The 243,793-nt window shown below is 43.4% G+C and overlaps 1 protein-coding gene and 1 non-coding gene across 4 annotated transcripts; both read right to left on the reverse strand.

Moving 5' to 3' along the window:
- Window positions 1-36,139: 36,139 nt before the first annotated feature.
- Window positions 36,140-243,331, reverse strand: EVA1A (eva-1 homolog A, regulator of programmed cell death). Of its 3 annotated transcripts, none has more exons than XM_038131846.1 (8): window positions 243,137-243,331; window positions 186,688-186,902; window positions 176,511-176,634; window positions 159,123-159,275; window positions 144,791-144,934; window positions 53,352-53,516; window positions 49,460-49,648; window positions 36,140-42,289 (listed from the first exon to the last, which is right to left on the reverse strand). In XM_038131846.1, the coding sequence occupies exons 1-8, from the start codon at window positions 243,234-243,236 to the stop codon at window positions 41,919-41,921; spliced, it is 1,461 nt and encodes a 486-aa protein (XP_037987774.1). In that variant the 5' UTR covers window positions 243,237-243,331; the 3' UTR covers window positions 36,140-41,918. The 3 variants fall into 3 exon arrangements, with proteins under 3 accessions (XP_037987774.1, XP_037987773.1, XP_037987775.1); XM_038131845.1 differs by having other exon boundaries at window positions 49,460-49,651; XM_038131847.1 differs by lacking the exons at window positions 144,791-144,934; window positions 159,123-159,275; window positions 176,511-176,634; window positions 186,688-186,902; window positions 243,137-243,331 and adding an exon at window positions 106,383-106,734 and having other exon boundaries at window positions 49,460-49,651.
- TRNAC-GCA lies at window positions 120,457-120,528 on the reverse strand. Its single transcript has one exon. It is a non-coding gene; the product is annotated as a tRNA-Cys (tRNA).
- Window positions 243,332-243,793: the final 462 nt, after the last annotated feature.

A 243,793-nucleotide genomic window follows, 5' to 3' on the forward strand; every position in this document is an offset into this window, starting at 1 on the left:
CTCAATTTTGTTGCTTCAGCACAGCAGTCTAGCACTATCCAAGACACCTGTAGGTATCCAAGGTCTACCAGATATGTGAGAGGACACACAGGAGAACAAAACCTGACTGGTGACTTTGCTCTCCTGCTTTCCAGTGTTGGTGTGTGGGCAGGTCAGACAAGTCTTGAGTTAAATAAATGTATCTGCTTTCTTTTTATATGTTGTGCTGTACAAGAAAATAAAGTTGCAAAGCTATGATGGATTGCTGAAGAAGCATGCCAATAGCTGGCTCGCTTTCAGCAAAACTCACTTCCTTCCTGGTATTCAATTAAAAAAAGAAAATTACTGCATTTCAAATGCACTCTATTTTAGAATTTCATAAGCAGCCTCAAATTCTGTGGCAGTCATGAAATCTGCTTTCCTTATTCAGATATTGCAGTATATTCTGTTCCACAATAGATTCATTAGGAATTTTTTCTATATCCTGTCCAAGTGTCACTGAGCAGCTGAGCTTTATCTTCCCATTAATCTGGAATTGCTCTTTCATCCGAAACACTTGAATGTGTATAATTTTAAATACTGAAGGAATTTTCACCGATTTCAGTAGGATTTTTTATATGTTTTAAATTATGAGCATGCTGAAAATAGGGGAAAATCTAATTATTAGACTCCAACAAGACTTTGTTCCACTTTGTTCCACTGATCACCATCCTCTGAGAATGACCATTCAGACAGTTTTAAATCCACTGTCTGCTTTCATCTAGCTGGTGCATCAACCTCTTTTCTAGGAGGATCTTACTACATTTGGCAAATGAAGTTATGGGACACACAAAAGTGGGGGAAAAAAGTTTATGTATAAAGATCTGGTCCCATACCTCATCTGGTGAGAATGGTGTATCATCTCATTCCGTTAATATCAGTAGAATTACTTCTGAATTTCATGGAGAAGAATAGAGTCTTCAAAACTGACCAGGTATTTTAGATATTTGAGTGTGGTGGAGACACTAATGCAAAAAATTTGGAAATATTTTGTTTGTGCGTCTTGTTTCTTTTATTCTTTCTTACCAGTTCTTGTTGATCCAGATTTATAAAAAAATCCAGCAGAGTTTTGCACATTCATAAATATAGTGAGAAGTTAGCATGGAAATGTCATCCTGCAATCACATCCTATTAACATTTTTATAAATGAAAAATACTTTTTTTATCAGACAAGCAAAATTTTGAGCTAAAAATGGGGTGAATTTTTTTACTAAACTGATTGATTTATTTACTTGGAGTCATAACTGCCTTTTGCTCTGCTGGTTGTTTGATGATTCTCCATTTTTTTTCTAAAACTTTTGTAGCATAATTTCCTTTCAATTACCCAGCATTTCTTTTTCAGAAATTTCTTGTTTCAAAAGATACAGCAGCAGTTTGAACTAAAATCTTTCCTAATTTCCTATTTTAAGCATTAAACAATTTTCCTCAGCTCTTACGTATCCTTGCCATTCAAGAATCAAAAAGCCTTTAGAAATGTTGTCATCTCAATTTAATTTAAAGGCAAATGAAGACTCAAAGCAATACAGAAACTGGACCCACACTAGCCAGTAGGCAAATTGTCAGTGGCACTGATATCTGCTGTATTTCTTTGCACAGATGCTTTCATTAAGCCTTTCACTTCTTCTTTTTTAATTCCCAGGGAATAGTGGAAGGTCCCTAAGGACTTCAGTTCCATTATTATGACACCCTGCTTAGCTCTATTGGTCTCAGGAGGGAAACCTTTATGTTCTGTGCAGCTTGTATGAGGACTGTGGATAGTCCAGAGGGAGCATTTTCCATGGGCAATTTTCAATTCTCAGAGAAATTATGGTGCTTATGACAGATGCCAACTAAAAAGCCTGGCAAGTGGGTGGAAATTCACACAATTCAATATTAAGAAACCTCAGATGGCCTTTGAAGACACCCAGCATCATGAAAGGACATGGAAGACATCAGCCAGTGCTCCGACCTACGGGAAAGACTTCTCCATCTGGAATTCTAGGTAGGACATCCTAGGGCATCCTAACTGACAAAAATTAAGGACATCCCTAAATCATTGCACTTGACATGCCAAGTGCATTTTGAAAAGGTCTTAATGTGACTTCTCTACAGAGAGGTGTTTCTTTGGTAAATTGGTATGGAACTAGTTCAGCTTTGTGCACATTTCTGGTGGGCTGATATATAGCTTTTCTTTATTTAGCATCACAGTTTTTCTTCCACTTTTCATTGTGCTCCAGATGTTCCTGACAGCTGCTAGAAGACTAGGCCATCTGAGCACTCATCAAGCACACACACAAAAACAGCCAGAGGGGAAAGAGTTCCTCTGCCTGCATGAGGACATGTGCAATATGAGCATCCACGTCTGAGCTAATCGCTCCCTTTTCTAGGCCCGCAAAAAACAGTTCATAGAGAGCCCCTGGCAAGCAGATCTAGCATTGCAGTTAGTCTTGCTTTGAGCAGAGAGTTGCTCTAAGTGACATCCAGGAATCAGCTCCAGCCTAGTTTTCCTCAGTTAATTTTTCTGGTGTTTTCTCATAAATATGCACTTAATGGCCTGTGAGTCATCTGAGCTGTTTTGGAAATTTAAGTGAGAGGAAGGAGATTAGAAGTACTTGTATTTCTCTATTATCTATGAAAGAAGCCTAGAAAATCAGCTCAGATGTAGACATTTAAACTGAAAACATTTAGATTCATTGGATTTGCAGACTCCTACAAGCATTCTTTGGAGCAGTGGGTGGACAGACAGCGTTCTGACTCTCTGAGCTCTGCTTAAAACTCGTACAAGCTGAAAGATTCTGCCCTGTACGTTTCAATAATATTATGTAAGACAAAAAAATAGCTAATTCTTTTTAACACCATTCTCAGCTATGCCCTAACTTAGAAATATTGAGATTAAAGTCATGGAGAAGCTGAGTCAATAGCTCTGCATCTCCTGGCACAGTCTTGCATTTCAACCTATCAAGCCCTATGGCATCAGCTGAGTGTGTAAGGAAGCCCAGTGCTGTGAGAGGCAGCTGACATCTGTGCTTCTGAGCTAATTAGTGACTGGCCCAGTTGACTACAGACATGTTATTAAATTCTCATTTTATATATTTTTAAAAAAAGGGGTAAATGCAACCAAAATGTTTATCATGGAGGATGTACAGCAAATGTACAGCATGCTAAGGAGGACTCCTTAGCATGCACAGGAATCACGAGGGGAAATATCAGGGTTCTTCTCTAAAGGTATTGGACAATCAAGTCCCAGTGCCCAGCCCCTGGCACTGCTTAATTTAAATCTCCAAATACAGCTGTAAAATACGTCATGTTTTTATGCATGAATCATCACTGCAGCTATAGATGATATCCTTTATTTTTTAGGAAAACAAGTTTGGTGCACGCCTTGAGATAAATCTTTCAGTAATTTCAAAGAAACATTTAGAGAAGAAGTCAGGGACACAGAATATGACTCAAGAAGTACATTTCCCCAAGATCTTCCAAAGAAAAATGTTTCTCTATAAAGTCATAAAATGCATTTTGTGCAAAGAGTATAATTTCTTTGCAGTATCTGTTATTGAAATAACCTAAAAATTGGGAGCTGTTGGGTATGCATTCTTGCAGTCTTCATGTTTTAACATTCTGTTTCTAATCTAGCTGTCTTAAATGGTTTAATTGCAAAGGATAGAACTAAATTAAAGATAAACTTTCAAATGTGTTTTAGCTATGTGAAGTAATTAGACTCACTGAAAGCAAATTCCAAAATGGCACAGTGTCTATACTGTTAATTACACTTTGCTCACAAATACGAGTTTAATTGTCCATATCAAATGGCATTGTCACGTTTAATTATGTAAAATATTGTAAGATGTACAATAGCATCACTAATTCATGATATGAACTGAGCCCTCCTGAATATGAGAAATGCCATCTCTGGACCAACTACGAAACATGCACATCTGCTAAAGTCAGCAATGTCATTTTGTAGATGTCCATGATGTTCCTTCTCGCTGCAGATCAGAGTATTTGAGCACCTGATGGTCACCTAGGAAAAAACAGGGCAGCTCAAGAACTGCACATTTGTTATAAGAATATATTAAAAGGAAGGTTAAAATTCAAACAATTGCAGTGCAAAGAGAGGTATATGCCTATAACCATCTGTGTTCATGGCTCTGTAAGAGTCTGGAGCTGATTAGAAGAAAGGGTGAGATAATTAAGGTTTCTTGCATGAGTATGGCTTGCACAGCCTGTATTTTATGGCTTACAACCTGGTTCTTCCTATGGCAAGAAAGAAGGACTCCACGTGTGGATCTGGATGCATGAAATGTGATACATCCTGGAGAAAAGAGCAGCTCAAAGATTGCTTGGTTCCCCCCACTCAGTGGCAGCTCAGTCAAAGCCTCCAGGCACTCTGGGCCAGAGACAGCAGACCACGCTCTGTAGAAGCTTCGAGAGCTCCCTCAGTCCCAGAACCTTGTGGTTCTCCTGACCTTGTCCTTTTCCTTACCTGACAGCAGCAGACAGACTCAGAGGGTTCCTGTGCCGCTGTCCCCCAATAAATGTCCCAGTGAGAGGCTACTGCACAAGATGCCACATCTGCTGGCTGCTGCCTCTCTTAGCTGTGCTCATGAGCCTCAAGAGCTCCATGCATTTTTATTTAGAAGTCTTTTATAAAAGAGCCTGCCATTTCCCAATCATGCCTCATGACCAAATTTTCACTTCTTGCTCTCTCTCTGTCCCCATAAATTTTGTGGTCTTGTCTTCACTGTTTCAAGCAGTAAGAAGTAGGGAGTTCCTGCAGATGTTTTTAGTTAATAGTTGGCTGGTTCAGGCACTTTTAGCTGAAAAAGGAGTTTCTGAACCTGACAAAATTCAGACTGAAGAAATCAGTTGTCCATCCTAGCTGAAAACAATAACCAACACAGTTCTTATAAAAAAGCAGGCTCCTTTCTCTATTTCCTCTCTGTTCAAATGGAAAATGAGCCGACTTCTCTGTATCCAAAAGTAGAACTTTTACAAGAATCTAACTTTTTAACAAGTACCTACATCAAAGAGAGAAGGAGGCCTTTAAAAATACTACTTGAATAAATATTTCCTGCTTAATATCTTTTACTTCAACATACAAGTGTAACGTGTGTTGCCTTCCATTTTACTGGGAATTATTTCTATACAAGTTGGCAGTAGAGTCAGTGACTCCATTTCCCTTTCTGCATGTAGATTTTACCAGTTTGTAAATAAATCTCACACATTACTTTTGTTGTTCCCTGTGCCTACTATGTCATTGGGAAGGAAACACCTGGACTTAGAAAATTCAAAGAGAAATCAAGTCTAGTAACAGCAGCAATAGTCTGGGGGAAAAAAGTGTTTGCAGGAACCTATTGAATTTTGAAAGGTGCAGCTGGATTACTATTCCTGAACAAGCACAGGGATGTAATCTTGAGAGGTTATGGTGACAGTCTGGACACCAGTACTGCCAAGAAAAACACATGGACTCCATCAGACACAGATGGGGCCAGTGGTTCTAGAAGGCAAAAGTGACACCCAGCCAATAGCTCTCCGTAAACAGGAAAATAATCTTTTAAACATGACAACAAGCTTGTTGTTAAAGACTCAGCATTTAATTTTACTATTTACAGTAGCTGCAGGTCTGTTTAGGACTCAAACACGAAGCAGAAACCAAACCCATCTTGTTCCTTATATCACAAAACCCCAGACTGCCAGACCCAGGGTGAATTCAAATACTGAGGTTATTTCCCCTCTTTTTATTTTATATTTCTAAGCATTTATTATTTATTCCTAACAGAGATATGTTTGCACTGTGCAAGGATTAGAACATTAGACCATCCCTGATGTTACAAAGTTTGTACATGGCCACTGCTTTTGAAAAGCAGGGAGTTAGAAGGATTAGCCATGTGAGTGAAAATGAACAGTCACCACTTAATTTACTAGCTATAGTTATGGCTGATGAGTATTTAGCTTGTTATTCTTACATTTTAAAATCCATAGAATCATGAAAAATGGGATGAAATGGACTCCTGTGTGTTACCTACTTTATATTTGTTCCAGGGCAATATCAGCATTACCTGAACTTTCCACTGGACCTGTTATTATCACACAGCAGTATAATATGATGACATTTCTGCAATCCATTCATCAAAGGCTTTTCATGCAGGAAAAACTGCTCTTGGAAGAAGTTCCATAATGGTGCTGAACTACTTTTTAATTGCTTCTTTCAATGCATTTACCTGTAGTCAGTTTTCTCCAAGTCATCCTCTCTGGTGAGCCAGCAAACACTTGAATTTTACAGGGGGGTTTTAATGTGATGAAGCTTTGAAAGAATGCAAGGGGGAATGTGATGATGGCTGGCTGGACCTGGATTCAAGACCAAGGCTAATGTAAAATAGAAAAGAAGCAGATATTTCCTAACAAAGCTAAGAAAAATCTGCTTAATCATCTGCTGTGGCTACATAGTTGGAAAAACAAGACCCTTCCAACTTCCCAGATTTGCTGAGGCTGCCAGCGCTTGCAGTAAGAAGTGGTGAGTGGTCACAGTCCTGAAACCTGTTGTGTTTCATTCTGCTCCTGTTAAATTCTGGTGAGAAGAGTTACTTGCTCTCTCAGGCCCTGTAATATGCACCCAATCTTCATCAAACACTTTTCATCCCAGTTTCACTCTCAGAATGAAAACTGCCTTGAAAATCACAGTTGTTTTTTCTCCTGCAAAAGAAAAAAGGCCTTTCCCTCTCTTTTTACTTGAGAATCAAACTCAAAAACTACTCTAATTTTCATTCCAGCCTACCTAGAAAGGCAGATAAGACTATTGTTAAAATTTATGGCTTAATTGTTAAATGAAAGTGATTTAGAAACCAATCGTTTGGGAATAGAAAAAATCGCAGGGTTCCATTCCAAGAACATTGCCAGTAATAGTTGGAATTGAGAACATTGGGTTTTCTGAGTATAAAGTAATCGAATCGACATGTTCCTATGGAAAGTTTTTATATTGATGAAACTGCAGTTTCTCATTTCAAAAATGCCAGGTCTCATCCTGAGCACATGGAGTGAAGTTTTTTGTAGCATCACAAAACAAAATGATAGATTGGCATCCGTCTACTGAAGATGATTTAGAGATAATCCTAAGATCAGCACTAGTTCCAGCATTAAAACTTTTACAACATTCTTCAGCAGCTTGTGCTTTACTGATTCTGTCTCCTCATTTGACACATACACATTGCAGTGGGACCAAACCAGCAAAACCCCTCTGTGCAAACATCTATTTAACACGTGTTCAAAAGACTTCTGCCTGCATCAGCAAAATTACGGGGGAAGGAAAGCAAAACAAATGAATGTAGGATTGGAATGAATGTATTCATAATTCTCCTGGTGTTGAACATACCATTGATGAGCAGATGCAGAAAAGATCTGACTGCACACATACACCAGAACATTTTATGTCAGCTCAGCAATATTTCTGTGGTGTTCATATTTTCTCCAAGCCTGTACACTTCTAAAGTGATGGATAAGTGGAACCGCAGTTCTGATTGAAACTGCAGCTGCCTGTGCCTTTGCAAACTCCATCCTTGCTTTTCAAGAGGCAGCCAAAGGCTCTGGGCCGGTGGAGCAGCAGCTCCAGCGCCTGTGCTGCAGCGCAGGGCCAGCAGCAGAGAGCTCATGCCACCGTGTGGTGATGCAGCCCCAGCACTCCAGCCTGCTTCCACCGCCGTGCCGATGGGACAGAGCAGGAATCCCGGGAGGGAGAATCCTCCGGATCCTACCAGTTTCCCTGCTCCCTCCAATACTTTTAAAGATGTCTGATAGGACAAGGGCTAATGGCCTCGAGTTGTACCAGGGGAGGTTCAGATTGGATATTGGGAAACATTTCTTCACTGTAAAAATGGTACAGCAGTGGAACAGGCTCCTCAGGAAAGTGATGGAGTCTCCGTCCCTGGAAGTGTTCAGAAAATGAGCAGATGTGGCAGTTCATGATAGGGTTTAGAGGGCACAGGGGTATTTGCTCAAAGGTTGGACTTGATCTTGGGGGACTTTTACAATCTTTGTGATTCTCTGATTTTACGTCTGAAGAGTTTTTGTGTGTCTGTGGTATTGTTCCATTTGGTGAGAGCTTTTGGAGGTCAGCACCAGCAGAAAGCACACTGGGGCTGAAAGCTGGGGTGCCACCATGAAGGTGTGGCTTCCTGTGATGCAGAAGGGACCCCTAGAACTGCTAGCAGCCTCTCTGAGCCTTGCCAACCTCCTCACCCTCCTGTGATGAGGGTGGTTTCTCCATTCCACATCTTGGCCAGCAGAAGGGACTATCCACAGGCAAGGCCTTTGGCTTTCCCACCCCCACGGCACCTGCTGGAGCTGGGGACATGCACGGAGATGGATCCAGGCAGGAGCACAGAGCTCTGCCCTCTGCACCAGCCCTTTGTGGTGTCTCTCGGGCATCACAGGGATAGGAGTTCCAGCTTCACCAACACAGTTCTGCAGAGAAGCTCTGGACAAAGGGAGTTCTGCTGGGTTCAGAGGTTCACTGTTGCTGTGGATGGGGCTGAAGTGTCCTGAGCTTACCCACACTCACCTGCACCCCTCTGATCTCGGCTTCTCCCGGCTAAGTGGGGCCCACCCTGGGTCCTTCCCAAAACACCAGAGCAGGGGGACTGCCATGGAATAAAGGCTGCAGACAGAACCTACACGGGGATGCACAGCACCCCAGAGCAGCTTTAAGTGCACAGAGCTATGAGGATGACTGATGTCACAGTGTAGGATAACTCAGTATCAACCTTTATCCTGAGATGCACAAGCTCTGAGAAGCAGCCAAGCACAGATGACATCACTCATTTGTAAACTGGACATAAACACAAGATATCAGCTGAGCCTGGCAATGTTACTGGTTTTCACACCACAGAATTCCCAACACCTAATTTTGGCATTTGGCCACAGTTTGATTATAACAGAGCTTCTTAGAAAGGTGAGAATATGTTTTGCACCCTGGAGAATGTACAAGGCAGGAAAAGGGCCACAACAGGGTATGGGTGTCACTGAAGGACAGGTGGGAAGGACTGCTGGAGGAAATCACCACCCTTTCAGTAAGCTTACTGAAACTCTGGAGGTGAAAGAGCTGGAAAGAAACAGAGAGACTGTTCAGACTTTTCAAGAGGATGGCACATCTTTAGAGGATGACTTCCATAGATATTTTTTTGCCTGCGACATTTCCATGATCTCCAGACAGATTGTTTCAAATCTAATCCTTGAGCCACTGCACTATTGATTGCAGGCAGCCACAGAGAAAGTAATTGGATCTGTTGTATTCCTCTCACAGTTCCCTCTCCAGCCTCAAAAACCTGCCCTTCCATTTCCCTCCAGCCTACCTCCATGTCCATCTGATCCTTCAGGTAACAGCACTCCTCACAGAAGGAGATGAAACACCACAACCCAGAAGCTCCAGTATTTCTTTCTCTCCTCTAGATGGAGCCGTGGGCTTTTCCCTGGAATAATACAATTACTTTGCTCTGAGGTCAAGGCTTTGGTGGAGAGGAATTCAGCCTGCTGCAAGTAGACCCCAGCGGCTACTCTTGCAGAGGCTGTGCTGCCTTATGGTCAAGAGACAAGATGGGGACAGAAAACATTGCTTTTTTATTATTATTAATTGAGTGCAGTCTGGGCAAGCTGAATGTCCTTCTCTGTTAAAAGATCTTTGATCTCTTGCCTCCTTTATTCTTTGTATTTTATCTTTTTGGCCATACTTTATTGTTCTGAGTGGCCCTTCTCAATGGAGTATAAAACAAACCATACGAGAGCATTAAACTGACCTTTGATACACAGGGAGCAGGATTTGTCTGTAGATAATATTGCCAGAACTGGCCAGAGATATTTTATAGTCAAATGAAGGGAACAGAGGTGGTTCCTCCTGGCCTGAGGAAGGTATCTGAAATAGAACAGTACTGGCACCACCAGCAAAGTTGCATTTCTTTCCAGGTACTGGAAAAGGACCCCCCCCCCCACTTTAAATAGTTCATATGTGAGTTAAGGATTTCATATGTGTGTCTTCATGATTGACACCTAAAGTTAGGGGAGATGAAAAATATTTGAAGTTTCCAAAGAAACTAAATGGCATTGATTTGCTCTGAGTACCAGGCACAACACAGTCAAGACAGAGACAGAAAAGAATAGCATCATTTTGTTGTGGTGAACCTTGAAGGATGTTGTATTACCAGCACACAGAAGTGGCAGATTCTTTTCAGCAATGAAAAGATTAATTCTGAACCAAACTAATCCTAGCTTGGCATGGCTCAGGTGTGGCTCAGAGTCCAGTTTCAGTGGCTGAGGATTTCTTTGCTGGCCTGAAGGGGAACTCCAGTGAGACCCACAAGCTTCACACCTGAATCCCCACATTTACCCCTCTGTAGACTTGTCCTGTTTTGACACATTATTACATCCAGAGAAGAAGATGACGGAGAATCAGGTTTGGTTTAAGGTCTGCAGGTTTTTGGGTCTGGGCATCCCAATGTGTAGCAAAGAGCATGAAAAATCTGTTCAGAGCTCCCAGGCAGGCCTGGGATGGTGGCTGCAACAATTCCCACTAAGGAGTGCACTTTGCCACCACATTTATTCCTCTCCCCTCCTTCCATAGCTGTTATAGGGCAATAAAAAGTAAGGTATCTTTCCAAGAAATCATTTGCAAGCATAGCATTGCACTGGCAATGTGCAGCTGCAGTTTTAATAGGGAGGCACAGTCTTCCCTAATCTTTCTCTTTTTTTCCCCTGGGAAATACATAAATTGCTGTTTTCTATGTCAGTCTACAGCGATGTCATCTGCAATTTTTCTCCTTTATTATACGTGTGGGAGTAGGAGGAAATTGCTTGTCACCCAGTGGCGATATGCAGCTTTTATTTACATGGGAGAGCAATAAAATGGATTGTTTCTGAACTGAACATGTCACTTGGCTGGAGTTCAAGGCAAAAGGGCGTGTGGGCAACCCTGCCTTCTAACCCAGAGAGGAGGGACCGCTAGGCACCAGTCTGGCCTCCACCTTGGCCAGGTCACCTGCTCACCCACATTTTTACCACATGAAAACAAGGCTCTAACAAGAATTGGTTTGATAGAAGTCTTGTGATATTTAATTAGATGGTCTGGTAAAACTCAAGAGAGTCTGAGCAGGAGAGTGAAGATATCTTCATCCGATGGGCAAGTATTTAAGCAGAGATATCTATCTACAGATGGCTGAAAGAGGTCTACACACAGTTGGGTTTAAAATCGTGCTGAAAAAGCAATGGCAGCAAGCACAGAAAAGAGCCATTGATTCAGGAACTGGGAAAAACACTTTACAATTAAGAACTTTGAGTGGAACTAGATGATCCTTAAAATCCCTTCCAAGCCAAACCACTCTGTGACTATGTATTTATATTGTGTAAAATGTTGGAGAATGAGAGAACCAACATTTTATGAGAAAACATCAGAAACCACTGACAAGCTTTCAGAGCTCTTAAGATCATAGCAACAATCAGTTCATGGAAACAAAGCTTAAACAACCTGCCCTACTGAATCCAGGCTGGGTTGAGAAAATGAAGTTTCAAAGCAAACAAACAGAAACCCAAGTCTCCCTCTCTGAGAAATGCATTCTATTGGGGGACACAGTGGGACAAAGGAAAACACAAGTTATCCAGTAACTATCCTCAGTGAGGAGTCAATTCTTAGTTCCATGGAGCTGTGCAAGGGAAGGCTGGTAGAGATCACTAAGGCTGCACCATCAGTCACTTCAATAATCCACTAGAAACTTGGAAAATCAAGTTGAGCCATAGCAAGATGAAAGGATTTTCCTTCCCACTCTGTGACCCAGTAATGAGAGATCAGGGCTGGTTTACTGACAGGAATGTTAAGTGCTGTGATTTTTGAGTGAGACAAGTCCTGCAGGGCCAGTTAAGATCTCTGTCCACAAACTCTGCCCCAGTCATGTACTTAGATCACAACTGCTCAAACAACTCTGTCCTTGGAGACTTCAAAGACCATTTTCACTTCATTCAGCATCTCTTTCTTCCAAGTTAGGTATTTATTTACACAAAACATCAGAAAGAACAGGATGGGCGGTTTTCTTCATTGTGATATGAACCCCTCAGTATATTCCTATGGGTTAACTTTGCTCTGGTAAATGCCATCCCACTCCCTCTGCTGAATCCACCACATGCAGTGTGAAGCCAGGCTGGAGCAGATGCACCCCAGCCCAGCTGCCTGAATAACTGCTTTGCAGGCAAATTCACCTTTCCATGAAGCAGACAAGACCTGATGAGTTTGTGTGACTCAGGGCTTGGGAGTGTCTGGGTCTGGTCTCATTTTCTCTGTGGATTTCCAGTCCCTAGGATGACTCTAGCTCAGGAGCACTGCTTTGTCCCACAGAGACATGGCATTAAATGTATGTATTCCATGTCAAGCATCCCTTGCATTTAACCTCAGGGAAGGCATTAAACTCTTTATAATGGTCACCCTCCCCTCTCCAGCTCACCCAAACTCTATTTGAAAATGTGACTTATTGCAGTCAAGCTCCTCCTAAGGAGAAAGACGCACCAAGTGTGCCCTGTTACAACCACAGCATTCACATTTGTCAGTGGCTGTCAGAAGAATACACAGGCGAGCAAAATACCCACCTGAATGTAGCTACTGTATTTTCTGGGGGACTATTTCTTTCTGCAGAACACATAAAATGTGAGCTGCAGCTGTTGCAGACCTCCTGAGAGGGGAATGGCATTCTAGTGCAACTCCATGCAGCAGCACTGCTGGGAAAGAAAGTTCAAAGGCATCCAGCTCTCTCCAGAGGACACAGCTATGTGAGACCCTGCTGGATGGATGACTAGGTACCTGTTTTTTGCACCAAAACATTACAAAGAGCTTGTTCTGCCTCCAGGCAGTAATTTGCTGAAGCACATAAGACACATTTCCCATTGGTGGGATGAAAAGGAAACTTTCACCCCTTTTTCTTTTTTCTTTTTTTTTTTTTAATTATTATGTCATTTATGAAAAGAGCTCTATTGTACATGTGGGCCACGGCAAATATTCATGGAAGAGAACTAAAATGACAGCTTCTGGTGCTTATATAAACACACATTAACCCTGAAGGTCCCAGGTTTCAGTTAACTCCAAAGCCTGGCTTGTACCAGATGCCTTGAACTGCGATCCCTAGGTACTGTGCAGCTTTCTTGTTGTGTTTCCTTAGCATGAAACTGTTGAAGTGCCTTGCCCATTTTTGTTTGCTTTATAGCAAGTCTGGGAGGTAGAGAAAAAGTCCTGATTTTTTCCATTCCAGACAGATGGTGTGCTGTGCTGGTTTCCCATTTGTATACATTGGTGAATATTTTTAATCTAGATTGAACGTGGAAAGACAGAGCGTAAGAAGCAAATTAGATTTTTCCCAGGCTAATTCTTCTCTCATTTCCTCCAACTTTACGCCAGTGACATTAACAGGGTTAGCTTTTGATTTACGCTGGTACCAGGAGAGAAAAATGGGCTCATGAAGAGCTGGCTTTAATTCAAAGCAGCTGGGCAGAGAAAGGTGGTGTGGGAAAATCCTGTTCTCCAGGAAAATGAGAGCTGGCATAGCATTTAGCTGTCCCTACAGATACCTGTTTTAATTTGCATTGCTTTAGAGGCATAGCTAGTCATTCTTACTGGATCTAAACCCCATCATGAATGAGTGGCTTTCTTAAATCAGTAAGTCAGTGGAAAGCCCAAGGCAGGCTAGAAGATGCTCAATCTAACTAGAATTCACTCATTTTTTACCTTACTTCTCAGTGCCAAGCCTGGATCATCAAACAGGGAAAATTGTTTATTATTAAACCACTGAACTACAAAAAATAATGCAGCAGGTGAAACTTAATAAATTAAATCATGGATGTTTTTCTCTATGAGCTAAGAAACAGTTTCTCATGTTTTCTGTCACAGCCACAGCCTTCTCAATCTGGTAACTTGCTGAAAATTGCTTTTAGCTCTTAATAAGACCTAGGGGAACAGAGTAATTTGCTCTGTTGAATAACATGCATTAAGTACAGGGACACTAATTATTTTGCAATAGAAGCTGTGATTTAGCAGATAAGAGCACGATCAAGTAGGTGTTCAGCTCTGTTTGAATCTGTGCATCAGGTTTGTATCATCCTCTTTCATGGCCACTTTGGATGCTCAGTACCTTCAGCTGTGAAATCACTCATTTGGGTGCCTGCATAAGGATCTGAGTGCCTTCCTCTAAGCACTGGATTTTGATATTTTCTAATTTTTTCCTAATCTCTTGGCATCATTTCACTGCAGTGCTGGTGTCCACCCTTTGGATCTCTCAGTGTCCAGGTGGCTTCTGAGGGGTGTTGTCATGACGCACAGCACAGACCAACAGCTTTCTATTCCCCCTGGACTAGAGATAATCCACATTTATGCATCTGGGAGCAGGCTTTTCTCTTGAGTGTCAGCTATTCTGCAGGGCGATCAGAGCCATCTATTGCACAGGGCATTTCCATGAGCAGAAGAGCAGAGGATTTTCTGTTTGGATATCCCTGCCAGGGACCTGCTGGAGAAGGGTGCAAAGACAGCAACACAGAGGCAGAAAGTGCTGATATGGCAGGCAGTCAAACACAAAATGGGAAGAAGCTCTTGGGGTTTGCACAGACCCCGGTGGTGCCACCAGCAGGGGCCACCTGAGGTCAGCAGTGAACACAAGGAACCCCACTGGTGCATGGTCAAAACAATGTTAACAGATATGCTGCCTCCTGCAGCCAAAAACTTGGGCATCTTGGGTGATTTTCCTCCTTTTTCTTTGTGTTTTGTTTGTTTGGTTGGTTGGTTGGTTGTTTTGTTTTGTTTTGAATAAATGAGACATAACACAGTCACTCATGATTAAAGGCTGGTAGAGTTGGAATTGTTCAGCCTGGAGAAGAGGCTGGGGACACCTTATAGCAGCTTTTCCTCAAGCAGGTCTACAAGAAAGGTGTTGACAATTATTACCAGGGCCTATTGTCCTAGGAAAAGGGGTAATGGTTTTAAACTGAAAGAGATGCAATTTAGATTAGATATAAGGAAGAAGTTTTTTATATTGAAGATGGCAAAACACTGGCCCAGACTGCCCAGAGATGTTGCAGAAATCCCCCCATCCCTGGAAACATTCAAGGCCAGGTTAGATGGGGCTTTCAGCAACATGATCTAGCTGAAGATGTCCCCAGTCATTGCAGGGGGATTGGACTAGATGTTCTTTAAGGGTCCCTTCCAGCCCAAAATATTCTGTGATTCTATGACCAGCCTGACATTGCAGACCTGGAGACAGAGATATGGCCCTTTCCTGTTAGATCTTAGCTCTGATAGTCAAATGTGGAAATGGATTTCCCAGGTGGTTTCTTTGGCCATGAGCAAGCCATACCATATACCCTCTTGTGACAGGAATAAGCCAGAGGAGCTCCAGCCATGAATGACATTGTTCAAAGGATTCGGTGAATTTGGGCAGGGTCACACAGGTCATCACTTCTCCAGGGCTTGCAGAGTTTACTGATCCTGTTTGGTGGCCTGTCACACACTGGCAGAGCACTTTGGAGTCTTTCTTGCCTGGTATGGGCCCCAGGCCACCAAGAGGCCAGAGGAAGCTGGTCAGAAATGGATGTGCTACATGTGGTATGTATCAGCAAATAAGGGGGTTCAGACCCCGTTGGAAGCCCTGTGAGTCCTTAATATTGAATTTGCTGTGGCAAGAGCAAAGAACAGATGGTTCTAATCATCATGCAGTCTGTCTTCTGCAGCAGACCCTTTAACAGTTCAGGCAGAAACACTGGATCTTTCAGGCACCTGAGGGAATTGTCAGAGCCCAGATCCAGACCTTATCACTCACCCTGCTCACTTCCTATGTGCTACAGCCCATTAACACCAGGGCTCTCGGGGCTCAGCACGTTCAGCTCTGCAGTGGGATGAGCTGCACAGCCAGTTCCACTGCTTCCCCTCTGCACTGTCATCTGCTGAACACCTCACCTGAAGGATTATGCAATTCAAAAGCCAAAAATAACTTTTTTCCCCATTCTTCAGGGCTTTACGGTCGGCTGATACAGAGCAAAGCCTGGGACCAAGGGACAGAGTGCTGATTAAACTGAATTTAGGCAACAATTATTCTTCTCCTCTGCAGAAAAGATGCACAGGGGGACTGTATTTTCTCACCTTTGTTTGGCTTGTGCTCTCATTCCAAGGAGGAGAAAGGATGTATCAATGCCTCAACAGACCTCAGGAAACAATTTGCTATTTTTTTAAATTTAATTCACAGTTCATGCAAACCTGGAGTGAACGAGCTGCTACCTGAAGGGTCACGGTCTCCATGCAGCTTTGTGTTTTTGGCTGCTTGACCAAATATCTTCTTGCTCCTAAAACACTTGCAAGGGTTCTCAGAGTGAGAATAGGGACTTCTGAAAAGTGGTTGTAAAATGTGAACCTCCAGTTCAACAACTCTTGCAGACCTGTCTTCTTAGCAGCTCTCAAGCTCTAAAGGAGGCATTTGCAGTCTCCAAGGAAATCCTTGACTGGTGACATTCAATAGAAGATGTTTGCTCCTTCAGAACTGAATGGAATCCTCAATAAAGGGTGAAGCAGCTGACAAGACATTTTTGCTAGGGAAAAATGTCTTACTATTTCCTTTTTTTTTTTTCCAGTCCCCTCTGGGATGAAAATACAATGCTCTAAATTTCACAATGGATAAGAAATTGCCCAAATTGTTTCTCTTTGAACAGCTCTAATCTAATACTCTCTGATACTCTTCACATCAATAACCCACTCCTCACTTGCCTGGCACCCAATCAATGAAAAATGCAGGAAAACAAGGGAAACCCCAGCAGAGCAATGAAAGCAAAACCTCCAAATCATCAAACATAGCAGTAATAATTCAAAATAAAGGCAACATTAAAAAACAAAAACAACAACAACAACAACAAAACAAAACAAACCCCCAGGATTTCAGGATGTTTTTTTCCAAACATGACTGTACCATTTGTTAATACTGGTAATACTTTTGATATTTTCAGGAGAATTTAATGGGAAATTGTCTTCCTAAAGAGCCCATGGTGTATAAGACCCTTGCTTGAAGTCAATACCCATCTTAAAACTCCTGGCACATTTGGCTTCTTTAGGGACATCCAAATTCATTAAACAATAGAATATTTTGGGTTGGAAGGGACCTTGAAAGGTCATTTAGTCCTGCAAAGATCAGGGACAAGAGATGTGTCTCTGATAGTATTTTACTATTGATTTACTGTGAGTTTGCTCAGATTGCTTAGATACTTAGAAACTGGAAATCCCAGACACCCACAGATGTCCTGAAACCCTGAGGCCAAGTCAGAAAGGGACCTTCAAACTAGTGTAATTTTTTGGCATTCCCCAAACTCCCATACTCGACTCCATGGGTGTTAGTTGTCAGCTAAGAACTATTAGCTGGAAACTGCAGTAACAGTCCCAAAATGCAGAATGAAAAAGCCCCCAAGGGTTTTGCACGTGACTAAAACAGATGAAGCACAAGAGCCAGGTGGGGGTCAGTCACTTCTCCCAGGTAACAAGGGACAGGACAACAGGGAATGGCCTCAAGTTACACCAGGTTTAGATTAGATATTAGGAAAAATTTCTTCACTGAAAGGGTTGACAGGCATTAGAACAGGCTTCCCAGGGAACAGGCTGAGTCACCATCCCAGAGGTATTTCATAGATGTGGATGAGGCACTGAGGGACGTGGTTTAGTGGTGGACTTGGAAGTGCTGGGTTAATTATTGGACCAGATGACCTTGGAGGCCTTTTCCAGCTTTAATGATTATATGATTCTCTGCTCAAGTATGCCACAAGCTGACTCTGCACAGAACCATGGATGCTGGAGGAGACTACCCAGAGCTTGAACCCAAATTCCCAGCAGGACCATGACTCACAAAGCCAGGACTAGACTTGTCTAAGTCTGGAGCCTCTGCGCTGCCCTTAACCTCTCATTCCCAGCTCTGACCCCAGCCTTAGGTCCAAGGATTACCACCACCCCATTCTTCTCCAAAAAGAGAAGAGCAGCAACAACCAGTTCAGGATACCAAACACTAGCCCAATAACCCAAATGATTCCTAAGCTTGCAGTCAGAATAAAAATCTTGGCCAAAATCCCTTCTTCCAATTCACACAGAGGCCATTTTTAAAGGTCTAAGAAGGTCATGCTACTAGCTGGATGCTGTAGAAACAAAATAAAATAAAATGGGGCACTGAATTGTGTCAGTAATGGAGAATATCCAAATTGCAATGGGCCCAGCTTGCCTCTTGTTGGGACCACTAAAACACTTCAGTTTGTTTTCATTCCAAGCACTTGTCCTCAAAGGCAGTGAAGTGACCAACCCTTTCCCAGGGGTTCCACCCATGCCAGAGCAAGGCAGCATTCCTCCTCCAGACCATCCACCCTCCTACGTGATATCTTGAGAAACATCTGCTGTTCCACAGGACAAATCATGACCCTTCCCACATACTTCTGTGCTCTTTGTTAAAAATACCACCACAGTCCTTTTCAACTCTCGTGCCCTGCAGAAGGAGGAGCCCTGCACAGGCTCCAAAGGCTCCAGGCTGCAGCTGAGGCTGCTGGCCAGGCTGAGGTGGCAGCACAGTGTGTGCTTTGATGGCCTGCAGCACAGGGTTGGATGAAGGAGGAAAGCAGTCCTGCCCCTTGGTTCTTCTGTCCTCCTTCCTTTGTGCTCCTGCATTGCTTCAATACACTCCTCCTGGCCCTACTTGTAACCATGGTGCCAAGTCCTGGGGCATTTTCTACCTCTGGCATCATGTACCACTCAAGGAAAATAATTAATGCAGAAAGAAAGTATCCCCTGGACTTGAAAAGTTGACTAGAATAGTCTAATCTGGTTCCTCTCCTGAGCCCAGAGGTGAAGTGCTATGGGTATAAGATGTTTGGTAAAGTACCAATGCAAGCACCAAGGGTCATGGATTTACAGACTTTGGAAGAGCACCTGGGGGCTTGAAAAACCCTTCCTTGGTGAGTGCTGGTGTTTGGAGAGCAGATGGTTACAGGAGACTGGACACGGCGCTCACACATCTGCAAAAATGTGGAAACTCAAAGACATGTAGAAGGTAGATGCTTTTCCACCCCTTGGAGAGGAAAAGGAAGCTGAGTTATCCTTATCCCTATCCCAGCTGAGTTAAAGAACAGATCAGCTCCTTACAGGAGCAGAGGGAATTGGGAAAGCTTCTGGGAGAGAAAAGCAATAAAGCTCAGTGGAGCAGGCTGGTCTGAGGCCTTGTAAAGAGTGACTCAGCCAGTGCCTCACAGCTCTGGGTAAGACTCCTGGCCATAAAGAGCTCCTAAGCAGAGGTGCTGAGTGATTGCTTTATTGTTCCTTACAAACCTTGCTGTGCAATCCCTGTAAATATGTTTATGAGCTTGTTGGGGCGGCCTCCCTGCTGCTGGCAGCACTGTAAATAAACACGCGTGCCTTTGATTCGAAGAAGTTCCTCTTCTGGACTCCATTATGGGCCTGGCTCTGCCTCCAGCTCAGACGTGAGGCCCCACCTGCCCCGGCTCACAGGGAGCACGACACTTCTGCTCTCCAGTGAATAACTGGAAAGATCAGTGCACGTGTTTAGCATTAGACACATCCCCAAATGGCAGCCTCACTTGCATCCCCCTCACTCTTCTTCCCCCCAGCAGAGCTCTGTGAACTTCAGCAGCTCCAAAAGAGCAGCCTGTGGAAAGGCCACTGTGCCTGGGGACAGCTTCCAGCTACTGTCCTCCTTTCTCTCACATTTGGACATTTGGGTATGACCCTCTGAGCTTGGGTGGGCAAAGCAAGTTTTGGGGGATGCATGTTGCCTGCATCCAAGAGTGATGTTTGCAATCATGGGGTGCATCTACATTTGAGGGCAGCCTCAAAAAACTCTATTTTGGCTTCCACCCTGCAGTGTGCAGGAGCAATCTGCACCAAAACCTTGTTGGTCAAGGTCAGACAATGAGCCCACCTGAAAAATCTGCCACCATGTGCTGCTTGCTCTGTCCTGCACAGCCAAACTGCCTCTGCGGCATCACAGCCTGGAGTTCAAAGCAAGCTGAATTCACTACTGTTTTACCCTATAAGCCAGGATTTTGTGATGCCAGGAATGTTCAGGCACTGCCAGATGAGGGGCCAAGGTGTCTGTTCAAAAGGAATTCAACACAGAGAGGGGCAGATCACAGAACCACAGAAAGGTTTGGGTTGGAAGGAACCTCAAAAATCACCTTGTTCAAACTCCCTGCCATGGGCAGGGACCCCTTCCATCAGACCAGGTCGCTTCAAGCCCCATCCAAGCTGGCCTTGGACAATTCCAGGGAAGGGGGAGCCCCAGCTTCTCTGGGCAACCTGTGCCAGGGCCTCACCACCCTCACAGGGAAGAATTTGTTTCTAATATCCATGGAATCCTCTTCAGCCATCCCATTGCAAGCTGCCCAGCTTTGAGAGAAAGGTTCTCCAAATCTCAACCCAAACCAGAAGACTGATAATTTTTACACATAGTAAAAGTCAGGTCCTTGCAATTCCAGTGTGTCCACGTGAACACATGATCCCTGCACACTGGACATACCCATGAACTTCAGTGAAACCTTCTCTTTGCTTTTCAGGCATCCTCCTGTCCCTGATCAAAGCAAAACCCAGTCAGGGCTTCTTCAATATCAGTGTGGCACTAAATGCGGACTCCTAACCACAATATAAAAAAACTCCAAAACTTAAGCTGAAGAAAACATCTCAAATTCACCAGCAGCAAAGGGAGATTCTATCAGTTTCTTTGCTTCCACCCACTCACCTATTACGGAGCTAAAATATGGATTGGTCCAGGAAACAACCTACAGCAAAACAAAAGAACCAGGATATTTGCCCATCAATATAAACTGAACGAGAGACACGCCAAAACATCACAAAGAATTGCATGAGCAAAGAAACATCTTGTGCACTCTGCAAACAAAATGCTCCTATTTTGTGTAATGCCTTGCAGCCCAACTATGATCTGAAATGTTTGAAGCATAACTTAATAAATTGCAGTAGGCATAGGGAGGACAGTAGAGAAATATTTCTTAGCTGGCTTTTGAAGTGAAACAGAACCAGCACTGCAGAACAGCAGCTCCAGAGGACCAAACACTGAAGAGGAGTTTCTTGCAGGGGGAAAAAAGGACCTGTTTGTAAGCAGGGGCCACGAGATGGCTTAGTGCTACCAGAGGCTGAAGCCAAGCTGGGGTGAAAGGATCAGGCTGATCTGCACCTGCGTGTCAGCATGGCCATATCTGAGTGCCATTGCGTCTGTGTACACAGAAGTTGGAGCTTAACCAAGCAGCAGAGAGTGACCTTGCACTGGGCACTGGGCCAGGGCTCTGCAGGTTAGCTCAGGTCAGGGCATATTTCAGCTTGTTGTTTTCCTCAACACACAGGCACTGAACTGCCACACATACCAGTGGCAATCAGGTGTTGGTTTGCCAGCAGGAACATGGGTCTCCAGTTTGCTGAGTCCTCACAGTCATTTGGATCCAATGTACTCATAGAATCACAGCATGGTTTGGGTTGGAAGATACCTCAAAGATATCTAATTCCAACCCCTCAGGTTACTCAGAGCCCCTTCCAACCCAGCCTTGAACATCTCTGGGGCAGCCACAACTTCTCTGGGCAACTTATTCCAGTGCCTCACCACCATCACAAGGAAGAATTTTTTCCTAACATCCAATCTAAACCTGATCTCTGTCAATTTAAAGCCGTTTCCTCTTGTCCTATCACTCCAGGCCCTTGTAAATAGTCTGTCTCCTTCTTTCTTGTCAGTTCCCTTCAGGTACTGGAAGGTCACAATTAGGTCACCGGAAGCCTTTTCTTTTCCAGGCTGAACAATCCCAATTCTCTGAGTCTTTCTTCACAGCAGAGGTGTTTCATCCATCCAACCATCTTCCCTCACAGAGCTGTCCTACCTTTGGACTCTCTCCAGTGGGTCCATTGTGTTGGGGACCCCAGAGCTGATGCAGCAGTGCAGGTGGGGTCTCAGCAGAGCAGAGGGACAGATTCCCCCACTCCCCTGCAGCCCACCTGCTTTGGATGCAGCCCAGCACACAGCTGGCTCTCACCTTGTGGGTCTCCCTTTCCTGTCTATAGGGTAGGAATAAAAGTCCTGGTTCTCCTGCCTGCCTTGGGTATTTAGGTTGCTGCTGCAGCTGCTTTGAGATTGTCCCCCACTACAGGATCTTATTAAGTAGCAGGACAAACTGAGAGCCCAGGAGTGTTGTGGCAGATGCCCCCACAGCTGTCAGACCCTCCCTTTGTCCAGGCAGGGAAAAGAGTTCATCAGGATACCAGTCTGGCACCAGGAGCAGTTGAATCTCATTTGGACCACCTACACATTGTGGAATGGAAACTGTCTCCAATTATATTCTGAAAAAGAATCAGAAGGAGCCTCTCAACAGATCTCCCTAATTTCTGCCTCTGCAAAAATGTCCCTTTTCTTCCTTATTTTTCCCCGTTTTTTTGGTTTATCTCCATTTTCCATTTGTAGTTTTCAACTAAACTGCAAGCCTAATGAAGGAAGATGAGTGATGAAGAGGTTTTGTGCTTGATGATTTAGTTTAATGGTTTGACCATGGGGTCTCAGCCTGGTATCTACAACACAAAAATTCCCATTCATTCTCAGCTGCCTGTGAGACCTTCCATAGAGGAACAGAGCAGGAGGGGAACTCTCAAGTAGAAGAAAAAGCTAATGGGGCATTTCTGAGCTCTATTTTGGCTTCCACCCTGCAGTGTGCAGGGAAGTCTGCAGGGACATCCTGTAGAATCAGCAGGATTTGTCAGTCTGGCAATATGCAGTGACAATGAACATTCTTCTAAAACAGATATCCAGAATATATTTCCTGATATGTTCATTTCTTGCATCTCTGGCTCAGCCTGACTCCAAACACTCCCATGTTTTGGAGAAACTCACATCCTGCTCTGAACTCTCTGGTGTAGTCCCATCCTTAATTTCAGCTTCCATGTGACTGTGTGTCTCCAATGAAAGGAAAATTAAGAGGATTTCCTTCTCCCGGCATGCAGTTGTCAATTGATCCCAGAAACAATTCAGATTTATTGCTGCAATGTGATGGCTCATGGGAAAAGAATGGGCTCCCCAGCAGTAAGTCAAAGATGGGAAGAGACAGTAGCCTGAGCAGAGTGATTGATGGCCAGAGACAAAAATACTTTCTTCACTGCTTTGCAGGTCAATCGCTGCATCTTAGACTTTAAACCAACACATGGTGAGTGACCTTCAGACACTGATCTGGAGCTTCACCTTTCGTCTCCCTCCACTTCTCAAGTTTTCCTCTCTCTATTCTCGTCTAGTCATTGCAAATATTCATCTTTTCTTTTTTGCCTCCCTTTGCTTTGGCTCAGCCAGAGCCTGAAGACTCAAGACAGGAATCATTCAGCGTAACTCTACACCCTGTGTTGTGGAGAGAGTCAAGTGAATCCAGTGGCCCCTTCTGGCTTGAAAGTCTCTTCAGACCAAATTCAAAATAGTAATGCTAACACAGACAGTTTGCAGATGCTTATTTCAGGACACGGAAAGTTTGTAATTCATTTTGTTTGGTGTTCCAGAATATTTCAGCTCCCAAACCAGCACTGACAACTGTGTTTGTTAATTTATCAGCACTTAATTCAGTCCTAAACAAACTTAGAAATTCTTGTCCATTTTATTTTAGTATATATTATTCATGCAGGCCTCAGAAATGGGAGTTTTGGACAAGCTCACTGCATTATTTAGCACGTCTGGACATTTCCTTTTAAATAAATTGTTTACAGCACATTAGGTAGTGAGGAAATGTTTAGTCCTTCTCCCCTAGTCCACAGGACTGGAGTGTCAAAAGAAGAGAGATCAGTACTTCCAACCAATATGAAATTTGCCTCAAAAAACTATAAATCTAATAGCTTCCCCAGCTATGAAAGATATTTGGTCATGATGTTAAGCTTTTGCGAATGATGTCTGTTGCAGAAGATGACCATCTAGAATCAGATCTCAGCCTGGGTTTGAGTGCCTGTTCACAGATTCAACAGGATTATGTGGCTTCCAGGGTTTGTCCTGATTGTAAAAAGAAAGCCTGAAGCAAGTTATGAATTCACATTATTCTTAACTCCTTTAACTTGGCGTGATTCATCCCCCTTCTGCCAAAAACATCTCCCAAAGATCAGGTGCCAGGCCATCCTCATAACTGAATACAAAATCAACCCCAAAAAAAAGAGAGCATGAAAAGAGTTAATCCAAACAGTGCTTTGTCCCTCAATCCAGATGCTTAAAAAAGATTTAACAAGGGGAGAGCTGCCATGTAGCCTGCACATACATGTTAGAGAACAGTTAATGTGCCCTAAAGTTTGATAATCTGAATAAAAGTGGATTTGAGAAATTTATTTGGATTAACATGATCTGCTTTCTAGTGAAAAGATTTGGAATCCTCAACAAGGAGCTTAGCCACGATTAACTCATTTAAACACTTTCACAGCTAAATGTGGTCCCAATGCCCCCAGCAGTTGGAGCTTTACCCTTTGGGATTAAGCTAAACCTCATCTGGTGGTTCTCCTGCCCTTCTCCTCCACATCTGCTTATTCTGCAGGCAGCTCCTCATGGTATCACCTCTATCCTTGCTTCCATGGAAAGGGGCTGGAGAAACCAAGACATGGGAATTTCTCCCCATTCTTTCCCATCTGGTTGTGGTTTCCTCCCCTCATTGTCTGGAGGCAAAAGAGACGATCTGAGTCACACTTGATTTGCTGGGTCACTGAAGAATCCCAGCCATGGAGAGTCACCCAGCAGCTGCTGCCTCAGGCTGATGTGCAACCCTTCCAAGGGAACGGGGTCTGAGTCCACCTCTCTCTTAGAGATGACAGCAATAGGAATTAGTGCTTGAATTATACCTGAGCATCCAGAGCAGTTCTGCTGCCTTCTCTTCATCTCTGGACCTGTCAGGAACTCGTTTGCTGTCTGAATGAACTACATGAAATGAGGACAGGGACCTCAAAAGTGCCACTCAGCCATCCACACTCCTGGATTATTGGCATCCCCCCTGGCACGGGTCAGACCTGAGCCAGTCTCAGGGCTCGAGGTACAGAACAGTGACCAGTGGGTGATTTGGATGCAGCCATCCTGGACTGGGGATTAGAAGGATTAATACAAGCTTAAATGACCCAAATTGGCCTCAGCCAAAAGCAGCTCCTCCCCCGTTTTATTCACTGCTGTGGGTGGAGCTGCTAAAGGCAACTGAGGATACCAGAGTAGCCTTGGGAAGTCCCAGCAGGGAGATTCCCCTCCCTGTCCCACACCTGGGAGGATCTGCCTGTAAAACTCCTTTTACTCCATCAGTTGCAGCCCATGTCTGTTGTCTGGGGTGAGGAAGAAGGCTGCTTTCTCACAGGCACCTCAGGAAAAGTTAACACTGAGAGCTGAGGAGTCCTCCAAAGGTGAAATATTTTCTGCCCATTAGATAAAATGAGCTATGCAATTCCAGTGCCAGAGCTCATCAGAAATAATCAGGTTTTCCCATAACTTTTTTCTTTTTTAATAAAGTACTATGATTTTTTTTAATCTCCACAGGAATGTTCTAGGGTTTTGTTGTGTCTTGTTTAGTTTCTTTCCCAAAGGAGGGGGAAGATCTGTTTTCAGGACTAAAAGCACCTGGAAATAAAATGCATGACTTATACAAGACCTTAAAAAATTTATGTTGAGGCTCTTTGCATTTCTTGAGGCTTACTGGTGAGCACTGGCATTTTGTGTCCAGACGCAACCTATTACAAGGCAGATGTCTAACCTTAAACTGCTTCTCAGCAGACATGCAAGCTGTGCTTTCTCATCCAGAGCTTTAATTTTTTTTTCTTTACTGCTTTTTTTTTCAGTTTTCATTCATTGTTTTTAAATACAAAAAAAAAAGAAAGTTAAAAAAAACCACAACAAATCTCTTTTAAAAACGAAATCATAAAAGATGAACTAAAACAAAGTGATGTGAAGAAAACATAGCCTGAGCCTCACTGACAGAATTAAGCTGCCCTCAGTACTAAATGGCAAAGCCTTGCTCCAAAAGCTCGGGCAATACAAGATATGGAGAAACTCAAATCTAATTAGAAATGTAGCTTCATTTAGTCAGAATTAATTATGTCACTTATGTAGAAACTCCATGTTGCTACACCAGCCTGGTGATTCAGTGCAACATCTACAAAGTTTTTCTCTCTTTTATTTGCTAAAATATTAATGCAAATGCAACATTTGCCAAAGGCATTGGATTCAGTATCCCCTGGGGTAACACGCTACAAAATGTGAGGTAATGGGGGCAAGAGCTGCAGGGAGAAGTAGGTTCCCACCCTGAACATTTAACTTTGCTCATCCTCAGGATGCCCAGGGGCTCTCTCTGAACCACCTCCATCCAAAGTTCTCCAGAGGCTCAGGTTTCTCTCTCTGACCCTAAGGAAAAGTACTGAGACATTGCATTGCCCTCTTGGACCAGGAACAAACCAGACATTGACGTCTCAAGGGCTTGGTGGTGCCCATAAAAGTCCTCAGAGAATAATCAATCTGTTCTGCCCTGGATACCCATCTCAGGATGAGCTGAATCACCTTTCAGAGGTTCTGTTACACTTGGACAAAATATCTAAGGACCACATAGTGCCTCTTGTTCTCCCAAAATACGCACATGTGACCAGCCCGGTCCAGTCCATGGTGCAAGATCAGAGGACAAGGACCACAGCAATCAACTTCTCCTGACTCTGAGTCCTTGCAAGATGGTGCCAAGCATCATATGACACCAGACATAAGTCAGACAATGAGATAGTCCTCAGAGTCTCAGAGTATATACATATTTTTTGAACATGGAGTCCTGGAGCAGGTCAGCAATGAGGAGGTGATGCTGAAGATGAGTACTTTGCTAGAGACCTAGACACCTGCTCAGGGCTGGGAATTAACCTTGGTTTTATGTTATCTAAGAGCTGGGCATTGCAATGCCTAAAACACATGGCTACATCTTCTAGACCCTTCACAAGAGGGGAGTGGTAAAAACAATGAAAAAATTTCCAACACACTGCTACAAGCCAAAGCTCAATCTGACTGAACAGTTACACACTGAGAGTAACTCTCTGGTATTTTTCCTGCACCAGCTCAATTTCAAAGTTATTATTCAGAGCACTTCACTTCTTTCAGCCTAAACAAAAGCACTGATCACTTTAAGTAGTGCCCACAAATCCTTAGTTCTTTTTTTACACTTCTGTCCTTAAAAGAATTTTTTTCCCACTTAAAGCTCAAGATGAGCATTATAAATTGCTTCCTACACACAGGCAAATGCCCCTGAGTTGTGTATATGGCTCTGCCTTTGGAAAAGTTGGAAGAGAGAAAACCCAGGAAAACAGCCTATTTAATGATGGCCATGCTGTGTTTTTCTGCTTATGATTAACACCAGAGAGCTGACACTGCTTAGCTCAAATGGTGTTCCCAGCACAGATCTGAGAAGTGTCCAAAGCTTCTTTTTTCCAATTTGTCAGAGTGGATTAATTTTTCAGCAGCCCATTACTTGAATGCAGCCTGCCCAGCTTCAGGCTTCACTATGAGAAGCCAACAATGCTGAGCTGAGAGCAGTCGTGGGCAGACAGACAGAGCCCAGATGTGGCACAGAGCTACAGGAACCTTTTGAGGACATCTGGAGATCAGCTTGCTGCTCATGAGTAAGATTCAAAGGATGTAACTCAGACAGAGCTTACTTACTTCCACAACCAACAACATTTCCCCAACTAATCAGTGCCAGAATCACAACTCTTCGTTCTTGGAAATTATCTGCCCTTGCCTTGCAGCCCAAATGGGACACCCGAAAAGACAATACACAGCACAAATGTTAATCAAGCACTGGATACCAGCTCTGAAATATATCACTAAATAAGTTCCTGTTTAGCACTGATTCACACTTAACACCAGTAAGAACTTGTAATGAGGATCAAGCCCCAGGAACTGCAGGCAACTGAGGAGAAGCTTGATCAAATTCAAACTTTTCATCACTGGGGTAGTGAAGGACAGAGGTATCAAAACAAATGGTTGCAAAGAGCAGGTCTAAGACTTTTTCAGGCAGACACATAGTGTCTCACCCCAGGCTCTGAACTAACCATCTCTGTCCCACAGTGCAGAACTGCAGCACAAAAGAATCAAGTTGCTGTCTCTGTGTGACTTTTTATCTGTAGGACAGCACAGAAGAAACAATCTCAATATAGCACAGAGCCCAGATAAAAGGTATGGGAAGATGTGCTTGTCTGTCCAACACTTTTTTCCCAGCTAGACAAAGATTGCTGTGGAAGAGACACTTTCCCCCAATCCATGCACACCCATGGGGTGTTAGTAGTGTCCCTGCTTCCTGCCCCATTTTTAAAGCCACAGGTGAGTCTATACATAATTCTGCATATGAGGTAAATGAGAAAACTAGGTCTGATGCAGACATAAAGGTGGGTTCCTTTTCAGCAAAACCAGAACACTGTTCTTCTCACTCCTGCAGATTCAGCAATTGCAGTGGAAGTTTTGCTGATTTCATTGAAGCATTTATTGACCACTTTCTCTTGTACAGCCAAAATCAACATAACTCTACTGAAGCCAGTGCTGAGATGTGGCACTTATGGATATGGTTTAGTGGTGGAATTGACACTGCTGGGCTAATGGCCAGACTTAATGATCTTAGACATCTTTTCTAATATTAATGATCTTATTATTCTCTTGCATCCTGTAACAGATCAGTGTAGAAGCTTCTCTGTAGTTCATTTGCTTTTAATTAATGAATTAATAGCACAGGACCTTGTTAACCTCTTATGTATACATTCACAAAACAGATGAAACATCAATCACTAAAAATAATGTCATGGGAAAAAACAGCATGAAGTGGAATTCATGTTCCACTTGAAGTGCAATTCATGTTCCTTTGCCATCTGTTCTCCTAGTTGTTCTCTATTCAAAAAGAAAGATCTACAGCACACTCATCTGCCTTACCTGAAAGAAATGCTTGCATAAATCAACATGGATGTTGGGTGGGCTAAGTCTGAAATTCATGAGCAAACGACAATGACAATTGAATGAAAAATAACAAAGGAATAATTGGCAAGACTGCACTATTAAACATGATGGAACAGCTTGCAGAGACCAGCAGTGTAGCCCTGATTTGGATGTACCTTTTTTTTTTTTTTTTTTGTAAATGCATGGGTACATTCTCAAATGCTGCAGATTCATGTGGCAAAAAATATCACCTTACAAACCTCAGCAGTCTTTGAGAGGAGAGTTGTTTACTGCTGAAATAAGGGATGCTGAGGTTCTGTTCCACCAGAACTCCCCATCCCAAAGTAACTGCTGCTCTTGAGTTTTGGTGACAAACTCTTAACTTGTTGAATTTTGCAGCTTTACAGCGTTGAATACAAAATCCTTTAGCACAATTATGCAGAAAGGCAAAAAATCTTACTTATTCTTTGAGGCAAACCCCCAAAAAGTAAAATTAAGTCGTTATTATTGTGGCTGAATACACAGTGCCCATTTTCTAGAGGAGTGGCTGACCATCAGGCGTCACTCAGTTTTGTGTGTTGCTTTGTACATCTGTGGACATGTGCAGGCATTTTAATGTGCTTTCAGTTCTGCAGCTGAAGTTTTCCTTTCTGTGTGGGATAAGAGTTCTCCTTGCAACAGAAACCAGGAGTGATCTCGAAAATGTTTCTAAGTTCTGTGAGTGAAACGTGAGAATGAACAGTTATAGCAACAACTGAGCAGTGCTCTTCAGACTGCTACAACTTCAATATTAATAAATCACCTCATCTCACTCCAAAAAGGAAGAGCAACAGCAAAGGTTGGCTTCTGCCTGGGGTGCTGAGCCTTTCAGTGCTGCAGAGATTCATATGCACAAAGGCAGAAGGAGTAACTTATACAGCAGCAATCAAGGTGAGGACTTTAAATTTAAAAGACACCAAAAACGTTGCTAATTCTCAGATCTTTCTAACATGAGTCACAAAATAACTTTTAGGCTGAAAAATCACAGACACTTGTTATTTTCAGTGCACAGTGAGCTGTTGCACCATTCACTGTGTCATGTTTATAAAATATCTTTGCCCAATGACTGCTCTAAATACACAGCTCCATTAAATAGTTTTGCCTCTGCTGCTATGAGGCAGTGAAGGACAATGTGCCCTTTGAAAAGTAATGAATTCACTGATAGAAGGTCAGCAAGGAAATTATGGCCATGTTATGAATAAAACCAAAGATAAAATACAACACTAGAACCACATGACATGGAATTAAGGTTGAAAGATTAAAAAATTCACAACCAAGGCAATCTTGTATTTAGAAGTTTGCAATTATAAATCATGTTGCAAAGGTCCCTCTCTCAGAGGAGATAGCTGGTCTTGAGATAAATGGCTCTAAAGCAATATTCAGAGTCCTGCACTGAGCTAATCAGTGCAAGTCACTTCACTGGACCTTGAGACCATCAATATTTCATACATTCAAATGGAAATTCTACCAAATTTTATAACTGTTTTGCCCTAAGTAGTTTTATTTTACACAAGAATGCACTCTGCATTCTGCTATTCCCATAGGATCAGCAATAAATTCAGAACCTTGCTTAGAAATCAAAAATATCCTTCTTCTACCATATCAATAAATTAAGGAAGTATCTCACAATCATCATAAGCAGAATTTGGTTAGATTCCTCCTGAAATATCTTGAGATTTCTTCAGCTCTGAGCAGTAGATAGTGCTTGTCCACCCAAGCACACTTAGGAAAAACCTCTGCTTGATGAAACATATTAAGGCCATGTTGCCATGACCTAAACAGGACCTCTCTTAAGCCTTATGGTTGCTCCACTCCACAGACTTCAATCTATGTGCCTCATTACTCTCTGGTATTTAGACATTCCTGTAGCTTGGACATCTAAAGGAGTGTTGTGAAACCAGAGAGATCTGAGTCTGGGCCTCTGTTTCCGTCAGTGGTTGGCCACACTAAGAGCAAAGCTACAACAGCCAGAGTCACCTTCTCCCAGGCAAGTGCCCCAATTCCTGTGTCATTTTGCATGAGCACAATGTCTACACAGTCAACACACTCAGTGCAGCAGATCTCACAGGGCATTTGGATGCAGAGAATTTCTTGTTATTCACAGTGTCAAATCTATAATATCCAATACTCGTCATTGCTATACACCCAAGAGAGATGTAAGCACCTCTGAAGTAAGGTTGAGAATCATAAATAGGAGATTCTAGATGCACTGATCCTTTCCCACCTACACACTAAAATTGCCTGGTGTTTGTTATCCCCCTGCACACCTGAATTCCCTTCCTCTATTCTTTACGTTTGTGTTGTCTGCAGAACTAGATGGTCAGTCTTTCTGGGTGGTGGCCAAGGACTAGACACAATACCATTTCATGATGCCATGCCCAAACAAAGCTGCAGAGATGGGTTTTTTTCCCTGATTTCCCCCCAGCCCTGAGATGGGCAGAACACACTGCTGTCCTTTCAGGCACGTTGGGAATGTTCTATTTGCAAAGCACCCCAACATTCCCATCACCTGAGAAGAGGAAGAAGGAGTGATTGCAGCCATGATAGGCTTTGATAGGGTGTTGGCACTCAAATCCAGAAAGTGAAGTCTGAGGGAGCAGTATCTGCAAAGAAAAGCCTCCTTGTTACCCCAGCACTCATGAACCCAAAACATGTAACTGTGTTATTATGGTATCCTTTCGTGGGGGACTCAGAGCTGGCTGCCAACCCTCATCCTGGCTTTGTTTGGAATGCCTGATCCAGCAGCCTGGAGGGCTTTCACAGAGCTTGGGGGGCAGGACAGCTCCTCACTTACAACCTTCCTCTGCCACACTATCAGTCTCCATGAGAGAGGAGAGGCTGGAGAGGCTCCATCCCTGAGTGGTGGCAGAGTGCTCCATGCACACCAGCTTCCCCCTTCCTGCCAGTCTCTTAGAGCCCCAGAATATGCTTTGGACACAAGATGTCATTTTTCCTCTCTGAGCTCAGTGACTGATGGCTACAAACTCCAGCAAGCAGTGCTGGACCCTGGTCCCACTAAGGGCCTCCAGTGACTTTGTCAGCATGATGCCAGGGAAGTCAACTCAGGACTTTCTGCTTCTCAACTCTTAAATAAAACTAAAATCTCCTGTGATGACTTTCATAACAAGCCAGTTTCAATTAATTGGGACAGCTACTGCTCAGGGACAGAAGCCTCACCCAATGGGCAGGGCCGTCACTTGAAGAGGGTAATGATAGCTCAGAGTGCTGATAGCTCAGGGTATTGATAGCTCAGAGTATTAATAGCTCAGGATAGCAATAGCTCAGAGAATTGATAGCTCAGAGAATTGATAGCTCAGATCATTGATAGCTCAGATCATTAATAGCTCAGAGTGCTGATAGCTCAGGGTATTGATAGCTCAGAGTATTAATAGCTCAGGATAGCAATAGCTCAGAGTATTGATAGCTCAGATCATTGATAGCTCAGATCATTAATAGCTCAGGGTACTGATAGCTCAGGGTATTGATAGCTCAGATATTAGTAGCTCAGGATATCAATAGCTCAGGGTATTGATAGCTCAGAGTATTAATAGCTCAGGATAGCAATAACTCAGGGTACTGATAGCTCAGGGTACTGATAGCCCTATGCTGTTTCTGGGTTGCTCTACCACCATCACATGGGCCAGAGCACACCCTGCATTTAGCCCATGGAAGGCACTCAGTGTCACATGTTATACATTTAGCAGGAGCTGTCCAGAACCGTTTATTGCCTCTTTCATATCACTTACATCAAGACCTTCTCTGAGTTTCTATGTGATCCAGAAGGAAGAAATGTAATTCAGAAACCTCCTACACTAATTTAAAATTTCACATAGAAACCATTACATGTCAATTTCTTCCAATCCCTAATTTTTGCTGTTATTGAAAAAGTCTGGTTTTATGTGCAGCCTGACTTTAGCTTCAGCTCTAGTGTGTAGGATTAGCTTAGATTTCAGCAAAACATTTATTTTTCTTAACAAAAAAAAAAAAGACAGATTTGTGGAAATGGGTTAGTTGTGATGAGGTTTCTCAATTTCTCAACTTATTCCTTCATCCCTGTTAGGCAATTTTTAATCGAAATATTCCAGATTACCAGTCAAGAACTTTGGGGGTTTTTCTGTCACTATAATAGCTTGATATGAACTAGAAATGGCCCAAATCAAAATGGCACATTCAGAAACTATTTACTCCTTCATCCTTTCACTGGAGGAGATCTGTGTGGGTGTATTAGACATAAACACTGACTGCTCTCACTGCTGCTTTTGCTTTTCAGTGGCAATTTACAGTAAGGAAGTAAATATAATTAGTTCACATTCAAATGGCATTTTTCCATCCTGGAAAACTGAGCATATTTCATTGCCAGTGTATAAATAAGCCTGTGGTACATCACATCCCACTGGTTGGCCATACAGCTCCACCACACCAAGAAGAAATGTGATTTTTCTTTTGTAGAAGGTAGAGAGGACTTATTCCTCACCAGAAAATGTTTTCATTGCTGAAAGTGGCTCAAATTCTGGAAATAAAGCTTTTGAGGCTTGAGCTTTCATCCAAAAGGAACAAGCAACCTAGTGGAGACTGTGCCATGGCCTATGTCACCAGGCAAAGCCTCCAGAAGGAGGGCAGTAGCTGGGAGGGGTTTTGGAATGCCTGGATGTTGGGGAGAGGGACCTGGGAAGGCAGAGTGCTTAGGTTCAAGAAGCTCTCTGCTTATCAGAGCTCTTGCTCCTGTCCCTCTCCTCTTCTCTCCTGTCCTCTCCTCACCAGCGAGGCAGAGTCCATTCCCTGGTGGCCCCCAGCAAGGCTCCTCCTCACCAGCCTCATCCCTGCTTGTGCTGCTGGTGTTTGTCCTCCCCTGGTGCACAAGGGACCAGCAGCTCTGGGACTGCAGCCCTGGCCACAGATCCAGGCACAGGAGCCTGCTGAGATGCTGATTGACTGCAGGAAGGATCAGGGGGGTCTCAGAAGCACTCCAAGATTGTGAGTGGCAGCTTTCAGGGTCTTGTCAGATAGCATTAAACTTTCTCTCCCAGGAAAAGCATCCTCTGGAGCTGCTGTTGTATTGTCTTCAAGGCACTATCAGTAGCAATTACTTTTTCTGGTTTTTGAGTCAGTTCTCAGAAGAAAACTTGTCATTGCCAGACCACTTCCAGTTCCAGGAGAAAAATCCTGCATTGGTTTGGATGCAAAGTCACCCATTCTGACTCACATTGGTTTGCTTGATCCCTCTTGAACTTTTTCTCTTAAATTGTCCTTTTAAAAGATGCCAGGAATGCACAGATGCATTACTGGTGCTGTAATCCCTTTGGGAGCTTGGTCACCCAGTAGAGCTGTGGCCTGAAACAGCAACACACAGAGGTCCAGTGGGGTCTGCTACTTCAGAGCAGCCAGCAAAGAAAGAAATTAATACAAAGAACAGTTCTGAAAAACCATCAGATGCCTCTGAACTCTGCTGATCATGGGTGGTCTAGAGGCTTCAAAAATGCAGGAGGAAAGAGAACTACTTCTGTCCCTTCTAAACAATCCATTCATTTGAAAAGTCCCCTCACACCAGAAATGAGGAGAGGACCTTCCTCATAAAAGGGAATTTCAAAGACTTTTACAAGAAATGGAATGTACAAATTACTGCCTTTTCAAAAGCCAAAGGATGTTTTTCCAGCATGGCACTGCGTCCCCATTAAGTACCAGGGGGAGTTTTGGTTTCACTCATGATACAGAGTAACATCAGACTCCAAACACCACCAGAAAATAAACAAGCCAAGTGAATGCTCTGGCAGAAGCTGCAAGGAAAGATACCTTTTCATTTAGATGTCCCTTTTCAGGACTTTTAAATGCTAATTTCCATCACATTCTTATAGCTTACATTTCTTCATGAAGTCATAATGAAAAGGGGAAGGTGTTTTCTTATAGCTCAAAGAAAGAAACTTGATTTTTTTCCCCATCTGCTGTCACTCCTTGACCTCAGAAAGTTCTTGCTTCAGAAACATAAACTTATTATGCAGGAGAAATGATTGAAGCTCTCAGGAGGTGCCAAAGGGGCAATGATTGCATTTGGCAAAGGACACAAAGCCTTGGCAGAAACAGGTTCCCTCCAATACTGCATTTCCCCTGTTCAAGCTCAACATGAGGATTTCCTCTCCTTCTCAGCCCCCCAGCTTTGCTCAGAACAATATCCCTCAACAGAGGCAAACGATCCAAACCCAGGTTTTGATTTTTTCCCTTCCACGACCCCTGCCCCCAATCCATGTTTATCAACAGAAAAGTGGCAGATGAACTACTGAAAGCCAAGGTCCATCCCAGTGGAATAACTCAATGTTTCCTCAGCAGCTGGCAGAAAACAGGTAGCACAGGACCCCAGCCACCTAGGAAAAGTAAAGGAGGAAAAATCAGCCACAGGAATGTGGTCTGCCACAAATTACAGCCCTGGCAATAGCTGGGCAATCTAGGGGTGAAATCTAAGAGGTTGCTCAGCAAAGGAGTAACATAGGAGGGACTGGGACATGTAGAATTAAAAATGCTTCCAAAGAATGATGGATTGGGCACTAGCACAGTAGCATACCCCTCTCCACTGCTTAGAAGTTCCTCTAGTAGTATAGCTGATAAGAAAACATCACATACTCTTTGGAGAACTCTCTTTTAAAATGAATGCCTTTAAATCAAAAAGAATTAAAATCCCCACAGGAATATTTTTCCAAGCACTTTATTCAGATTCTATTACTGTAGAATGAAATAAAATAAAACACACTTGGATTTGCTTAGACCTTGAGAGGGATCCTGAGGCTTTAGTTTTACCCATTCATTTTTTCATTAGGGTGGAAGGTGAAAAGACAGAGCAGATGTAACAAAACATAAAATCAAGTGGTGAATTTCTGGAATTAAAAATGCATCCGTATTGGTGTAGGCTCTCAGCCTAGGAGGAGCAGCAGAGGTCACTTGGTCTGTTCAGCCTGGAGGAGACCTCAGGGAGATCTCACTGCAGTTACAACTTCCTTGTGAGGGGAGGAGGAGGGGCAGACACTGATCTCTGCTCTGTGGTGACAGTGACAGGACCCAAAGGAATGGCCTGAAGTTGTGTCAGGGGATGTTTAGGGTGGACATTAGGAAAAGTTTCTTCACCCAGAGGGCGGCTGGGCACTGGAACAGCCTCCCCAGGGCAGTGGTCACAGCACCAGCCTGACAGAGCTCAAGTGTTTGGACAGTGCTGTCAGGCACAGGGTGTGACTTGTGGGGTGTCCTGTGCAGACCCAGGTGTGGGACTTCGATGATTCTTGAGTCCCTTGCAGCTCAAGTTCTATGATTCTATGACTTTGAAATGTTTTCTGGATGGTTCTGACGGTCCTGAGTGGTTTGGGAAGCAGCCACATATTTGCAAGTGCACAGATGCAGTGTGAAGCCATCACTGACACATGCATGTAAGGTGGGCAACTTGCCATCAGTCTAATCCCACCCCCCAAATTAGTGTCTTCTCTAGCAGACACTTCTCTTAGCACCAAAAAATTGGACTGTCCTGCAGGACCTGGTTCCAGAGGAGCAGGCCATTTTGGGCAGGTTGCAGTAGGAGTGGTGGGTGTCACATTTGCCTGGCTATGCTCATGGTCCTGACCTCAGTGCCCCAGTACTGTGTCAACAGCCTTTGGTCATCAAAGAATGGCTCCTTTCCCCTGGCTCCTGGTGAAGCCTCAGCATCAGGGAGCCTTGTTTGGGGGTTACAGGTGTGGTAAATCAGCAGCATGAGTCCCCTGTCCCTCAAGGCGTCTGATCAGAGGTTCAGTGTGGAGCACATTGGTGCAGTACCTCCCTCCTTCCAGGAACCTTCCTGAGCCCCCCACCAGTGATCAGACAGAGGGAACAGAGACTCAGTGTTGACACCCATTAAACCTGACTCTGGAGGTGTTCTAGCCATATTTACAGAAACCTGAACAAGGAATGTATCTTATTCCTCCCCTCAGCAAACACAGACCTCCCAAGGGAAATAATGGGCCAGATGCACTTGAGTTTGTTTTGAGGACAAAGCCGTCCATCCTTCTGAGAGATCCCCCAGGGGAACTGGCTGGCTCTCATGATGTGAGCAAGTGTGTCCCTAGAGCACCCATGGCACACACCCCTCCAAGCAGTTTCCATGGTCATGGTTCAGCCCACACATCATTCCCAGTGACATCACCCAGTGCCCCAGGCTCCCTGGAGCAATAATCCGAATGGTGACATTACACCACTGTCACTGGAATAGATCCATTCAGTGCCCAGCAACTGAAAACCCCCAAAGCAACTGATTTGCCTAAATATTTGTTAAAATACTACTGAACCACCACATCACTCAGAGTAAGAGAGCATCTTCAGCTCAGTGGTGTAGGAAAGCACACAATGGTGAGCTGCCCTGTGAGGAACCAAAAACCATTTCTGCCTTTTTGATTGGTTGTGTTTAACTGAGAGTCCTGGAGACAACCTCAAAAAATAGAGGAAATTGTGTGAAGGAGCAAGCTGCACCACTTCTAATGAGTGTACAAGCAAAGGCAAGCAACACTGAGAATTATTTTTAGGGATATCTAAGGACAGTAGAAATGCAGATCAAATTCAGATTCAAAACTTCACTATGAACAAACCTCCACAATGATTCTGAGCAGAAGGATTCTGGGCCAGTCTTAGATGATTAATTGCTTGTGACACCTCCAGAAACTTGAGATGCTCCATGCAGCACAAAAGGAAATTCAGATTCCCTGCAGCACCACAGGCATATGCTGTACATCCTGGCAGTACCACGGCTCAGGGAGCTCATTTTATTTGTGTAGCCCCTGGGGTGCTGGGAAGGACGGCAGGCAAGGGGTTAAGTAGTGGCACCGTGGCTTCTGGAAGGGAAAGGCATGCCTCATTAACCAGCTGGAATTCATCGAGGATATGAACACCAGGGTGGACATGGGAAAGGCAGCAAACACCATATTAGTGAGATTTTCAGGGTACACTGAACACAGGTCCTCAAAGGAGGTCAGTGCCGATGGCCGGATGGTGGCAGGAGGTGAAAACGGCCCTGAGAAGTCAGGGGCCATGGGAAGAGAGTAGGAGAGCAGGGTGGGAGTCTGGCTGGAGCAACCTTCACTCTGCCACCTCTCCATGCACAGCCATGGCTTCTGTAACCAGCCCAATCTGTCCCACCAGACAGGAGGACAATGAACGTGCAGTCAAGGCTCTGAAAACCTGACTCACTTCTTCCATGTGTTCACTCTTCTCCCAGGAGTGCAACCCTCAGATTTCCAACCCATCACACTCATTTCCTGAGCTAACATGGTACAACTGCACGGCTCTGTGGTTACTCTGCAGTTGCAAGAGGTGTGAAAGTGTCCAGCACAGGCACTTCACTGCTCAAGGCTCACCTGCCCCAAGCCTTGGGTCCAGCAGACAGCACGCGGCAGCTGCAATGCTGCTCCTTTTAAATATAATGTCATGTGCTTCCCCTATGATATAGTCCAGGATTGCTCTGTTATCCTCATTATAAAATTCTAAAGTTAAACTGAGGCACAAAAACCAGATCCACATGGAAAATGAATACAGCATCTCTTTACCCAAAATGTAAATTAGGAATTTCATTCAGAAAACAGGAAAAATTTATTTCAACTCCTTTATCTGTCCTGGTGAAGGACAGAAGAGTGTTATTCTGGAATTTGAAGAGTGTTATTCTGGAAATAACATTTGAAGAGTGTTATTCTGGAAAATCTGAAGAGTGTTATTCTGGAAATAATATTTCATTTTAATGTAAAAAATTAATTAAGCATGGAAGTAGGAGAGCAGAGCTATGCATAACCTCCTACAAGAGGGATTCACAGTAGGCTGGTAGAAAAGCAATTGTTCTCTCCTCCCTGGCTCTACGAGTGTTTTAATATTCACATGGCACATTAGGCACAACACAGAAGGTGGAAACCAGACAAGTCCAAACCTCCATATGCTTAAGATATTCTTTTGCAGGGTAAGCAATACAGATTCGACCCCCCTCCCAGTGAATCCAGCTCTTCCATACTCCAGGTTTTGCTCCATTGCTGGAGCTGAAGACAAACCACCAAGCTCTTGCCCCATGAATTTTGACTGTGTTTTGTCCCTCAGACAAACTATTGAGCACTTCTGAGACAAATCGAGAAATAGCTACCCAATGACTTAAAGTCTTTTCCACAGCTCAAAGGATTGCAGTTTTTCTTTTTCTTTAGTCAGTTTTCTTAGAAAGTTAGAAAGTTTTCTTAGTAAGTCCCTGAGACAAAATAGGAGCTAGAAAGTACGTGAAGGTATTGCTCGTGAAGACAGTGAGACTACTTGTATTACATTTTTTCACCTAGGGCAAGGCTGTGATGGGTTTGTCTGCTCAACCCTGCTCCTTTTATTTCAAACTTCATCTGGAAGATTTACAGCAGCACTAGCAATGCTAAGGGAGGAGCGTTCATCCATTTGCAACTCGAGTTTGGCTGTGATTTACATTTGAAGCAGATATTTTAATCCCACAGTTGCATATCAGGTATACTTAGATTTACCACAGTTGTTCTTCCTCTGGTCAAACAAAAAGTCATTTGGGAAAATCATACACATAAATCCATTCATTTATAACATTTTTAAAATCAGTTTTGCGAGTTATGTCCCAGGACACAGCATTCTAAATCTGAAAACATGCTATTCTTGAATCACCAGGGTTGAGGAACTGCATCATTGTAGGGGAAAACACATGGCCAGCAGAACTGACCCCGCTGACCTCACCCTGCCTTTGCTCCTCAACACCCTCAGCAGAGTGTGTTCAACATTCCAGCTAAAGCACCTGGCAATGCATCAGGGCTTGGGACCTGCCTCCTGCTTTATTTCTACACATTAGATGCAAAAATTATATTCCATTCCAACACTGAGCCTTTCCAGTCAGATCTTCACAGGACCAGACCCAGAATCACTCCACAGTGCTCAAATTGCCTTCTCAGGTGAAACCACCTCTCAGCAGCCAGCCTGACCCCAGACAGTGCCCGTGCCACCAGCTGCAGGTATTCAGCTTTGCTCTCACCCTGCAAGAGCCACGAGGAGTATTTGTGGGCACTCCCAATGCAGCTTTCCTCATCACAGGAAAAGCCTCAGTGATCCCAAAGAGTGCCAAGAAGGCCACAAGTGCCATGATGTGCCACCATGCAGATGTTTGGCACATCACACCATCCCTTATAACATCCTCAGTCATCTTGTGGGCAGGTCCACCCATTTCCATCTCTCCTTAAAGCTTGGGAAAAGCTCTGGGTCGTCAGAGCTTTTGATCTCTATTTTCCTTGCAAACCCTTAAGATTCTGGAACTAATATGTCCGTGCCTAAATGACAGAGGAGCAGACCCCAAAGCCATGCAGGCTACAGCAGTGCCGTGCAGATGTGAGAAACACCAAGTTCTTCAGCTGAGGTGATGTGAACTGCTGCTTGGGGAGTGAAGGGGGTGGTGATGCCCCATTGAAAATTCCAGGGGACAACTGAAGAAGGACTAAAACATTGCACCTTTTCTTCCACACTTTTTTCTTTTTTTTTTTTTTTTTTTTTAGTTCATTTAACATTTACTTCTGGCCCAGGTATGATATGAGTATGGAGGACAGACTCAAAGCATCATGAAATCACGTTGAGCTGGCTCCTTGAGTAACCAACACGTTGTTCAGCTCTCCTGCCCATGTGCACCACAGAAGTTGATAGATGGGCTGCAGACAAAAAAAAATAAGTGCTGCCACTTCCCTGCATGCTGAAAACATCCGCCTTGATTGCTTGCAGAGGTGTGCTACTCTTCCAAAGATCTCCCTCAAGCAACACCTATGCCAAAACTGAGGATGCAAATTCAATTGTATTGAAGCAAACCAGAGTTTATTTAGCATTTATTACCCATTTTGTTGTCAGACATGGCTTCTTCTGTGTTGGTTTTCCTCTGGTAAACACAGAGGTTTTTTTAATTTTATTTTTTTAATAAAATATATAAAACATTGTGCATTGCTATCCATAGGAAAACTGTAGTTTAACAACAACAACAAAAAAAAAAAAAAAAAGAATAAGGCACATTCCTGTGCAGCATCTTCAAATATATATATATATATATATATATATTTAAAACAAAAAGAAAACCTTTTTCAACCTCTTTGAGGTTGTTAACTTCTCACTAGCGACTGACACATCTCTTACATTACCAGAATTTCACTGTTGGAGATGGGTTGGGTTGTGTTTGACAGGGGCCAGGAGGGAGAGCAGACTCAAAAAAATAATAGGATTTTATCCCTGAGGTGTCAGTAAAAAAACTAAATGTTCCCATTGAAAAGGAAGATGAAAAGACAGCCATAAATAACTGAACACACTATGGCAGACATCCAAGCACCGAGATGATTTCACGATGGAAGAATCCCCCTCCCTCCCATCCCCCAGTTCCTAACAAGTCCTATTTGCTGTTGGGTTTTAATTAGGTTAATCTCATGGCTTCTGAAGTCACAAGACAATCGGTCAGGATGCACCTCCCCCAAATCATCTTTCCAGAGTTGTCATTTTGTTCATAATTCTCCCACAGTCCTCGGGAAAGGGAAACCAAAAATTCCTAAATGGAGACCAGATCCTGGAGAGCCTCCCTGTCCAGCCAGGAAAGGAGCCCTCACACCACGGTGCGCCCAGTGCCACATCCCACACGGGGGAGCTGCCATTGTCACCTCCCTGCCTGCTACTCGGAAATGAAGTTGGCAATCACTTCTTTGAAACCAGAAAGCGTCCGGGAAGAGGGGTGATACCAATATGTCAGGGAGAGAGAGGCGGGGAATCACCACGGCTGTCCCTGCACGCCGCTCCAGCTGGCACCCCTGATGGGAAAAGGGGGGACGCCCGTGTTGTGTTGTCCCCTCCCTCTCCTCTCCGAGGCGTGGGGCAGCCCGGGGAGCCGGGCAGGAGCGCTGGAGCCCCCGAGGCTCAGTAGTAGCGGTTGAGGCTCCTGGTGCCGGGAATGTCGGGCTGCCCGTTCATCCAGATCTCGCGGATGATGCGCTCCCGCTCCTCCAGCCGCTGCGCTCGCTCCAGCTCCTCGGCCGAGGTGAACACGTTCATGTTCAAAGTCCTCTCGAACCTGCGGTGCCTGCGGGCAGACAGGTCCGACGTGGTGTCCGAGTCGTCGTCGCTGTCGCTGCTGTCGCTGTCGCTCTCCCGCTCCCGAGGAGGTTTTTTGGAGGAGGAGCGCTTGCAGTCCGTCCGGCAGGACACCCGGAGCACCAGGGCCAGCAGGGTCAGCACGAGTCCAATGCACACTCCGGACACGAAATACAGCGCGGCCCGCTCGGGGTTTTCTGCAGGGAGAAAGGAAATGATGGAGGAAAAGAACCCTTCAAAGAGCAGAAGGCACCCGGCCCCTCCGTGCACACACCACGACAGCTCCTGCAGGGGCCCTTTCCAGGGGCTGCTTTTACTTCCATGCCCTCCTGTCTCCTCCCCCCAGGGCAATCGGGAATTTGAACCGTGGATTTGCTGCCAGGGCATTTGCCCACTTTCAGAATGGGGGTTTGCTGCAGTTGTGTTTTGGAGTTGTCTGGAAGGGAGCAGCCCACAGAATGAAATCTGATTCCCACGGGGTTACTGCACAGCCAGCTGCAGGTAAGCGCATCTTGCTGTCGCATCCTCTGCCTTCACACCAGGCATAAGGATGATTACAAAACTTTATGTGCCCTGTGCTGTGGCCCAGCAGAAATGGGAGGCTTGGCAGCATGGCAAAAATGCACATTATTTATTCATAGACTTCATTTGCTTATCTAAGGCAAGAGTACTGGCTCCCTGCCCAGACCACCAAAATATCTACCTGTGCTCCACAGGCAGAACTAGAGTCAGTGCACCAACAGGATGAGTCCTGCACAGCCACATTTCTGAGGTGATATAACAAGACTCCAAAGGATCTACAATGCCTTTCAAACTAGGTCATCTTGTTTACGTACCGCCTCCTTTTATTTTTTCCTTTTTTTTTTTTTTTTTTTTTTTTTTTTTTTGGTTCATGGGACTACTTAGACGTGTAATTATGATGAAAGTTGTTACTGCCATTCCCCTGGGCTGAATCATCCTGGTTTATTGGTGCACTAAATGGGTAAAGGTGAACTGAGCAGAAGTGTCAAGGCCAGCTCTACTCTGCAGTGTCTGCTGAGTGTCTTGAGCTCAAGGATGGAGTCAGTTCCTCAGATGAGTTTTTCTCCCTTGAACCCAGAAAGGGATCCGTAACAGCTTCTGCCAGCTGAGACCCTGGCATTTGGCCCCAAAAGATCTCTGTAGCTAAAAAGCTTCACTTCCCCGCACAGTGCTTTTAGAAGTGCCCTTTCCAGTCAATCTCCTAATGCAAAGTTTGTCAAAGGTGAATTGGAAACTATTTGGAGATGTTCAAAACTCAACAGGGCAAGACCCTGCTCTAATTTCAAAGCTGGCTCTAAATTAGAAGTCAGCCATGTTATGACGAGGGGATTGGACCTGGTGACCTGCAGAGGCCTCTTCCAACCTAAATTATTCTTTGACTCCATGGTCAGAGCCCAAACACTGGCTTGTGCTGTTCTCAGCAGCCTGTAGTTCAGTGCCTGAAGGTGCTCATGGAGCAGTTACAGAGATGAAATACCTTTCTGCTCTTCACTTCTCTCCCAAATGAATCTCAAAGGTGACTGATAAGCCAAGGTGGAAGAAGATGTCAAGATAGTCTGAAAATTGGCTAATAAATCATTAGACATTGGCTAATAAATCATTAGGTCCAAGAGTGGTTGGTGTGGATGACATGGGGAAAAATCAGGCTGAAAATAGGACAAAGAAAGATGAAGAAAGTGCAGCAGATAAGTCCAAAAAAAGAAAGAGGGGGGCCAGCCACCTGCAAACTCGGTTGTAATGCAAAGAACAAGCAGAACACTGAACTGGATGTGCCAGTGGGCCCATGACGGAGTTAGAACTGATGGTCTTTAGATGGTCTGTAAGGTATCTTCCAACCAAACATTCTACGAAATGCAGCAGTAGTTGGAAGGTCAAGTAAGACCAAAATCACAGGCTTTAAAACAAGATATTTTGACAAAAGCGAGACAGCACAATTCCAAAGGTAAAGAGAGGATACCAGAGCAGGCAAGGAGAATGTGCCAGTGGCCCCTGCAGCAGCCCGGCTGAGTGAAATCCTGTCTCCATTGGAGGCAATGGCTGCACTGAATGCAAGGGTCAGGACTCAAATTGAAACTGCAGCCTCCTTTGCGCAGTAGGAGGAAAATGCAAAAGCTGCTGCTGCCCATCCAGTCCTACGTGAACAGTAAAGAAAAAAAAAACAAAACAGGAAAAGCAGAGTCCCTACCTGAAAACACTTCTACCTCCATGTGCAATTTAACTGAGGACTGTAATCACCCAGCTCTTTTTGCAGGTATCCCTAAGAAGGGCTCTGGGAACACCTGGATCATGGGAGCGTGAGCAAAAGAGCAGAACTGGGGTGTTTGCACTGGCAGGCACTGGGTGCAGTCTGCCTCGGTTCTGCCTGGCTGAGAGGATGCCACAAACACTTCCCTGAGGACCAGCCCTGCACACACATGGGCTTGATTTGGTTGCATTAGTTCCACTGGTCGCTCCTTTAGAGCAACTCATAATAAAAAACACAGATTGGAGCCTGAGACACAGACACATGTGGATTCTCTGCCCCCAATTTTGCCCTTGTCTTGCCTTTCCTTTCTCCTCCACACTCCTTTTTCCATGCTACTGTATCCAGTTCATGAGCAATTTTACCTCTATTGCTACTTAAGCAACCATTTTTCTTCCCCTGCCTGTGCTCATCTGTACAGCCCTTCATGCAGTGCAAGAGCTGTAATTGAATTTTTGGGCTCCAGTGGCATTTATGAGCTCCTACAGCTACTCTGTCAACATCTGAGACACTGTCTGGACTTCCTCACGGAGATGTAACCCTGTGTTCAGCTGCAGTCTTGACATTTATCGTACATACAATCCACTTGCACAGCAGCATCTTTTTTTTTCTTTTTTTTTTCTCTTTTTTCACAGCAGAAAGAGCAACTTAAGCTAAAAACCACAGGCTCTGCTTTTTCTCACTTAAAGTAGCCAAGTCAGCAATAGCCTGGATTTGGGGGTTCGATGGCTGATTAGTGATTTTGAGAGCCTAACCCACTGCATGTTCTACTTGTAAAGACCAAAACCAGGCACCTTCTTCAGCAAATGGATGCTCAGCACCTTCCAAAAGCTCAAAGGTGGCCCAGATTCATCACACCAACAGTGAAGCTTCTCAAAACAGTCATTATACTTGGAAAAAAGTTCTTTAAAAGTTCTTTAAAAGTATATGGACATGAGTATCAGGATTTAGCACAATTTTGATATGCATTCTTGTGTGAGCATGTGTGCATACACTCATTAAAACACAGATTTTGACCACTGAAGCTTTTTCTTCCAATGCTGTAGATGACAGGTCCGAGCTTCCAGCAGAACCCAGCTTCTGCCAATCTCTTTGGCTGGGGCTGCCTTTCTCCTTCCTTGTATTTCTCTCTCTGGATTGGAAGCATTGATAAAAATGTCACTGATTCAAGCTTAAAATTAGTCCATGCAGACAAAAGATATACACTCTACATAACCCTCTACACAAAAGCCACCATTTTCTAGGCACTCAAACTGGACAAAGAAATTAAAAACACATTTTATTTTATTTTTCCAACCAAACCAGCAGCAATTACGGAGCTTGTTTCCTGAGGGCTAACAATCTGCTGGGAGCATCAGCCCAGACTGCCATTAATTCCCCAGGAAATGCCCCAGGCCAAGGCTGTTATTGCTATTATAATAAATTGTTTCAATAAATAAAAAACAATCTAGGCATTAACGCTGCTGGCTTCCTGTAATGGCTTCATGCATTCCCAAACCTCAGTGGGGAGGAAAATTTCAGAGGGCCCCCAGTAAAAGGTTCAGCATTAAGCATAGCCAGACAAACAGTAGGAGCAATATCTTCTAGGGAATTTGCAGTCAGCCCCACAGGCTGCCGAAATCCCCTGATAGAACAGAGGAAGCTCTCCAGGAGCCCCTTATTAATAAGGCTCATGCCAAGCAGTCTAAAATTTGGAATGATCTCCCCTGGGCTGTATTTTGGAAGCCCCTTGTTAATAACTTGGCAGCAAAGCTTTGCTTATGAAAGAAGAATAAAACAGGAATTTGTGGAGGTTTCCCTCCAACTGCTTCATCCCAAATGCAGTGACAAAACTGGGATAAGTCTCCTGTCCAAAGGGAGGCACTGGAAGAGCTCTGATACATTTTGAATATTTAATATTTATATAACCATGAGGGATGTTTCTGGTCTTGCTGATAGTCTGTGACTGCAAAGACAGTTCCAGCTGTCACTGAGACTGGTGAAGACTTTCCAAACACTCAGGAACATGGCCACAACAAATAACAGGTCTGAGGTTTGTAGGCAGAAATAGCCTCTAATTAAAAACCTAATTTTATAAAGAAAATCAGCTTTCAAATAAAGGGTGTCTCTGAGTCTTTTGCAAGATTAAACTCTAAATAATATTATCTGTAGGATCAGCTACTAATTTCATTCCTCACTGACATTATTCACACTTTTTCCCTGTTTCTGAAGAAATAGGTTCTGGAATCTGGGATGAGACTGATACCTAACTGGCTGATATCTAACCATGATAGTTGCAAATCAGGACTCTTTTGCTTCCTGCTGTGATTTTTACTATTCAGTTGTCCATAGGAAGATTCCCAGCTCTTATGTGGGAATATCAGTCCAAAAGATGGTGGAAGTTAGCACAGAGGCTTTTGCTAATACTGGCACTTCTCTGTGCACTGCAAGATACTGCACGTGTGAGTGACTGAGTCTGCACACTCTTCACCTGCAGCTGCCCACCCGAAACTGCCTTTTTGTGCAGAAAATGTCAACACCATTGAGCACAGAAGGGATTCCACCATTTGTGGATTCTCTCCCCAGTCTAAAAAACACCTCACTGCCAGGAGAGAGGAAAGGCAATAGAGAGGATCATCCTTTCAAGCCTGCACTTTACCCATGAAATAGCAAAAACCCTCAGCTGCATTTCCCTGAAGTGGATCTGAGGGTATCCACCACCCTCAGCCCCAAGAGAAAAAACACTTTTTTATATTGCCCCTGCCTATTTACAATTTTCTTTTGCAAATTCCTATTCTGAGACAACTCAACAGCACGGGAAAGCCCTGAATGCAGCACATTCAGTCTGCAGAGAGCACCTGAGGGACATTTTCAGGGTTATGGAACAGAGCAGTTCTTGCACTGCTGTTTCTCTTTGGCACCAGAGCTGTGGTCAGGAGCAGTGGGAAGATGTGTGACCCAGAACCAGCCCTTCCTGGCTGCTCAATACCCTGCCTCTCCTGAGCCACTATAATGGATCCTCTATGGATATCAGTTGTGGCTGGAGCTGCCTTCAGGGCCCCGGACTCAGGCAGGCACAAAAAAAAAAAAAAAAAATCCAACTGCTCTGCTGTTCAAAATATGCACTGTGAAGAGGGATGGCTTGGCAGTGCTGTAGTTTTATGTAAATTATATTTGCACCCCATGACACAATTTGTCTTTGAAGTCATAAGCTAAAACATCTCCATACTCACATATTACAAAATAAATCATGACAAATCCATCACTTCCACTAAAAGCAGAGGCTAAATCACATGCAGCAGATAAAGATGGTTTAGGACAGCTGCTGTTTCAATCCAGGGGTCAGTCATCAAATATTTTTATAATAAATAACAAACTGGACATGTATGTCACTGAGACTGAAACCCATCTAACAGCCATGGTGAGGAACATGGGAACCAGCTGATCTTTCAGGGCTCTTCCAACTCAAAACATTCTATGGTTCCATGATACATTGGAAAACATAAGCAACCAAGTCCTGAATTCAGCACGTGAAACCAAAGTTTTGAGGTGTGAGTTTTCCTATTTTACATCCAGTGAACACCCCCCAAGGAAACCACAAGAAGACAGAGTGGACAAATCCCACAGCAACAGGACAGTTAAAGTTGTTTGTGCTGCAGTAAAATCTGGAGGCTCCTGCCAAGGCTGACACCTTGTGAAGGGGATGAATCAAGACCTTGTGCCCTAAAACCAACATAGAGTCAAAGAGCTCTGCTGTGGTCAGTGGAAGCAAAGTCCATGGAGCATTGTCAGCAGCCCTCAATCACAGTCCCAGATATCCTGGACCATTAATCCTACAATTTTCTCTGCCCATTACTGTTCAGATGGGGAACACAATATTAACAGCATTTTGCTTTATAGTAGGGATGGGAAGGTAGGTATTCTTATGTTAAAAATGGTAGCTGAAGGTAAGGGGGAAGAAGTGGGATAGACAGAAGACTCCTTTAAAGCTTGTTTGTTTAAATTTTCCTCGGAGATACCCATGCAAGGAAACAAATCTATCCTACTCAGCTATCTTCTGTAAAGAACAATACTAATTCCATTTAATCTGCCTGACTCTGAGGGCTGTCATGAAAAAATGCATCCTGATGACAGCATTGGATGTGTAGAAGAGCAGAAATTTGTATAACCCTTCATTGTCCTTTTAGAAGAATCCTTCACTAAATAATATGCAGAAACACTCTCACTAATCTACTCAGTGGTTCCAAAGTGCAAAGCCCAAGTTAGCTGCTTCGAATCTAAGTACTTGGATTAGCAGCATGGGGGCATCTCAGCAAGAGCATGGCACCAAGAATGCACACTGTTTAATGAATTAGCAAGACTGAGTTAGCTGGCAGACGTGAAAAAATAGCTCGCAAATACTGGAGTTTTAGTTAATATAGTCTCGAACACTTCCAGGAATGGGAAAGCCACAACCTCTCTGGGCCACCTGTGCCAGTGTCTCACCATCCTCACAGTAAAGAATTTCTTCCTAATGTCTAATCTAAACCCACTCTCATTCAGTTTAAAGGCATTCCCCCTGGTTCTGTCACTTTTCATTCACCTTTTAACGTGAATTTTTTTAGAAGAGTGCTCCCCCGTTACTTGAAAGATACACGTGGGTGAAAGATAAACTGTGATCCAAGGAAATCTTACTCTAAAGTAGATTTGAATATACAATTAAGTAGACTCTCAAGTTACTTCATCTTCACACTTCTACTGAAGATAAGCCAAGTTCTCTTAAGCAGTACAAAGATTTGAGTGCTGCTTATTTTCCAAATTACAGGACAACAAACTTGCCTCCCTAATGAGCCAGGCTTTGATCTCCAGGAAAATGAAGCATTAGGAATAATACCACATGTAAGATTACATTGTGTTTAACTCCAGATGAGAGCAGACCCAGTGGAAAGCAGTGCACAATAAACTCTGTTATACACTGCCTGCTAGAGCTGCCCTGGTCAGGCCATTCAAGGGAGAATTCGCAGAGACAAGAATGAAATACACAAACTGTTCAGAGAGGCAGATTTAGCCCCAGGTGACTGTGAAAGGAGGGTCTACAAAAAGCTTGCAGGATCCCAGGCAGGTGTGAGCCACCAGACATAAGTACCTGTGATGAAGGCATAGGCTGCCAGGATGTTGCTGAGCAGGGCCATCTCCGTGCCGACGCCCACGGGCTCCATGCTGCTGCTGCTGCTGCTGCTGCTGCTGAGCCCTGGCGGTTCTGTCTCATCCACAGGGAGCAGGAGGGGGGTGTTGTCTACAGGGTAGAAAGTGGCTGACCTCCCCTTCTTCTTCTCTGCTTTGACACAGAAAGGGAATGAGGAATGAGGAATGTGGAACGTGACCCAGCCCTACCTTGCCTTATCCCCACCAGGTCAGCATCTGTGTTCAGAAATCTGGAGCTGCTTGACAGGGAGCCACCCAAATTTGTCCCTTTTTGGGGGGTAACTAAACCTTCTCAAGCAGCTTCAGCTGAGCACATACCCCATCTGCATCCAGGCATCATCATCTCTCCCCCATCTCCTGCTCTTTCATGTCACCACTTAGACACACCCACCTATGCTACAGCAAATATATAATCAGGTTTCTTTTATCTTATGTAAATCAAAGGAGCCTTTATCAACACTGGGTTCAGCTAAGCTTGTAAGGAGGACTAGAAAACACAGGCAGAGCCCACAACCCTCTGCTGGTATGGGGCTGTAGTGATCCATCCACAGCTGGCAAACAGACGTGCTTTCTCTCCAACCTGTCGTGGGGCAGACCTGAGTTTATGGCTTCCTTCAGAAGCCTGCTCGTATTGTGTTTCACCCAGACACCATTTCCCCTCTGGAGAGGTGAGTGAACATGGGTTAATGATTTGATTTTATTTGTTGAAGACTAGAGGTAGGGAGGCAGTTCTTTCCAAGAGGCTCAAAGAGACCCTTTCAGACCTTATCAGCTCACTGTTGAGGGCTCCCCACACCATGATCTGCAGGCAGACACCCCCACTGCTCACAGAACAGTAATTGTTTTCACCGCAGAAAAAAGTCAGTGCACAGGATCCAGCTCCATCATCCATGTGAGTTTTTAACTGTAACTATTATAGATTTCCAGGCTCCCTTCTCTGGGTGTCTAGTTCTGGCCAAAAGCAAGCACCACTCTGTAAAATCACAGACTTGCACCTGGCTTCTGCTTATCTGCAGGTATTAAATTCAGGACACTGCCAGCTCCATCTCCAATGATGCCATCAGTGCCATGCAAGCAAAGGCATTCTGTCAGGAGTGGTGATGTGAGATGGTCTCTGTTCCTTGGCTGCCTGATCCACCTCCTTTCCCTGCAAACCCAGCGGCGCGAGACATCACGTTCCCGCTGTGGGTGCCAGGAAGCAGCTCAGCCCAAGGAAGCAGCAACAGAAGGTGAGGGGTGTCAAAGAGAACAGGTAATACTGGATGGAGAGGGACTGAGGGCAGGAATGTGTGTGCAGTGATGCCAACTCCTAATCTGCCTTGAGGAGAACCAGAGGGGATGGATGTCCAGGTGTCACTGTGAGGGATCAGCCCAAAGGAATGTGGGCACAGCTGTACCTCAGCCACTGAATAGCTGCATGGCCTTGGGAAAGCCACATGTTCAAGGTTACCACAGTGTTAATGACTGGACTTCAAGCAAAGTGTTTAAACATGAGTGCTTGGGTGTCATATCCCAAAGTATAAAATATCGCAAGAGCTTTAGGAGAAGAGAGATTACTGCAGATCCCTTGTGCAAAAGGGACACAGAAGTTCCAAGGGCACATTCAGCAGGAAATCAATAGCAACATTTCACAATTTTTTTTAGTTCAGGATTTTTTAAAATTCAGATTAACATCCCCTCTAATATCTCCTTTATCCTCCCTGTCTGGTAAATCTGCCTGTACAAATGTTTGAATTTTTCCCTACCGCTGTTCCAAGGAAATCCACAGATCCACTTCTAAAAACTGAACCTAAAACTTGGATATTTCAGAGCATCTCAAGTAGCACCATGGATCTAAACTAAGGCAAGAGAATCTTGGTATTAGTTGATGGATAGCAGAGAGTCATTCAGCTCTCCCCACAGCAGACACTTGAAGCTCGACATATTTGCACATACACAAACATCTAAGACACCCCAGGGTCAGGAGGACATCCATGCAGAGTTGGCAGGTATGAGAAGGGATGCAGGGAAAATGTCCACCCTTCTAGAAGCCATGTGAATACCCCCCGTGATCCCAAATGACACATTTGTATGGGGGTAACTGAATCTTGCCTGAGATGTCTCCTGACTGAGGTCTGGCTCTGAACTAGTTAGTGTAAGATCCCTTCACAATCAAGGAAAATGAAGGGCACCACCAGAAAATAATCTCATGCATATTTCCTGGGCCAGAGGGACACCATCTCTGTTGGGTGTGGAGTAGCCCTTGCAAACCATGTGCCACAACAGTGTCTTCAGGAGGCAGAGTAGTGGATAACTCCTCTCAAGATGTGAGATGTAAGAAGAATCCCTTTTCTTTTTTTTCACTTCTAACTTGTCAAATGAACAGATGCAATCAAACATGTTTTTAAATTAATACTGGCCTGCATACACTGAACTCCAGCAAAGAGCACCACAAAACCACAGAACTGGTTTTATCATTGGCAGGATTGTACAAGCACAGACATGGAAGGCAGAAAATGACTGGACTTATGCAGGAAGGAAAAAACAAACACAATTTCACAAGGGCCATGTGTTGCTACACTATGTGGTTCCCTGGTCTGCCATTCCTTTAAGGATCATACTAAAAGATATTCCCTTTCCTCCTTGCTGGCTTTGAAGACTTTTTAATGCCTAATCAGCTCACTACTACTCATTTTCTTCTCACCACCCTTTCTTAGCTGCTGCCAGTCACTTGAATGGTGTCTCTGTGAGTTCACAGCAAATCTGAACAAAATTCTTTCAGCCAGCAGTAAATTTGCCCAACACCACAGTAAAAGCACAGGAGAGGTTATTCATGATACCAGGCTGACGTTAGCAAATACTTTTAACAAAAGAAATAAAACAGGAGAGAGATTACAGAAATTCCCAAGTATTTTGTTATTTTTGAAACATTCTTCTAGGTTTTAATTTCAAAATGACATCTTTGAAAAGTGGTGCATATTTTGAAAGTGAATGAATAAACTATGTGAAAACTAAACAAAAGGTGTCATTCGTAGCAGTTAAAATGTTTAGATGAGTGGAAATGAGTTCAGGATATTTTTCCTTGCTTAAAAGTATCTCCAGGATCACAATATTTATTTGGAGCTAACTTAAAACTCTTTTCCTTGACAGTTTTCAGTAAGGCCTCCAAACTGACAAACCTGTTATTGCCAGTTCTTGTTTATTTGTGAATTGACTATCCAAGCTGTGGATTAACTTTGCCAGAAGTGTAGACAGAGATGAGCTCTGCCCATACCCACCCTCAAGCTGAATCTCTGGGAGCACAGACTGCGATTTTCAGTAGTGTAAACCATCTCCTGCATATTGGGAAACAACACAAAACCACTGAGGAATCCAACACGTGCTCACCTGTAATTTTCCTTTATTCATACACCACCCCTTCCTCCTACTCACCTATCCCTAGAGATGGCTAAGATCTGACTTCATTAACATCTTTTCACTTTGCATTTTATGCAAATAGCATTGTATTTCAAAGCTCAGTTGAAAACTTCTCTGTCCCATGAGGCAGATCTACTGTCTCTACCCTGGTGTGGTTTTTTTTCTTTGCCACTAGACAGGTCTGGAAAGTATTTCTGTGATGAGTTTGGACATGCATGGCCATGACTGCTATCCCAACAAACCCAATGTTCCTTGAACAGTTTCACAGTTTCAGTTTAGCCCATTGCTAGTCACATCCTGAAGCTCTCATAGCCCTTTCTGACTGTGATGTGGATGGGATTTAGGAGCAGTACAGAAATCCAGAAAAGAGGAGATGGAAAGGAACAGTTACCACAACACCGTTAGGTTTGGGCCAACATGACAATGGTCACAGCTACCTGGGAGAGCTCGCTCTATGTTGGAAGGAGAGACATCCGAAAGGAACACGCCGTCCCCTATAACATCGGGGTCAAACACTCTTGGCTGCAGCGGAAAATGTGGCTTCTGATACCCTTGTTGATTGGTTGGTCCTGCCTGAGTTTCATGCAGGAGCTTCTTGGGAACTGAAAGAAAGGAGCAAGAAGAGCACAGTTGTTAGAGTGAGTTATTTCAGCTGGTCAGAATGAGAACTGTCACCTCATGCTACGGGCTCGGCTGAGAGTTAATTATACCACGTGCAGCCCAAACAGACACTCATTTTCCCCTATGACGAATGCTCTCCAAATGCCAGCACAGAGACGTTCAATGAGAGAATGCTGGAAACCATAAAGTGATTAAGATACTGTTTATTTACAAGTACGCCTTGAGACTAGGCTAAGGATCAGATTCAGATGTTCTATTTAGACACTCATCTCATAAACTGAAATAGAGGTTAGTAAGCCAGGCTTTGGCCTCAGATCTAGGCTTCAGAGCACTCCAGTTAGAGCTCTCTGTTCCTACCATTGACAGCAGGCTGGACAGGATACCCTATAGCAATGGGAGCTGTAGCTATGCCTGAAATCCTGCCTCTCTCAGCCATCAAGCTGCTGGCTCAAGACTGAACATCAGAAGCTGCTGGCTCAAGACTGAACATCAGTCCACTCCAGATTCACAAAACCGAACTCTAGAGGATGCTGTTCTTGTGAAATCATAAAGCTTAAATAATCAACCACAAAAACAAGTTTCTGCTATAAGAAACCCTCCCCACCCTGTGAGATCCAAAATACACTGTTTCCCATTGAGTTGTAGGCTGTAAGATGGGAAAGGCCCATTCTCCATTCCCACCATCCTGAGGAACATGAAGACTCAGATAGACCCTACTGCTCCCTGTTTTGTCAGCCACAGCATGAGCAATATGCCGGTGGAATGATGGGTTAATACTTGACAGATTTTTTTGGATGTGTCTGGTCTCTTCTTTGGGCCAAAGCATGCCCTAGTAACAGGAGTGTTTTCTCTTCCTTACAAGGCCAGTCTTCAGCTGTACAACCAGGTAAAGAAATCAAAGCTGGTGTAGCTACCTCAGTATACACCCACTGAAGGTGAATCCACACAGTGAATTCACTAATTTCCTCTGTAGGGACAAAGAATGGAGTCATCTATGGAGCTGAACCAGTTCTCTTCCTCAGCCACAGCCAACACCTCAGGCTATTTCAGAGCAAAGTGCTTCTCCATACAAAGAGAAGAAATACGTATACAGGTCATTCTTTTCAGAAAGAAGAGGAATTGAGTGATGAAAGACAAAAATAAATTAAAATTTCCACAGGAGAAAGATTTATTTTTCCTGTCAGTGATGATACATTAATGCCTAGCAGAAAACACTTCAGTGTGCTTAAGACACAGACTGTTGAGCACTAGGCACAAGTTCAGTAGACCAACATGAGCTTCAAGAGAAGATTTCTGGGATGCCCATGTCCCCTTTCTCCAAGTCTAACACCACCTTTCTCTCTCATTCCAAGCAGGCTGCCCCCTCCCAGTGCCTCAGTTTCCCCAGGGCTCCACTTGGGATCATGCTATCTCTATCTCCACCCTCACAGGGGCGTGAAGAAGCACAATTAAAAATGCAAAGCACTTTGAGATGCTTGGCAGAAGCTTGAAGGAGAATTTGGAAAGAGGGCAACTCTGGATCAGAAAGGAAATTCCTGCCTGACCCTGCAGCTAATCAGCTGCCAGACTGGAACAGGAGATGTAATCGCATCCATTAAATTTGCCTGCATCACCCACCACATTACTGGTGGGTGAAGTGATCCAACCACTTTGTTTACATTATGTTTGACTTACTGTCTTTGCTGAGGCAAAGAAAATTGAAACTAGATTTACAGACTGACCTTCTGTATTAGGCTGCCAGGACATCAGCACTGAAGTTCTCGCATTATTAGAAGAGTCATGCTAGGTCAGGAAACAGACAGAAAACCCCTCAGCTTCTGAATATCAAAGAGCTGGCACAGAGGTTTCTAGTGAAACCTGAATTGGCAACAGTTGGAAGGCAGCAAAAAAACACATCCCCTGGTAGGAACCAGACAGGAATGAGGGGGATATCTGTGCCAGGGAAATATCACAAAGTCTGGAGAGGGGGTGGGTAGAACAGAGATTATCCTGCAAACCCCAGCCAGGGAGAATGGCAGTTCTGGATGCTGAATTTGAGGCACCCAAAAGGACGCAGAGCACATAGGGCTCAGCACCATCCAAAATAAAGAGCCCTATTGCTGTATCTCAGACTGAGGATGTGATAAGTATTTAAAAGACACAGGACATTTTCCTTTATAAACTTTTCACCCAAACTGCATCCCAGTAACCTGTTGATAGGCATCCAGTGAAGAAAATGAAGCAAAAAGCTTTCATGTTTCTGACTCACTCTTCTTCATAAATATCTCCTTTACCTCTCAGCATCCATAACCATCTCCAGGGCACAAGACAGACTGGATGAACCTGCATCTTTTGTAGAAAAAGTGACACTATCCAACACTTAAACATTTGAGTCAAGCAGGGGAAAGAAACACCATCATCTCTGGGTGTTTCTAAGCACACCCAGATATGGGTGTGAGATATGGCTTTTCCATCTTAGCATCTGTGCCACCACCACTTGAATGCTACGTACAGGACCAGGGGAGGAGTCCAGGAGGTAAAGCAAACCAGTGCTAAATCAGTCAGCAACTGGTCAACAGTATCCCAAGGGAGAGCAGAGATGGAGAAGTATTCAAGGAGAAGCATAAATAGAGAGTATTATTGTTACAGCACCTTATGGAGTAGGGCTGGGCTGTTACCTCTTTGGGATGGCTGAGGACATAAGAACACAGGGAGTCATTTGCTGCCATGAAACAGAGGTGGCTGTGAGGACAAAGAAAACAGTGGTGGCTGTGAGATTCCCAAAAGCAGGCACATCCTTAACACCTGTGACTAGCACACACTTTGGTACTTTCAAAAAGTCCAAGAGGTGCTTCTCTTCACATCAGTAACTAGATCCCTTTAAAACTCTGGAAGCAACTTAGATCAGCACAGGATGTCTACAGCACACAAACTTGGACTTTTCCATTTCAAGGGTTCATTTTTCTCTGTGGACTCCATAAACATCTCGAGTGTATTTTGCCAGGAAAGGCCCATCTTTTCAAAGAGTACAGAGAGAGATGGCACGCACCAAGTCTGCTCTTTTTCTAGTTTATATGATGCTCAGCCGATACACAGCTTTCTGTTGATTTAGAAAGACTGTGAAATGGAAAGCATTTCTCAAGTGTAAAATACCTCACAATTTCCAGTTAGCTCCTGTGTGGCAGCCAACTCCACAAGAAAGATTAAACATCTGGTTCCTTTGAAATGCCCTCCTTAAATTCTCCAGAGAGGAGTGCATCTGACACAAAGTATGGCATGAGTTGAAGCAAAGTGTCAAGGAAAGTTATTTATTATTAAAACCACCAGGAAAAAAAAAAAGCACCAAGGATTTTAGTCTTATCTCAGTATTAAGCACAGAAATCCTGGCAGGGAAGTGTTGGCACTTGTCCTGCTCCATGCAATTGAGCAGAGAAATTAAAGCAACTCAGTCAGCAGAATGAGTGATGGATCAAGAGGGGAAGAAACAGCTTCAATCAAAGTGCTCACACACCTCATAGTCAGGAACCCTGCACTTAAAAATGCACATGAGAAATGAGCTTGGATCACCCGGAAGAGAGGATATGAGTTGCTCTGGGGACCTCGAGGGACCTTCAGTCACTCAGGGGGTAGCAGTCAGTATTGAGATGTGGATATTTATCCAAATGATAAAATTCTACAGCAGCTTGGGCTGTGCATCTGGGAAGCACAGGCAGAGCCGTAACTTTTTAGGTGGCAAGCCCTGCTCAGCCGCCCACCCTGGGGCTTAACTTAAACCATCACCACATGGATTCCATGCCAGCCAGGACTTGATCTGGAGACAAAGTGTCACCATCTCTGTGATACTCCATGAAGGTACCTGCAGAAGTTGGTTCTAGGTTATAAATCTGCAATTCTTTTGGATCAGGAGGTTCATTCCTCTTCCATTACAGGCTTTCTAGTCTTTACATAATCCCTCTGTGTCTGCTTTAAAAGCAATCCCAGCTCCCACTGCTCATCTGTCCGAATCAACATCATGCTAGCAATAATTTATACCAGTTCCCAACCCAAGAGCTGCATTACCCATTTGCAATGAATTAATGGCACCAATCTCACAATAAAACCTCTCCTCTGCTGCCTGGCAGCCTCCCCCCACTGCAGAAACAGGGATGAAGAAAAATCAAAGCCAGAGTGTGCTCTCATGGGCAGAGCAGATCCATCAGAGTCAGTAGGAGCAGCCAGCAGGACAGTGTGAAAAGGCACATGCTGGTGCTGCTGACAGTATCCTTATTTGTACTCGGTGGAGACGCCTTCTGCTGGAATTTTCACACAAGCAGTTTCTTGTGTGGCCAGAAAATCCAGGGCTAATGAACAGAAAAAGTCACTGTGTCAACAAACAACAACATTCTGAATTGCAGTGCTAAGAGATGGAAAAGGCCAGTCAATACCTCTCCACTGTTCATTAAGGGCAGAGAATCTCAGACTGGTTTGGGTTAGGAGGGACCTTAAAGACGATCTTGTTCCAAGTTCCCTTCCCTGGGCAGGGACACCTTCCACAAGACCACGTTGTTCCAAGCCTCGTCCAACCTGGCCTTGGACACTTCCAGGGATGGGGCAGCCACAGCATCTCTGGGAACCTGTGCCAGGGCCTCACCACCCACACAGTCAAGAATTTCTTCCCAATACCCAGTTTAAACCTACTCTTTCTCAGTTTAAAGCCATTCCTCCTCGGCCTGTCATTACACGTCCCTGTTCCTCCTCAGATTTCTTGCAGGTCTTCTTCAGGTAAGAAAAGACCATAATGAGATAATTTGCTGTCTTTCCTATGTTGATCTCTCTAGGTTTAAACACTCTAGTCCTGCGGGTTCAACCAATTGCCACAATATATTATTTTCAGAGGAATACTGCTCTTTCTGTGTAATTATTTTCCAGCGTTGCTGAGTGTTTCAATTTAAGCACATATATTATTCCCCTAATCCAAACAGTTGATGCTATAGCCCCCATATTTTATGGATAGGGAATTGGCTCAGGGACAGAGTTTTGAAAGTGTTCAAATATCAAAATTATTTGTCCAATCTCACAGAGGGAGTCTGTGCCAAAGAAAGGAAACAAGCTCAGCCTTGCACTCAAACCATTCCCTCTTTTTGCTAATTTGATCATTTGGTGTTTTCTGATGCTTGCTCTGTCCTAAACAGGCTTAAAGACTTCCACTCCCAGGAAGCAATTATTCCCTGACCTCCATCTTCACTGGATATACACATCAGTCAATGAGGGGATCAATGAAAAGCTCAGTGTTTAAAACACAGACAAGGGCTTGTCATTTTCCAGTCCTCTGCTCTATATTCTCCTGTGCATTTGCTCCCAAAGCTCAGCATGATTAAAGCAAATCTGCAGGATCTTCAGCAAACTCTCCTGAGCATGCTTGAAGCAGAGTGCAATTTGAACAAAAACATTACTCCCTCACCAAGGAAAATTACAACCAAGCCTTTTATCTGGGCAGGTTGGGGCCAGGAACTGTTGGTGCTCAACATATTTTTAAAATAAATAATAAAAATACTCCTGTGAGTAAACACCCAATATAAACTACTGCATGTTTTCAGAGGTAGCATCTCTAAAGGATTCTTTTTTGAGACTTAAAAATTCACAGCATTCAGCGTGAAATAGGATCATTCATGATTCCAAGTTGTTATAAGAAAGCCATTCCTTAGTACACATGTATATGGCTTTCTCAAACTGCAGAACTAACAGTGGGTTTTGTGCAGTAAAACCTAAATTCACTAAGCAGTCACTCAACAACACCTATTAAAATAATGGATTTTGGCTGTGCCAGACCATAATATATTACAGAACAGTCAGAGAGCAAGAAGGAAGTGTCCCATACAAAAGAAGACTCTGCGCCTGGTGACAACAGTAAGACCACTGTGTAACTGGAAACACGGGGGTGGGAAGATGATAATTTGATTAACAAAATAAATTGAGGCATAGCCTACCCCCTTGGCTTTATCCCAAGGGTCTCAGACATGGCCAAGGAACAAGTTGAAACCTTTTCCAGCTATCCATGCTCCATCTAGCTCAGGGCTTCACATGGAAAGAGATTTTGCCTCTTCTCATGATCACATGTGTTGTGTCAGACATCCAAAGCCTACCTTCAAGTCCTGCCCTGCAACCAGACATCCTGGATTTTTGGTCAGATAGGAGTACAATCACCTGATAAGAGATCATCAGATCCTGCAGCTCTCAAATGTCTCCATGAGCCTTGGAAAAGGCTGAGCGCCCTTGACATCAGCTCTGTACCTTGGCTGCAAAGGCATGTCATGCCATCCTACATTTTATCTAGAGTGAATGTACAATACTATTTCAACAGGAAGTGTAAATTGTCCCAGGAGACAACAGGAGACATGAAGGGACTTTCTGCAACAGACCATAAGTGTGAAAGTTGGGATTTGATCAACAAACTGCCATGAAAAACCTTCACTCTCATAAAAAAACCCCAAACACCAGATCAGAGATTTAGCAAATGCAAGTGGTCCAGACCTCAGCTTCCATCTCCTTCAGTTATTTTGAAAAAAAACTTTTTTTCACCCAGCATGGATATAGGCTGCAATCCTGAAACCGAAGAGCCCAAGAGCAAGAGGGAGTTCCTCACCTGCTGCAGCCGTGTTTTCCAGGCATGGTGTTCCAAACCACCAATAACAAGGAAGTGACTCATGCCAATTACAGTAAGGCCACTTCCAAGCACCATGCAGAAAGCAAGTGAGACTGTCTGGGAAATGAGCTCTGTCACAACCAAAGCCACCTACACCTCCCCGAGCCTGCAGCCTGCACCAGGGTCCTCCCTCCAGACTCTGCTCAAAGTGGGAATCTGTCTGTTCTGCTGGTGATTTGGAAGTAGTGGGAAGTGGTACAAGCTGGGATGTCTAACACAACCCATAAAAACTTTCAGATCAGTCTGCCAAGACTCCTCTTGAGACAGCCCAGATGCTTTGCCTTTTACTGTATCTTCTGGAGCAGCCAGCTACAGAAGTGTTGTGCAATAAGAATATAAATATAAATATAAATATAATACAGACAACCCTTTCTCTTATTTGCCCTCCACAGAAAAGAACATGCTTATCCTTTCCTCATGCAGCTGCAATCAGGGAAGCGATTTCCAAAGTGGAAGCAATTGCAGTCCAGAAACAAAGCCCATGGAATACAAATTAGCTCAGTCTCACCACTGGTCCAAGTGAAATCTCTCGCAGGTGAAAGGCCCAGTGATATGAGAGGCTTTGGGAGATGAAGGAGATTTAGAAAATGCTGCACATCCAACTGAGACTCCACGGGGAAGAGACAAACAGGAGCACCATTCTCTCCCAGGCTCTCCTCCTCCTGCACAGGGCAACAGAACACTTCTCCCTGACTCCTCTGGCTTCTGCCTGCCCAGAAATGCAATAACCTCATTAGAAGACCCAATTCACCTAATCTGGGAACTCAACCCATGCCCTGTAGGTACGTAAGGAAGAAGTCCTCCTTAAATAAGCTATGTTCCTAAGCTCCCTGTATTATCAACAGTGAAAGGTGGGTGCCTTTGAAAGCCTCCAGGGAAGATTCTGTCTACTTAAATTTAGGAGCCTAATTAGGGATAGTTAATGAATCATAATGTTACCTTTGGATTTATTCTCCTGAGTGTATCTGAGTTGAAATCTTACAAACTGCCTCACATCTTTTACTCAGATATTTTTCTGCTATCTTGAACTTTCCAAATCTGAATTTGAAGCTATAAAACACCTTAATTTCTATCCAGTGATGCATGTGCTCTATCTGTCCACAGGCAGTTTTTCTACTGCTTTCATAGCCATGAAAGTCAGTTGTTCTTCTTTCATCATCTGAAATGTAATAACAGAATATGAAGCATCTATTGCCAGCAACTCATAAATCTCCTGCTTGATGTGGCTTTTGGTCTCCAAAGGGCACAGGATAAAGCATCGCATGCGCCGGTCTGTTCCCTACATGTTCTATTTGGAAAGAAAAATGGATCAAAAGGAAGAAAGCCTTGTAAGAGATACCTGCAGATACAAAGAGTTACTTTCATCTGGTAAATTTCTGCCTGCTCCCAAAGTCAGGAGAGTTCTGCATTTTCACAAGATAACGCATCTTGAGGAGGATGAGACTCAAGCTAATTCTTGTCCAAATTCCAGCATGCTCAGCTACATCCCACCATGGCACCTTTGCTGGCAGTACGGCTGCATCTCATCTCCACCAGGCCCAGAAGAATCAGATTAACAAGGAAGTCGGGCTCATTCTGACAGTCTTCCCTATTTTCCCTCTTTGGGCTGCATTTGTCACATACTTTCAGTGGTACTTTGCAAACCTTTCTTAGGCATTTAGAGAATATTTGTTTGTTGGTTTCTTCAGAGAGACTTGTTACAAACTCGAATTTTATGCAATGTTCTGAATATATCCACTCCACTTTGGATCAAAGTAGAGTTATAATAATTTTCCGACTTGGACACAACTCCTATTTGTTTTCATCATCTTCACTCATTTCAGTCAAACATTTAACACTGCAAGACTTTAGCTGAGTTGGTCAGAGCCTGGTGCTAAAAATGCCAAGGTTGTGCCATTCACTTAAGAGCTGGACTTGGTGATCCTTGTGGGTCCCTTCCAACCCAGAGTACTGTGATTACTCTTATAATACAGAGCCGTTTTGACATTTAGGCTATAAGGCTTGGCAGAAATTCTTTTGTGCCGCTTATCTATTTTTCAGGAAATACGTGGCACAATATGTGGCTCCCAGGAGAACGCTGACAGAGCAGTGAGTATTGTGTGTTCAAGTGTGGCTGATCCAGAGTCAGAGCATTGCTCATGCGAGGAATTGCTCACCAGCAAGGGAGAGTCTCTGTACTCAGGATGCCAGCCCATACCCAAGTGGTTCCAGCCCTGCAAGTTATCAGGAATCAGCTGAGTCACAGCAACCGATTCTGTAAAACCTGGGCCAAAAGACACTCCCTTAAATTTCAGTGAAAGGTGTACACAAACACTGTCAGAGAAAGTGGCCCTTGGAGATCTTCATGACTGTGTATCCAAGGGCAGTGCTTGGGTGAGCATTATCCATCACTGTGAGACACTTAAATGAGAGCCAGGGCAAGTATATCCAAGATAAAGTAGGGAGAAAGGGATGGAGTAAAGGGCCAAAGGTCCTGAAACTCTCTAGAGCTGATGGGAAGCTATGCCAGCCTCCACCAAGCACAGGAGAGGAGCAGCTGGGAAGCAGAACCCAAGCAGGAAAGGAAGGTACCAGAAAAAATAATGTCTACAGTTACATTGCACTGCCCAAATATTTTAATAAAGAGTAAGAAGCCTCATGCTTCAGCATCTGAGCCAACAACTAGCCTGGTGTCCTCCAGTCATTATATTCCAAGAGTTAGGAATATAATTTCTCCTCCAAGACTACTGACCAAGATAGATATTCAAGGGATTTTCTGTGCCTGGCTCTGAAGCAGTGTCACCCACTCTATAGTCCACTGACCACTAATGACCTCTGAGACCAGAAGAGCAATCCAGAAAAGAAACCTAATTCAAAGAGAAACCACAACCAGCACATCTCTGGATCTTCCCCCATGTTTTGTCTCAGTGTGTGCTGGCAAGCATAGCTTGGAGATTCTTCCCATCTGCTCTCCTTGCATAATTAAAGTGTTGGTAATTACGGCAGCAAAACTATGCTGTGTACAAAAATATTTTCTTTCTATCCAAGTGCTACTTATCCAAAAGTGTGTGCTAGTTCTTTATCAGTCCATCAGCTTTTCCTCTCTGCAATCAAACAGCAGAGAACTGGGCAAGGGGCTAGAAGTTTTTCCCAAAAAGACCAGTATCTTGATAGCAGGAGGTGAGGAATGTCATCAGAAAGCAGCTGGTAACCTCTGCCATTAAAGGCAGTGGCTTCTTCTGCTCACATGTTTGACTTAGTATGGCAATTCCCAGGGTCCCATGAGATGCCTAAAGTGGAAACCCTGCACAGGGAAAGGTTATCAATTGCATTGGAATAAAGATTAGGAGTGAACAAAACTGTGTAAGGCAGCTACAGGGCTAAATGCCCTTCAATTATACACAGATGAATGCAGATCAGTATTTACTGAACGAAAACACAGCTTAGTTTGAGACCCAAAACTCAGTGTGGGGATCACTGGCTCCTCAGTGGTTCAGCACTTGGCTTATAGAAACCAGGCTACACTAACAAACTTGAAATCCAAGGATCTGTGAACAAAGTGGCAAAACTGTTTTCAATATAAATCCTTCCATTCACATGGTTATAACCTGTGAGACATCCTCCTTTGGGGCTGAGATTTCCTGAGCACAGTGGAAAGTTTGAGGAAAAGCCCTATAGATGTTTTTTAATTATGAGTATTAAGCGTTCCCTGTTTTTTCAAAGTACATTTACAGGCAGAACCTCTCTAACACACAGCATCAGCTTTAAATAATCTGGTTTGGAGACTGTGAAAAGTCCTTTGCATGGTTTATGTATTTTATTTTATTTATTTTTCTGGTAGAAAAACACATAGCATGCATCATCTTGCTTCCATGCATACCCCAAGGGAGCAGTAAGGACTGCAAGCCCAAATCTTACTACAATTGCTACTGTGAGTAACTGCCAGTTTTGTGAAACAGCAAATTACAGTCACTTTCCTGACCCCACATAAAAGCAGATACACACAATGGAAAACAATGCCAGGGTTTTGTTACAGCCCAGTGAGGATGTTCCTGAGCACCTACCCCACGCTCTTATGCAACTTGCCCTGCAGCTACAGTCTGGGAGCACTGGGAAGAAACTGTGGGAATGCTCAGGACTGGATTCTTGTGGCAGCTTTCCAGTACTTAATAGTGGGGGATTTTTTTAAGAGAACACAAGGTTTTTTAAAGCTAAGTGTTTGTTTCTATTAGGCTTCATGAAACGTTCAACAGGGACATTTCTTGCACACCAGTCTGTTCTTTCCCACTCTCCACACATGTTATTAAGATTCATTTATATGAATATCTCAAATGATACCTGGATTTACACCACCTAATTGAAGGTATTTTACTGGGATGGGAGGGGGTTAATTGGTCCCTCCATCAGTTATACAGATAGACTGACTAATCCCTCAGTTTAACCCCTTCAGGTAAGTACCTGCATTAGTGCACATAAAGCTTTGCAAGACTGAGCTGCAAGCTTGCACGTTCTGTATGGATATACATTCAGGTATAGGACATGGCTGGGCCAAAAACTTCTCTAATTTCTTCCAAACTTAACAGAGGTAAACAATCCTGAATCAAATCCTACCCACCTATTAATACAGAGATTATTCCAGGACTGCTTGGGGCTTCCTTGAGACCTCTCTGACAGGCTGGCAGGTCTCTGAAGACCCTGATTACCTGCAATACTTGATTCACTAGATTGCCACCACAGCCAAGCCCCAGGGGATCATTCTGGGAAGGTCAGCAATGCTCCTCTGCTGGTGGCCTTTGCTTAGCACAGCCCAGTTTCTGCCTGTTTGGGTAGCAAGGCCCATCCACTGGCATTGCTCCCCTTTCAAAATTACCTAATTCAATCAGTTAAAAATGTGTAAACAGAGACACATCTTATCCTGCCATGTGTTTGAAAGTGTTTCTTATCACATATTCCAAAGGAAATGCAGGTTGCTAACTCAGCCAAGGAACTCCATACTGTAGGAGCTCTATTTTTAGGCTTCCTTTTTGGGACTCTTAGAAAAAACATGACTTTAACACATACCTGTGCTGCTAGCAACTTGAACCCAGGGCAGAGCCTTTATCTGGAATGCACTCAGTTTAAGGTGCCACTTCTTTCAAGTGGAATATAATGCTCTGTGCTGCAGTATTTGTTCCCTCTACTGGATATCTTGAGCCCACCAAGCCTGATATCTTATCATCAGATAAAAGGATTAATCCAGCACAAAGAGGCTGTGAACACCTTTTGAACAAATAAACCTTTAACAAACAAATTTCCTGGATGGGGGGATAGACGGGGATGGTTTATGAGACCCTGTAAACAGCAGAGAAACTCATAAATACACTCCTTCAAAGTACTTCTGTCTCCTGCTGGGATGACCCCACCTCATACCATGGGAGCCCCTGCCCATCTCTGTAAAGACACATGCTGCAGGATTGCCTCAGCTCACAAACTGGAGCTGCCAAAGGAAAATTAATCCCTATCAATGCAGCAGCACAGGATAAAATCTACCTCACAACCTGCTTGGGTTATAGTGACAAGATGTTATTAATTGCAATTCCAATAACCATCCACATTACCTAAAATCTGAAGTAATCCACCTTAATCACCTTAACTCTAATAACTGCATGGGATCATAACAGCTAGAGGAGAAAAATAGTTGTTAACTTGTTGACTGCCAGATGCAGACTGCTGATATAAGATATATCAAATATTATAGTATTAAAACCGACCTCAGCTTGGCAGGAGAAGGCTGTGATTCATGCCCATAACTCCTGAGCACAGGGGGAATACAACAAATAATTGAACGAAGATCAAAGCATTGGCTGTTTCAGTGGAATAAAACAGCAGATTAATCTCATTTACACTCAGGTAAACCTCCTTCCTAACTCTCTCCCAGTTCAGCAAGAACTGCAGCAAGTCCACTCTACAAGTCTGTTACATCACTGCCTTGTTTGGACCTCTACCATTCCATTAAAATCAATGTTACAGTACAGGGTGAGAACTGGATCACTATTCTGTCTGGTCTGAGCTTTCCACCTTTGAGTTGATTCAGACTTTTCTCTGTGAAAAAATAAAGAACGTATCTTAAAAATCTGTATTAAAAAAAAAAAAAATCTTGCATCAAAGCTATTTTTCTTCACCCTTGAGCAAATAACTCACTTCCAATCATGTTCTAGGTAATGGGAAGTCTAAGACAAATAGAGTTGAAAGTGAGGCTCATTGTGAAAGAGGCACACTAATTACAAACATTGTATGGAGAAGAAATGGCATCTTTGTGTTTGTACAGCAGCTGGTGCAAGGAACTGCCTGCCCAGTTTCCCAACAGCAACCCAAACTCTGAAGGCACCCAAGTATCAGTTTTCAGTCAAGTTTCACAGAGCTGGAAATCAAATTCAATCTTCAGGCTGGTCTCCCTACAGCAGGCTGATGAAAGGAGTGAAATGGCTGGGACATTATTCAAACTCAGGCATCTAATGGACATATGAGCAGTAACTCTGATCTCTCACTTGTTTTCCAGACTCTTCCAAGGGGAAATCACAGCAGTTTGCACTGCAGGGTCTTGCACCAAGCCTGATGCAGCTCCTACCACCCTGTAAATCTGCTGTGATGAGACTGAAAGGACAGAGGTGAGATGAATGGTCAGATGACTCTTCATAATAATCATAAAATGGTTTGGGTTGGAAGTGACCTTTAAAGGTCACCTAATGCAAACCCCTGCAATGAGCAGGGACGTGGACCTGTCCTCGAAGACCCAGCCTCCCTGTTTCCCTGCAGGCCAAGCAGGCAGTGAAGTGGTTGGTGCTGCTTGCTATGCATGATGACAATGTCCACCCTCAGATTTTGCATTTCCCCAGATCGTCTTCAGAGGCAGAAAATATTCTTCCTCAGTGGTGTCTTGATGTCATCTGAAAATATGTTTTGCTAGCTTCTCCTGAAAGATCAGAGACTAAATACCCAATATCTACAATTATCTACAGTTAACAAGCACCTGGCTGAGGAGGAAGAGGCAGTACCAACATCAGCAGACCCTGACCTTCAAGCAAAGGGTGCCTGAAATCATCCCACAATCACAGAACAATCAAGACTGGAAGGGACTTTCAAGATGAATTCGTTCAACCATCAACCCAGCCCCACCATACTCACCTCTAAAACATATCCACATCCAGACACCTCTTGAACACTTCCAGGGAGTGATTGCACCCCCTCCCTGGGCAACTTATTCCAATGCCCAACTGGTCTTTCAGTGAATTTATTTTTTTTCCTAATATTTAATCCAAAACTCCCCTGGTGCAACTGAAGGTCATTTCTTCTCATCCTTTCACTTGAGACATGGTAGAAAAGACTGGCCCTTGCCTGGCTACAACCTCCTTTCAGGGAGTTGTAGAGAGCAGTAAGGCCCTCTGAGCTTTCACACGAAGCACCCCCAGCTCCCTCAGCCGCTCCTCATAAGACATTTTCTAGACCCTTCACCAGCTTCATCGCCATAAACAATGAGGAAACCCGGGGAGAAAAATGTGTGTGGTCCTTCCAGTGTTCTGTTTAGACCTGTGAAGATTTTGTGATAGATAAAATAAGGATCACCTGATCCTTGAAACTGTTTACAATGACACAAAGGGCATTAACCTCCACTCTTGTATGTTCTGGAAGAAGTAAACTGTGGTTGCTGTGATGCAAGAAAATTAAACACACCATTCACCTGGTACAGTGTGACCTTTGTGTCGTTAAACTCTCTTCACACTCAAAACAAGGTGACTCCATCCAAAATGCCTGCTGGGAACAGCATGTGGTCCCTGCTGACTTCTAAGCCATGTCCAGACCATGCAACATAGAAGGTCATTTCTGTAACTTAGCAGGAGGTCCACGGAGTTCCAGTGTCATGGATCATAGAATTCTGGAATCATAAATGGCTTGGGCTGAAACAAACCCTACAGATCACCTAGTTCCAAGCCCCCTGCCATGGCAGGGATGCCACCCATTAGATCGGGTTGCCAGGGCACCACCAGCCTCGCCAAGGTGTCAAGAGCTGGGCTTTGGCACTGTTTTGTTCATCAGTACAGAAGTGCTCAGTGAAGTCCAGAGGTCAAACACAAAGACTAAGCAGCTGTCCAAGCCTGGGAGGTCACTGCTGTTCCTCAGGGCTCAGAGCATGTGGGACATTACATCACAGGTCTGTGGCAGCACAACAGACAGAGGACCCAGTGATGACCTGGAGACATGTCAGGCCAAGCAAAGAGCTGAATTTGCAGCCTGTCCACAGCAAAGAAAGCTGGAACAGCCCTGTGGGACTGTACCCAGACACAGGGCCATGACACATATTCAGCTCAGGGATGTTATCAGCTTCGTGTTATCTGAATGGACAGCCCTTTAGAAACACTGAATGCCGAACTGCTCCACAGGCAAAGAAGATGGCTGAAAAAATTTGCCTGGACTCGTCTGAACTGTCCCTGCACACATTCCGCCCACGACTGTGGCAAAAATACTGATTGTATACAGAGGTACCTGCTCCAACAGCCCATCTCTGCTGCACCATCTGCCCTCATGGAGCAGGAAACATCCCATCCACTTGTCAGAGCTCCATGGAGAGCAGCTCTCAGCCTCCTCCAAGGATGAAGGGATTGAACTCAGCCAACCCAAGCTGAACACTGTTATCAAACCACTTTTATCAGACCTCTTTGTTAGCACAGCATAGAGCTGCCGCTGCCCAGAAACAGGAAGGAAATGCATTACCACATCTTTCCCTAATGTCCTCTTGTCCTGTTAAACACAAGGAACACAAAGGTTGTGTTAGAGAGTTCAGCAGGCTCGTGTGATTGCAAAAAGATTTCATGTTGGACATCCCATCCATCAAGAACACCAGCAGGGTTTAAGGGAAAGATGGTGGGATAAAATACTCTCCTGGGTCAAATTCAAGCCATAAATGTTGTTCCTTTTTACCAAAGGGAAGTCTTTGACTTTTAATCTTTCCATATCTCAGTTAAATGATACAAATGACAGAGAACTAAAATAGATGATAAATGCACAGCTAAACCTCCCCCATGTTCTTGGGTTCCCAAGATTTCTCTTGTAAATGCCACTACCACCACTCTGTAAAACTACAGTGGAACTTATTCTTAAGCCATGCTTGTATCAATCATTTGATTTAATGAGCAAAGATTACTTCCCATTAGTGTTTTTTTTCCTGTGATAGAGCCAACTGTAGAGATAAAAGATAACTTCCTATTCTCATACTCTCAGGCCATTTTCATCTGGACAAGGCTTCAGAGCCACACTTGGACACAATGAACCATGACTGCATTTTTCCAAAAATGTGATGTTATAGTCAGATATTAAAAATCCTCTTCGCTCTCAGTTTGACTGAGTGAAAACAAAAGTCCATTTCCTGATGGAGCTCCCTCAGGCCAGCACTTTGAGCTCTTGAAAGAAGAATGCCCTGCCTAAAGAGGGTAGATTTAGATTGGATACTAGGAAGAAATTCTTGACTGTGAGGGTGATGAAGCCCTGGCACAGATTGCCCTGAGAAGTTTTTGATGCTCTATCCCTGGAAATGTTCAAAACCAGCTTGGACAGGGTTTGGAGCAGCCTGGGATTGTGGAAGGTGTCTGTGCCCAGGTCAGGGGGTTGCAATGAGATGATCATTAAAGTCCCTTCCAATGCAAACTGCTTTATGATTCTATGATGCGATGATGTTTGGATCTCTTACAAACATGTTTAGGATTTATTTATTTTCTTGTTCTTCTATTGTTATTTATCAGGTGTTCTTCAGCACAGAAGGCCCTGTTTGTACTCTCAATAAAAAGAAAATAGAGGAAACAGTTCCTAAAGAAATAAGTCCCTGTCAGTATTGAGCATGTGGAGCAGACATAGAGCTCTAGCAAGGTGATTATCCACAGACACAACAAACTGCATCCTCCTACTTCCAAAACAGGCAGAGATTACAAGACCTGCAGCTCTCCTGAGACAGAAACCTTCCACCCAAGCTAAATACAGGTACAGCTTACCATGGTTCTGCTCCCAGGCCTGGCTCCAACTCTGAAGAGCACAAACTCCTCTTAGAATTAATTATTAATGGAAGGCTTGCCCAAGACACCTCGACAAAAAGCTCAATAGGATGTGTTATGCTGGCTTCTGCTGCTGTTGGCACATGAACATAGATGGACACAAACCACCATGAAAGATGGACTACCAGCCTTCTTCTCCTCTGTTCTGTGCTCCAGCTGTAGCACTAATGGCAGCAAAGAGCTGTAAAAATACTGCTGATAAATGTGAGCCATAATAAAACTAAGCACTTTTAATTATTTGATTAGGAATAATTTTTTTTTTATAAATATAGGGAAAATTAGTTGAGCCCTTCTACATCCATAGGGTAGAAGTGACCACTGTGGCATTTGAACAGAGTTTGCTGAGGTTTCTGACTGCCAGTGATGCCCAGATAATTTTTTGCTTTTTCTTTCCTACACCTTTTATATAACTTCTATGTATCCTCAATATTCCTAGCATGCATACTTGTAATTCCTTACGTCTGTTAACTTAGCATAGCCATTGTATTTGGTGAGACCAGGAGACCAAACATCCTAAAGGCCTCATAGTAGGAGGCCAGAAAACCCTATGCTACCTTGGGAAACCAAGGTGTTCTCTAGAACATATCCTGTAAACGAGAGATTTGGCCCATCCAGGGGGGAATTCCTCAGGTGGGGGAATATCACACCATTCATCCAGGCCTCCCATTGGGGCATCCTTGTTAGATATGCTAATTTGCATGATCTACAAATTGTATACACGACCTATCGTGTGTGTGCATTGCGGTGCATCCCACCTTGGCAAAGTGGTGCACCATAAGGATCCTTGTTAGAATACCAAGGTAAAAACCCCTTATCCATTATCCATGTCTGGCTCTCAAATTGCTAAGACCAGAAAAAGACACCTCCAAGCCAGAATGAACCAGACCACATCCTGGCCTCTTGGGAGGAATGTTTGAATATAGGAATTGCTCTTTTCCCCAGGTGGACACCACCAGTCAGGCATCAACAGATTGGGATTCAAGCACTACAGAGATGTCAGTCAAAAAATATGCCAAAAAGGCAAAAGATTATGTCTGAGTGATGAATTAAGTGAAATGAATATGCTACCCTTGTTTCAGCAGTCAGCAGGGAAAATCACTATTAACAACAAATCTAAAAGGAAGACTTGTCGGCTGTCATGGTTTGAATACCAAAAACATAATCAATGTCCCCTCTCCCCTGGGATGGCATGGCTCTCGGATCCAGACATGGTCATTCCAAAGCAAGCTTGTGACAGGGAGGTGATGTGTGAAGCTGACATGGCTGAGACTGTGTGATTTCTGCTGACAACCAGTGCATATCCACCCCAGGCTACAGGGCTGTCAGCTCCACAGCCTTCACTAGTCCCCATTTGTAAGTCAAATACTGAACATTATAAACTGTTAGAGACTGGTCCTGTGTGGCTGCCTGCAACAGACTCAGAGAGTGTAGCAAAGAATACAAGCCAGTGACCCAAAAAAACCAAAGTAAATCTGATTTGCATATTAGATTAGAAGATTCATTCTGGTGCCATGCATGCACTACCACCAAATCTGATTTAATGTATCTTCTGTCAAGAAGAAAACATTTCCTTTAAAAGTCTTCAGACAGCCTTGGACCTTAGCTGACAATTACCAACTGTTTCTCCTCAAAAATGAACCCAACAAAAACATCTCCCAAATACATGGTACATTGAGTCTAGGGGCATGTTCCCCCCAACCACCAGTTCTTAGAGGTGCACTGGGTTCCACCACAAGTGCTGTCAGCTCTTAGAGCAACCACAAAAGATGGGGTTAGATCTGGCACACCACCTGTCTGGGTGCTCCCAGCTGTGTCTGGATACCTGGCCAAAGCACCTGGAGCACAGCATGGAGCTTTGTCATGAGTTTAGAAGACGTTTAAACACTGGATTTCTGGTGTGAGTCAATTGCTGCATCAGCACAGGCTTCAGCTGAGTGACATGCTGTTCTGCCAGGATGGAACTCCAGTGCATCCTACAGAGCTCAGCTGCAGGGCCTTCCCAGCACTGAGCTCCCTGGTGTGCTGGCACTGCTGCTGTAGGTCCTCCTTGCAAACTGAGGAGGCCCAGGGCATTGGCCCAAGCACAGCAAATGATCATTTGTACTCTTTAGATGTTCAAACAGTGCTCAACAGCAACTTGGCCCATGCCAGCTAGCACTCTCCCCAGTCACAGCTGGCCATAGACTGGATCGCTGCCCTCGGGTAGTTGGGATATGTGTGACTGCCCTGTTTTGAAGGAATAACATCTGGCTAGATGCAAGTCCTGCTGTGCCACTCATCCCTAGGACAAGAGATGCTTTGCTACATTTTATTTCACTGGACAAGTGCAGTCCCCATGCTCTGAGCAATGCCCATTCATCACCATTCATTAACACCTAACTGCAGGAGTTTTGGTAAGGAATAAGACCCCCAGCACAGATGCTCATACCTTCCCATTTGCAAAAGAGAGAGCACACCAGAGCCTGAGATGATTTAAATTGTCCTGAGAAATCTGGCAGGGACTCCTGTGCTGTAGAGTGAAGCCAGCTGGAACGTAAGGCTTTCCACTCCACACTCTGTACCCAGCCAAAAATCACATGTGGGCAGCGTCACCGAAAACCAAACACCTTCTCCTGTCCTGCCTCAAGTTCTGTGTGAAAACAAACGTTCGCCTTCACGGCTGGAAAACTCGTATTTCAAGGTAGAGTTTTGTGCTTCAGGAAAAAACATCCCAAAGTGAAAGAGCAGCATTAGCTTTGGCACTGCTGAGGAGAAATCCATGGAGAGTTCGACTGGCAAACAGTCAGAGGAGAAGCAGAGCAAATCCTGGCCCTCTGAACAACACACTGCGTGGGTTTGGAAAAGTCACTAGTTTAGCCTGAAGCAATTGCAAATCAGAGCTGAGTGTGACAGAGAAGCAGGGCTGGAAATGAGTTTGCTGGGTCATCTAGTCTACCCTTCTAGACCCATAGCAGGATCACATCTAGCTTGCCTTTAAAGACCCTCAATGATGTGTAGACCCAGTGATAACAATTCCAGAACATCTCTCTTTTCACCACTGTAAATTTTTTTTTAATATAGAGCTCAAATTCCTTTGCTACACTTTATGCTCTTAGCCCCTCATGCAAGGTGACCAGTGGGCCATCTCCACATCTCTAACAAAGCCTTTTATATGTCTGAAAACTCCTAATCTACTCTCTTCCCAGATTTCTAATTTTAGGCTAAATAACTGCAAATTTGCATTCATTTTACAAATGTGCCCAAAGGCAAAAACAAGACTGATGTCCTCCCTGGAACCACATAAACACAGTTTAAGGCGGTTCCTGCTCCAAAATGTTTATAATTGTCATAGAAAATCAAGGGAAGATGACAGTAAAAAAGTCAAAGAAATCTGTTATTCCTGTTTTAAAGGTAGGAACTTTGTGCAGAGAGACACATGTTGAGTCTTTTTAAGAATTCCCATAGCTGCAAAGGAGTTTACAGAGGGCTTAATACCTAACCAAATTATTGCATTTGAAAATGGGGTTATTTCTGCCTCTACTGAGCTGCTAGATAAACTATTTTGAATTACAACCTGAAGATATATGAATGTTTGTGACAGATCTGGGAAACACAAACCAGATCCTCCAAGAGCGCCTCCAAAGCCCTAATCTCAAAACCATTCTTCCTTGTGGGTGAAGCAGAGATGATTAATGGCATTTTTCAAAGCTCTCCAAAGATCATATTTTTTTCTACAGGAGCTTGAGACAAAATGATCATTATTTGCCTTGACACACTTACATGCAAGGCAAACCCTAACAGTGAATACAAGTTGAAAAGATTCTGCATATCAAATTTACTGTACATGCCAATTTCCTTCAGATAGAACCATTAATAATTGTCTGAATGGTAAAATTTGGGATTTTCCAAAAAGGCCTTCTGAGTTTGAACGTGCATTCCTTATTGTCCGTCTGCTTCACTGAGCAATCACCATTTTTATTCCTTTTTTTTCTACATTAGCACACACATAAATTCCCTGCTTGTTGCCATTTTATGCTTTAGCAACATTTTACATGCCCTGGGCTGCCATGGTTTCAAATTCAAATAACTCACACAGGAGAGGCAAGTATAATTCCAGCATATCCACAGAATACCAGACTGTTTATGCCAATCTGCAGGACTGAAATATTAGAATTTATTAGACCCTGAATATATTGTAATAAATGTAAAGTTAATGCTAATGAACAACAAAATAGCAAACGAGTAACAAAAACAAAACAAAACAAAAAAGCAGGGAACAGAATGCTTCTAAATAAATATAAACACTACATAGTTGATTTTGTGGCAGGGTAGGAAGTTGCATTTGAGGATGGAGTTAGACAAACAACTTGATGAAAAAATCTGGTCCTAAAAGAACCTCAGGGGAAGCAATAAATCTTGAATTTTTCAGATATGAAATATCCAAATAGAAAATCTGTTGCTGGTCATTAGCCACAGGGCGTGCTTGGGTTGATGACCTCAGTCTGCTCGTGCCCACACCACTGTGGCAGCAAACCATCAGGCAGCAGAGCAGCAGGCCAGGAGGAGTCAAATCCTATCTAAAGGATGGAGTTTTGCCTCACTGAAAGGGTGGTCAGGCATTAGAACAGGCTACTCATGGAGATGGTAAAATCATTCCTGGAAGTGTTAAAAAAGGTGTGGATATGGCACTCAGGGATACAGTTTAGTGGTGAACACAGTGGTGCTGGTTTAACAGATCTTTAACAGGGGTCTTTCTCAATTTTAATGATTTTATGATTCTTGCAGTCCTCTTGCTTTAACTTGAAAAAAGATGAATGAAGACACGAGTTTGTTGTGTTGATGCCTTAAGATTTTAGCCTTTATATTTTTCAAATCCTGTGCTGCATTAGTGCATAACTCTAAACTTCATATAAAGTGTTAACTACTGTCTTCCTACTTTGGTCAGACAAAATAATTCCTCTGGGCCTGGAACCCAAGGACATCCTACAGCCTCAGGCCTGGAAAAGCATAAACAAAAGTGAATTGGGGAGGAGTGAACTGGGGGAATATGACTTCATACCCTGAAGCTGTAATTGGAGAATTAAGTCCTGATATGCAAATAGACCAGACTTATATCTATCTGAAAAACTCACGACCATCATCCATACTGGGTGTAGCCCCTCTCAGGCTTCTGACTGCCCAAGGTGTATCTATTGAAGGCCTTTAATAAATACCCACTTTATTATCTTAACTTTGTCTAGCCTCTGTTCTAGGTAGCCATTCCAAGGCATCAATGTGATTCAAGACCTTAAAAAATGTTTAATGCTGGAAAATGGAAAGAGAATGCTGTTTACTGTATCAACATGGAGTCTGTGAAAGATGCCTTGATGTATGAAGAGAAGGAAACTGCCAGATTCCAGTGAATGCATCAGTCACAGCACACTCCCCAAATTATAGAAACACTGAAGGTCTCAAACCATCAGGATCACTAATCTTTACCATCACCGCCACAGGTGCCTTGTCCTTCTTATGGGTTCTCCAGACAAGGTCTAAACCCCAAGATGGGATGTGTTTATTGTACTGAGCTTAATATAAAAGTACATGGATAAGATGTAATTCGATTTGTATGTCTTACATCATGTTGGATGATCCCACAGTCTCTTCTGGCTTTTAAACTCCACAAATGAGCCCATGACCTTTATAAAGCACTGGATGTACTGGAGAAGATACTTAAATGTATGTGTAATGAGTTTCCCATTATGCTAAAGCATGCATCTTCAACTCTGCTTCTAACATCACTTAACCTCATGTTTTTCCAAACATGAACTATACTCCTGTACTCTCAGCTCCTGCATTACTATTACTATTTATGTGCACACACAGATAGTGTTTCCTGTGATCTCAGCACCATCAGACTCCTTTCTTTTCTGCTAGAATTGTCTGGTCCCCTCCCAGCTCTTCCCTTCATACTCATGCAGCCAACACTCTTCCTTCTCCTGCTCCCCTGAGCTGGTTCCACCCTGCTGTCCCTAAGGAATCCCCCAAATTAGAAATCACCTCTTAAACTCTCTGCCTTTCTTTGGGCCAGTCCTCCAGGAACCATCTTTCTCCCAGTAAACTTAGGGATGAGCCCTCCTTAGCTTGTAATCTTCTCCCTTTTCCCACCCAGACCTCCCAGACAGACAACTTAGGGCATTTTGCACCAGTTGTCCTGTATCCATGTCCATGTGTATGGTGGTAACTGAATATGACTGCAGGGTAAGAGTTCAGGGCTCTTTAATTGCGGTTCAAACAAAAACATGTAATTTAAAATAAAATTGGGCCAAAGCTAAAGGCTGAGATTTTCACTATGCAGAGAGAAAGTCTATATAACCATCCCAGCATTTGTCCTGTTTCCCAACATCATATATGCTGCCTGCTGCAAATCCCTGAGCAACCCAGTCTGCCCTGCAGCTGATCCAGCTTTGAGCAAGAGGTAGGACCAGAGCCCTTCAGGGCTCCCCTCCCAACCTGAATTACCATATGGCAAGTGATCCTATGATCCTATTTCATTGCCTGTTTGTGATGGAATTTTGCCTGCAGCCACTTGCAAGAATCAGGGTTTATTTTACCTGGTTTGGCTCTGGGTATGTTTCTGTTTCTGTTTCAACTGTGGATCACATGCTTGGGGGACAAAAAATAAACGAGCAAAAAGGCAGGAAGGTCTACCTGACCAGGCATAGCATTTAAAGTAGGCAATGGACTCTTATGCATAGTTCTCTCTCCAAGATGAGCTAATAAGACCCTCTAACCTAAATAAATGCATTTTGCATGCATTTATTTCATGTTGATGCTCATTTCTCCCATTCCTGACTCCTGAAGGCTATTTAAAACCCTCCTGAACTTGCGTCTGTCCCATGGAGACAACGTGTAAGTCAGTGCGCCTCACCTTGCCACCTCTGAAAGTTGTCCCATGGCCCCTTGGACCCAGAGCCCTCTTTGTTCACTGCCCTGTTGTTTCCCTTCTCGCAGAGTGAATGGTTAATGGCAATCACATGTGAGAGGGGGGTGTAACCTCCCCCCAGCTCAGGCCTGCCTGGGATTTATCACCCTCCACTTCCTGGCACTCGAGGCAGCCCAACATCTGGTTGTGACTAGTGCCCCATTTTGGCCTCTTTCCTTTTCTGAGAGCACTGAGAACCAACAAAGAGAGAAGGGACAAACCAGCCCATGCTGTGCTGGGACAGGGTTTGAGTCTCCCCAAAAGCAAGTGGGGAGCAACTTTCCGCAATGTGCATCTACAAAGCACAGTCTGTTTAATTCCTGTTTACAGCTTTATATGACCAGACTCTGCTTGATGTCCTGCTGACACTCAAGATGTGGTTTGCAAAGCACTCAGGAATGGCTTGTTAAAGAAAACTTATTTTTATCCTCTTCACCTTTAAAAATTTGAGGAGCTTCCCAGTCTGCTTTCACAGCATGCAGATGGCTTGGAAAATAACTTACATGGTAGAGGGTTAGATCAGAATGCCCATTTTCACTGTCCAACTCAGACAGCGTAATTATCATGAAATCTAAATTTAAGATGATGATGAGCAATTCAGAGAATTGCCAGAGGCTCAGGGTTTGGCTCATAACATCGTTAACAGAGAAAAATAATCACTGATTCCATGCTGGAAACCTGTAACAAGCAGACCTCATAATTGCCAATCAATCTGAAGTGTGAAAAAAATCAACCCTTAATCAACATCATGGAGCTGGTAAATCTTGAGGGTGGACCAGTTCCTGTTGGAGCTGCTAAGGACATTTCAGAAAGTTTTTTAATTGGCAATGATCAACGCGAGGACTTAAGAGAGACCTGTCTGTGAACTTTCAGAAGTATCATCTAGAAAAAACCCCAAATATCCCAATACACTTCCACCCTGCTCCATGATGTAATTTCCGTGGTAGTTCATATGCCTCATTAAAGGTGCTGGTGTGACAGAGCAGGTGCTGGTTCATAGCCCCATTTCAGGACCATTATTGCACAAAGCCAGAAGAAAAGCAGTTTCATCCCTAGTCTGGAGACCTGAAATGGCCTCTCAAGGCAAGAACTGGCAGACAGTGCTGACAGCTCCAGTGCAAGAAATGACAGCCTGGGAACAGTGGGCCAGTGACTGAGGTTACCTTTAACACACCTGAACTCCTAACAGAAACCACTCTTCTGATTAAGTGTTTCCCACTGAGGTATCCTTTGTAGCTCAGGGAGAGTTATTCTCTGTTTCACACTTTGACTTTGAATGCTTCCCCACACCACCCTCCTGACCTGACAGAGACACTTCAGAACAACAAACCTGAAATCCAATCAACAGAACAAGAAGCAAACTGATGCCCAGGAAATTCCACGTGGATATGAAAAATTTCTTTCTTGTGCAGTGACCAAGTACTGGAACAAGTTGCCCAGAGAGAGTGTGGAGTCTCCCTTACTAGAGATATTCCAGACCCATGTGGACACAATCTTGTGCCTTTTGCTCCGGGTAATTCTGCTCAAGCACATGACCAACCCACTGAGGTCCCTTCCAACTTGATCCTGTGATTCTATGATATCTACAAAAGAGAGCTGCAAAGAAAACTGGTGTTTAAAACAAACTAAAAACCTCTCTAGGTATGTTAACAGGAGTCCAAATCATAGAATAATGTAATGGTTTGGGTTGGAAGGGATGTTAAAGATCACCTAAATCCAAACCCCCTGATATGGGGGCTGAGGTCAGGTTGCTAAAAGCCCCATCCAACCTTACCTTGAACACTTCTAATGATGGGGCTTCCACATCTTCTCTAGGCAACCAGGTCCAGTGTATCACCATTCTCATAAGAGATTTTTTTTTTCTTATATCCCATCTACCCTCTTTCAGCTTAAAACCATTTTCCCTTGTCCTGTCCATGGATCTTGGAAAAAAACTCTGTTTTTAATGCTGCAAGTCCACATTGCTGGCTCACATCCAGTTTTCATCTCCACATCCGTCTCCACAGGGCTGCTCTCAATCCCTTCACCCTCTAGTCATTAATGATACTGGAGATTACCCAGGTGCAGGACCTGGAACTTGGCCTTGTTGAAATTCATGAAGATTGCCAAGGTCCCTTTGGATCGCACCCCTTCCCTCAAGCTCATCAGCTGCATTGCTCATCTTGGTATCATCCACTGGCTGACAAAAGCCAGGCACAATATCCAACATGTCTGCTGTGAGACTGTGTGGTGACCAATGGCTTTTAGCAAGAAGAAATGCTTCTGCTAATCAGTATTTGCACCATTCCAAGTAGCAAATGTTAGCTCCACCACGGAAGGGATAGAAACCTAGGCTGAGACTAAGCATACAGAAATGTCAGGCTTCATCTTTGTTCGGACTTTTTAATGTTAATAATTACATGTGAACTAGTCCAATATCAGGCTTCATCCAATAGCAGTCTAAGATTAAAAGATTGGTTTAAACTAGATAATGAAATCCCCTATGTCACTAACAGGTGGAGGCAATTCACCTTCCCAAGGCAGTTCAGCCCATCCTGCAATAGGTGCTATTGATTCTTGGACTGACTGAGTCTTTGAAGTCACCTACCCTTCTCCATCACCTAGAAAAGTAAGTGTTCACCAAAAGAGGCCAATTAAGAGTCTATTGTTGCCAGAAAGGGTGGGGGCGGACTTAACTTACCCTCAACTCTGTCCTGCTTTTCTCTCCTGATTCCCACCCTTTCCCTTACTTCTAGCTATCCCCACATCCACACTTGATCTCTTCCCCTGCCCAGTAAAAAGCAAGCTGGTTTTACTTGCAAATCCAAGCAGTCACTTTTTTTTCCTTTTTAATTTTCCACCATTTCAGTGAATCAAATGAGCCAATTTAGCAAACAGTTGGCAGGAGCAATCAGCCAGGTTTGTCCTGCTTTTGTGCTTAAGAGTTTGTAATTAGCACCAGTCATGCCATGAAGCACATGTGTAAGCATCCTTGTACATTCAGCTGCTCACAGAATAAATTTAATGAGTCAAAAATCCAAACAACAAACTTGTCTTTCTCTTCCTCCACACCATAAATTAGATATCAATGAAAAAAACCTATTTTGAAACAAACCCATGGCTCATGAAGTGCTAAGCCTCAATCACAAAAGAGCCTTTGTCCAAACAAATTCAGGCATATGTAAATGGTTGTGAAACTCACCTATGTGCAAGTATTAGCATCTGGACTTAAAAACAAACCTGGCAGAAGCACAAGGGGAAGGAGACCTTGCAAATAAATTGTTATTGAACTATTCTGTACCTTTTTGTACAATGCAAGGGTTCTGCAGCCTCTATGTCTCTGCTTATAAATAAGACAGGTCAAGGCTCATTCTCTGACCCTCAGGGCAACAGGCACAGCACAGATTGTGTCCATATGGCTAAACTTTCTCCCTTGCACCCTCCCACATGGTATGGTTTCATTCCTATTGCTCACTGGGAAGAGCCATGCTGGCTCCCAAACCATGTGTGGATGAGGGTTATGTGGCAGGGGGCAAAGCCAGGGCAAAGAGCACAGAAACAATTAAACCATTTGGATGATGCTTGAACCCACACTTGGACCTGTGCAGTTTGCTGGTATGGATGCAGCCAGTGAGAGCAGTCAGAAACAGGCAAAAAGCTTGTGCCTGTATATTTTTAATGAATAGTTTGATCAGAAGTGAGCTGAAGTCAGAATCTGTGATGCAAACAATGTAGAAAGAAGTTTAAATTTTCTCCCTCTTCCAGCTAATGCACTTGCACCATAAAAAAATCCTAACAGCAAATTCCTACGGAGCACCTATATTTATATGCAGTATCATAGAACTGCAGAATCTTAGAATGGTTTGGGTTGGAAAGGACCTTAAAGATCATCTCATTCCAATCCCCTTTCAATGGGCAGAGATGCCATTCATTAGACCAGGTCACTCAGGGCCCCATCAAACCTGGACTTGGACAATTCCAGGGATGTGGCATCCACAGCCTCTCAGGGCATCCTGTCCCAGTGTCTCACTGTGTTAGGAGTGCAGAAATTCTTCCTGACATCTAATCTAAACCTGCCCTATTTCAGTTTAAAACCATAATCCCTTGTCCTGTCACTGTCTGAATGTATAAAAGGTCCCTCTCCCTCCTTTTCTTAACTCCCTTTAGGGTACTGGAAGAATGCAATGAGTTTTCCCCAAAGCTTTCTCATCTCCAGGCTGAACAACCCCAGCTCTCTCAGCCTGTCTTTGTAAGGAAGATGCTACTCTGATACCTTTGTGTCCCTTCTCTGGATCCACTCCAACAGGTCCACCTCTTTCATGTGCTGAGGACCCCAACCCTGGATGCACTACAATATTCGTCCTGGCTGTATCTCATTTATTATTGTAGGTAAGTATCTGATTCTTATGTTTTAATCTAGAAAAATGTCTTTGCAAACCAGGACTTGCCAATTCTGCAAGTAAAATCTATTTTCCAGGCAGAGGCTGGCTGCTGACTTCCAGCTGTGCAGCTCTTCAGAAAGGTGTGGGAACACCAACACTCATTCTAGACAGTATTTCCCTGTCTTGGGAAAGGTGTTTTGGAGAGGGAAAAATTCATGTGCCTCTAGTAGGAAAGTCAGTGAAATGTTCTGAAAGATGCACTGTCTGCCTTGTAGCATCAAATGCTGTGTGGTCTTGAAAGCTGTGCTGCTGCTCAGAAAATGAGGGGGGAAAATGAACAGTAGCCTTCAGAGTGGCCACTGTGTGTTCTAACATTTCATTTATGGTCTGCCTTCACCAGAGGATTAATTTACTGCTAATCTGAACCTTCCCTATTCAGAGGCTCCACATCAGCAGTGTTCTGGAAAGAACAGTGTCTCTCAGGACCTTCTCGTAATCAAACTACAGAAGCACAGTGTATTCTTAAGGCAGGAATCAACCTAGCTGGAAAAGTGTTTATGTAGTTATCAAGGATTCATTTTTCACAGTGAAAGGATACATCAAGCAGGGTTTTGCAGAGGTCAGTCCTAGATCCGGTTCTAATGAAAATATTTTTATTTTCCTGAACACAGAGTACCTGGATGATGACCAGGATGCTGGAATATAGATAATGTTTATTACATTTTCAGATGACACCACACTAGGAAGGACTCCAATAAAATGAGAGGGAGAGAATTCAAACGTGATCTTGAGAGACTGGAGATACAGGCAAGTCCAAGATACCAAAATCAGCCAGGAACATTCCACAAGGAAGATACAGGATGAAAATCAGCTTTCTGCACAGCAGTCCTGCAGATCAGAACAGTGAACAACAACCAGAAATGTCAAGTGGCTGATGGACCTCAGAGCAGAAGATCTAAACCCTTTCCTTTTGCTCGGCAGTAGGAAGATCTCAGCTAGAGTCCTCTGCCTGGTCTGGTGCTCTGGAATGCAAGTGAATCATGGAGCTCCATGAGAGACTCCAAGGGAAAGAGAAAGAACAATCACAAATTTTAGGCAGCACTGATACTGTCACTATAACAGCAGGAGAGTGAGGAGGAACCTGGGAGACATGAAAACAGCCTTCAAAAATACAGAGGTTGCTAGACAGCAGAAAGAAAGAAATCTGTTTTCTGTACTCATTTGGACATGTGACAAGTCATGGGCTAAGAAGTTACATCAGGAAAACCTTGATTAGTCACTAGGAAAACACTTCGAATGGAAAGGAAAGCAAAGCATGGACGTGCATCGCCAGAAGAGTCTCCCCTGACTGAATGTCTGGCAGGAGTGGTCAGTGTCCACCCTGCTTGGTGACTAATAAGTTTCTAAGAGGAGCTCACAGAGCTCACTGCATGACTCAGGAGTGAGCACTTTCCTCTCCACATGAACCAGAAGATGCTGACAAAGCCCACCTGCATCAGCAGCTTTTAATTGTCTGCTGGTCACAGACACAGTACTATTAAAATCATTCTTGGTTTCCCAGTCACTCTCCCCAGATCTCCAGAGCCTTCCAGACTTAATCCAGACTAATTCAGTCAAAGTTGCTTGCTTGAACATCAAATCTGTACCTGGATGAGACAAATGAGTTTTGGTCACCTCAGTTTCAGACGACAGTGCTAAAGTCTGCAGTGATAAGTCACTGAGGCATCATGTTCCCAGCTGACCAGGAGCTCTTCCCAAAGCATGATTTGGGAATGGGAGCTTCCACAATGCAGCTTTCTAAACTCAGCACCTAAGTGTTGCAGAGAGACAAAGCCTGAAATAACTGAGCATTCAGGGAGTGACCAGCAGTGACCTGATTCTGGCAGCCAGTGGTGTTGTTCTAGCCAGTGGTGTTGTTCTTGTTGTTCAAGAGGATGTTGCTTGACACCTAACCCAAATAAATACATCATCCTGGCAAAACAAGGAGAAAAAAAAAAAAGAGAAGCAGACAAGGTGGCCTTTTTCTGCAGACACCACAACTGACAGAGGAGAGCTCCAGAGCTGTGACCACTGGCATAAAGGATTTTGTTGGTGTTATATCAGCCCTAGCAAAGACAAAGCCCTAAGGTTGGGCTCTGCCAGCTCTTTCTTTGCCCTCATTTTATTTCTCACCCTGGGAGTACCACTGGAGGTAGGATTCGTGACACAGCAATCAGGCTGTGAATTTCACTTCAGGGAGAAGGTAAGTGCTTAACACTAACAAAATGAGTCACAAAAAAAAAAAATACTGATTTCCTGCCCAGGCACCTCACTAAATTCCTTCACACCTAGGCTTACTTTGGCATCTAAGGCTGGCATCCTCTGCACATGCCTGAGTATGCCACTGGCTCAGACACTCACTCCTGAAGGACTCATCTTCTCCAGCAGGATCCTGTCACAGTGACAGTCCTAGCTTCAGAGCAAAGCCCAGCAGTCACAGCCACTCTCCATCAAACGAGTGCACATAAAAGCCACCTTCTGCAACACTGCCAGTGGAGCAGGGCTGCACTTCCAAACCTCACCTCAGCCTCAGGAGGGCTTGATAATTTCCACATCCTGAAGGGAGCAGAGAGCCCTGCTGAAGGAGGTGCTTTCTCCTCCTGAGGAAGCTCAGCCCTACACAGCCCTGAGCCCACAAGGCACACGGCAGAGCCTTGCTGTGAAGCTTCATCACCACATGGGTGGATTTGATTTTGGCAACCCCAGTGAGGAAGGGCTGTGTCCCTGACAGCAGCCACAGTGGTCCACAGAGCTGCTCTTCTCCCAGTAACAAGAGCCTGGCCATCCTGGTCATCCCTTCTAGGTAAATATGAGGAACTGTTCCTCACTTCAGACATCTGCCACACAAGGCAGACACCTACTGGGTGCCTCCAGTGGACCTTGATCAGGGAGGCAGAAAAATTGCCAGCAGCAAGGAATTTGGCTCTTGCAGACTTCAAGATGGGATTGGGAGAATGGGTGTGTGGTCCTGATTCCTGGCTCATGCAAACAAGCACCTAAGAGCTCATGTGGGTCAGGATTTACACCTCTCCTGGCCTCAGTCCTGCATTCAGCACCTCTGTGGGGCACTGAGGGCTGACATCAAGATTTTCAGGGCCAGTGAGTGGGACCCATACATTGCTCTCACAGACAGGTACAGCCTTTCCCACTGCAAGCACTACAAGAGGAAACAAGTTAAACCATGTCCATGTTCTCTCCAGCCTCCTTAGTGAAGGTTTCTAGCTGGAGGAGTTTTCATAACAAGAATCCAAAAGCATCCTGAGGAAAGAGGAACTACAGCTCCTACAGCCCCTTCATGCTCTCGGGACTGTATCATGCTTTCACTGGCCCCCACTGCAGTGTTTTTATGGTTTTCTCGCTTTCCTTTCTGCCCTTTTTCATGGTCCCCCAGAGTTTCAATCAAAGTTGCATTTCTCTGCTTCTTGTCCCCCCGCAGCCCCTTGCATTCCTGGAAGGAAAACAAGGACAGACGGAGCTGCCTGGCTGTAAAAAGCTGTTCTTACAATGAAAGCAGTGCTTTCCAATAAAAGTTAAACAGTCTGGCTGCACTGCCTGTGCTCTGCTTCCCTGCTTTAGGGCACATCTGCAAAGACAGAGCAACCTCAGATGGGTGACATAAATAATACAGAATCATTCTTAATAATCAAGCAACGTCAGCCTTGCCAAAAAAGTAGCCGATACACCCAATCTAACTACTGCACACTTACAAATATGTTGCTCTCCAGAGCCCCCCTTCCCCCAGAGCTGATGACTGAGCCAATCCCAAGCTTGATTTTTCTTTCAGTTGGGTTGTTTATTGCCAAATTCCAAAACAAAAGTAAGCAAAACACATACACACAAAAAAAGGTCACTTTTCAAATGTGATTTATGAAGTATCTCTAAGTAAGTGCATGCATCACACATAAAAACACCCAGGGCTGGGGTTCCAGCTGCAGGGGAAGAGCAGCAGCAGGAACTCTCACTGCATAATAAACTACCTGAGCAAGCCCTTTGCTTTGCCTGTGAAGGCTTGGGGACAGGTCTTCAGGGAGAGGCATAACTGCAGTACTTCATTACCTTCCTTCAAGCTGTGAAATTATGTCCTTTTTGTTTCATTCTGAAAAGCTCCTTTTACACAAGAAAGGCAACTATCAGCCTTCAGTCAGTTCACACTACACCATTCCTGCATGTCCAAATAGCTGAACATCCCTAACTTTAGGCCATTACCAGCATCTCTTCTGTCATAGAAGAGAAAGGCAGCCTCATTTTATTTACAAGGAGGAAAAGCACATTAACCTTCAGCCCATCTTTGGTTAATAACAGTGCTCAGTCCCAAAGCACAGTCCAAGATACTCTCACAGCTATTGGCAGAGCAGAAGTTCTTATATCACTCTTGTAAACTCAATATATAAGCCAGTGAGCTGCAAAACAGGGTTTTCAGCAAGGACAGAGGTCATTTGCTGCAACTTGCATGCTCTGAGCGGCCAAATTGAGAAAAACATTATGAGGCCCATGACACACCCCGTAGTAGTTCCTGGTCCAACAAGGGTGTTGTGGCAGTGTTGGAGACCTGCAGCCCTTGCTCCATGGTCCATGCTTTACCCTGGCTCCTGCTCTCCTCCCCAGGCCTGTGGAAGTTCAGATATTTTTATCCATTTGCCATGAGTGAAGGAATGTCTTTTCCAAAGTTACCTCATTCCTAAGGGCAGCTCTGCCAAGACAAACAGGTCCTAAGTGTGATTGCTCCAACTGCAGCCAGGGGAGAGAGCTCACACCACAGTAATGTGCATGCTCAAGTCCTAAGTACTTGGAATTATTAGTATTTATGGTGCATGAAATTACATTCCTCGCTTCCTCACCTGGCCACACAGATAGGAGGGGGAGGCAATTTCAGATCCTTCCTGCCCTTACGTGGCTGAGCACTTCTGAAAGTGAAGGGGCAGCACTGAGAGCCCCAAGACAGAAGAACAGTGGGATTTATCATGCGATGATCTCTGGAATGAGGGCCTTTTCAGGAATACATGCCAAAAGGAAAGCCAGAGGCCAATAGCAACTCAATTTCTCACCTGGGGAACTCTGTTCTACCCCAAGCTTGTTTTGTTAATCACACACTCGCCTCCATATGCCTTTACTCTCACCTCCTTAGGGCCATCCCAAAAGCATACAGCAATTAACACCCTCCAGAGCAAAGGGACCAAGAACTCAGTGAAAAACCCCTATGGAAAACTATTGTGCCTCAAACACCAACTAATTAATTCTCAGAAACGCCATAAATGTTTTAAAACCAGCACAGCATTTACCTCTCACAAGTGAGAAAGCTGAACCATGGAACTTAATTGACTTTGCCCGTGGCCACCAAGGCAAATCCATGTCAGAGTAAAAAGCCAGCAAGGCTGCTTCCTCGCTCTGCCCACACTGCCTGTGTGATCACAGGGCTGAGAACAGGACTTCTCTGCTTCTGAGGGCTTTCACAAAACTCCTTCAAGGGGTTCAGACACAACTTTACCTGCAGATACCACGTACTGATGGCAACTACTTGGAATTCTGGGCTTACGTACTCCAGCTGTGCCAGGTGGGCAGATTTAGATATTAAAAACTCCAGCTATCTACCATTTTATCTGTTTTTAAAAAATTATCTAGCCCCATCCCCAGAAATACAAGATCAGCTAGCTCACTATCACAGAGTGATAGTTCTCATGTTACCCACCACTAGCAGGAGATACCTGTTCCATAGGGAATTAGTAAACAAATAGGCTTAAGATGGAGAAAATATTGATATGCAGTCCCTCCGTGCTTTGTCCATTTTGGACACTGCCTCAGAATCACCAAGCAGCTTTCAGCCACAGCCTTAGAGCTGCTCTGCACTGCCCACGTTGTTGCACTGTGAGCACTTGCTGGCTTTTCATTAACAAAAATTGTAATACAGGTGATGATGGGCAAAGAGACAACGACATCCATCCCCTAGCAGGGACATGAGTTGCTCATGCTGGGTCTCGTGCACAGCATTTGTCATCCTCTCAGCAGTGACAAGCTCAGGAACAACAACAATAACAACAGCCAAAAGGCTTAATCCCTTTTCAGGGAGTTCTTGTCTGTAAAATCCTCCTTATGAAAGACAGATGTGAACCTGCCAGTCCAGTCAGATGCAGAAAACCCTGGTAAATGCAGGAATGAACATTCTCATACACAGAATTGGCAAGGAATAACAGGGAGACTCAAACAATGAAAGAAGTAAATCATTTCAATATGACAGGCTGGATTTGAGAACAATTTCAGGCCATGGACGTAGAAATCAAAGACCATCATCTCTGGCAATCCCAAAGGAAAACAATCCTTTCCTTTCCCCAGAAAGTAAAGTTAGAAGTGAAGGTGAAGCAAATTGAGACCGAGGAAGGGAATGATCCCGATCCAGCAAGGCACATTGCAATAATCAAAGCACACACGTTACCGGTGATATAATTCAAAGCAGAGATCAAATTCTACAAAGCAAGGAAAAGAAAAAAAATAGTAAAGGAATTCTATGAGCAATAGGAAACCTCAGCACTGACAGGGTTTTGCTGAGCATTACACAAACCATACAGCACAAACTGCACCTGAGAGGACCTTTCCTATCACACAAATATTCAAACTCCCTGCCAGACTGTGAGTGTGATTTTGCTCTGCTTTTCATTAGCCAGGATCAAGATCCAGCATCTAATGAAAGCTCTAAGTCTCTCTAACCAGCAGGAATAAGAGAGATGCCAGCTGAATTTCCTGGATTAAGACAAAACAACAGGAAAGCTTGGGAGGTCTGAGTCTTATCTTGGACTACTGACAGCAAAGTGGGACAGCACCACATCTGCTTCCTGCATCAAAGATAATGCCAAGCCCACTTCTAGGGTCATGTGAACAGCACCTTCCCAAACTAAAAAATCACCATTGTTCAGAAATCCAGAGCACCCAGGTAAAACCAGAGAGGTGACAAGAGGCGGCTCAGCCAAGCTCAGCCCGTTGCTGGACATCACAGCATGGATACACCAACTCTGTGGATCACTCACCCCTGGGGGGAAACTCCCCACTCTCAGAAATTCCTGTTCAGGTGGTGATCTGAAAAGCCTGAAAAATGCACCAGGATGGAGAACTCCAGTCCTAAGGCAATAGTCTCTTCTTCCACCAAATGTCCCATTCCTGTTTACCACTACTCCAAAGATAGGAGATCTGGTTGTATGAATTCTCAGCCTCCATGTCTTGCCTTTTTTTTAAACAATTTAAAACCATGTCCCAATTCTCCCCTCAAACAGATTATTAGTTCAATTATTTTCTTGGTTTTTTTATTCATGTTAAAGTGTTCCCAAACTTTCTAAGCAAAACGACAGCAACTAATTTAGAAATCTTGATTTGTAGGTGACTAGGGCCCATTCACACCTCTCTGACCAGCAAGCCAACCAGCTTTGACTTCACAATATATTTGGTAAATCTGGAGCACATTTTAGGGCGGGATACTGTGATTAAGAAAGCAAAAAATATGTATAGCATTGTTTGCTATTCTTCTACCACCTCAAAATCATTTGGGGGTTATGTGGCATTTCTACACTTGTCTCCTTTGCACCAATTTTCACGTCTGGGGATGTAAAACTTCTTCAATCTTCCAGTTGTTTTTGTCCCCAGAAAGATGACAAACCTTTTTTGCAAGCTGCAGGGATGTCCTCACAAGTTTCTAATCACAAGGGTTTCTGCTGTGGGTGACTGCAAGTGACAATTTGAACTATGCAAATCCTGTCCCAGTACAAGACCAGCTGCTGCTGCATGGGACATGGCCACTGCTCAGCAGAGCACAACCACCCTGTGCCTTCCTGGGAAAAGCAAGAGGGAGTGTCATTTGTGCAGCATGTGAAACGTTAGGTAAAGCTGGGGGATTTACAGGTGAAGAAGAGATGGTGATTCCAGCACCATCAGCGTGGCCATCAGTGCAATACTGACTCCTGCAATGACCCCCATAGCTCTTCCTTAATGCTCTCTTCCTTCTTTAACCCCTAAAAATTCCCTGGTGAGAGAAAAATCCAGGAGTTGGCTTGCTGAAACTATAGAGGCTCTCAGTGCAAATTGCCTTGTTTCAAGCTTGGGTTTTTTTTTTTTTTAGTAAGGGTGGTAAAACACTGGCACAGGTTGCCCAGAAAGGTGGTAGATGTGCCTCCCCAGAAACATTCAAGGTCAGGTTGGACAGGACTCTGAGCAACCTGGTCTAGCAGAAGATGTCCCTGCTTATTGCAGGGAGCTTGGACATCATGACCTTTAAGTTCCCTTTCAATCCAAACTATCCTATATTTTTATAAATCTGTTCCAAAAACAATACCTGTTCTCACCCTTCCACCCAGAGGGCTCCCACACACCTGCAGGCAGCCATAGCTAAGGGGAAAGCACAGGCACCTTTGCATTATTTCTCTCTTTTCACAGTTCTTGTTCACCTGCTCCCAGTTTCCCATATTTATCACTGTGAAATCAAGTCACATATTTGAAAATATATATCAACTGTCTGACATTTAAAAATCTATTTACAGTGCTTTTCTTCCCATTACCTTGTTTACTTTACAACTTTGATTTTATTGAAATGCCATTTTGGAATATTGATTTCACTTGAATTGCAAATAAAAATGGGCTTTCTTGGAGAAAATTAAATATATATTTCATATGCAACAGACAGGAAAATCTCTCTGAGTCACTCTTGCATAGAGAAATAATTGGCCTATTTAAGAGGGTTGTGTAATGTTGTGTAACTCAGGAGACTGAGGGCTAAATGCTGGTGTGCTGGGAAAATTGGGGGTTTAAAACCTGCTCACAGTCCAGCATCATCAGACCCATTAATTCAGTTTGTGTTTCCACTTGTCACTGTCCTGACGAGGAAAATCTCTGCAGCAAAACTTGGCATTTGACTCATTCTGTTCTCTACTGCAGCTACCACCAGCTCTGCAGCTCTATCTGGAAAGCTTTTAGTAAAAGGTGGGTGAGCAGGACTGGGGAAGGTACGTGACATTGGCTCCTTCTGTACATAAATAATTTGCCAGCAACACTTTGGCCATGAGATGTGTGAAAAATGGCACAGCTGACAGGGCTATGCAAACAGAGCGGCTCATGCTGGGGCCAGGTACTCTATTTGCTGTTTAATCTCTCCTTCTAAGCAATAGAGTTAAATAACAAACCAAAAAAAAATTAAAACAATTTGTCAGAGACTAGCTTTGTCTTTACTGGGAAAATGTATTAATAGAGTTTGGTTGATAGAGATTTAAATCAAGTTAAGTAAAGCAACTCCTGTATTTGAGGAGGAAGAAAAAAGTGTCATTAAAAAGGATGTGCTCATTGTAGGGCTGTGAACAGCCACTAGAGATGGATCCACCTTTCTACCAGAGGGAGCTCCTAAAATCCTCTGTGATGTGGTCCAAGTGCCTTCCCACCCCAAATGGAGGCTTACTGGGAGCTAAACCCTGCATATCAATCCTTGCCCTACCGCAGAGGAAAGTGTCCATGCATTCAAAGGACAGACCTTTGCAAGCCCTTCATATATTGACAATTCCCATGCAGATTTTTGCTTAGAAAAAAAACAAACAAACATCCACGAGAAGTGTTACAGAAAGAATCAGACCTTGGAAATCTAAAGGGAAGAATTTCAGACTCAGGAGAGTCTTCCACATCAAAGAAAATGGGACAATTAGAAATGCAGAAGCATCCCAAACTTGCCACAAAGGGGTCTCTGCAACTTGCTGCAAAGCTGACAGACATCTGCATTCCCTTGTGCCCCTCCTGTGCTTAACAACAAAATAAATCAATAGCTGTAGTTATCTGTGTCCTGAAAGAACAGCCACATCATGTGGCAAGTCCCCCAAGGTGTCAGGACTGAAACTGGGCCCCAGAGAGCCCAAAAGGGCATGACTTCACCCCTCAGGCTGAAGAACCAGCAGTCCCTTTCTGTCCCACAAGCAGAGCTGATCCATGGGGCGCCAGGCTGTGGTGACAGAACGGCTCCAGGGGAGCCAACCTGCTCCCAGGCAGCTCAGCAGAGCTCCGCTCACAGCTGCAGGGGAGGCTCCCAGGGCTGGGATGGCATGTGCTAGGATAGCATACCCCTGCAGGACCTCATGGATTTACATCTGGCCCCTACCGCAGGTGGGCTGGAGCTAACGCCTCCAGCCAAATCCCCAGCTCAATGTCTTATTAATGCAAATCCCTGCATAACCCTCCTAACTCAGTGTGGCAGGTACCATTTGCTGCTCACAAGAGAGGCAACAGCAGCTTCTGGGTAGGAGGGTCCCCTAGATACAAAACTTGGTGATAACTGAGTGATGTCTGAGTGTTTCAAAAGAATATGTATTATACCAATGAGCCAAACACCAAGAGGAGGAAAATTCTGAAATTTTTGAAGCAGTTAGTAATCATAGAATCATTTAGGTTGGAAAACACCTCTAAGATCATCAAGTACAACCATTTACCCAGCACTGCCAAGCCCACCACTAAATCAGTCCCTAAGTGACACATCTACACATTTTTTAACACTTCCAGGGAGTGATTTCATCACTTCCCTGAGCAGTCTGTTCCAATGCCTGACCTCACTTTTAGTGAAGACACTTTCCCTAATATTCAACCTAAACCTTATCTGGTGCAACCTGAGGCCATTTCCTCGTTTCCTGGGAGAAGAGACTGACTCCCACCTGTCTACAACCTCCTTTCAGGCAGGTAAAGTCACCACTTAACTTACCAACAGCTACCAGAAAGACATGCAAGACAATTTCTCTTTTAACTTTCCTATAGTAAACAATGTCCAATAGCCAAAGTTGCCTTTGAAGTGACAGACAGGATGTGCACGTGAATCTCCATGTATACAACAGGAGGATCAGGGAACAGGTAGCCTGCACTGTAGATACTTGCTTTGACAATGCTGTCATTGGACAGCTTGCATCGCCTCCTAATCCATCTGCAGGGAACCTTCAAATACTAGAAGTCATTAAATCCAGAAACAATAAATTATCTACAAGGAAAAGGGAGAAGAAGCAGCTCCTTTAATCTCCCAATAAAGAAGCAAAGGAAATTGCCTCATCCCCAGATGGGAGACCAGTGTGGCTGGCCAGGCAGACAGAGGGATCACTGCGTTGGCATCAGTGACACTGCTTGCACAGACACAGACAGACAGACAGCTCTAGAGGACAGGGCTGAAGGGAATGCCTAGATCCAACTCCCTCCTGGCCATCTAAGAGTCTTGACACAATCTTTGTATCTGGCTCCTCTTCCTCATACACAGCACATCAATTCCCCAGCCCTAATGCATGGGGGGAGTGAACTTTGCTGCTCAGACACATTTCTGATGCCGTTCTCACACAATGTGGGAAAGACAAGTTGTAGTTCTCTTTGACCAAGTGTAAAACCCACCAACTACAAAGTGAAACCTAGCTGAAAAACTACACTTGTCTTAATTTTCAGAGGAATGTAAAAAGAAATGAGAAACAGATTTTGACTGAGTTTTTGTTTTTAGCACTACAATTTTTAATTTTTTTTTATGATCCATTACCCCATCGGTAGCAACACAGTTTATTTTCTGGCCTCCTTCCACAAGCTCTCTGGGTCAGATAGAGGTATTTGTTTTAATGTAATAAATATGGTTGTTAACCAAAAAGAGGCAGATGTTTATCCCCAGAATGTTCCCTACACGTTCTCAACCCCCTTCCACCAAGATTATTTCTTGTCTAAATTAAGTGCATTTAAAAACCTGTCTGAAGCAACTGCTCCAGAGGCCAAAAATTACTGTTCCTTAGTGGAGAATGATATCTTGTGGACTTCATTCCTTCTGGTCATGCCCCTCACTGTTTACACCTACCCAGAGGAGAGTAAATGTTGACAAATTAGAAAAGCACCATTTCAGACTTGGTCTCAGAATCACAGAATGTTGGGCTGGAAGGGACCACAGTGATTCATCTGGTCCAACCTCCCTGCTCCTGGGTCATCCCAGAGCACAGGGCACAGGATTGTGTCCAGATGGGTCTGGAATACCTCCAGTGAGGGAGACTTCACGCCCTCTCTGCACTCTCTCTGTTCCAATGCTTGGTTACTGCACAGAAAAGTTCTTCCTCACATTCAGATGGAACTTCTGGGCATCAGCTTCTGCTTCTTGTCCTATTGTTTGTCACCACCAAGCAGAGTTTGGCTCCATCCTCTGACACCCTCCCTGCATATACTTATATGCACTTATAAGTCTTTCCTTCTTAGTGCCAGGTAAGAGGTTTTTCTATGGCTCAGCCCCTCTGAAGACTTAATGTATGGAGACCCTTACACCATTAGCCTTGACCCAGTTGTAATGACTGTCCAAAAAAACAAAAAAAGAGCAGAAATCTACAAGAAGTCAAGTTCACAGCTGACTAAGTGAAGGCAGATTAATCTGCCAATGCCTGAGAGCAAGCTCACAGCCAGTTACTACAGAGAAGAAGCAACTATTGCTTGTCTGAGCCCTTCAAAGCCCTGATATTCCATCTGCTTCTGCTCCATCAGTCATCCAAACTGAGCTTCATGCTCACTGGGGACCATCCTACAGCTCTGACAGCTGAGGTGCTGCTGCTCACGCATCAAAGATCCAGTTTAAGGCAGCGGTTCCTCACCTTGCCTAAACTGGCCATTCCCAAGGATCTGATGGAAAGCTGGGTGCAAGATGAAGGCCAAAGGTATATATAAAAGGCCAAAGGTATATCTAACCCCAGAGTAGCAGAACAGACATCAAAAGCACTGACAGGGAGCTCCAGATTTCAGCAGGGACTTCAGCACATACCTATCAGCCTGAGTGACTCAACCAGGAAGAAGTTGACTCAAAGAACCACTGAAGGGGGCAAAAACATTTTAATATAGAGGCAGGCACATTTGTCAGCTAAAAGAAAAACCTTCCTCTCCACTGGGATTTGCTTTGGTAAACACAAGTCAACCAAATCACCCGGCCACCCCCTCACCCCACATCCAGCTGACACTCAGAGCCAGTCCCCTCTGCTCGCTCCAGCAGGACGCTCTGCAGCTCCCCTCCTCTGAAGTTTGCTTACATTACTGCCTCCCTTTGCTGACATTGGCAGCTTTCTCAAGCCTTTGCATAACTATTTTTTCTTGGATATACTTAATCTATCTTATTTTTATCCCATCTGTGAGAAAAAGCGGCTGCAGCACAAACCAGTCTGCTCTGGCAGTGCTGCCAGCCCTGCAGATCCCATGGCCCCCTCGCCAGGCTGCTGTAATGATTTCTGTAATGTTTGTCTGGTGCTGCTCTTGGGCATTCACCCATGTCCTATCCCAAATGCACCAGGAATGTGCAAGTCCTCCTAAAGGCCTCTTTCAAGGTGAATTAACCGAGCCTCATGCATGCAATATTGCTGAGCGTGGAATTTCAGACTTTTCTTTTTCCATATAAAGTTTTAAATGGGTTTAGACTGAAAATCTTCCTGAGGGATCTCATGTGTTCTGCATACACAGGTCCTGCAAACGAAGTTGGATGGACTCCCTGGGAGAATCTACTACAGCTCAGGGGGTTCCCAGCAAGGATTCAGGGACCACTAATGTCACACATGCTGCTTCAGAGGGAAACAGGACCAAGAGGAGAGACAGCAACAGCTTTACCCAGGTCAGGAGCTAGCAGTGGTGGAAATACCACTGCCAAGGATGGCACCACTTGAAAAGTAGGGGTGGGATGCCCGTTGTGGTTGCCATGGGATTTAAGCCAAGGTAAGTCTGTGGCTGCTGTTATCCAGGAAGATGGGCTGAATGGTCTCTCTAGTCCTTTTTGAGCTTTTACTTAGGTACCTAAACAGCTGGGTTTGCCTACTTTGTGAGACAGTGTCCAGAAGGATGTGAGATGTATTTTGTGAGATGGTGGCCAGTGATGGGTGCTACACCCTGGACCGTGCTGGCTTGCCAAGTGCTAGAAAATTCTCAAGAATGCAAGGAAGCATACAACCATTTAAGCTGGAAGAGACCTCCAAGATCATCAAGTCCAGCCATTAACCCAGCACTCCCAAGCCCACCACTAAACCGTGTCACTTAGAGCCACATCTTCATGTCTGTTAAATCTCTCTAGGGATGGTGACCCCACCACTGCCCTGGGCAGCTTGATCCAATGATTGACAACCCTCTCTTTGAAGAAATTCTTCCTCATATCCAATCTAAACTGCCTTTTGTGCAACTTGATGCCTTTTCCCCTTGTCATCTCACTTGTTTCCTGGGAGAAGACATCAACCCCCACGTGGCTCCAACCTCCTGTCAGGGAGTTGTAGAGAGCCAGGAAAGTGAGGCTGTTTCTCTCCTTCTGCCACCCGAGGTAGCACTGCATTGGTACTAAGCCTATGGTTTGGAAGCATGAGCAATTTGTCATTGTCACAACGAGATCTGCAAAACCACTTCAAGCAACTGTTTGTAAATCCATTTGGGTTTCTAGGTCCAAAACATTTGTAAATCCATTCCCACCAGCTGGGAATACATGGGTCAGTGACTATCTGACAAATCTCCAGTTATACAGGAAGGCATAAAGACATCATCCTTTTTAAAAGCAGTATTTTTAATCAAAATTTCCTGAAGTAAATGAGTAAAACAAAGATTTTTATAAAAGAACCTACCTAAGTACTTAATTCTCCCTTCCACTGTCCTCACTTCTGAATGAAGGAGAATGACACAAAATGGTCTTTTTATTAACGAGGACTGACAGGTAAAATGATACTCTTATATCACTTCACCATCTTATTTTAAAATATCCATACCCCACCTTGCACAACATTAGATAATTATTTTTATTTATACATAATTTGGTAAACTTTGAATATTTACCACTTTATTTTAATTTCCCTCCTTTTCTTCACTAGCTCACTGGGTAGCATAGAAATGTACAGGGATGGGCCTTCTTTTGTTTGCAGAATGCTTCAGACTTAGGGATTAATTAATTCAAAAGAACAGAGTACATGGAGTTCTTGGGGAGAGGGATGTAATTACTGCATTTGAAGTTCTCCAGGAAGAATGCTAAAGTGGCAATTTTTTGGAGTTAATGTCTTTTCCTGCTGCTCATTCTGGCTGGAGGCATCGTCCTGTCTTTCCTGACTAGGATCCATCTATTCCTTACTGAAACGCAGGAGATGCCTCCTGGGAGATTGGGTGGGGAAGAAGCTGTGGTCCACAGGTGAAGGAGGGAAACACAAAAGACCTGGAACGCTCATTTTCCTACGGATTTCACTTAATCAAATTATCACCAAACTGCAAGCCATTTCTAACCACTAATTACTCACTGCCTGGAAACTATTTTGAACAAATGTAAATATACAAAATTTGGTTGATGATAGCCTTGAAATGTAGATCCTGGGAAGCCTGTGAACTTCAACAACTGTGGAGAAACAAAACCAGAGTTTCTTTTCATAACTTTGATCCTGTTCTAGGGGCAATACACAGGCACACGTAACGGATCTTTCCTTCCTCTCTGTTTTCTTGCCAAGGATGGTCTTTGGAAACAGCACTGTAGCTGCTCCATACCATTTATCCTCCGGAATGTATCAAATGTTGTTTAAATAAACGCATGCTAGAACTTTCCTACAGTGCCTCCTGGTAAACTGCAGCCATGAAGAGCCCACATTCAGACTGAAGGGGCCAAAAAAAGCTGAACTGAATTAAAACAGAACAATTCCATCTCATCCTACAGTACCAGACACTGCTTGATGATGTAACAGATTCAACTCTTATAAGATCTAATGACAGATCACAAGTGTTTCCCCACAGGCACTGCAGCCTCCCTTAGCACTGACTTCTTCTCCTCCTCCTTTGAACCTCACAGGAATGACTTGTCACTGTGTACTGCACCACAGCAGCGCCACAGCTGAACCAAGGAGCCAGGCATGGACCAAGGGGAAACAACCCCTCAGATACCCTCGAATAGTCCATGCCCAATGGAAACACGAAGGTAGGACTAATTCCCTTAAAAGCCATGGAGATTTTATTTTAAGTTTTCCCATACTGAGTTTTTAATCTGAATGTCCTTATGGCCCTCTGCAGATTGAAATCATCAGGTTCAAGCCCTTGTGGAGGTTCACATTTTCCATGGAGCCATTTAATCCCTACAGTCTCCATCACAAAATTTCTGCTCAAAAGGAAGACCCAAGGCTCAAGATTTCAGTGAAAGAGAGGATGGAAGAACTGATGCAGCTCCTCAGCTGCCTACCTTGTGACCAGGTCTTGAAATTATAATTGCCCAGAAGTGAAGTTTATGCAGATTCAGAAGATAAGCAGGACAAAACCATGACACAGGCAAGCTGCATCCATTTATCAGTAAAGCAAAAACAAATACAGATGGAACCACAAATTTTTCTTCCTGAGCTTCTGTTTGGAGTCTGCTTTTTCTTCCAGGGTCAACAAAACCTCCAGTTTCAGACTTTTACATGTATGCTTTAAGAATTAGCATGCTGTGAGGTCTCGCTGCAGACAGCACGTGTTTTCTCAAGCAACATACGAAACAAAAAGTCATGGGGGTTTTTTCTACACTTTCCTCCTTATTAACACTAGCAATCACATAGAGCTTTTCAGTTTTGCAGGATACCACAAGCAAGAAGGAATTAAACCTCTGACAGATGGCTTTGAGGTAGCACCCACATTTTGCAATTGGATAAGATGACCTTCCTCATGTCATAGATGTTGGACTGGGGGAGGTCACAGGCTTCCTTGTTTTTCCATCTGCACTTGGTCTTCTCCTCAGGTCCACAGTGGTCCTGTGTGGCACACTGGGTCCCAAGAAGCCACTGAAACAGGGATATAATTTAGGGTGCTTGTGTCAAGCTGTGCTTTTTTGAAATAAAAGTAGGCTGTACAGAAGACATGAAAAGTCAACATAGGAGGTTTTATGTCCACTTCTCAAGCTTGCTTCTCTTTAGTAGGTGGCTTTCCTCATATCTTTGCCTGCATTCCTGTATCTCACAAAACATACCTTCCTTCCTCCCTAGGTCAAGTTTTCTTCTTCTGGTTGCTTTCTAGGCTTTCACTTCATCTCTGAGCTGATTCACACTATATGTGATCTCTGCCATGAGGGGAAAGAATCAAAGGTCAAGAAAGCTCTAGTGTTTTTTTATGTAGCAGTGAGTTCTGTAGTAATGAACATTTCAGGTTCTAGAACTTCACCATCTATGCTACTACACACATCTCTCACAAGGTTTGTGCTTGAGTATTAGAACAGACTGCTGAGGGAATTAGTGGAATTCACCAGTCCCTGGAAGTACTCAAAAAGGGTGTGAATGTGGCACTAAGGGACATGGATAAGTGGTGAACACAGTGGTGTTGGGTTAATGGCTGAATTGATGAAATTAGAGGTCTTAATTGATGAAATTAGAGGTCTTTTCCAACCCTGTGTTTCCATGATTCTGGGATTTCAGTCCAAGCCTACTGGTAGCCACCAGATAAGGCTCAGGAACCTGCATGTGTCAAGCGCATGAACCACTGGAGCCTTCGATGTCTTCAGACACAGGTACTTCAACCTTCCTAAAATTTTCCTCCAACATCCATTGTGGCCACCAGACACCAGCACTTTGTCCTAAGCACCTGTCTCAGAGGGTGAGACAATCATTTAGTTATTCATCTCCCCACAAAAGTTTGCAACACATACTCACTTCAGAGTGGGGAACCTATTTGTCTGATTCTGGAGTCAATGCCATTTACACTTGCTTTAAAGACATTTTATATACTCAGGAGGGGCTGAAAGCAGCTTAATGCACCTGAAATTGGTCCCACAAAATCCCCACCTATCCTGTAACTGCTACTGTCACACAAAACAGGAACAGCAAATGTTTCAGAGAACAAACCATACCGGTTCAGGGCAAATGGGTGCAGAGACTTTATCATTGTTGCAGTGCCAGGAAAATGAACAAATTTGCCCCCTGGGTTGAAGCTAAAGAACAAAATTCTTGAGCCCTGCCTAAAATCACATGGGTCTGTTTGGCTCGTCTGATGTTGTTCCATGGTGATTCACAAGCATTGCTCTGCCTTGCTGTGTGATGCTTGGCAGCCAGCTGCAGTCAGAGCTGTGCAGAGAGCAAACAAGGGCCCTGCTGCATACTTATCTTTTTCTTGCAAGAAAGCTCCTGCCTCAGAGACAACTTTAGAAAACTACAGGCAAGGTCCGGACAGAATCATCAAGTATTTTGTGTTGTTGGAAAATAAAGCCAGATTGCGTGGCCTGATAGCCACTTGATCCCCTTCTAACATGCATCATTTCTCTTAGTAACAACAGGCAGTGCCTCACACACTGCTTTTGCAAATGATGATCAAGGTCAAGAATGCTTCCCCAGATTGTAGCCTGCCTTTTGCACCTGCAAAACCTGAGTAACAGAAAGTTGACTTGAGGCCACGTTTAATAAAAGCCTTACCCACATGTCACAATAGTGAACCTGCAGCCACCCCACCCAGCAGCATGACCTGGAGCACCTATTTGAAGCATTGATGCATTCAGCAGAGTCAGAAGGAGTCAGGAGCACTGAATTTTTGAGGAGTGACTCACAACTCATAGTGTACTTGTAGGGTCCAAGGAGACAGGGTGCCCGGGAAGGGCAATTAGGTGTTCCCTCCTCATGTGCCCGGTGAGGAGCTGTTGAGAGCCAGCCGGCTGGAAACACCAGGGATGTATCTGAACAGGCACCTGCCTCCTGGCTTGCTCCTTTCAGAAGCTGGCTGACATGGCACAGAAGCATTTCCTAAATATCAGCTGGAATTTCTCACAAGTGGTGCGTGAGATATTCACCACCTGGCACAGCATCCTCCTGAAGGACAGGTGATGCAGACCCATGCAGGGAAGCACAGCCTGAAGGTGGAGGTTGACTTAAATATGGCCAAGGTGTACTTCTGTCTCTCTGGGAAGGGTTTGTGCTGCACTGTTGCTGTCCTTCTGTGAAACTCATGTTTTGAAGCAGTTTGTCATGAAGCATTAGCATGCCTGGCAGGTTTGCCTAGCTTGGGCTTCTTCAAATAAGGAAATGAAGGGAACGAAGGGAATTCCCAATTTTGCATGTTTAAAAAGTAAGACTGAAAGATATTTAGAATCCTGCTGACCCTATCTCAGATCTTGCAGGCTCAGTGCTGTTCAAGCCTCCTTAGCAGGCTGAAGAGCACCCTTCTGACTTCTGAATTTCAGCAGAGGAAGAAAACACTTACAGAGCTCTCCAAGAAAAAAAAAAAAAAAGGAAGGCCTTCAAGAAAAAAAAAAGGACTGGCCTCTGACAGTTGATCACTCTCTGCTTCCCCCTCCTGCTTGTGGGAGAGAGGTAAGGGATCTTCCCTACTTTGGGCACACCCCTTCATTCTTGTGCACACCTGGCACCACACACTGCTGTGACATTCATGGCTCCCAGGAGAGCTTTTTGTTCTCTGTCTGCGATCCAAATCTACTAAATACACTTTAATCTAATTGTAGCCATTGTATCAAGCAGAGGAAAAGAATTAAGAGACTTCAGCTTACAATGTGCCAACTATTCTAAAAATCAGATCATTGTGGATAATAAACAGTGAGAAACAACAAAACAGGAGTCAGAGGAATTGGAGTCTTTAATGGTCACTGATGTAGTAAATCAGCACTGCAGTTTAACACAGACAAATGTAGTGTAAAGCAATATATCTGAGGGAAAGGACTGGACTTGAAAGCACATGTTTAAATGTGACATTCATGCAGTACACTAGCCAGGAAAATGATGCTGATTTCATTAAAGAAAAATAAATCTCTGAAGACTGTACAGTCCATGGATACATTAATAAAAAAGAAGGGGGAAAAAAAGTCGTCCAAGCATAATTTAGGCTATATCAGAGGGGAATCACAGTGACTAGTAAAATCAAAGGAGCACAAGATAGATTTCAATAAGTTAGTGAAAAAAGTCTGGATGGGAAACTCCAAAAGACTGTCTTGCAGGTAGTGTGAGAAGTACCAGTGAGGATTATAGGTCAGATTCAGCTGCTGTCTACATCCTTAGCACAGGGTCTGAAGAAAACTCAGATTTAGTTAGTGAGCTCCCAGGATATATTTAAGATAGCACCTGCATATTTAAATTATGGCAAATTCAGATGTTCTCAGCTTGTCACTGCACCAGCCCCTATGGAAAAAAACCCCACTTCAAGGACAGGCAAGGAGAAGAGAGCAGGGATTAGTGGTCTTTCTATTGCCAATGGTCAGTGAAGGAGAAGAATGCTGGGAATCGTGGTCACGGAGGAAATCAGAGGCCAGATCTGTGTTCTTTCATAACCACAGAACACCTCTGAGAACTCTCCCAGGTGCAGGTACAGAGACATATTCACTCCAGTGAAAACCAGCCTCTGCTGGTGTGGGAAGGGACAGACTGCCCCATGCTCCTAAGGTTAAGAGCAAACGAACTCTGGCCTAGGACACTGGAAGGAAACTCCTTGTTTTTAGGAAAGCCACGGTTCTGCATGGGTGCAAATGGCCTGTGATGCACTCAGAGACCCAGAGAACTGCTGGGAACTTTCATCAGGAAGATGAGGTCCAAACAGCTTGAGCTGTGATTTCCACCAGTGGCTCTGTGGAAATCAGGTATCTCAGAGTAAGCACCTCAATGCTGACCTTCCTCAGAAGCCAAATTTATTCTCAGCAGAGAAAGAAAACCTCTCACAGTTGCCAGATTAAGCTGATCAAGAGCTAACAAGAACTGGAGGAGCAACAGGAGTGGCCTCCTCCACTCTGCCTCCAGAGAAAAATCTGGCTTTTATTACAAAATTCCAGCCTGGAGCTTCCTCCCACAGGATAGACCAAGGAGGCCCAGACTTGTATGAATTAACCAAAAATAACACTTCCAGGGAGGGAGAGGATGATTGAGGGAATTGCTGATGGGATACAGAGGCCTCTCACCTCCTTCTCACCAGTTCAAGTCCAGAAGTCAGGAGGAAGGAGAGAAAGCCTCTGACTTTGAGAAGTTTGTTGCCTTTAGCTGATTTACTGGGAAGCCAGTGACTGCCACAACCACCATCATGTCCAAGCCCCAAGCCAGTGGACAGAAGAACAAAAACTGTCCTTTCCATCTCCACAATAATCCATTTTAAAGAGCTGTGAGTTGCATGTGGCAAGGCTCAGATTGACAGTGAGCTCCAGGCTCCACCAGCAAATATGTTTAAAAATAGCCAAAGCTAACAGGATTCTGTTTGGGGAGGGAAGGAGCCAGGCACCTTTTTGGCTGTGTTTGGCCAGCAGCAGGGATATGGTCTGGTTAATCCTGACCATCTCCACCTCACCTCCTCATTGCTATGGCAATGTCCCATAAACAGAGCAGAGATCAGCAGCTCCCTGGAGCAAGGAGGCAGCACTGTCCTCAGGTAGTGGCACTGCATTAGAAGAAGGAAAACAAGAAATTTGTGCAGGCAAGCTGAAGACTCACTAGAGCGTGTAAATGTTACCTAAATTTGTGCATCAGCATTTAAATGCCATGAGAGCTGGAGCTGGAGCTGAGCAAGAGCAAAGCAGATGAACACAGAGTGTCTGAATCAGTCTGGGGAGATGGGGAAGCACAGGGAGCTGGGAAGCACCCACAAACTGGGCCAAGGCTACCCCAAATGCTGCTGCTGTTCCCCAGGAGAAGCTGAGAGAAATTGAAGCAGCAGCCAACATGCTGGTGGGCAGCAGCACAGAATCCTCAGAGCAACCTCGGGCAGGACAGGGAGCAGCACACCAAGCTCAAGCACTGAAGCAGGAAAAAGCAGCTCAGAGAAAAGGATGACCAGCACCACAAGAAGCCACCAGTGATGGGAGATCTCTCCTGGGGGTCTCAGTGGCCATCATGGGTTTGTGGAACTGCAGAGGGGTCTGGCTCAGGGATGAGAAGTCGATGTTAAAAAGCAGGACTTGTTTGCCCTGCCCTTGTGCAAGATGAGAAATGGGGAAGGGAAGCATGTGCCCACCCCACCTTCTTGCAGAGTCTTCACACCCTGTGGCCTCTTAGAACACTGGTTCCCCACTGCAGTGGAGTGGCTGTCGAGAGAGGCTTTACTCAAGGTAGTGCTTGGGTGAGGTAATCTAAGACAACAGGATTAAACTGAAAGAGACAATTTATGTTGTGCAACAGGAAATATTTCCAGACAGTAAAGTCTGTTGGGCTCCAGAGCACTTTCCCAAGGTAAGCAGAAGAACTGGAATGGCCATCTCTTGGCTCATCTGTCAAGGCTACACGAGCACTGTGCGGCGTGGAGAGCACGCTCGCACAAGGAGAGAGACAGGACAGGGACCCCGGGTTTGCTGCTGTTACAGCAGCTCTGTGCAAAAACAGGGACCCAGCTTTTGCTCACGCACAGAACAAATTTCTATTGACAGGAGAAAAAGCTGAGATGCAGGGCAAGTAAGAAAGAAAAAAGAAAAAAAAAAGCCAGAAAAGTCTTGGTGGTACATTAGACCCTTCAGTTCCCGTCATGATCTCACCCTGAGTGGGTTTCTCTTGTTTTGCTTTCTCCTTTGCAAGTGTCAGAAAAAAACCCAGATATTAAGGGATTGATTCTTACCTGCCTTCTACTGCTGTAAATCAAGAATAACATCACTGAAATCAGCAAGGTGATCTCAGCTTAAAATGAAGTGGGTTCACATTTAAATCCAAAACAATTAAGGATGAAATTATGTTCACCTACCTGGCACATAGGTAAAGTTTTGGGATAGTTTAGAAACCCACTCTCAAAAACTGTGCTGGAGACAGAGATTCATCTCTCAACAGCTGTATATATGGGTGAATTTCCAAAGGCCTGGAGGTCATATCCCCCTTTCAAGCACCCAAAGCAGTCTCTGAAGCTCAGTTAGCCCCCCAGTCACCTTGCACAGGCAATGATTCCATTCATCTCAGAGCTGACCTGCCTGTTGCACCCCTGTGAAAATGTCAGTCTGTCACCCCATTTCCTTTCACATCCAGCATGCAGAGCACAGATCCAGGTAAATGCTGTTTCTTAGGCTCCTAGGAGGTGCTGAGAGTAACTCCTGCTACACTTTCTCTCCTGCCTCTGTTACATGAGCTCATTACTCAATTTTGGCTATGTATGTCTCTGCTAGTAAACTAACCCCTGCCAGAGCCCATTCTTCAGCCCTGAAGCCAATTGGCACAGCCTGATGCCTACATATTGTTAAACTCCCTTACACTCTGAAACAAGGTGACTACATCCAAACTGCCTTTGGAGTGTCCTGGCCCTTCCTGAACTCCAGCAACACCCAGAAGTTGTCTCAGATCAAGCCCTGTGTGGTAGCACAGACCCTCAAGACCAGCTCACTAGTACATGTATGAGCCTGCTGTGAGAATACTGTAAGTGAATACTTTTTGTTAAATCCTCCAGTAGCACAACATTCAGAAAGAGTCTGGGAGACCAGAAGACCCAAAAAAGGATTTTCTACTCAACTCAATTTAAAATAAAAAAAAATAAGTGCCTTTCATGGAAGAGGTGTGAAAGAAACTTTGAGCTTTTACCTAGAAACTGGCTCCAGGCAAAGCTGTCAGTAAATGTCTCCTGGGTCCCCTATTGCTTATGGCAGCAAGACAAGGGGTGCCAAGGCTGGACAGGGAGCTTGACCTTTCCCCAGCCATGGGAGGAGATGTGCCTTGGCTGGGGGCAGGGGAGAGGGACTGAAGTGCTCAGGGTGAGCCCAAAGCCCCTTCCCTACATACCCATCTTGTACCTTTTTCCACCACTTTCCCATTAGGAAGGGGGGACAGGGAGAACTCTCCTGCCAAACCAGCACAAAACGAGAGGGAGCTGAGGCACCAACATGAATCAAGCAGTGACTGGGAGGTAAACACACCGTACACAACACCTGGGGATCATTTCTCCTGGGGCCAACTCCAAGGCTTTTATTGTCCCACTTACAATTAGCTGGTAAATATTGTACATATAATTGACCTTTCTAAATGCTGCTGGGTAGCTGGAGGTGTCGGGAGCTAATCCCGGGGTTGTGCAGCACCGACTCTGTCTGCCGGTGTGCAATGCTCTGCAAGCGCTTTTCTCCCTCGCTTACTGACACATTGAGATTTACTGCCCTGTGTCAGTGAGTTCAAGAAAGCCTTTTAACTCTGGAAGCTCCGGGAACCGGCTCCAGCACATGCTTCGGGATTTATCCGTCACTTTGTTACGCCTTGTTTGTCCAAGAAACAGTCAAGACTGAACGAGTCAGGAATGACAGAAATAGTACATGAAGTCACAGTTGCTCCACTTTAAAGCACAAGCATTTGTGTCGTTTTCCTACCAAATATACATGTGTTCGGCTGGCAAATAAGGCAATGGCAGAGGAAAGGCAACACAGGCGGGATTTCACAGATGCCAGCTGAGTTGTGCCCGCTCCTCCAAGCGAAGGTAACACAGATTTCCACATGTATCAGCTCTTTCTGCTCAGAAAAGCAATCCCCGGGACCGGACACCCTCACAAACCCCGTAAACGCTGCCGCAAGCCAGCCCTGGGAAAAACCTGTGGGCACGAAACCGAACCTGAAAGACAAGCACGTAAGAGAAGAGGCTGAGCAGCCCCTGCGCTTTGCCTCACCTCCGCTCGCTGCCTGCCCGGCTTCTGTACATCCCCGCGCCGCTCTCCCCCTCTGCTAAGCAGCCCTTTTTCCGTCACTCACATCAAGCCACCAGCACAACAGCACCAACGCCAGCCCTCGCAGCTGACCTGTCCTACGGAGTGAGACTCTCACGGGGCTCCTGTCCCCTCCCCGTCGCCCCGCAGCCCCTCGCCCACCCGAACACCCAGCGCCGGCATCCCCGGCCGCCCCGCTCCCCACCGCCTGCACGGGCAGCAGGAGCGGGCGGCGAAGTTTGCGGGAGAAGGATGGGTTTGCTCTCACCGCCTCGGGTTCCCAGCAGCCTGGGACGCTCAGCGAGCTGCGTGCAGAGAAGAAAGTTGTTCCAGCGTTCGGCTTCTTGGCGCTCCCGGCAGCGGGCTGGGACTGAGCCCGTGGGGACAGCAGGAGCAGGAATGCGGCTTGACAGGCGGGAGCGTGAGGTGTGCCCAGCGCTGTCACATCCTCCCCAAAAGCCGCCGGCCGGGAGGGAGGGCGGACGCCCTGCGCGCCTGCGGGAGGGCTGGAGCGCGGAGCGAGTGCCGGGGAGGGCAGCAACAGGAAATGACACAGAAACTTCACCAGGCTCCAATCCAAACTTGGCCCCTGACATGAAAGAGAGGGGAGGCAACTGGGGGGCGGGTGGGGGGGGGAAGAGAAATTTTTCCCCCTCATTAACCAGCGTAAAAATCTGCTGACTGGGGGAAAAAAAATCACTGTGACAAGTTTTATTAAAGCAAGAAACGAAGGGGGTAGGGGGCGGGATTCCCATCAGAGTTTATTTACTTGAGCAGGAGTGGTGCGATGATGTTAGACACTGAGAGCAAAATGCCATTTTCAGCGGTTTCCTGGCTGTTCTAAGCTCTCGGATGCTCCAGCGTGTGCCGGAGGGCAGCAGGCAGGTCCCCCCTGCATCCTGAGCGGCAGCTGCTGCCCCGGGAGCCCCGGCGCGTCTGCCCGGGGCTGCAGCGCTGCCCGCAGCTCCCGGCGCAGGGGGCACGGGCCGGGGCTCCTGCGGGGCCGTGCCCAGCCCGGAGAGGAGCGCACGGCCCCGCACGCCTCGGGGACAGGACAAGTGGCAGCCCAGCAACCCGCGAGACGTGCCAGTGGCACGACTCATAGAGGCAGAAAATCACACTGAGTGTGCAGTCAAACCTGTGCTTGGATGGATGTGAGAAACTGCCTTTACTGAACAAAGCTGGATGGATGATTCAGAGTCATATAATCATAAAATCATTAAGGTCGAAAAAGACCTAAATGTCGCCAAGTCCAACTAACAGCAACATGCTCACCACTAAACCATATCCCCAACTATCACATCTACACATTTTTGGAACACTTCTGAGGATGGTGACTCCACCATGTCCCTGACTAACCTGTTCCAGTGCCTGACCAGCCTTCCAGTGAATAAATTTTTCCTAACATCCAATCAAATGGATTTTCTAACAGCATTATTCCTAATCTATTTGGATCATTTTCCCAATATCCATTCTAACTTTCCAGCAAGGCAAACACTCTGAACACATCTTTACATGCTGGGTGCAAGGGCACAGCAGCTGTTGAACTTGGTTGCAGTTTTTAAAGCATCTTTTAAACTTAAAATGTGTCTTTCTCAGGCAGCACAGACCTAGCCCGACTTTGGGCTCTCTGCAATCCCACCTGCCCTTGCAGTAGGCAGTGCCATAAACTCTTTGACAGGAGCCCATGGGACTTTCTAAGGGTCCTCATCTTCCTGATTTGGTTCCCACACCACTGCTGAAAGGTGGATGAGATGCCCACACAATCAGGTCACTGTAGATTGAACATTCCAAAATGTTGTTTGGAAGAAGCTGTATCACTCCTCATCCTACTAAAAGATGTCCAACCAGATATAGTAAACCACAGGGACAGCTGGAACCCAGGTCTAAGCTCAGATTTAACTCTTTTCTGGAAAGCAAATATAAACATAGCCATTCTGACTACAAATATGAAAGTTGTGAGAGATTTTTTTCCTAAAAATTAACCTTTCTCATGCTAAAGATGGCTTCACTGAGACTTCTCCCTTTACCAATCAGTTTTATAGGAATATAATATTTCCACTAAAACAAGAATTTAAAAATATTCCTATTTAATAGGAATATTTTAAGGCCAGGTGAGATCATTCATTTGATAATTTCCATCACCTGGCCTGATCACTTGCATAGCTGAAGCCACAGAATGGAGTCCCAAATCAACACCTGAATCATTACAAATTATGGCAAATCATGCAAGGACAACCCCCCCCCCCCCCCCCCCCCCCCCCCCCACCCCTTCCCCCCGAATCAGAGGCTTTCAGGGAAGGACAATCCACCCCAGAGTAGTTATTTCAGAGGCTATCACCCCGTCATGAAGAAGGGCTGCCTTTCTAATCTGTATTTTTCCGGCCTCCCTCTCCACCCTCAACCCTGGCCATCACCCAGCAGATCCAGGAAGCTGCAGATCAGGCATGGACAGAGAAAGCTGCAGCCCACCAAGGTACAGCCCATCCTCAGTTTACCCCCAGAACAGCAGGAATATTTCAAGCCTAGGCATAGCTGGGGACCCTCCAATATTTTGGTTGAAAGCAGCCAAGCCATGCAGCTCTGAGTGGAAACTGGAGCCTGCTGCTCTCTATCCATGCAAGCTCAGCTTTACAAAACCACAGACAAGTCATCTCATAACCTTGTCCTGAATAAATAAAAATAGCTGAGCTTTTTTAGTCTCTCACAGTAAGGCAGATTTATGGACAAACCACAAACCGTGCCTGTCACTCTTTCAAGATCCATTTCCATTGCATTAAAGTTCTTTTTCAAATGTGCCTACCAGTCCTGGATGTGGTATTGCCTCACCTATACTGTAAATTTTTAACAGACTTGGACTCCTATCCAGTTGCTCCATCAGATGCATCCCTCTCTTTGCTGTGCCTTTGTGAATGCAGTAGCGACCTAACAAGCTGAATTAGGGATTTATTGTTATAGTATCATTTTACTCCAAACTTCAACCTTAAACACAAAACACTTTCAGATTTGGCATTTATACAGTGTTCAACATATGCTTTGATCCAAACAAGGGCTTTGACCTGCCTAACCTTTGGTGTATTTCTTTCGCCCCTGCGAATGACTTGAGCACAATCGTACGGTATCGGTTGTCACTTCCCTAATGAGAGGTTATTTTCAATTAATCAAAGAAATATAAACAGAGCCTTGTATCAAGTTTAAATAAGCTCAGAATAGTTCTGCCCTTAAAACAGATGTCTAAAGCTGTGTCTCCTTTCAGATCAGAGCTAGTGCACTGTCAAGAAAAGATCTTGCAGATCTGTTTGCTCAACCAGCTCAAAAAACCAAGTATGAGCTCCAAATCCTGACACAATCCAGTGTGGCCATTGAAGTCAGTGAATTGGGCAGCCCATGATGCAGATTAGGGTAACCAGGCCAAAATCAGATTTGTGAGGTCTTTACAGATTAGAGAGAACAGCAGAAGGGAATTAGATAGCACCACATTATTTCAAAGTAAGGCTAGCCCTGCATCAAGCCCAGCACACCATAGCTGCTTCCCCATGGTTCTGATTGTGAAGAGGTCAAATAATAAAATGACAAGAGGAAGAGATTAACTAAACAGGGTCAGGGCTGGTCTTTGGTCCCAGGGCCATCAGGCACAGCTTCATTCACAGTGGGGGCTAAATGCCCTTAACCTCTAAAAAAGAACAGCCCCATGCAGACTTCCTGATGGGGACAATCTCTGGGCCATGCTACTGGCCCAGCTATGCTAGAGAGTTGGCACCCCACCCTGGGGTAGACATGGACCATGAAAACATTTAACACCATAAAAGTTCTCCAGTGGCAGGGCCCTGGTGCTGTTTAATTAACTTAACCAATAAACTAAATATAGCTTATTTCAGAATGATAAGTTACCTGAAAGACCCACAAGACTATTCTTCATCCTGAAGCCTTGGGTAAATACAGGCTTGCCCTGTGAGTCTCAGACTTTTCCACACAGCTTTAACATCCTTATTTCTTGTACTTCAGACATTATTCTTTGTTTGTAAGCTCTCCAAGGTAAGGAACACATCTATTCCTAGAGCTTGGTCCTTGCTTGTCATTCAAAAAACCAGTGTTTTAATCCATGGGGTGGGATGTATCTGCACTGTGCTTAGCCAGCTCAAGGGTAGATCTGAGCTAAGTATCTGTAGTGACCCTCTCTAGTTAATAGAGACTGACCCTTGTGGAGGATAATTTGTTTTATTCAAACACAGTTTAACCCAAGTGAGATGAATGCCCTCTGGAGCTGACCCTCCTGCTCCAGGGATTATTAGCCTAGCTAATTATTGCAATCTCTGCACCAAATTTTCTGTGTCTACCAAGGGGGTCAAAAATAAAATATGTGTTTACATGTCAGAGCAAAACACAGATTATTTCATTTCTATAAAATAAATATTATAATAGTATTGTCACAACTTTTGACGTTAGAAACAAGTCATCTTGTGCAGCCTCTAGGTGAGGTAAATTCTGATTAAGCCATTACGTTTTCATGCAGTTAGCACTGGTGCCCAAGATGCTGCGTGGCACTAAAGTGCATCTTCTCAGCAGGGATCCACTCTGGATTACAGGGTGTCAAAGGAGGGGGAAAGCCACCATGGATTTTATTAACTGACTGTCCCGAGAGTAATAAATGACTTTTCAAAGGGAATTCATCTGAAAGAGCTTCCTGTACTTGTTTTTGTTGTTCATATACATATATATCATTAAATATCTCTGCACTAGGTGCCATTTTCTCTTGCTAAAAATACTCACTATAATCAGTCAGCTTTTCTGAAAGTGTGTTCTGATACATTGAGCTCATTCACAAATAGCACCTGCAGCAGCACCCAGTAGAGGTAGGGGAACACATTTGAAAGTATTCACTTGGCAACTTGTTTCCTTGAAAATGAACATCACTTTTCTATTTCTACCTAGAAATAAGAGTGGAGAAGGGAAATGGCTTGTTGCAAATGGACAGGGTTTGCCTGTTTATTAGTGAGGATGTGCAGCATGCAACTACTGAGATTCTAGGGCGAAACTCATGCATTTGGCTGCTCTATAAAGGGAATTTATAAGGGTTATCTTTTACTTGTTTGTCTTTGTTCTTCTTGCTTTTATTTCCTTTTTATTTTTTCAGTCCAAAAGGCATCACGGTCTCTGGTGGAAACCAGTGGGACCTGTGGCTGAAGGACCTGCACAACCCTGGATAAGGATAGAGGAGAGGAACAAATCTTTTTTTATCCTTTTGGCAGATATATAACTAAAACCACAACATGAATCATGTGCCAAAATACTGGGTTTATTAACTAACTCTCACCTGGGAAACTATTTCTGTTTGAAAGAGTACCTTAAACTGCTTACAGCAGCAGGATTAAGGTGTGGTGAATTCAAACAGAAGGAATAGTCTTATATAACTTTTTTTTTTTCCTTCAGTACCTTTAATTTCATTCTAGATTGTCTGAATCCCACAAGAAAAATCATAATGCCTCAGAAATGTATTCTTTTCTGGCTTTTGCAGTTTTCATATGTCAACATTAGACCATCTGCTATTTTATTAAAAATATTTGAATAATTTCAATGCATATCTGCTCCTCCCCATGCTATTTTTTGGCCTTTATGAAGCCATCTACATAAACTTCAGGGGTAAATGACCCTTAAAAACTAATGAAGATCTGTAACATTTATGTAACATAACATCCTATGTATTTTACAAAAGGAAAAAAGCTGGTTTCTTCTTCTCCCCTCTCCCTGCTCCCCCCCTACCCCCAAACAGATAGGAATTGTTTCTCTCAAGTCTGTCTCTCTCCAGAAAAAAATCTGACCTACAAATGGCTTTCTTATAACTCAGCAGACTAGTTTAGTCCTCATATGGATTTATCATTAACCACATAAGCACATGTTGTCCATTTTGCTCAACCTAATGAATGTGCTATAAATAAAATAACTCTAAAAGCAGGTTTCACCATTCTTATCCAAGCTGTTGCTGCAAGTCCTTGTAACTCCCAAACCCACTCACATTAGAAACATTAATCACTTGATTATAATTCAAAGCATCAGCTCTCTACAGCTGAAACTCCCTAGCACTTGACTTTGGCTAGACCTCTAACCTCAACTTATCACTTTCAGGCGTACTCCACATTTTCCTCTCCAATCTGTCACTGATGTAGGAAAGACGTGGGAAGGTGCTTTCAGAAGGTATTTTTAACCTAGGAGTGTCTCATTAAAAAGAGAGCTTAGTATAGAAACTCTGAAACAAAACCTTTCCCACTTCACTAAGCACAGCAACCTGAAAGTACCAGAGGGGTATTTCACCACAACTCATGTCATTTTAAACCAAAGCAACATAAAGAAAAAGGAAGGTCTTTTGGAAAAGATGCTGTTGAGTGTAATTCCTACCTACCCCACAAATATTTTATATGATCATAGGATTATCTGTAGAGCTTTGTATTTTCCATCTAGAATGAAGGAGGCTGAATCAAGCTATCTATTATTCTGACTTGCCTGCTCATTTATTAAGAGTGTATTAGTACAGTTTGGGTTGTTTCTACTTATTTCAGCTGACAGCATGGAGATCATATTCCATCTTGACCAAAGGTTTTAAAAGGCAAGAAAAACAAAAGATTAATCTTAGGATATTATTTTAAAGCCTCATGTGCTTTGGTCTGGAAATAGAAAGACAAAGATAAAACTCCCAGAAGGACAGCCACAGCTAATGAGAGCCTGAGAGGAAATGATCACAAATTCTTAGTTCTTCTGATGGATGTCCTTCTAGCCTTATTAATCAAAACTTCATGATGCCGATAAATCACCAAAGTATGATAACAGATGAAGGTGAGTTTGGATGTAAAATGATCCATGGTGAAGGATTACCTTCAATAAAGAAGAAAAAGGAGGGGGAGCCACATACAGTTTTATAAACTTCATCCTCAGCTTGTGAGGACTTGTAGATAATAAATATCATTCCTTTTTCCACATTATCTAGGAGATTAAGAATGTTCCTTGATGTATAACTGCTGGGAAGCCTCTGTAGCACCTTCTTCAGTTACCAGGAGGTTTGTATTACATCAATTGCTTTAATTTTCCATCAATTATGATTTCATTTACAAAGAGGAACTCTAAAGTACCTTTCTTCCTTTAACCTATTTTTGAGGAAGTTGGCTCCAGAGGCTGGAAAGGAGAATGCATGCAGAACGTTGAGGAGTTTGATCTTGCAAGGTTTGTTAGATCCTGCTTTGAGATTCCTGCAAGTTTTCTGGTATGACCTTATCCTGCTTGAATGATCCTATGTCACAGAGGTGTCAGCAAGGTCTCCACGCCTCCAGTCACTCTAGATACAGAGTTGTTGGTTTCTATACTCAGCAAAAACCACAAAAATCAATCCACATGTGTCACAGTTTGTGGTTTTCAAGGAAAGCATTTCCCAGAGCACTTAAGAAATAAATAAATGCATTTGAGACGCTATTACTGATGAATCAGCTCCACTCCCTCAGCTTTCTACCAGTGGTTTTTATGCTGTAGAATATAGCCCTGGCCATCTGAAGCAAACCAAAGTGATACTTATGTCCTGCAAATTCTAAATAAAAGGTTATTAAAATGAGGTAGCTTGCCAATAAGGCAAAATTTGCCTCAAGCCATGAGAGCCAAAGGTATAACAGACACCTAAGAAAGAAAGGACAGAAGCGCACTGAATGCCTTTGAGGATGCTCCCAAGTGAAATACAAATTTGGATGCTGCCCTGTAGCTTTTATTTGGTTTGTGTCACAACACGGAGAGATCTCCAAGCTGATGCTTTACCAAGCTTTGCTAAGTCATGCAGTGGGACAGCACTTGGTAGGGAGATGCACCAGCTTGGTCCAGATGAAGTGAAATTATGCCAGGGACATTGTCTGGTGAACTGATGGACCCCATCCAGAGGCACATCAGCTTGGAGGTTCCATGGGTGTCAGTCTTACTCCGTGTGGAGCCAGCCCAAACATCTCCATACCATACTGTATTCTGTATTCCCTAGAAATATAAACAGGGATGTAGGGAATATAAACAGGGATATAGTCGAGTTTCATGGCACTTCTCAGAGCTTCCCTGGCTGGGATGACGGCTGAGGTGGCTCTGACACCATCTGCCCAAACACTCCCAATTCCAGGTTGCAGCAGCTCACAGGGAGATCAAAAAACTGGGCAGCCAAAGGGAGAGCCTTTGAAGTGATTAGATGTCCCTGAAGAAAATAAGGCAAATTTGTCCCTGTAATGCCTGCTTTGTACTCCCTGGAATTGTGAGGACAGCATTTCTGTTATCTCTCTTCTTGCCAACATTTCTGCATGTTGCTGTTTAATGGGAAGTACTGAAAATACACATGAATGGACACTAAATTACAGAATATCCCTTCAGGCTTTCTAAGCCATCATAAGCATGAACAGGAGACAAGTACATGTGAGCATAAATTCTAAGCTGAGATGTGTCATTTTACCCATATAGAAAGTGGAGTGGAGAAGAGAGAAAATTAAGAACAAAAGACAATGAGGAAAGAAAAGAGAGCGGGGCAGGCCCTAAATATAAAATTTAGCACCTGGGAAAAACCAAGCAGAATACCTGGTGGTGCCCAGTGTTGCTGTCTGAGGTCTGCTGTGTATGGATGCACAAGTCTGAGGCATGGAAATGAGTCTGAATTTCTGTCCCAGGGAGCACACTCCATTGGTGCAGTATAAACTCCTCTCAGGGGGGTATGCTGGACTTACAGATTTGATTCTTGCCACATGATTCTTGCCAGATGTCTGATCATAGACAGCTGATTACCAGCAGATCATTTTAAAATAGACTTCAGCTGAAACACATCACTTCCACCCTCAGAGCACTTAATTCTTAAAATTCAAAGAAGTGAGTGCTTGAAATCAGCAAAGGACTATCCTTAAATTACAGTTTCATGCTGAAAAGCCTCTTGAAATATGGAGGCAGCTCAAAGAAATCAAGGGGTATCCAGGCCCTCTTTCCACTGCTCTTGAGTGAAGCATGGTATGGATTTCTAGACCTGGATTTACGCCTGGAAGCACATCTGGAAGGTGTCTATTCCCTGCATATATTAGATTTGTGCTACGTTAAAGAAATCATGGCTTCCACAAACATAATTGATGAAGAAAAATCCTGGCCTGAAACTAAATATTGTTGTTTATTATGTCACATTGAAACGGACTCCTGCAGAGATGATGACACCAAAGCCACGAAACGTCAGCTGCAGAGCCTTGGACTGCTGCAGCAATGCTCCTGTGAAGGAAACTGTTTGAAACTCCACCATCCTGAGCTGAGGTGTCAAATCTTCCCAACCCACATGGTGACACCTATCAAACAGGAGTCACCTCACTGCAATATTCACCTTATCTGCTGGAGAGGAGGAATTGCAGCACAATAAAACGAGGAGACTTTGGCAAAAAAGAACAAGACGAAAGAACAAACACAGCCCTTCTCAGCAAGCTCACCTGATGCAGGAGTTGGAGATAAAACACTCCTGGCTTCCAGTGCCAGTGATACGCCTAGAAAGAGACCTTCTCCTTCCTGGCATCACATTTGTTAAGTTAAATAACTCAAAAAACCTTTAAAATTGGATGTGGAGCTACCTCTGGGTCACAGGAACAGCCCTGTCTCCAGCAGCAGCACTGCTGCTAGGGAGCATTACATAAACGAGTTCATGTCAGGTCACAATCAGAAGACAGGAGAGGCAGAAACACTCCAGCAGGCATTATTTTTCCACAGCACAGCCAAAAGCAGGCAAATATTTAAGAACAGTAAAATGCCACTGTGTTTGCAGACACCATTTATTAATAGCAGGATGGATTTTCAGTCAGTTTGTACCACAGATACCAACGTCATCTTTGCTGCACTAAGTTGATGAAAGTGACATAAATTTTCAATGAGCAATTATTTAAATCAAGGTGCAAAACTCACTGAGGAACCTACAAAATTCTCCATATTCTTGGTACCAAAGATCTGTTCCCAAATCCAAATCCATCCAGTAAATAATTAGCCATGAGTGTGTCCTGTGTGCACTAGAAGAAAACAGGAGATCAAGGATCCTGTTCTTGAAAATTGAAAAGGTAGGAACAGACAGAGGAGTGATTAAATCCTTCCTCTCTCTTGCATTGCACTGCTGATGCTTTCTCATTTTTAATAGAGGTTATAGAAAGTGCAGACTGTGACCCAAGGGGCTCAGCAAGGAAAGTGTTTACTCCCTACAGGGCAAGAACAGGAGTTGCCATACCAGGACAGATCCTGAGTCTCAAACTGGAAATGATCATAGACCTGGATGTGAAAAGGAAAACTGTACTGTGGTCCCAAAAAGGGTTTCAAAAATAGGAAACTTTGGGAATTGCTGATCTAAAGGTGTTTAGTTGGATGCCTGTAATGATGTCATGTTAAGTTTTAATTGTTTTCAATATCTCAGAGTTGCATTTCTACCTTCATGAAGGTGATGAATTTGAGGGAGGGGCTTACCATGTAAGCAAGCTGACAGAAATGGGAAAAAAAAAAAAAGAAAACAAGAAAAACCCCACCAGGACAAATAAAATAAAACACATCTGACCTCCCTGAAGCCCATAAGTTTTGCCCCAGTTTGTTATCAGTGTGTATCAAAACTGGCCATTGCAAAGAAGCACAGTCATATTCTGTGAGAAATAACACAAATCTCTCCATTTATAATGCAGCTCTTCTTGGGTTTTAGCCATTAATCAGTGGCCCATCTGCATACCCAGAACTCAGCTTTGCCAATATGTTCTAGACTCTGAGCTAAGATTCCTGAATCAAATATTCCCCCTTCCTAATTCATGCCGCAGTAACACTTCAACCTGAAATCCCCAGTGCCTCAGAGAAGGAAGGTTTCTTTCCAACAGGCAGTAGCTGAGCTGACAGGGAATGCTGATGCTAAGCTCCCATCCTCTGCTATTTTTGAATAATGTCTGTCATGCCAGGCTGGAGAGATGGATGTATCCATGGGACAGGTGTGGGCACAGAGATATTTGATACAAGAAACTCATCTGGCTGAGAGCATCATGGCACAGGAAATCTCTACTCCACTGTCTATTCCAGCTTCCTGAAGAACTCTGGAATTCTGTGCCTGTATCTTTGTGGTCTGCACTTAGGACATCTCCTAGACATAGTCAAGGACCAGAAGAAGACAGTGGTTAGAAGCTATGATCCTCTGGATCAATGGGAAAAGAAAAAAAGGTATTATCAAAATGGTGGAATGAATTCCTTTAGGAACTGCAGACTACTTCAAATCCCATTCCCTTTCACTAAAGGTACATGATTCAATTCTCTTGCATCTGTTATGTGAAATAAAAGTGCAGCTACTGCTGTAAAAAAAAAACCAAAAAAAATGTTTCTGTAAATATATTACCAACCCAAGAAGGGTCAAGAATCTCCACCCTTTACTGGAAGCAGAGGAAAACATAATGACAATGAATGAGGAAAAGGCAAAGGTACTTGCAAGGAGGTTATAGCAAGCTGGGATGAGTCTCTTCTCACAGGTAACAAGTGATAGGACAGGAGGAAGTGGCTTCAAGTTGCACCAGTGGAGGTTTAGATTTAATATTAGGAAAATTGTCTTCACTGAAAGGGTTGTCAAGCACTGGAAGAGGCTGCCCAGGGCAGCAGTGGAGTCTCCATCCCTGGAGATATTTAGAAGATGTGATGAGGCTTTGAGAGACATGGTTTAGTGGTGGGCTTGGCAGTGCTGGGTTAATGGCTGGACTTAATGATCTGAAAGGTCTTTTCCAACCTTAATGATGCTGTGATTCTAAAATATGTTAAGAGGATACTCATTTCACAAAAGTCAAACTGCCTTAAAATCCTAAGAAAATAATATGCTGCACTTCAAACACTCTTCCCCAGAGGAGAGGTTATAAAAACAATAGTTGAAAGATGTATGATCATTTTGACTAATGCACTACCAGAAGATGTTCCCCTGCTCATCTGATGGGTGCAGGAAAAGAATGGAAAATAACATAGCTGGGTTCAGACCAGGTCAGGTGATCTTTCCAAGGATTGCTCCTGTTTCTTTTCTCAAGAAGCATATACCCAAGAGATTCTGTATGCAAACAGCTACTCAGAAGGGAGTATGATACAATAATAAAAACCAACAGACACATTTAGAATAGTATTAAAAATTAAAATCCCTCAGTGAAATCCAGTAGCTGCTTGTTATGTATGTGTCCAACTCGCTGCAACACAATGCTTCCCTGAAACTTGAGGAAGATTTTAGGAGGTAAATAAGTGGATGCTCTCCATACACCACACACATTAAAAAGAGGTAATTAGACCTGTCATCCTGGGCTTGTCTGCAGTACATCAATCACGGGCAAAATCACAAAACATCCATGACAGGGCTCAACAAATAAATAATTAATATACATTAACAACATGTAATGGAAGTCTTATTAATTAATCCAGTCTTGCATTTTGATGAGCCTACAAACGAGCTTGATAAAAGTAATAGTGTTGAGGCAATGTGTTGAGGTTTCTGAAGAGCACCAAGTCTGAATTTTTGAGTAATATACTTGGCTGGTTTAAAATAAACATAGTACATTGTAGATTAATTGGAGACCAGCTGATAGCTTTCTGAATTAAATCGTAAATGGCAAATGTTCACTCAGCAAGTGAACTTTCAGCCCCCTATAGACGTTATCTTACCAGCTGCTATTTAGTGTTTTTACTGCTGACACAGAAGAAAAGGTTAGACTATTATTTAGTACATTTGTGGAATTTTGGGAAGCAGCATGGAATACAGAGGACAATAAAGCAAAACAATCCAGAGAGGAATTCAGTAAGCTGCACACAAGCCAACAGTATGAATTTCAGTAAAGTCTTGAATGTAAGATTAAACAGTGGAGAACTTGCTTCTCAGGCATGAGAAAGGAGGCAGAAGCAAACTGGAAAAAGCCTAGAAAGTGACAGAATCTAAGTGGTGTAACATAGATATCTTCAGCAGCATAATGCATGTACTAGAGATGTAATACCAAGTAGAAGAAGTGAAGAAATTATATAACAACTCAACCTGGCATTGGTGCAACTGCTGCTGGTATTCAGAGCCTATTCTAAAGGCTGCAAGTACTGAGGAACTAAAAATAATTGAGAGAAAAGACACAAGAATTAATAAAGAATTGGGAAACCTCACTATGGAGAAAGACATGAGAAGATTTACCTCTTTAATTTTACAAAGAAAAGGCTGAGAATTTTCTTAATCACAGACATAAGTATTCAAAGAGAGGACTGGAATTAGCTAATGAAGTTTCTTCAACCTTAAAAGATCTTGTAGTGGCCAGTAGGTAGAAGTTAAATCTAGACATTCAGAACAGATATAAATCTGGTTTCTTTGACAATTTCACAAGGGCTGTGGGATACTTACAGTCACTGTGAATCTTCAAACCAACTTTTTTTAATTTTCACTCCAGTTCAAACAGCAATTAATTTAGGGAGGTCTTATGGCCTCTTGGCCTCAGTCCTTTATCAGTTAAGTGACAGGGTTTCAAATGCTTCTGGGGGAGGTTATTTTACAACCTCATAAATGTCATCTTTGGGAAAAGTTTCATGGGATTCTGCATTTGTCTTTAATACACTACTAAAGGACCACATTGAGTAACTGATTCTCTTGTTTTCTCACCAAAGCACAATTAAAATAATGATCTTTGAGAAGATAATAACACATTTTCTAATACTTGTAAAGAACAATCAGAGAATGAATCAAGCAATTAATTCTTAGTCCTTAGTCATCCCTCCCACTCAAGACCCAAACCAATGTTCACTTAAGCACAGGAATATGTGAGGAATGTTTCCTTCAGCCAAGCACTGGATAAAAAGAGGGAAATTTGGCATTTGTGACCCTAAGATTGTGGTATCTGTACCCAAACCAGAAGACTATACAGAGAAAATGGAGATTCTTGCAGGGGCTGAAATAAATGTGCTCCTGTGGTTAACACTCACTCCTTCTCTCCATCTTTACTTGCTTTTTGGCTGTGGCTTGTCCCTTTGGTTGCTCGTGCTTTAATTTCCTTCATAATCTCAATCCTGCTACTCAGTATCTAAAAACCGTTTGAATTTCCTTAAAACCACAAAAAACCATAAAATCATAAGAATTATTGGGGTTGCAAGGGACTCTAAAGATCCTCTCATTCCAATCCCCTGCCATGGACAGGGACATCTTTCACTAGACAAGGTTAGTCCAAGCCCCGTCCAGCATGGATGAACACTTGAACACTTCCAGAGATGGGGCATCCACAGCTTCTCTGGAAAAACTGTTCCAGTTCCTCAATACCCTCACAATAAATAATTGTTTTCCTAGTATCTGACCTAAAAAGCAGGACCTCAGGGGGCACCTGGAGTTGAACCAGGGACCTCTTGATCTGCAGTCAAATGCTCTACCACTGAGCTATACCCCCTTCCTGAGTGACTGTGCTCTGTGAATAAAACCCATTAGGACATTCCCTGCCCCAGGGAGTTCATAACATGAATATGAGCCAGCCTTGCAGAACTGGTCCAGCACAGCAACCTCATTGCATTTCTTCCTGAGCCTTGTAGAAGACACACATAGGGGTGTAGGACTTCTGGAGTAGCTCATTAATGTCTTATGAACAAATAAAAACTGAACCTTACAGATAGTGCTGGACACTGCCAGCCAATGAATTGCAAAATTATTGGAAAATTGCTCTGCATTCCCTTTAACTCCTTCCCTGCACTTCTTTTTAGATATGGAACAGAGTTACCTGTCCAGCTCCTTCACCCAGATGTGCACAGCAAGGCCAGCTGCATTGCCCATCCCTTTTCTCAGCCAGCACCATGCCCTTCTCTCCTCAGCAGGGTTGCTGAACCCCAACAATCAGAGGTAACAGTGGCCTGGTAACTCCAGGGACTGAATCCCCATCTCAAAGCAAGGGTGATAATTCCCAAAGGACAGTCCTGAAGTTCAGCTTTCACTGAGTAATTCCAGGCCTCTGGAAAGAGACTGGAGAACAATAAATTCAGTAAGGACACAGAGATCCTACAGGTGCCTATTGCATCACCAGCCCTCTGTCTGAAATAGTTATTTGTATCAAGATTCTTGTTGGAATCACAATACGTGTTTAAACACCAGGACTGTGAAACAGCATGTCCATGGGGTCAGCTAGGAGGCTCTGGTTTGGAGAATCCAATACAGGCAAAATCTGACAATCATTAAATAAATAAATGGAGAGGCTGAACCCTGATGGAAACTAAGATAATTTGTTTGCTCGAAATGGTGAACCACATGGACTGAGATTTCTGTAGAAAGCACCTACAGACAGGTACATTCACTGGGACTTTGGGTAAGGTCCCCAGACTGAACTTTTTTGGCACCATTTGCTGTGATTTTGATTCATCCAAAGTTTGCCACATAAGAAGTTATTAGTATGAGTGCTTTGGAAAGGATGATCTCTCCCAGGATGAGCACCATCCCACAATGAGCTACCATAGCCAACCCTCCTTCCAAACCATTAATAGGGATCTTAAACAGAAACAGTCTAACATTGTTCCCTTCTGTTCCCCTGAGGTATCTTCCACCAAGTCTTGGCATTTATTCATCACTATGTGTTTCTGGTGCCTCCAGCCTGTTTTCAGTCTGCTTTATAGTCCTCATCTCCAATCAATTTAAATTAAATTTTCAGCTCAGTCTTCGTGAAACAATACATTAATTGCCTCAGTACATGAACAGACATCTTATTTACGCTGATTAAATGACCATATTCTTTTCATCTACTTGGCCTGCAGTTCGACCAAGCTAAGTGATTAAGTTTTGTCTGGATTTCTTTCCTACAAATCTATGTATGTCATCCATGTTCCTTTTCAATGGTGAAGTCAACATGTATAGAGGAGCAGCATACTTCCTACATGCCACTAAAGGAATCAAACTAATAACTAAAGTGTGCTCTGAGACACACAGAAAATTCAATAAACTCTTCTTCACCAGGGATGAGGTTTGCTTTAACTGCTTACAGATTTACTTTGTTTAGTCTTTTCTCCAGTATTCCATGACAACAAAAGTCACCCCTTCCTTTTTCCATCATTCACATTCCATTTTGGCAACTCTCTTGAGGGTTAGCTAATATACATATGACTCCATGTGAATGCATGGCACAGCAAATTCTTCTTCCTTCCTTATTTAGACTCCTTCACTAGACATGGAAGCCAAATTTATTGGATAGTTACTAACTCTTTTAATGACTGCTGCTCATTTGTAAAGATCAATACAACATATTTTCCTCTGTCCTCTGGTTCTCATTTGATTTTTCTGGTTTTCAGAGACAACTTTGTGAGCCAGCTCCTTGACTAATTGCATGACAAACACAGCAGGCAGATTTGGTTTCCCAAGTTTCTTTTCTAAGACTTTCCTGTTTCCTATATCCCTAAAAATTCGCCCCATTCCTGATGTAGTCAGTTAATGTTAGTGTCAGGAGATAGCACAGAGATTCAGTAAATCCAGCAGTACTGACTTCAACTTCTCATTCTGTGGGGCCTCCTAATGCTGTTAGACAGTTTGAGGTCTAAAATGGGATGAAAGGAGACAAGGCGAGGTAAATATGTCACTTCCACTAACGGCGCTCCATGGATGTTCCCCAACTTGGTGAAAGTCAGCTAACCCACAACAAGTGCAGTAAGGTATATTGGCATGTGAAAAAGTTTCTATCTGTAGTGCCCACAGACACCCTTTGCACAGATCAGAACTCCTTTTCCACCATGGATACAGGGTCACCCTGGTACAAGAACAAGTTTCTGGATCAGCTTCATGTCTGAACTCTTTATTTCTTTGTGTCATTCCACTAAACATAAATACAAACTTCCATCACCAGCCATGAAATAGCTGTTTCAACAGAGTTCTGGAAGTTTGAAGACATACACACCCAAAAAAACAACCAAACATCTGAGCAGCAAAATGATGTAAATTGGAGAAAATGAAGTGTCCTCTTCACGGGCCCTGCCCTTTCAAAGCACAAACATTTCCAAAAACAAATGCAGAGAGAAGCTTGCTCCAGCTGCCGTGTGAATCAGACTGGCATAAGTGACTGGCATAAGTAACTGGCCAGGGCAGTTCTGGGACAGAAAAGTGGGGAGAAAACAAAGGCCAAATACTGCCTTGGTTCAGAAGATGTGAAACTTTCAAGTAACTGAAAGACCAGACTATTGAACATCCCTGGCTCCCTACTATATCCCACCAGTTCCAGCATTCTGCTGCACACACAGGCCAGTGAAGCACAAGCAGCAGCCTGCATCAAAGTCAGAACTGTGTCTATAATACTTCCATCTGAGGTGTCTAATACTTCCACCTCATCACTTGGGTTCTGAAGAGAGACGTGAACAAAGCTGAAGACACAGTGAAGATCTTCAAAATGGCCAGTTCTTTAGGGAGCTTCAGGCCTGGGCTGTGTGTCCTAAGGAAGGATCTCAGGGAGACACAGTTGTGGAGTACAGCAGCAATTGTTTGATGAGATGAGAAAAGCAAGACAAAAAAGATCAAAATGGACTAAATAAGTCTCTTGGTATCAGCATCTGTGACTCGCTTGCTATCAGCAGTGTGACGTTGCATTACTTTCCCCTGTTGTCTTGCTAAGACCTATTGAAATGAGAAGCAGCACATCTCAAACAATTTGTTGAAATCACTTCAAGTCTCTGAGTGATGTTAATGATTAGTGACCGAGGGTGGAGTGCAGTGAGGTGAATGGCAGATGAATGGCAGATAACAGTATCCACCTTCATGGAGAACTTTTATCTGAGCACTTCCATGGATTCTGAATATATCTCATCACATCCTACTCTTTACCTTACTTACCTTCATCACTCTTCTGCAACGTATCCTCATATTTTATTTTTTTAATGCAGAGTTGAAGAAATGAGGGTGTAATTGACCTGTCTAAAGTCACCCAGGCCTGTCCAGGCTTCCAGGACTGGTTCAGACAGAGACCTCACTTGCACTTTTGGAATTGCAGACAAATCTTATGGGTGGTTGGTCCTTAAGGATGTGCTCAGAGCTCTGCTGCTCCCTCCCCTCATGACACCAGTACTGCAAAACCTGTCATGAGCTGGCAGAACAGTTAAGGGCATAAGTACCAGCGTCTGACTTTGTGAAGGTGCTTCAGGTCCCTGTGCTCTAGGAGCTGCCAAATTTAAAGAGACTCAAGAAGATTTTTGCAGAAGTATTCACAGAGACAGTCTGTCTCCACATGTCTATCAATAATGCTCAAGTGTCAACACTTCCAGGCTTGGATCTGAAGATGCCCTCACCTGCTATAGGTTTGCTAATGGCCATTATCTGGTTCATAAATGGGGAAAGTCTGGCACAAAACAATAAAAGAATTCTTCTGCAGTAACTCAGATCAGACCTGGAATATTAAAAAAAAAAAAAAAAGAAAAATTGAAATCCTGGCTCAAGTATCCCATATTATCTACAGAGTGATTGAACTGCTCCTCTCAGAGCTTTCTCTTTCATTCCTTTTCCATCACTCCCACTTCTCTCCCATTGCCAACCACGTCTCTCATTGCCATTATCCTTCCTGTAGTCTTTTCCACCATTCTTACCCCAGCAACAATCCCTTCCTCCCAGTTCTGCTTCTTTGCTGTGGGTCTTTCCAAATGCCATTGCATCAGGCCATCTCCCTGGGACCAGAGTCACCTCTGTGGAGGGGAAAGTGCAGCTGTTGGTGGCTGGAAAGCAGCCAGAGGGCCCCCACTCCTCCAGCTTTGCTACAGGAGGATGCTGAGTGATGGTGTCAGCAAAGAGCAGTAAGAGGCCTTGGCTGCCTGTTCAATACCTGAAAGCAGCCCCTACTCACTGGAAAATGGATCTGAAGGAGGAAGGTTGCTCCCCCTGGCCTCAACCAAATGAAATATCATCCAGCGTGAAGGAGATGTTGACAGAAGGGTCTGTGTCATCACAGATGAGAGACTTTTGGCTGGTAGAGATGTGCCTCCACCAGTCACCTCCACTCCAGCAAGAGGCAGGACACTATCAGAGGCTCCTGCTTGCCCACAGCCAGAGGTGAATGCACAGTGTTCCACTCTGCTCATAAAATGGGCTGTCAGGGAGGGCAGCGGGAGGGCTGTCAGGGAGGGCAGAGGGACGGCACAGGAGGGACAGACAGCTCCCCTGTGTTATGTGTAAGGAGTGAGGGTTAGAAGTGGCTTTAATTAGAGCCTTTGATTTGAGAACACAGGGATTTGAAAGCATACAGGTTTCATGTTAAGTTCTTTTTGAACTCAGGAGAAAAGGTTGGACTTGCTATTTGTGAGCATCTCATTGATCTGTTCCTTGGGTCTATCAATCCATAGTGTCCTGCTCCAGTGCATCTCTCCCAGGATATACTTCATTAGTTCAACCCAGCTCCACACAATTTGCTCTCAGAACACACAATGGCCAAATAAAGGGACTAGTATGGCATGCAGCCACAGAAAAGGGTTTTGAGCAGAGCACAGGTACTCTCCAGGCCTGCCTTCCCAAGCAGCGTGTCTCCAAGTGATGAAATGCAATGCTATCAAATATCATGACAGAAAGAGCAAATATATAAAACATGAGGGTGCCTCTTAAAAATAAATGTTGCTCCATGATCTTTTTCCCAGGAGAAGGAAGTTTCCAGAGTGCTGGCTCTCTGCGTGTGGTATCACATATTGCATGGCCTGTTCCCTATAAGCTCTCAACATATGCTACGAATCTGCCTCTGCACTACAAGTATTCTAAATCAGATGCTTATGCCTTCTTCTGATCTTTTGCAGTCACACGTACATACATTGGATTTTGCCACAGGCTATCCATCATTCCTCCCTTTCCAGCATCTGAAACGCATGACTTGCAATTTGGTTTTATGTGTGTTTTACTGCAGTTTCCATATAATCACACAGGAAACTTTAATTCTCACCTTATGAGCCCAAGTCTGCAGTTCTAATCCTTGTCTCTCAGAAGTGTCATGATTGAATGTCTGATTTCCGACACTCTGTATTTCCCACAAATGAAGGAAAAATCAAATTCAATTGCAATCAAAGCCTTGCTTCTCACAATCGGTTGTTTACTCACATCATTTTTCACCTTCTATCCCAAAGTAAGATCTAAAGCCCTTGGGGATCACCACCCTCTGCCTCTGAGTTTGCTCATTTCAGTTGTGGGCTAAGCACAGTGGTGCTGCATGAGGTGGGCATTTTCCATCACCACAGGACAGACAGCTCTGTTAAGGCATCCCTCACCCTCTAATGACCCAGATTTCCTGCAGGCATCAAGGGGAAGCTGCCTCATCCGCTGTAGACCTGTCATGTCTCAAGACTGTGACTTGCCCCTCTTTCCTCCCTCTCCTTCCTTTCTACTCATTCACCAGGAATTCACCATGCCCATCCCCTTCCCCATCCCAGGCTGGAAGTGGCAGGCACAGCTGGTTGGCATCATCCACCTTCCTGCTGCCTCTTTTAAAGGCCATAAAGAGGAAAATGGGCTGTAGGTCACCCCAGCCCCCAGCTTACCCCAACCCCTTACCAGCTGTACAAACCCTCCTGCCTCAAGGGCTGACATCATTTGGCACAGCACTCACCAGAACAGTGCTGTCTGTACAAATGCATGTACAATACCTCACCAAGGGATCCTGATCCCAGAAGGGCTCACCCACCACCCTCTGACATCATGCTGTATGTGCCTCATCCCCTGCAATGACACATTTCTGGTTACAGTCAGGGAATGTCACTCTTCCAGGAGGGCATATCCCAGGCAGAGGGAGATTTCTAGCACAAATATGTCCTTGTTGGTTGGGTGAAAGAAGATGGAGGACTTTTTAGCTCTCTGGAAAGGGGCTAAGTGGGAAGGGTTGACAGAGAAGTGGTCTGGTAAGATGCCTGCTCTGTGCATGAAGCAGATGGCACAGATGCATCAGAGAAGCCCTATAAACAACCAGTTAAGCTTCAGTCACAAGCCCTTCCATCTGCTTCAAATATAGGCTCTACCACCTTTCAGCTGGGGTTGGAAAACATCAGGTCTGCTCTGCCTGCAGGGCTTTGTGAGTTTGTATGTTCTGAACTCCTGCCAGGAGTAACTTTGGTGCTGGAGGGATCAATGTTGGGCCCTGTGCAATGCATCCATAATGCAGTGACTTATGCATGGAGGAGGGAAGCTGGGGAAATTCCCTCCCACTGTAAAGTATTTCTTGGCTCTTTGCATTAGTTGTCAGCCCTTGGGAGTATATTTTCCTCTATTCCCACTTTTCTGTGGTCTGCATTATCATTTGCTAAATATTAGCATGTGCTATTTATCATGAGGTCCACAACCCCTGTCCACTCCAGGGAGTTTGCAACTAAGTCACAGCAATAAATTTTCTGATATTCTATGGGCTTTACAGTGCTAAGAGGCACACAGCTGAAATCATTATCTCAGAGCCTTCATCCCCTAATCTCACAGTGAAACACTCATCACCAAAGGCAGGGAGGATGCACACGAACACAGGTTGTTTATACTCACAGCAGATTCAGACTCAGGCTCCAAGTCTGCTTACTAATAATGATGATTACTGCAGCTCTTCTGGTTTTATAACATGTTTGAAAGGCTCAGGGAAACCACATTATCTGGAACTCTCTTTCAACAGCATGTTTGGTTCACAGGATCTGCTGGTCCAGCAAAGGAAAGGGTGTGTTTGTGGACTGGGAATCTGTTATAATAATACCACGGCGACCAAAATGAGCACCATGGTCTACAATTACTGCTATGTTCATTGCAGAACAGAGTCACCCAAGACCTGACTCAAAACCTGTTGACTCCACTGAAAGTATTTTGTAGCAGGTCCTAGGAGCCACTTGGACAAGACATCATCTCTTACTGACTTTTTCTGCCCACTGTGTTTAGGGAGTTTGGACTTTTTCCCTACAATAGCTGTTATCTAAGAAGGGATTCAAACTTTGACTAGAAAGTTTACTTCAATATCTCCATATTTCTGATCTCAAAGCCCCTTTCAGAGTCATTCTTGGTTAATGACTAGAAATGTTCCAGCTTCTCTTGGCAATAGGATCTGATGCCAAGAACCTTCAAAGAAAACTAGAGTTCAGATTGAACTGGTAATATTTAATAAAGATTTGGAGGGGTAATTAAAGAAATAAATTAAATGCTACTAGAAGGTACGTGTCCAAAAGAAACACTGATCTGAGGAGTCTGTATTTTTCAAAGTTATCAAATTAGCCCAGTTTGGTTTCCACTGCCAATCTAAATAATGATGGATGTTGTCCAATGTCTTTTCCTTCCAAGTCAGCTGAGAAATCATGGACAAGGTCATTCATGTGAGAGAAGAGGCATTCTCCTGCTCTGAATGTCCCATAGAGAGGTGTGTGGAATAGCTGCTCCTTTCTCAAAGAGGGAGAGCAGCAAAAGGAGAAGAGGAAACTTGAGCAGCCAAGTCGCCGTGTCCTGTGGACAGAAGGAACAACTGGCATTAGCTGGTTTTGCCTTGCCAGCCTTATGGCAAAAAAAATGAGAGAAAGAACTGGACAAAAATATTTGAGAACAGCCTAAGAACAAAAACTGGGCAGCATCCCCTGCAGTGGCACGGCACAGCCCTCACCTTTGTTCTTCTCTTGCTCTCTCACTGTGATGGAAGCCAAGTTCAGGGTTCACTGGCCATTCCCTGGCCAATGCCAGACTCACTCTCCACCTCACAGGGCCCAGACAGTCTCAATATTTCGTTTTTTTTTTTTTTTTTTTTTTTTTTTTTTTTTTTTTGCAGCCCCATAGCCCTTTCTGACAGTAAAGCTGTGTTGATCTGTAGCAGGGATGTTTTGTACCATGCCAGGCTCATGAATGCCATAGCCTGTTATCCCAGAAAGACTGAAGAATAAACAAAGAGGGACAGGAAGAATAAAGATGAATAAAACTCCTGGATCTGAACTTCAAATCCAGGATAGATATAGATATAGATATATAGATATACAGATATTAATAAATTAAAGGGCTCAAGCACCAGCTTGGACTTGTACACAGATTGTAATTTATAAAATTTCCAGAGATATTTTGGTTTGTTCTCTGCCCTGGAATGGCTCAGAGAACAGCACAGCCAGGGACTTTTCACTGCAATTTGGGTATAGAAATTTCCTCTGTTCAGATGTAAGCCATGCCTTGCCACTTGCCCTTAGGGCCAGGGAACATTTTTATTGTACAATTGTAGCCCATGGGGACTCTCTCCAAAACACAGTTAAATTTCCAATCTGTCTGCCCAGTATAAGGGATGCCTGGCAGGTCATAGCTGCCCCCTTGATGTATTCAGACTCATTCCCTGCCCCCTCTGCTGCTTGGGAGACACCAAGTGCACAGGAGATGCTGGGAGCTGCAAGTTGAGGGACTCACCCTGGCACAGGGATGGCACAGTAGGCACCAAACCAACACCAGTAATTCCCAGGACACCTCCATGGGGCAGGAACAGTGGAGTGGCCAAGCATGGCATGCTGCAAGACTGGCTGATGGTGCTGATGGCTTTGGAGCCAGCTAGAAAAGGCTCCAATTAGGCTGTGTTGCTTTTGCCAAGATCAGGGCTGGGTAGTTCCTGGTATAGCCTCACAAATTACTGGACCTAGCTGGAAGCTGCATGCACTAAATGCTCTACTTAGAATGGAGAGTTTCCCTGTGTTTCTGGAGGTGTTCACTTCACTGCAGGGGCCTGGTCCCTTCTTCAGGTGACACAGGTTGTCCAAGCAAGCAGCTACTTGCAGGCTTGGCTGGCAGCATGTCCTTCAAACCAGGCAGAACCTCCCCTGCAGAGCTGGGCACACAGGATGGCTGGGCAGCCAGGAAGCAGGAGGGTTTGGAGCTGCTCATGGACCTGCTGGTGTCATCCCAGCTGCTTCCATGAGGACAAACACCACACAGAGCTGGTGAAACTGAATCTGCAGGAGCATTCTGCCTGATTCAGTGCATAAACATCACCAGGAGATTTGACTATGGGACAAACTGTTATTCTTGTACTGGTTCAAGGCATTTCTGGTTGAGAATTGTCATGGTTTCAGTGTTACAAACACTAGCCCTAACAGCAAACTCCTGCTTCTGAGCTGGGTAAGCTTCGACTGAAACAAAAGATTGGGAAAGGTTTTCTTTTTTCATGAACTAGGAAAATGAAATGCACTTCAGAAGGTCATGGATTCCTTTGATGTCCCAAAAGAGAAAAGAGAATCTTTGCTTTTCTGTGCTGTAACAAGGACATCATTGCCATGTCCATTTTTGGGATTCGATGTTTTCAAAGATGGGTAAAAACAAGAAATAAATAGCAACGCGCCTCTCTCCTGCATTCTCGTGTTCTCCACAGGACAGCTGCCAGAGCAAGGAAACTATATTAAGACCACTGCATCCCTCAAAGATAAACTCTTCCCAAGGTTTCATCTTTGCACAGTGACAAGAATCTGGGAAGGCAACATGTAACTGTCCACATGGGCATTCCATGTGTGAGAACCCATTATTGTCAGCACTGATCCAAGAATAATCCAGCTGGTCCAATACCCATGATCCAGTTAAATATGACTGTTGAGTGCTTTTGAACAGCCCTAGGCTGAAACATCAAAGACAGACTGTGCAAATATTAGGCAGGATCTATAAATAAACCAAATTGTCTAAAATATCACTTAATGTGTATATATGGGCTACTGAGCTCTATGTATCTAGTCAGTACAAAAACAAATTTCCTTGGCTGCAACAAGAGCTGTGGAACCTCTAGACAGTTACGTTCAGAATCAGAATCAAAACCTGAATCCCATCCTGCAAAGCAGAATTCAAGCCCACTGAAGGTTAAGAACACTTCAGAAGAGATGTTATTTACACAAAGATATTATTTACCAATGCACTAATTTTCTACTTTTCTGGTAATAAGATGTGAAACTGTCAAAGACTAATATGTTAAAAAAAAAGAAATTATTCTAAGTAATTAAGTAAAATTGTAATCAACAATTTGCTTGAAGATAATTTACACATCATGAGGTTTGAAGACTTAGGAAAGTAATGAGGAATAATTATTGAAAATAGAGAATTTTCTAGAAAACATATTCAAGATAAGAACTATCTGGCATAACTTCAGATGTCAACAATGCAGATATTCTCATCTGGTCCAGTCACCATGGGTTCCTTTAAAAATGAGAGAGAAACAAGCACTTGTAAGGGGTACCTGAGAGACCTACTTGAAAATAAGATGAACTGCAACGTAGAAATGCCTTTTTCTTTTCAAATACTGACTACAAAGGAAGGTCAAGGTATCTAGTCCACATGTAGCTGATTATACTATAGACAGCTACATCTGGTCAGCATTAGAGCGTGTTTAATAACACACCTATTTGCAAATGCATTTCTATTCAGATCAATATGTCTGTGCACTCAGTACTCCAGCCTTCTACTTAGAGTCCAGGTTGCCAGTCCAAACCTTAGTCCTGAACTTCAAAATGGGTTGGACCCAGCTACGCTAAGACCTACAACTTGCTAAGCAAGGTCCCTCAGGAAAACACAACTCTCCAAGCCAGGATGAGACCCCAGAGACAGAGACACAGAAATCCCTTCAGAAAGCCTGCGGAAGAGCACTTACAGAGAAACACAGGGATCATTACAAGTCCCTCTACACAGAAAAATATTTTTGCCTTAATCAAAATGTCAATGTTAATGGTTAAATACATTTCCTTTAATAAAATCTGCCCAAGACTTCAGGAAAAACATTTATTAAGAGCACTCATGACAGAAAACAAAGCAGTTTGTATGATCCTTGGTTCAAGAGCCCCACGTATGTAAAGAGCTGATGAACCTTTTCAGAGCCTGGGACAGGTAAATCATTTTTTGCACCAGTCTCGCTTGAGAGTCCAAAAGCCTGGCTCAGCCATGAGTGTATTAGCATCCCGGGTCTGGGACACAGTTTCTTGGCCAGCTGCAAAAAGAAGGTAACTCAGTCAGCCAGCCAGATCCATAAAGCAGCAGCTCACACTGTTATTAGAGGCCTGCCTCCCCATCTGGAAATTAAATGCAAACATATGCATAGGCTAAGTGTTGCTTAAGAGAAAATCACTACCGTGACAACCCTGAACGGGACAGGAAGGAAAGAAAAACAGAAAGTACAAACCAGTATCTGTGCCTTCCCCATTTAATTTTCTGTACTATCAGAGGAACCCTCATATCTAATTCAGCACAACTTAAAGGACAAAGAATTATGAGGTGAGGAAAGAAATAAAATCCATTTGTTTGTTAGTACTGCAACAAGCTAAGAAATATCTGACAGAAAATTTACATTACATGTGCTCCAGCTCCAATTTACTAGGTGGTTCAATCCTCCCAAAAGAGAACCACAGCACTGCACCAACCTCCTATGCTTCATTCTTCATTGATACCCAGGGCATCTGCAGAAGGTTTTGATCATCTCTAATAGCACAGAGGAGAAAATTTGCCTTTCCTCCCTGTGGGAATCATATACAGCTTTCACACAGCAGAATTCAGACCCTTTGATCAACATGCAGCATGTTAAAAAACGTGTGTTAGTATGTAATCCTGAGTTATATCCCTAGTGGTTTGGATTTTTTTCACTAGGGAAAAAGTAGAGAGGAAGAGAATTTAGTATTAGTTCTTTTTCATAGCAATAAATATCATAACAATAAGAAACAACAATAAAAAAGTAAGATTAATGTGAGACTGTCATTGAATTCATGACTGAGTGAATTATCATCACAGCAATGGACATGTCAGGCAGGAGCTTAACACCCGATCATTCTGAAGCTTCATGCCAATTCAGTTCAACAGCGACTGTAGGCACTGAAAGCAGAGACTCCTCACATCTGTGTGATCATGTCTGCACTCGATGCATAAACCAAAACACCAGGGAGGTGGGGAGGCTGCTGCTCTCTCCTGCCAGATGCTGAGCAAACAGCCCCAGGGTGTAACCACACCAGGCAGGAGGAAGCACAGTGCCTGCCCAAGGAGCTGATGATTGATCAGGGTTAAGTAGAAAACCTCTTGCTCTTAGGCCAGCGCCCCTCCACTGGGCCATGCTGACTACCATGCCTGGGGAAGAGATGTAGCAGGGGGTTGCCCTTTAGTGAGCTGTTATTTTCTTTCCATTTTTTCATGGACCCTTTTTAAAAAGGCATTTCTTGTCCATTCCAAGAAGCATTTTTATTTCTTCTAAAGAAAATGCTTTGAGAATTTCATCAAAGCTTGAAGCAAATACATATGATGCAGGGACTAAATAGTGCAATCCCCATTTACAGGTTGGTCCTTGATACATACTCCCTGGGTCCCTGCAAGCTATGAGTTTATCCAGGCTGGGGCAACTTTTGACCCCAAACAGGTTTGTTTGACTCCAAATGAAGCTGCATACCAGTTTTCTGCCTCTCCCTGAGGGTTTGGCTTGAACCAAAATGGAGTGACACCCATTAACAAAGAGACTTCCAAGACTCTGCCCTCCCACCCTTGCTCCTTCCCCTCCAGGCTCAGACACCAAGGTCCATCTGGGATTAACCAGCCTTCAGAGTCTTTGCAGGCAGCTGTGAGATGGCTTTCAAAGATAAAAGATGACCCAGGGTGGGCTCAAGGGTAAGGAATTTAGTTAAATATCTTTGGAAGGGATCTAGTAGGATTTGCTTCCTTGTTTATATTATGCAGTATCAGTCATCCTTAAGACCCCAGGCCTGTGTGTCAGTAAAGCTGGAAACACAACCAGCCAGCAAAGGATCCTGATATTGCTCCTCATGATCCTGTCCTCCCCATGCAGAAATGCTTCCCTACTCTGACATTCAGAAACTCCTACATTTTTTGGCTCAGTTCACCTAAATGAGGGATAATAAGTGAAATACTGAGCAGCAGGATACTTGGGACTGAAACTGCAGAGAGTCAGCTTTTCTTCCTGGGTAATGGTGCTGCTGCTGCCCACTGCTGAAACAACAGTCATGGCTAATATATGGCAAAGAGATTGTAAGTCTCTGCTGGCCCCCAGGGGGAAAATAATCATAAGCCTGCTCAGTGTTTGTTAAAAGATACAGGTAATTGTGGAAAAGAGCAACAAAAAGACAATTGAGTGGCTGTGCAGGTTGATTTATGAGGGAAGATTAAAGGAGCTGAACATGAATGGCTTAGCTAAACAGTGACTAAAACAGGACATGAAAAGTAGCCCCTGTCAACAGTATTTTAAGTGTCTGTCTGAAGGGGCATTAACTGTTTGGGTGTGGATATTTTGAATAAATGGAGGTCTTGAAAAGGAGGTCGGAAATGCAAGTGCCAGATGAAAGTTAAGGAAAGTTTCCCGAAGAACAAAACTTCCATGGCAATCTCCTCCCCACTGTAAGGTGGGATGTCCCCCAATAGCTCATCTGTGCTGAGCAGACATGACTAAGGAACTTCTGGGAGGTGTCTACTCTTAAATGCCTCACTGGCATCCCCATCTCCAAGCACCAGGGCAGAGACAACCAAGACAGCATGGCAATAAAAGCCCATTCCAAAACTTCCCTACAAACAGAAGATAAAATACCCATGCCTTGGGCTTCAAAGATCAAGCAGAAATGGAAGAAAATGTCCAATGTGAGGAGAAAGAGTGATTCCCTGGAGTTCTCTTATAGTACTGAAGGATGATGTAGGGCTGGGTTTGATCACAGGTAGTGAGAATACACTTAAATGTCAGCCTCTACACTCTGCCATTATTTGGCCTTTCCCAAACAAAAACTTGAACTGGAATAAGGGAAATTATTTTTAATAACACTAAAGAGACCCAGATTGGTCATCATTCAGCTGTTATAAATCTCATAATTGACACAAGGCACAGCACCCTCCTCCCTGCCTGGACCTCACAGGACTAGTGGTTTGACCATGGAGAGCCACACCTCAGGTTCAAAACAGCAGTGAATTAGAAATTATCTTGCCATATTCTACTGCTTTCTTTTCTTTCATGTAATCAAAGACTGGGCAGCAAACACTGGTGAGAATGGTGAGAATTCCACCTGGTGAACAAAGCATGTATCTACTCATCTAACAATGAATACACATTGCACAGAATATACATATTCATATACAAGAGAGTTGACAGTTCTTCGGTTCAGCTGCCATGACACAAACCCCTGTGTAAATGTTCTCCACACCCAGCATGAGACTACCACTTTCTCCCAAAGTCTGGCTGGCCCTGCCTATGTAACATCACCCATAGCAGGAAATACTTCTTAGGGGGTGAGTGCATTGCACAACAATCCTTGCTGATGCTTGTAGCTGTGGTAACATTAATTAGTGCACTTCCCAGCAGTTAAATTACACATTTGATCATGGGATCATAGAATCATTTAGATTGGAAAAGGCTCTAAGATCGAGTTCAACCATTAACCCAGACAAGTTCACCAGTAAACCACATCCTCAAATGTATCCATGCCCATGTAGCTCTCATCAATGGACTGTAGCCACCCCTGAGTGCCCATTATATTGATTTTCTATTACAGCAACAGCTCACACACCTCAATTGTACCAAGACACCACTACAGAGGTCACACATATTTGCATCTTTGGTGACTTTCAAAAAACTGCTATTTTTTATTCTTCTCTCTGTCCTGGTCTTCTAATTCTCTTTTCATGGTCAGGAACAAATTTTCCAAATTTTCATTTTCCAAATCCCAGAGGATTTCCTATTTGTTTCACATTAAAGTGGAGAGAGGGCAGTAGAAAGCAGCAGGGCAGTGGTAAGAGCACAGCAGAGAAATGTGCATGCTGGCACATGCTGGCAGAAGGGCACCAGCTGTGAATCCTTCTATAAAGGGTGGAAGGAAATGTCATTGTTTTATACATTTTAAAAAGGGAAAGGCAGATAACATTAATGCAAATATATCTTAATTGGTCATGGTGTCAAACGCTCCCTTTAAATTTAATCTAATGCGTGTTTCACTGAGCTGTCAGCAATCTCCAGCAGCCTCCAGGCACTAATGAGTGAGCATCAAGGTGTCAGTGCTTCTGGCATTAACCTCAATTAGGAGGAGTTAGGGTGATCACTGAATCAAGGGTCAGCCATTCATTGCTGACACATTCCTCTGGCTGCAGCTTGCAGTCTCCTGCTTGAAAAGGGCTGGCAGAGTAGTGGCCAACCTTCTCACCAGTAAAAAAGTCTCATACTTGTCAGCATTACTGTTAATTACTATATTTGAAATCTGCACAGGTCTTAACAGGCATGGAGACACAAGAGTAACCCTATTTATGAGGCTATTCAGTGCGGTTCCCAGGTAAAAGAAAATAACCTGTGGTATTAAAATTTTAAATATCTACCACTTACTCATGGTCAGAATTTTTAAAGCATCATTAGAGGCATCGATATGACAAAGAATTGAAAGTCTATACAGCAGGGTTAAGCTTACAGGGGAAAAAAAATCACCACAGAGACAACCCATGTAATTTTAATTCTGCTCCACTTCTCTCTCTCCAGAGTTCCTGAAAGATTACCTTTAGACATATGACATTCAGATGTCATCTTGCACAATCATTCTCAGGTAGATCTGCTTTTCTGGGGTGAAATCATGGGTGGATCATGAGTGCTTTTGAGACTGCACCCCTCCTATTCAAGCATGGAGATCTCAGGACAGCGAGGCAGAACCCTCCAGATCCACCCCAGGCCTGAAATCCACTCTCTAGATGGCAGATTGCTGTTCAGCCTCAAGGACTTGGGCATATTTATGCCAGAGGAAATCATTCTGTGAGAAAATCTATTTAGTAACCTCGAAGTTGTGTCAGCCACCATAAAATCTTGGTTACATTACAGTTTAGCATTCCTAGTCATTACAATGGAAACTACAGGACTATTATAAAAAAAATCTTAAATTTATAAATTTATAAAATATATTAATAATACCAGAATGAACACCACCTGCCTCCTTCTTACCACCACTTCACTACAACAGACTGACCAGTCTTCCCTGCTGTCTCCCCCTGTGACTTTCAGGCCACAGGCCTTACCAAATGAAACAAAACAAAATAAAACCTACAAAACATAGAGATAAAAGGATTAAAGGTCTCAGATGCACAGGTCTTATGAACAGTGGAGCCCAGGGGTTTCAGAGTACTTTAGCTAACTCTTTATGGGACTCTTTCTGTAGCAGAAGCTCTCCCATAGTTGAAGGACCACAGCAGGCTTGAAAACCTTGCCTAATTGTAAGGTAGCACTTGTCTTACAGCTCATTTTGCTTAAGATCATCATAAAAAGTGTCCTTTGAACTCCCTCTCTGCTTCCTCCAGACCCATCTTATTTCCTCCCCATCCCCAAGGCATTGATTTTTATCTCCAAGCCTCCATTTCTTCTCTGCAAGAATCAAAGGGGTTTCAAGCCTTTCCCTCGTGGTGACAGCATTACCTGTTCCTCCTCCACCTGAAATGCAGAGCTCTGCTTCCTCAGAATATTTATTTACCCTAATCTGTTTCAGAGACAGGCTCATTCTGCCCTGGTAATGAAGAGTTGCTGTGTCTGGGCCAGCCAGGCCAGGCATGTGTGGATTCTCTTGAGTCGATTCATATCAAGCTGCAGTGAGCTGTGCAGTAAGAAAAGACAAACAGGAGCAGCACAATGACAGTTTTCAATTACCTGATTCACCAACCTTCATCTTAAAACTAATGAGGCTGTTTGTGTTAAGTTTCACATCCCAGTGCAATCACTACTGTTAAATATAAACAGCTCTTTGTCCCTGCAGCATGTTCCTCCTTGGTGCAGGATGGCAGAGCTGCTATGGCCTATTATGAGCAGGTACCTCCAAGCCCATTAGTAAAGCATTGCCCCACTCTCTTCAGCACTGGCCAGCAAAAGAGATGGCATCTTGCCTTTACCCTCAGGTAATCCATGAACTCCAACAGATCCACGCCATGAATCCAAATCACGAGTCTCCCTGACTGAGGGATTTCCTCCTTGCTTCTCTCTGAGATGCAGGATACTGCTTCCACAAAATTCTTAAGTCATCATCAAAGGTGATAAAATCACAGCCTCAGAAGTCAGAAAACGTCAGCCTTGAGCTATCTGGTCACCCATCATGGTGCAGTTTTTAGTTACGCTGCCACAGCTTTTTTAACAGGTTCTGTTGAAGTATGAGTCATTCTGAATGTGAGGTCTAAGTTTCTGAAAGGAAAGCAAACTCTTTGCTTTTCCTTCACCTAGATGGAAACGTGCAGAAGTCTGGAAGGAGGGTCAAATCCATTTGTTGGTAACAAATGTTACATCACCAGGGAAAATCTACTCTGCTCCCTCTGCCATACCACCAGATGCAGTCCTTGACAGTTTAGAACAAATATGACCTCGAGAACAGAAAAGAACAACCAACCAGTCAAAGTCAGCAAATATATTGACCCCATCCTAACTTCTGGAAACATTTATGGAATTAATAAAGATAAAATGCAGAAAATTTACCTCAATCCCATGCAAAACCAATTAATAGGAAAACCTCTCTCCAAACCCAAGTGTAGAGCTTGATATAACCATGAGCTGAGGTGCCAGACACCAAGCTGCTATTGGAGAACTTTTTCAGCATTAATACTCATGGGTAGAGGTAATTCCTCAAGAACTTAAAAAAACATTATGTTCCTCTCTTCCTTGGATGAATCTTAAGAGTTGGAGATCTGTCAAAGAGTGGGAGAGGAAACCAATAAATATAAGGACAAAACACTGATATTATCGTTACGTAGAAATTATAATTTTGACCCAAAAAAATTTGCATAAGAACATGGTGGCTGAAAGCATCTAACCAGGTCATGAACAATGGAATCACTGAATGGTTTGGGTAGGAAGGGATCTCAAAGTTCATCTAGTTCCAACCCACCCCCACCATGAGCAGGGACATCTTCTACTAGAGTGGGTTGCTCAAAGCCCCATCCAACTTGGCCTTGAACACTTCCAGGGGTGGGTGAATGTTGATGTAAATATTTGCATTGTAGAGGCTCTACATGTAGATAACAATATGCTAGCTTAGCACCAGGACCCCCATTTACAGTCAGTACAGGAGAACTGTCACTTCAAATATGCAGCTCATCTCTTTCAGGCACTTACTTTAGGATGAGATGATTTGTGCCTCAAAAGCAGCTGCTTCTCCACATTACCTGTAAAAGGAGTTTTTCTCAGAAGGGGGTGTACATGCTATGAATCTCTTTGGCTTATATGTCTACACTTCGTCAAATGAATCCCACTTCATGAATTTTTCAATATTTGTAGTCATTACATGAGGATTGGATAGCTTTTTTTAAAATACTCTCTAGCTTGAAGAGAAGCATAGGCTTGATACAAAAATTATTGACAAACCTCTATTAACTTAGGAAAACATGACAAAGGATTTGAATGATGTCCTAAACTATGTCTGAATTCAGTGTCTTGACAATGAAAGTAGCCACATGGAATTATATCATATCATTATTCTGTTCTTTATTTATTTGGTAGGTCAAAGCTGTGTGGCCATGCATTTCAAATCTGCATGTTTGTGAGTTCTGTTTCATAGCATTACACAAGAAGCCCAGTTAAACAAACATTATCAGACATTATACATTCAGTGGAACATCCCTAGAGGTAGATTGCCTAAAATGTTTATTTGTTTGTAAACAGAAATTTTATTTCAACTTTTGAAGAAGTAAAGTCTGCATTACACATTCTGTATGTCTTTTCCTAGCAAGACTCTGACTGCATTGCCCTGTTTCAAAGAGGTGTAAAAGGCTTTTGTTTTTTCTTGGAAGTCTGGAATTGCTCCTTTTCTATTTTATGCAGGTCTTGGAACTGAGTTTTACAGCAACAGAAAGCACTTTTGCAGTGATAAAAATACATTTTCTACATTCATGAATTCATAAATTTTAAGAGCAAAAGGAACCATTACATTCATCCAGCCTGAGGCATTGATAGATTTACTGCACAGGAGCTAATGGACCAGAGCGCAGTCCCTTTGAGATGACAGGAGAGAATTTGTGCAGCTTTTTTCCCTTCCTCCTCCTCATCATCATGAGGGCAACCACCTCAGAGCTACCTTGTTCAACAAAGACCCTGCCTCTAGTCCAGCTTGAAAGAACATTTCTTTAAACACATTTTAGAGAAAGCCAGGCTGCTTTCCCAAGCACTCAGAGAAAGCAGAGGTCAGCACAACCCCTCACCTCAGCCACCTCGCCTTGACCCCATCTGGTCTCCCAGCAGCACCAGACACCCCAGAGCAGCAGTAGCTGCTGCCCCTGTGCTCAGGCTTTGTTCTTTACCTGCACAATTCTCTCGTTGGGATTTGAAGCACTTGGCCCCTGGGACTCAGCTTATTGCCTCATAAAGCAGGATGGCAGGATTATTAATGTGGCAGAACTGCAGGGTTTTCCAAGCAATTTATGAGTTACCATGGCAGTTCATTAGCTCTCAGCCCAATGACCCCTTCCTGGCAAGCATGAATCAAGCAGGAGGCACGCACACATCTAAATGTACAACAGATATTCACATCAAAAACACATCCAAGGCCATATTTCCTCCATTTTGTTCAGCACATGTCCAACTGCAGCACTAAAAGGTAACCAGTTATCAGGACTGATAACCAACCCACTGAAACATGTCTAGACACAAAGAAATTCACAATCTCACTTTTTTAATTTTATTTTTATTTTCAAGCCATTTCTGATGGATGCCTACACTTAAAGAACAGCAGGTCCTTAGCAGAGGGTTTGTATTTGCAGCCTGCATGGAATGCACAGGGAGGCAGGTCTGGCAGTGGGGGCAGTGGGCACACTGAATGGCTCCCTTGACTTTCAATGCTCAGAATAAGGTTTCACTTTACACACAGACAAGCCCCTCATCCCCACTCAAGGAAGAATTTGAGAAAATATTTAACTTTCATGGTAATTATCCATAGGTTCTAAAAGAAAGCACACACTTCAACGTTTCCTTGAGTCCAAGTGGCACTGTGTGTGTGAAAAAAATCCACAGATTTTAATGCAGTGCTGAGTTAGGACTTCAGTATAGGCAAAAAAAACTAATCTAGCAAACTAGAGGGAAAGAGATATATAGAATTAAAGGGAGCCTTTGACGTTAATAACTGGACAATTAAGAAAATGAAAAGGTTGTGAGCACAGTAAGTTTTATCAGTAAGTACAAAACCACTACCAAGCTACTCACAGATATTACAAAAAATGACAATGTTTTATACCAAAGAAAGACAGAGAGAAAGGAAGATGTTTGGGGGAAGAGGAAACAAGGAGAGAAAGATTTCTAGTAAGTCTTTATTGCATTATTTTTCTCACTTGCATTAATGCTTTTTTATTTTCTTTTCTTCTCTAAGACTTTCAGGGTATTTTAAAGAAAAGGCAGAGCTAAAATTTTTATATCTGCCTCTATTACAGCTGCCACACTCAGAACTCAACTTCACCATGCTTTATGTACTACCCAGAATGAACTTGCCTTTTTCTTTTGAAAAAATAATTAATGTATTTATAAGTGCAGTAATGGGACCCACATACTGGAAAATCCCACCTTCCATACCATTCCATTAGCTAAATGTGGCTTTGGGCCAAATTTTTGTATTTCAGGTCCTGCCAAGGTTCAGGTTTGGAATGTTTTTACATTGGAGGACTTTTCATCTGTTTCCTTGGCTGGGCTAATAGGACCCTAATGCACACAAGAGATCTCTCTCACACCAGGCTGCTGGGTACTTGTTTGCTTCAATCATCTCGTACATACACACAAACTGATGGCATTTCCCTCTCAGCTAAGTGATGCCAACAGGCCTTGAGCCCACGGTGCAAAGGGGTATAATTTGATACGGAGAACTGCTGAGTTGAGTCATTCCCACTGGCTGGAATAATTACAACCAATATTTTAAAAATATACGGCTGGGAAAAAAGTTATATGACACCTTTATTTAAGAACAGATTCATCCAGCAAAACTGTGTGTGTCTGGCAGGAATTCTCATGTCCAATAAAACATGGAAGCGGAGGAATGAACGAGGAATGAACGTTCAAGAGGAATGAACGTTCAAGAAATATGGATATGGCTTAAAGAAAGCAAAGCTGTTGCCTCATCCATTTACCTCTTGGATATCTGGAATAGGGCCCAGGTCCTTCTGTCAGGCTAGAGAAGAACAGTGTAGGCATGATGACCTTGAGAGACCCTGCAGATGTTCTGCCAGGACTGGGAGATAAGACACCTCACCAGCTCTTCCCTAGGCCTTGGTCTACATAAACATCACCAATCTGTCACAGGGTCCATCTCAGCTGTGATTTCTGCTAACAGCTCATGAGCTTTTCATTAATATTACCTTTTATCATCTCATAAATTACTTACTCAGCAGACTTTTTTTCATGAGTTGCTATCAGAAGAAGAAATATTGGTCTCCTTCCAGTCCTTCCCATTCTTTAGCACCAGAAGCAGAGCTCAGCTGCTCTGCCCCTATAGTTGCTGAAGTTACTCACAAAGGAAGTCTCTGCATGAAGACTCTCCTACCCACGGCCACCTCCATCACGGTTCTTGCTCTCACCAACTCTTCTGAAGCAGCACAGCAGGTCAGTAGCACTGGCCAAGGACACATGGCAGTTTTTCTCACAGGTAAGACCAGTGACACGTAGCAGGACATTTCTGCCACAGTTGGGCAGGCAGGGAGTGATAGAGAGGAGAAGACTGACTGCAATGCCTGATTTCAGAGAGTGATGGGGTCACTTACTTGAAGCAGAAGCAAAAAGGGTCAAAGAGATGCTTAGAGAAACCCCTTCGTACACCCATCACATTTCCCAAGCTATGCCAGGGTCACTGCATCTTTCACTGATCTCCAGAAAACAGCAGCAAGAGACAACGTGTTTCCAAGTGCAAGAGGTGGGAAACAGGGATATGTATTGACATTCGGGCAACAGGGAAGTGCAGTCATGCCCATTTGTCCCAGCCTGTCCCCTTCATTCCTACAGTTTTGGTGAAAGTAGGAGAGCACTCTACCAGGAGCCATAATGTGTACAGCTTTAAGGAAACCTGAAACAAAGAGAGGCCAGCAGGAGGTTTTCTACACTGGTATCATTCTCTAGGTCATGAGAATACCAAAATGTTTGGTTTTATCATTTCTTCTAAAAGAATTCCAGGACTTAGTTCTGTCTGGCGCAAGCACGTGGAACTGGAATTCAATTTCTTGTTTATTTCATTTTCACATGTTGAAGGACTTTGCTATTTGAAGCAAGAAATATGTGTCTGTTGATCACAAAATCCAGTTCAGAGACATGTCTGAGATCATGGTTTTGAAAAGGAGCCATGGCCACCTTCAAGGGATGAGGCAGATTTTACCCACAGAAAAGCAAAACATGCCATTTTGTGCTCTCAAGCGTGACTCATTTCCTGATGCAGTTGGGCTTGGACTAGAGAGTTAAGATCAGATTAAGAGATCATTAGTGCCTTTTATAGCGGACTTTGAGACCAGGACCGCAATTCTAGAATAAGGCTGTGGAGGTCTTTGAAGGAGAAATCCTCTTGGAAATACATCATGGGGCTCTGTTTGTTTTCCCTGGATTTTTGAGGGATGGAGCTCCTGTTTTGCCTTCTACATTGCCTTTGTTTCTGTCAAATCCCGATGAAGATAAGCTTCTCCCCAGAATTTTTATGAGAAAAGTGATATTAAAACATCACCTTCCTGACTAGAAAATTCACAGGGCTTTGCAAGGATAGCCTTGCTACTTCTTGCTGCATCACTTCAAACAAAACCCCACCTTCCTGCCACTCCTGCCAAATGAAACAACAGCCAGACGAGATGAGAGCCTGATACTCCTGCATCAATGTCTCTGCTCCTCAGGGTGCTGCACAGCCACCATGCTGTAGCCACTACACAAAATGTTACAGTGACTGCATCTCAAACACTTTCTGTCACACTCAGCATGCTGCAGTTACACATAGACTGACCCACACATTGCTGTCTGAAGGCACAGACAGCTTCTCCTTCACTATTTGTCCCACTGTCTGCTCAGCTCATTCAGTACAGCACCAAAATTTGCACTTCCAGATGGAAGCAGAAAGGAACACAGAGAGAGAGACTGAGCTGATCCTAGTAACAACTATGTAAGCAAAACCCTGAAGGAAATATTTTTAAATATGTCAGCTACAAATGACCAAAATATCATCACAGTAAGAAGACAGATGTTGTTTTTATACTACAGAGCTCAGACAGGAACAATTTTTCTCTGTTGCAAAATAAGATGACTAGTCAGGTAAGAGCAGAGTGTCTGCTCAATGCTATGACTTAAGCTCCCAACTGAGAGGAAACTGTTTAATTTATGTTTAAAACAGTATTTTGTTAGAAAAATTGTTGCAATGTTTAAGTGAAGATTTTGGGAGTGATTTTCTACTAACACAGTGAATGAGTATGGTTTGGTAATCCCCTGATTCTATGGTACAAAATGAAATAAATATAGAATAAAGTAATAAGGATCCTACTGATAACCACAGCTTTGCTGCAGGATGCCAACATTCAGTGTGTAAATATCCACTGAGCGGATTGCCTTCACTGCCAGATTTTCCTGCCTTAAAGAAGCAGATGAATGGGTTAATAAATACCATTTTCACATTTTTTTCTTTTTCTATAGAGCCAATGAGTACAAAACTACCCTGGTGATCCAAAGCTTTCCCTTGTTGATGAAGTAAGAATCACCATGAGCCAAGTGGAAGTTCAACAACTTTTTGCATCTTATTCTCCACACACCACTGCTCAACAAACATAGACCCCAGTGAGAGTTAGAGAATTTTGTAACTTACCACAGGTGTAGATGACATTAAGATGCTTTTGGATGCCTGGGTAACAAGGATCTCCAAATTCATAGGTGCTGGCATATATGCTGCAGCTTCTTTTCCCGTGACAGCGCTTGATCATGAGCTGGAGAGCAGTAGCTGACTGACACTCTAAAAGGGAAAAACAATACCTATCTGTGAATATTTGTCCATTCACAACAGAAATTGCCAAAAAATAATTCACCAGTTGCAGACTGTGAGAGTACCTACAAGATTTCCATATTTAAAAGTCTTTGTGTTTACATGAGAAAGTGTATCTGACTCTAACACACCTCTAATAAATTGGAAGAACATTGAAGAATCACACATCCATACAAAGAAGGCTGAGAATAAAAGATGTTCTCAACCATAAGAGGTGTCTCAAATCCCCCTCTCTGGTCCCTGTTGAAGACAAAGGTGATCAGTGTCTGTGTCTGCTCTTTGATGTTATAGTTCTAAATCTAATGAAAATTACTATGAGATGGAATAATTATAATATTATCATCTACAATGTAAGTAGAAATATTGTTTTAATCACATTCATTCCATGCAAGTATAAACATTTTTCATATTAATAATTTAGAATATGGGAAGTTCCAAAAGTGTTTTCCCATATATTTTTCTCTACCAGTGGTTTTGCCTGTGTTTTTACCTTGGGTGACAACAATTTGCACAGATAAAGTCTTGAGCTTTTAGGTGCAAGACTGACAGTTTTCTTTCACTGTCCAGCCAGGACCAAGCTCAGGGGGAAACTTGCAAGGAGACATTTCTTCAACATCAAATCGTTGCTGAAAGGAACAGGACAGCTACAGAGAATGGAATACAACCCCCTTTTGGTCACTAATTAGGAGGAAGGAAAAGGAAAAATGGACCTCAAAAGGTACTGAGTGCTAGAACCAGGATGACAATAAAAGCCATCAGAGACACGGGAAAGCCACAAAAACCAAGCCTACAGGGTAACATGCCCTTTTTCTCAAATCAAAGGCAGCATTTCATTTTACATGCTGCAAATGACAAAAGAAGAAGACTCCAAGTGAACATTTTCATACTGAATGACCCAAACTTCCTTAGGGGATTTCTGATCCAATGAGTGTCAGAGGGTTCAGTGGAAACATCTGGCATGCAGCAATCCCAATTCATTGTCTTTTTGCAAACGTCCAGCTAGAGAAACTCAGCAAATCTAAATGCTGCAGAGGATTTCTGGGAGGGTGCCTATTCTTTTTACTTGTTATTGTTCTCACACATAACAGAGAACATCCCACAGCTGTCTGCTTAGGGGCCTTGCCCTCTGGCACAGGAGCATACTGTATCCATGGGGAATTACACATTGCTGGTCCTGTGAGAGGCACAACAAGGCTTTTGCATCCAGCATCCCAGAGATGGGCAGCCTTTGGGACCTTCCTCATTTAGGAATATGTATGCACTAATAACAAACTACAGACTCTGCTCTCCACCTTAACAGATCAAATTGACTCCTCAGGTGCCAAAACTGCAGATTCACCAGACTGAAAAGGCTTCTAGGAGTTTTATTTGTCATATACTCTCACACTAACATGGACAGCTTTTCTAGCCTTCACTAGACATGTCCTGGTATGGATGGCCTCCTTCCTCCCATGCAGTTCTGAGTGGGCCATGGTTTCCACCCAAACTGACTTTAGCACCAGCATCTGTATCAGGAAAACAAAGAGGGCTAAATTATGGACACATCTTTGCCCCCTTTGTTTAAGTGATACCCTGTACCTTAGAACGATTTTGCCAAGTAGCATTACTCCAAAAAGGTAATACAGCCTGAGATATAACAGGGCTAGTCCTAATAGTCAATTTGCAGAAGGCACCCACTGTATTTTTGGAGCTTTGAGCAACCCGTTCCAGTGGCAGGTGTTCCTGCCCATGGTAAGGGGATTGGAAAAAGATGATCTTTAAGAACCCTTCCAACTCAAACCATTCCAGAATTCTATGAGCTTCTGGACTGCCTGGGAGAGTTATCTCAGCCAAGACAGCAAGCATGGACTATGCTGCAGTTTCACAGTACAGATCTATTTCCAGTACCTGTGCCACTGATACTACTCAATTACCAGCACACAGGTAAACCCAGACACCCAGCTTCTTTGGGCACAGACCAGGCCACCATAGTCACAAATACCCATAGTGAAGTCCTCAACTCTCCAACTGCCAGGCTGCTCCAGCTCAACCAGCACCAGGCAAAATGAGCAGAAGAGTAGAAGGAGCTCTCTATCCTTCAATTACAGCCAAAGATGAAAGCCCCTCATGTAGAAAATAGGGCATCAAGATTGTAAAAGCCTCTTTTACATGGACTTTTTGCAAATCATAGCATGAAAAAATACATCTGAAGTAAACATCGCCTGCTGGGACTGTGGCACAAAAACCATCCCATAAATTAGCTGAAAGCAATATCTGGAGCCTATCCACTGCAACCTCCTGCCCAAAGAACAGCCAGCTTTGATATTACATCAGGTTGCTCAGGAAATCGCCCAGGAAAGTTTTGAAAATCTCCACAGAGAAACATTTCCCAAACTCCTGGGACACTTGATCCAGGGCTAAGCCCCTCTCCAGGTGAAGAATTTTTTCATCATGTATAATCAGGCTTCTATTGCTGCAACTCATGTTCATTGCTTTTGGTGTTCATCTGCTGTTTCCTTCTGTGTGTTCCTAAAAAGAATCTCCTGTAGAACCACCTATTTCTTAGTAAAAAACAGAAATAAGATCCCACCCAGAGCTTTCTCACCTGCAAACTGAACAATCCTCTGTCCCTCAGTATTCCCCCATATGCTGTATGCTCCAAGCCCCTGACCAGCTTGGTGGAGCTCCACTGGAGTTGCTCCAGTTTTCCAACATTTCTCTTCACCTGGAGAACCCCAAACCAGACACTTCAGTCTTCTAGTTAAGCTGTAACAAGTCCTGCCCAATTTGGCACCACCTACAAACTCTGTCCCAGGTCATTACTGAAGATTTCAAGCAACCTCTGGCTGCTTTTAAGTGGCTGCCAGTGTGACTTCAATATAGCACAGTGGAGGTTTCTTGTAGCACTCCATTTCCTTGGCTCTTGCTGCAAACAATTACAATTTAGGAAAGTCCTACTGTTTTCCCTGACCTCCAGACCTAATGCATGCCAGAATCTGGTGAATGCAGGAGTGGCAGAAAGTCATCTGAGGTTACAAGATCCAGCTAAACTCTACTGACAACAACAGTCTCCCACATGGTTAATTCAAATACTCTTCTTATTTTCCCCATGGTAAGACCTGAGCCATTCTCTTGGAAACAGTAATATTTTTCTAGCTCTGAAAAAACAGAAATGGGATCTAGGCACAAATTCTGACCAAGTGTTCACTTCAAAGACTTCCTTTTGCTCACAACAGGGAATTTTCCCTGGTTTTGCCTCCACACAATTTCTAAGCAAAAGTGCCTTGTACATTCCCATAAAGGCCAGGGCAAGCAGCTTGCAGTGTTTTGAAGAAGGACTACACCAACACTGAAATTAGCTTTGTCTCCCAACTTGGATTTCTTGGTCTGTCAACATGTTCATCCTCCACATAACACATTGAACTGGAAAATGTAAGAGCAGCAATCAAAACCTCCAAATGGGACCATCTTCCCTACTCACTTCAAAGGGTTTCTGACAAGGAGTTCATTTAGCTGGGTGCCAAAATATCATATTCAAGCATCTTTATTCCCTCACTAACGAGCACTGAAGATGTCAATAGTACATGTGAGAGGTGGCTGAGTGATAGATAAGACTACAGCACCTTCAAAAATCACAGTCACCACCCATGGCATTTGGAGCTCTAGAAGGAACAGCATGGTATTTTCTTCTACCCCTGTGTCTCAGGCATATAAAAACAGCAAATTCACTCCTGTTAGATGTTATGAAGTGCACATAGGTAATTTAACTTCCAAATCTAAGTCTTTGGGGAGCTCATAGAAGTGAGAGCTCCAATTATATTAGTACCTCTTCCGAAGGAGATTCCAGGTCAGAAGTCTTCACCTCCAGGTGCCCATCCTCAGAGCTCAGACAGGAGCAGGAAAACAGAGGGGTTTAATCCATTAATCATGCATTTATCCTGACAAAAAGATGCAGGGAAGCCAAGCCAAGCAATGTGGTGCAGCAGAGTTGGGCTGTGGTCCCCTTCAGCTGGCCAAATTATTTTTTTCCAGGCCTCCAGAAGTGGGAGACTAGACATGGTACTCATTGTACCAGATGTCATGCTCATTCAGGACAATATTACAGTTGGATTAGATGATCTTAAGGACTTTTCCAACCTTAATGATTTTATATTCTACAATCTCCTTTCTTCTGCTGCTTGTTTGCTTGCTAAATGCAAATTCCAAATGTTTTATGAGATACCACCCTGGCACCAGTAACAAACAAGTGACTCCATGTGTTGGAGACGTGGGAAGGACGCTCACAAATGCCAACACCGTATCACTAAGTCTGAGGTAAGTCCTGCTAAGCAGAGCCAGGCCCCTGCCGAGAACCTCCTAAAGCCCACAAAGCCCAAATCCCATGATACAGCAATAAAAACTGCTTTAAGACCTCACAGATGACAGAGAGCCCTCTTGGAGAGGTTGGGCCAGTGTAACCCTTGGCTTTCATTAGTCTTGGATTGCTTCAGTACACTGCCAGAGAGCACATATGAATCCTGGCTGTGGTGAAACTTTCCCATGTGAAAGCGTTTAAAAGCATCATCTGTGATTTTCAAATATGGCATTTTCAGCTAAAGTTGGGGCTGTGGGGGAGTGGGATCAGCTCACTTTATTCTCTTTACCTCTGGCCCACATTTCTAGAAGTTGCACGTCCCTCCAGCCTTGCTCCTGGTGCAAGGTGAATTCCCTTTCCCAGGATCACTTCACAAATGCAGACCACTGGCCAGTTGGATTTCACAACCATTAGCCTAAGTCCTCAGTGGGTAATTCACCTTACCAGTAATTCACCTTACCTACTCCATCAGCCCAGCCTCTGTCAGGGTAAAAACCCAAACCAGGGCAACAGAGCTATGATGGAGGATTTTACCAGCTGCAGCTTGCAGAACATGTTGGCTTTAAAACTGGAATTGGTCTCGGTGATGTAATGTCCATATCATCAAGCTCACCACAATGAATGGATTTTAGTCAGTCTAAGGCTGCTTCCCAGCATGACTATTTCTTTATTAGCTCTTCCTGGTGAAAAAGAAAAAAAAAAAGAAAAGAAACAGGAGCCAATGCCTATTAATCATACCCTTAATTTTGGTTACTCAGTGTTACTTGTTTTTCTCCAGTAAGGGTGACACATCCAAATCTGAAATCCGAGCCATACATTGCTGCTTTTGATTGCAAAACCTATCTGGGTTTGAAAGAATGTTTCCAAACTCTTTAATTTTTGCATTTTGGTAACTCTTAAATGCTCTGTTGGCAGCAGCCATCACAGATGGATCCACAAATAGATTCAAACTCTGAGTTTTGAGAAGGGTGACTAATTCCACAGTGAAGTTGGGCGTATTGCAGATGTTCAAGAACATCTGTTCATCTGTTTGTCTGCTCATGATCAGACTCACCTGGCACAGCCCTGCTAAACCTGCAAAGGTGGGTTCCTGCACAAATGAGACAGGTTGTCCAGAGCAAGCAGGACCACACACAGCTGGTCAAGTGAATATGTTAGCATGCTGTGAAGCTGCCCGGTAGGAGTTTTCCACAGGCAGTCCATGGATCTGGAAAGGCAGCAGGACATAGAGCTCAACCCAATACCAACATGCATGCACTTTAAAAAGAAAGAAAACTGGAGCCTGAGAAAAAACTCCACCCACTTGTAAGAGGATGAGTCAGAGTCTGCATCTGTGAATTTTCAAGAAAAATGGGGCATTCATTCTACTTTTTTCAGCCAAGAAAATATAAGACCTTGAGGTGTCAAAAGGACCAAATGGTTGGCCATAGTTAAAGACTTCAGACAGGGGATCACTGCCTTAAAATACTATTTCCAGCAGTACATACGAAGTAAGTGTTTAGGAACGGGACAGGACTGGTGGTAGCTGATCAAGAGACAAATTCTGTGGGATGCTTTGGCTCAGTGTAAAGGCATCAGGAGCAGACCCAAATCTAGAAATTAAACCATCAGCAGAACCCCAGCTTTCCTTGCTGTCTTTTGAGGAGCAGGTGAAAGGATCAACTTAAGATAAACTTTCCCTTAAGGGAAGTAATTTACAAACAATTGACAGCTTGAGGAGGACACTCCTCCCAAGCAGAGGACAGGATTTTTCCCTAAAACAGCCAGTCTGATTTCCTGCTTGAGAACAAAAAAGGAAAGGTTACTTGCTCGGAGCTATGAATGTGAGAGGACAGGATGAAAGATGAAAGGAATCAATTAACTAAGAGGAGAGAAATTTCATTTCTGCAAAGAAAGCTGACAGATGTCTGAATCAGTGCAGTGGTTATCCACTTGCCTGCCAAAAGAGAAAGCAAATTTCAATGGAATGGCAGAAAGGACACAAGCAGGAAGTAACTCCAACCTTTCAGGTGAGGCAACTGCCTAAATTCCTTCATATTTTACCTAGGTGTGACTGCCTCAATTTGAAAAAGAACCTCTACTGTAAGCAGGAGGGAAGGAAGCTCTCCTGGTTTTGGGCAGTTTCTCATCCATTTTAAAGATGTTCCATTAGCTGTGGTAGATAGAAACGTCAGCTCCTTCACACAGGGGAAGCTGCTTGAGGTGCCTAAGCCTCAACCTCATCCAAAATTAGCCATCCAGCAGCCTGTGAAGGATGTCTTCACAGAATATCAATGAGTCAGCCTGCACTCTGTGCAGTACATCAAACCCCAGGCATTTTTGACTAAGCCCATACCCATTAAGTTAGATGTTGTCTTTAAAAGCCAGTGCAGAAGACTGTTAATAAAGATGGATTTTGTCCACTTTCTGTCTCATTTAGCAGCCTGGGGAAGTAATTTCTTTAGTGTAAAGTTGTCACACAGTTTCAGTTGGGAGCAACTGAAATAACACTGGATTTCTCTTCCCTGCCATGGCACACAAGTCTCGATAGAGGACAAAAGAAGTGAGTTGTGTCTAGATCCACAAGACAAGAGGGAGAAAACCAAACTACAAATATTTAAGTATGCTTAAGACCAACCAATGTGAAGTTCAGCCAATAAAAACCAAAGACTGCCCTTAAACAAAAAGGTACAGAAGCAAAAGTGTATGTACATACGCGGAAGAAGCTCAGGAGAAGGAATCCAAAACAATTAAAAGGTGAAGTTTCCTGCTGGTATTTGTAAAATGATAAATGGTCATCATCATATTACAAACAGCAGCAGAGGATTTCACATTGATACAGCTGTATATAGAACATATGTCTTGCACGATGTCACTGAACTGGCTAGAAAGGAAATCTATATGCAAACATTAGAAGGATATGCAGAGAAGGCCAGCTTTACATTTAAAAAGTATGTTTTACAGAAAGAGAGAGAAAAATCAGTCACTGTACAGTTCATAAAACTTTGGAAACTTCAGCAGTAGGTCAGAAAAGAGAAAATTATCTCAAAAGAAACCAATCACATTTAGAGACTGCAACTGAAGGATCGATTACAGATTTAATTACAGATCCTACAGTAACATTTAGAAACACCTGGTTTATTAATGTGAACTTAAATCATCTTATCACCCTTGTATCTGGAACCAGAACTAACATAAAATATATTAGCCTCCAGTTTTGCAGGGACTGACTCAGAGTTTGCACAGTTGATCAAATTAATAACATCTCTCAGGTTTGGGGGCTGAAGTAAGAATCCAAGGACAGCTTCAAACATGGCTCCAAGAAGTCTCAGAGAACAAAGAAGATTTGGTGTGGTAATGACAGTTGAATTTTATTGTTTCATTTGCAGCAGAGGGGATCGTGGGCTGTAAGACATTCAAGAAAAGAAGCAAAGAAGGTGACAGTTTTAGCATCACTCAGTAGAAGATAGGGATAGTGCTTTCAATGTATCTACTTCTCAGTGAAGTCCTTGAGTTCCTTTGTCCTTCCTATTCATTACAGCCCAAAAAAAGTCTTTTATTGAACATGGGGATATTCAATAAGTGCCTAGACGTAGTCTGAAGCAAGGTCTGAACTTCACAAGCTGCAGGACTGGCCCATTTTCTGAAGAGATTACCCAGCTGACACAGCCTGCAAGTCACTTCTTGCCCTTGCTCCCTAAAATAAAGCATGGCGTGCCTGCAAACTCCCAGGTTTCACATTACCTTTGTTGCTCAGGCTCTCACTGTGACAATTTTGCAATATTCTTGAGTGACATCTGAATTAGTTTAAGAGGAACTTTATCAGTTTTGAACAAGTTACACTGGTTTTCATTGAAAGCAACTCCATGAAAACAAACTGAGATGCTACACATTTAAATCTCTTAAACTTTGCCCTTTTATTGTTAAGATTGTATTTTGGGGTTGCCTTTAACTAATAGTTGGGCAATAAGCAACTTTTATAAGATCACTACTAAAGAAGTTGATATTACTGATACAAGTATTTTACTTCTTCAAATATCATAACAAAAGCATCACAGAGCCTGCTAGTGCTATTTAAATTACTAGTTTCAGAATTTTTAATTACAATCACTGTGTGGGGTCATACCGAACTGTAAACAGCATTTCAAAACCAACTTGAACCTTGGTTTAGAGAAAGATCTTGTCCAGACTCACATTTGAATGTACTTTTTAATTATTTTTTTAAATAGCTATTGTATGCATATAAAAACAATTTCATATAAATCATTTTTTATGGCTCTATGGAATCCAACAATAGTTGGAGTTTTCTAGAAACAGCTGTAAAGTGATTTTAATTACCTCCTGCTGTTTTGAGACAAAAAGTGAAACACATGAAGTATCTAAAATTGAGGAACAACTTTCTGAAAGCAGGCTTTGTCCCACTTTAACTCAGCATTCTAAATGGGAACTGCATTTCAATTTAAATTTAATAAGGTATGATATGTGAATTAAACAGCAACTGATATTTATTTAGCCTTCAGATTTGGATACTTATGGGTTTTATTACATACAAACAGATTGGCCTCTAAAAACATGTTCTTAATCATGAGCTATACGCATAATAAAGTAGTTTCTGCCCTGAATGTAAATGAAGCATACAGAGTCACACCTACAGAAGGGGTGCTTTGGAAGCCTGGTGTGCTCTGTAGAGAGGAATGACAGGGTCTGAGCCCCCCAGCTGCTGCTCATCCCACAGACCCAGCACTGCAGCTGCTTTAAAGGCCAGACAGGGAAACCAGGATGAAGCACGAGAGTCTTTCAGCCACTTGGATCTGCTGAAGGTCAGCTGTGCTACATGGCCTTGTCTGACCAGCAGAGATTTTTGTGGATATCCCATCCCTTCCTGCAGTCTCAGCCATCCTCTGCTTCTCCCAGCAGTGCCAGGGGTTACTACTCCTCATTGTCCAGCTCCACACTTTTATTTTTAACCATTTGACTTAAGACTAGATTAGAGCACAGCCACAGCCTTGTCCTGATGGAAACAGGATGGAAAATGGTCATGATTGGTGAAGCAGAAGAGAGCCACAAACACACAGCTGGAGGGGCAGCAGTTTCTTAAAGCCAGCTCTTCTGCTGACAGAAACATGTACCCTGGAATAAAATGGATTTTTTTACTGCATGTATTTCCTATTCATTCACATGCTAGATCTGGTCACAGATAAACAAACTAGAAGGGTCCATTATTTATATGGTGTAATAAATATTTATATGAGGACTCTGCTTCAAGTCTTATGTACATCTGCATTAAGAGGGGGAAATCAAAACAAACTGGGTTGGATCACCTTCTGTCACTGCATTAGAAAGAAAAATGCCAGGGAATGAGCACCTAAAGCACGGGCTCATTTGCTGAACTCCTTCCTGTGCTCTTCCATTATCAGATCCCATGAGTCAGAGAGTGCCATTGACCATCTGAGCTTCCTCAGGGCTTTGTAAACACGTTCATTTTTCCCCTTTACAGAGGCACAGGAGACAACTTGTATGTTACATGACAAGGACATTTCACTCTCAGCAGAATCTCAGCTTAATCCACACCCCAGGACCCAGAGCAAGGCTGAGGAGCCAGGGTTCCCATGATCTTGCAGTGACTCCAAAACCAAGCCCAGATTCCTTCTACCCAGGATAAGCACTTGAATTGCTTTGGGCTTTTTCTATAAATTTTGTAAATTGCTTTGGGCTTGGTGTGATGGAGAAAGACAGGGTCCTTGAGAAGGAGTCCTGGATCCTGTGTTAGAAGTCAGCTGAACGTGTCCATCTCACTCTCTGTGGTTCAGGGGGGGAGATAATGCAAAAATGAATAATGTGAACGAGTCAGGTGTCCTGAATATGAGCAAAGATACTGCTGCACTAAGCAACAAAAAGGGTAATCATTTTACATCCAAGATCTTCCTCCTCAGCCTCCTAATTAGATCACTACCTTGCCCTCAGACACATGTAGAAAAAGGCCATTTTTTAAATTACTTCTCTCAGAATAAACAAGCCACTTGGAGATGCAGGCAGAGGCAGCTGTAAACAGCAGGAAAAGGGGGCAAAGGGCTCACTTGGCTGAGGGATATTAATGGTTCATTGCTTGTAAATAGCCCTTTCCCCAGAGACCTCCCCATTCTCTGTGCATGCTCACTGCACATGCTGGCAGCAAAGTGGAGGCTTTATTAAGAGAGTTACAAATAAGGTCAAATTCTTTTAGGAGCTTTTCAGAGTTCCCAAGGCATTCAAGGAGGGCTCCAGCTGTTTGCAGGGGTTTCCCATTACGGTCAGAGACACAAGTTTCAGCATGCTTCCAGTTAAAAGAGGATCCTGACAGATTTTCACTTTAACATGACATCAATAAGATGGAGTTCTCCACCATAACATTCTCTTCACACATGCTAAGCACATTCATACAGACATTATACAAAGAGAAAGCATGTGTCTGGCATGGCATGGCATGTGGAGGGTGGCTTGGGAATCTTTCATCGCGCAAAAGCAGCACAGCAATAGCTGCAACACCAGGATACCTCAGAAACCAGCTGAGCACCTAATGTGGACTCCAGGAAATTCACTGTTAGTGGACTTAAACTCCTCAACACTTCTACAGGAGGACAAGGTCTTGTTTTTCAAGGCAGAAACAACACAAATTTAATTGGTTTAGCTTACATATGCAGTGCTCTATCAGGTCATCTCTCCTGCCCGTCTTAGACCTCCATTCTTTAAAATCCTCTTCTGCAGAAGCTGTGTATTTCTAAATTCAATCCAAATGTGCATCTTGTCCACAGAAAGAAAAATAGAACCAAATTTTCTGAACTGTTTTTCAATCAGAGAGAAGAAAAGATAATCTTCACTGCTTTTGGGGCAAGTATGACTTCTTCCCTCATCAAGTAGCTCAGGCTGCATGGATAAAAATAAACACTGCAAACTTGTGCAGGGCCTACTTCCCAGCAAAATGCCCTTTGCCAAGGCTCAGACTTGACACAAATCATCATACCCATGAAATTCAAACAGAATAAATCTCCCATGTACAGAACATAGCTGGGTTCTGCCTTACAGGAACTGGATGCTGCTGCAAAGTCTGACTCATACAGTCATGTTCGTACGATTGTTGTGAATGTCTGGGATCAAAGGCTGCCACAGAGCAGCCCTCCCCACATTGCAGGGCTGTGGAAACGTGCAAGGAAATGTTCCCCAGCTAGCAGAAGCTTTGATTTATAAATTGTGAAGTTTCCACCTGCTCCTGAAGGAACAGAGCTGCCTGCTGGGCTAGGCAGGCCCGTGAGAAGAGCAGTTTCTGAAGCAGGCTGGGGGACCCTGAGTGCTGCTCCCACGATCACTCATGGCAGCTGGGAGCACAACCTGCTCCTACCCCTGGAGACAGGAATGGGAGGTTTGCAGGGTGCCATGGGGAAGCATAGTGTGAATGTGCTTTTTACTGATTTGGGTTGGAGGAGGATCCTACACCAGTTTCTCTTGTGGGGCCAAGAGAAGTGCAAACTACAGCCAGAGCTCACCTTCCCATTCCTGCAGCACTGGAGCTCTGCCCCACTGGGTCAGCTCACACAGGCAGATGAAGGGAAGGCTGTGATAATCAGAGACTGCCTCATGCCAAGGGCATCTGTGAGCTGCAGCTGAGGAAACCTAAACAACCACTCCCAAACGTGACTGGGATTTAAGGGCTGGAGCATGGTGAATTGGCAATGGCCATCTACTGAACCCCAGTTTTCTTTTAGTTAAGCTCACCCCACCCCCACTATTCACTTAGGATTTCAGTGTGCAAGTAAACATCAACAGCCATAGTCTGTCTTTCACCCCACACACGCAGAGCCCAAATGGCTGGGAAAGCCTGGGGAAGTCACTGCTCCATGGTGAGTTCCTCACATCTCCTCCCCAGCCCTGCAGGGCATGCAGCCAGCAGACATTCCAGACACCCTTCCCACCCTCCCTTTGCTCTTATGGATAGGACATCCCGACTCCCACAGCACCCCAGGACCACCAGACTGACTTAAGATACTTGAGATCCCAACAATTCCAAACATGTGGATATTTGCTCCTGTCCAACAACTCTGTCATTTTTAGCATCTGTTCACAGCTTAAAACCTTGAGCTGTTTTTTTAGTGTAAAGTTTCCTCAGCATTCCCACCCCTGACTTGGCATTACACTGAGCCTGCTCATGTAATTTCATTCAGGAGCTGACACATGAGGAAGGCCCTGCCTCATCCCAGCAGCAGACTGAGTGCTGCACTTTAGGATCTGACACCTCATTTCCTTGGGCAAACATCCCAATTTGTAGAGCTCACAAGGCCAGTTTGAGAACAGAGGGGCATACAGGTGCTGGAGATCCCATGGCATGTGCAGCCCTGCTGTCAGACCCCACGGCTTGTTCTCCCTGTTTGTGCCTCTTGTCCCATTTTCTGGTCCCACATACCCTGCTCTCAGCCAGTACCAGTTTCATGATTTTGCAGCTGGGAGAAGAATAAAACTTTACCATTTGTGGCTTCACATAGAGTTTTGCTTCATGCTGACATTGAAGAGTGGGTCCCTGTGCTAGTGCTTGTCACTGGCAAGTGCCTGTTCCTGCCCTCTCAGCGAGGACAACAGAGTGGGGTGCTCAGGTCTGCTCCAGAAACCCATCCTGTTTCACTGACTTGGCAAGTTCTCACCCAGCAGCCCAACCACCACAGCAACCAGTGCACAGACTCAGCCCATCCCAAACACTACACCAAAGAGGTCCAGGCTAACCTGCCACACATATCTCTTTTGGCTTCTGGCAACTGGTTGGACTACCAGAGCACATCCAGGAACACTGGTCACCTCAGGAGACCCTGCACAACTCAGCTGTGCTACAAGTACTCAGATTTGCACAGCTACACAAGCAAGACGCTCACCACGCTGCACAAATAACCTGACTGGCCTCATTCCACCTGTGGGTTTCTACTGACACCCATCATCTGAATATCATATTGCTCACTTGACATGCTTCCAATTGAATAGCATTTAACTCCTTAAGGGCACTGGATCAGCAGCTGTGAAGCCAAAGATCCTCAATTACAGCTAAACAGATCCCAGCATGGGCAATAGCACCGGATCGAGGTTCCCTGTGCAGTCTCCTCCAAAGCCTTTCCCTCTCTGGAGGCAATTCCTTTGGGAAACCTGTTAATTCCCTCTCAGCTCTGCAGAGAAGAATTATGACAAATGCTGAGCACAAGATTTTGTGCTGTGACTGTTGCTTTCTCTGCCACAGCCTAAAATATGCAAAGTCATTTCACATCAGCTCAAGTTCCAGTGAATGTTTTTCAATTATTTATCTTTAACTCAGGACTGTAAGAAACCCTGATAGTTTGAGAGTAAAGAAAATACTTGTAGGTACTGTAAGCCAACCATAACATGATGAAACTTAACAACTTGCTTTTTGAATTTGCTTTAACTTCAGTAAAAGTTTAAATGCAATGTCAAGGCTTCAGTGGCTGCAGATTGTACATGACATCCCCAGATAAAATGTTCCTCCGAATTACAGGCAGAGGCTCAGTGGATGAACCAGCACGAAGACAGAAAATTGAACAAGAAATTCAAGCACCTTCAATCATATAATCAGATGAATCTGTGAAAAGCCTGTGGCCTGGGAACTCAGCTAGGACATATAGCTGCTCCTCAGTTTGGTGCTCATGGTGAAGCTCACTGCTGGTTGACAAGATACCACACATCAGGAGCACCACCATGGCAGGTTGCATCTCCCAGTCCTGCTTTTCTGCCCGGCGTCTGTGCCAGCTTTGCTGTGATCACAGTAAATGAAATCACCCTGCCCACATCAGCATGTCATCAAGCCATTCCCCTGCTTACCAATCATGGGCATCCCTAGGTTTTGGTATGGGCACTCCAGGCTGCCTCCTTGTGTCCTCCCAAAGATAGCAGAGTAAATGGCTATCACCATGCTCTTCTTACAGCTCAGCCTCAGCTTGTCATCTTCACAGGCTACTTTACTCTTGTATTCATCTGGAAGCAAACAAACACTTCATTACTCAGCTGATCCAGGGTGGGCCCAGGACTGCACCTCAGCTCCCAGCACAACCCCAGCCTTAGCGCTGCATTTGCTACAGGAGCACTGATCTCTCCCATTGCATATTCCCTCTGTGGCATTATCAACACATTTAAAAATGTATTTTAACCCAGCACATGTAAGTTCTGTTAAATAGCCTATATTTTCATTTTGCAGACAGACAAGTGAAGAGGCATGGCAGTTGAGTGTTTTCTACACGGTAATATGGCAAGGGAAGGTAAAAGCCCATCTTTAGGAACCTGTCTTATCCATGAAGCAGCCCTTTATGTGCCAGGCATTTATTCTATATCACAGCAGCACAAATGCAAACATAATCATGCTCCATGGCTTGTTTTTCACAGCAGTTCTTCCATGGCAGATCCAATAGAAGCTTTACTAAATTTAATAATTATGGAAGCTGCTCCTGCCTGTTGCAAATACATGTATGCAGAAACTTGTCCCCAAATCCTTCTTGAAATGGACACTCTTGCTCTTGTAAAGCTGGTACACACAGAACAATCACTGATTTTACATCTCTCAAGGAGACTGGATGGTCATTTCATAAGAAATCACATGTCATTCCCTTGTCCTTATTATTTGGATTATGGGAACCTCTAGAGGTCCCAACCTAGAACAGGCCATTCCCTTGTGTGTCTGCCAAAATACCACAGAAAACAAAAACTGTTTTGAAAAGCTGAGTTTTTAAAGCAAGACATTTACACATCTGAAAGAAAGAGGCTAAGACAATGCAAGAGGCATAAAGAGACTAAAAGAACTGAAGTGGTTTGTCTACGGACACCCCAGGGAGCTCAGGACACAGACAGGAATATAACCTCAACTTCGCCAGCCTCTGTAGAATGACCTTCCACTTCCTTATGCTATTTACCATTTAAATGTAGCCACAACAGCATCCAGATGGCTAAATGGGAAGGGTTTGTGCCCATGGTAAAATCCCAGGCATGATCAGACATTTCCTCTTGAATGCTTCTACTTGTACCAGGTCAAAGTGGTGCCATAGAGCACATGTGCATCATCCAGTGCCTGGGGCTGGCCCTGGCGCTGTGTCACTTACTGGCATAGACATGATTTTTGTCCTTCCCTTACACAGTTCTCTGTGTCTAATATCACACAAATACACACACACATATCTATCTATATATATGTATGTATATGTACATAGATATATATTTATGTATATGTAAATATATATGTATGTATATCTATATATGTATATCTATTTGTATATATATATATAATTCTCATATATATATATGTATGTATATATATATATATATATATGAGAATTTACGCAAATTCCATATGCAGAAAACTATTCAGCAACTGAGAACACTAGCTAACAATTAGTTTATAAGTTAATACTTAAGTCTTTAGACCACGGCATTCAGCACTTAATGTGACATTTTTTACTGTATTGTAACTCTAGGTTCAAGAATCATTTTTCCTTATTAGAGATCGAGGGTGATCTTTCCAAGGTGAATCATAGAAGAATTTAGGTTGGAGGACTTTTCAGGAGGTCATCTGGTTTAATCCATGTTCAAAGAAGGGCTAATTTCTACCTTAGACTAGATTTTTACAGAAGAAACTGCATAGAGAAAACTGTCTTATACCAAAACAGGGGCATGCTGATTTAAAAGAAACATCTGAGAACAAAATGACGTTTCATGTTCAACTTGAAAATTCCTACTTGAAGCCAAAAAATAGCCTCATCAAAATAGCCAATTACCTGGTGATGAGAGCATCAACTGGAACGTGAAAACCCTGTTCTGAACCTTCAGTCCAGCTGAGAAGCTTAACCTTGGACCCTATTCCAGCACATAATTTTCCTTCACACTTTGCAGCCTTTTTACAAAAATCTCTGAACATTTCTAGTTTTTATCCTGCTGCAGAAAAACTTTCAAACCTCTGAAATATTTAGTGAATATGAAAACACTTTCTGATCCACCTCTCTAGATGAAGACACAATTAAGGCCTCACTCTGTCATGAGAGAGTCAGTGCAAAGAGCAGACATCCCTCAGCAGCAGCTACAGGGATGAACCCACAACTACTGAGTGTATGAAACAGGGGCTGGAATCAGAAACAGAAGTTCTTTGCATCTCCAGAGTAAAGAGAGAGAAACCTCATATACCTGTGAAGACTCAATGGTGGACTTAATAGTGTCAGGTTAATTGCTGGACTTGATTTTAGAGGGCTTTTCTGATCCAAATAGTTCTATTATTCTATGCCCATTTTATCTATGTAGGTCGTTTATCCAAAATCACCATGAAAGCATCTGAAAGATACACTGAAAACACCAAGGGGCTTCATCTTCACCTATTATTGTCTCCCACAGGAATTTTGTTTCTTCTGTGAGGGAAATTAAATAAAAGCTTTGACCTTCCTATACAGTAGAAAACTTAACAGAGTATAATAAAACTTTATCCATTTAACAGAATTTACTTTTTCCTTAGGGAAAAAACACGAATTCAAGCTAAAAGCACAAAGACACAAACTCTCCAATACGACAAGTTATACATAATTTATGTTAAGCCACTGTCACAGAAAAGATTACTTGTGTCTGGCTGAAGTGGTTGAAAAATTAAATTGGTGATTAAGTCTAGAAAAATAATTTTTAAATCTCTAATGAGAGGGTCCACTGTGAATGTCTCATTTTTTACGGGCACTAACTCAATTTCCTCTTTCAATTTGTTTATTATTAGCTACATCTCCCAATTAACAAGTATAACTGCTTAACCACACATCCTAGGCTCTCATTTAAGGTCGTTAGAGTATTTATTAAATTCTGCTGACCATTCAAAGTCAGGGCTTGTCATTTGGAAACTTGCTTGGGATTGAAAAACAGAGAATATTTAATTGAGCACTGTAAACACTGGGATGGACAGACATCCACACCTTTGCTGAAGATCTGTCCAGCAGTCATGAGACAGTAAACAACTTGCTCCAGCTCCTAAAGGGGTGACAAGTGAGCTGGAGAGGGACTTTTCACAAGGACATGTAGTGAAAGGAGGAGGGGGAATGGCCTTAAGCTGGAGGAAGGCAGTTTTATGTTGGATGTTAGGAAGAAATTATTTATTATGGGGGTACTGAGGAACTGGAATTGAGAAGCTGTGCCTGCCCCATCCCTAGAAGTGCTCAAGGCCAGACTGGATAGGGCTGTGAGCAACCTGGGATAGTGGAAGGTTCCTCTGATGATAGCAAGTGAGTTGGAACGAAATGGTTTTTAAAGTCCCTTCCAACCCAAACTGTTCTATGATTCTGTGTTCCTATGTGCAACAAAATGATCCTATGAGCCTCACAGCTCACACTCACAGCTCACACTCAGCTGTGAGTCACACTCACAGCTCTGACCCTCATAGCCACCCTGGGAAGTCGTGTTCAGGGCTTATGGGGAAAGCTGGCTGATGGAAAGCTCAAGAAATCAGGCTGGGGAGGTGAACCCGAGTGCACATTCCTTGGGAACAAGGGGAGCATGTGGGTGATGTGATCCTGGCACACTGCAGTGTGGAATAAGAGGGTTGTGCCACCTGAAAGAGGTGTCACCTCACAGTCACTGAATTCTGCCCCAGGAAACACCTGCTGGAGCTGCCGGTTCCCAAGGCTCTGGCTGAATCCAAACTGGCTGGGGTTGCAGTTGCCTGGGCAGGCACAGAGAGAAGACACTGCTTTGTCAAAAGAAAGGAAAAAATAAAGCATGAAATGCACAGTAGCACTTCAGTCTCTCAAAAGATTCCCTTAAGCTTGACCACTGGAAAACAGGGAGCCTCAGTGTTTCTGGGCAACCTGATAGAAATCTGCATAAACACACAGATAGGAAGTGATGCAATGGAGGACACAAGTCCCCAACAGTATTTTGTCCTTCATAGCATTGTCAACTCCATTTTAGTCAGGATGAACCCAAGTCAGACACTCAAGGCTCCCAGGCACTGGATGACAGTAAGGACTGTGATTAATATTAAAAAAATACAGAGCTAAGCATCATCCATATATTTACTGGTACTTCACCCCACGATAGCCTTACATAAATATTGAAAAGAAGCGAGGCAGCGTAAGTGACATAAGAGAACTGGGACTGGGAACAAAAATGCATTTTTCTCTCTCACTCTCCCAAGCAGAGCTGGCCTCCTACAGATCACTCACAATCTGGTCCTAAGCCTGCTCTAACTGTTACAGTCTGGATATAATTCAGGCCAAATGCAAACATTTGTATTAGTGGGTTTCATGTTTCACCCTGAAAAATTAAACACGCTTAAATGGCCTCGGAAAGGTGGCAGTGATATTCAGCAAATGGCTTACTCCACTCTAATCCCCCATGCAGTCATTTGTAGGGCAACAGAGATTTACCATGATTAAGATATTTGCTAAGGATAATATCCCTTTTATTACTGCCTGGTTTCAGAGACACTGGCTTAAATATAACTTGGTAGAGAGAACCCAAGGAGGGAACAGCTGCAGGCTTTTCTAGACACGTTTTTAAAGGTCATTATATGACACAATTGTAACTTAGCTCAGACAATTACAGGAAAACAATTATAAATGTTTCTAATAGAAAAATGGTCTCTCTCAAACAGTAAAGTCAATAAGAAGACCTTTAAGTAATTATTGGATGTGTACAATAATATTAACCTGTATGACCATTAGCAATTACATTTATCCAGTATCTTAAGAATGCTTTCACTTATGGCTCACAAGAGTTTTCTGAATTATCTTGATTTGGAAGCTCAAAACTAAATGTCAATTGCCTCAATCTCTGTGAGACTTTAGACATAAAAGCTCCTAAAGATATTTTGCTTCTAACAAAATGATGAAATGTGTCAATGCCAGAGGTTCACCTTGCCTAAAATTATATTTTTGAACAGAACTTGCGGAAAAAAATATGAAATTTGCTATTCCAAGTATTCATACTTCACTTAATCAGTGCATAATAGCTGACCCTATTTCCCAGATCAAAGAGCTGGAAATACATGTAAAGAGAAATCTGTTTTCTTCACAAAATCCTAAAGTATTTAAATCTTAGAATTGAGGATCTGAGCAAAGAAAGGGAATTTGTAGGAAACAGAGATGTTTTTCCCCAATTCCTTATCAGGTCAGGATCATTTCCCATAGAAGACTTTCTTATATAGATTATAACTGTTAAATTAACATGACTGCACCCATGATGTCACTTCAGAACCAAAGTGGACACTATCTCAGCCAGTAAATTATCTTTAACCTAATTTTTGCCTCGCTCACATTCATCCCAGCTTTGTTATATGTTCCTCTTCATGACACCCAAAACAAAGAATGTTTTTTGCCTTGAAACTCATTACTCTTCATTATATCAACTTATTCCACCATCACCTAATTCCCTTTAGCTGACAAATAGCTATATTTAACCACAGGATGGTAGTTTGTGCTGGCCTGTGGAAAAGGGCATTGGGACAACTCTTCACCAGCCACGCTTTCCACAAGTAATGGTGGATACACATCCAATGCTGCATGTCACTCTTCTCCAGCTCCTACTGCACCTGTCAGTCATGGATTGATTGTAAAGTGGAACAGCTGAGATGCACAAGTGGAATACACAACCATTTCGCCATCACTTAAATTTCAACAAACTTTTATGGACACTGGAAACCATCCCCAAAAAATAAAGATGGTGATAATGTATGTGGTGAGATGAGATTTTGGTGATTTCAGCACATGTCTGGGCAGAATATTTACATTGCAAAGCCACCACAGCAATTTTTTTGTGTCAGCCTAAAGAGAGAAGCCAAAGTAAGGGTTAATCATGGAAATTTGAACTTTTTACTGTGGATGTACTCACTCCAGACAGATTCACTGAGTCACTGAGGACAGAAAGTGCCTCTGGAGAATGTTTGGGTCAACCCCCATGTTCAAACCCCCATGTTCAGCCATCAGGTGGCTGAGGGCCATATCCATTCAAGCTTTTAACATCTGCAAGGATTGGAACTTCACAACTTCCTGTGGCAACTTGTTCCAGCAATCCTGTTAGTCAGGTGAGAGATGAGTATAGTGAGTACCTGTTTCCACTTCTTCTGTGGGAACTGGGAAAATGAGTTTCCAAAACAGGAAACCTACTAAACACTAGGACAGACACCTCTAAGCAGCATCCTTGAATAAGAGTGCTGTGCACAGGACTGCCCATGAACAACTCATCCTGGAGATATGCATCCAAAACCCTTCCTAGTCACCTGTGACCCCTGTTTTTATATTTTCTTTTTCTCCACAATCAGCTAATTTCCAGGAACTTTTGTAAAATATAGAGAATACTCTTAGGGTTAGGTAGAACTAAGTCCATCCCAAAATTAAAATAAGGGAGTGCATCTCAAAGCAGTGAGAGCAAAAGTGCCTTGGACAGCATTCACTACTACTACACCCTGCAGAGAGGAAAACTATTGTATTAAAGAATATTTTCCAGTTGATGCACCACTTCAAGGCTTTTCCCCATGCTTCTATTCCTCTGTTATATATTTACTTATTTTTCATTTCAAGAAAGCATTTATTATTCCAGTATTTTATCCTCTTGCGCTTTGAAAGATATAAGCAGGTTCTGGCCTTCAAGATCCTGAATGTAAATCACACATTCATAGATTCCTAAAATGGTTTGGCTTGGAAGGGACCTTAAAGACCATCCCATTCCAACCCCTTGTCGTGGGCAGGGACACCTTCCACTATCCCAAGTTGCTCCAAGCCCTGTCCAACCCGGCCTTGACCACTTCCAGGAATGGGGCAGCCACAGCTTCTCTGGGCACCCTGTGCAAGTGTGTCTCAACACACTCAGTGTGAAGGATTTCTTCCCAATACCCAATCTGAATCTACCCTCCTTGAAAGAGTAGATTTAGATTTAATATGTGGTTTAAAGCCATTTACCCTCATCCTATCGGGCACAAGTCAACAAAGATCAGAAGTTTCTGCCAATGACAAAAAGCCTACTATTTAGACCAGTTCACATTGCTATGACTCCTTTCTTTTCTGTTTTCTTCTCATTTTACTTATGACATGCACTTCATCTCCCGAGTTCCAGAGCTTCCTCCTATTCCATGTGAACCTGCTACTAATGAGAACTTTCTGTTCATATCAGGATTTGAATAAATCCATATCAATCCAGTCAGCATTCCCTTAGGCAGGGTTGGGTGGAGAAAACCTTTCCAGGACAAAAAAAGTCTCAAGAGCCCTCAAGTACAGCCCTCGCTATCACTCCCCCACAAGCATTCTACTGTGGGCTACTCCTTCATTTCAAAGGAATCCTAAAAGGATTTTACCTTTAATTTGGAGCATTAAAAAAAGTCAGTGTCACAAATTCATACATTTGCATGCAAATATCTTTTAACATTATTTCAGTTCAATTTCCCCTTGAGAAAATTTTTCTGAAGATGGTCTCATTTAATTTTTAAGAACTGAATTTTGCCACCCTCAGCAGCCTGGTGTGCGCCACTTATTTCTATAGGAGATAATCTGAAACTCTGAAAGATACAATTCAGATGACATTAAACAGGCAGCCTGACAACTTCAAAAGTACCCTGAAAACTCAAGAGTGCCAAGTTTTGTGGTCTGAAACCCTTCCGACAAGTAAGAAGGTTGTTCTTTGCAAACGACCTTGTCAGATTCCTTTAAAATTACACTCCTGATGCACCTATCCAATTTGCAGTGTTTAAAAGGCACCTCTCCCCACTGTCACTTTCATTAGTCTGAAGTAGTTGTCCTTTTATATTCTGCTGTGAAAAGGCTGGCAGTGCTGCAAATTAACTGCTACATTTCATTTCCAACCAAAGTAGAGTTCAGATGCTCCTAGTTGCACTTTCCTGTTGGACAAAGAGAGGTATATGGTTATCTAAGGAGAAAAAAAAAAAGGGGAAAAATCAAAATATGTGCACTAGACTGTGAGATAGGAGTTAAAAATAACACCTGGGAGCCCAGGACAAATTTAATTCTCTTCCTATTTCTTCCATTACTGAAATTGGGCTAATTTTCTGAAGCAGCTATGGCTTACTGGTGCTCTGCTGCCTAAGCCTCTGCCTCAGCATTTATTAGTCCTGCTTCCAAAGACCTGCTGGCTAAAGTTCAGTGAAATTTGACAGAAACATCGAGATGACAAATGTGGTGAAGTCCCTGTACATTTTTTAAGAACTGGTAGCCAATTTCAGAAGAGAGCCAATCCAGTACCAGAGGTGGTTGTAATCATTGCACTGTCCCACCAGTCAACCAGCATGGATTTATGACCTGTAAACCAGCCAACTAATAAACTGTAAACTGTAAACTTGGCCAGCTATCATGGACTTAAATCAGGACTAGTGACACTATAGGAGGCAACATGGAAAGCACAGCCAAAATTGTGTACGACAATGAAAAGATGAGAGAGATGCAATAAGGAAAAGTAGCTTAAAGATATATAAGGAAAAATACTTCATTAGCACCACTGCTCACAGCAGTTTTGTTCTGCTCTTCCCGTGATTGTATAAATCTGGAGTAATGCTGCTAAAGTTATTATTAAAATAGCTGAAAGGGAGAACTTAGTCTTATATCATTAAAACAGACTTCTCCAGACGTTACAATAATGGTGACAATAATTCTGACACAGGAACATTAAAAGATACCTGATTGATATTTTTACATATAACCCACTGGGTTGCCTAGAGCATACAATGTGGGAAAATGAGGTCTACTAGATTAAAAGCTAGTTCACTGCTGTCCTAAATAATTAACTACACAGTATTCCCTCAATGGCTTTGCCTAAGAAGAAAAAAAGAACGTAGCTGAGAGAAATACAGTAACCAAATTTCCAAAATTCATCACGGATGTTTTAGAGGCCCCAGTTCACAGATACATGAATAGGTGACAACCTCCAGTGCCTTTGAAGTAGTCAGAAAAATCAATGTGCAAGTTAGAAGAGCTTGATACACCATTAGTATGATAAAACATTGAAACTATCAGGAGATACCTGTTTTAAAAAATGTGTAGTTAATTTGCAAACCAAGTGTAGGACAGATATTGAAAAAATAATGAGGAAATGCACAGTAATGGAAAGAGTTTATTACCATGACAGTACCCCAGAGAAGATTTACTCTTCTCTGCCTTTTTTCTTTTGCTTTTTTTTTTTTTTCCCATTTTTTTTCTTTCCTAAAAGACATTTAATTGTGGAGAACAATTGGTCTCTATTTTCAGTCTTGAATTAGTCCATATATAGGACCTGCTGCAGAAGTGCTGTATAAATTTACTTCTATGTTCTATGAATCCTACACTCACAGTTTAATCCGTGGAGTAATACAACAGGTCCAAACTTCCACAGAAGTTAACTTTTGCAGCATCGCAGTTTGCTTTTAAGAATATGGTTTCTGGGACACACTTCTCACCTCAGTTCTTCACCAGTGCATCAGAAAATCCCGAAATCTGTCATTCAGAGCTTGCAAATCTCTGCCATAGTAGAACTGTGTTGGGATTTAGACTTAGGGCCTCTTTTTTCACAACTTGGTTTCCGTGTTCCGGTAAATCGCTCCAAGGACGCTCCTGGATCTTCTGAGAAGACTCCCTGATCACTTGGCCCCAGCCAGCAGCCAAAGCCATTTCTGACACCTGCAGGACCAGTCACCACACAGCCTCTGCCATCAGCACAGAAAGGCACCACAGGTACCACAGTGCCCAAGGATGGGCTGGATCTCCTGAGGAACACGGGGAGCTCCTCCTGGCACTGCTGTTGACTCACCTATCCCAGCACTGAAAGTCTAACCCTTTCTTTTCCTTCACTTAAAATTCATGGCTTAGAAAAGGGTATTGTTATCCCTGGTTTATTGGGGCTTTTTCCCCAACCCACAGAAAACTTAAATGACGATGGAAAAAGAGGATCTGTAAAAGTCACAGCTCTTGCATTTATACAATTTAGGCAGATTTCAGAATTTGTCTTTCTTAGTGGTTCACATCTGGATCCTGGAGACCTGATCCAGCAAAGGGAATCCTTACATTTACACAGTAGGAAACACCATGGTTTTTACTGCCTCCTTATTATGTCAGTCAGGGCTGGCTGATTACGTTTGAAAGCAAAATGGAATTTTGTTTTTTAACAATCCAAGGTCCAACAGCAGCTTCATTCTCTGCAGGAGCAGGAAATTATGATTATAATAAAAATACTGTAATATAATTACATTAGTGATAATATCATATTTCCATTTATTATATTAGTCAATATATTGTATTAATATGTAATGATATTTATTATTAAACTGACAAGAATCTCTGTATTTGCTGACACTGGAATCACATATTCCTGTTAATCCTGTTCCTGGCAGTTGAATGATTAATGTGCTACAGAGATAGGGCTATTTGACAGCTCCTGAAAATCTCTGTGCATCAACAGCTTAAAACAATATTAATCATTAGCATTAGCACTTCTCTGGCCACAATTGTGGGCTGAGAGATCTGTCCTCTGTTATTTACAACATTCCATTATTTCCACCTTTTCATCACCACAGCGGTTGCTGCCTGAGGTTTTATTGCCCTTATAAATTTCCACTCCCTGCATCACCTTAATAGTTTTGAAATAATACAGATAAGCAAGAGAGAGCTGGTGAATGAAGGAGGCAAAAGGCTTGCTCTGGCTGGGCCAGGGGCATGTGACCATTAAACATTCCCAACTCCATCACGCTGCTTTGGGAAGCCTGGCCCACTGAAAAAAAGCAATGCAGCAAACAATACAGTGAACTTCTCTTGCCACCAATAAACCTGTCTGATGAAGGAGATTAATACTTTTCTGAAAGGGCTGATGACCACTGAATTACCAATCTATCCCAGCACTGAAATCAATCACCAGCATTAAAGTGACCAGGAATAAATTTAGGTCCTTCTTTGCTCTCATCTTAAACTTCCACAAAACCTCTGTACTTTCTATAGCCCTCTGCTCTTCTCACAGCATTTTATAAATTCTGCCCAGGGAATGCTTGCCTTGAGGATGTGTGACGAGATGTGGCTTTTTAGGCTCTGTTCACTGAATTTAACAGAAAAGATGCAATCCCCAGCCAAGCAAAGCCAACGGCAAAGCCCACACAAGATTCAATACCGAAGGAAAATTAGAAGTTGTAGGCTGTAGGAAAATTAAAAGTTGAACAAGAGGCATTCACTGCAAGCCTAGGCAGTCCTTTCAAAATGTCCTTTCTATACTTTTCAGCCAATTCAGCTGAAATCTGATGAGCAGACCTGACCATTTCACCAAAAGACATGAAATCACAACATGGAGCAGGACTCTTCACTGTTCTTTGATAGCTGGAATTGCTCTTGCAATACTAATGGCATTCAGCTATTTGCCCTGGCAAAAAAAAAAAAACCTAACTTGCCTATCTTCACCATAATGCAGACATTCCTGGGACACAGAATGGCAGTGCTGTCATTGTATGATAGAGAGCATAAATTTGAAGATGACACTTTCATCAGAAGGTGATCTAAATGGGATTAATTCCTAATTGATTTTTGACTTCATTTGCTTTCTAGTTAAAGCTGCCTAGGGCTATTAAGAAAAATAAAGTTGTCTGAGTAAGGATGGTCATTCCCATGTTTGAAAAAGTCATTGACTTTTCACAAGAATTACCTAGGCTTCTTACATTTTTACCTTACATTTTATCAAATCTGTCGTGAAGAGAATTAAAGCCTGTTCTCCTCAAAACACATGTCCAGCCAATTCTCAGCCCAAAGTTTTTCCAATAAATCAAAGCTACAGGTTCAAAACCAGGACAAAGTGACCTCTCTCACCCCCTTTCCTCCTCCTAACACCTCGCAAACTTTTGGCACTTCACCCTTTGCCAGCAAATGTTTCCTTCCCAGATACATTTCTCAGAGCCTTGATGTTCCTTCCACAAATATGTTTTTGCATTGTTACAGAGGGATTTGAGCTAAAATTGGAGCCTAGGTCACAATCCAGGCTTTCTGAAATTTCACAGGCTTCAGGCTTACATTTGTGAATAGAAGGTAGAGCAGCAAAGTTTGGATTTACACTTTGCTACATCACTGGGATGATTAGTACAGAGGAGCTTCATATTCACCATCCTTCATTTATCACATCCAGCTTCTTCACTCAGCATTTTAAAATTAAATAAAAATAATATTAAAAAAAAAAAAAACAAACAACCTTGGATGTAGATTATCCCTCCCAGAGTCCTTGAAGTCATAAGCTAAAGTAGTGATTGCCCAAGAGAAAAGTGGGAAAATATCACTGTAGCATTTTATGGGAAGCTGCAGCTGTAGGCTCTTCAGAGCTGAGAAGGAATCAGTTCATCCAGGACTGTGACAATGGCAAAGGAGGACACAAAAGAAAGGCACTATGTGGGGGTCTCATGTAGTAAGTCAAATAAACAAGGTAGGAGCCATCTCCTTTCTCGGCAGCACTGCCTGAAATGGCCACTCAGACAGCACATCTCATCCTAAGTATTCCCTCTGCAGAGCAGGGCAGACATTTATGATGTCCCCATTTTGTTCAGGAGCACTGACACTTTTGAAACAGCAAAGCTAAAAAATAACCAAACAACCAAAAAGCCACAATGGGCAAAGAGCTGCTGTGCAGGGGCAGATGGATCTCTGCTGGTGCAATAGCCCAGAGCAGAGACCAAACCAAATGAAATCAGCTGCAGTGGTATTGCTGGGATGCAGAGAGGTGAAGTTATTTCTTCAGCATGACTTGGGCAGCCCCACAGATCCTGTTCCCAGCCAGGATTAGATCACACAGCCCCTCCAGAAAGTCTGGCACACGGAGCAAATATTTCCTAGCTTACAATAACCCAGGATCTTACACAGTTCTCTGTCTCTGAAGTGAGGGGGATGAACAAACACTGAATTGTTTGAATAATATTGGTGAATCCAGATTTCAGTTAGAGGGAATTCATGTTAGTCCAATTAAATAGCATGTCAATTCCCTCTAATTATCTGTTCCTGCAGCCCACCCGGTAATTACACTTAATGGGTCTAAATCAAATCAGCATGTTACCTGGGAAATAATTGGATTTATGTGCAATTTTTTAATGATCCTGAAAGGTACCCTGGAGATTTAAGTCCTTTGTGTGTTCAGGGTTTGATCCTAGGCTTCCATGTGCTTTGGATGTGGATCTCAGGATACATTGGCCCTGATAAATTGAATGTGCCCGTTCCCTGGCACCGAGGCCCACTGGTGTGGGACCACCCTTCCCACCAACTTTCTTTGCTTCTAAAACAAGGTGCCATACCCAGACTTCCCACTGCAAACCATCTCTGGCCACTGCTAAATTCCAAACTACATCTACACTAGGAGAGACCAGTTCCAGGTTTCAGTACTGCAGCAGCCCATCCCCACCCTGTGCTGCAGGGAGCCTGCAGGGGCTCTGCTGAGGCTGTGGACAGCAGGAGGATGTGCAGAGGCACCTCCAAGGGAAGAAGCACAAGATGCACTCTGCTGAGACCTGTACTGTGCCTCTGACCATCCTCCCCAAAGGGTGGTGCACATTGAAAACTAAGGCACACATGATATAGAAAAATAAAACAAACCATAGAATCATTGAGGTTGGAAGAGACCAAGATCATCAAGTCCAAACTTTGATCAAACACTACCACATCAGCTGAAAATAAAATCTAAGCTTTTCTACACTTTGATGAACCTTGGCCCTCAAGACACTTGGTAGTTGTAAATAAATCTGCCTTGCCCCAAACTGAGACAGAATAGAGTATTTTGTTGATCGTTTCTCATCTCCTTACACATCCTAAACTTTAAAATTAAAAGCACACACATGTAGTGCATTTATTTAATTACAGGCACAGAGAATTCGCGGGACTGCCACTGACACTTAAAAGCAGTTCCATGCACATATCTGAGTCCTTTTCATGCAAGATGAGCATCCATTAGATCCCAGATCCACCTAGTGGATCAGAAGACACCATGAATAGCACAAGGCTTCCCAAAAAACACACAAGCAAATTAATTTCTCACTACTTATAGTTAAGCATGCACTTCTCTGAACGATTTATTTTAATTTCCAGAGGAGGTGAGCTGCAACACCTCTGCACAACTTTTCCCTGCTTCCAGCAAGAGCAGTCTCTGAGGGATGAGTACAGGAGACAGTCTCTCATTGCCCTGCCCCCCAGAGCCCCACCATCTGAAAAATCTTTGTCTTTCAGTTTCAGCTTGATTTACTGTCCTCCATCTCCCTGAAATTCTGCCCATGAGAAACCAAAATAGCACCTTGCCTTGTGCATGAACCCCACACAGCATGGAGCATCGGAACCACTCGATTTCAAACGCAGGGGAATGTCAGGGAGACAAAACTGCAGTGACAGTGGCTCGAGGGGACGACTGCACCATCTCTTAATTCCTCAGCAAAGGTACAAGCAAATGCCACTAACTTCAGTTTTGCTTTCTTTCAAGGAAGTCTTTCTCTTTGGTTAACTAACTCTGTTCAGAGGCCTTCTGAGGCTTCAGCATGACTCTGACAATGGAAGAGCTTGGGTATCCTTAGTTTATATTAAAGATGTCCTGTCCAAAGTCTGCAGGCCACTTCCCAAAGTGCCTCTAACACCTGTATACAAGAAAATTCACGCTCCTTTTGCCTAGGTAGGTGCTTAACCAAAACACCTACTTCAGTGACATGATCATAACAGGCTCCATCAATAAGCAACAAAAAGAAATAGATATCACTATCAATTCAAGACAAATCAGACCTTAAATAGCTTCTTATAAAAGTATTTCTGATATGTCTGTTGTTAAGAAAGACAAATTCAGAAACAGAATCCACAAAATTATATTTGTTTTTTGCTAAAGTTGCTAAAGTTATGCTGAAATCCTCTGCCAGGCAGTGAGCTCTTCACAAGGACTCTTTGATTACAACTCTGTGTGTTCACACTTTCTGGAACAGCTCAAAACTTCATAGGACCACAGTCTTGGGTTTCAGCTCTTAAGCATATATTTACTTACAGCTCATAAACAATACTCAAATAGTCAATAACCCAAAAAGCCCACCAAAATTTCTCATTGTCCTGTATTTTGCATTTTATGAATGCATCATTCCTCAGTCCCCTCATTAGCCTTCTCCCTACAGAAAGGTGGAAAGGTTTATTGAACTCACAACTAGATACTGTTTGTGAGACTCAAAATTAACATTTTGAATTACCAGGGACAGGCTGACTATGACCTGGTATCTCTGGGCTAATTCTCACATATTTCAAACATTGTTAGTAATCTAGCGGGTTCTGATTAAAAGTTTGCCCAATCACTAAGAAACAATAATTTCTGTCAGACTACCCTGTTTCACTCTGCAAAATTTGAGCTGCCTGAAAAATGTCTTGGGGAAATGTTTTCAAGCAGCTTTCCCTGCTCTCTTTCAGGAAAATCACCTACTCTACACACTGACAAACTTCTTCTTTACTACTGTATCTGTAATTAGCAAAGAATGCCAGGCCATAAATATTAATGCACAGATGGGTCCTGAAGTACCTTCAGAAGTTCAGCACAGGCCTCAATAGTCAGATTTTTCAAGCGAGCTTTGATACAAACCCTGCAGGTTCAGGAGGACTTGTCAGAACAGCCCTGTCAAAGAGATGCATTTCTCACCCATCAAGTGATGTTACAATCACCCACAAAAATCCCACAACAAATGCAGGTGCTTCATTACCTACTTCTGATTTGAATTCCACACAGATCTGGTCAGACCCCCTCATTCATTAGCACACGCCTCTGCCTGCTGGGGCAAAATGTCTTCTTCTGTGCTGCTGCTGGCAGCCTGAATGTTTCTGCTTTTGTTTTAAACCTTTTCTGAAGTGAAATATGGTTTTCTCTCCTGTGATAACTTTCTGTTTTTTTGTTTCTTCCCCAAAAATACTACTGATGTGATGCTGGGGCCATGTTAGTAATGTCATCCAAAAATCTTGAGGCTTGTCTGAAATGCCATGTGCAGATTAATTTCCATAACCAGTTAATTCATAAAATCATTAAGGTTGGAAAAGATCTCTAAGATCACCAAGTCCCATTCACCCAGCACTGCGAAGTCCCCTGCTAATCCATATCCCTAAGCACCACATCTACACACTTTTGAATACTTCCAACCACAGTGATTCCACCACTTCCCTTGGAAGAGTGGAACAAGGCATTGTTCCAATGCTTGACCATCCTTTCAGTAAAGAGATTTTTCCGGTTTTTAGATCCTACCTAAACCTCCCCTGGTGAATCCTGAGGCCATTTTCTTTTGTCATATAATTTCTTACTTGGAAGAGGCTGACCTCCACCTTGGTACAACCTCCTTTCAGGTGGTTGTAGAGTGATAAGGTCCTCCCTGAGGCTCCTTTTTCCAGGCAAAATGCCCCCAGCTCCCTCAGATCCTCCTCATCAGACCTATACTTAAATAGAAATGGGTCCTGTTCTCCAGCTGACATCAGAGGGCACAGTTTGCCCACATCAAACATGATCCATCTCCAAAATAATGTGACTGCTTCCAAAGCCCTTTTGGAGAATGGTGTCTAGGCTGTGCTAACTCCCCTGCTGGGGCCAGGAATTGGCCAAGAGGCTGTTGGTTATCCTGAGCCAAAGTTGCTCTGGACTCGCTCATCCACAGCACACGATTGCACCCCCAATATCCAGCCCCATTTAATTTAAACACAGTTAATGAGACCACGCGAAACACAGGGTAGCATTTCCCAGCCTCATCTGGGAGCAAAAAGCTGGCTTCTGGCATGGAGTGGGCAGGTGAGGTTCCTGTCACACCACCACCACCACCATCACCACCACCACCACCACCAGCATCACCATCACCATCATCATCATCATCATCACCAGGGCCTGCCTGAGGCGCCCAGCTCTGAGGGCCAGACAAGGCGCTCCCGCTGCCCCTGGAGGGGCTGGCAGAGAAGGGACAAGTCCCTCTACTCACCAGGACTGGAGGGCAGCTGCAGGTGGGATCAGGAGGAGCCCACCCACCATTGGCAGCATGAGCTGAACACTGGCAAAGGCTGGCACTGCAGAAACTCGGGCTGCTGGCAAGCAGGACGGAGACAGAGCAGGAGCATCCCAGCAAGGCAGCAAGGGACAGGGAAAGGGAAACGCTCCACACTGGGAGTTGTCTTACACTGAAAATAGAGGTGGAAGGGAACAAGAAGTCCTGGAAGCCCTCTCTGGTCAGTATTAAGTATGAAAATGCTTTGGTCTCAACAGAGCAAACAGATTTGATAGAGAAATACTTACTTGGCCTGCACTTGTACCACACGAGGAGGTACTTGCCGGTCCCGGGGCAGGGATCTGTCCCAAACAGCCGGCTGTTGACGAGGAACTGGCAGCTCCGTCTGTCCTGGCACTCATCCAGCATCTTCTGCAGCCAGGGATAGGCACGAGAAACAGAGAAACAAAAAACACTTCAGTGTCCCCGCTAAAGGGAACATCAAACAGAGACAGCCTGCAGAAAGGGAAGGCCATCCTTGCCTCCACAGCCAGCCCTGGCGGGAGGCAGGTGATGGTGCCCAACACAGCGGGTACCACAGGAGCCCAGACCCAGTGCTCTTTGCTTTGTTTGAAGAGCAGGTTTTCATGTGTGCAAAAGGAAGGATTTGCACTGGGATGGTCACAGAGATTTTAAAACACTGCATGCCATTTAACCATAATATAAGACAGTACCATCCCAGGAAAAGCAGCTTTGAGGACATGGACCCACCCTGGCAGTTAAAAGTAAAGACTTTAACTCTGCCACCACCAATCTGCTTTAGATTTCTCTGGAGATACACAATTTCAAGACAGCTCTTGTCTTAGTTATATAAAAGCTGGTATAAATATATATATATATAAATTGCTGGTATTCCAATAATTAGTAGTTGTGGTGGGATCACTGTTTTACAGCCAACTTACTCAGTTTTTAATAGGGTTTATTCCGCTTCCCCCATGATTATTACATTCTTTTAGCTAAACTCAGGAAGGGGCTGTGAGTCAGGGGGTGCTCCCACTACTGGCATTTTGGGTCTTACCCCCTTTTCTGCTTTTCCTCTAGCACTCGCTCCCCACTCCCACATTCATAACACTCACAAAAACTCCATCTCAGAATCCTCAGGGGCAAGACATTCTGTCTCCTGCTAGAAAATAGCTTCATTAAGGAAGATTAATGATTTATTTTAACCCTGTGATCCTCTAAAGCAGTGGTGGGGGGAGAATATTATTGAGTGGGGCAGTAATTAAGTTTTAAATTCAGCAGGATGGCTAGGGTGGTATTTATGTACTCCTGTGGAGCCCCTAAAGCACTAAAATTACCATAATGTTTGCCTGACACACATGAACCTGTCAGAGCATTTTGAGACCACAGAGCGAGGTAATCCACCAGCCTCGTTAAGTCCCTGTGATACAGAGCTGTGAATTCCAGCCCCAAAACAATTAATTTTCACTTGCAAGGAGGCACTGGAAAATCCTTCCTCAGAAATTCTCCTAGTCTCCCCAGGTCTCTTTTGTCTTCTCTCTGTTCCCTTTTCTTACACCCACCTCGATATTTGGGCTTTCCCACAATCTTCTTCCTGTGCCATTAACATAAAGGCTGTTCCTTCTCAACCATGTGCCACCCAAACCAATTTTCTCTGCGCTTCAGTGAGTACTTTCTATTTTTGAGTCCTCCCTGAATGTAATATATAGAATCTTTAACATTATAACTGTGAATGTCATGCTTTGAACAACAGCTGTTTCAGTTTCAAGTGCAATTTGAAGCTGCCTCATTTGTAGTTGCTCATAACTTCCTACAGCTTTCACCTTTTGGGCTGACACATGCAAGAATTCATGCCTGCCTCAAGTCTGACCTTTATTTTAAAGTTCAAACCAATGCAATCCAGGCCTTTTCTAGCAGGCAGAGAACATATGCTGTTGTTTTCCACTTACAAAGGTAATAAAATGAAGGCATTTCATTTAAGAATACAGGATTTAGGATGGAAAGGCTGAGAGGTGAACACTGAAGGAGGTGCCTGGGAGCATTAGCCCCAGCTTGACCATCACATTAAAATGCATAGAAACAGCATATTCTCTCCTCTAGGCTCATAAGGGTTGGCTGCTCACTCAGCATGTGAAATTTAATTTAATGCAAAATCCAGTGAGTTGCAAAGGAATTTAAGCAAGGATCCAGCACAGATAACTCTTTTCATCTCAAAAAGCAAAGAACAACTGAAACAATTCTGGAGGGCTCCACATATGGAGAAAAATTCTCTCCAAATCATTGTGCCCCTGAAAGGATTTTCTGGTACTGGACAGCCATGCTTACATAAAACTAGAACTAAGAATATTGAGCAAGGGAAAAAAGCAGGACCCCAAATGTTTCCTTTCCCTCTAGGGAAGCTTTCTCCCCTCAAAGGCAGCAGACTTGGGTTTTGAACTACAAACCTGTTCACAGCAGACAGGTGAGAGCCTTCAGCAGTGTGTCATGGGTGCTATTAAAACCAGTTGGAAAACCTCCCTGGCTTTCAGCAGAGACTGAGTTAGGCCAACAAGAAAACAAGTTTGAAAACCTCAGCTGAGACACCTCAGCAGCACCCGTTCATCTGTCCTCAGGCTCAGCATCAGGAACAAAGACAACAATTCAGTGACCTCAGGGAGCCATGGACATGGGCAGCCCTCAGGTAGTCCCACTTTGTCTTGGCTCTGCTCTAACTTTTGGCAGCTCATTCTTATTCCTTGTATTCCACATAAGTGAAACCTCCTGAGTTTACCTCCTGTGGTATGCATAGGGTGGAAGGGGGCAGCAAAAAACAAAGCCTTAGGGAGAAATTTGTAACTAAATTAAGGAGCAAAAGTCATCCCTTCTGTTGTGAGAGCACAGAAAAAAGTGAAGTGTTCCTGGGTCTCAGTATGCCATTTACTAATTTGTTTAGTAAATGTGTTTAGCCACAGTTCCAATTTACTTTGACAATAGCCATGACTCTGAAAACTTTTATGGGGGGAAAGAAATCAATATTTCCTTTTCACTCACATAACTCTCTTTTACCTCCCTCAAAGGGCAACATTTTTCCTGAAAATCTAAAAAAATCATTAAGATTTCTGATTTCCTGTACACTGTTTGAGTAACGTCTTATGAATAATGAAACATATCCATAAAGAGTGAAATAAAAAAAATATATGTTCAATTCTCAGTGAAATGCATCAGGAAAAAAATGCAAGGAAAATTAGCTGTAGTTGACAGTGCATTTTCTTGATTAAAAAAAAATGTTGTTACACCAGTCTTAATGTTAGCTTAAAATCTTGCACATATAACTTTTATCTATCCTTGCATGCACAGAAATTTTCTTTCCCACTGCTTTCATCAGTATGTGCTGTGTACCAGCATCTTCTTAAACACAGTGCAGAACATGTGTGACCAGATGATCCCCCAAAGGTACAGTTCCCTGCAAGTCCAGAGGTTCTGGTGTTTACCAGAAGCCAAGACCTTGGCTTTCTGGCCTTACGCTCAAAAATCATACATCTAGGCAGTATCAGAGCTCTGGCAGATGTCAGATGGTTTTTTCTGAAGCATTTGCAGATGATCAGGTAGACTGACACCAGGAAAGTTGGGAGTTCACTTGGTAGTGAGGGAATGTCTTGAGCTCACATGGTTTTTGCTCAATGGATAGAAAAAATGTAGGCAGTTCATTCTGTGTTTTCCTTGTTGTTCTGGTTGTCACTGTCAGCTGAAAAGGGAGGAAAACACAACCACAAAACCAGCCAGAAAGAGGTCCACAAACAATCTGGACTTGCACAGGAATGGCAATAGGCCCACAGAACTGTCCCTAACTGGGAAGTACAACCAGCTCCTTATGTCTCCAAGTCTGGTGGATCCCCGACTAAAGCCAAATAAAGTCATCTTGGTTTAGATTATATTAAAACAATCACTCCAACTGAGGAAGGTGGAGGAGGAATTCAGGAATTCCTGTCTGGCATGAAAGGGGAGGGAAGACACATTAATTGCACTGTGCCGTTTTATAATTGCGTTACAGTGGTAAATCAGGCCGGAGGGCTGACAGCCAGTGCTCAGGAGGGAAGCTGTGGCTGTTTAAGCCCATTCCATTCCCTGGTTCATGACTGAACTAAGAAGCTGCAAGATTTAGAGGAGATAAGAGAGCAAGAAAAGTGAATTCAAGTAAAACAAACACTAATCTAACCCCTGTGATTTATGCCCTGGATTAATCTCCCTGCAGTGACCTGGGTCTTAAAGCAAGGGCAGCCTCAAAATCTCAAGCTCAAAATCATGTCTTTCAAGTAGCCACTGCAGATGAAACAGCATTCTCGTGCTCATTTTGTTGTGTTCATTAGCTAAGTAATTGCTTGTGCTCATTAGATAACAACCTTTTAAATGAGGAGCTGGATGTGAGCTCTGCAAGGAGGCCATCCCCAGCCATTCCCAAGGGTACGCTCGTTTTTAGCCTGTCTCTTCAAATCACTCTTCAAGAAGTGCTTCCCCTGCATGCTTAAAATAAACCACAACTGAGCTTAACACCCAAGGCAATTAAACTTATCTCAGTTCTTGGTCCCTCAGAGCAGTTCAGAGATTCAACACACTTAGGGTGAAACTTTGGACCCACAGAAGCCAATGGCGAATCTCAAAGGGAATGAGGGCTTTGCCATGGGGCTGCTCCCTGTACCGCCTCCATCTTCAAAGGACCATAAGGATGACTGCAGGGCATGTCAGTCATGCATGAAATTACACAGAGGAGCCCTACTAAATAATTGCCCAAATTGTGTGTTGCTGGGGAGAGTAACTCACAGAGTAAGCGGCATGAATGTATCAGAGCCATGTGCAGTCAAAGGAAGATGCACATAGCTTTGTACTAAGAAATTTATGCAAGAAGATACCAGTAATTTTAAGGTTTTTTTGGTCAAATTCAGTCCAGGCATGGCCATTATGGTGGACTTACACCAACACTTATATTGGTGTATCTTCAGAAGTCTTGTAATGGGAAGAAGTAAATACAACAAACAAGGTAGCATGAACTCTCCTTACAGCCCAGTGCATTCATAATGGCTTCATGTTGCATTTCATTTGAATTTTGATACTCTTTTATGTACCCTTGCACACTGGTAATACTGCAAAACATGCTATAAACTTAGTGCTTCCAAGTTGAAAACTTATTTACAGGTCCTGTTTCTGAACACTGAACATTCATCTCCATTCATGCAAATTACTGAAGTCCATTGAGGAAGAAGATTTTCCAAGAATCAGCAACAGGGAAGCACAGACTACACGAGGAAGTGAAATCCATGCTGATGAGATGCAGGTGACCTGCCTATGGCTTCATCAAGCCACCTTCCCAGCCTGCTCCACTAGAAAGGAGCTCAGGTTTACCCAAATTACTGAATTCCATCTGCGCATCACTTGAAGAAGAGATCAAAGGCCCTGAGTCCTGATCTATAGCAGGTTTTAGTGCTCTACTATCTCTTATCACTCTCCCGTGGACCTTGCAGTGCTCACAGCAGAGTCAGCAGGAGGGAACTATGCCCACATATTTGTTGATTCATGTAAACATACCAGGCTGTGAAATAAAGGACTGAAAACTGGGCATGCATTCCCTGTCACCAGCTCTGCTATGGGGATAGTAGATGCCAGCGGGACAGTAGAGCAGACAGCAGTGGGCTGGGATGTTAAAACACCAGCAGGATTCACCAGTGCTCCTCTGGCAAGGCCTTGAAAGAGCCCAGAAACAACAATTCACAAAGAGCAGCAACATGTTCACCAAATAGAAGGACCTGATAAAAGCTGCATTACAAATATCACCTAATTAACATCACCTACATTTCCTAACAGTAGGAAACTTAATCTGTATGCAGGGTCAACTTCAAAGGGAGAGGAGGCCTAAGATGAAGAAATACAAAAGGATGCATAACCAAAAGTCATGGGATTAAAGAAAGCGAAAGCTTAAAACACAAAGTGGGGAAAAAAAAATCCCTGGGAGCAAACCATTACACTGTCAAGCAGGGTTTTAGTGGCAATGATGGAAGCCCCATGACTTGGAAAGTTTAAATTTAGAGTAAACAAAGCATTAGGAGGCTTACACCCCGGGGAGCAGTCCTGCCTCATCAGGGAGACAGGCTGCACTGGCCACCTCTGCCTCCAGAGCCTCTTCTCCTGCAGGACATAATCACTCTGCTCTGATGAGCTACTTCAGTCATGCCAAAGATTTCACAGACACAGCAATTTAGAGATTGTCTGTGACCTCTGCGTCCAGCAGTTCTATCTGCAAATAACTACCTGGAGGAGCCACTTGCCAGAGAGTTCTATTTCTGCTTAGGCAAGATTCATGAATGAAACAGCACTGGTTCTGTGATTTTCAATAGCAACTTTGGCAGTGCAGAAAACTCTTCTGGACCCTGAGCTCACTGCTCACCATCCTCTGCAAAGTAATTAGTATGGTCAGAAAAACAGTTTCCCACACTGCTCTTTAGTTCACTGACATTTTTGAGACTGAAACTTTTCTTGGTCAAACTGCCCAGAAACTGTGGAGTACTAATATTCAATATAATAATGGGATTTCCTCCCAGTGATACTGATGACCATTATTCTTCCTTTCTACCAATTTCTTCCTTCTTTCCCCCTGACCATCATCATCTTCTAGATGTTCAGAGTCATGAGAAAGGGCCATTTTCTATTCCTGTTGACACCACTTAGGGCTGTGACATCAGTGGGACCATGTAATATCTGGTGACCGGACATGTCAGGAGCCATTGTCCTTGGCCTGCCAAGAAAGCTGGGGCAGTTGGGAATGTTTCCTTTTACTTGGTATTTTACCTTTAATCCAGAATAACTGGGGAAAACAAAATCCACTTTGGAAACAGCAACACCAGCCCTCTCTTTTTGTAATCAACAGCTGGCTTGCGCTTTGAGAGCCATTTCTGGAAAGTTTTGGAAAGTTTGTCTCATCTTTCCATCAGCAAAGAGGTAGCTCCCTTTTGCTTCTTTTTTTTTTTTTTTTTTTTTTTTTTGCAAGGCTGCTGAAGTGACCCCAGGAGATGGTGGCAGCAAAGGTGTCCTGTCTCTCACCCAAAGGACAAAAGGAAATACCACATCAGCAGCACTAGTGATCCTTGTCACCAAGGACTGGCTGTCCTGGAGAGTGTTGAAAGAGACCCAGGGCACAGCCCACACCCACAGGCCCTCCCCAGATTAGCTAATTTTTCTAAGGAGAGTCGGGATTCAACTCCAGAGCACCTTCTAAACACAGCTCCTCTTGGGGAAACAAGTGACACAGCAAAATATTGCCTTTGGAAGAGCATCTATCTGCTGATTTCAGTACCTGTGCATATGAAGACAGAAGTTAGCCCTCAATCTCTTTGATAAATATCAGGGGGCAGAACACAAATTAAGTGGCTCTCCAGGGTTTTCTGTTTTCCTTACAAATAAGCTGTGGTTTTATTTTCTGCCAATTTATCAAAATGAGAAAATTGCAGATAATCAGCTATAAAGTGTAATACAGTTTTCTGGTAATAAGCAATAATTTTAGCTAACCATTTTACATTCTTCCATACAGACCTCGAGTGTTTCATTGCTGAAAACAAGTGTCATCAGAAATACTGATCCAGAATTCAGCTTCCAGTACATAAAGGGGGCTTACAAGAGGCTTACAAGAAGGGTGTGCAGTCATACAACAAGAAGGAAAGGTCTTGAGGTGAAGAAGAGTAAATTTAGATTAGATACTAGGAAGAAATTCTTTAGTAAGAGCGTGGTGAGGCACTGGAACAGACTGCCTGGTTCTGGCTGTCCCATCCCTGGAAGTGTTCAATGCCAGATTGGACCGGGCTTTGGGCAATATGATCTAGTGGAAGATGTCCCTGCGCATGGCAGGGGGTTGGAACAAGATAATCTTTAAGGTTCCTTCCAACTCAGACCATTCTATGAATCTGTGATGATTCGATGAATTTCCAAATTCGTAGTGCATTTGGAAAGCTCCCACTGAATCTGACATTACAGTGTTATTATAACAGAAATGTGTAGTCTGGGGTCACTGGGTCACTGCCCTAGTGGTCTCATACACACTCTCCCAGGTGGTCTGCAAACAAAACTAGTGACTAAAGCAAGGAATCCTGGCAGCCAATTAGTAGTGGTTCTCTCAGTGTAATCAACTCCTTCTTTTCCATTTTTAACATAGAAACAATGTCTGAACTGGACATTTACAGTGGAGAGAGATTGTAAATGGGAGTTTACACACACAGCTAGTGTTTGCAGGGCACAGAGTTAATAAATGCTCCTCAAACTCCCTCCAGACCACTCTCTAGAGAAGCAGCAAATTTATACAGTCATGGGTTTGATTAGACACAGTGATTTTATATACTTAGTTATGAAGGGTTTGGTTTGGCTGACTTTTTCAATTACTGACAACCAGAATATACACACAATTGGTCCTGCCTGTAGCAGCCATATATCTGAGCTGCAAAACCACAAAAATACACACAATTTCCTTGTCTACAGCTTTCCAATTTTCCTACACACATGCATTTCCTACCAGTGAGCTGCAGGCAGCTTGCCATTCAGCTTGTGGAGTTCCTGGCTTACCCCTCAGAGAGGCCTCACCCCCTCCAGAACTGAGAGAGAAGATGAGATTCAATTCTGACATTTGGACTCATCCTACACTGGGCAACCACAAAGCATGGAGGGATCAAAGCCCTATCTGGGGGCACCAAAGAGGCTGTGAGTCTCCTCCAAAAAGGCTCAGGAAGTTGCCAAAGGTGTCCCAAGAAATTTGTGGCAGAAGAAAGAATGTCAGCTGCTTTCCCAGCACATCTGCATCCACCAAAATGGGTTAATAATAATGTTTTGGTCTCAGTCATGTAAGAAATGTACTGCACAGGAGATCTGCTGCAGGACTACCTACAGGGAACACAATTCTCACTCTGATAAACAGGGATTGGGAATTACAAGCCACCTAAGTATTGAAGGCAAAGCTAATGGGGAACAGGTCTGAGGACATAAAAAGCTAAGAGAGGCAGGTAAGGATTTATTTTCAATCCCTCCTACACATAAAACCATGAAATGGAAACCCTAGAGTAATATCTTCACTCTCCTCAAGTTCTTCCAGATGCCTTAAGTGGGCCACTCACCCACAAGGGTTGAGGCGATGCTCATAGCTATCAATCACCTTGGTGAATGAAATGTTGCAAGTAAATTTTTCAGTAAATCAATAAAAGAAGGGAAGGCTAGCCTCTGCCAAAGCTTTCTCTGCATGTTCTCCCACCCTAAACAACACAACTGCCTCTCATCTGTTTCATTATGAACTTTTATTATCATATCTGGAAAAAACCTTCCACTGATAAGGACCATGTCCTCCCATACTACAGCTCAGTCCTTTGCTGTGCAGTGGAATGTCATGAGGGCAACCTCAAATCTGTCAGCTTAAGGGTTACACTACAGCCAAACACCAATCTTGTGCAAATTCTTGAGAACTTACCACTGGAATTTGGAAGCCAAAGCACTCACATCAACTTTTTAAAAAATGCTGTAAATGTCTCTTAAAAACCCTGAATGCAAGAGGGAGAAGTGATGTGGAAAATTCTGGCCTTTAGCCAAATTATAAAAGAAATTACTCACTAATCCTGTAGGTTCATTAATCTAGTCTGCTATAAATTTTCATTATGAGTTATTATTGATTCTAAGCCATAAACACAACTGGATGACTGAGAGCTTTGCCCAAAAGTTTTCACAGTCCCAAATCCGGCACTTGGAAAAACTTGTGCTTGCTTCAATACCCAGGAGCAGAGCCTATTCATCTCAACAACATCAGCCAACTCATGTTTCTAATTTTAGTTGTTCCTACTGACAGTTGAGTAACACTGGCACCTTCCAAATAATCCTTTGGTTTGCTGACGTCACATGTGCTCTTGGGACAATACACAGAGACAACTTTCCCTACACAGATGGTCAGAGCTGATTAACTACTGGGGGATGTTACGAGTTTAAGTGATGGATGACCACTTACAGTGGCCTAAGAGCCAAATGAGTCACAAGAAGTAAAGCCAAGGATTCTTTATGGGTTTCAAGTTACCAAAGTAAAAGCCTCTTGAAACAGGATCTATAAAGCAAAAAGAATGCTACAGCAATTTCTGAATGTGTTGAAAAAGCTAATAATTGGGAAGGAAAACTATAAAGTAATGCTCTTCAAACCCAGTCAAACATAATGCAGTCCTGAAGTGTAATTCTCCTTCAACCACATTCCTGAACTGTTACTGACTAGAGTTGCAGGAAAACTAAGAAATTTACTATCAAAATTTAATTCAGTCCTGTCTAAACTACAAGGATGAATTATCCACTAAGCTGTGTGAGATGTCAGAGCTCCAGTGCTGAGTAGCCCTGCTTAAGGCAGGTCTGTGCTGCACCAACACTGAGAGCTGCTGCCTGGCCAAGGAAAGGGGAAGTTCAAAATTAAGAAATGAATTTTAACAATACCTGAAGAGAAGTGCCAACTGAACAGGCAACATCTTCTTTAATTAAAGTTGCATAGGAGTGGGGATAGCGAGAAGGACACAGCTGATGACTTGGTACAATTCGGCCATAAAAAGAAGACTGGATGCTGATGGTGGTTCTGTGGGGACATCTCAGGGACACATATTCTCCATCACAGGCATGGTCAGTGTAATTCTTTAGTACCTGTGACATGTAACCTGCAAAAACCATGACAAAAACCATCATTAGGGAAAAGTAGTTAACAATTAGTTGATTTACAGCACGCAGCCAACAAACACAAAATAATAGGCAATGAGGGATACAGATTTTATTACTCATCTCACAAAGGTGCAAAGGAGAGACACGATGACAGGGACATTAGGGACACTTGTTGATTTGACCTTCAGCCATGTTTCATATCGTTAGTGGAAGAAACATTTGGATGCTCTAAACTCTTAGTTGAATCATACAACTTATTTACATCAGCATATCTGTCAAGTTTACAGGAAATGCAGCTGAGCTAGACTCATCATTTAGAGTCAATCTAGATGCCACATGCAATTTTTGGCCCCCCAATACAAGACAGATTTCAATACTCTGCAGTGCATTCAGAAAGCCACCAAAAAGGCTGGAAGCTGGAGCACTTTCCCTGTAAGAAGTGGCTTCTTCAGCCTGGAGAAGAGATATTTTTTGGGGGGGAAATAACAGCAGCCTGCCAGTATCTACTCAGAGGTTGTCAAAGAGATGGAGCCAGGCTCTTCACAGTAGGAGAATGAGAAAAAACAGGCACAATAAGAAACAGGAGAGTTTTAAACCAGATATATGGAGCAACTCCTTCAGAGAGCAGTCAAGCAGTGGAGCAGCTTGTCCAGAGAAGCTGTGCAGCCTACATTATTGGAAGTTTCCAAAACATTACTGGATAAAGCCCTCAGCCACCTGGTCTGACATTCTAGAGCAGCAGGTTAGACTAGAGAACAGAAGTCCCTTCCAACATCACTTTTCCTATAAACTAATGATCATGGGCAAAAAGGCCCAAATGCAGAGTCACTAAGGGGAAGGTTGGGGTACAACTGGTTGTATGAGGTTCTGCACACCAGTCACATCTCTGATCTCCTTTCACATTATACCATTTTAATTCTGCCTGCCTGCACCTTCTGTTCTAGGCCTTTGACACTTCCTCAGAGCTTTGCTTTCTTATTTTGAACAGTCACAATGTTCTTAGAAGGAAAACACTGCGCAGAACCAAATCTCTCCCTGTTTCTTAGGGGATTATGTTATCCACTATAATGAAGTTGTTGACAAGAATAAAGCAGGGGGACAAAGTCTCATTAAAATTACACTGAGTCAAAAGGGCTGATTACAGTCAGGTTGCCATGGGAACTCCCAAACAATCCTGACTTTGCCACACTCGGGGAAGCCTCCCCATTGCTGATACAGAGACATCCATACAGGCAACACTAGAGCATGCCCCATGTCAGTGTCAGCCATGGTTCCATTCAACCCCACAGATCTCCTCTCTGCAATGGGTTTGAAAGTCCCTTTCCCACTACTGCTACCAACACAAGCCTACAAACAGCCACCCCACAATGCCTGTCCCTATATTCCTCTTCCTCTGTGGAGAAAGACAGAGAGAGGACATGGTGGGATGGCTGCTGCTATACTCTTAAGAGATAAAGAAAAAAAGACAAAGCAATTAAAAGAAACAATCTCTGGACAAATTCCTAAGAGGGGAGATAAAACTTGTTTTTCAAAAAAAAGACTATTCTCTTGGTGACCCGTAATCACAGAATGACTTAGGCTGTTACCTTTGCAAGTCATCTAGTCCAGCCTTCTGTTCCAAGCAGGACCAATTTAATCCAGCTTTCCCAGTTCTGAACCCAAGGGTGGAGCCTCCACAACCTCTCTGAGCACCCTGTGCCAAAGCCTAACTGTCACAGGGAAACCTTTCAGAGAGAAGACTGGTTGCATTTTGTCTATACCTTTAGGTACTTTAAAACAATAATTAAATCCCACTTTCCTAATTTTTTACTTCTAGATGACCCATATCCAGACCTTTTACTGGGAATATATCTTCTTCCATGCCAACACCAAAACCTAGCTCAGGAGTGCTGTGAAAGACCACCAGTTTCAACAAATTTTAAGGTATCTAAAACAACTACAATTACTGTTCTTAGAGAAAACAAACACACAGTAATTTGGCTTCATCATTCAGCTGCCACTGTGGGGGCTGAATTCTCTGATTTCTCTAAATTTTAGCCTGTAGCTTTTACTTAACAGTTCTGTTGCTGCAGTGCCTCGAGGTGTGTGCCAAATAAATATTTACTCGAGTCAGCATAATAATTTCCAAGTCCTGGGGGCAGCTTTAGCTCATAAGAAAAAAGCACAAAAAAGAGACACAGCCCCAGTTATCAGAGTGAGTGACAGGGCTGCATCAGATCAGCAAAAAGCACTACTTAATTTAGTGCCTTTATTTCACTTGTTCAAGGAGGCACTCTGGGACAAAATTAACTACTGGGGTGGACCTGCTCTCCCAGTTGGTAGAATACATGCCCTGGGGGTGCTGCACACCTAGTCCTGGAATTAGTTCAGCTCTCTCCCCCAAAAGTAAGGCAACTATGCAGGATGGTCATCAGGGCAAGCAAACCAGAAACAGACTCAGAATACAACACAAAATATTGAAATGCATTTCCACGCTGTTAGTCCAGTGCATTAGGACTTTTCCCCGAGGCCACCCTATTAAGGAGCCAGAGAAATACAACCAAAGTGCAGTCAAGACTCTACTGTCTCCTCTGAATCTGAAAAAAAACTGAACTACTCTGTCAGAACAGACTCCTACAGCATGCCTTTCATATTGCCAGTTCAGGATCAGGGAAAGTTTCAGCCCCTGCAATTAGTGCAGATCACTTGTTGAAACAGCTCCTTCCTCTCATCTTCCACCAGCAATCTCAAAATAACTTGAGTTCGCTCAAGCTCAAGATATTGGTGGGACTGAGTGCTTTGATGGTGACTGACTCTTAATAAACAAAGCACAATGTCTGAAACATCTGGCACTGACCACTGTCAGAGAGAAGATACTGGATTAGGCACGGGCAGGGTCATGGAGGAGATGATGTTTTTCAAAGTGCAAAAGGAAGTGACTGTAGTGAATTATTGCTTTTTTTTGTTTGTTTGTTTTTCTCTTTAAGTGTGTCAGATTTGTACTATTTCATTGGTAGCTCTTTGGAAAGTGTTAGCATTTTCATTACCCATTGATGCATTCTTCAGTAACCCAAAATCTGAATTCTTTTCAGGACCCTTGTTGAATTTTCAGTCACAAGTCTCCAAATAACCTTTTATACCCTTACATGTGGTACCAGGGAGGGAACTACTGGGACTCTCTTTGCTGAATGAAATACTTAAACTTGAAACCAATGGCAGGTGATTGAGGACTTTAATAGCACTTGTATACGAGGGTAAGACAATGTTAGAGAAGGTGGTAATTTGAGCTTTTCTTAAAAAATAATAATTTCATTTGACAACATGTTAAAAGCAACAAAGAAATCTAAATAATTAGGCCCATTAAACCTTTTTGAAATGCTTCATGTTTTGAAAACCTGGGATAACAAAAATAATCTCAAAATGTTTTGGGAATGGTAACACTTCTCTTTTCTTAAGGATTGTGTCAAGGATGTGGAATCTTTGATGGTGGGCTTTCATACTCCCAAGTTAAATCAATGTATAGAGCTCCAGAGTTAAACATCTCCTCAATTCAAAAAACCAGAGTCACCACCAAAGCAGGGATTTACACTCTCAAGACAGAATAAATAACCAAAAGAAATGCATCACAAAAATGATAGATCATTTTTCCCTCAAAAAAGAAGGAAATGTTCCCTTCAAACACCACTTGCAATTTATTTTTCCAAAGTGTGGGGTTTGCCTGTTATCAGTCACCAGCAATTATTTTACACTACTCACGAAACACAATGCTTAATGCTGACTGTAACTTTATCCCCCCCAGCAATGTCAGCTCCCAAGAATCATTTGAACCATTGCCTCTCCAGGAAACTTTTGATCAGTTCCCATCCAACAGTCAGTTCTAAATCCTAACACATATGGAGGAAAGAGAAACACAACAGCTCCATACAGAATATCACCATTTTACAGGAGCTGTAAATCTAAACATCCTCCTTTATTACTCTCACGGAGCTACAGCCCTTCCTTTTTGAAACCAAAGCAGCTGATGAAGCAGTGCACAAAAGCTCAGATGGCATAAGAGCTTCCACCCCATCCAGAAGTAGGAAAATACAGCCTCCAGTACATAAAGGGGCTTTACAACACGTCCAGAGAGGGGCATTTCACAGGGACATAAAGTGAGAGGACAAGACAAAGTGGCTTTAAACGAGAAAATTCTCCTCTTAGAAAGAAATTCTTTACTGTGAGGGTGGTGAGGCACTGGCACAGGTTGCCCAGAGAAGCTGTGGCTGCCCCATCTCTGGAAGTGTTCAAGGCCAGGTTGGAGCAACCTGGGATAGTGGAAGGCGGGGATTGGAATGAGATGGTCTTTAAGGTCATTTTTCAACCCAAACTGTTCTTTGATTCCATGAGTCTATGAGTCTGTAACTGTTCTATGATAACAGTAGAGCACACAAACATTTGTTCATATATCCCATTTAACCAGGGCTGTCTAAAACCAGCAAGTTCTCTTCTCCTGCTTCCACTAAAACCAGTTCTAGTTTTGCTTGACAAGGCACATAGCAATGCACCAGCTCGCCAATCCCCAGAACAGAGATTTCATCTTTCACCGGGGAACATCCCTGTAGGAATGTGCTGGAAGAATAGAGACAATCACAATAGAACTAGCTCTTTTTACAGTTTGGATGTGATCCAAAACTTCTAATAAATTACCAGAAAATTCACAGGATCCTAATGGTTAATGAATTACTACATATAATTAAAGCCAGAGCTTCATAAAAATCGGCATCAAACTATATCCAAGCTATTGTAATGTCTTCTTAAAATATCCCATTTTGAGCTCTTGTGGTTAAAAATACAGGAGTACATACATATCATAGAGACAAATCAACCTCATAAAAATAGGACTTTATACTCAGAAATAAGTGATTTACCAATCACTGAAACACATGGAGTCACTGCAATTAACTGCTAGTGAATTAAGTATTCCCTTGTTGCTGCTTGACACAGATTCTTTTACTTTTAATCTGCTTATTTTCCAAATCCATATTGTTTTTTCAGTATCTGCTGCCATTTTCTTCTAATTTCCTCAGCTTCCTTACAGATGTTATAGAGACACTGAATGTGACACAGAACTTTTTTCCAGGAGATACCTTAATCAGATACTTTTCTGGAGTTCAGACAACCCCTAAACCACACTGGTTTTCAGGCAGGCCATAGACTGGAGAATTTCGGCTTTTTCTTATGGACAGAGGACTGGTACTTGTAACATCTCACAGAAAGAGAGCTGAGCCAGGGGAGTCGAGTGACAGCCACGAGGATGGGCCAACAGGGCTGAAATGTGACCCCAGGCCAGGCTTGAAGCCAGAGCAGGAACTCAATGAATGCATTTCATACCAGGCATTACTGATAATCCTGTAGTTGTGGCAGTAAAAGCAGCTCTCTCAAATCACAGAGTAGTCCAGTACAGACAAGTAGGGTTTGTTTTGCTTTGTTACTAATGCTGGAGATTGAAATGTGCTATTACAATCCTACAGAGAGATTTGCTTTCAGTTCAGCTACTCCCCAAGCCTTTCACCTTTCAGATACCATAGAGCTCTGAACAAACCTGAACATCTTGTAAGCATATTAAGGAAAATATTTTTATTTTAAGTCAACAGTTCCCTGCCCATTATCTGATCTTCTGTACCTCAGCTACAGTTTCAAGCAGCATCCAGTGTTAATTCAGAAAAATGGTTTTGAAAGAAGAGTGAACTTAGAACAGCAGCTGAGTGCCAGCATTTCAAGGCTAAACAAGGTAAGGTTTTGTCAATGCTGATCAGTATTTCATAGCAGGTTTGTGTAGGGATGAGAAAGTACTGGAAGTGAGATTGCTGAAGGCTAGGGGTGGCAGGAATATAAACACTGTCATTTTCAATTCTGCAGGCTTGAATATGACACAGATACTATTGAGGATTATTACTAATTATTCTCTTAAATTCCCTGACTCTAAACTTCTAAAAAAATTAATAAAACATTACAGCTTTTACACAGATGGTTGGAATTACTCTGGAGATTTAAAAAAGCAACTCCAACTGCAAGTATTTTTGGTCTACAACTTTAAACAATCAGTCTAAAAATTCAATACAAAAAAATCTTTTTTGCTATTTGAATTATCATCTTAGATTATTTTCTTTGATTGTCCCAAAAGTCCATGTTTTCTTGAGAGCTTACTTTTTTTTCTAAAACAAGTTTTAAAAGCCTTTATACCTACGGAGATTTATTTTTTCTGAAATTCTACATTTTCAAAAAACAAATGGACAGCATTTAAAAAATTATCTTTTTTTTTTTTTTTTAATGTTTGAATATTTATCCTGGAAGGGCCTCCTGCAGGTCACCCAGCCCAAACTGCTGCTTGGAGTAGGCTCAATATCACAGTGAAATCAAGCTGCTCAGCACCTTGTTCAGCCTTGAGCAAGGGCTGCCAACAACAGGGATTCCCCAGCCTCTGAGGCACCTCTTCCAGGGCTTCACCTAGCTTGTCATTCAAATTTTTTCAATTTTTTTTTCAAATAAGTGCTCATAATTTCCTGTGTCACAACTCATGTTTCTTGTCTTCTGCCTTGTTAGTTTGCACCTCTGAGAGGAGCCCAGCTTTGGTTTATGTATAGTCACTTTCAGGAAGCAGAAGGAAGCATCTGGATACTGCTTAGCTGTCTCTTCTCCACCATCCCTCCTATGCCATGTGCTTCAGGTTCAAAGTATCCCCCTGGGCCTCCACTGCACTCCCTCAGTTTGTCAGTGTTTCTCCTAGAATTGTGCACCAGTATCATGACTGGTGATTCAAGGCGCTGACCATCCACTTCCTTTGGATTTCAGGAATTTCTCAAAAAAACTCTTGTTTGCCTAGCTGTATGGTTGCAGGCAGCCATGATTTTGCAAGAAACTTGACAGTACAGAGAATTTGGTTGGAAGGCAGTGCACAAGGACTTCGCCAGCTTGCAACCCTCTCTCCAGCTACTTATCCTGCTCCCTTGTTTCAGATCTAAGCCTCTTCCAGTGATTTGTGTGCATGTGATGTATGGAGGTGACAGCAACCATAGTTGGAGCACAGGTCAGAGTGTCCATGGATGTCTCCTGGCAGCCAGTGGAGAAAGAGATGACATGCTCAGTGTGTAGGTACATCTGTGGCCACTATTGGCTGTCAAGCTGGGCTGGCTGGAAAGTTGAAGAAAAGCTTTGGGAGGTAGGTATGAAAACAGCCACAAAACAAATACTGCCAAGGCCAGAGAGGCTTTCAGTTGTCTACAGGAGGTCCAGGACAGCAACAGGAAGACCAGGAGTCAATAAAGAAGCCCCTCTGCATGCTCCCATCTGTGCGAGGTGATTGGGGACCACTGACCCAAGTGCCACATGGACTCTCTGGGACCAGTTTTCAGAGGATCCACATTGAATGTATGTGCACATTCCCTACTAACAGGCTTTCATCCTGCTCAGCTGGAGAGGAGAACAGGATGAGGCCGCTGGTGCTGTCTGCGTTTGTGTGGAAGCCCAGTGTTCCTGCCTGAATCCAGTGGTGTGACCCAGCCACGCTCTGTCAGGAATAGCTGCTCAGCACCACAGCTGCCTGCACCTGGGGACACAGGGCTCCTGTTTCTCTGCATCTATCAGGCTGCCAGATTTGGCAACTCCTAACCCTTCCCACTAAAAAATTCCATGTGTGTGTACATGTGTGTGTGTATAAAAAAATATATTTCTATGTAGACATATGCATGCACGTGTGTGAAAAAAACCAAGCAACTTTGCAGAATATTTTACCTGATTTAAGTTGCAGAAGAGCCTGAACCTCACTACAAATGAGTTCATTTTTTGTAGTACTAAATTTCTTAGAACACTTTGTTAGAATAGTGTCATAACTTCATAAATATTAATGCATTATATAAGTAATATGGTAGTGTAACAGCATTATAAATATTAATATCTTGCTTTAATTGAAAAAAGGATCACTTGCAGTGGTACGTATTATGTGTCAAATACATAAAGTATATTGCACATAGTGCAATCAAATTTATAAAATACATCTTATGGCATAACCAGGTCATCTTGGGAAGCCTTATGGGGTTTGTTCAGTACTCAGAGAATGAGAGCTGTGATTTTGAGAGAGATTTAAACTATACTTCCAACAGTCCCCAAAGGTCAATTCCATACACTGTGACAAGCTGGGCACTATTTCATTCCAGAGATACAGCTGCAGTAAGGCTTAAGGTCATCGCTTTACAGCTGAGGGAACTACACGGGTGATACTTCCTGAGCAGCTTCAGCTGGCTCTTTCTCCTTGGCTCCCAACCAAGTCCTTTCCAAAACACAGTCATCCCACACATAAATCACAGCACTGCTCACTCTGGCCTTGCCATCGCATTCTAAGTAGCAATAAAGAACTTAACACCACCAGGGCCATGCAGCTCTTCTAAATTAAGTTATAACAGATTTATTTTATTCAAAGGACAGTTTTATCTAGGTGTTTTATATACAAGAGATTTTTAACAGCAAAACTACAGTGATATAATTAGTCTGCCGTAATTATACCCATATAACACTTCATGATACATGCATAACTAGCGATGCACCTTTCCTCGTGTATTAAAGTCTCACTGGTGTTCATTTGAACTTACATTTTCACAATAAAGTCCTTTTGATCCCACCCCTTCAGGTGATAAATTCTTATGAAAAATTCAACCTTCAAAATCAACATCATTACAAAATTAAAATGCAATTGGAAAGAGCCCAGCTAAGAAAAAAAGCAATCCCAAAGGTTGGTGGCTTCCTGCAGCCAGGTTTAAGAACTCAAACAGGATCTGTCCCACACTCAGCCTTTCCTAGAAGCATCACTATGTCTTAGGGCAAGAGACTGATAACTGTTCTACACCTTCTGGTCCAGACACTAAAGATCCTGAAATCAAATTTGTGTCTTTTGGCTGCTCTATCTCCATCAAATCCCTTCTTGGGCCCTCAGGTGTATCAGAAGTCAATGCTGGCAAGCACAGTGTCTGTCAGCAGCCCCCTGACGTCCAATGAATGAACCTTTTTTATCTCTAGTATTTAGGAAGCATGGGATTTACCAGTTCACCACATACCATAGAAAATTCAGTCCCAAATCTTCTCTGGAAATAGAAAATATTTGGTATTTGTCATGAAAGCAGGTTGTGTTTTTCACTAGTAAGGTCTGTAACAGCTCCTTCATGTCCCCACACAGTGTGACAGTGAGAGACAGAGCAGCAACTTGGGAAGTTTGGGGATGGTCCAATTTGACCAAAACCCAGGTTTTCACCATTGCAAACACAGAGGGCAGGGTTTGTTTTTGTACCAGAACATGCAGCAAGGGAACTATAAATCAGCCATTCTATAACTGTGAGCTCAGCAGAGCTACAGCAGAAGATGAGCCCAACATCAGCCTGGCCTTTGCTCACAGCTTTACTGGGAGGGACAGGGAAGTATCCTGCTACCACCTAAATTAGAAGAAATCTTTTGCCCAGCATATCACACTGGGACAAAGAGAGTGGTTATTTGGCCACACAAGTGACAGACAAGACTTTGTGCACACTGACCGATCCTTTAAACAAATCAAGAATTCAGCCATGAAAATCTGACAAGGGCTAAGAAACACCAACACTGAATAAACAGGTTTCTGCCCATTCATAAGAAATTATTCTGACAAGACTATGAGTACAGGGCAATGGCAGATTTATTTAGATTGGGGAAAATGACAGGAGGGAAGGCGAAAGTGCATAACCCCACGGGAGCCGCTGCTAAAGCCATCACAAGCAGATGTGAGTGCTTTGCACACAGTGCCAGGAGCCAGCTCTGGGGCTCCCAAAATGACCACACATCCCTGAAAAATGTAGATTTCAACTGGCAGGTGAAAATGTTGAACAATTCTTGTGATCCCAGAGAGCAAATCTGAAATCCTGTTACCTTGCATGAAATAATACAGTGTGACTTACATGTGCAAATACCAACTTGGCAGGCAAGAGTTTTCCTACAGGAAAACTTTCCAATCAGGTTGTAGTCTCCCCCACTATTTTTAAAAAGAGGTTCAGCACTACAATGGTCTTATTAGAATCTTTTTGGCCTTGCAAACTGAAATTCAAGGCCTCTCTCATTTGGTGCTGTGCAATGATAGGTAAGGTTGGCAATCTCCATGCTCAGGGAGGTCAAATCACTGGGTTGCTTTCCCACCTGGTAAATTTTTCCAGCAAAAAAGCAAAAAATTTTGGAGGATAATGACAAATTGCAGTCTGTGTTGGAAAGGACAGCTACTGCTCACAGACATATTGCATGAGCTCTGCTGAGACACTGCAGAAAACCCACACTGGTGATTTCCCTCCAGAATAGAGACCTCGTGCTTAATTCTCCCAGAACTCGCCTCCCAAGACAATCCAAAAGTTAGGCAAAAGCTTGTTTCCAACACTGGGATTTTCACATCTCCCTTTTCCTTCTGCTTTACATTCCATATTTTATTTATTTATTCTTATTGAGGGTAGATTTGTCAAATTTAATGAAAGCAACAGCTCTGAAACAAACTTGCTTCCTTTTCCCCAGGACCTGCAGTAAGAGCTATGATGCTGCCCTCTGCATGACCTTTGCCTGTGAAATGCATATTTCTCTTTGCTTTGGCCGGGCCTTGGCAGCTTTATGAACCCCAAGAGAGGAAAGAAAATGAGTAGAGACTGAGACAAGATAGAAAAGGCTAAACAGTGAAAGGATAAAGCAGAGTAAGGGAAAAAGGAGGAAATGAAAAAGGGAAAACAAAAGAAGACTCAGGTTAGAGTAGACATATAAAACCAAAAATCTCTTTCTCACTTGTCATTTAGAAGGGTGGTCTCAGGACCTTATCCTGACAGCAAGAATCAGCTGGAAGGATTGTGGAGATTGGGTCACTTGAAAATGGAGGAACAGAGACCAGCCTTAAAGTAGTAAAAAAGAGGAAAAAAAGATTTTGAGCAAGACTATCCATTCGTAAGTAACCTGTCTTTATGTCCTCATGTGATCTATTATTTCCAAATCATACCTGCTTGCAAAAAGGAAAAAAAAATCCAGGAAAAAAGGGGAGTTCAGAGAGGCTATAAAAAGAGAGGGGTAAAAAAAATGAAGATCAAAAAGTAAGTTTGCATAAGTCTCTCCTGATTTCTGATGTCTTCTATCTCTGATGACTTGGCTACAAACCTCAAGTATTGCCTTAACAGAACATGCAGTGTACTGCATCTGCCACAACCAGGCAAAACTGCCAGATCAGCATCTGCTGTTTAAGCCATGGACTTTAGCCAAGAGGGAATTTATTATTCACCAGCAACTGGACAACTTTAAGCCATGATAAATGTTGTCAGGAAAGCAGGAACGATGATATCACAGGTAAATTGCTCTTTTATTGTTTGATATAAACAATATTATCAATAGACAGGCGTCTTGAGCACCAGTCCAAGCTGTAACACTGCCCAGGCAGCCTGAAGTCACCTAACCTCAAGTTACACATGTTCCTCCTGGGAAAGACAGGAAATTAGCACTTGGGAGTAGAGGCAGGACTGTCTCTGTACCTTGGGCTGAAGATCAAGTATTAATGCAGGAGTTTCTACCTGCTAAACAAGCTATACCTTCCTGGTGCTCAAGTGGAAAGCTTTGAGCAACCTGGTCTAGTGGAAGGTGTCTGTGCTCATGGCAGGGGTTTGGAATGAGAGGGTCTTTAAGTTTCCTTTCAACCCAAACCATTCTCTGATTCTGTGATCAAAAATGGTCACCTCTGGCTGGAAGCCACAGGGCCAGATGGAGTTCCCAGTACACTTCATCTGGTATCAGTTTCACCTGCACCTCAGTTTCCAAATGTCAGCTGAGGATGATCCTACACCTATATTCATGGGAAGAACAGGAAAAAAAAAAAAAAAAAAGGGTCTGTGAATGTGAAGTAGCAGGGGTCACAGAAAGCCTGGGGATAAAGAGATATAAATGCAGACTGATTTTTATTCAGGATCACTCAGTAGCACTTCAGGATGTGACAAAGGGGATGAAAGGATACACAAAGAGAGGGAACTGCTTAGTCTGGAATAGAAGTTAATAATAATAATAAAGACATCTGACTAACAGAGAAAAGACAGAACAGCCCCATTCTACTACATCACCCAAATCAGCTCTATAAAGGCAATAAGAGAGAACACAAAAGATATTTCTTCCCACCTTTTACTGAAGCCATTCTCCATATTTGCAACTTCTTTCAAGGACAGAAATAATATTTGGCTTCCTTGGCAACGAAGAACAAAGGGACAAAGGAAAGCCGACAGTGGAATTTATGAAGCCGAGTGCTGCAGTCACCCCTTGCATGGGGACAGCACTCAGGCAGGGCAAACAGGGCCCAGCCAAACAGCAGCTAGAAAAGCTTTTTGGCTAAAAGCTATTTGTGCTGCTTTGACACAGAGCAGTTGTTCTGACTAATAGGTTAGAGGCAGGGATTTCTTTAGCAGAGCAGCACTTTGAAGGGCTCTTTGCCTCACAGCTGTAACAGCAGCTGCATCCACAGTGCACGTTTTCCTCGTACCTATTGTATTCCAGGCCCAAACAGCTTCAGGGGCAGCTGCTGGAAAAGTCAGTGAGGATTGTGCTCATATATGGACAGTGTTACAGCCAAAGGCTGGGATTAAACTGCAAGACCTGGGAGCATTTCCAAGTTGCTGCATCTGAGTGCATGTCCCAGCTGTATCCCAACTCCATGCGGGATTCAGACACATCATCCCTCCCCAGAAAAGGTGATTTGTTTTTTGGTTTTTGTTTGTTTAGGTTTTTTTTCTCTTCAGACACCTTAGATTGAAGAATATTCCCTCCTACATTATCCTGGTTTAGGTCAGGACAGGGAACTGCACCCAGATTTTCTGCTTTTGAGGCAAATGTTATGTTTTCTAACACTAAGGAACACCTCTGAACCTGTGCATGGCATCTGCATGCTTGCAGATGACACAGAACAGGAAGGAGCAGTGGAGAGACCATCCATCTTCCATCATTCAAAGGGAATTCTGACAGTCTGCAGAAATGAGCAAACAGGAATCTCATTAATTTTAACTAAAGGAAAATCTCGAGATGGCTTGTAGGGAGAAATATCCCTCTGCACCATGTTGGGGAACAACAGGCTGAAAAGCAGCTTGGTAGAAAAGAACCAGGGTGTCCTGGCAGATGCCAAGGTGACCATGAGCCACTAATGGGTCCTTACAGCAAAGCCAGCCTTTGGGAGGAGCATCAGCAACAGGTCAGGAGAGGAAAGCCTGCCCCTCAGCATTGGTGAGACCCATCTGGAGTGTTGTGTCCAGTGCTGAATTCCCCTGTGCAAAAAAGAAACTGACACAGTGAGTCCATCAAAGGGCCACAAAGCTCAAGGGATGGGGCATCTGTTACATAATGAGAGGCTGAGAAAGCTGAGACTGCTTAGACTGGGCAAGAGAAGGTTCCGAGGATCTTCTCAATGTGCATAAATAACTGATGGGACAGAGAATAAAGAACACATACTCTTCTCATTGGTATCCAGTGAATGAACAAGAAGCTATGGGAACAAAGTCAAATACAGGATATTCCATTTAAACATGTATGTGTAATTGTGAGAGTGATCAAACTCGTGAGTGGATTGTCCAGAGACATCGTGGAGTCTCCAAGCTTCCAAATATTCAAAATCCTACTAGACAAAGCCCTGAACAACCTGCTGTAGATGACCCTGCTCTAAGCAGATAAGCTGGATGAAATGATCTAGAGGTCTTTTTTAACTAAATGATTTTATGATTCTGTGATTTTCCAGCCTCAGTCATTCTGTGATATAATCACTTCTCAGGATGCATTGACAAGCCCCAGTCTCCTTTAAAACAGCTTGGGAAAAAAACAACTTTATTCAGAGTAGAAATTCTGTTTGTTATGACCCCAGGTGCATTTCAGCATCATCTCAGCTCTGCTCACACAGAGATGCCTATTAGTTATACTTGAATTGTCCTGCAACAGAAAGGAAGCAAGAAAAGGCCCTCCCAGGTACATCTCCTGCACAAGCAGCATCACTGACCTTTATAAACAATGTTATCATTCAAGCAAACTGCTGCTCCAGACAATGGAAATGGCACTTGGCACTCTGACTGCTGAGTAAGCACTGTAACAATATCACCTTTCAGGATTTGTTTAGTCTTCACATCTGTGTTTATTAATTAGATTTATCCTGATGCAAACATGGAGAGTGCTCCAGGAACAGAGTTTTAGATAATGAAATCTGAAAAATTTGTTGTGAGTTTTACATAATGACTTAGTGTCCAGATGTTTCACAACCAACAGCATTCCCTTGTAGCCTGCTTGACTACTCCTCCTGAAGTTCTGTCTCCAAATCTCAACAAATGCCTTCCTGGATCACCACAAGCAATCTCTCAGCAAAAAGGACAAAAATCAGGCAGGCATTCCTGTAATGTCTCATGCAAAAGCACACACCTAGCCCACGTCTGAAGTGTCACACAGTGAAAGTTCTGCCAAGTTTACTGCAGGTACTGAAGTTTGGTCAAAAATCCCAAATAAAAGGCAATGTAAGTAAAACAAAGGAACACATGATTGGAGTCTTGGAGTAGTAAAAGTGCTGTGAAAATGTAAAAACCAATTCTCATTAATAACCAGGGGAAAAAACCTAGGAATTGTTAGGAAGGAATAGAAGGCAATGCAGAAAGCACCATGGTGTCACCATATAACCATTCCATGTTCATACCCAGAAGAGTGTCTGCATCACCAGATCCACCTCCCATCTCTCTCCCCAAACAGAAATCATGCAGAGAACTCAGAGACATTTAAGAGAAAGGTGTTAAATTGCAACTAACCCTCTTCTACCTGGAAGACAGGCAACTGGGAGGTGAGAGACCACACAGAAAGTGGAAGGGAGGAAGGGAGATGAAGGGACTGAAAGTGCTATTTCTTTTAATTAAAATAAAAAAGGTTGGTGAAACGAAAGTGGGGATTTTCTTACCACCTGAGAAGCTGAACTGTGGCACTTCTTGCCCCTGCACTTCAGCAGGTCTCAAACATTCACAAGGACAAAAAACACTACAACATCCATGGAAGAATGGAAGAAAAATCCATCAAGAACCAATGAGCTCACATACAATGTTGATTTAAGAAGTCCTTGAGCTGTGAGGCTGGTCAGACACCAGAACAGGCTGTCCAGAGTGGTTATGATGGTCCTTCAGTTCAGGCTGGTACAGCTGCTCTTGCATGATGTTAGAATGCATACATCTCTGCAGTGCCTATACAGAGAGCCCAGGACCTCAGATATAGAAATCTGCATGGTAAACTCAGAAGTTAGGACATAGAAACACCAAGCCTAGTTTTGGGTTGAGTTGCACTGAGTTTTGCTCTTAAGCTACCCAAAATATCAGAAGGTAAAAGAGCAATAATAATAATAACAATAACAATAATAATAATAATAATAGCAATAGTTGAATTCTCTGGAAATAAGCTGGAGCATATTAGTTAACATGTTAGTATAGCAGAAAAGTCAATAGGCCTCTATTATTAGCAGATAAAGAAATAGTGGAAAGGGACATCACTGTCACAGTCCCATGAAGACTGGACTTTGCAGAGCACTTCAGAATCAGGTTAATAATATTAACCTGGTTAATAATAGGTTTAATAACTGATTCCATTGATCTGATTACAGTATCTGTCCCTGTTTCTGTAGCCTGGAGTTGTGGTACTGAGGTGGATTGTATTAAGCAGAGTTAAAGACAAAAGAGGGGGAAAAGTGAAACAGGAGAACACTGGAGAGCATAGAGATGAAAGACACACAGGAAGGCATTGGAATAATGGACAAGCATTTATGTTGTGATCAGCTAATGCACAGAGATTAGCATGCAAGGCATTTTCTGAGGAAAAAAAATAACGTCCTGTCAGCCACAAAGTGATGTACAAAACAGCCAAATGTCTAGGAAGTTGTAACTCCATCTTCCTTCCACTGCCTCTCACCCTTGAGGTGGCAGGGGGGTTAGCCAGGAGAAAGGTCAGGGGATGAAAACAACAGTGGGGAATTGGCAGAATGCCTCAGGTTCTGTGGAGCAGAACTGTCCCTCCTAGAGGATAAACCAAGGGCACAAATCTTGGGTTTCCACAACACACACAATAACAAAGAGAGAAATTTCTTGGATAAAATTTCAGTGTAGACATTACTTTCTGTGCATTGAGGAACAACAGAACTGTTATATCTTGGCTAAGCTGTGGGGGAAAGCACCAAAAACTTTTTATATATTGTTTTTAAAGTCATAGGGATCGAGCAGAATTATTCTCCAAAGAAAAACAGAGCATTTAGGTGGGATGGAAACCTTCCTCAGGACTGCAAAGGCCAGGACAGCAAGGAATAATTGCCAAACACAAATTAACAATTTTAAAAAGCAGCTCTCTGAGTTTAGTGACTCTAAGATCTCACAAGACTGAAATAATTCCTCCCAGCAGCTCTTGTTCCCTACAGGAAAAGGAAAAAATGGTAGGTTACTGGGATACTTCCCATCTGGGAACAACAGCTAAAAGAGATTGATCTGCTGCTCAGAGCCTCACATACAGCTCTGTGATCCAGGGATTTCCAAAACCAACAGTAATACAAAGAGCCTTTCAACAGCCTGTCCAGCCCAGGCAGAAGGGCTGGTTGGAGGAGTTTTAAAGTCTGTTCCTTTCTATTACAACATTAGACCTAACATGAGTGCAATGGAAATATTCTTCGTTCAGGCTTGAGCCAGCCTGGGTATCAAGATGCTTTTCAGATGAGACTGAGGGAGACAGGATCATAAATATTTGGAGCAACTCTCAGCATAGCTCACATGCAGACAGGACACATGGCTGTTATCAGGTTCTCATGGTCACTCCAACCCTTCACCTAGTTCTCAATCAAAATATCAAAGGAAGATTGAAGGGCACAGTCTTCCCAAAAAGAGCTGGAGGTAGCTGATCCATGGCAATCCTTCCAAAGGTAGAAGGAAGGCTTGTGTGAGCTGGAAGCTTTTGAAGTGCTTAACTAATATGCCCATCACTGAGAAGGGTAATATTGAGTCAAACCCAGTTTGATGTTTTCAGGTGACTTGGAGCTTTAAAAATCACAAAAAACACCCCACATTTTAGCACCACATCATGCTCCTCAAAATCACATCTGAGAACATTTCAGTCACCAGGTGAAACATCCACTCATCTGAAATCTGGAGTAAATACAGGAAGTGGGAATTTACCCAGTTTTAATGTGGGTGATACAAAATTTACCCACTTCTGCCTTCCCTATTTGGAAAACTGAACAAATTTACCACCACAATATGCATACAATATCCTCCCTCAAACTCAAACTCCCACACCAATGAGCAGAGGAGAGCATACCTGCTCTACCCTGCTCACACCTGACTCGCCACCCATGGCTGCAGGAGCAGATCTAAGCTGAGACAGACTGTGTAAGGACATTATCTTGCAGGCATCAACTTCATAATAGGGCATTTAAATTTACATCAAAATCTGGACTATCTATGTTTGCATCTCTTTAAAGTCAACAATGAGAAACAGTCACCTCCCAAGGACAATTTGTGAGCTATCCCAGATCCTTTTACCAAGAATTTGTATAATCTCTGTTATTGGTGTTGCTCCAAACCCAGCTGAACAAGACCCTGAGCAACTTCAAAACCTCTGTGGTTACAGCTTTGTTCCAGCTCCAGGAAAGCACTTAGAGACACTCTAATGTGCTGAAATCCTCCTCACTTCAGCAGCCAAGGGACTGATGATTCCTATCTCCCCAGCACTCACGGAAATCCCAGTCAGACAGAGATGCTGAAAAACTGAAGGGAGTTCACCAAGAGGACCACCAAGATGATTAGAGGGCTGGAGCACATAACACAGAAGGGTAATGAAAGTATGTTTGTTTAGTCTGGGAAAGATTAAGGGCAGGACCTGACTGCAGACTTGCACTTCCTAATGGGGTTGGTTATTGAAGAGAAAGCCAGATCCTTCCCAGAAGTGCACAGAGAGAGGACAAGATGCAAAGGTCAGAAGCTGCAGCAAGAGAAAACCAAACCACCAGAGTGGATAAGTCCTGGAACAGGTTGCCAGAGAGCCTGTGGAAGCCACATCCTTGGGAAATGTTCAGGGTGTATTGGGCAAGATCACACCACCCTAACACAACTTTGAGGTGCACCTTGCTTTAAGCGGGGGCTTGAACTACAAGACCTCCAATGGTCCCTTCCACCCTAAATCCATTGATTATTCTCTGATTAAATTCCAGTCCCTTAAAAGTGTTTCATTCTCTCGTACAGGCATAACCACATGGTACAGCAGCTCTCCGCAGGACAGGTATGATTTCCTGAGTCAGGGAGCTGTTCCTTTACCTCCTCTTTCCCCCACAAATTTTAATCAAAGTTCCTCTTGCCAAAAGATAGAATGTTTTATTAAATGTGTTTTGAATAATTGGAAGAATTAAAGCTTGTAATTGTAGACTAATTTCTCAATCTCCTGCTCATCTTCAGGCAGCTCCTAAGATTTCCATAATTATCATTGTCTTCTCTGTTGGACTGCTGAGAATTAGCTATAATCTACAAGCCTTAAAATTGTATTTCATACTGTACATTGTACTTCTGTGAGAGAGGAAGCATTGAGCATGTTAGGAATCAGCCCAATGCCAACAATAGGAGCTTTTGTACCAGGGAATGGCATGTTGCCTGGGAATGGGCCAGAACAACAAATTGATACGACAGGCTTTGCCTGCTGTGGAAGTATTGAATCTCAGCTGATAGTGGAACTATCACCTTTCTCTGAAAAGCACTATGATCTGAGCTATGCTGTCCCTTAACAAAAAATGTAAATGACCCATGGACACAAGGGGAGGCTGGTGTAAGTCCTATTCAGCCTGGAGGCTGGGAAGGTCATTTCCTAGACAGCTCCTAAAATTAAGCATAACAATATGCATATCTCCCAGTCCCAGACAAGTGAGTCTCTGGAGCACTGAAGCACAGAGAATTAGATTCAGGAGCACAGGTCCTCTCACAAAGCCTTTCTTTGCACATCAGTACACTCAAGTCAGCCCCTTCATTAAAGCCAGGAGTCCCTCACCTTAGGGCTATCAACTTCTACCAATGCACGCTTTGCAGAAGGGTAAGGGCTGGTAGATTTAGCTAAAGCAGCAAAAGCCAGTAAAATAGAAAGTCCTCAAGGATAGCTGAGCCAGTGTCACTTGGGTGCTTCTCTTGGGCATCTATTCTCTCTCAGCTGAGCTATTTGGATTAGTTGAGGCTCTGGAAACATCCTAAGGCTCACTCACTGACCATGAGGCAGCTTAGCTACCAGGGATGTCAGTGGCTATCCCAGCAGGAAAATTACTTTTTCTCTGCAAGCAAGGGTGGGGGGGATGCATTTGACACTGCACTGGACATGTTGAAATCTAGGACTTCATGCTCATTTTAAGTTAGGGAGAAGCATTTTTTCAGCATTTGTAAAGCATCTCTAAAACCAGCACTGCAGTCCTGGTCAGGCCATAGCAAAGTATCCAGGGTCACCTATCTAATATTGCCAATCTACTGAGCTGTGTAGGAGCACCATCACCCCAGGGTCCCTCTGCCATCTGTGGAGATGGAAGCACACTTCAGCAGGGCATTTCAGCCAGCCTGGGGTTCAAGTTGCCCTCTTGTCCCTCCACAGATCCCAGGGTGTGCCGAGGACACATTCATTCCTGTTACAGACCTTGTCTTTAAATATAGGAGTGAGCAGGTTACTTCTGCCAGTGCTGTTTAAACCTTTGACAGATGTGAATTCACCTAAAGATAAGAAACGTCATCTTTTTCATGTGAGTAACAGCTTCACAAATCTGAGCCATGACTTTTAAATCCCACCCAGGTATTCCTAAGCAGCTGGATCTAGGACTGATCTAGGATTTTGTTTGGGACAAGCCACCATTACCCTGCTCCTCAGAGCAGCATGTGCTGAACTGGGGTGATAGTTAAGTTCATAGAGGAGGAGAAGCAATTACCAAACAACTCTGCCACAAGGTCTGGATGAAGCTTCCGAATTATATCAGACCCCAGACACTTCATCAGAAGTGCACAGGGAAAAGGAGATGGAAGCATCTTGTGATTTTAAAAGAAAATAAAAAAGAGGGGGAGGGGTGGGGAAGAATACCAGCAACACTGTAAAAATGAACATTCAATGTTCCTTTATCTCCTAACTCCTTGTCTTAATCCTTTTTCAGGAGAAAAGTCATCCAAGCTAATTAGTCCAAAGGTTTATGAAGGAAATAAGTAAAGCAGACAGCAGAGACTACTCCTTAAATCTGTGGTGATAACAAGGAAAGTTTCCCTCAGCATTAGACTGTAAATTTCCTACCACCAACTTCTCTTCATTTTATTGCTGAGACCAGCAAGTTTCTCAGAGTTTTTGGTTACAATGTGGAAAAACGTAATTAGCACACAGACTGCCTTTAATTAGCATGTCTATTCAAAGAAAGGTGCTCACCTATCAGGTTGTTATAATAAATAATTGTCCTTTTCCCCTTAGTCCAGGTGTGCCCCACCTGATCCCTGTGGCAGAGAAAGAAGGTAGAGGAAGTGAGGGCAGCACCTGTACAACTCAGGGTCCTTCATCCAGTCCTTTCCCAGGACTGAAAACTGGAACAGCAGAGGTGAGAACTAAGAGGTAAAAGAAGGATGTGAGGAGACAGGGAAATTTGACCCATTTGTTTGCGAAAAGTGTAGGTTTCATCAGCAATGAGCAAACTCACTATCCACTCCAGGCAAAGGACAGGAACATCTAATTTTCCCTCAAATCTCCCTCTCTCTCCCTCCCTGTGAAGCTGAAGGAGAATTCCTCGCTGAGATTTCCACTTTTTTAACTCCCACACATGCCTAAAACATGCAGCCCATGAATTACAACTCAGACAGGCCAACTCAGTGGCATAACTACTGGGTCATCAAGAGCACAAAGATGTCATCTGGGCAGTCAGGCTCTGGTTCCTTAGACAACACAGAGAAGCAGAACCCATCACTCAGATCATCAGAAACAAGTGCCAAATGTATCAGTTGTGGGAAATTTTCTTCACTGGTTAAATAATGCAGCATTGACAAGTTATCCCAGAGCATCCCCTCATACACACCCCTGTCAGTCAGCAAAGCAGAAGGGGCAGTGGGAGTTTTTTCAGAGGAGGTTGTCTCCTAGAAAATGGCCAGCTTGCAGGAGAGGCAAGCAACGAGGTTTATAGAAATAACAGAGGGGAGAAGATTTGTGCCTGCCACACCAGAGCTCTTCTTCCAGTTTCTTTTGTACATTAATAACCCACAGTAAGGGGTTTGTGGCTTCAGAGATTCACTGTCCTTGTATTACATCACATCAGGTACAACACTTACATGCTTAAAAAAAAAACAGCCTAAAAGCAGCACTGGTCTTTTTGGAGGCTCTTACCAATAAGGGAGCCTCACAAAGACTCTTAGGAAGGGGGATTTGCAGGGGATTAGGATTAAGCCAGTTTCAGTTACTGAAAAGTGAACTCCTGCCCAGGGAATTAGGGCTGGGATAGCTAATTATTTGGCTTTCTTTTGCTTGTATCTTTCACTACCAAACATTAGAGCATGCTAGGGAGACAAAGAAAGGAAGCCAGACCTTCTGCAGTCAACAGGGTCACACACTGCCTGAATGACCATAATGTGATGGGGAAAAGAAACCCTCAGAGAATGTCCTCATGTAGCCCTCTAGGCAAGAATTCCAAGGGGCAGGGTCACTCCCAGGGCAAGAACACTTTGAGGCTGAGAGAGAAGTGAAGATGAACCTCCATCACTTTCTTTGGAGATGTGCACAGGATCCCTTGAACAGGGTCATTACAGACACCAGGCGAGTACAAGGGACGCTGTCCAAGGGTCACTTGTGACACAGCTCACTCCACACCACATCACACTTATTGCTGCTATGCTAAGGGAAATGTGAGGATGCAACCTTAATAAAACATGAATGTGCCAAGAACGGGCCACTGTCTAAATGATAAAGGCATAGACTGGATTTTTGGAGGTCCAGCCATGTCACTGAACAACTCTGTGGTGTTCTGGAAGTCTTCCTTTATTTCATGTAACTTCCCATTCTGTCCTCTTCCATTATGCCCCAGATATTGTCCCTGAAAGTCTCACAGGGGCTCCTACAGCACCTCTTTTGCCCCCAGTATTAGACTACCAATACCTCAGCACCAAAAGTAATAATTCTAAAACCCACTCTCTGCTGCAGTTGCCTTACAGTCTGCAGCACAAAGAACACACACCCACATTAAGACTAACACTTAGATTGTGAAAACTGTAAGGCAGGTTTTGGAGAATCCATGAGCTAGGGGAGTCACACAGAGAAATCCAGTCTCCCACAATCCACCCAGTCTTTGCAGGAGAGCTGTATCAGGCATCACCTTCTGTGCAAAGGTGTTATGGTAATGGAAAAAATAAATTTGAAGTTCAATTCCCAAGTTCAACCAAAACAAAAAGCCTCCTGGTTTCAATAAACTTCCTCTTTTTTTCTGTGCAGGGGAAGTTTAACAGCTGCCCACTGTTTGTTTTTTATTTTCTCACTTGCAAGACTTTATTTCAAAATCCCAAAGATGGTCTCTTCTGCTGTAGGCACAGTGAAAAGGGCCCATTTAGTTGAAATTAACTAAGGAGAAATTAATTTCACTCATGTAAAACAGCTTATCATGACAAAGTGAAACCTTAAGCCAGAAAGGTTTTAACCTCATAAACCACAAGCCTCTAACAAGGGAAGAATCAAGAGACTTTTATAATCCAGCTCTTTGCAAGAACAGCCACTGGAGTACATCAGACCCCCTGGGAGAACAAAACCACAGCAGAGCAGTTTGAGAAGCTAAAACTGAACAGAATTATTCCCTTCCAGAGCCTTATATATACTGATTGCTGGAGTAGTCAGAGCCTGATCAAGTGTTAAGATCAAGAACTGGCATCATTCCTGACACTGGACACTATTTCAGCCAGAACCTAGTGCTATTAGGTCATTTAGGGCTAAATCCAGGCAAATATTTCATGTATTTGACTGCTTCTGAAAAAGTGAGCATGCACTCACTCATGTCTTAGTAGACGTGGTCTTTGGTCTATGCAGATCTGAGGCATTAAATCACCATCTCTGCCATGCTGAGCAAGGGGAACTTATCTGCTTCTGCCTCCCAAAGAGGGGTCTGTGCAGATGTACCTGTTACCTGTGTCAGTCTGAGAAAGGCCCTGCAAGACACCAGCACTTTAATTCCACAAGAGTCAAACTAAATCCCCACACCACGCCTATTCATAATTTTGCAACAACAACAAAAATTAGGAGCTCAGCTCCAGAAGCTGCTCTTTGGCAATTTTCCATTGCCAAATATAACTGCACTGCAGCATCTTCTTCCTTGCAGATTTCAAACTAACATCATCTGGCTGATGGCACTCGGTCTCACACACGCCAGGATACCTCTGGTGTTCCATCTTCCCTCTCTGCTTTCCACAAAGAGTTCAAGCCAGCCTGGGGGACTGTGGAACTGTGTCAAGAATGAGGAAGAAGGGAGAAAGTAGGATTTTATCAGACAAATCCGCAAATCATCCTAAGCACCTGCTCCCATGATTAGACGTAGAGCAAGCATGAGGCTGTTTCAGTCTTCTGCTAATTAGAAGTGTAGTTCAAACTGGGATATGAAACAGGGAAAATGCCAGGCAGCTGATATGCTGATCATTCATTTCTTTGTATGAAGAGGAAAGCTAGCATAGCTGTCTTGCTGATCATACCACACAGGTAAATCCTCCTGACTGAATATCAGCAGTCCCTCCCCACACTGGCCTCCTCCAGCCTTTGTTCCCTCCTCCAGGCTCGGTGCTTTGTCTAGCAGAGAGCAGGTGAGTTTGGCTGTGTGGTCTCATAAAGCAAAGTAATCTTTACCCAAACTTGCCTGCTTGATCCTTCTGCTTAACAAAAATAAATAATTCCGCTTTCAGCCTGATTTACATGGGTGCTTAGAGGCATCTTGGTTCACAAAGCAGCAGCTCAAGTGCCCCTGGCAAGTAGGGCAAGAGATGTGCTGCCCTAACTGCCCCAAAAGGGAGGATCTGGGGGAGGCACTCACATGCAGCCTTCAGCTGTTCTCTTGTTTCACCACAGCCTTTCAGCAGCTGAGTGGAGGGCACATGCAAAATGTGGGGATATTTTAAATTTAGGTGTACCTACCTGCATAGCTGTGGGCTGAAGGAACTAGAACCCATTAAAAAAAAAAAAAAAAAAAAAAAAAAAAAAAACACACAAACAAAAAAAACCCCAAAGCTATTTCTGTGGGTAAGGATCCAAAGAAAAATGCAATATTTCCATGCTTCCAAACTTGTTTTCATTATGGTTTCATTTTGATGGGGATGTTTCCTGACTCCCAAAGCAAGGTGCTAGGGTAGCTACAACCTTAGGACAGCTGACACAGAAGTCCCTGGGCTGTCCTGTATGGGATAGGTCCTTGTCCATGAATTCTCTATCTCAGGCAACTGCCATAACTACTGCAGTCTTATCACAGAGTCATTTATATTGGAAAATACCTCCAAGACCATCAAGCCCAACTTTTGACCAGTCACCACCTTGTCAATAGACCATACCTCTAACTGCCATGTCCAGGTCATTCCTTGAACATGGCGAAGATCAGGTAATATCTCATACACCAAAGGGATATTTCACAGGATGGAAGAGCTTCAAAGGGGGGATTCAAAAAGAAATTGACTCTAAAAATTGGGCATTCAGTCACTTGTATATGGCTCTTCCCACTTCAAGGCAAGCATCCAAAGAGAATGTTCATTCTAGAAAAAGCACAAAGGGAAAGAGCCAGCATCTCTGATTCTGAAAAAGTTAAAGGATCTTCAAAGCCAAAAGCCTGAAAACATTTCATGACATACAGATTTAGTCTCTAACCCTCCCTATCCAAGAGGTCTCAACCTCCCAAATCCCCATGTTGCCTTTGAAATACCAGCCTTAACTTACACGAGCCACTGTTTTCCATACATCAAATTAAGTCAAGATAATTAACTGAAGAACAGTGAATAAATACCTGCTTAGATTAATACTGTTCTCTTTCTCATACAGAGAGGCCAAGTTAGCCCAAATGAATGATCCCATCTATTACTAAGAAGTTGTTCCACATTTACTGAAGACTTGATCATGGGTGACTAAGTGGCTTGTTTGAAACTGGGACAGCGTTGGTTTGTAAGTGGAGGAAAGATCAGAGATCCCCATTAGTATTCCCCCTGCCTGGCTGCAGTGATTCCCAACCATAAAAGAAAGGGGATTTTCTCTGTATTTTTTCACCTCCCTGTCACAACAAGAGTTTTAACTAGACTTCAAGTAATGTTTGGATGCAAAACAGATGTCACTTCCTCCTCACATCCCCCTGAAGGAATTCAGTGCTGTTTTCATGTGTGCTGTCTCCCAGAATCCTGGGGATATCCAATTTCCCATTCAAACACAGGCAATAGAAAAAGCTGAAAGGCAGATTTTTGTGGATTTCTCTTCTGTCCCATGCCTGAACCTGTAACATGAATGAGGCTTTTGGTAGCTTTGTCCTTCCTTTTTAATAACTACTTAATTTACCTCTTACAAAAGCCAGTCTTTCCCCATTGCAACCTCCTAATAAGATTCCTCCCACATCACCAAAGCCCAGTTGTGCCCAGAAACTGGGTTATTCAGGAAACAAAAAGTTTGGATTACAGAACTGCTGGCATTCAATGCCCCTGCACCCCACACAGCTCAGGTCTTCAGCTGGTAGAGATCCTCTTCCACACTTCCAGAATGGCAGGACAGGCTGAAGAGCCACATACTTTCCCTCCCTGCATAGTTTACATCTTTGGGAAAGAGAAATCTCTTAGGCAGGAAACTAAAATTCTGCTGAGCCAATAGGCCATGCAACCTCATGCAATCCCTACATGCCCTTGTCAAAAGTCCCTTTCCAGCCCTTTTGTAACTCCTTTAGGTACTGGAAGCTGCTGCAAGGTCCCTCAAAGCCTTCTCTCCATCAGGCTGAACAGACCCAACTCACTCAGCCTGTCTCCACAGCAGATCTGCTCCCTCTGATCCCTTTCATGGCCTCCTCTGGACTCATTCCAACAGGTCCACATTCTTCCTGTGTTGGGAGCCCCAGAGCTGGATGCAGCACTGCTCATGGGCTGTCACAAGAGCAGAGTAGAGGGGCAGAAACCTCTCCCTTGACCTGCTGCCTGCTCTGCTTCTAATGCAGCCAAGGACACGTTTGGCTTTCTGGGCTGTGAGTGCACTTTGGCAGGTCACATTTGAGTTTTTCAACCACCAGCTCTCAAAATCCTTGTCCCCAAGGCTTCTCTCAATCCACTCACTTCCCAGCTTGTATTTGTGCTTGGGATTACCCTGATCCAGGTGCAGGACCTTGCACTTGGCCTTGTTGAACTTCATGAGGTTCACATGTGCTCACCTCTCAAGCCTGTCCAGGCCCCTCAGGATGGCATCCCATCCCTCCAGCGTGTCACCTGTACCACACAGCTCAGTGTCACCAGCAAACCTGCTGAGGATGACTGTGTCCCACTGTTAAAGTCATTGACAAAATGTTAAAAAGTGGCAATCCCAATACCCTGAGGAATCACACTTGCCCCTGCTCTCCACTTGGATATTCAGCCATTTTCCACAACTCTTTGAGTGTCACCATCCAGACTGTTTTTTATCCATTCAGTGGCCCATCTATCAAATCCATGTCTTTCCAGTTTGGGGACAAGAGTGTCACACAGAAAGTGTGTCAAATGCTTTGCACAAGTCCAGGTAGATTACATCAGTTGTGCTTCCCTTGTCCACCTCTGCTGTAACCCCATTGCAGAGGGTCACCAAATTTGTCATGCATAATTTGCCTGTAGTGAAGTCCCACCTTTTGAAAAATGGTGAATTCCCCCTTCTGTCCCAGGCTCCCTCTCAAGCCACAGAGGCTGTTATGAGCAGCAGCTGAAAACCTGCACCTTTGTTTTTGTTTTTTTAATGAGTGTTTCCCCCTTTTATTTTCTTAATGAAAATTGCCTCCTTTTCCACGTCCAGATGCATTAAATAAAGAAAATGGAGGGATTTATTACCCCTATAAGTGCAGGGTCTAATTCAGTCTTACCATCTGATTCAGAGCAGACAATAGAGGCAGAGAGGAAGAGGAGAGACACAGAGAGATGAAATGACTTAGGGAGTTCACATTGCAATTCAGTGAAAGTAACAGGAACAGAAGCCCAGCCTTGTGCCCTCCTGATACTGCTCTACTCATCTAACCATTAGACCATGAAATCTCCATTTTTTCATGGCTGAGAAGAGTTTGAAGGCTCTAAGCAGTAATAATAGGAATAATCCATTTGAGTATCCTAATTACAAACTTTGATTTGGGCCTCTTACTGCAACAGTACAGCTGTGCCAGGTCACAGTGTTTCTGACACTGTGTCGCACACAGACATAAGTACTAACAAGCTCACTTCAGCCCACTTCCATCAGCTTTGATGTGTTCTTACACCAAAAAATGAGTCAAAAGGAAGAGAACAGCATTTGGCTACTCAGCATTTTGGCTGCTTTGAATTTGGCTGCTCTGTGCAACCCTGACAGCTTTGTAATAAACACAGCAAATGTTTTGGAAAGGCAGGCAAGACTTAGTGCTTGTTTCCTTGATCTGGGACTGTTTGATTTGCATTTATCGCACTCACACAAAGCAAGGTGTGTAGACAATGCAGGGCAGGAGAAGACTTCAAAGCAAATTCCTCTCCACAAGGGAGTGTGGGGTCCCTTCAGAAAGGAGCTGTTCCACTTGTCAGGCCAATTAGTGGCAGCTCTGCTGCTCTGGTGGGAGAAGTGGGGGAGAGGGTCTGCTGGGGAGAGGAATGAAACCCTTCCATGATTCTTGGAATCACCCCTGAAATATCCTGGGAAAATATGCATGCAGCAACATCTATTTCCTCAGACAGCCCATGTGAGGAGGCTGCCAAGAAACACTGGGTTCACAGAAAGCCCAGTTCACGACTCTACATTAACAAGCAGTGAGGGACCTCCTCTAGAATTTGCCATGGAAAATCAGGGAGAAAGGCAATGCACTTCAACTGCTTTTCCAGACCCCCAAGCCTTTGACAGTTCTCCTCAGTAATAAACAATGAGGATCAGCGATTCACAAGGAGCCAAGCACCAGCACATCAATCAGAAGTCTTATGAGGAGCAGCTGAGGGAGCTGGGAGGCTCAGCCTGGAAATAAAGCAAGCTCAGGAAGGTCTTTATTGCTCCGTACAACTACCTGGAAGGAGCTTGTAGTGTGGTAGGGGTTGATCTCTTCCACCACATAACAAGTGACACGATGAGAGTAAATGAATGGCTTCAAGTTATGCCAGGGGAGGTTTAGATTGGATATTAGAAAAAATTCTTTCACTGAAAAGGTTGTAAGGTATTGGAACAGGTTGCCCAGGGAAGTGCTGGAGTCACCATCCATCCCTAAAAGCGTTCCAAAAAATGTGTGGATATGGCACCTGAGAACATGGTTTAGTGGTGAACATGATGGCACTGCAGGGTTGATGTTTGGACTTGATGTTCTGAACGGTCTTTTTCAACCTCTAGCAATTTTATTATTCTAGAAGGAGCAAAGCAAACCAATTTCTTGCCACATATTAAAAGAGCTGAAGTTAAGCTCGCAAACACTCCACGGAACTAAGAATGGCAGCTATGAGGATCACTGACTCTCTGGAAACACTGGTCCAAGCTTTTGTGTGGCATCAAGTTATTTCTTAAGGAGTCTGGCTCCATGAATATGTGACACTTGGGATATTTCCTCACCAAGTTGCTCTTAGATCATGACAGAAGGACCAGAGGAACTGGTTCCTTCTTCCAGAAAGGACATGCACATCAAAGCTGAAGTTAGCCTGATCCCCGAGCTCCTCAAGAGAACAACATGTTAGTGATTGTTGACATCTGTGTGCACACTCTTACCCAAGGGCAGCCTTGGTTTGAGGTTGTCCACAGAACTTAACCTTCTGCAATGGCAGCACCAGTGGAGCTGGTGATGGCAGCCCCAAGAGCGTTCTAAATTTTAGGTTGTGTTCAAGGCCTTGCATATCTCACAACTTTTTACTTCTGCCCATCTATCCTATTTGCCTTTACTGTAATGCCATAACACTGATGCTGCCTGGAGATCTCCCAAACAGGCAGCTCTCACAGCCTCCTGCAGTTACTGGGGTTGCAGCACACCCCCCACAGAAACACCTCCTCCAGCTGCCACACCATGCAGTCACCCCTGGGCATACATGGGCCCCGCCAGAGACTCCATAACCCTCACCTAGGTGATTTCCTACCCTCTTTGGGCTTCACATATGTACAATATGACAATAAAGGATGCCCTGATCACCCATTTTTCTCGCGTGGCCTCAGAAGTAATGAGCGGTTGATGCCATTCTCTTGCCCTGAGACAACTGACATGGCCTGGCCTTAGCTATGTGGTTAAACCCTCACAACCTTCAAAGCAGCTCTCTGGGCCTATGTGCCCATCCTTAACTCCAGAAACTGGACTCAACTGTTTAGGAAAGTGCCAAGGAACCTGTCTGACAGTATGAGAGACTATCAAAACACCTCGGCACAACGGTCATGATCCATGATTTCATCTAGAAATCACAAGGGAAAAACAAGCCAGAGAGAGGATACAGCCAATGACAAAACTATGGCTTAGCAGGAACTTCTCAGGAATGCTTCAGTTGTTACTGTACTTCCTGCTGAGTCTAAAAGTGACTGGAGGATATCAATGCCCAAAATCTGTGGCAAATAATAAAATCCAGGAAGAATTATGGCTTATAAAGACAGAACTCAGCACTCCAAAATATCACCTGCACACTGAAGCATTCCCATGTTGACAGAAAATAACGTTAAAGAACGGTGATATTGCACTCACATAAGCAGGTTCCACTGTCTGAAGGTACATCTTAATTTCTGTGTTATCCATTGTCAGAAAAAGGGCTCTGAATATTTCTAACAGTATGAAGCTGTCTGTTAATTTGATTTCATCCCCTAGATGGAATATTATTGGGGTAGATGTTTGGTCTGAACTCATAAAAACATATTCAGGGCTCCAGCTGAGTATATGTGAACATTTCTGCCTGCACAAGCAACAGCTATTTTTCAGGCTGAACTGCCATCTTTTATAATCTTCACTATTGATTTTAGTGTTGGTTAAAAAACTCCTAAAGCACTTAAAAATTCACTGTGACCAAACAGCCTTATCTGTCTTAGATCATTAAAAATAAAAAGAAATTAAAACACCTGACTGTGCTCTTAGTTATTGATTTTTCTTTTCTTATCACTTCTTTTTTTAAGCTTCTTGAGAAAAAGTTTTTTGGTTTGTTTTCTTACTTTAAATTCATCACCTTATTCAAAATTTTCAAATTCAAAAATGAGGGTGGAGAAAAACTCATATAAAAATAAAAAAGGAACTTGTAGAACCCATTTTCCTTTTTATTTAAAATAAAAACATTGTCTGTTCCTTGGCCTTCTGTTTTACAATGAGATGTTTTTCCACCACCACAATAATAATTAACACTTTTGAGTAGTCATTTGCTAAACAGCTTTGAAATATTTGGCTGGTCTATTCAGGCTGAGGTGAAGTCATGGTCCCTCTCAAGAAGCAAAATTTTCCATTAACCCATTTGCAAAGTCCAGCACTGTACAGCTGGATTTCTCTCCATCAAACCTCCTCCCAGGATCTGCTGAGCTGCATCTGTGCCCAGCCAGCTGTCCCTTAGAAAGCAGAGCCCCTTCCAGGCAAAGCCCTGCTTTCCCAAAGGCCAGGGAGGCACCTCCAGGCCGGACAGGGCCGGAGGGAGGAGAAGCAGCTGGGGCAGGGGAACAGCAGGAGCTCTGCTGCCCATGGGTTGCCCTCTTTCAGGGCTTTCCTTTGAGAGCTGTCAGAGCCAAAAGAGAGTGGCTTATTCAAGTCCCAAATGCAGAGGGTCTCTTTGGCATAAGTATTTTTAATCAGTAAAGAGCAAATCTTAGCCCTGTGTGCGACCCAATTACGGAGGTTTCAAAGCCAAGCAGTGCCATTAAGGCTGTTTAGCCAGACCTCACCATAACACAGGCCTGAGGTGTTCACATGACAAACCTTTCACTGAGGCTCAATGGCTTCAAAAAGAAGCATTCACTAAGCAAACCCTTGAGCTTCAGATTGAAAAGCTCCAAACAAGCAAAAAATCTGTGGCATATCTTCATAAGCTACACTAACAGTTAATTACCCTCCTTGTTAAATGTTCATGTCTTATTTCCAGTGAGCATTACTCACAACTGGATACAGGCCCAGGCACTCTGTAGCTGAGGTAAATTAGTGTATTTTTCTCCTCTCAGTTCCTTTCCCTACACTTCTGGAATACAAAATGAGTCCTACTCATGGTAATTGAGCTGTTGACAAGTCTTCCCAGCCAGGGACATAGAATTAGTGTTGCTAACCTTCATAATTTAAATTACAAACCCAATGGTAATTGGTGTTTTTCTTGGAGCTCCATCTCCTGGAGACAGGTGATTATGGGAGAACCCTTATTTTACTTACTTTTAAAGTACATTTTAGACACGGTGGAAAAATCTGGAAGTGCTTTGAGTAACCCTAGCAGATTTATGGGTACAACCACAGACAAATTGAATTGATTCTAACTTTACTTTTTTCCCAATAAATTATTATTTCTATAGCAGATGTCATGATTTGCTGTTGTTGAATGTTTGGAGGAAGAGAAACTGCAGTTTTCCCCAAGACAAGTAAAGGCTGAGAATATCAAAAGAATCAAAAAGCCCTTCTTCTGGGGCTGAGAAAACAAGAGGTGACCATGAGTTTTGAGGCTTAGACAGTCACCACTGACAGAAATGACACAAGCACAAAGGGAGCTCACATCAGCACTGCTGGTAGCTCTGGGAGATTGAGCATCAACTCTCATCACTGGAAACGTCCAAAGACTGCTTTGGCAAAGGAAATCTTCTCTAGCCAAGACAGCCTACAAAAATTCTTCCCTGTGAAGGTGGTGAGGCCCTGGCACAGGCTGCCCAGAGAAGCTGTGTATACCTCATCCCTGACAGTGCTCAAGGCCAGGCTGGAAGGGATCTGAGCAACCTCATGTAGTGGAAGGTGTCCCTGCCCTTGACAGAGGGCTTGGAAATAAATGATCTTTAAGGTTCCTTCCCACACAAACTATTCTGTGTTTCTATAGTTCAATGCAATATCAGCTGAGACGCAGAAAAATCAGCAGTGCTCCTGATCTGAGCATGTCAAGGTAGATGCACATCCTGCATATTAAAAAGTTCTGATATTAAAAAGCAAATGTTGGCACAAGACATGCAAGTTCTACAGCAACTGAGAAATGATGACTACTGTAAACTATTGCTGCTATTACTTAATGATAATTCATTAATTGAAAAGGATTTGTGTTACTCTATTATTTGAATTTCTTATTTGATTTGAACTAGTAAGTTTAACGGAAGATGGCAGAGATCTGATTGAAGCTTCCATAGAGGCTAGTCCATGTGGATTCTGAAAACCAAGACAAACATATTTTACAACACAAGGTAACCTCCATGGTTTCATAAAAAGCAGCACCAAGTAATCAGCAAGAGCATACAGGATGTTCAGCTTTCACATTCCTCACGTGTTTTTCTTCTTGTGAATCTGCACTGTCAATGTTTGTCTCCCAGTTCAATTTGCCTCAAGGGTAATATAACAGTCCTCAGGTTCCTGTGATGCACAGGGTTAAGTCAGGCCAATTCAATCAGTCTCCCACTGAGCTCAGACAAACAGCCCACCCCAGGCAGGGGGGACCCCACTGCTCTGAGAATGACTCCACACTATTAGTCGCAGTTGACACCTTCTTCTGTCAACAAAGTGACATTTTCTACTGTCTGCTGTAAGCATGGAAGGTGTTTTCTCTGGGAATTCAGCCTCCCCTGCTCAGTAGGAGAATCTTTGCTCACATATAGCAAATTTCTCCATTATTTTTGACTATTCAACAAAAATTTCTAATCACTCAAGGCTTGGTCCACAGATTATTTCCTGAATTAGTGCTCTGCAGAAGATCATTTGACAGATTAGCTCTTTCTGAGATGTGGTCCCAGGAGACAATGTCGGAGGTCTCCTCTGAGTAAATGCTGGTTTTCAGCACAGTAAATGCTTCACTCTTTTTGCTTGTATTTGCTTTCAGTGTGTGGCAGGCAGAAAATAATCCCACAACTGGGATGTGGTTCATCATCTCACCCCTTTTTTATGTGATTTTCCCATTTACCTCTGTGCTGTACAAAGTCCCATCATACCTGCACAAGCCTCATCATTCCCAGAAAAATTTCCCAAGTCTTCACTCAGCTGAAATCCCCTTGAAAACCCTTGATATTCAGGTAGCACATACTTAAATACCAAGGTATATATAAAAGGTTTAATTGTCTTTATTAACTCTGATTTCCCTTTATCTCAAAATACAATGCAGGGGAAAATAACTAACTTCCACCTATGCTGCTTCTTCAGCAATGGCATCAAATAAGAGTCTGCCATAAATCTCCAAATTACAAGCACAATTTAAAAGCATCAGTTAATCCTTTGCGAAATTTAAAAATAAGTTAAATATTAACTTTATACTTACATGTTTTAAAAGTTTATGCTCCTTTGGCTTTTTGTTTCAAAACTGATTTTTGTTAAAAAAAAAGAAATGTTTTCAAATAATAAATTCCAATTTGATTTGGCTGAACCACTGCTCTATTTTATGTAAAATTATATAAATAATTTATTTAGTTATTATATATGTAATTATATTTATATATTGATATATTTTATATAATACATGTATATAAATTTTTTAACCCAGATACACACCAAAATTTAAGATTTCCCAAGAATCATTAAATATCATTTGAGTCTCAATCTTCTTTACAATGGCAATGGACAGCATAAATACCTCAAAACAGAGAGGGACAAGTGAGGAATCCAGGATTGCTTTTAAAGGTAGAGTAAAAAGAATGCATCCTCCTCCTAGAACTGTCAGATGGTATCAGCTTCTGGCTACATCTGCAAATGGGAAATGATAGTGCAGAATGACAATCCTTGGCTGCACTTGATCAAGATGGCATTTTCAGCAGTGACAGCTGAAAACACAGCGGGATTGATGGGAAAGGCAACCTTCCCAAAGGCATGTGCAGAGGCATTAGGCACCTGTTTGCTTTATTGACAGGGCAGGCTTTGTTTCAGAAGAATAGCAGGCATGTTTCATCTTTGTGTCAAAAGACACTGTGGCATTAAAGGGTAGAGAGTTACCTCAGGAACAAAACTACAGTCTTTAATCATCCCCATCTCCATTGTCTTGGTCACTGGAGCTGGATTCAGTAACATCACCACTGTGTTCTTCCTCCCCACTTCCACCGTGCTGACTTCAGAAGGTCAGGGACTCCAGCCCCCATTCTAAAGGTGGTAATTACACAGAACTGGCAACACCAACAGGCTCTCAGAGTTCCAGGTCAAGTAACACCAGAGAATAAGAAGGAGATATTAATTATAGAGAGTGGATAATTGCTTCCTTAGCAGCTAATCCTCCCATTTATCCACCCAAAAGGTCAGATATAGAAACCCAACACCCTTTCAAAGTACAGTGAATAATCTGTCCTTGTGGCCCTATGCCAGAACTCTTGGCTATGCGTTAATCTGGACTAGTCAGGGGCAAAGAGTCTGCGTCAGCATTTAAAGAAAATGTAAACACTCATCTTTCTTCCTGGCCACCAGAAACAGGCACCTTAAAACAATCAGGAACAGGCATAAATGCAATTCATCAAGCCTGTTCCTGTTGTTTAGCCAAGACAAACAATATCTCAGTGTCTCATTATGCAAAGACAAGGCAAAACACGAGGGCTGCCAGTCTGTCTCCACATAAACTGGTGTGAGGCACAACTGTGCTTAAATAAAGATCTGCTGGCTGAGGCATTAATTTCCTATAATGAATCCTATTGATCAACCACCTTGGATGTGCAATGTGTGCAGAAAGTCACAGCAAGGTCTTTCAGACAAAATATTCCTGGTCTTTCACCACTCTTTGAGGAACCCACAGCACCCATCACACAAGCAGACTTGCCCCACTGTCTTTAGCTCTTACCTCCAAACCCTGTGCTCCATTTTATTCCATGCACAGACCTCACGTGGCAGGCAGTGGGGGACAGCAAGCCACTTAGTGGGGAAAAACCATGGGGCCAGGAAACAGCTGGAAATCTGCTCACAGTATGTGATCCCTTCCACACATTTCTCTGAACAAGACCACACTTCTGAATTAATATAAAATTAAACACATCAAACTCATTTTTAACAACTTTGAACACACAGAGGAAGTTCTTGTATTACAATGCTCAGCATTTTGAATCACAAAAGCCATAATGTCAGATTTCCTTTTCGGTAAGATTAGACTACCACAGCAAAGTTTTGTTCCATTCCTTATGCCAAAGCCAAACCACCCCGTGACTTTAAGACCCAGATTTAACAAAATATTTGGCTCTCCAGTCCTGCTTGGAATCCTTACTTCCCACCAAAACACAACCAAGAAACCAGGAGTTTAAGCAAGAGCTAAAATGCTACTTGGTTAAGATCCAACTTAAGTCTCAGTTCTTCAAAGTCTGTTTGGAGGATCGGACTTCTGGAGCTGCATCTCACTCCATTAAAGCAATGCTAACAAAACGGAATGTGGTAGAAGCCCCCCAGGTAAGGAGGCATCATTGCAGAGCAGTATTTTCACACAAGAAACCACCTCAGACCAGGGCAGAGCAAGGCAATTTTGCTTTATTTCCTTCAATACCTAGACAACTCAAATAAGCCTCAATAGATTTTTATAAAAAATTGGCAAAACAAAGCAATGGGGCTCACACTAAAGACCTGAATGAATGCATCAGGCAGACAAAATTATGTTATCCATAACATTTTTTAAATGATGTAATATATTTTATTTCATTTGTTGTTGACAAGCCTCATTTTTTTCTTTCTTGATGGCACCTTTTTCTCCCCACACAGATCGGAATGGCCATTTGTTACAGGAAAACAGAAACTTTTGCTTTTGATATTTAATATCAGCAGTTCATTTGGCTCACATGGACAATATTCTAAGGTCATATTTCCCAGTCTCTGCTCTGCTTACTAATCAAAAAGTGACTCTAGAGCTGGGGAGAGCCAGTGCCTCAGCTGCAGCTGAGATACAGGCAGAGGTACAGCCTGTACTTCCCTCTTTAGTTACACCTCTGCTGCCTTGGAAAGAAAGAGCAGCAGAGAAAACTTCACAGCCTCAGATCTGGGCAGAATTTGATCTTTCCTTCAACACAGGAATCACCATAGAAAACAACTCTGTAAATAATAAATCCAGGTCAGTTTTCAGCTACAATCTTGTGTCAAAAAACTCCACTATCTGAAAAGTGCCAACCTTGTTTTTGAACCACATGTTTAAGGAGTTCCCCCTGGTTTTAGACTTTTTAAAACTCCTTTCCCTCACCCTACTTGTGAGTCAGTCTCTGCCTGCAACATTCATCAGAGAAAAGCCTTTGTTTTCTTTCCTGTGAGGAAAACGCCTGCCATACAGTGGGCACTACCACGCCCGGTAAGCTGGCACTTTGTTATAAGTTTTTCCACTCCAATAGCTCCCTGCAAGCCATCAGCTGCACAGCAAGCTACAGAGGCTGCCAATTAATTTACTGGGCCATTAATCAATGTATTCTATACTGGTAACTTTCAAACAGAAAGAAGCCATGCAGGACCAGAGCAGAGGTGCCAGACTGCCCATGCTTGGCTGAGCTGTACTTACCCCAGCTTATTCTAAGGGTAGAAAGGAAGAGGAGAGTTTGGAAAGCAGCTGGGAGGGCTCCAGTAGATGTACAGTAGTACATTAATATCAGATGGTTGAAGCTATTTTCCTGCTTCCTCTCCTATGATGGAAAGATCCAATTCACTCCAGAAATTGCCAGTTCTTACTGTGGTTAGTTGAAGAGGTGCCCAACCTTTGGTTAGGGCAAGTCAAACAGGCTGCTTATTCCAAACAGCTTTATTACGATGTGAGCACAAACTAGATGGAGGACAGGACATGAAAATCATATCTGAATCCCAATATCCACATTTCTGTCCTGTATATACAAGTGACAGAAGCATTTTGTATCAAATGACACTTGGACAAGTGCCCATCAGGTGAGATGGGATAAAAGAGTCCCTCTGTAAGACTGCCACAGGTCACAATAATAGTTCAGGTGGCCAGAAGATATTGCCTGTCCCCACATTTAGTGGACTCAGGAAAGATGATGTCTGGGAGCAGAGAAGGTGAATTTTTTCTGGCAGAGACCTCCACTGCAGGAAATTCAGGACACATCAAAATGTCTGTGTCAAGGGAAATATAGGTTGGATATTAGGAGAAAGTTTTTTACAGAAAGGGTGATAAAGTTCTGGAATAGCCTGCCTGGGGAGGTGGTGGAGTCACCATCCCTGGATGTGTTTAAACAAGACTGGATGTGGCACTCAGTGCCATGACACACTTGTTAGGTGTTAGGGCATGGGATGCACTCGATGATCTTTTAGGTCTCTTCTTTAGTTCTTCTGTGAATTCTCTGAATTCTGTCTGCCCTCCTGACCACAGGTTCCCAGACACACAGCATACTTACATCTTACTTCCAGCCAAACCACTGGGGCTGGCAAAACTTTACTCCAGGTCACTGGGCTGGCAGAGAAGTGTGGAACCCCCCTCTGCACAGGTGAGCATCACCCTGAGCCGTGCTCAGGCTGTGGGGTACAGGGCTGGGCACAGAGGTGACCTGCTTCAGGCACCACCCTGCTGGCAACCACCACCCCAAACACAACCCATCCTTTCTGCGAGGGATCCACAGCTGAACAGCACCGTCCCAGGACCACCAATGGAGTGCTCATGGGGGCTAACTCCAGTTAATGTTTATGTGGGGTTTAACCTGACCACTTCCTACCAGGCTTTTACTACCAGCCCAGTCTGAATTTCCACTGTTCATTGACACAAGGGTTGCCAGAGAGAGGAGCATTGAATGTCTCCAGCCCCATTTACCCTCCACCTCACAAGGTACAGGGGTGGGTCCTGTATAAACAGGTTTTTTGTTTGAGGGCGTCTGACGGAGCAGAGCCTGACCTTTCCCCTTTGGGGGAACAGCAGGCTTCAATCAAACCTCGCTGAGGGCTGGGGCTATTTTCCCTTCTTGAGGGTCAGGGTAATGCTTGAACTTTCCTTGCCTCAGCTTCCCCACCCACCCCATCAATCTCCCCTCTGCCCTGTAGGACATCTGGGACCACTCTGATTTACAACAGCCTCCCCACGGCTGCATCTTGATGGGGACTTTCCCTGACACTGTGAGTGCCTCTGCTCACTGGAGTGCCTGGCAGTCATGTCCCCTTACAGCAGCAGAACACACACCCTTTGCAGAAGGAAGAAATCTCTTCTCAGATTAATGTTTTCCACATTAAATACTACATGGCCTGCTCTTAGGAAGGCATTAGGTTGGAAATGGCTAAGCTGTACGTATTGTGTCAAAGTGCTGCTGTGTGCGTGGCATTTATAAGTTAAAAAATGTGTTGATTTTTACCAATGATAATGTAAATAGGACTCAAGATGGGGGCTAAGAAACTACAGCCCTTATTGCTCTTTGGGGATGGAAACGATGCAGCTATGTTTAACCTGAGGCATTCTCAGGCTGTACATAGATAATTATCACTGTGATTAGACCCTCATTGCTGTCCATTTGCTGAAAATCCAGCCCCTAGAACTTTCATAATACCAAACACACTAAACCAGTGTGAAAAATTCCTCCTTTCCCTTCTGCCAGGAAATACAGGTGCTGACTGGCTGTGTCCCAGTTACAAGTACATTTTTCAATAAGGCTTCTTATCATAAATATACTTTTCATTATTTCACAGCCAGATGAAGCCTGGTCATTGCTTTAGAGACTAAGAGGTCTTATCAGACTTTTCCAAGTTTGGGCACTCCTCAGTAGAACTGCGGTAATGGCCCAGAGCCCAGAACAAGCTTTTTCCTGTGCTGGATGCTCACTAAAAGAAACAGCACTGTGGTGTTGCCAGGTGAAGTGGCCAGAGTGTGCAATTGGATTTCCTCAGCTTTTGTTTTAGGCAACACAGCCAAGCTTGGCAAAGACTGCTTATTGTTGGCTTTTTTTTTTCCTGGAAAAATATTGGTGAGAGTAGGTGACAGAGGCAAGGAATGAGTGGTTGTGTTGAGCGTGGAGCAAAGTGGGAAGGAGAAGGGCTCCATCCAACCTCTTCCCATTTAGCTGTGGGAATCTCTGGGGCCAGAGCCCTGCAGAGACTCACGATGGAAATTGCCTCAGCATGTGCTGATGCTTCAGTGTGTGCCAAGAACACAAAAAATTAGTGGAAATTAAAGCAGCCACTGGGTCCTTTGTGAAAGGAAAATCTGGTGACAGTATCTCAGGTTGGGTCAAGCCAAAGCGGAGATGTTCCTGTTTCAGAGGTCACTCCTGAAAACTACAGGTTTTTTTCTTCTCTATTCTTTCATCCCCCAAACCTCTATCTCCTGCTTACTTCCATCAGGATGAAAAGACTGATCTCAGAAAATGAAGAGCTGAGCCCAAAGCACTGTGCTGAAAGCCTACAATCTCATCCCCAAAACAAGTATCAGTATTTCAAAATCTAAAATCCTATATATTTGTGGATAAGGAGACACCATAAACACAACTTTCCCCACAGAGATATTTAAATTATCAACCTCTTCTAAAAGAATGAGATGTCAGGATTATTTCTGTTTGCTCAGCCACTAGTCATCCAAGCACATTGAAATAATGCCAGTGCCTCATTAACTTTTGCTAGAGGGCTGTCTCTTAATGCCCAAAACTGGTCTAAAAGAAAAAAAAATCCCACAAGTCCCCACTCAGCTGAGAAATTACAGGTATTTTTGCTCAGAGAAATCACATGCCAACTCTTGCTACAGGTTTTGTTCTTCAAAGCTACTATTGGCTCTCCTTCCTCCCAAATTGGTGGAACCACTATGCCAGGCCATCTGGCACATCAAAATCCATCTTCACATTTCATTATCCAACCCACTGACCCCAGTGTTTCATCCCACTGACTAATGAGATTAGACCAGCACCTCCTAATTGCAGCAGTTACACCTTGTCTGCTTTACAATGCCCAAGAAAACAAATCCCCAGGTTGTTTCAGAGTGACTGAATGTCATTCTGTTCTTTAAACAAGGACAGCATTTCTAAGAATAGGGGATGGCACATACATCAAAGCAAAGAGTCCTTAGGATGGAAAGTGAAAAACAGAAAACCCAAATACACTCATCTCAAACCACTGAGGCTAGAGGGGCTCTTTGGGCTTGTTTAGCTCCATCAAAGCAGTACAGGGAGTTCTACCTGGTGTTCCTCAGGGTAAGGGAGCAACTGCAATGCTAATGCAGCACAGACATTCCTTGTGAGGACACTGAAGAGGGTGGTATTCCAGCTTCACACCTCACATCCTTAATAGGAAGTTTTTAGGAAGTTTCCTGAAAAAAAAATCGTAAAAAAAAAATCCTAAAAAGACAGTCAGAAGGAACCAGCAACCACGGATGGGATGCCAGTGATCTCTAGAAGCAGCTGTAATGAAAATCAGATGATGCATCCCCTAGAAGTCCAAAGCAACAACTTAGGTGAGATTAAGGTCTCTGGAACAGCCAAGGAAAACAGAATTCCACTGCTGATGGTACAGTCTGTGCCTCAGTTTCTTCATCTGCAAAATAGTGCTATTGGTATTTATTCTCTACATTTATTCTTCATGAATGATCAATGACCTCTAACTTTGAGTTCCACTTCACAGATTTATTGAATATGCTTGAACACCGTAGCTGGAGATCTTCTGGAAATTCAGGACTAGAGGAAGTGGGAAGAAAAATTATAACTTTCAAGTAAAACTAGAGCATTTATTAAAGTCACAAACAAAAAGCTCCTGGCCTGTCTTGCCTTGGAGGCACACCAAGCCCCTAAGGTGTTTAATTTGCAGCCTTGCCTTTTATTATTGCAAGTTTTAAAGTTTCCAGAGCAGTTCTAAAAGCCTCATTAGACACCAATAATTATTTATCCATGAAGTACTAGTGTGATCAGGCCACCAGACTGAGAATAAAACAGCCTTCCTCAGAGTGTTGCAAATACAGCAAGCTTTGCTTGTGCCCGGGCATTGGGAAGCCTGGGTCCTCCCCTCACACAGCCAGGCAAGATTAAGATGGAGAATAGTCTGGGAGAGTAAATTTTCACCTCTGTCCACCAATTTTGTGCATGCTCGGTGTCTGTTTAAACACACCATCAGACAGCTATTTCCCACCATATTTCTGTGATAATTGCTCCTTCCCCGTGCCTTATGTCCAAGAAAACCTCTTGCCCTCATTGCACATCTCACAGGGGCTGGAGCACAGCTGAGTTCTCTTATCAAATGAGCCAGACACGATCTACATGTCAGCTTCTCCACAATGCAAATCAGGCTCATTGTCACCAGTGGGGAAAAACCCTAAATGAAGTAATTGCCCCTTGATAGCCACTCCTTCAGAGCAGAAGAGGGTGTTGACCTCACTCCTGCTCCACTACCACCAGGCCAAGTGTTCAGGAAAAGGCCTGATCTCTCTCCCCATCCATCAGTGCTGCCATAGTGCTGATGACACACAGCTGGGATGGAGGCAGCTCTGATGTTCTTCAGAAAACTATACCAGGAAATGGGCCAGAAAGGCCCTGAAACAAGGGACCGGGCATCTAGCCAGCCTCCCTCCCCATGCAGCATTCTCTATCTTGGGCTGCTTTGGCCAGCAGACACAGAAATGCAGCTCTTCACTAATCCACCAATATTGACAAGGCTGAAGAGGGATTTATAAGGCAATTCCACATCCAACAGGCATGGATACAAGGGTAGTACCTTCTCACCCAGAGTTCTAACAGCGCCCTGCAGCCCTCTCTACCCCTACAGAGCAAAAGTGGCTTTCAACCAACAGAAAAGTTTTGCAAAAAGGAACAAGTCTGAGTTTAAACAGAATTCTGAAATCTAGAATCACAGAATAATTTGGGTTTGAATGGATCTTCAAAGATCACCTAGTCAAACTCCCCCAAACATTCTTCACCACATCAGGTTGCCTAAAGGCCTCTCTATCACAGTCTTGCACAGAGATGGGGGCACCCACAGCTTCTCCAGGCAACCTGTTCCAATGTCTCACTACACTGATCATAAAAAATTTCTCTCTTGTGCCTAATCTAAACATTTCTGTTTAAAGCCATTACCTTTTGTCCTGTCACCGCAGATCTTGGCAAAAAGTCTCTCTATGTCTTTAGGTCCCCTTCAAGTACTGAAAGGCTTGGTACCTTGAAAGACAAGGTCTCCCCTGGGAATTGGGGTGGGTCAGGCTGATTTGGTCCTTAATAAGACAAAAATAAAGTTTGGACCAAGATAATTCTGATACTGTACTGGAGAGCAGAGGAGGGTGGACCATAGCTGCAGTGGTGAAAAAAAGTAGTACAAGAGTTTAATTCTCTACCACCTCCACCAGGAATGCCTGGGGACAATAAAGGTAACACAGCCCATCATCAGGCCAAGCTGACAAAGAAAATGCTCCCACCAGCCACATCTGTCTGGTATAGGCAGGCAGCCATCAGTCTGAGAGGCTTTCTCAGCCCCCAAACTATTTAGAAGTCACCACAATTCAGGTAACTGCGAAATATGAGCTCCAAGAAAACCAGCAAGGGCTCATGCTACAGTGAAAGACGTATGGAGACAATTAGGAATCATGTAATGAAAAGGAACAGGCATGAAAACAGAGGCAGAGTCCCACAGATCTCAAGCTCTCACAGTGGGCTTCAGGGCTGTGTCTGCAGGGACAGGAGTTTTGTGACAGTCTCTTTAATCACAGGCTCCTCTCACACTTGGATCAGGCTTGGGGCTGCAGCATCAGACTTCAGGACACCCAAAGATTGTGGCTCCAAGTGACTTGATGATATTTCATTTCACTTCATGTGATTTCTTTCCCACATGCCTCATTCCCCTCTGTGCACATAAAGGATGGAAACTTTGGCAAAAAGACTGAGAGAAATTCAGGGTGGGCATTAGTTACTATTTTTGACAGCACTAAAACAATATATGAAAAGGGGGTTTTGAGTTTTTGTTTTGTTTTTGGTGGAGTTTTTTTGCTGTGATTTGTTGTCCCTGAGTTGCAGCTTAGAGGGGGAAAATAGAAGACAATGTCCCATCTGATGCCTCCCTGATGGAGTGACAGAGGCTGGCTCTGCCAGAGTACTGCAGAAGTTGTGCTTTTGGAAGAGTATTGTTTTTATTTCAGGAGGGGAAAAAAAAAAAGAGGAAATGAGCAATCCCAGAAGGAAAGGGTCTGAATGCTTCCTCAGGCTGCACCATGGAGAAAAGAGATTGCTATTGTCAAAGAGTGTTTCATTGTTCTGATATTTCTGAGAAACCTTAAAATATATCCAGAAATGTAACAAGAACAGAAAACAGATCTGTTTCTTTGGCTGCCCAGTTGCAGTCTGGCTGGTGAGACACAGACTACAGCTTAGCAGTGCTTGTTACCCTGGTTAACCCTTGTTCTTGATAATCACATTTAATAAGAATTTTTTTTTAAAACACCACTTTGTAGCCATCAGGAGTGGGCATATAGAGAAGCCAACTTTCCCTCATGTTAATAGCCCCACTGATTTTTAGTGAATTACTCACCAAGTCAGGACTCCCCTCCACTTCAGCATCAGCTCCCTGGCTAATCAATAGCAACTATTAACTACTAACTATAATAGTTACTACAAGAACAGATCAGGCTCATTTTTCCATTGGTGCCACATTCAAATATCACACCCACAGTCTGCCCTCCTGGCCAGAATGCTTCAAGCACAAACTTCCATCCAGGAGTCAAGCTCCTGGCAATACCTCCAAGATCAGAAAAGTAGAGCATATGAGAGATGCAAGGGCACAAATATTTCCTTAAGGATCAGAAAATGGCTTTTACCCCAGGAAGCAGTGGGATTTACCCCTCTTATCATCCTTAGCAAGTCTCCATCTCATGGGAGCAGCTGGAATCAGCCAGGGCTGCACCTCTAATCTCCCAGAGCTAAAGAGCCTCAGCAAGAGGAAAAATTGCTGATAATACAGAGAGATGAGATAGAGAAATATAGATAGATAGATAGATAGATAGATAGATAGATAGATAGATAGATAGAGTAGATCCCAACAGAGCACCCCCACAGCTCAGCACTACTCCTGAGCCACAACATCTGCCCAGGAGGCTGCTGCAGGCACAGCCATGCTGCTCTCTTGCTGGCACTGGTGTCCACAGAGCCAGCTCAGGACTGTGAGTCCCACCTGCTTGATAAAGCAGCTTGGGCATGGCTGCAAACAGCTCCTCAGGACCAAAACTGGCATGAAGAAGAACAGACACAACAAATGCAGGTCAGAGGTGAAAAGGTTTGCCTTTCTTTGTCCCCAAAAAAGTTTCCTGGGTTCAGATGTTGGGGAGGTTGGTGTGAATAGACTCAGATTTTCTGATAGGTAGATGACAGCAGTGCTGAGAGGCAGAAAAGGATCATCTTCCTCACAGGTCAAAGCAGTGATAAATGGCCTTTAATCTTCAATACCCTGTAACAAGCAACTTAATCAGTCTTGTACTCCAATGACTTAAATCCAGATAAACATTTTAAAAACACCTTATCATTCCTATTGTGATACCACACTGAACAATCAGCTTGTTTTCCACCCTCAGCAGGCTTTGCTTGAGCAGAAATAATCACCCCCAGCTCCATCACACAGATGTAGGAGCGCTGGGAAAATGCAGAGGAGGCTGAGTGAACAAAAGGCACTTCAGGCCTGCTGGGGTCAGAATGTGTATGTGTATGGGAGGTTGGACTCATCGCTAATCCAGCTCTGTTTCTAATGAGATTGGTTCCCATTACAGCAAAAGGAGATCCATGGCTTAATTTGCCAAGGGGACCATTGTCATGAAGCTTAGGGAAGCAAAATAATCTTATCAGTTTGAACTTGACCCTTGCCCTCCAATTATATGGACAATGTTTATGAAAAGAGAGATAAAGAGATTTTCATTTATCCAGCAAGAAAAATGGATTGTCTGACACCAAGCATTCAGTTTCCTGCAGCTGCTGATAGACCTTTACAGTCCAGCCACTTGGCTGTTCCATTGCCAAATGCACTATCTGTGCACAGTAACTCTGGACCAAACCCAGGGCAAATGGCACCAAACATTTATAGTCCAACTCATTTGTACAGCAGAGTCTCTGCTCCTCTAGTAAAGTCAAAGTGAAAGCCTGGGGCCGCCAGCTAAGACAAGCAAATCCAAATCAGAAAAATGTTTCACCCCTTCTTGCTGAACATCTCTCTGCATCCCTCTCCAACCCATCAGCTCCCCTTTGCTGCTCTCGAGGCCATCCTCTTCTGGGAGTTCTGCATCCCCCTCACTGCAGCTAAAACAAAGAACATTATGGCAAATAACAGCCAAGCTTCATCTATTCTTTTTTCCATACAATTCATTCCATCCAAGTTGTTCAGCTGAACAAAGCCCCAGCGCTCTCCTTTATTGTGAGGCCAACAATGAAGGAACATGTGAGCACAGCGTGGGTCACAGATGTGCGCGCTCCTGCATCCACTGAGAGCCACGTCCTCGCCCCACTCACTTTTACAAGGCTTTAACCTCGTTCAGCTGGAATTCAGATGAGCACATAAACCAGGAAGCAAAGAGTGTTAACACAACAGAAGTGGCCCCTGTACAAAGGATACATGAAGAGAGGGACATGCTTTGGAAACAGTCAGATCAACACCCTCGGTTTCCAAGGGGTAGCCCACACAATAAAAATCCAGAGAGAAATAAACTCAACAAATCTCAGAGGATCTATTTTTAGCAATATCACTTGCACTGCAGGATCTTTATTTGTGCCTTTGAATAGATACACAAACTTTTTTTTTTTCTTCTTTTATGGAGGGACAGAAGCAAGCAAAAAAGAAAAAAAAACATTTGGAGGGGGAAATGTCATCAAAAACTCATTTTAAAAGATCTTTTAGAATGTGTTTCAAGGACTGACCCCAAATTTGTAACTCAATTTTAAGAACTCTTATCTCATCCTAAATAAAGTAACCCTCAAAGCATGAATGCTCTAGGGAAAAAAAAAAAAAAAAAAGAAAGAAAAAAAAAAAAAAGAAAACCACAAAATCACAACCAAAACTATGCAAAACAAGACCTTTCTCATAACTGCACTTTATGGCTCAGATCATATCTGCCAGCTGAAGGTTTCCTATGATATCAACCTCTAGCTCATATTACACTTAAAACACCGGTGTAATGTTGCCCTTTCCTTAGTGTACTGTGTCTGGCTGTGATGGAGTTAATTTTTTTGTAGCAGTGCTCTGCTTTGGATCCACAACCAAAACAGTCCTGATAATATATTAATGTTTTAGCTATTGCTGAAGAGCTTTTGCACTGTGTCAGCACCTTGTCTATTCCTTTACTCTGCCCTCAAGTGCCCTCTTGGTGCACAAGATTTTGGGAGGGATACAGCCAGGCAGGTGACCCTAGCCAAGCAAAGAGATATCCCATGCTATGTTGTGTCATGTTCAGCAATAAAACAGAGTGGAGTGGGGTAAGTCAGCTTGGGAGCTGACTGAGCATCAGTCTTCCTGTGGGAGGCAGTGGGTGATTGCCTTTGCATCACTTATTTTGCTGGTTTTTTATTTCTTCCACTTCTCTTTCACTATTTTTATGTCATTCCATGAGTTTTCTTGCTTTTACTTTTCCCTCCCTCTTCCCCTGTCCTACTTGGAGGTAGGAAGTGGAGGCAAGCAAGCAGCTGGGTAGTGCTTGGCTGCCCACAGGTGTTAATCCACAACACTCAGTCCTGTGCACTTGATTTTGCAACTGAAATGTCCATTTTAAGCTGTGCAGTCCATTTGCACACAAATATAATATTGGACAATATAATATTGGAGGATGAACTGTGTACTGAGTACCACACATTTCTTCCCGCTTATCACAGCTTAAAAGAACAGATAAGAGGCTGCTCCTGGAGAAGAAGGTGGATACTAAACACTCTCTGAAATATTGGGCAGTTTGAACTCCTGATGCCAATCTCTCTGCCTTGGATCCTTATCTGTGCAATGCAGATAACATTCCAGACTCCTTCCAGAAGGGCGAGTACTTCCCTGTAAGTACATCCCACACAACAAGCAGAATAGGGTTTAAATAACATAATATGATTTAAATACCATTAAACATACAGGAAATAAGGCCCCAGGGCTATAAAGAACAGAAGAATAAAGAAAACAATTTTAAGGCCACTGCTCTGTGTCCTGGACTACATAGGAATTCCAAGGAATTAGAGAAAAAGGATGTTCTTAATCAAGAGTAATATAAACACCCAAAGGGCTGGACTCAAGCAATTAGGACTACCTTAATTTTAACATTTCTTAACTTCCAAATGTTTGATTTGAATAATAATACTGTTATTCAAATGTTTCACACAAAAGCTAAACTTTTTCCAAACCAAGCTGCAGAATTTTATCCCATAGCATCCTATGGGCACCACAGCAGCACTGCATGTACCGGCCCCACACAGACCACAGAGGGAGGAGATTTCCCAAAGACTGAGGGAACAAATATTCCCAAACAAAATTCCCAAAACAATAATCCACAACCCAGCCACAGGAGCTCAAGTTACCACCTATCACTTTAATTGCACTAAGTGTCTGCACTCTGGTTCCAGCACAACATTTAGGAAAAACGAGTGAGCCAAAAGGCTTTGCAAAATACAGCAAACATGGGAAATTAATGTCAGGAATTGCACCTGCTGTAGAGCACCCTTAACTTCAACACCAGCCCACAGTATGATACAGAAATCACAGAGGAAACATTAGCAGAAAAACCCCACACTGCTGTGTTTGTTTTCATATTTACTAATGGGAGTAAAAGCCCACTTTAAACCCTTGAGGCTGATAAAACACATGTTGATAATATCATAGCAGCAAAACCACAGGCATCTGATAGCAAATGAAAATAAAATAGCACAAGCACATTGGGGGTCTCAGAGTAGGTGGTCTGAATGGCCCTTTCTTGACAAGCACCGTCATCAGGTACCAAGTTTGTCAAGGGTTTTATGAACCACACCTGAAGTCAGCTCCCTCTCACACCCTGAGGATTCTGATTCTTTTATGTGCTGCTGGGGGAGTGAAAAAATCCCTCTTCTGGCAAATAGTGTACTCATATCAGGTCAAAAGTTGGTGCACAATAGTACACAGTGAAGTTATTTGATTGTAAATAGCTGAGGAATCTCCTCTGGGTCTCTAGGCCTTCTTCTCTAAATGTAATATTAAAAAAGGAAACATAATTTTTTAAATCTTTCTTCCTCCTTGTTAAGGATGTGGGATGCTTTGCCAACAGCTGGATGTGAGCTCCCCTGCCTGCCACAACTAAAGTGCTTGGACAACATCTACTGCAAATTCTTCAGCAGCACCTCCATGCATGTGTTCATTCAAACACACTTCTGACACCTGAGCTCTCCGAGGCTTTGGCCAAACTGCAGCTCACACACACACTGCTCCATCTTCATGCAAGGATCCAGATGGATCCAAGAGAGATTACTGAACAGCAAGCCTCAGCATCCACAGGAGTCCCATCAACACTGGCACCACAACATCTACCAACACAGTGCAAGAGCACAGAGCATATCTGAAAAGACTCAGCCAAGATTTATTTTCCTGTGCAATCCAGAACTACCAACCTACTACCATCATTGTCTCTCTGATGTGAGAAGACACACACTGGGCTCCAGGCAGCCAGGCACTGCACACACTGAAAGAGGAGACATTCACAGTTTTAATTACTACAAATGAGTTCATACCCTCAGTTAATGAGCTGAGCCAGGCCTATTTGGATTAGCCCAAACCCAGGCTGAGAGAGTCACAACTCACCATCCATCCTTAGGCAAAAGGAGCAGCTAAGTAAATAAATAATAATAACAGGTAACCCAAGCACCTCTCTTAAACTTGTTCCAAATTATTACTCCTACACTAGTTTTAATCTGCAAGATGAGTTGGGATTAACTTCTGTGCTTCTGTTCATTTTGCACAGTTCTTGGCAAGTCAGCAAAGCTGCCTCACAGCTGAGCAGATTTTGGCCCGTGGCTGTCTTTTGGAAAGAGCACAAAAATCTCAGACAGCAGCAACGCCAGATCAATGAGGCACAGCACTGGCAAGGACACAAGGAGCCTTGTAGTATTGTACCAAAGCAACCTGACCAAAAATCCTCTCAACCACTTTGAGGGGCACATTGGGTCTGTTCCTGCAGGCAGTAACACACCTTTCAAGGGACACAATCTGTGAAGCTCTTGGGTATCTGTATAAAGAAATTACAGGAGCACAAAAAATCAAAACAAAATGGGTAGTTGCTTTAAATGGTACATCCCCACCCCCAGGGATTGGGATTGCTGTTTTGGAACAGAAAACAGACAGTTCAATCTATACCTGCACAAACATGCCAAGCACAAGCAGCCAGTCTCAAATAAGACATGTAAACAGCCCTGGTGTTGGCCAACTTAATCACTGCACACCCACCTAAACACAGGACAGGCCAATCTCCAGCTCAGAACACCGAGCACTTTGGGAGATCAGGCTGTGTTTAAATTAGCATCAACAAAAGGATCAGCACGAGTGCCAAGTGTAAATACAGTTTTTCTCCTCCTGCAGAGACTGAGCTTATTCTCCCCACCCCTCAGATTAAATTGTGAGTTTAGCTTCTAAGTATCTCGGTTGAAAAAAGGAGAAGTCAAAATTCTCACTTTATTTTTAATTGACAAAACTATATGTGGCATATAAAATCTGCTTTCACAGTGCCTTAAGTCAGGGAAAATTTTTACCTGAGGATATAAACAGTTGCTTTCTTTAATTCTGCAGCATGTGTATCCCTAATAACACACAGACATAGGAAGAATGCTGCAAGGACAATTTCCTCAAATTGTCTGTGCATCTAGTGGGATACTGGGATACTTTAAAGTTATTAAAATTACCACAGCAAATCATTTTTTCTTTTTTTTTTTTTTGTCAATACTACTAATTAAATAAAGTGTTCCTGGTACTAACAAAAGTCTTCATCATTTTCTGGGCCCCTGCAATTAGTAGATACAACATAAATATTGCCAGTTATCACACAGATGTTGGGATTCCTGAGGTCCCTTGGCTCCTGCTGACAGCTGTGATGGCCAAACCAGTGGATTTCCATGTGGCAGTAGCCAGATGCACACATACGGCTCTTGAGCTTGAAGTCACTGCCTACATGAAGTTTCACATAGACCCCTCATGAGACATACTGGCACCCACAGCAGCCCCATCCATCCCTCCCAGACTGTGTCTCCTGTCCCTGGTTCCACAAACACCAACCAGCAGCTGTGTTTTTGCAGCAGTAACAGCAGTGCCCCGGTGACTGCCCAGGACCACAAACACAAGGAATTGGAAGCACATGTTTGTCATCCTGCAGCTCAATTTGGTCCCCTCAGCTGTCAGTAAAAGTAAAATGCTGAATATTTTTACAGTCAGCAGGCACAGAGTCCTCCCTCACAGCATTTTCATCACAACTGTTGGGAAACCCACAGTGTTTTCTGGAGTATGCCTCCATACAGAGGTGGACAGAAACCTGTATCTTTGCTTAAAATGGTATTTGGTCTTGGTAACATGGTTTTATTGATACCATAAAGCTACATGCCAGCTGATAAACCAGAACAACTCTCTCAGGCACCAAAATAGCCCCAGCCTCTGTGCTGATTCTTTTCCTGCTCTCCCAAGAGCAGCAGATCTGGCACTTGATATCCACCCAAACTCCTACTGATTTCCTCCTCCAACACAACCCAGCTATCTGAGGTCTTTAGAGACTTTTCCACTGGCAAACAAACATATGTGACACAAATCCCAGTGTGTGACACTTCCCCCTGTGGGAACTCCTCAGCCATGGCTCCCAGAAACAGCCACCCCCTTCAGCTCCAACTCCGTGCAGCCACATCTCCAGAATGTTTTCAGAAGAGGCCAAGTGGTTTTAAACCACCTTTGATGAGGTTTTGGATTTTGTCAGCTCTGCAAAGGAGAATTTCTCTACCCCAGCACAGGCAGTTTGCCCTCAGTAAGCCAAGCTGCAGCCCAGGCAGCTGGGATGGATGGGGTAGCACATACGGCCTCCAGCTGAGGAGGAAAAGACCACCTGGGGCAGGGACCTCTCTAAGCAGCAACCTGAGGTCCATCCTACCTCATCACTCAGAGCCCTTTCCCAAGACAAGGTATGGAGGTGGCCTGGACGTGGCCCAGTCTTTAACTAAAGTCTAAAGCATGTCTGTTTGCCCCTGGGGTCAAAAACTCAACCCTCATTACTGAGTTACAATTTCTTTTTCAGTGCGGTGGTGTATCTGCCTTTCTCTAGAAAATGCCTTTTTTTACAGCCTGAAACCCTCAACACGTGGAAATCCTGGATCCCCCTTGACACCATGGACCCATTCAGGGCTATTAGGCATTCAGAAGCTGTTAGCATGTAGATTTTGATGATAATTTGGTGAATGGAGTTGTCAAACAAATTGCCTTTATTATGGACTGATTAAATGCAATCAGGGAGAAGTGCCTTTCCCCTCCCCAACTCCAGCCCTCATCACTCAAACAAACACACTGAGCCAATTAGCAGGGAGGTGGCAAGAGCAGCTTTCACTTGAAACCTGATATTCTTGGGGAAAAGGGAAAAAAACCAAAAAGAAAACAACCAATCACCACCAACAATAATAACAACAACAAAAATCTTTATGCTTTCAAAACCAAGATGGGCCCCCAGGGAGAGATTCCAAAAGCTACCCAGGGCTCACCTGCAGGGTGTGGATGGGAGTTACCAGTGTTCATCTGGCTCGATGCCAGATCAGCTCCCTTAAGCAAAGTGCTGCTCACATCCAGCTTGTGCCAAAATCTAATGCAAAGAACATAAACACTAAAGCAGGCCCAAGGGGGAGAAGCACTACTGGGGCTGGTTTTTCTTTCAGCTGGGTTCTCCTGTGTCAAAAAAGGCACTAGCTCCCAGCCAAACTGTTTCCATGCCTAGAAATCTAAGTTTTTGGCTTAGGTGCTTGCAGTGGATTCTCTGATGTCTGTAAATGCTCGAGTTCACAACCCTTTCTGCAGTAGTGGAGGGACCTGTCTCCATTAACGTGAAACTCATGGCAATCCCATAGATCTGATGCCACCACCCTCCTACCCAACATGCCTGAAATCAGCTAATGAATGGGAAAAACCTTGAGGAGAATCAGAGCATGGCATGATAACAACACAAATTCAATTCCTTGCAGGTATGCAGCTGGAAGTTAAATGGTCACCTTGGCAGCAGTGGGCAGAGCAAAATTCAACATGTGTTTGCACGATTTAGCTTCTGAGACAGGAACATCGTGGCTGAGCAGAGAGAGCACACAGGATATGAGCAATAGCTGTTGACTAAGCTTTCAATGCCTGCATTTAAAGTTAGCACCAAAGCCTACTTTTGGCCCCATTTTCATTAACCTTGTCCCTCTGAGGAGCAAGGCCTCTGCACTGCACATGGATCACTGCCTCCCAGAGCCCATGCAGAGGAGCTATGGCACAGCTTCCCCTGGCAGGGGGGCAAAGGCATTGCTCTGTCTTGGACTCTCTCAAAATTAGAAAGGGCCTAAAACAAAGGTCAAGTTTTATCAAACAGCAAGGATTTTGGAGAATTCGTTGCTGCTACAGAGATTAGGACTAAAGGTTTATGGTTAATGTACAGAGATTCAAAAGGTCAGATTCTTACCCCACAACTCATCACAGTCCTCAAATATCACCTTTAACATAAGGGGTAAGTGACACATCAAGACAGCAGGTTCTAAGTCTTCAAACAGTCCTGAGCACAAGAACAGATCACAGAATGAGATTAAACCAAGAGTTCATTCTACAAGCAGCCACAGAGAAAAAGTCCAGGTCTTCTTAAGAAGTGGCTGCAAAGTGCCTGATAAGTCCACTTTCTCCCTCAGGACCTGCTTCCTACCCCCACACCCTGCTACAAACATCAATGTTTAAAGGACTATTAAAGAAAACAACCTCAAAACTCTTCACATAGTTCAAATACTTCACTTAAAAGGAATTTGAATTCTTACATCTCAGATTGCACCAGTCCCCAGCAGGACATGCACTGCTCATGTTCACATTGTGGCATTTGAGCTACTCAAACAGGAGGGATGGAGTATGCTGTGTGCTCAGGGGTTAGAAATCCTCACCAGCCCTGCTTGTGCTCTCTTGTGAGAGCTGAGACTCAATTAACCACATCTCTGGGCACCTTCTCAGGGTGTGCCTTGCCATGGCCTACATAAAAATCAAATTTTCCTGCAGCTGAGAAACACAATCCCTTGAAGACCCAGCCTGTGGAGAGTACTGGGAGCAGTGGCATGTGGCTGGGTTTGAAGTCCTTGGTAAGTCTTTTATCCAGCCCTACTCCAGAGCTGCAGCATGAGAGTCAGGTCAGTGCTGCTGACTTATGATCTGCTTAGAGCTCAAGACTGGATGTTCCTGAGCTTTCTTTCCGGGGCTGGATCCACACACTCTGGCCACCACTGCACAGCCATGACCTATTACAAACAGCAGCACCTCCTTGGTAATGCTGAGTCAAACCAAGCTCAGAGACCAGAGAGGTTTTGCTGCAATACAAGGTCTACAGGACTGAGTTTCAAACTCTCATTCTTCCCCAAAGAGCATCAGCTGCTGTCTCTTGCATTCATTTGCAAGCTGGAAAAGCCTTTACATCCCTAATAGCTGTGTCATCTCCCTGCAGCACCAGCTGCTGCAGAAACCTCTGTGGGATCACAGCAAGCATTACATTCCTCAGCAGTAATACCCAGTACAAATCCACTCATCTCCCTGGGGTGCAGACAATTTATGTTTTGGATGTACCACCTCTAGGTGGGATGGCATACAATAAAGCTATAAATTGTCCCCAGAGATTTTCACCTGCTCAATTCCAGTCATGCCAGAGAAGAATTCAGAACATGCTGAAGTATAGAAAAGTGTATAACAGGCCAGAAACAATTACAGTAAAATAATATTAGAAGGATACCCCCCCTTCCAATCCTTAAGCCAAATGCCAATTCACTTATAGGGATAACAGTGACAAACAAGATGCTCCATCAGGTAGAAAGAGTCACTTGGGCTGCTGCTCCTTCAGAGAGGCACATGGTGCAAACCCTCATGCGTTGGAGAGGTGAATGGGGTCAGTGCAAATGTGCTGGGAAAGCATAAGGTGTGATTTGGAAAATGCTGTACCTTTTCCTACCCCCTATCATCTTGTGGGTACTCAGCTCCAGAGCTTACAAAACTACATTTGAGCTGCTACACACTGGGTACAGCCCTTTCCTGCAGCAAATCATGTTTCCTGTCCTGCAAGGTACAGTCAGTCCAACAAGACTGGGGACAGTTGCCAAGCCTGCTATCAGAAAACATAGGTTGGACCTGGCAGAAGGTTTCAACAGTTATGGAAACGCATGGGAGGTTGTGCTGTTGGGATTACAGACCCTGCTTCAGAGTACAGTCTTGCCACACACATATGCAGGAATGCAAGCCACCCCTCTTCTCCCAAAGCATGACAGTTCAGTTGGATGCTACAGAAAACATTATTTTATTATCAGCAACCTTCTTATCCATTCTTTAAAGGAACAGCATCTGGTCCCCCTGCCAGCACCACTGAAGCCTATCAAATTTCCTTCCACTGTTCCAGCTATGTTGTACAAACACAATGTAAAGCAACTTTGCCCTGGGACACCTGGACACATTTTAACACTTAGCAATTTGGCCTGGCTGGGAAAACTTTATCTACATTTCAGAAAGACTACTCCTTTCCCCTTTGCAGCTTTGGCTCCCATCATGCCTAATCCATGCTCCCCTTTTGAATCAACTTGCTTGCTTCTGCTTAGGAGCACAGAGAAAGCTCAGTGCCAAGAAAAGGATAAAAGCACACCAGAAACAGGAAAATGCCTCAGTCCTTTCCATTCAGAGGCAGATCTGCCTTGAATGGGAGCCCCCAGGACTGATGTGCCCCCAAAAGAGACTGAATCACAGGCAAGCCAGCCCCCTTCAATTCACATTAAGACTTCCAGCACCGTACATATTCTTTCCCCCACCCTCCACCACAAGCTCCTCCTTTCTAACACAAATTTCTCAGAGCACACAGACACATGCACTCCCAGGCAGTGAGCAGCAGTGCTGGGATGTGTGGAAACCCAAGTCCAGTGAGGTCCAACCCTTGCAAATGACTCTTTTTCATCAGCAAACTATAATTGGCAGCTCTTATCCACTACAAGAGTTTTGCAAAACACCCCTAAAGAGTATGCCAGGCTAGTTATTCACACTAAGACCCAAAATTAGAACCAATATCCTAAAAGAAAAGTGGCCTTCACTGGACACTCCCAAGCAAACTGATCAGCCCTGCTGAAGCTGCAAAATGAAATCTGTTACATTTTCTCAGATCCACATGCACATTCAGAAAGAACAGAAGCAGAAACATAATTTTAAAGCAACTAATGCAGCTCTAGAGTTAGAAAACTTACATGGGACTCCAGGCTTTCAAAGTGCTGGATATTTACCTGCTGTGTACAACTCCAAACAAGTGCTATCAACCTTTTTAGAGTCAGAAAACATTATTAAATGAGACTTTTTCTTGCAGCTTAAGAAAACACAGGCTCAGAATATAATTTGTTCTGTGCATGCACCTCCTTTATCTCAGCTCAAGAGGCTTTTGCAACAATCAGGAGCTGTATTTTGAGAGGGAAACTGGCCCACTACAAAATAATTTAGACTTGCTATGTTAGCTTTAATTTACACCCTACGCCATCCCAGTCTCCTAATCCACCTCTTTTCACTCCTATGAGAAACACAGCACAAAACCTGCTAAAAACTTACACAGGTTAATACCATTCCTGCTACAAACTTACACAAGTTAACACTATTGTTTTTCTTGTTCCCAAAGTCAGTCAGACTAACTCTTTTGAAATAGTTTTGCTAATTATTGAGAAAGGCTTTTAAGAAACTTAAAATCCTCTTACGGAAGACACTTTTCATCTTTGGCTTATTTTTAAATGATTAAAATTACTTCCCACATAACTGTCCCAGATCTGCTCACATCCCCTTTCCTGAGCAGCTCCTGAGCCCTGGAATAAGAGCCCCCATGCACGAGCAGCGCACGGAAGGATCGGCGCTTCTCCCTACCTGAGAAGTCTGCAGAAGTCTTGGCAAAGTTGCTGAAAGCTGTCAAGCACATGAGTCCTAGGAGGAAGGTGGAGGTGGGAAACACATCTGGGCAGCACATCCTTAGGTGTCCTCACGGCTTGTTTTCTTGCAGAGGAAAGGAAAGCGGTTCCTGCCCCTGCCCAGCACTCCTCATTGCCCGGAGAGCAGCGTTAGTCCCATGGCTTGGAAGGCTCGCAGCCAGCGGCGGGGAAGGAAAAGCACTCGGCACACACACACACCACACACACACACACACACACATCCCTGGGAGTGAATGAATCCCGGCTGACGAATGAGACAGACCTACCTGAGCCTTGGCGGAGTTCCCAGGGTCCTAAAAGCCACCTCTTAGCCCAAATTTGCTGCAGACTGTTGTGCAGCTGTCCAGCTGTGGCACTGCGAGCTGCTGGGGGGCAGTCGGGGAAAGGGGTGCCCCGAGGGGCTGGGTTGGAGGAGCCCAGCTATTGTTGGATTAGATATGCAGGGCTCTTGTCTCTCTGGCACAGACAGACAGAAGGATGAACAGAGTTTTCAAAGCAGGTAGCCCAAAGAAAAGCGCCTGAATTCACATGGATTTCTGGTTTGATGGGTATTTGTAGATACTGCTGAAATCAGTGTGAGCAGCAGTGTCCTGCC

Source organism: Motacilla alba, chromosome 3, assembly GCF_015832195.1.
Source record: "Motacilla alba alba isolate MOTALB_02 chromosome 3, Motacilla_alba_V1.0_pri, whole genome shotgun sequence".
Classification (NCBI taxonomy): Eukaryota; Metazoa; Chordata; class Aves; order Passeriformes; family Motacillidae; genus Motacilla; species Motacilla alba.

Coding starts and splice junctions, on each gene's coding strand:
- EVA1A (XM_038131845.1), bottom strand. CDS start 243,236: ATGTGCTGCCCAGATGTGTTTCCCACCTCCACCTTCCTCCTAGGACTC. Junction 186,903..243,136: donor GACTTCTGCAGACTTCTCAG/GTAGGGAGAAGC, acceptor TGGTTTTTGCAG/GTTACATGTCACAGGTACTA. Junction 53,517..144,790: donor TAATGTCATCTACACCTGTG/GTAAGTTACAAA, acceptor CCTTTCTTTCAG/TTCCCAAGAAGCTCCTGCAT.